At 39.9% G+C, this 280,755-nt stretch overlaps 2 protein-coding genes across 15 annotated transcripts in view; both read right to left on the reverse strand.

The window, feature by feature from the left end:
• TIAM2 (TIAM Rac1 associated GEF 2) overlaps nucleotides 1-37,730 on the reverse strand; it is a 264,594-nt gene extending 226,864 nt beyond the window's left edge. For 5 of the 10 annotated variants that reach the window (XM_046669287.1, XM_046669286.1, XM_046669290.1 and 2 more), the window contains exons 1-6: nucleotides 37,646-37,730; nucleotides 33,842-34,030; nucleotides 28,066-28,305; nucleotides 15,942-16,361; nucleotides 8,674-9,332; nucleotides 8,122-8,337 (exon numbers count right to left, since the gene is read on the reverse strand). The gene's annotated coding sequence lies outside the window, so the exon portion shown is untranslated. Of the gene's footprint in view, nucleotides 1-8,121; nucleotides 8,338-8,673; nucleotides 10,789-15,941; nucleotides 16,362-28,065; nucleotides 28,306-33,841; nucleotides 34,031-37,645 lie in introns of those variants that run through there. The other 5 variants (XM_046669283.1, XM_046669285.1, XM_046669284.1 and 2 more) reach the window with 5 other exon arrangements.
• Nucleotides 37,731-72,855: 35,125 nt separating this feature from the next.
• SCAF8 (SR-related CTD associated factor 8) lies at nucleotides 72,856-211,842 on the reverse strand. 5 transcript variants are annotated; one of them, XM_046669292.1, is made up of 22 exons: nucleotides 211,719-211,842; nucleotides 205,986-206,048; nucleotides 180,619-180,702; nucleotides 177,443-177,487; nucleotides 169,187-169,348; nucleotides 166,597-166,750; nucleotides 165,579-165,709; nucleotides 162,696-162,872; nucleotides 161,069-161,148; nucleotides 158,705-158,822; nucleotides 154,127-154,258; nucleotides 153,723-153,835; nucleotides 151,847-152,040; nucleotides 150,279-150,379; nucleotides 147,620-147,733; nucleotides 145,884-146,040; nucleotides 143,840-143,973; nucleotides 141,888-142,032; nucleotides 140,363-140,431; nucleotides 137,059-137,280; nucleotides 134,819-136,283; nucleotides 72,856-73,960 (listed from the first exon to the last, which is right to left on the reverse strand). In XM_046669292.1, exons 1-21 carry the CDS (start codon nucleotides 211,746-211,748, stop codon nucleotides 134,833-134,835), a joined length of 3,876 nt encoding a protein of 1,291 aa, XP_046525248.1. In that variant the 5' UTR covers nucleotides 211,749-211,842; the 3' UTR covers nucleotides 72,856-73,960; nucleotides 134,819-134,832. The 5 variants fall into 5 exon arrangements, with proteins under 5 accessions (XP_046525248.1, XP_046525250.1, XP_046525249.1 ...); XM_046669294.1 differs by lacking the exon at nucleotides 72,856-73,960 and having other exon boundaries at nucleotides 134,175-136,283; nucleotides 161,069-161,145; XM_046669293.1 differs by lacking the exon at nucleotides 72,856-73,960 and having other exon boundaries at nucleotides 134,175-136,283; nucleotides 137,059-137,277.
• Nucleotides 211,843-280,755: the final 68,913 nt, after the last annotated feature.

Consider the following 280,755-nt stretch of genomic DNA (forward strand, 5'->3'; position numbering starts at 1 on the left):
CCCTCCCCAGCCCTCCCCAGCCCCCGCGCCAATCCCCCGCCGCGCCCGCCCAGCCGGGCCCCGACCCCGCCGCCCGCACTGGGGGGGCCCGCGCTCCTGCCTGCTGCTCCGACCGCCGCCTCCTGCGCTTTCTTTGGGACGTCCCAACTGATGGAAACCAAGAACTCAACAAGCGCTGAGGAAGCGCCTACCAGGAGCTGGGCGCTCTGCCTGCCATCGTGCATGCGATGCGTGAATAGGATCCAGTCCCTTCCCCAAAGAGCTTACAGCGGAGACTTCCCTCGGGTGCCACCAAGGACAGAAGCAGGCGGAATCTGAAGTCTCCTGCGGCAGGCAGGAGAGTCTCTCCTTCCCGTCCCGAGAAGAGGACAGAGATGGAGGTGACACTCGGATGGTGACCCGGAGTCCAGGAGAATTGGGACTTTCCAGATGGAGAAGCTGCAGGGTTCATTAGGGAAACCTGAGTAGGCCAAGGGCCTGGATGACAGAAGGGGGAGAATGCCCAGGAGAAGCGGGAACGAAGGCTGTGTCCCACAATCGCCGGCCTCGCCTATACAAAGGCTCTCGCTGGAGAGGAGAGGGAAGGGAAGGAAGGCGTAGTCCAGGAGCTGATGTGGGTCCTCCAAGAAGCAGGCGCCAAGACAGGGCTGGGCCTGGAAGGATTTTCTTAGGGGAAATGACTGTGGGATTAAATAGGAAGGGATGGGAGCGAGCCAGGCTTTATGCAACTCTGCCCCCAGTAAAGGAGAGGGACCCCATCATTCTAACCTCCCTGCAGTCTAGGGAACATCATCGGGGAGTCCTACATCCAGTTGCTCATCATGGGCTCCCAATTCTCTTTGGAACCCACCTGCCTTAGCATCGGTATCTCTCCCAGTCATTGGCTGGGAGCAGCCAGGTGGGAAGTGTGGCCTTGGGTACAAACCCAGAGATGAATTTCAGAGCACAGCAGCCAGGGCCCTTGGTCAGTGAAGCTCCAGGATAGCTGGAGATGGTCGAAGATCTGCAAGGAAGATTCTCACAGCTGCGGTCGGTCCAAAAGGTAAACGGAGTCCACTTTCCCACCCACCCCATAGTTTTTAAATGAAGCCATGAGGCTTTGCTGTCATCACCCAGACCTGGCGCTCCACCTTTGACCGCCACAGGCGCCGTCCACACTGAGCTGGTGACTGACCGCTTCCCATGACATAGGCTCTCCCTGGTCCTGTGTCCACACCAGTGCACACATGTGTCTGCCTGGGAAAGTGCCCCCTGCCACTCACCCTTTACATTCAGTTCAAGCATCACCTCCTCTAAGGCACTTCCCCCCTTAGCACATAACTTGTTTCTGCCACACACCTACCGCACTGGGGTGGGTCTTTTTGAATGTTTTTGTCCCCTTTGCTTCTTGTATTGCATTTTTTCAAACTTTTAAATTTTTTTCTTTTTTCTGCATATGTAAGTCATATGTTCATTGCACAAACTCGGAAAAATACATACAGCCCAAATGTCTCCAATTCCCTCAGTCTTCTAGAGACACCTTCCCTTGTCAGCCAAGTGCTCAGAGTCTGAGCCCCATCCTGTGTGTATCAGTCTAGGTCCAATCAGGAGAGAGAAACCACGCAGTACTTAAACAGTGAAAGTTTAATATAAAGAAGGATTGGGTCTGGCCCCACGGCCACGTGGTTAAAGTTCCGTGTGCTCTGCTTTGGCGGCCCAGGTTCATGGGTTTGGATCATGGGTGTGGACCTACTCCACTCATCAGCCATGCTGTGGAGGCATCCCACATACACAGTGGAGGAAGATTGGTGCAGATGTTGGCTCAGGGCTGATCTTCTTCAAGAAAGAAAAAAAAAAACAGGAGGATTGGCAATGTATGTTAACTCAGGACAAATCTTCCTCACACAAAAAAAATTATTAACTACAACAGGCTTTGGAGCAATGAGGGATTGACAAGTAAGAAGTAAAGAAAATACAAAAGAAAATAGGAATAGGAGATTTAAGGAGCAGCCATAACCCTTAGAGCCAAGAAAGAGCACCCAAGGATGAGCCTCCCCCTTCCGTGGGCTGAGACCCAGACTCCATTTGGGAGAGCATGGCCATGGCTCACTATGGCAGCCTCTGTCACTGTGGTATCATGCCAGTGGAACTTACTGCAAATCTACTGTCTAGCGTGTGGGGAAAGGTGTCCCACAGAAGCACTTCACCACAAAACCACCCAAAGAGCAGGGTGCCAGGAGATGCTGGCTGGAGACCACTGGGTGCTGCTGGCTGCCCTGCATGGCAGGATCCCAGTGCTGGAGGCACGGCCCAGAATGCCGAGCCGGCTGCAAGAGCAAAGCAACCAGCAGGCAGAGCTCTGGCCTCCTGCCCCGTCTCCCCACTCCCTCTACGGACGAGGCTTAACAACATGCCAGCCGGCAGAGGAAATGATATAAAGGGCCCAGATCCATTTTTACAGAGAAGGCAAAAAGGATGGATTTGGAGCTGACAGGCAATGAGTCAATGGCGGCACACTATGGAACTTCATGGAGTCCAGGCGGTGTCCAGTTCCCTCCGGAAATACGCCTGCACATTCCAGATGAAGAATCTCATTTCTACAGCCCTCTCCCTGCTGGCACTTGTCCCCTCAGCTGGCCATTCATTCCTGATTGCCACTCCCTTGACCGCAAGTTGTCTCTGTGTTGTCCCCTACAGCTTTGCCTCTCTTTGCTCCTCCCAGCACAGCCCTGACCAAGCCGTGAGGGTCAACGTTTAACAGAAGGCTTGGGAAAACAGAAGGGACTTACAGAAGGGAAAAGAAAAACGTTTAAAACCAAATAATGGTCCCAAAGAGGCAAAACCATCCACAGGTTTCAGGGCATCTCTCTCCTTAGCAGGAGCCCCAGAGAGGGAACCAGCGTGTGCCCCCACCAGAGTCCAGGTTGCAACGCTACCAGGGCCTTGCGGAGAGAGAAAAAAGTTTCTCCTCCCCGTCAACCTTAGTCCTCCTCCAATAAACAAAAAATAATCTGCAGACACTCAGCTCTGTTCAGAGCAAAAATAAACATTCATGTTATGTTAGGAAGAGAAAATCAGCCCCCTAATTCCTAATCTCACTCATTTATTAGTGCATCTACAGAGCGTCACTCAGCAACTGGCACTGTGTTAGGCCGTAGGGCTGGAATCTGTAATTGCTACAATCTGAAGGAGATAGATAGTAAACAGATCGTTTTACAAATCGTTCTTCTCCATGTCTCTGCTAAAGACACAGAGCATATAATGAGAGTTGACATGGCTCTAAGGGATTAGAGAGGGCCCCCTGAAGAACGCAACATTTTAGCTGAGCTCTGAAGGATGATTGAGTTGGATGATTCCAGATAAAGAGAATGGTGGATTTGAGGCTCCGGGGTGCACAAGAGCTGGGCCAACTGTAGGAAAGGGAGGAAGGCCAGAGCCACAGGAGATGCGCCCAGAGAAGCGAATAAGAGCCAGTCATGCATGCTTTTGTAGGCATGTTAAGAATTTTAGATTTTATCCTTAGAACAATGAGAACCCTCTAAAGGGTTTTCAGCACCGGTCCAGCTGAGGGGTGGAGAATAGACTGGAGGGTATATTTGGGAAAGGTTTGCAGGGAATCTAAGAGGCTAGTGCTCAGAACAGAGGTTGGACCTGGAGATGTGGACCGAGAAATGATCGGCATGTAGAAGGAATGGACCGCCACGGACATGGCTGAAATACTGGAGGTCAAGATTGCAGACTGAGAAGAGACGGAACCCTCACAAGGTGTAGTTGGGTCAGCAAAGAGAACTGAGTAAGAAGAGCTGGGTCATCTTCACTATAAAGCAGGATCGGCTTCCTGTAGAATAACCAAAGAACCAATTCGGGCAAATCTACTCCCAGAGATAAATTCAAACTCCCCTCCTGGGGAAGACAAGAAGAGCATGGAGGTTAAAAGAGGCGGCTCCACTCTCCTCACCAGCCACTCACTTCACAGCCACCAAGCTACTCAGCTACAGTATCCTATGATTTTCTGAAAAGTTAAAAATAATATTAGCTGTAACCCCACTCCCCAGAAATAACCATTTGTGTCATATTCTCTTGCACAGTCTTCGTACTTAAATTGCCCAGATCCAAACCCCTTGAAGTAAAGGGTCATGCCCAATTCAGCTTTTTATCCCCAGGAACTTAGTACATTTTCTGGCGCACAGAAGATGCCTCGTAATGTTTGCAGAATTGAATTTTGTTTCCAAAATCTTTCCAGTACTGTGCAGTATTTCACTGGGCTTTCTGGTAGCAGGACACTGAGCCGACGGCCTCAACAAACGAGTTGTCCTTCCTGAGTTCTACGTCAAAAGAGCTCTCTTAAAACGTCTTTCTCGCTTTTAGAAGATTCTTTTTTGTTGAGTTGTGGCTTTCTGCCCTCTTTTCTCTTTTTCCAAGCGACTGAGGCAAGACAGTCTTCCTGCTGTGTGAACTCTCTGCCTCAGCCTGGGCCCCACCAGCTGCAGAAATGACGTTAGACGCGCGCATGTGCGCACACACACATGCACACGATGGCAATACCAGTGAAGAATGACTGTGTTTAATACCCATCTCCATGGGCTCAAAGGCAGTTTTACAGCCTATTTGTGGGTGCAAATGAGGATTCTAGCAATGGTTACTTCCACGTTATGCTTTTCTATTACTTCCTCCCCGTAACATTCCCAAGCTACACGCAGTCTCCCTCCCAGCACCCAGGATCTAGTAAACAGGTAAAGACTGCACTGGGCCAGCCCCGGTGGCCTAGTGGTTAAGTTCAGCACACTCTGCTTTGGTGGCCCAGGTTTGGTTCCCAGGGATGGACCTACACCAATATGCTAGCAGCCATCCTGTGCTGGCAGCCCACATACTAAAAAAAAAAAAAAAAAAAAAAATAGGGGAAGATTGGCATGGATGTTAGCTCAGGGAAAATCTTCCTCAGCAAAAAAACAAAAAAGACCACACTGACTCAAGTCTAGCCATCTCCCCAACACAGGCAGGCAACTCCACCAGTGGGTCAGGCTAATTTTGGGGAAGTCGAGATTTGTAGAAGATAGCCTTTTTGAGGAAGGCCACATCTCTCCTTTCTGAAGATCACTTGGCCAAATACAAACGGGTCTTCCAGCTGTCTGTTCAGGAGCTTGCACGATTGAGCTCACTGCATTTTTCAAACTCCTGAAACAAAGAAGGTAGTAGGCCTGATTACCGTTTGAAAGAGCCGCATTTAACCCAAAAATCTGGATCTACTCTCCGCTGTCTTCAGACCATTTGCACATGTGTATGGTGTGTAGTTGAGATGTAGAGTCGTAGGGGGTGGGGGCATACCTGTGCACATGACTGACAGATTTTTCTTTTTCTTGGATTCATTTGACCAGTGCTTACTCCCACTGACAAGTTACTAGAGTCTAACTTATACAACTTTGAAGAAAAACTACAAAACGTAAGGTCGCCTGGTAGGATTACCACCCCGTGATAGAAGTTCTATATTTGTTTTGAAGATTGCTCAAGATTCCAGATCTAAAAACCTTGCTTAATCCCACAGACTCTCTCTTGGCCAGGGCCAGGACTGTCACTACTCCATCCCAGAGCTAGAAAGCATCCCCAGGCATCTTCAAAGGGGAGACAGCTGTCCTCCATGCTCCCTGGGAAGAAACGTACCCCGCTGAAATTTGTGAGTTTTGAGTGGAGCAGCCCAAGATGCTGATGCACTAGTCTGGCTCCTCGTAACCCACAGCAATACAGAGAAAGACTTTTAACGTCAGACTTCACCCTCAAAAGCTATATCCTTGGGGCCAGCCTGGTGGCATCGTGAAGTCCACACACTCCGCTTCAGCAGCCCAGGGTTTGTGGGTTAGGATCTCAGCATGAACCTACACACCGCTCATCAAGCCATGGTGGCATCCCACATACAAAATAGAGGAAAGTTGGCACAGATGTTAGCTCAGAGCCAATCTTCCTCACCAAAAAAAAGATATATCCTTAAAAAAAATTGCCTTTGGCATTGATTGTTCTAAATTGATAAAACTGATGTTGTTTTAAGTTTGCTTCATTTTTCATAATTTATAAGCAATCCGATAAACATAACTGAAAATGTAAACATTGATATTTTCTGAATCAAAATACAGTGCCTATTATAATGCTATCTACCCTATGACGTCGTCAACTCTTGCTCGCCAGCTAGTAGTAGGGCCAGCATTTCTTTTCACTGGAGCCCTCAGCATAGGAAATGTGTTTGCTGAACCCATAAACGTCCTGTGAAATGCAAAACTTACAAAATATGAGCTCGCCTTTTCTCTCAAGTTTCCCTTTATGGCCTTCAATTCCACTTTTTCAATTCCCTCGTCCCATAAAACTTGCTCTTGGATGGGTCGCCGCCTCTCTGGTTGGACTCTTCCTGAATTCCTTCTCCTTTCTCCCAAACCTATTCATTATGTTCAGTCATTTCCCCTCAGCCCTCAACAGCACATGCTTCCTAACTTTCTGTTATATAAATGCGGCTGCTTGTTATTATTGAAAGTATTGGGGTTTGGGGCTTGGATGTCAAGTTCTAAGTGGGTAGGAAGGGAGGAAAAACAGATAGACTTCTGTTCACTGATGAAGATAACTTAAGCCACGTTGGAAGTTGAGGATTGCTGGCATAGAGCCACCTGGTGTAGGGAAGTGATTTTTTTTTTAAATTAAACTACCTGAAGCATGGATGCCTGACAGGGAATCGACCTAGCGGCTTTCTCCTTGTAAACAGAGCTGTGAAATTCATTTAGGTGTACCTGTGTGTCATTGAATAGGTACACGTTAAACATTATGAACCTCCTTAAAGAGTTATAATTTAGTGATGACATATAATTGTGGGGTTTTAATTTCAAAGCTGGGGTATTAAATGAGCTAAAGCCTGACCTTGAGCTTAGATTTATATGCTTGTCAGTTGCTTCTTAGTCCAATATACCTCAAAAGAAAGAAAAATAAAGTCTTAGGGTATCCTATAACAATTATAGTAAATATTCATCAAATGTGTCATACACGTCACATATTTATAAATATATGAACGAATATATTTACACGTCAATACATACAGACTTAATCCTAATTCTTTGGACAGCCTTATACTACCGCATTTTTAAAGAGAATTTACAAACTTTAGTGATAGAATGGAAAAATAGTGTCAAGTAGAAAAAATCTGCATTTTAAATTTTGTCTAGCACATAATATAAATATTTATTGAATTAACAGATGCATGAATTAACAAATCTTTATTGTCTTAAGTTACAGCAATAATACCTTGAATGTGTGACTGTTTTTTCTTTTTATCCAAACTTTCTAATTATAAGCTTTAAATAAGCCACAAGCTTTAAAATCCAAACTTCAGGCTTTTAAATTAGATATAGGACTATACATAACCTTGCCGTTAAGAGATTAGATTTGTATCATGGCAATGTAAAGAATAGGTTTCCATTAAAAAAAGTTAAAAATCATTTTGACATTACAATTATTTTATCTAGATTCTTATAAAACTACTATCAACATCCCCAAAGTCAAGGATCCATGAAATCTTTCTGCCCACGATTTCTCCCTGCTTTGTGTCAAGTTTTTAAACTATTTCTATTTTTCCATTTTTTTAAAGGGAAAGAAAGAAAACACAGTTTTTGGCTACTCTTGAAACCTCTGGAATACTCTGCTTCCTTCCTCAGCACCTCCACCTCCAGCCCCCTCCAGGAAGGGATGGGGAACTCTGCGTATTTCATTATTCCCTGTCATTGGAATGAGAGTCTCGGCAAGCACACTTTCTCTTGTGGAATTCCCTAACAAAAACAGACGGCTTGTTTTAAACAAGCAGCCCTGAGAACGGGAGACTAAACAGAAGCTCCGTGCAGGGAGCTGCTAGACTTTTTGCCTGTCACCTCAACAGACGGTCTTTATCCATCATCTGCAAATATATACTCCTAGCCAGCGAGGCCATCATAGAACTTAGCAATTATAGGTTGACCCAATTTGTCACGTTTTAGGAAATTCCTTTGTGAAAGTACAATTTTCTATAACGAGAGGATGTCATTCATTTGCAAGGACTCCTTCCTGGACCTGAACTTTAACTGAGAGATGTGTCCACCCCCGATTATTATTGTTAACCAGCAGTGCTCTTGTTGCTACCTGCTCTTGCAGAAACGCTGAGGACGCTCTATGTTTACCCACTGGAGAAGGAAGTAGGCGGTGGAAAATCCATCTTCTTTTCACTGCCATGAGGTAATGAGGAAGTACTCAAGATGCTTTGTGTCTCCCCAGCACCGTCTGGACGGCAAGGTGAATGGAGGGGCAATTGACGGGCGGGCGGTGGCGGAGACCTGCTGTTAGAATGTCTACCAGCTCCTGTGAAAGATAAGCAAACGAGCAAGCAGTAAGTCCAAGAGTCACCCAAGTGGTCCACAGCCTCAGAGCCTGCCCACCCCACCGCCGTCCCTGCCAGGCTCTTCCCGGCCTACGCCCCCCGCTGAAAGTTACATTTTGGTCCTCTTTTATTTCCAATCCAACACAATTTCATCGGTACAAAAAGACTTCCTAGTGGGGGAAGACAAAAAAAATCCAAGACAATATAATTCCCCGCTTCCCTGACTCCCACCCCCTTGGAGGGCTGGCCTTTATCCACATTCACTTTCCCATTTGGACGCCTCCCCAGACTTTCTCCTCCTCTATCCCACCACCTACCTCAGTCAGTACATCCTGGTTTCCCAAGAGGCTCGGGGCCGCCTTTGACCTTGTCCGACCTTCACTCCCACAACCATTTGGTGTCCAGTCTTCTCCATGTTACGTCCTGAAGAGTTTCCAAACTTCCCTTCCTCCCCCCACCATCCCCATCAGTTCTGCCCAATGGCAGCAAGTTCCTGGGAGCCCTCTCCCACTTCAGGACCTGGCAGACATGGTGTCTGTCTGGGAACATCTTCCAGGATCTGTCTGCGTGGAACCAGCTCTGTGCTTCCGTAGCAGTATGACTATTTGCTCTCTCATGGTCACCCCCTCCCCCACTAGACAGTGGGCCAGGGACGGGGCGGGGATTGTAGTTGTAACTGGCCCAGGACTTGTAACAGCATTGGCACTTCAGGGCTGCTCACTACCCCAGTGGGTCGTCTGTGGCCTCTGCAGAGCTGCGTTCATCCCTTGCTGTGCCCATGCATTGATGTGGCAACTGAATGCCTTGCCCCCAGGGGCAGGAACCTCTTATCTTTTTTGCCTCCTTCACTGTTAGGCTCCTCTGTTACCACGTTTAACACAACTGGGTTCTGAAAATCTCCTTTTTCCTCTTCTCTCCTTTCATCTGGAAGCTGGCCACTGATAACTCTTCCTGGCTGTCTCACGTTCATGGGCTTCTGCATTTGAGGGTGGAGAGAAGGAATGTTGTCAGAAGTCTTCAGAAGCGGCAATTCTTGCTCAACCCTCTCTGCCTCCCAGAAACCATTACACCTTAGCAGAGGCTCCTCTTTATTAAAAATCCACTCCTCTTCCTTTCCTGGACATCTTACTTTCCATCCCCCCAGACGTGATTACACTAAGGAATGTCTATAAAATTCTGAGCATCGTACATTTTCAAGGAAAGTGAATGGAAGCATAATGGAAGGAGAAGCCTGTGTGTGTGTGTGTGTGTGTGTGTGTGTTCACGCATGCTCACAGCATAGGATAACAGTTAACAGCCCTTGGGGTCTAAATGTCTGGTTTAAATCCTGGTTCCAATTCTTACACTAGCTTTGTGACCTCAGGAAATGACTTAACCCCCAGTGCCTCAGTTTCCTCGTGTGTAAAATGGGGATAATACAATTTACCTGATGGAATCGTATGGGGATTAAATGAGTTCATATTTATAAAGCATACAGTAAACACTATCTACGTGTTATATAAGCTTAAAAACAGTTTCAGGATTTCTTTTATCCTGATGCTTTATTTTACTTCTGTGTATTTTCAAATATGAAGAATACATAATAGGAAGCATCATGTGGGCTCTGGCCAATATAGGGGGTCTTTATTGCTCTTTTTGATGGACTAATATCTGAATTCATATGGATCACTCTGTGGAATGACACACATGATTTTAGCACAAAACCAACACAGCATGAAGAAACTCAACTATGTACTAACCTAGGGAGAGAAAATTCACACACTGATGATTCACTGACTGTTTACTCTGGGCTAAGCCCTGGGCTCCGCGCTTTAGAGAATTTATTTCCTTTGCATCTTGTAACCTCCTCAGGAGGGAGGTAACATTATTAGCCCATTTCACAGATGAGGAGCAACCTGCCAGTGGTCACACAGCTAGTGACCGGCTGACCCAGAGTGGATGGGGAAGACAGGACTTGTCATTTTATTAATGAACTCCTTCTTATTTTGAAAATACAGTTCAAGATTTCCAAGTTAATTGTCATTGTTACTAGGTGGATGGTCATTAAAGATTGGCTGTTGAGGATGATGGTGACCCAGCCGTGGGCCAAACCGGGAAGCCAGCCGTGGCCGTCCGTGTTAAACCCTCAGCGGCTCTTCTAGGTTCCAGGACAGAAAACAGCAATAAACTGTTGGCTGCTGCTAAGAGCTGAAGTGTGAACTTTCTCAGGAGATATTTGTGCCTTAACTGGAAAATGGACAACACCTTCGAGAACCAAAGGAATGATGATACATAATGGAACCTCAGACACTTAGAAGCAATAAGGGCAATTTAACTGAGGAACCTCCCCAGAGCCCTTCAATCATCCCTACAGGCCGAGCTTGATGGTGCACTGTCACAGGAGAAAACACCGTAATGGCACTGAGTAACTTCAGCAAGTCTCTTCCTGATGAAACCTTGGCCGGAGTTATTTTTTACTGCAAAGTACACATGGTTGTAAACCGTATCTGTTTCCTCAGTCGGTAGAAATTCTGAGTCAGGCTAGTTCAGCCCAGCTTAATGAGACTGGAACCAGAAAAACAAAAGCCTTCTGACACTCGCTGTGTTGACGGACAGAAGGCAGTTGACACTGGTGCAGACGTAAACTTGGGGAACTCCTCCACGGAGAGAGGCAGATCCGCACCCTGAGGACACAGGGTCACCCGATCCAAAGGTGACAGGAAAGGCTACCTTTGAGGGGAATTACAGACTCAAAGTCTGAGTGTAATATAAAACTTGGGGACAGTTACAGAGACTTGCCCTTCCTTTTCCATAATTGAACTCAGCTTAGTTCAGCAGCTCTCAGTTAGTGGTTGTAGCCATGGTGTTAGGCTGCCATAACAAAGGACCCCCCCACCCCCCGCAACTAGGTGGCTTTAAACAACAGAAATGTATTGTCTCCTAGTTCTGGAGGCTGGAAGTCTGCAATCTAAGTGTCAGCAGGGTCATGAAACCCATTAAGGCTCTAGTGGAGGATCTGTTCCATGCCTTTCTCTTTGCTTCTGGTGGCTGCCTGTCATCCTTGGTGGTCCTTGACTCGTAGACGTATGGCTCCAATCTCTGCCTCTGTCATCATATGGTGTTCTCCCTGTGGGTCTCTGTGTCTGCGTCTCGTCTCTTCTTATAAGGACCCAGTCATATTGGATTAGGGCCCTCCCTAATGACCTCATCGGAACTTGGCTACATCTGCAAAGACCCTATTTCCAAATAAGGTCACATTCACAGGTACCAGGAGTTAGGACATCAACATATCTTTTGAGGAGACACAATTCCACCCACAACAATAATGGGATATTAAATCTCATCACCCAAGAGATTCAGTCCCCTCCAGTTTCAAAGTTGGTCTCCTTTAGATGCTTATTTTGTTAATTCAGGCTTCTCCTCAGATCCTTGCTCCTTTTCTTCTTCTCTCTAGACCTGAAGTAAGTTCCAGGAGGAGGCTGGGTGTGGGGCGGGCCAGGTGTTCTTAAGAACCAGGGCAAAGCCAGCCTGTCAGGAGGGACATTTGATGGGCGTACTTGCCCCAGGCCTCCCTGAGTCCATCTTGCCTGGACTTGGGCATCAACCTAGGTGTTTATAGCAAATGCTGCTACCACCAGGCAGGCCATGGGCTCCCATCAATAGGACTCCCATAGGCTGTGCCCTCCTTATCTCAACCCGGAGGCTGCCTCCAGTCTGCTGGCCCATTTTCAGCCTAGCTGTGTGCCTTGCTTTGGGGAGTAGGCAGGTTTTGGAAGGCCCTCTCCCATGGTGCTGGGGCCCTTGGGTACACAGGACCTGAGAGCTGTTCGCTGGCTCTCAGTCTAGCACTGGCGTTTTTTTTTTAATTCGCTGTTCCATTGGATGGGGGCTTCTCAAGAGGCCCAAAGTCTTGGGGTATAAAGACACTGTTTTGGGACCCCCAAACTTTTCTCTAATTTATTTTAACTCCCTCTCCTGGGGAGAGGCCCGAGGGTCAGAGAGCAGAACCCTGCACAGCAACTGGCTAAACTTTTCTCATCCTTTCCTTGTCCCAGCTCCACCCCACCTCAGCCCAAGCCCAGGAAAGGTGTGTGTGTGTGTGTGAAATGTTGAGGTGATTGCCCTTAGGATTTCACACATGCTTCTCCATGCTACAGTTTTCCTTTGAAATGCCCAAAATGACCAGTCTTGTTCTTAACCTTATGCTTCTGGAGATGGAGGAAAAGCTTATATTAGGACAACCCTTCTGATGCAAAAAACTAGGAGGAAATCTGCATAAAATATTAGGCACACACACACTCACATGTTTGGGAGTCATTAAAAGGCCACCCAGACACCAAGGTCTTGGACCAAAATCCCTGAGAAAAAGGAATTTTGGAGAAGGGAGCCCAAAATTCATCTTCCTTTTCCCTTTAGGCCTTCGCCAACCACTAAGCTGCCAAGACTGCCAGAGAGAAGACATCTGCAATAACTAGACTCTATGAAGTTCTGGCAAATCCATATACATGCAGAATATGTATAGAACTCTGACAATTCAATTAATGAAAAATCAGTCACTGCAATTAAAAAATGGGCAAAAAATTGGAACAGTTATTATCCAAAAGAAGATATCCAAATAGCTGATACACATGCAAAAAGATGCTCGACCTCCACCATCAGGGAAATAAAAACTAAGACCACCAAGAGACCCTACTACCTACCTTCCAAATGGCTAAAACTAAAAGACGATAATCTCAAGTGTCGACAAGGATGTGTGTAAGTCTCATAAATTGCTGGTGGGAATGTGAATTCATGCAATCACTTTGGAAAAGCTTTTTGATGATAACTACGAAAATGGAATAGATGCATACTCTATGATCCAGTCATTCTACTCCAGGGTATATAACAAATAAAAATGCACCTAAATGTGCACAGTGTAGGTATAAGAATGTTTATAGCATCATTACTTATAATAGCCCAAAGAAGGAACAACTCAAATGTCCCTCAACAGTAGAATGGATAAACAAAATGTGCTGTACTCATATTATGGAATACGATACAGCACAGCAAGTGAATCAACTCCCATGTGAATCTTACAGATGTGATGTTGGGAGGAAGAAACTGGACGTAAAATGATAGGTACTGGGTGGTTCTATTTACATAAAGTTCAAAAACAGGTGAAAGCAATCGATGCTGTAGGAGTCAGGAAAGTGGTTACCTTTGATGACTATGAGGGAGCATGGGAGAGAAATGTTCTCTTTCTTGAACTGAACCGTGGTTACACAGGTGTGTCCACTGGAGTAAATGCACAAAGCTGTACTTTATGACCAGTGAATTTTTCTGTGTTTATGTAATTTTAATAAAAATATTATTAAAGCCAACATTTTTACGCAGACTCTTGATGTCGAAAGAAAGAGCTATAGATTTAGTGCATCTAGTCTTTGTGTAAAATAGGATACAAACATCATCAAGACTGGAATTGCTTTTTAGGTCCAATAATTAGACTAGTTAATATTTGCCTTCAGGCAAGGCCTGCTCATGCTGATCATCTTTAAAATGAAGATCTCAAGGTGAGATTCATAAATCACTGCACCTTCTTGAGCTCACTTCCAGATTTTGCTTGTTTCAATTTGGTATAAATCTTCTTTAATCCCTACTAGAGTCAATCAACAAAGGAAGTATTCTTTTCTCCAACATGGAGAACACCAAGACAGCAAATTCCTCTTCAGGGTCTTGCTTGAAGCCAAGGGCCATCAGCCCCAGACCCGACTCTTCCAGCTACATTGATCTTTCCTTTCCTTTCCTTCAACCCTATTTTCCTTTGCACCACCCTGTTAACACTTAGAACCCTCCAGTGTTGTCAGCTGCCTTTTAACACTGCACCCCATCTTGGCAACATGGACCGTAGGGTCCTGAAAGGCAAAGACTGTGCCTCACTCTCCTGTTTAAATGCCATGGGCTCAGCGTGGTATCTTGAGCGAAGTCATCGCTCAGAAATATTTGTTGTTGGATGGACAATAACACATTTTTCCATCTGGACCTCCTGAGGGGCTGAGGATGGGGAAGAGAGAATGGGGAAGAGAGGTTAGGAACAGCCTGAGGTTAGCTTAATCTTCCTAATACAAGAACTTGAGTCATTCAAGGGACTCAAGTCTTCATTATACAAATCTATCGGCACATTGCACTGACTCCGTGACATGGAAAAGTAGCAGAGCAGAGTGACGCTGTGGCAAGGCTGCAGACCTGAAGCATCTGCGGCCCTGGGAGAGGGAGCTTGGGCTTCAGCAGTACAATTAGAGTTGGGCTGAGAGCAGACACTCAGAGTTCCTCCCTGAGGAGGAAAGATCTAGGGTGAAATCTTGGTTCTACCAAGAGTATCATGACTAATGACAGATGACACTTCTCGGTTGTTACGATGAGCCAGCCATCATGCTGAGCATGTCACAAGTGGTGTCTCATTTATCTTCAATCAACCCATGGAGGCAGAAACGTTATTCTCCCTATTTTGCAGCTGCGACAACTAAAGCTAAGGGAGAAGAAATAACTTGTCCAACTTTTCACGGCTAGTAGTAGTGAAGCCAGCATTCAAATCCAAGTCTCCTGACCTTCAAAGCAAGGGCTGAAGAAAACATTTACATAAAGAACCAGTAAATATGAAAGCAGTCTAAGATGTGATAAGATGCGCACAACTATGTATCTTACCAGACAGACTGATAAGGGTCACAGGAAGGGAACAAGCAAAGTTCGTTGCTGGCTGTAGGAGTTTCCACCAGTAGTTAAGGCAAGTGGGGAAATTTCATCTCCATGTTACAATACCATGCAAATCAGGTTGAATTTTCTTCTAGAATGACACAGTAAGGCTGGGCTGAGAGCATATACTTTCAGAATTCCTCCATGGAGAGGAAAGATCTTGGATCTAGACATCAATGGAATATAATCTAAGAGTCAGAGCTGGCTCTGGAAAATCCCCTAATGGGCCACACCTCTGTCAGATCTCTCCAGGCACCATGTGCAAGACCCAGAAAAGATCATTGGGGCCACTGAGAGGGACAGTGCTGTGGGTGCTCTTAAAATGCCTCAGGGGCCTTGCTGTTTTCATGAATGTTTATTGCAATATAGACAATGTCCAGTGTGCCAAGATCCATCTCATCACTCATCTGTTTGAAAGGAAAGCAAAATGGGAAAGGCTGCCTGATGGGGTATGCTATTATGTGTGTGCTATTATCTATAGAAAACAGTAATTTTCTTTTCAAACAAAAAAATGGCTTCAATGTCATTACCATATGTTTACTGTCATACACCATTTGTTGAAGTTGTTACAAGTTGCCCAATAAACTTTGATATTTATGTGCAGGCATTTATATTCATATTTACGTATTGCAGTTTACTTAATTTGGCACATACCATAGCATAGCTCTTTTGGGGGCTCCAAATTTTAGAGCAAAGGCTACAGATTTAGGGCCAGCTTAAAGCACCAAGAATTTGGTAAGGGGAGAAACACAAGAAAGACTCCTATTGAAGCAACATTGTCAGTTTATCTAGCAGAGAACTTTTTCTTGGAAATCTTCTAAGTTTCCAATTCTTGTATTGAGGCTTTGTTTGAAAGTCTGGCTCAGGGGTTCCCAACCTGTGAGCTGAAACATTCTTCTACTGCAACATTTCCATAAAAATAGTGTGATATTGAGAGCCAGAAGCCATTGCATCTTCCATTTGCTTAAACGGCACACATTCATTTATTCCTTATTCATCAGCCAATAGGTGTGTACTCTGAGCCAGGCACGGCACAAGTCTCTGGAAATATAAAGACACGGTTCCCATCTTAGAGCAAGTTCCAGCCCAGAGTATGGTGAGTATGAGACTGATCCCACCCCAGACCATTTCAGGGCCTTGGTGGGGGTGCGGGGCAGCCAAACCTAATACTTAGCATCCTTTCATCCAAGAGGAAAACACGCAAGCCCAGCCGGGGGATTGGGTCATCCCTTCTCCATCATCCTGGTGGCCCTCAGATGGCCACAGCAGGGCTTGATGCTCTAGTGGTGTGCTGGAGCTGCGATCAGAAAGGACATGGGGATACTTTGTAAAAAGTCACCTTACATCAGAGCCTAAATCAAAGGAAAAACAGGAAATTATGTTGCATTTCAAAGCTTAATTCTGCAATACAATCTCCATCAAAATATATTCTTCATATTTTCTTACTTCACACATCTTTGTCTTCTGATTACTCCAAAAATATACAGACATTATTTCAATGAAAGGGACAAATGGGGTTGTTGATTCACTGGTTGTAGAAAGACAGTGACAAGGAAATTAGACATTAGGAGAAGAGAACATTCCAGATAAGAAGAGGACAAGCAAACAGGCTGCATTTAGCTTCTTCAGTCACATCCTTGCTAGGGAAATAGAGGATCATTTGCATATGGTACCAAAAAAGTACTAGTCAATCACCATTATTTACAACAGCCAAGACAAGGAAACAACCTAAGTGTCTATCAATAGATGAATGGATAAGGAAGTTGTGGTATATATATACAATGGAATATTATTCAGCCATAAAAAAACAAGGAAATCCTGCCATTTGCAACAACATGGATGGACCTTGCAGGCATTATGCTACGTAAAACGAGTCAGAGAAAGACCGACACTGTATGACCTCACTTATATGGGGAATCTAAAAAAAGAAAAAACAAACTCATAGAAAAAGAGATCAGACTTGAGGTTACTAGAGGCAGGGGAAATTGGAGGAAGGTTGTCAAAAGGCACAAACTTCCAGTTGTAAGATAAATAAGTAGAAGGGATGTAATGCACACCGTGATGACTACAGCTAACGCTGCTGTATGACAGACAGGAAAGTTGGTAAGAGAGTAAATCCTAAGAGTTCTCATCACAAGGAGAATTTTTCTTTCCCTCATTCTTTTCTTTGTATTGTATCTATGTGAGAAGATGGGTGTTGGCTGCACCTATTGCTGTAATCATTTCACAATATATGCAAATCAAACCACCATGCTGTCTGCCTTAAACTTATAGTTATGCATATCAATTATTGCTCAGTAAAACTGGGAAAAAAGAGTGCTAGTCAAAATAAATACATGGATTCTGCTACGTGAAAGCTGTCACACTTGCACAGTCAATCACTAACTAAAGCAAATGTTTGTGTCATTTCCCGGGAGGCTATACAACAGAGGTTCATTAAGATCACGAGCTCTGGAGTCAAGTGGAGTTGAGGGCAACTGCTTCCACTCCTTTCTAGCTATCTGACTTTGGGCAAACTATTTCATTTTCCTCTGGCCTCAGTTTCCCCATGGGACCAGTGGGGATAGTCCTACCTCATGGGGTTGCTGTGAAGAGTCATATGTGTTATTTTTAAGGCATTGCCCTGCCTCTGGCAGGTTCACATTTTAAAAAAACGTTCACATCATTAGCGTTTAAATATCAAATTTTCCAAATTACAATTGGTATTACATGTAATTTATTATATATATGGAATTTTGAGAATTCTCAAGGGTTTTGAAAGAGGTGGTTTTTCAATATAAAAATAAACTGGCTGTACCAGCTTTTTAAAATTGCACTGCCTGGTGCTGTGTTGGAGTCCCTGAATTTCTCTGTGGAAGTGTGACGCATTCATAAAAATCACATGCAACCCTTCCTTAAACACCAATATATCTCCCCCACATATGGTTTTATACTTTCTCCAGCAGTCAAGTTTTAGTCTCTCTGGGAAAAGCTTCCTCAATTATAGGAAATTAGCCATTTACCACGTAATAAGAATGCACCAGAAAAGAGCAGTCAGGATTTCCATTTCACAGGAAATTGACTGAAAGGTCTGAATCAGAAACAGGAAACATGTGTAATAATGGGCACCACAGAGCGCCATAAGTAGGCTCTTGTGCTGCCTGCACCGTGTTTCCAGGCCCAGGGAGGCTGAAAGCTGCGTCTGTTCCAGGCGAGGTCTCTCTTCCTCACAGACAAAACAGTTTGTCTTATGAAGTAATTATTAGTTCACATTTCTGCCGACCTTCTGGGAAAAATGCCTCTAGCTGCCCCGCTGGACAGGAGAATTTCCCTCCTCTCAGAGCCACACGTGCGGTTTAGCTCACCATGAAACTTGCACTGCAAATTCTTTGGGTGTTACTTTATGCAAACAATAAAGTGAAAACAATTTTCTGAGTTGTTTTAATCACCACAGATGAGGTTCTCCATGATGAGGGAATGCCCACAGCAGTCCAGACAGATCCTTTCTAAACGTGAGGAGGGGAAGGGCAAAGAACGCCCACCCATCTCACATCTGAGGATGAGGAGGGAGCCTTCAACACTCACTCATGCCTCTTCATGCAAAACAAGGGCAGAGGCTGTTGGTGTCTTCTCTGGGGAAAATAAATTTTGCATTTTTTTTTTAAGGAAGATTAGCCCTGAGCTAACTGCTGCCAATCTTCCTCTTTTTGCTGAGGAAGACTGGCCCTGAGCTAACATCTGTGCCCATCTTCCTCTACTTTATATGTGGGGTGCCTACCACAGCATGGCTTGCCAAGCGTTGCCAAGTCTGCACACGGGATCCAAACTGGCGAACCCCAGGCTGCCGAAGTGGAACATGCAAACTTAACCGCTGCACCACTGCGCAGGTCCCTAAAGTTTGCATATTTTTAATGGTGACTCGTTTCTAAACCTTAATTAAAAATCTGTTCAGGGGTTGGCCGGTGGCTTAGTGATTAAGTTCTCGAGCTCCACGTGGGCACCACAGGGTTTGCCAGTTGGATCCTGGGCGTGGATCTCCACAGTGCTCATGAAGCCATGCTGTGGTGGCATCCCACATAGAAGATCTAGAAGGACCTAGAATTAGGATGTACAACTACATACTGGGGCTTTGGAGAGAGAGAAAAAAAGAAGAAGATTAGCAATATTATTAGATCAGGGCCAATATTCCTCACTAAAAAGCATTAAAAAAAGTGCTTAAAGATCACTAAGTTCAACCCCTCACTTTGCAGATGATGAAAGTGAGAAATCAAATGACTAAGGTCTTTGGCACAGCCAGCTGAACATAAGTGATACCATATCATTATCGCTTTTGGAGGGAGGGGCTATGTGATGCCAAATGAAACTTATCATGAAGAACTGCCTGATATCAGTGCCCTCCAAACACTGGATTGGTTTGTTTGGTTTGACCAATTGATTGATTGCTTTTGTGCTGATTTTGACACGAATGCCCTGAAAATAATGTTCTTATATTTTCCTTTGCACAAAAATGACTGGGCCAGTGCCTCTTAGGAATGCTTACTTCTGACCTCAACTCCTGAGATGCTAATTCTGCCGCTCTGGAGTGAGGCTAAAGAGTCTGAATTTTTACAAACACACCCAGGAGATCTGGATGCAGAACCTGTGTGCTGAGAAAGCCTGTTCTAAAGTGCCTTAGCTCAGCCAAGACCTGCATCCCAACAACATGCATGAAAAGTTACGCTGACTGATTTACAGAGTTGTTGAAATGAAGTTCAACGTGTGGGAGTAACATGTGCATATCATGCTTTGAATAACACTGCTATATCATCACTATTAGAGGTACAGATTCAATTACATATAATTGTATGCTGACAAGTGCTGTACTCAAAATCATTTATTTTTCTTAACCAATTGACACCGTGGAAGTCAAGTTGACTTCTCGAGACCGAGCTAAATGCCCTGCTCTTAACATGATGGGAAGACCAAGGGCTACCACAAAGATTCAAGAAGCTCCATGTGGAAAGGAGCCAGGCCAGTCTAGTTTTGTTCACAATTGTACCCCTAGCACCCCACATTTGCTTTGCACATAGTAGTTGCCTGATAACCATATGTTTAGAAATTAATCAAATATAAAGGAATGTGAAATAAGATGAACATTTGGAAATGTCTCCGTATAAGTAAATACTAAATACTTGCAATTATAAAATTGATTAACTCTTGACATCAGCAACATGGTGGAGTGAGCGGGTTTCTTTGTCTCTCCGCCTTTGAACAACAACTAAATGGACATTCATTGATCAATGGAGGATACTCACATAGCACCTCAGCACACCTGAGAGACCTGCACTGCTATACATTGGAAGGCAGATGGACTACCCCTGGGGTGGAGGGGAGATAGGTGAGAACTTTCCAGCCCCTAAACAGCCTAGTACCTGCGAGTGTCTCTCTCCTGACTAACACGCTCATAGCACCGCCACGGCCCTGAGGGTGGGCGTGCACGTCAGTGCAACTGTGGAAACAGGTGACTTCAGCCCTAAGCCCCCCATGATTGCCCTGTGGACCAGTGAGAAAATCCACAGTCCCACAGCAGTTGCAGGGAGAGTCTCTGCTTGGTCCTAGTGGAGAGGCCCCACCCATCATGCACAAAGGCTAGGCGACCTAAGAGCAGAAGTGGCATGGCTGGGTGAGCTACCCGCCATCTGCGTTAAACACCCATAGCTCTGCTGTGGCACTGAGGGGGAAAGTGAGATCCAGCAGGACTGGATGGTGGCAGAGCTGTGAATCTGGGCAAATCAGCTCCCAGCTGCCACAAAAGCCCATAACACTGTTGCAGTCCCTAAGGAGGAAGCATGTCTAGGCAGGTCTGTGGGAGCAGAAGCAGCAACCCGAAGTCCCCATGTGATTGGTCCCACAGTATACGGGAGACCCCACAGGGCCACTGAGATTTTAAGGAGTGGCCCAGGCTTGGTCAGGAACAGCTGACAGGGATCCTGGTCAGCGCAGATTCCACAGCTGTGCCCCTCCCTCCCCCCCACCCCCTGCCATGGCAGCAAGTGGAAGCAGTAACCAAACGCCATCTCTATGCGGAGGCACAAATCCACACCATCAAGCAGTATGAAAAAATATATTAAATCTCCAGAACAGAAGGAAAATGACAAGTATCCAGAAAACAATCCTGAAGACATGGAAACCTATAACCTAAATGACAAAGAATTCAAAATATCTATCATTAAAAAACTCAATTAGTTAAAAGAGAATGCAGATATACAACTCAATGAGTTTAGGAGCTAGATCACAAAAGAGCTTGATACTATAAAAAAGAACCGATCAGAAATGTTGGAGATGAAAAACACAATGGAGGAGATTAAGAAAAATCTGGACTCCCTGAAGAGTATGGGTGATAATATGGAGGACAGAATTAGCAGTCTGGAGCATAGGAATACAGAAATGCTTCATATAGAGGAGGAGAGAGAACTAAGACTAAAAAGAAAGGAATAAACTCTCTGAGAAATATCTGACTCAATTAGGAAATGCAACATAAGGATTATAGGTATTCAAGAGGGAGAAAAGAAAGAGAATGGAGCAGAAAGCTTGTTCAAAGAAATAATAGCTGAGAACTTCCCAAACCTGGGGAGGGAGCTGGAAATCCATGTGACAGAAGCCAATAGATCTCCAAACTTTATCAATGCAAAAAGGCCAACCCCAAGGTTGCAAGCTTCACTATGCAAAAGTCAATGACAAAGAGAAAATATCAAAGGCAGGAAGGCATAAGAAAATAATCTACAAAGGAACCCCTATCAGGCTGTCACCAGATTTATCAGCAGAAACCTTACAGGCTAGGAGAGAGCAGAATGATATATTCAAAATTCTGAAAGACAAAAATTTTCAGCCAAGAATACTCGATCCAGTGGAAATATCCTTCAAATATGATGGAGAAATACAAACTTTCCCAGATAAACAAAAGTTAAGGGAATTCATCACCACAAGACACCACCTCCCTACAAGAAATGCTCAGGAAGGCCCTCATACCTGAAAAAGAAAAAAAGAAAGGAAAGCAGTTACAAAACCCAGAGCAAGGGTATAAGCAGAAAGAGAAAATCAGAAAATTGCAGCTGTCCATCAGAACAGGTTAGCAAATGGTTAAGTGTAACATTAAAGATAAAGGGAAGGGAAACATCAAGAATGAATATAATCTTGCCATTTTAACCACAAACTCACAACACAAGAAGAAAAAAAGATGTGACATTAACAATTTAGAAGGGGAAGAGGAGAGGGATGGCACCAGCTTAGTCTAAGGAAACAAGAGGCTATCAGAAATTGGACTATCTTATCTATGAGATGTTTTATACAAACCACATGGTAACCACTAAACAAATAATTAGAGCAGAGAAACAAATTACAAATAAGAAGAAAATTAAGAAAACCAACATAGAAAAATACCTAACTGAACTGGTAGTCCGAAATTCATGGGATGAGAAACAAAGGAAATTCAGGAAAACTGGAAAACGAGCAATAAAATGGCAGCATTAGGCCCCCACACTTAAATAATCACTCTACATGTAACTGGGTTGAATTCTCCAATCAAAAGACACAGAGTGGCAGGATGGATTAAAAAACAAGACCCCACAATATGCTGCTTCCAGGAAACACACCTCAGCCCCAAAGACAAACACGGACTCAGAGTGAAGGGATGGAAGACGATACTCCAAGCTAATAGTGAACATAAGAAAGCAGGTGTCGCCATACTTATATCAGACAAAGTAGACTTCAAGGCAAAACAGATAAAGAGGGACAAAGAGGGACATTTTATAATGATAAAAGGGACACTCCACCAAGAAGATATAACACTTATAAATATATATGCATCCAACACAGGAGCACCAAAGTATGTAAAGCAGCTATTAACAAAACTAAAAGGAAACATCAACAACAATACAATAATAGTAGGGGACCTCAACACCCCACAAACAGCAATGGATAGATCATCCAGACAAAAAGTCAACATGGAAATTGTACAATTAGATGAAAAACTAGACCAGACAGACTTAATAGATATATACAGAACACTCCATCCAAAAATGGTAGGTTACACATTCTTCTCAAGTGCACATGGAACATTCTCAAGGATAGACCACAGTTGGGAAACAAAGCAAGCCTCAACAAATTTAAGAGGATTGAAATAATATCAAGCATCTTTTCCAACCATAATACTATGAAACTAGAAATCAGTTACAAGAATAAAGCTGGGAAAGGGGCAAAGATGTGGATATTAAACAGCATGCTACTGAACGGTCAATGGATCATTGAAGAAATCAAAGGAGAAATCAAATATTATCTGGGGACAAATGAAAATGGGAACACACCATACCAACTCATTTGGGATGCAGCAAAAGCAGTCCTAAGAGGGAAATTCATTGCAATACAGGTTCACTTCAATAAACAAGAAAAATACCAAATAAGAAATTTCAAACTACACCTAACAGAATTAGAAAAAGAAGAATAAACAAGGCCCAAAGTCAGTAGAAGGAGGGAAATAATAAAAATTAGAGCAGAAATAAATGAAATTGAAACAAAAAAGACAGTAGAAAGGATCAATGAAACAAAGAGCTGGTTCTTTGAGAAAATAAACAATATTGATAAACACTTAGCCAGGCTCACTAAGAAAAAAAGAGAAGACTCAAATAAATAAAATCAGAAATGAAAGAGGGAAATCACAATGGATACCACAGAAATACAAAAGATTATAAGAGAATGCTACAAAAAACTACATGCCAACAAACTGGACAATCCAGAAGAAAAGGATAAATTCTTAGACTCTTAAAACATCCCAAAACTGAATCAAGAAGAAATACAGAATCTGAATAGATCAATCACAAGTAAAGAGATTGAAACAATAATCAAAAATCTCCCCAAAAGTAAAAGCGCAGGACCAGATGTCTTCTCTGGAGAATTCTACCAAACGTTCAAAGAAGAATTAATACCTATCCTTCTCAAACTATTCCAGAAAATTGAGGAAGATGGAGCACTTCCTAACACATTCTACGAGGCCAACATCACCCTGATCCCAAACCTAGACAAGGACAACACAAAGAAGGAAAACTACAGCCAATATCACTGATGAACATGGACGCAAAAATCCTCAACAAAATACTGGCAAACTGAATACAGCAATACATTTAAAAGATCATACACCATGACCAAGTGGGCTTTATACCAGGGACACAGGGATGGTTCAACATCTGCAAGTCAATCAACGTGATACACCACATCAACAAAATGAGAAACAAAAACCACACGATCATCTCAACAGATGCAGAGAAAGCATTCGACAAGATCCAACATCCATTTATGGTAAAAACTCTCAATAAAATGGGTATAGAAGGAAAGTACCTCAACATAATAAAGGCCATATATGACAAACCCATAGCCAACATCATACTCAATGGGCAAAAACTGAAAGCCATCCCTCTCAGAACAGGAATAAGACAAAGGTGCCCACTCTCACCACTCTTATTTGACATAGTACTGGAGGTTTTGGCCAGAGCAAGTAGGCAGGAAAAAGAAATAAAAGGAATCCGAATAGGCAAGAAAGAAGTAAAACTCTCACTGTTTGCAGAATACTTGATCTTATATATAGAAAATCCTAAATGATTTATCAGAAAGCTATGAGAAGTAACCAACAATTACAGCAAAGTTGCAGGATACAAAATCAACTTACATAAATCAGTAGCATTTCTAGACTCTAACAACAAACTAACAGAAAGAGAACTCAAGAACACAATCCCGTTCACAATTGCAACAAAAAGAATAAAATATCTTGGAACAAATTTAACCAAGGAAGTGAAAGACCTATACAATGAAAACTACAAGACTTTCCTGAAAGAAACTGATGACGACATACAGATAGAAAGACATTCCATGCACATGGATTGGAAGAATAAACATAGTTAAAACGTCTATACTACCTAAAGCAATCTATAGATTCAATGCAATCCCAATCGGAATCCCAATGACATTCTTCACAGAAATAGAAAAAAGAATCCTAAAATTCATGTGGGGCAACAAAAGACTCCAAATTGGTAAGGCAATATCCGAGAAACGAGAAGAAAGCTGAGGACATCACAATCCCTGACTTCAAAATATACTACAAATCTACAGTAATCAAAACAGCATCGTACTGGTACAAAAACAGGCACACAGATCAATGGAACAGAATTGAAAGCCCAGAAACAAAACCACACATCTATGGACAGCTAATCTTCGACAAAGGAGCTGAGAACATACAATGGAGAAAAGAAAGTCTCTTCAACAAATGGTGTTGGGAAAACTAGACAGCCACATGTAAAAGAATGAAAATAGACCATTATATTACGCCATTCACAAAAATAAACTCAAAATGGATCCAAGACTTAAAGGTAAGATCTGAAACCATAAGTCTTCTAGAAGAAAATATAGGCAGTACACTCTTTGACATCAGTCTTAAAAGGATCTTTTCGGACACCATGTCTTCTCAGACAAGGGAAACAATAGAAAGAATAAACAAATGGGACTTTATCAGACTAAAGAGCTTTTACAAGGCAACGGAAAACAGGATTGAAACAAAAACACAACTCACCAACTGGGAAAAAGTATTTACAAATCATATATCCAACAAAGGGTTAATCTCCATAATATATAAAGAACTCACACAACTCAAAAAGAAAAAAATCAAACAACCCAATCAAATAACGGGCAGTGGATATGAACAGACATTTCTCTAAAGAAGATATTTGGATGGCCAGTGGACACATTAAAAGATGCTCATCATCACTGATCATCATGGAAATGCAAATCGAAACTACCCTAAGATATCACCTTACACACATTAGAATGGCTAAAATAACCAAAACAAAAAATAGCAAATGTTGGAGAGGTTGTGGAGAAAAAGGAACCCTCACACACTGCTGGTGGGAATGCAAACTGGTGCAGACACCATGAAAAACAGTATGGACATTTCTCAAAAGATTAAAAATAGAACTACCATATGACCCAGCCATCCCCCTACTGGGTATCTATCCAAAGAACTTGAAGTCAGCAATTCAAAGAGACCCATGCACCCCCATGTTCACTGCAGCATTATTCACAGTAACCAAGACATGGAAGCAACCTAAGTGCCCACTGACTGATGACTGGGTAAAGAAGATGTGGTATATGTATACAATGGAATACTACTTAGCCAGAAAAAAGGATTAAATCGTCCCATTCACAGCAACATGGACGGACCTTGAGGGTATTATGATAAGCAAAAAAAGCCAGATAGGGAAAGACAAACCCTGTATGCCTCCATTCATATGTGGAAGATAAACAAACACATAGACAAAGAGAACGGATTAGTGGTTACCAGGGGAAGGGGGATGGAGGTGGGCACAAAGGGTGAAGGGGCGCACCTATAATATGACTGACAAATAATAGTGTACACCTGAAATCTCACAAGGTTGTAAACTATCATAACCTCAATAAAAAAATAACAGAAAAAAATCGTTAATCTTAGCACTCAAAAAAATTGATTAACTCTTTCATAGAAAAATGACAATTCATATGTTTAAGAAGGAGTCAACCACCAGTCTGGGAGGAAAAGGAAGGCAAGAAAGCCAATGCTTGAGAGGAAGTTTGCCCTTTCTTCCCAGGATCAGTCCCTGTTTCTGATCCCCTAAGTTTTCCATTACTCTAAACCACAAGTTTCTGCAAGGCTCAGTGTTTTAATTAAACCCCAATGATGAACACAGACTTTCCGCACTTTGTACTGCTTTGCACCATTATGCTTCAAAGCAGGGTTTAAAGAAAACAGTGAGGAGGGGCTCATACTAGTCAACGCGTCACAAGTTTGCATTCCCCTCACACCAAACAACCACAGAATAATGGTGTTCAGAATTATCTGGAGTGTATAGAATGGCACTTTATGATCATTTTCTGGCCTTCCAGCGTTGGCATTCTGTTCTTGATTTGCCTGTTTCGTGTCCACAAAGTAAAGCTCTGTCTGTGTGACTCAGGCTGTGAAAATGCTTCACTTGGCAACTGACATGGTGTTCCCCCCACAGGGCTCCGCAGAAGTCCAGGAGAAACAAGAAGGCCAGCGCTCGCGTCCCTCCCCTGGTGCCATCTCTAATGGTCCCAGCGGCCCTTGCCAATAGCCACAGTGGAAGGTGGAGGCTGGAAGGGAAAGCCGTGTCCTGAGCTAAACTCTGCTCAGAGAGGCTTCATTCTGAAATTGATGGGACAGTGGGAGACTTTCTTTCCTTCTCTTCCTTCCTTCCTTCCTTCCTTCCTTTCCTCCTTCTTTCTTTCTCCTTCCTTCCTTTCATTCTTTTTCTTTCTTTTCTTTTTCTCTTTATCCCTCTCCCTCTCCCCCTCCTCATCCTTCCTCTTTCCTTTCTTTCTCTGCAGGTCTCCTGTGAAAATAAAAGGAGCAAAAATGGCAAAGAAATGTTCTACTAGCAGAGATTTCTGTGGATCACACCGGCCTTTTCCCAAGGCTGTCACTCTCTCTGACTCAGCTCTTTGCTTTCAGGGTGAGAGACACAATTAGCTGCTGTGAAAAAGTATGAAGAAACAGAGAGAAAATTCAATAACTAACCCCAATAGGAGAGCTGCAATTACACTTTAATCTGAAAAAATCACCTGATGTTTAGCTTTATGGTCTGTGCAAATTCTGTGGGTGTCACCCACAGTACCAAGTAGTATCCTTGGCCACGGCATAACATCCAAAGAAGTTGGCAAGATAACCTTGGATCAGGACACTGAATCTTTTATACTTGAATTAAATACTATGAAATGACTTTTGGACTCTGAACACGATTATGACATTCACTGAGTCTGCCAAGTTTACCATGAAAATAAGGGGAAAATATGTAGTTTAAATATTAAACAATTCAATTTTTTTTGGACAGTCCCCTTCTAAAGTGGACCAAGATTGTGCAGGCTGCAGATATTCATTTCACAAAGAAGAATGGGTTTCAGCTATCAGCTCTCGAAGGCCATTCGTTCCAGTTACAGTGTGGACGCACCTCGGAGTAGGATGGCTCCATTGCAGGGCCATAAAGTTCAAGTCCAGGAGGTGAGATGGCATCTTCATTTCAGTCTACTGTTTTGAAATTCCCAGGTCAGCATTTGCTGGTGAGTTTTAAAGGGGAACTCAAGAAGATTTGCAAACAGCTCCAGGCTTGCTGCCTTTTCGATGTTTCAGAGTCATTCTGTTCCTGAGTGTCCATCATCTCAAGTCATTCTCGGCATCCCAGCTCTGCCATCTGTGAATAAGTGCACTGATTTGTGGTTGGTAAGCACCAAGCACTCATCCCAGAAAATTGTCATTTGAATGATTTATGTGCATGTCCTGAGCCCCATCGGGCACTAAAGAGATGGATGCTTTGCTAATAAATCTCACATTCGTCAACATTAATTTAAGGTGATCCAAGTTGGCAGTCAAAAGCATACTTTTCAATAAGCACTCAACTTTTCTTCTATTTAGGAGAATATATTACCAACTTCTGCGAAATACCATTTGCAAGAAGCTGAGCTGGAGTAGGTTTAGGAACTTAGCGGTGTTAAGCTGTCTGCCCCAAACACATTCAGTCCACGTGTACACATGTGATCAGCAAGCAGATGGTGTCACTGCTCACAAGCCCTCCACAGTTGTCTCTGCCCAACCACAACCACTTAGCAGGCTCAGGCAGCCCTGTCAATTGTGCCATCCTGGAAGGAGGACCTGGAAGCACTGCAACAACAGAGGACAGGACCAGAGTCTGTGCTCAGAGGACACGAAATGAAGAAGAAACCTGGACCATGAGCTCTTGGAGATCATAATCCAGTTGAGGAGATAAGATGGTGCCCATGAAAGTGTAAGTCAAGCAGGAAGTGACCATGTACCCAAAGATGGGCAGAGCTTCAAGGAGGGAGAGATAAACATGTTGGATTGAGCAGGGAAGGTGGCGAGGAGGCTGTTAGAGGCTCAGAACCTGCAGAGGAGGAGGAAGAGGGTCCTGAGGGAGGCATGGGGAGGAAGAGTGGCTTGAAGCAGAGGTCACATTGGAACATGGAGTGCCCTGAAAGTCAAGCTGGCAGTTGGCCTGTCCTCTCCCGGGCAACCCAGAGCAGCAAAGGTTTCTGAAGAAGGGAGAAGAAGAAACCGATGTTTTCTAAAGGTTAATACAGAGGTTGTGCTGGGGTGGGGGTAAGAAGAATCAGAAGCCTGGTAGTGGACAGAGCTGTTAGGACATCATTGTCATCATCGAGGCCCACGGCTTCGAACGATGGGTGTGTATTCCCAGATGTGCTCAAGGAGAACCACTGGGATGTGGGAAGAAAATATGGAAATTCTTACTTGTATTTATTTTTTAAATTATCATCTATTTGAGTGTATATTTATATATTTTAAATGAAGATACTAGTTTAATAGAAAATGAATATGTTACAGACTGACTTGTGCCCCTCCCCACCCCCACAAATTCATATGTTGAAGCTCTAAGCCCCAACGTGACTGGATTTGGAGACAGGGCCTTAAGGAGGTAATAAAAGGCAAATAGGCTCATAAGTGGGGCCTTATTTTGATAGCACTGGTGTCCCTATAAAAAGAGGAGGCGACCACATCTCTGTCTCTGCACATGCACAGAGCAGAGGCCATGTGAGGACACAGTGAGAAGGGGGCCATCTACAAGCCAGGAAGAGAGCTTTACCCAGAAACCAACCTGAAGGTCACCTTGATCTTGGATTTCTGGCCTCCAGAACTGCGAGAAAATAAATTTCTGTTCTTTTTTTTTTTTTTTTTTTTTATACGTGGGAAGCCTACAACAGCATGGCTTTTGCCAAGCAGTGCCATGTCCACACCCAGGATCTGAACTGACGAACCCTGGGCCACCAAGAAGTGGAACATGCGAATTTAACCGCTGCGCCACCAGGCCGGCCCCTAAATTTCTCTTTAAGCCCCCCAGTCTGTGGCAACCCTACAGACTAATACAGTATATAGTAGGTCAACAATCAAGAATTGGAAGAGGGAATTATATCTCAATTTTTTAAAAAAAACTTTAACAAATTGAGGAGCACACAGAACATATTTTCACAATGTGCATGATCAAAAGAGTTTTGGGGAAAATGCTTTAAGGTGGTAGGGGCCTAACTTGAGATGGCAGTGAGTGCTAGAAGCTACTTCAGAGGAAAAATAGAAACTTGGTGAGCCAGTGGATGAGGAAATGAAAGGAAGAGAAGGATGGATGCGCTCTCTGGGTTTTCCACTCTGGGAGTGGGGAGAGACAGCGCCATCTCTGCTAGAGATAAGGATGGCAGAGTTGCTCCCACAAGGAGACTCAGAGAAGCTCAAGGACCACAAAGACTGATGGAATTCCTTGTGGAACGCCCTCTGGACAAGAAAGACAACTTGCTAGAGAGGTGAAAGGAAAATGGGAATTTCAAGGGAAGAGAGACTTTTGAGGGGGATAGGCTGGGCAAAAGTATCAGGGAGGTCAAGTGGAATGAACCGGGAAATGCCTTCTGGAATGCCATGAGGAGGTCATTGAAAACTTTCAAAAAGTGACTTCAGTAGGGGGGAGAGGGTGGGAGCTGGAGCGCAGGGGGTTAAGAGGGGACGAATGGAGAGGAAATGAAGGCAGCCGGTTATGTTTAGATTTCTACTCTTAAAATGTCAGTGTCAAAGTCAGAGCGGTAGGGGGTGGGACGATGTAATGTGTCAGCTTTCCCTTTCATCTCCGACCCCAGAGGAATTCCCTATTAGTCGTTAAACAGTGTTAAGTGGTAACTGGGGCTGGGGAGGTGGGACCCGGGGTGGGGGTGGTGAGGCAACAATATGGTGTTCAATCCCGTTCCAGAACCTTCCAGACAGCTCTGGTTTTGTGTGTGTGACAGAAGATAAGATAGCTCTCATTTTGTAAAGTCAGAAAGCATAAACAATTCCCAAATCCATATACTGATTAGAAGTTTGGAAATTTCTCCCAAATTTCACATCATATTTGATAGCTTAATGTCAGAAGAAGATCTGACAGAAATGGTGGGAAAAGGTTGGAATTCATTTGGGCATCAGTACCAGAGTCTCATCCACCAGCAGTTAGACACCCAGGAGACACCATCTCAGTATTTTGGCTTTCCCTGGATGAAAAACTGTTTACTCTCCATTTCACAACTGTGCAAATAAATCAAAGTCACATGTGAGAACTAATTAATGCTTATAAAATTCTTTGAGATCCACAGATGAAAGGGGCTATTTAAGTGCAGAGTATTATCAGCTAAGGATTGAACAAATCTGATCCTCCTGGAGAATAAACTCTGTCCTGGGAACAAATTTGGTACTTTTGGAAGCTACATTAAACATTTTAGGGGAAAAGCAATAATTACTAACTCTTCAATAACCAATCTTTCCGTTTCTAGAAGTATCTTACTAGTTTACATCTTTGGACATTTATGGACTTTGTACAAAATATCAACATCTGTTGCACAGAATCATTGACCCTCAGGGCTGGAGGGGTCACCTAGCCAACTCCTTTGCTCATTCAATTCCCTCTGTGATATGCACACCAATGGCTGCCCAACCCATGCTTGGTTCCTCCAGCAGGGCACTTGTTACCCCCCATTCTCACTTTTTCTCTTCTGAAGATAGTTTTAAAAGTCCTTTTTACCATCTTTTGCATCTTTTAAGGCCAAGGCTTATTTTAGGCTTCTGCTGCCCTAAATCTCTTCTCATGGAAATGAACCTTGGTTCTTCACTCTTCTCTTTCCATATTGGTGCACATGCTTTTAAAATCTGATCCCATTGGCCAGGGCCCAGACTTTCTGCAATAATGACTTGAAACTTTTCTTGCAAATGTGCATAGACTCTCCCAACGTTTTTTGTGCACAGTGACTTGCCTAAACTCGAAAAATAAAACCTGACATGACTGTAGGGTCACATGGCTCATATATATTCTCAGAGAGTGGTTCAACTGGTCACCGAGTGTTAGGCTGAAGAGATCATCTTTAGATCAATGGAATCTGATATTACAACAGCAGTCCCTCCTCAAGCCAATAATGACCTACTAGGATCAGTGAGCACAATTGGTTAGAATAAAGTAATGATGGGCTCGGGGCTGGCTCCCTACAAGGCCTTAGCTGTCTCCTGCCCAGATGGTCCAATGGATTTGCCAGTGCCATTGGTTATGAGAGGGAGGGGCAGAGTGTGGATGGCTCAGAATAATCCCCGCACAGGTCTCTGGAAACAACAGATCATAGTAGCATCCACATGAGGGATACCTCAGGCTGGAGCTCTGCCAGGGAGAAAAGACAGTGACGGAAGGAAAGACAGGAGCCATGAGAAATAAGGCCTCACGGAATATGCCTTGGCTGAGAGAGGGGAGGAAGGGCAAAGTGCAAAGAGAAAGGAGAGGAACATTCAGAAATTACCCAAGGTATGGCCTTGGACAGTCTCTTCCCATATCTGGACTCTCCATGCGGATATCCAATGTGTGTTTGAGGAGAGCCTTTTACAAACTCTTAAGTATGTGTGTGTATGCTGAGGGGCGAGGGGTTGCAGGCAAGTGCATGCTTCACATGCACGTGCATAAGTGTGTGTGTGTTTGTAAGGTGGGGCTGCCAGTAGGGCGGGGGGTGAGGGGGTGACGCTTGCTTGCTTTTTCTCCCTTGGCTCAGATGTTCAGGTAAGGGGAAAAGTACAGGTGGGGCTGGAGTAGGGTTGTACCCAGCGTAAAGGCGGGGAGCCACCCCTAGGGGCATACACCTGAAATCTCAAAGTTCAAAGAGGTAACAAAGGCTGTGTGTGCTCACAGTGTGAGTTTCACACAAATGAAAATATACGCCCAGGTGTTCACCCTCTAGAATTTTACAGTGCAAATTAGGAAGCTGGTCCTCCTAACGTGGCAATAAAACATCAAATGCTCGAGCTACAGTCTCTCAGCAGGCATGGGAAAATGGTTTGTCTTGGACCCGTGGACAGCCATTAATACAACGAGGAAGTTAAAGAAGGAGGAATCATGAAAGTTTCAAGTTCACAGAGAATTTTTCTCCTTGTCCAAACACAACAGCGTCTCATGAATGCCAGACCGTGGGCGCGGGCTGTGAAATTCCACAGAAACAGAATTCTCTTGACGTGAGCTCTTCCTATGGGAGCCTCAGTTCACAGAGGTTTCCACCCCAAATTTATCTGTGGAGGATCACATAGGAAGCAGCTGCGGGGGCGCTGGAACTAGAGCGATTCACAGAAAGAGGGCACACTCTCTCACCTCACCCGAAACCAGTCCTTTGTTATGCATTTGACAAAGAACTAACTCTCCAGGAAGACCATTTCACACTAACTGGATATTTAACTTTATGTTCACATAAACATTCAATGGATTACTTACCAATAACAAGAAGTTTTAAAGGAGCTCTTTTAAAACAGAAATTCAGGCAAATTGTCCCCCATTCCCCTCTCCCCCCCCCACCCCCAATTAGTGAAAAGGAGACACACTTTTCTCAACCTACCTCAAAAATCGACCTGTTTGGGGGAAAGTAGTTACGTGTTTTCTACTCAGAAAATTATATGGAACAATCTGATACGGTTTCACAATAATTGTTTGGAGCTGTTGCTAACAAAATGGCTCAAGAAACAGTGTTAAGTTTCAAGTTGACAAAAAGTAACTACCCGAGGAGAGGATGTGTCTGCACTGATGGCTCTCTTTTCTGGGTCCCCATGGCACTTAGTCTGCCTGTGACCATTATAATTATATAATTGGAGTTTTTGTGCCTGGCCACACTCTACCTCCAACCTTCCATGTCACTGTGAAGGTCCTGGAGAAAGGGGCTTACCTTCCTCGTGTTTTGATTCCCCTGGAACCCAGGCCAGTGCCTTGAAGAGACGTTCCACGACGTCTAGTGAGAGTGTGGGGAACACGCTTAGATGCGGTAGGTTGGGGTCAGATTACACGGGGCTTTGGAATCCGAGCAGAAGAACCTGGTCTTCATCCATCATCGGCCAGAAGGAGCCACTTAAGGTTTCTGAGCAGAGGGTGAGAGGAAAAATTGTACTTCAGCCCAGCAGTGGGGCACCAGAGTGGAAACTGTTGCCAGAGGCGGCAAGCATAGACACTAGGGGTAAATCTAGATTTTTCAGAAAGTAAAGCAGAACTTGGGGACACTTTCAAGGAGATGGAAGACATGCAAGTGTAAAGTTGTCTCTAGTCTATGAGATCAGATCACTGAAAGAGATGCCCCCCTAAGAGACACTCGCGTGAGGATGTGGGGGAAATAAGGCCGCTGTTGGTCACAGGGAATTTGAAGAGATCCCCAAGCTGAAACATCTAGATGGCAACTATGACTCAGAAAGGAGTCAGGGCTAGAGATTCCAATCTAGACGTCACCCGTGTAGTGACTGCTCTGAAAAGCGAAGACATCACGCGCATGCCCCAGAATCTGCTTGTCGGGGTGCGGGGGAGAGGTCCAGCCAAGGGTACCCGGAGGATCTGCCCAGGAGCTAAGGGAACCAGGCCAGGCTGCCTCAGGTGACCTCTAGGGAGAGCTTCCTGAGGAACGGGGGCAGGGATGACGGCAGTGGGGTGTCAACAGCAACAGCCTTGGAAGAAAGTGAGGCCCGAGGAAAGACATGGCAGTTTTTTTAAAGGAGGTCATTCGCGGGGAGCAAGACACTTCAGTAAGTGCGGGGAGCAGAGGCCAGGTTGCAGAGCACAGATTCAGAAGAAAGAAAATATGAAGACACCAGCAGCAGTGGCTGTGGGCTGCCCTTGAGGTGGCCGTTCGGGAGCTACAGGAAGGAGCAAGACTGGGGGAGGTTATAATAATCCTCAATCCTGAGCATGGTGTCAAAGCTCCATGTGGGAACAGGCACCCCAACTCTCTTCTCCAGCTGACAGGTCCATACATTACACCTTTAAATGGCCCAGGTTTCTGGACATGTGGTTCCTCTGTGTCCAAAGCCCCTCTGAGCCCAGAGAAAGAGCCCACTTAGAGAGTGCCTGGGGAGCATGTGGAGAGGCCACAGGGCGCCAGGAACTGAGCGTTTCTTGGAACTCTGAGCGCCGGTGCTGGTTTCAAGGCCGCAGCCACATGTGCTGCTGGTAGGGACTGTGTAGAGAGAGCAGACGGCCTGTGGGCTCCCCGGGCAAGCGCACACAGTGGCCACATCAAAGGGATGGGGCAGTGGCACTGTGAGTTCCTTGCTCTTCCCCACGAGTGGACCACAACTCTGGGATGTCACAACTGAGTCCAGCTGAATCTAAGCACTTGTGTTGCAAGTACCCATGAGTCGGCCAAGGAACACGGACTCTGACATCTCCTGAGTGAGAGAGATTCAGGGTCAGAGGCTCCTTTCTGGCACATCCTTCACACTGGAGAAAGCTGGAGGGAGCCCGCCGATGTCTTCACACGGCACGGATACTGTAGAGGCGCAGGAATGGGAGGTGCTGCAGTCTGAACGCTTATGCCCCGCCCCCCCCCCCATTCATATAATGAAATACTGAGCCCTGAGGTGATGGCTTTAGGAGTGAAGGCTTTGGGAGGTGATTAGGTCATGAGGGCGGAGACCTCATCACTGGGATCAGAGCCCCTATAAAAGAGGCCGCAGAGAGCTCCCTTGCCCATTCCCCGACGTGAGGACACAGCACGACGGCACTTGCCAGACCCCAACTCCGCCAGGGCCATGATCTTGGATGTCTCAGTCTCTAGAACTGTGAGAAATAAATGTTTGTGGCTTATAAGCCACCCAGTTCGTGGTCTTTTTGTTACAGCAATCCAAACGGACTAAGATAGGCCTTAAAGGAAACTATGATGCAGCCAGAATTTTGGAAGCTTCCAAAAGCCGATAAGCTTAGGAGAATCTGGAATCAAAGCAGTGGTAATGCCTTCCTGGCTGGGCAATTCTACCATTTAATGAAGAATAACTGAAGAAACCCCTAAGATTTCACCAAATACTATCTCTGCATTTGACTTCCTTCAGCAAAATGTCCTAAAATTTCCAGAAAATATCCATTAGTGACAAATTGTTGTTGCAATTTGCATGGCTCTGATCTTCAAGGGCGAAATGGGTGGTTTTGCTGAACTGAATCTTCAGTGTGAGGAGCACTAGGAACAGACAACACTTAGATAGCTCTTAGCACGCGCCTGCACTGTCCCTGGTGCTTCTTACACACTGACTCACTTCACACGCACAAACCCTGCAACGTAGGTATTTTTACTGCCCCCACTTTACAGAGGAGGAAAGTAAGATAGGAGGAGACTGAGTCCAAGGAAATGCAGTCAGCTAGGGATAAACAGCGATTGGATCCAGGTAGCAAGGCTCCAGGGTCTGTGCCTTGACCACTGAGCTGTACTGCCTGGAGAAGGCGGAAGTCCCTGACCTAGAAGTTGCTCAGGACAGCAGGAGGGGGAGAAAAGTCAAAATGGAATATGGACATGACGGGGTGAGTGTAGGGGCGGAGGCGTATGGTGGGACCATGGGCACGTGGGAGAGGCCTGCAGCCATTACAATGGGTCCTGGAAAGGCTGTCCAGAGGGGCTGACACATGAGTGAGCCTTGCAAGAAGACAGGGGAGGAAGGGGCTGGATATCATGCCAAAGAAGAGCAACAGCAAAGACATGCAGGAACCTGCCAGACGACGGGCCAGAGGGCGAGGAAGGGGCATTAAGAGACGAGGCTGAGGAGAGGGTGGGAAGGGGCCACAGAGTCCCTAAAAGCCAGGCTGGGAGGCTGGATTTAATCTGCAGGAGATGGGAGCCAATCAGGGGCATTCCCAGGGGAAGGACATGGTTGGATACGCATCCTATTTTAGGTGGAAAGTGGTGAAACTAGGGTAGGGCGTGGGGACTGATCAGAAGGTTAACAATGGCCAAAAAGCAGCCAACTGAGAGCAAATAAGTAAGAAAAAGACCACTTCTAACACTAACTTCTTTCTCTCTCTTTACAAGCACCAACACACCAGCCCCTGCATTGCAGAGAAGCTGAGTTCATCTTGAAAGCAACAAAGAGAAGGGGGTCCTTTTTGAAACTTTTTGGTGGGAGCTTAGCCTTTTGAGCTGGACCACTTATTATGTCATTTTCTTTTCCACCAGAATCCCTGCAGGGGGCAGTGCCGAGAAGGAGCAAATCAGAAGCTCCTGTGTTGTGGGGCTGGCAGCAGAGAATTGCACTGATGACCCCTCCACACCAAGCATTTGACTTCTCCTAGACAGCTGAGAAAATCTTGAGTTGAAATCCAAGGCAGTTACAGGACCCCAAGGCAGCTGAGATGCTCCTGACCACCCAGCTAACTTCAGGACAGCCTGCTTGTCAAGGACTCATGAAGACATGCAGGGACCAGCATGCAACACACAGAATTCACACCAACCTTTTTTTTTTAAAGACTGGCACCTGAGCTAACCTCTGTTGCTAATCTTCTTCTTTTTCTTTTCTTCTTCTTCTTCTCCCCAAAGTCCCCCAGCACATAGTTGTATATTCTAGTTGTAGGTCCTTCTGGTTGTACTATGTGGGACACCGCCTCAGTGTGGCTTGACGAGTGGTGCCAAGCCCATGCCCAGGATCCGAACCAAGGAGACCCTGGGCCACTGAAGTGGAGGGCGCGAACTTAACCACTCGGCCACGGGACTGGCCCCCACACTGACCTTCTTAAATGCAATCCACAGAGCTGAAGAGGAAAGACTTCACATTCCGCTTGACTGAGCAGCTCCATCATCTTCCAAGTCATTCTGTCCTAGGAGAAAACAAGTAGGCTCATTAATTACTCGCATGAGTTATCAATTCACACCACATCAAACAAAAAGCTCACATTTCATGGACAAGATGAAGTGCAATTCAGAACAAACTGCAGCGATGATCCATGCAAATGCCTGAGTTTTGAGGCTTAATTTATACAAATAACAGATAACCCGACTCTCCCCATTGGTTCTCAGGACAGCTAAAGCATCATTTAGGGTTTCTGCCTGGGAGTGGCAAGGAACGGTTATAGAGAGAAGAGGTTTTAGGCACTGTATTGGATACACACTCTGCAATGACCTTCCCATATTTTCAGCCTGTTCCTGAACGGCAATTTGTCCCTGGCTCCACGTCTTGGAAATCTTAAAGCTCTTGAGCTGGCTGAGGCCTTAGACTAATAGAGTTCAAACCTCTCATTACCCTTAAAAAACTGCAATACAGTCAGAGGGTCAGTTAACGGGAGCACTAGATGTAAAAACTCAAAAGAAATGTATGTTAATTGAGCATCTCTTGGTGCCAGGCCCTGTGTTCTCTGCTCTAAATACATGATCTCACGCAGTTGTCATGATTGCCTCATGAGGGATACACAGGCACAGAGATGGAGGCTGAGTTCTTGGGTTCATTGACTACTTATCTGAGTATCTGCTACATGTCAGGCACCAAGGTAGGTGCTGAGTATACAAAGGAGAAATAGACACACTTCGCTTCCTGCCCATAGGAAGGTCACATTCTGGCAGGGATGGGGGAGGGGAGTCAGGCAACTTAATTAGCACTGTGATGTTCAAACAGCAGCTCATTAGAAGCTCATGAAATAATTTAGTGGATCTTGATCAGCATGAAAAATAAATGAATGAACAAATAAATAAAGTAGAAGAGAATAACACAGAATGGAAAATAGTGTGCATGCAATATCACATGGATATATGTCTATATATCTATATCAATCATATATACGTCTGTGTGTACTGGTTTGCAATGTACAATATATTTTCTCTTGTAGGTCATGGTGAAAAAAAGTGTGAAAGCTCTCAAGTTACAGAACAAAGTGACAAGTGCTTTATTAGAAGTTCATGCAAAATGGTGAGAGCAAAAAGGAGTGAGTGTCTGCCTGTGGATTAGTTAGCACCTAGCTCCAGAGTGAGCTGGGTACCATTCTGGTTTCTCACCAAGAAGTCTCTGAAGGATGGGATGCCCAAATCTAATGCTTGGAGCTAAGAAGAGCTTGAAAAGGACTGGTATGAAGTTTCAGGGACTAGGGAAGAAAACAGAGTGGAAGTCCCTTCTCCTGTAGCCTGGGAAAGAGGGTGGGCACCTATGAAGGCATAAGAAAGCACAATGACACTAGTTCTGTGTTTGCACGATGAAGCCAGGCTCTGGAAGAGGGGATTAAACCTCAAGAAGATGGAACCCAAATCCAACCTTAATCGCTAGAACTATGGGAGCTGCTGGAACGTCTACCAGTATCAGCTGGGTCTGGAACAAATTCCCATCACCCCACTGTTGATAGAATGCAGAGAGCCTGTGGAATCTGGAAGGCAGGAGACAAGACGCCACATGTGAGGTCCTTTAAATGATCTTAATCTCCAGAGCAGTACCTCCTTTGGGATGATAGGTCATTGCAATCTCCCTTATCAACATATGATAGTTACTAAATTTTCTATTCTTTTAATAAAACTTCCTTCAGGCATATTCTGGATACCAGGTTTACAGGTTGAGGATTTGTGGCAATCCACTAGACTGCCATGTGCAGATATCTTCTCGGGTTTCTGAGTATGGATTCAAGGCAAGAGAAAAAAGATCTTCCCACAGAGTAACACAAGTCATTCATGTTGTAAGCTTCTCTGATGTGGGGTTTTAGTGACCATGGAATAAGGAATAGCTCAGGGGGCAGTCAAATTCATCGTTATCTTGGGGAGTTGGTTATTGTGTATTTACCTTTTATCAAGCAACATGAGACGATGTCAAGATTAATTATTGTATTCGTTATTTAGTCCATATTTTTTCCTTGTACAGACTTATGATGATAATGACAAGAACTGGGTACTATATAAAATAAACAGCCCTAGAAATGTATAGAAAAATAATGACTAGATTTTATGTTTTAAGTTTCTTTACCCATCAAATAACAAATTACAAGGTCTTTAATAAGTTCCTCTTCACTACAGCTGATGGCTCAGGAGAGAACAGTAGTATGTGTTGAAAGCAGGAGAAATAATTAGGGTACGATTCTTTTTTGTTCTATTAAGAAACAAATGAAATAGTTCACGTGAAAGTGCTTCATGTACTAAAAGGTATATTGCAAATATTAAACATTTCAGTTATTATTACCAATGCTAATAAATTATTATCAAGTAAAAAATTAAAAGTATTAGTGCCCACAAGTAAGTGAAATTGTATTTGATGTTTCCTGGATATGTGGTTTTCTGCACATCTTTATTTTTAAACACAAGGACTCAGGTTTAACTAACATCTTCAAGGATTAACATCAATAAGGCGGAGAGTTTAATAAATAATTGTTCTTCAAGACAGAAGTGCAGATGGCCCTTGATGAGTAAATTTGTTCTATTATCTTCGTTGTATAGATGAAGCAGCAGGAGCGAGGACACTAAATGATTTGGCCAGTGTCACACAGCAGCAGAACCAGAACACAGAGTCAGACCATTGTGACTTTCACTTCTAGCCTTGCTCATGATTTCGGTTATTGGTTTGCTTTTCCTTATAGAGCCATAAGCTATTTTCTAGTCTTTGTCCAGAATATAGATGATTATATGTAACATAATGATTATTATATATTATCATCACACACCTCACACTACCAGCAGCCTTAGTGAACGAAAGGATCTTTCTGATCATCAGCAAGACAAGTTCACCCTGTCTATTGCTAGTCTAGATTTAAAGGAAGTTTTTTGCCTTCTTAGCCTTTTAAATTATAACTGTTTTTTGGTTTTACCATGTGTCAATTAAAATCAGGTGGTACCACTTTGTTTTCAGAAAAAAAAGTCTCAAAATAACAAGTAATACAAGGAAAGGTAATAAAGCGAATGTGTTGTTGGTGGCATTTAACTTACTTTAAGTTCTACTTAAAGCTTCTTCAACAGATAAATCATAAGAGGGCAGAGGAAGTATCTACAGTTTAAAAAAGTATTGAAAGAGATACTCAATATTTTTAGATGGGCAAGATTAAACTTTCAAATCTGGAGATGCACATATGGGTAATAACGCGATTAAAAGGTAAACGCGAGAAGCTGATTCCCACAGAAGTTCAGACGTGGTTGTTCCCGGTGGAGCAGAGGGTCTGTGACCGGGGTGGGCTAGAGAGAAGGGGCTTCTGGGGGTAGCAGTAAAGTTCTATTTCTTGCCTTGGGTGGTGCTCCCCTTACAGTAATTCATTAAGCCATGCCCTTGATTTGTGTGGCTTTCTGTATTTGTGGACTTTTGTTTTCTTTCAAACTAAAGGGATATACATAAAGAAATCATTTTTTTGAAATAGAGAACTAACAACATGATGACGAGTTGTTATTTCCAGGTCTAGTAGGACAAAAAGAGTGGAAATGAAAGGCGATGGTCCCTTCATTTGTCATACAAAAGGCTGGATTTTGAGAGCCTAGGGCACAGAGTACGCTGCGTCAATGACTGAGTGGTCTTCGGTAGTATCTGGCCCCTTCCGTCTAAGAATGTGTTCAAATTGGTTTTGATGGCAAATAAGTCTAATCTATTGTCCCAGCAGATGGAGGTTTTATTAGCTTCGGAACTGCATTTGAAAATGTATCATATCCAAAATGCACAAGTTCTCCAGCTTTATTTCTTGCTTCTAGGTTTTAAGTTCAGAGCATCCCAAAATTTCCTCCTCCAACTGGAACAGTCAAGATAAACCCCAGGTAAATTCTCCTAAACAAACCAGGGCCAGCAGTCCCATTTACTGTAGGATACGTGGCTCCCACTGGCCTCTACTGTAAGTCCTGGCCTCGCTCCGCGGGCGAGAACACAAAGCATCCTGCAGAGGACGCAGGCCGTGGGGACGAGATTTCAGTTCTCCTGAGCCTAACTTCACTCCTTTTTCCGTAGCTGAATAAAATACTTTTCCCTTTCTCTGTTTATTTGCACAGAGGGTTGTTTAACACAGGAGCACAAAGAGTGGAGGGAAAGTCACAGCGACGTGGACTGGAAGGATTTCCAATCACAATAAACACACCCAAAGAGAGAGGAAGATGGTAAGCGATATATTTCCTCTCTGACATTCTTTAAAATAAATGCACGGCCCTGGAGGGGGCAGCCTGACATGTGACGCTGGATGGATAAGTGTGGAGAAGCACAGAACTTTGTACACTACCTACGCCATGCCCAGGCCCCATTCCAGACCACAATTTGGCAAATGGGTCCCAAGGGCCTGCGTATCTGGAGATTGTCTGCAATACAGCTATCGGGGCTGCTTAGAAATCAACAAGACTCCTTTCCCTTCGGTTAGCCCTCGGCAGTCTGGCATGCAAGAAGATGCTCTTTCTTCTCTGACACATTCTGCAGAGCCTTCTGCATCCCCCAAGCTGAGTCTCGGGCCATTGAGAAATGCTGTGATAGGTGTCTAATCTATCCCCCAGCCACAGCAGGCACAGCCGAGAGCAGGCCCAACCTATATTCTGCTCCATCACGTTTTGAAGCGATTTCCCCCGAAGCAGATGAGCAAAATCCACACAAATTTTAAAGCAACATATGATTGCTGTGAAAGAATATAAGGAAGTGTATTTTCTTCAGCCACTTCTACGAATCCATCCCTTCTTATGGCCAAATCCACATGTCATTCTGCATTACTCGCTTTGAACAAGACACAGAAACACCGAGCACTATGGCATGGGACACATCACACACTAGGAAGCCTTAAAACATAGCCACCCATAAAAAGCTGGCTTCTCCCGTTGCTGTCAGAGGGGAGCACAGGCGCATAACCTTGCAATTCCTTCAAAAAGAGAAAAATCTCTCTTATTTTCAACATGAAATGACACCCCCTACCCAACACACATCTAACACCAACGATCTGCCCATGGAAAGGCTCCTCTCAGATGATTACACCTCACAAGTCTATCCGGTTCCCATCCGAAACAGTCTGTGAACATGTTGAGCTGAAGGATAAGAGGGACATATGGTAGCTTTATGGGGTGACCTGTTGCTATTATTAGTGCTGTCCCCTAGAATTGTGCAGTGTACAACCTGTGAGGCCACATGTGGCAGCCTGATTATACTTGTAACGTCATAATATATTCTTTACTTGTGTATTTGCATATTATGTATATTATAAAAGCAATATGTATATTACACATTTTACATCAATCAGTTCCTTCTATCACTTGTCCATGTAAATCTTATTGATTAGTTAACTCTTATTCACTAAGTTTCATTATTTTAAACCAACATCGATAAGTTAATTATGTTTAGTGCCAAGTGTTAGGATCTCTTTTTCTTCTAATCTTTGAGTATAAATCTCCTTGAAAGTCAGACTTAGTTTCACCTGAGTCAACAGAGATCTTTGATTTTCTCCCCTCCCATTCCATTGGTCTCCAGAAATTGAGGCTGGATTCTAATTCTACCTTAAAAATAAATCTCAAGTCTCTACCCTCTCAGGCCTTCTAATATTTCCTCCGGACCATTACAATAGTTTTCTCGCTGGCCTTCCAACTTCCAGTCTCTCCCAAATCAGTCAATCAGTCACATTATAGCCAGAATTGCTTCCTCAAATACAAATGGGTTTAGATCACTCCTCTGTTTTAGAAACTTTAATGGCTCTATATTCCCCAACAGATAAAGTCCAAACAAATCACTGTGGTATACGATGAGTTTATAGTCCAATCAGCTCATAAGTCGGGGCGAAAATGACTTCCAATGCCAACCAACATCGATTCATGCATCCATTCAATCACAATCCACTGGACCCTCTTAAAAACACAGTGGGATTCAGCAAGCCTGAAGAAAATTGGTAAAACCCAGATCTTAGGGTGCAAACACTTCAGCAGGTGACTGAGATTTGGCCCCAGTCTGGAGTACCAGTCTCAGATCCAGAGAATCCCCATTCACCCATTTCTCCTGTATTCCAAACTTACTGAATTTTTCGTTACCTAAAAATGTGCCAGGTTCTTTGATACCTGCATATCTTTACTTCATCTCCAGTGCTTGGAATGCCTTCCCTGAGTCTCTGCCCCGTGAACCCCTATTCACCCTTCAAGACTCTGCCCAATATCCCCATCTCTGTAAGGCCTTCCCTGATACTCCAAGGCAGAATTATTTGCTCTTTTTTTAGTGCTGCCTGTTCTTGGTTTATACCACTCTGGTAGCAGATTCTTGTATTGTGCTGCAATCATTTGTTTGTCTGTGCTTTCTGCTACATTGAGAGCAGGCTCTGTACTTTAAGGGGTCATGGTTTCTTCAGTTCCTCCCCTGCCATTTGGCACACAGTAGATTACGAACTAATTGAAGAGTGGTAAAGGTCAGCAAAGGAAAACTAGGTCCCCAGAGTGGGGGCCTGAGCCAAATCCCATCTAAAGCACTCACTCTTTTGGGGATGCACAAGCCCTGCCTTGCTCCTGTGAGCCTGTCTCCTTTCTAGTATGGACAAAGATGGTCTCCTTGTGGCTGAGCCCAGCCCAGGCTCCAAAGAGCTGTGGTTTCAATGGGGGAGGCAGTGGGGTAGCAACAGGGAAAGGATGCACCTTCCTATGGACGAAGTTGATTCTTTGGGCCGCCCCGCAGTAAGAGATCCCCTGCAGCTCATTCCAGTATCTCTCACTTCTTTTGAGTTTGGGAACTAACAATCTGGGCTCCAGGAAAGTATTTCTAGAAGTGGCTAACTTTGTGGCCAATATGTTAAGGCCACTGGAATAAATATGAAAGAGGAAATGAGGAATCCATATTTGAAATTACGGTCATGTGCTGAATAACAACATTTTGGTCAATGATGGACCGCATATACGATAGTGGTCCCATAAGATTAGTGCCATATAGCCTAGATGTGGAGCAGGCTATGCCATCTAGGTTGCTGTAAGTACACTCTATGATGTTCGCACAACGACGAAATCGCCTAATGACACATTTCTCAGAATGTATCCCCCTGATTACATGACTTAAGACTGTAGGTACAAATGGCCTTCCTTCCTCTCTCCCCTCCTTCCTTCCTAAATGTGGAGAAATTAGCTTGTATGACTGGCAGATGTCATTTTTACGTATTTGAACACATTATTAAACAGTCCATTTTTTAAAAAATCCATTTCAACCAAGTTAAATGAATTTTAGAATCAATTTAGCCTTTATCCCACCAAAGAGGGTAAGACGTGGAAGCTGCCCTCAAGAAATTCATAATCTAGTGGCTACGTTTAGTTCATTGATAGTCTTGCCATTTCCCCCAGAGTGAGACATTTCAGTCCATAGATAGCTATTATGGAGGAACTTTAATTAATTAGTTAATTAATTAACTATCCCACAATCCCCTGTAGGCTAAAACTGGTGGTTTTCCCAAGAAAAATTACTGAGCCAAAGCCCAAACAATAGAAAAATAGACCAGAGCGTATATATCTGCACATGAATATTCATAAACACTCACAAAGAGGTGGTGAACGTGGACACAGACATTTGCTGCCCAGATCGGCCGAGGGGCAGTAGGACAGCTGGAAATTGCTGCTGCTTGCCAGGCCCAAGGCAGCCGTGGTGGGAGGTGTGGTTTCCTCCCCAGCAATTGGGATCCCACAGCTCACCCTTCCCGCGACCCTGGGTGCTCCCAGGTCACTCTGCCTCCTTTTCATGGATACTGGGTGAGGAGAATCTTCCAGGCCTGATCCACCCCTTGGCCTGCTCCTTTAGTGGGTTCACTTCCTGACACTCCCATCTCACCAGCCTTGAAATGGTCTGATGTGATCATAGGACAGGCTCCAGAAAGCCGAGTGTCTTCTCTACTCCTTATTACACTAACTCCATCTGCTCTCTTCTGGGAGGTCACAGCAGCCCTATTTGTAGGGCCTGTGACATGAGCACATTTTGTGTCCTGAAGCCTTCAGCAAACCTCAGGAACTCAGCTCTGCGGGGTGTATCTTCATTTCACAAAAAAACAGAAAGCTGGGGGCCGGCCCGGTGGCACAGCAGTTAAGTTTGCACATTCCGCTTCAGTGGCCCAGGGTTCGTCGGTTCAGATCCCAGGTGCGGACCTACACACCGCTTGTCAAGCCATGTTGTGGCAGGTGTCCCACATATAAAGTAGAGGAAGATGGGCACGGATATTAGCTCAGGGCTCATCTTCCTCAAAAAAAAAAAAAAAAAAAAAAAAGAGAAAGCTGGAATTCAGAGTGGCTTACGCAAAAGACAGTCAGTCAAAGCCATTCGGGTAAATTCTGAAGAAAACCAAAGGTATGCTGTTCAAGTTTGAGAAAAGCACATTCCAGAGGGGTAGTTTTCCCCTCTGCACAGCCGAGGCCCATCTGAAGCAAAATTTGCTTCCCATTTTTTTACTGAATGAAGTAAGAGCATCACTTTTGAATTCACTATGTAAAGTTACCCTCAGAGAAACAAGAAGCCCAGCTGAATAAAGTCTGGATAGGAAAGGAGAAGCTTCCAAACTACCAATCTGCCATCTCCAAAGCCCGCAGCCTTTCAAACTGAATACAATGTCTGCCCAGAGAGCAATTTTGTCTCTTGGAGACAAGCCTGTACTTAGGCAGGAAAAAAGGAACAAGGTGCGCACATCAGCATCAGTTTCAACTTCCAAAGGAGTATAATCACTGTTTCCGGAAACTTTCTCCTTTCAGATAAACAACTGGGTCCCCAGGTTGAAGATGAGTCACGTCGTCCCACCCCTAGAGCTCCCCAAACCACACATTCCTCTCGCCATTCGCATACATCCTAACCTAAACCAGGGCCACTTATAAAAGGGCTTGTGTTTAACTTGATTCTATTTAATTCCAGTGCTTTCTTCCAGCTACCCAGTCTGTACGTAATTAAAATCACATTGCAGCAAACATTGAATGGAATGAAAAGTTTTACCATATGTATACAATTGACTAGCTGTAGAATTTGGCATGTCTACCATGATCCCATTAAGCAGGGCGAGCCTGGCTTATTTTGGAGTATACATTATATGTTTTGGATCAGTTGTGTTTTTCACTTCTGCTAATGCCGTCCACGACGCTTAACCCTTTGTCAACAGCCACGACGATGTGTTCCTGCATTTCCACAATGAGGACCGCAGCACCCTAGCTCAAAAACTATTTGGCTTGTGGAAGAAAGTTCCTTGGAAAAATTTCTATTTTCGCAATCAAAATTAGCTTTCTCAGCCTTGACAAAGGCTGGGCAGATACCATCAGAGCCTCCAGGATCAAGTGGAACCAAATGGAGAAAATGCAGAAGGAATCATGGCTTCCAAATCCTTAAGGCACAGGGCATTCTTTGAAGCTTGAAAGAAGTAATTTTAGGACAAAAAGAGGAAGTACTGTGCTACTCTAGATAACAAAAATATGAAACTGATGTTCCAAGAGGTAGCAGATACAATTCAAACAGATTCAAGAGGAGTTAGCAGAGGTCAGGCTGACAGATCCGCCTTTGAGGGACATTCCTGACATTCTGAGAGACACAGAGAGGGGGAAGATATCTCACCACCTTATCACACTGCCGCTCCACCCACCCTCCCTGCACAACCACGAAACGCCTGAGGCCTTTGTCAGAGGAAGCATTCTGAGTTGGACGGGCCTCTGGTCTGACTCTCTGGGTCGCACTCTTCAGACTTGACAGAATTTGTAGTTAACAGAGCTGTAAAGTCGCAATTTTGCTTTAAGACATTCTTCCATATAGATTTCAGATTGAGTTGAAGTCTCTCAACATGTGACACGAAGAAACACATGTTCTTAATCTGTGGATTTAAAATTGTTTTAGAATTACATCAATGAGACATATCCTCCAAAGGAGAATCAGGCCACCAGCCCTCAAACACGAGAGTGTAAGAGCAACACAGGATAACAGGACTTCCCAGCCTCATGTCTGACAACAAATCAGTTGTTAAAATTCTTTAAAAAGGGACTTTCATCAAGAGTTTAAAAAGAAAAATAGGAGCTTTGGAATCCAGTGGGTATTAGTTTGTTGCTGGAGGCAGGAGTCCCGCTCAGCCGCTCTGAGGAAAGAGTGAAGGCAGGGTACCCAGCACTCCTAGCAAAGAGAGGCAGAGAAACAAGTGTCCTCGATTCATCCATCAGATCAAGTTCCCAAAATAGAACTCGAATCCTGGCTTCTTGTACCGAATACAAAGCTACGGAATGTTAAGATCAGAAAACTACCAAACGGATCTGAAGAATTCATCCCTTAAAACGGGAAGGTGTCGTGAAGTGTTGAGACAAGAATTTTGTACTTAAAACTGGGGTACGTGGTAAGTCATGAAAAATATGATGGTTGACCAGTCAAGTGAAAGAGGAAATAGAAAAAAGGGAAGTAGGAAGATGCTATAGTAGGAATAAGGGCCTGAAATTAGGGAAAAGAAAAACAGGTAATGAGATGAGACCGCTAAGTGGAAAGAAGAGTTCCAGATTGTAACAAGACTGGGAAATAATAACCAACCACTGTGCGGCCATCTGTGAGGTCTTCCGCTTGTGTCAACCTCTCCCCTGTAGTGTGTTCTCCTCACACGACTTCACAGGGCAGGCAGGAAAGGATGAAACTCCCCAGTCTACAGATGGGGAGAGTGAGGTTCAGAAAAGACTCATTTGCCCAAGGTCACAAAGTGAATAACCAGGGACCTCCTTCACTCAAGTCTTACGGCCTTTCTCCATTAAAGCGCCATGATTCCTGACTTGTCAAATGATTTGAAGGAAAAAGGGAAGACAAGTCTTTCCCCTTTCCTACATCTATCATATAAAAATAAATGGGCTCCGTATGTCTTTTTCCCCTTTGGAAGATGTAACGAAATCACAAGAAGAGAAGTAACTAATGTAGAGGATGTATCAGATTATTTCTGAAATGATACCATAATTCTCCCCCTGCCCTCCCATTCATTATCTGAACAGTAATAAAAGGGGAAACGGCAGGGTCTTTCAGGAGGCTGGAGGGAAAATTCGTTCCTTCACGTTCCATTTCTTTCACTAAAAACAAAATGGAAAAATGCCATATTGCATTTAGGGAACCTGCCACTGGGACCAGTGAGGATTTAAGGGGCAACAAAGGTTTTCTTTGGCATCAGGTAGAGTTACCAGCCTATCTGAGGAAACCAGATGGAAAGAACAATAGATGCAAAATGTACTGTACAAAAGAAACAAATACTGCATTTATCACAATCTTGATTCTAAAAATAAAAGAATTGACTGGGGAACCTGAGTGTCTCAGGGCAGAGCGGGTCGAATGATTCATAGACTAGCCTGAGTATTCAGTCTTCTCTCTTTTACATGGCTTGGTCCCTAGTGTTTTTCTGACTGTCCTGCTCTAGGTGGGATTTTGTGTAACGTGTGTTACTGGTCCACAGATGAAAGCCCAGTGGAAACCAGCTCCCTCTATTCAATACATTTTAGGACTTCTTCCCCTTGCCTAACAAAATATAATATTTTGATCTTGGATATTTCCTCCAAGTCATCAGACACGTGCAATTCTTTAATCTGGCTTCTTGGTTCAACTTAAGCTTGTATGTCCCCCACCCCCGCCCCATTGTATGGAGTTGGATAATAGCGTATCTTCTATTTTCTAGCTCCTCTTAACTTAGAAACTAAGAGAATAAGGCTTAAACTGAACTAGGAAAATATTAACTTAGAAATAAGAGTTACTTCCAGACCAGAATGGAGGGCCCAGTGTCCACAACCACACGAACCTTAACTGACACAGAAACATAAGATGTTTAACCTAAATAACCACTCTGAATTATCCTGATGGAGTGTCCACAACTTTTGAATCCTTTATTTCTACAGGCTGGGAAAACTGTTAGTTTGGATGCCTGCAGGAAATTGAAAAATTCCCTTCTCAAGAGTTGGTTAGGCTGGGAATTGATAAGTGAGAGGGTGAGAGGGAACTCTGCCTGGAGCCCAGAGAATCAGTCTTCTCCTTGTGCTGCGATAATCCTATAAAGCGGCTCCCGGCACAACACAGTCCCATCTTGAAGTGGGTGGCTGTGAGATAGTGGATCTTTGACTTTAAGCATCACTTAGCTATAGAGGTACAACTCCAATCTCAAGCTCAAGGGCTCATCAACATAATCAAACACAGAGCACAAGGACCCTCCAGGGACCTCCTTTCTCTGACGGCCTGGTATTCTAGTAGTTATGAAATGCTCCTTGGAGGAAGGGGCTCGCCTTATTCGGGCAGAAGCAATTTACTCTGCTCGCTAGAAACTCATCCTGTCCAGACTACAGCGTTGATCTCAAGTGTGTGAGTGAAGAGGAAGTCCTCTAGCTCATCTGCCAAGGTAAAGACCTCAGGTTCACGCTCACAGCAATTATAATCAATCTCAAGATGTCCTTCGGGGAACAAAGGATGCCGAGACAGCTGCTTCTTCATTAGCCAAGAAAATTAAATAGAAACCTACGGTGAGCAGAGCACCCATTGGCAGATGTCAGCTCAGTTCTCCCAGTGGATGGCCAGTCTAGATGAATGGAAATGCTTTTTTGTCTGGTTGTTCTATCAATTACTGACAGAGGGATGTTAAAATTGCCAACTATGATTGTGGGTTTGTCTATTACTCCCTTAAATTCTGTCAATATTTGTTTCATGTATTTTAAGCTTTATTATCACATGTATACAGATTTAGGATTGTGATGTGTTCCTGGAGGATTATCCCTTGTATCTGGTATTATTCATCACCCTGAAGTCTGTTTTATCTTATATTTATGTGGCCACTCCAGCTCTCTAAAGCAGACTGTTTATATGACATACTACTCCACCTTTTTACCTTCCACCTACTTGCGTTTGTATTTAAAGGCAGCATATCATTGGGTCTTTCTTTTTCTCCAGCCTTATAGTCTCTGCCTTTAATGTGGAGTGTTTAGTCCCTTTACATTTAATGTTAACTATTGAGGTGGCTGGATTGACGTCTGCTATTCTGAATTATTTTTTGTTTGTGCCATCTGTTTTTAAAATTTTTTCTGCTCCTCCTTTCTCACCTCTTTCTGGGATAACTACATAGTTTTTAGAATTCCATTCTCATTTCCCTTCTGCCTTTTTAACTGTGCCTCTCTGCATTTTCTTCAGAAGTTCTGAACGAATATGATTTTATAAAGGACAAAAACAAACACCCTAATACCCTCTGCCTCAAGATGCTGCATCAATCCATCAAGCTATGTAATCAGTTACTGAGGTGAGCAGGGAAACTTGCCCCCACCTTCTGACCATGCCACCCCCGCAGCCCCATCCAAGTCCTGAACAGCAGGGGAAGGCAATGCTCTCTGCCTTCTTAAGAGCCCAGCTGGAGCTACGATTCTACATACTAAAAGAATATAGCAGCTTTTCTTTAGGTTCTCTTTATAGCAATTTTTATAGAATCTACACTCCTGGATCTTCACGACCTCCCCCCTAAGAATTCAAATTCCTGAACTTCTATTTTGTTTCTTCATGTTTCTTCCATGAACTTCCGCTCTATTCATATCATGTTGCAAGTCATTCTCTGAAAATATGTCTTAAAACCAGGTTTCAGGCCTGAGAGAACTGAATAAACCTAAGGCTTGCATGGAGCTCCCTCTTGAGGCAGCCTTTACAAAGATGTTGAAAACTGCATTTGCATGAATTGGTGGTAGCAGTCCCAGCCTCAGGAGCTAATAAAATTAATCCAGAAGATAAACTGGCTAATTTATGGACGTAAATATCTTCTTCTTAGAAGGAATTCTAACTTCTTAAAAGACAAGATGACCTCCAGCAGAAAAATAAACAGCGCCTCACTAAAGGCATTCCCTAAATAGAAAATAATAAAAAGTTGGACATACTTTAACAGCCAGAAAGATAAATGTGATTTCAGAATCCTGGTGCTCTTGTTAGTTTTAGATATTGTTCCTTACCTTGGAGAAAGGCAAGCTTTCTCCAGAAAGACAGGTGGTGAGTGTGGGTTTGTGTGTGTCACACACTGGGTCTAGAGAGAGACTTCCGAGTCAGAGGGACCAGGGTTTGGACACTGACTGTCACTTCTCAGCTGTGTGACTTTGGGGAAGTTTTTAAATCCCCTTAAGACATCTGCAAAATGGGAGTGATAGAATCTACTTCAAAGGGTGCAGAGAGAGGGTCCTTAGCACAGGGCCCAGTGCACAGAAAGTGTGTGTTGAGTGCTCTTATTATTTACTGTCACTCCTATCATTTACCATTATTATTAAATGTATACACTTACACATTTATAAGACTCTTAGATGAGGAGCAGGACATTATTTAAAAAAAAATCACCAAGATGCTTCCAGCATCCCTAATGATTGCACGCTTTCCACTTTAGCTAAGAAAAAATTTTTTTTTCTAGGTTTTTCACCATCATTGGGGACATCATCTGCTGAATTAAAACAATGACAACCGTGAACTTCTTTAAGGCAGTGTGCCGACGACACTTGAACAAGCACCATCAATTTGGTGGAAGAGTCAGTTAAATCGCTCGCTCGATTTTCAGAGCTTAACCAAACATATTGACGTGGGCATGGCACTGGATCTCCTCAAGCTGTGGGGAGGCTGCCTTCCTGACACGATGCTGGAAAGGTGGAAGGAACATTTTCTACTTGGGATTTGTGACGTTGTCCCAAATTCCCTCCCACTCCAGCCTGGCCTCAGTATCGAGGTGATGCATCCTCTTCAGTAAACGCAGCCGCCAATGGGACACGCTGGGAACTTGTGCGTCAGCCCCCAGCCGCCTCTTTGTTTTTGTGCGTTTGTTTACTTGTTTGCTTTAGGTCTCCACCTCTGCCCACATATTCAAACAGCAGACAAAGCTGGGAAACTGGCAGAAAAGTCTGAAAGCTTTGAACAGCCTTGGAGAAACAGGAAAGAAAAGGAGGCAGGCAGATAACGATCTCAGTTTCCAACAGATAAAATGGTGGGTGCTGGGAAAACACCCACGGAGGCAAATCGACTGGGGGAAAGACTGACGGACAAAACAAGATCAGAGAGTCAGGAGTCTGGAAGGCCCACTGGGACACTGTGGAGACAGCTTTGCAAGATGCCCAGGCACTTCCAAGGGGCAGGCCCCAGCACCAGAGAGTGCTCAGGCTCACGGCCCAACAGGTACAAATGGGGCACATGGGCATACGGAGCCTTAGGACAAACACTGAATGTTCTTGTAGAGCCTCAATTTCATTTAAAGACCGCGAGGAGCTGTCGTCAGAGAGTGAAGCAGGTAGCTGGATATGGTACAAAGCATGACTTGCATCTTGAAACAAACCTACGTGTGGAACAGAGCGTAAGGTTTGTGCAAGTTTTTATGATTCCACGTGAGTTTTGTGATAAAACAAGGTTATTTCAATGCTTGTGATGGACCACTGCTGTGCCCTCGGCTCCCAGAGGATGGAGATTTTCTTTTTCTCCTTTACCATTAATGGCGCATGGATAGTAAAAAATGAGATGTGCTGCTCTAAGAACATCAGGAAAATGTCATCTATTCCAGGCAGGGTTTCATGAAACCTTTTTCAGGATCGTCCTGTTGACCATTCAAAGTGCCTCTGACATGCAATCTTTACTTGGGGAACAGGAGTGCTTGGAAGATGTGCAGAACCTTCCAGAAGGCTCCAGATGTTGTCCCCCATGGAGGATCGCAACTCCCCTGATGTCTCTCATCACAGAGCAGGCCGCTAACCCTGTGGCCCAGCCTGGCTCCCCAGGTTTTAAAGGTGAGAGACTTCAGGTGTGTCAGGAAGTGGGATAGAGGGAAGCAGCGCACCCAGGGATGGGCTGGATGTTTTTTCCTGTGAAGGATGAGCTGCGACAGGGGACAGTCTGTGTACTCTCCCACCTCCCTCTTAGGACCTAGAAAAGCCTGGGAAGGTCCCAAAGGTGAACACAGAAGCCACGCATCACATTTTCCAACAGCCTCACTGTGACATCTTTTCAAATCTTGATACACCCTAGAGGGAAAACTCGAAAGGGAAGGTGGCAAGTGGGAAGCTTTCAAAATCAGGAACATGTTACTTAAAGCTTTCAACGCTGGCCTTTTCTCCTGTAGTATCGTGGCCACCGTGAGCTGTTTCCATCAGGACTGCCAATAAATCCTGTGGAAATGTTTGTGGTTTCGTGAATAGAGACGACAGTGTGTGCACACGTGTGTCTGCGTGTGTGTTAAAAGGAATAAGTACCCTGCAGTTCAAAAGCACCCGTAGGGAAGTCTCAAGTTCTGTTTTTTTAAAAATATTAACTTTCTGGGGCCGGCCCTGTGACTGAGTGGTTAAAGTTCCTCACGCTCCACTTTGGCAGCCTGGGTTCATGGTTGTGGATCCTGGGCGTGGACCTACTCTACTGTCAGCCATGCTGTGGAGGCATCCCACATACAAAAAATAGAGGAAGATTGGCAACGGATAGTTCAGGGCAAATCTTCCTCACCAAGAAAAATAATAAGAAGAATAATAAAACATTAACTTTCAGTCATAATAGCTCACAAACTATGAAATAGGTAAATTTAATCATCCCCATTTTCTGATGAGAAGACAGGCACTACTGATTACTAATGTGAGTATTCTTCCTACTGATGTCCAACTCCATAGGGCTTATTCAAGTCAGATACCTGTTTAAAGTCGGTGGAAATCTAGTCTGAGAGTAAAGATTTCAGATCAAGGTCACCTTTCCATATTTAAGTTTTAAAAAGCAAATGTTTTAAAATGGAGTGTCTATTTTGGTACAGAAAGAACTGAGATCACAAAAAAAACATTTGGTCCCCAGTTCTCATTTGCTTATTGCATCCCAATGTTGTGTTCTCATCACACTGTGTCTGAGTGGACTGGTCAAACTGGACAACATGGAGGGGTGAGGGAGTCACATGGAATGGGCAACAGCAGGAGTCGCGTGGGGACTGAAGGGAATCCCCTCCTCCATGGGCAGGAGAAGAAGCAGCAGTGAGCTTGCGAGTGCCAAGGGTCACATGCCTGAGGGCAACAGGAGCCTGGCTAGATGCTGTGGTCAAATGCTGCTGAAGCCACTGCAGTCAAGAGTCAGAGATCTAGAAGCTTGAGCCCACGCCTTGAGCCTGGACCCTCCCAGGACCACCAAGAGCCATCTATGTCCCGCCTGCAGGTTTCGGGGATGGAAACCCACTCCGTCCTTACACCACTCTCTTTTTCCCTTGTGAGCGGACACACAGCATTCACAGGGTCTTCCCAGCCCTGCCTTGCATGCCTCACCCCTGTCCTTTCCTCCTCTGCCGATTCCATCCTGGCTCTTAGAAGGGACCTGGCGGGTTCCTGAGGTAACAACTCCCACTTACTGAGTCATCTTGATGCCCCTAGCACTGTGCTAATGGCCCACTTCGTCTGACGAACCCTTACAAGATCTCCCATCTCTGCTTTCCTCTTACCTCACCCCTGACCAGTGGATCCACAGCCTTCCCCGCCCTCTCATCCCCCTGGCTCTTCAAGAGCCCAGACGACTACCACAGGGCCCTTTGCTTTGACAACTACTTTCTCCATCTAGGAAAATGGCACGGCATCCACCCAGTCAGAAATCTGTCAGTCGTCTTTGACTCCTGCCGCCCCCACAGTCTCCTATCTGCTTCTGGGTACTTTTGCCATAAGCATCTTTGCCATAAGCATCTTTGCAGCAAGTATTTTTGCTGCATTTCTGTCACATAACTAATTGGCCATAAGGCAATTTTTCCGCAAAAGATAAAATAACTGGTTGACAGTTTGGTTTCATTTCTCCATTCACACAGTGCTCTCATTTTTATATTATAGAAATCTTAGCTCCACATTTCCCATAGAACTTCAGAATGTCTAACAGACATGCGACAATATGCCACGAACTGACAGCGTAGAAGGCTTTCGTGGTGCAATACAAAGCTCAGTTACAAACACGCATCCTAGTATTTGTAAACCAATACCTCTCTTAATGAAGGAAGAACTTTTAGCGAAAAATAAAAGTGTGACAGATGCTGAACGAGATGAATCTACAAGCAAAAAAGACGTATACTACTATGAATGAGACACTTTGAAGACAAGCGCTTAGGTACAACCCACAGAATAAAATCAATTATTTGCGCAGTATTGTCATCAATCTACACACATTTTTAATATATTCAAATATTTTGTGCTTCGCAATAAGGTCTTTTCAATTTTGTTATTCAGTTTTCACGACTTTTTGGTGTCCTTTTTTATTTTTCATGATTTTATATTTCATGGCAAAACTGCCTCATGGGCAACTAGTTATGCGGCGAAAATGTCTGTGGCAAAGATGCTTGCAATGAAAACACTGGCCACGCTCATATCCAGCCCACCAGGAAGTCCTACTGAGGCTCTATCCAAAAGTATGCACCCTCTTTTCTCATTTCTCCTTCTCTCCTGACATCTTCATGCAGCTCCCTCGACACAGGAGGGACAGCCTCGGAGCAGTCTCTCTGCTTTGGCCTTGGCCCTCTTCAATCTTTTCTCCCCAAGGCAGCAGGAGTGATGTGATTACAACGATAACATCCTCCCACTGAACACTCCTCAGGGGCTGCCCATCGCCCTGCAATGAATACAGACTTTGGTCTCAGCTGGAACGTCGCCTCTTTTTTCCGTGGCAACACTTTTCTTCCTTCTCACCCCATCCCCAAATATTCTCTCCTTCAGACTCTTGTTTACTCGCATCATTGCACTTACTACAACCGAAATTATTTTAGCCATTTCTTTGTCGCTTTCTGTCCTAGAACATACAGACCATGCGTGTCACTCACGCATTAGAACATATGTCCCCTGTGGGAAGGGTGCTTGTTCATGACTTTATCCCAGTGCCACAACAAATGCTTGTTGAAGGTGGAATAAACGACCCATGTGGTACTTGAATTTTATCCTGCTCTTCATTCCACCCACCCACCTCATTTAACTTTAAACTCAACTTTTCGGTTCTCTTGGTTTTAGTGAAACGCTCCCACTAATAGCCTTTCTGCCAGAGGAATGAGGTCAGACATCCTCTGGAGACCTTTGGCTCCTGGTTCCAAACTCCCCTAGCACCTCCCTCCAGAACTGCAGCATCAAAAGCCCGAGGTGGGATTCTGGGGCTACATTCTGTCTGGCCAAGATGCCAAGACAAGTTATCAGCAATCCTGAAGGAAGAGGAGGCCTCAGGATGACAAAGGGATTCCAGTGATTCATTGGGTTGTACCATTTTTTTACCAACAACACATTTATCATTTCCTCTATCCAACCGCCGAAATATATGGCATCTCAGGAAAGGAAGTGGGTGGGTCCTGGCTGCGGGAACTCGCCAAAGCACATAGACGCCATCCTCCCCTTTGCCCAGCTCCTGGCCCACTCTGGCTCTGAGCCAGGGAACCTAGCACCTCCATGTGTTGACCTGTCCTTCTCAGTCTATGTCCCAGTGATCCTGGTGGGTAGGGAGGGAAGCAGGTAGCTAGACAGATGTAGGGTTCAGCTCCCACCCCACCACTTAACCTAGCCATGAAATTGGGCGAGTCACCCCACCTTTCCAAATCCATCCCACAGATGAGAGAGAATACTTGGTAGATCTGTTGTGAGGATTAAGTGAGAAAATGTAATTAGAGTGCTTGGTATGTGCCTGGCACATAGAAAGTGCCCCACAAATAAGAGTTATTCCTTGTGCGTGTGTGTGTGTGTGTGTGTGTGTGTGTGTGTGTTCCCAGCTGGGCATATGTGAGGGATCGGGGGAGGTAAGTGCACCTTTTCTTAGGAAAGCCCCCATACTGGTGACCTCCATCCTTGAGCCTACTTCTGCAGGAGGTTGGTCTCAATCAAGGTCAGCTATCCTAAGTGGTCCCACAACCCCTTCTAGCTGGTCATTCGCCTTGTTCTCTTCCTTAGTGGAAAGGGGAAGGGGAATTGTTCCAAAGTGACCGACCATTTGGCATTTAACCCAAGGAATTTCATTCTGGTTTTGTGGGACCATTTTATAAACTAGTTGAGGTCATTTGGATTTTTATCGAAGTCATCTGAAGGATCAGCGATCCCACTGAGTCGGAGTCCCTGTGAAGCAGATGAGTATGCTGCACCCAGGCCGTTTGTAGTATGGAAAAACACGGGGTCCGAGTTTTCTTGGGTGACCTCTCAAGCAGTTTGGCTCCATGAAAATAATAACATTAAATCAGTTCGCATCTTGATTTGCATTCCGTTATTGGAAACTGCACCAATCTTCCTACACCAGCAGGTCGATTCTCTGCAGATCGTGGAAATTTTTAAACCAAAGTTGTCAGGAAGCAAATGCATGACAGCCCAGCGAACGTGAAAGGAAAATGCCACAGGGGTGGGCCCGGTGGTGTAGTAGTTAAGTTCGTGCACTCCACTTTTGTGGCCCAGGGTTCCCAGGTTCAGATCCCGGGCGCAGACCTAGCACTGCTCATCAAGCCACACTGTGGAGGCATCCCACATAAAATAGAGGAAGACTGGCACAGATATTAGCTCAGCAACAATCTTCCTCAAGCAAAAAGAGGAAGATTGGCAACAGATGTTAGCTCAGGGCCAATCTTCCTCACCAAAAAAAAAAACGAGAGAAAATGCCATAGGCTGCCTGCTGCTTCTACAGCTGACTGATTATTCCAAGACTATAACTGAGGGCCATTTACACCCCCCTCTCTCCTCCACATCCCACTTTCCAAACATTTCTCTGTATACCAGGATAAACAGATACAAGAAGAAAATGCGACACTTAAATCAGTAATTTTTTTTCTGAAATTGACTAAAAGCAAGGTTTTCAACATTCTCGGAGGATTATAAACACGCGCATTCTTCCTCAGTCCCTAACGGACAAACAGGCTGTGTTCAGTGGAAGGAGAGGGATGACCACGGCTTCTCCAGTAGGAGGAGCTGCTCCTCAGATGTGTATGATATGCCCATTCACTTCCTAACAGTCACGCCGGAAGATGGAAGTGCTGCCGAAGCGGCCATAAAGTACAGACGCTGCCTTTGCTCAACATTTCATGTAAACATTCTGATGGCTGGTTTGAAATGAGTAATATTCCCTCGCTGTAAGTCAGAGTCTTGTCATAGCCTTGGTTAACATACGACTGTGCTCCACCTGGCTTGAATGAAAAGATTATGACTACCTCTTGGCTGGCATAATCCTAAGATATTCAGACGATGGCATGGAATAGTCACTCAGATTCCCTCAAGAGGCACCCGCGGGGCCTGGCACGTCTGCGCAATCAGGGTCCCTTCCCACCCCGCTTCAAGCTGGGGATCCTTGGAACACAAGGCAGCACCTGTCCCCTTATGTCCAATGCCCCTGAGTTGGGCCCAGGGACTTTTAAAATCATAATAAGGCACCTTGAGCTCCCATGCCAACCTTCATCTCAGCATCTCAAAGTTCCTTGCATGTAAGTGGAAATTATTAAAACCCTCAAGGCGGAGGTCGATGTTGGCGGTCTTGCCTCAAAGATTCCCAACCAGGCCAGCGGCAGGGGCGGGGGCTGAAGGCTGTCAATCAGAAAGACGCAGTTCGTCACTTCCCTCCCGGCTTCTCCCACACGGTATAATTTGGTTACGTATGCAGGGACTACAGGCTAGTTTTACCAGTGAAATACAGAGCTGCTATTAAAAAAAAATTGATTACCCTTGATTCGCACTTCTTTTTAATGCTCCTCCAATTATCGTAAAAACGGCGTTTGAAAAATGTAGAGAAACAGATTTGATAGAAAGAAATTCATTTCCTGAGACTTTGAGAAGACATGTTCCTCTACTGGAAAACTTCCTCCACTGCGGCCTTTCGCAGATGAATTACAGTCAATAATTCACTTCTCCATCAAACACTTACTTAGCCCTTGCTGTGCGTGAAGAGCACTGTATGGACTATGAAGATCAGATCAATCTTTTGTCCTTGTGAGTACCACAGTGTGTTCAAGCAAAGAGGCCACAGGTGGGCGTGGGGCAATGAGTAACTTCTGGACACAAACACAACCAGGATGAGCCATCCTTTGGGCACCATGCTCCCTGTACTATTACTACAGCAATTACTGCCCAACATTTATTAGAAACATCTTTGTTGTAGGCAGACAGCTGAGTGCTTCATATGTAGCGATCTTATTTATTTCCATTTTAGAGATGTGAAAATGGGCTCAAGGAAGTTAAATGACGTGGCCATGGTCACAGAGCTAGTCAGTGGTAGAGAGGAAATTGAGACCACATCTGGATGACTCCAAAGCCAGAACGCTTAGCCACTTACTCATAGACCAACACCCAACATAGCAACAGCCTTCCCAGAAATGCACGTAACTCTGATTGTGTCGCTCCTTCCAGCTCAGCACAGCCTCCTTGCAAAGAGGAACTCTAAGTGGTATATTTAAGATGTACTTGGGGCAATGGGAAAGAAAATCGATATACCATAAACCATGGAAACTGACTCGATTGTGTCAAACGGCAGCCTTCACTCATTTTTGCAATAATTTTTTCAGTTAATCAGCCATGGCTTACCTCCCACATCCTTCTGAACTCTACTCCAACAAATGTCATTTCATCAGTGAGGTCTTCCCTGATCTCTACACATAAAGCACTAACCATAGCCTCCCCCACACTCTTTCCATTCTATCCTCCTTACCCTGCTTCATTTTTCTCTACTGCGCCTATACCCACCCAACACTATATTAATGTCACTGTCCATCTCTTCCCACTAGATTAAAAGCTCTACGAATCAGGGTCTTTGTTTTGTACATTGTTGTATTTCTGGTCTAGCGAGTGCTTGGCCCATATCAGACGCAATCTATTAAATAAATGGACACATTTGTTGAATCTGAAAATGAACAAAATGCTGTGCTCTACAGGCACGGAAGAGGGAAGATGTGGAGTCCGAGCCCCTCGGCATGGCGTTTCTGCCCCCTCACGCTCAGACCAGCAATTCCTACCACATCCATACGTGGACTCTACCTCTCCTCGTGAGTTACTTACTGTTCCCTGCTAGGCGTTTTCCTGTCTCCCTGCTTTTGCTCTGGGTTCCTTACCTTGGAATCCCATTCCACCCCTACCCACAGTCAAAGCTTAAATGCCAACTCTTCCACGAATCCATCTCCATCCCTCTCCTTGCCTTCAAAACAAGTACTCTTCTCTCTGCAGCACAGCACTTTCTCCCTCTATTAAACCATTGGTTTCATCTTGCCTTGTAGGAGGTTTATGTTGGTCCTCCCAACCATCTCCAGGACAAGATTTCTGTGCCTTATTCAGCTTTTTATTCTCTTACATGGCAAGTAGAACTCTTTGCTTAGTAGGCAACTAATAAATGTTTCTAGAATAAACAAGATCCAGAGAGCATGCGGTACCAGTTTCTGCAGGGCGAGCACCAATGAGTCAAGCTTAAAGAAATGGGCAGAATGATCTTGGCAAGACATTCAAAGTTCAATGAAATGGTTACTTAACCAAATCAACTTTAAGTCTTGTCTTTTTTCTAGAAACAGTCAAAACAATCAGTCCATTTGGTCTACGATTGAACAGTATTTTCTCTGGGGTTAGAGTCCAGATTATAAATTGAAAGCTGAACTGGCATTCTGTGGCTCCCGGCATTTATGTGAGCCACACCGACCCCGAGGTACCTAGTGACATGAATACATTTGGGACTAAACATTAAGCACTCTCTGACTAACCCAATATTCCCATGATCTCGGTACTAACTGCCTGACAGCAAGAACAGCTGCAAAGGATTGAATGCTCGCTGTATCCAGGTCCCGGGCTACGTGATTTGCAGACCACATATCTCTTGTGCCTCACAAGTAACTATGTAGAGGATGCATTCCTTCCATGACCTGCCTTACAGGGTGGTTGAGTGGCAAAGGAGACCACTAACATGGAATACAGAGAGCTCTGTAAAATGGAGCACACTACACATTGGTGTCCAGGATGATGATGGTGACAAATTCGCTATGACCAGGGACATATGCTGTTCCCTGAGGAAGTGTCCATGTCCGGGTGATTGAGACTGAACAAATCTCTAGGTCACACATTTCCCTGACTTGGACTCCCAAATTGTGGGCTATTAGGATTATCTTAAGTCACTAGAAGAAAATAATGAATAATGGTAGATTGTGTTTGAATATAAGAAAAGGTAAATGGGGCAAAAGATGCTTTGATTACTGTTATAAGGTTCAAGCACGGGAAAAGAGGGATAACACTGGCCATTTTTGAGTCACCACCAATGGAGGTAGGCGCCAGGTGAGACGCAATGGAGACCCGCTGGCCGAGGCCTCTGACATGTGGCACTTACAGTCCGTCAGGTGCTAGAGAAAAACTGTGAAGCGCTGGCCACACAGATAGCCCTGAATTTAGTCTGAGCTGTGCACTACAGGAAAGCAACCTAGCGCTACAAGGTGATGTGACAGGAGGAGCTGACCTGGAAAGAGGGGTCAAGCAAGGCTCCCGAGGGGAAAGTTGTATTTGAGTAGAGACCAGAAGAATGAGGAGAAGTTGGCCGGACAAAGGCAGGGTGAGGAGAGAGACATTACAGAAAAGCGTGAGACTTGAAAAAATGTACTGTCCCCAAAACATAAACGGAAAACCGCAAAGTTGACATTACTGTTGAATAAAATGCAAGTAAAACAAAACACGTGGTCAACGGTATTGTTAGGATTTACCAGTCATAAATATTTCAGTGTTTTTGAAAAAAAGTGCCAGTTTAGATGCTCTCAGTTCGTAAGACTCCTCAAGCATGTGGAAGATGGCTGAGAAATCACAGGCACTCAAATGAAAGGAGTCACTCATAGGCAAATAATTTCAAAAGCCAAAATACTAAAACTTTAAAAATATTTTTGCACCCAAATATATTTAATGTGGCAGGTTGGTTCATTTTAATATGATTGATATGATATGAGCTGGGAACCTTCAAAACAAAAACATGGGCTTCCCGTGTTCTGCTTTGGCGGCCCAGGTTTGATTCCTGGGCGTGGACCTACACCACTCATCAGTGGCCATGCTGTGGCAGTGACCCACATACAAAATAGAGGAAAATTGGCACAGATGATAGTTCAGGGAGACTCTTCCTCAGCAAAAAAAAAAAAAAAAATATATATATATATATATATATATATATTATGTGCAGGTCATATTAGGGATCTGGGTTTTATTTTTAAGAGAAATGGGAACAGATGTGTGTGGGTGTCTCAGAGTGTGATGTGTGTGCATTTGCACAGTCAGATTTACACTTTAGAATGATCACTTTGTGGTGTGGAAAGGAAATGGAAGGAGGCAAGCACGGAGGCAGGAGGCCTGTTAGGAAGGGACTGTCGTAACTCAGGTAAAAGACGATGGTCATTCGGATTAGGAAACATGACGGAGCTTAGAGGAAAACACAGATTAAAGGCTCTTTTGGCCTTTTATGTCAACTTCTTGGGCACTGAGCCTGGACTCTTAGATGGAATTCAGTTCTGTAGTCAACAGTGTCTCAGTGTTGTTCAAGGGATATTCTAGAGTGTTTCATACTCCATCCAGGGCTGGCATAAAGGCACTGGCAGACCTTAAGAAAGATACAGAAGAATACATTAGGACACAATTCAGGCTTGGGATTATAGTGTGTAGTGGGCCGAATGGTGGCCCCAAAATGACATGCCCATGTCCTAACCTCGGAATCATGTGAGTGTGACCATGTTTGGGAAAAGGGTCTTTGTAGATGTACTTAAAGATTTCGAGATGAAGTCACTCTGGGTTATCTGGACGGGCCCTCAATTTAATGACAAGTGTCCTTCGAAGAGACAGAAGGGAAGAAGACACAGAGAGAAGAGGAGGCATCTGTGAGAAGACAGAGACAGCCCTGGGAACTAACACCTGGTGCACACAGAGCAAGACAGGAAGAGGGGTGCTCCCGAGGGGTGCTCCAGAGGGGCCCCAATGCTGCTCCTCCTCTTCACTTATTCCTCTCAGACCAGAGACCCCCGACGCGAGGCTGGGCACCGAGAGCCTGACTCCCGGCGTTCCCCTGTGCCAGGCTCAAGACAAGCCTCTCCCAGCCCCACTCATGGAGGGGCCACCTGTGGCCCTTTGCAGACAAGGTCACACAAACTAGGGGGTGGGGAGGGAGCGAGAGGACTTAGACTGAGGAGGTGAACAGAGCCTGTCTGGGGGAAGAATTGAGAGAGCAGTGGGTAGGGAGGAAAGAGAAGGACTGGAGAGGTTAGGAACATTCACGAAGCCCTGGATAAGCTTGAAGAAGAAGCTCTCCAAGTTCTGAAAAAGGAGGTTGTTAACCTCTCCATCCCCCCAGCACCTTCTCCTCCATCCCACCATCCCTCCAAAACCTGGGCAGGATCCTGGCTCCTGGGTATTATCCTTGTTCTTCCTGGCTGGGGTGCAATGATTAAACTCCTGGGTCTGTCCTGGGGCTGCTAAGCACAGCTGTGCAGGTTGCCTACCGCACAAGAGCACCTGCTGTGGGGGTAAACAGGGGCTTAAACCCAGCTGTGCTCCTCTTGCCATGCCATGTGCCTTTGGGGCAAAGAGGCCCCCTTCTGTAATTTGCACAAAGGCACAGGCTGTGCTAACAGCAGCCCTTCCCTTTCTGGGGTCGGCTTGGCCTCGGTCCCCGGCACCACACCCCCAGTGAGCTCCTACTTGTCTCTGGCACCAAATTCTCTGCCTCCATGAGGAAACTCTCCTCCAGAGCAGTCTGCATCTCCCCTCTCCTTCCTTCCATGTCCCCACACGCAACATGGGTCTTCCTTTCCTGTCCAAGTCAGCCTCTTGTGTCCAACATTGCTACAGCAGCCATGAAACCATCCAAAGGAAGAAATACTCCTGTAGACATGCTGACTATTTCCTGGAGTGCAAAATTCCTCAAACCTTTGTCACAAGAGAACCATATTAGGCTAGGTCAACAGGCGTGTGAAAAAATAAATGCACACCGAAGACTTTTTCTGGGCTTTGCCACATGAAGGGCTCGGCCAGGGCAGTTTCCTAGGAGGTTTATTAATAGCTGTTTTAGAAAAAAATGGACTAGTCACCTTTACTCTATAAATTTCTGTGCTTGTCAAAACCTTTTATAACAAGAATATATTCTTTCCTTACTTGGGTAACAAAAACCAAACAAATCAAGAAAGGTAGTGGTTGAAGTCAGTCACATGACACAGCAGCTGATGGGAAAGGCAAACAAAAGGCCATCATTCAAGATCTTTTATGTCCTCATAGCCTTCGAACTTGAATGATCAGGCCTGATTCCTTCCCAGTGCAGTTAAAAATATCAACTTTCTATAACGTAAAGTGACAACATGATTTCACGACACAAAATATATACAACACGACGAACAGGTGGAATCAGCTAAATTCAGAATCTGCTTTCAATCATCTTCTCATTTCGTCCTCAAACAATCCCACTAAGTAGGCACGGCAGTCCCCATTTTGCAGACAGGAAATAAGGCTTGGAGGAAGATGAAGTTACACGCTAGCATGTGGTGGAGCTGGGATTTTAAATCTAGGCAAGTTAATCCCGGAGTCTGAGCTGCTAACCACTAGACAGTACTCTCTCTCGGGGAGAGCGGGGGTCCCTCCAAGGTACGCTCAGTGGGTCCCACAGAATCCTTCCACCTACAGCTCAGACCCCAACAAGCGAGCCTGTGAGGTAACACTTTCTCTCTAATTGTTAAGGTGGTCCTGTCGGTGGCGGGGTTAACAGAGACCGGCAGACAAGTGCCCAGTCCCTTCGTCCTGCCAAGCCTCTGTCTGGCTAAACAGGGCGCACACAGAAAACTAAACTAGATTAAAGAAAGAAAAAGGAAACACAATCATCCTTTTTCTTTCAGGCCCTTGCCTACGGCTACAGACTGCATGTCTGTGACCCTCCAAAATTCACAAATTGAAAGCCTAGCCCCGAGTGTGATGGTATTTGGAGGTCTTTGGGAGGTGACCAGGTTGAGAGCGGAGCCCTTACGAAGAAGATGAGCGCCCCCTTTATAAGAGAAACCCCAGAGAGATGTGAGGACACAGTGAGAAGATGGTCCTTCCCACACACCAAATCTGCCCATGCCTTGACCTTGCCCTCCCCAGCCTCCAGAACTGTGAGGAACAAACTTCCGTTGTTTAAAAGCCCCCCAGTCTCTGTATTCTGTTAGAGCAGCCGGCACAAACTAAGACACCCATTTTTCACAATTTGTGGCCTGAATTCCTTTAGGTCTACCCAGATTCCTAGTAAGACTCTGAGCCAGACTGATTCTTCATTGCAGGTTAAAATGATGAGAATTTTCAGCAGCTACAACAGTTTTTCCTTCTTCCTGGTGCCTTCAGGAGACAGAGCGTCCTTAGGTAAAGGACAATGGAAACCTCATTCTGTATCACATCAGCGCTGTCTGACTGGGGCTGTGATAGATGGTGAATTAGTCGAACCTGTGGCTTGAACAGTGCCTACCCACCAGTGATGCTTAAGACTTGCCATGAAACTGCAGGAGAGGAGGCCGGAGAAAAGTTGGCCACCTGAGTTCTAGCGCCATTTTGCTCCTAACTGCCTATGTGGCTTTGAACAGTTTCCTGTGTCTCAGTTCCCTTATTAATAAAACTTGTTCTTAAGTATTGGAGGGTTACTAAGCTCTTTGCAAATCTGATGAAAAGCCACGGCCCTCATCACAGAAACATTCCAATGTGCCTAAGATGTTGCGCATCATTTCAGAGTGTTCACAGTTAAGCCCTGGAGTTCAGGTGATTCTGCAGCTTCCTTTCAGCTCTGACATTCTATCTTTCTATGATTCTATCACGAGGGAACGCACACCACTAACCTCCCTCTCTCCCTCCTCCACAAAAGACCACTTCCCCGGGGCTACACTAGGCCAAATGAGAGAGAATTTCCAGCCTTCTCCCAAGTCTGTGCGCAGGAATCCCAAGTCTGTGCGCAGGAATCACGACTATTCATCCCAAGAGGCACTGTGTTTGTGGTTCTTTCTTTTTTCTGTGAAGTTAATTTTTGTTTGAGATGAATGCAAAACAGTAAAGAAAGAAAGACTGGAGGAGTGGGAGAGAGACCTATTACATTAAAAAATAGTCAGAATACAATCAGGTGTCGGATTCTAACGTGAGGAGGACCCAGAAGGGGATGGTAGGGATGGGCGTGGCGTGGGGAGCCAAGGGCAGCCCCATCTCCTCACTTCCCTTCACCTCTGGCCTTAGGGATGTGCCTGGGACAGTGGCGAGGTGCCATCCGCAAATGTGCCCAGCAAAACCTGGAGGCGAGCTGGCCTTTTCAAAAGCATCCACTTCCCAGTTTTCTGGGGCTTGATCTGCCCAGCAGATCCTGTTCACAGAGCCCAGGGCAGACTCGGCCCATCCTGGGAAAACAGATGAACACAATGGCCTTATCTCTGCCTATAAGGTTGTATCATTCTTTCCCAGAAGCCAGCAATAGATGAACAATTCAATTGTGGGGGCGGGGGGAAAAATAAAAAAGCGTCCCATGTGGCATGGAGCCTGGGGGTCACCCTGCTTGTTTTCACTTTCATGAAGTTGACATCACTTAATCGTCTGCAGGGTTGTTTCCTTGCCTTTGGTATGGATGAAATGTTATTTTACCCTAGAGATAAGTAATGGCGGCCACCATTTCCTGTGCCCAAATGCATTACATGTGCTGTCACTAATCATGGAACGTAAACGATATTTTCACTCCATAGATGAGAAAATTGCCAGCGTGATTATCTCCATGCTACAGACGAGGAACCCAGGGCTGGGCCAGGTTAAATAACTTGCCCCGAATCACACAACTAATGGGAGCCAGAGCTAGGATTAAAGCCCAGACTTACTGAACTTTTCCTTTCTTCCCGCTAGCCCAGAACCTCCCAAACTTGTGTGCATATTCGGATTCCCTGGGGATCTTTAAAACTCCCAATGCCCAGGGCACACCCTAGAAATCACCATCTTTGGAGAAGGGATAGAGGTGTCAGTTTTTGAAGCTTCCCAGGTGATTCTAACGTGCAGGCAGGTTTGGGAACCACCGTGTTAGCGCCTGGAAGCATCTCCAGCTGCAAGCGTTTACTGATGAACCCAAGTGCGAATCATGAGCAAGGAATGAAAACGAAGCCGACTGAAGACTGAGCTCAGAGTGGCTGAAAAGACACACCTGAATAAGGGAATCTGCTTTCTCTAAGGGCAATGGGAGAAATTGGGTAAGAAAAGAAACTTCCTTGACACAAGCAGAGATACCTCAGATGGGATGCTGGTTTTGGGTGACTCAGTGTTTAAGGGATGAACTCAAATACACTCAGCACAGGTCTTCTGTGAAGTGGGGATCCTCTGCTGTGCTGCGGGAGGAGGGTGTCTGTGTGGGTCACGTGTACTTATGCTCATGGTTTCTTTATGGTAACACCACGCTCTGTAGATGGCGCTGCCCACTGCCTCCAGACCAGCATGGGGAGCCCTCTGACGGCCTTTTGCAACAGCAAAGACTGTTAAGATTACATCTAGTAGAACATGTGTGTTAGCGTATTTAAGAAATAGATTCAAATTCTTTAACAACTGGAGGTTCATTGGAAAAGCCTCGTTCCCCTGCTATGCTAGGAAATGAGAGTTTATTGGTGTGGAACCTCAACTGGAAAACTGTGTCGGTCCAGTTAAGCATATTGAGGCATTATTGCTTTTAGCTGGACTGTAAGTGGAATTTTAGTTGAATGGAATGTTACTGCTTATATCTCGGCTGAAGTCCAAGAAGGGATAATTAGCAAATGATGGGGGGGTGGTCAGCATTGGAGTCGATAATTTGCTGTCTTTTAAGGAACATGTATTGCCTGCATGAGTCTATGATGTTTGTCACTGAATGCAAATGCCTGAATTCCCAGAGCAAACATAGATCTCACAAACCCTGTATTCCATTTAGTAAATTTCTGTACTTAGGTCTGATGCATCCTTCTGCCTCAGATAAAGACAGGAGCGACAGATGAATGAAATCCACAATTCACTGGTTCTCTATTGGCTTTATTTCCCTCTTTAGTATTTGATAGTAACATCTTTCTCAGCACGGTATACCAGATCAAAAACATTGAGTCAACCTCCTTCTACGCATTGGTTCCTTGGCACAGGCATCTGGGGAAACCATGCTTGTTGCTAAGATGGCCCTGGAAAACCAAACTCACTTCAGAAGAAAGGTGGGCTAAGAACTTTCTACGTCTTCTATGTCTTCCACCCCACTCTCTCGTTATAGTCTACGCTTGTTCCATTAAATACATATATTTTTTGAAATACAAGATCTCTCTCAAAAAACTCTGAATTCTAGTGGTTTGATAGTAGAAATAGCTTCCCACGTTCTGTTTTTAGTTTTCCAAAGGTTGTAAAGCCAGTCATTGTGCTTGACAGTAGAGTGTTTTTCCCTCCACCCCCTACAGTTGAAAGCTGTCACTTCTCATGCTGACTTTAAGGGCAGCATTCATGGACGGTGGTACTTGGTTTCCTTGCTAAAGTTTAGGGATTTAGAAAAAGAGGGGTCCTGTTTAGGATCTGTCGCAAGGCCAACTGAGAGCACACTTGTGAAATCAGGTTTCAGGGAGCTTTGCTGCAAGCCCACTGAAATCGCGTAAGTCCTTAGAAACATAAAACTTTTGAATGGAATGGTTCACTATTATAAGTAAACATAATCCCAAGATTCTCAAAACCAAGTAAACAATAAGCTCGTTACTGGCTAGAAAACAGCAAAAAGATCAACTGTAAGGACAGTTTGCTTTTTCCTATCATGGAAAGTTGATCTAATAAAAAACTAGCCATCGTTAGGGAAACTATCATTTTATATCTGCCTCTGTGTGCCTCTTTTGCGTTCACCTCTGTTTAAGACACATTACACACCAGGATCCCTTTCTAGGATGCAGATCCTAGTGAGGCACAGAGGCATAATTTTAATTCTTGCTCTGTCTCTGATCTCAACACAGGACCAGGCATTCAGTAAGCACTAAATAAATGTGTTGGATGGATGAAAGAATATTGGTATTTGGAGACATATGTGAAGCATTCTAATAAAAAGTCCGACTTGTGGGCTGGACAGATCATGTGAAGGAGATGGGGATTTGGTTGCGGTCAGGCCTGTAGCACACAGGTGACGGCCTGGACCTCTGGGGTTGGTGTCATTTTCCGAGGGAGGTGGCAGATTCCCAGCTCTAGTCACAGAACCAGGCTGGCCTCCGCTTCCCTGTGGTCTCCTGGCAGACCCCAGCCAGGCCTCATCTTTGGAAGTTTTGCCTCTCTGTGACCTAACTGGATTCTGACCTCTCTGTTATACCCTCCACTCCCATCAAGTGTGTGCGTGTGCATGTGCTTATGTCTACACAGGCAAAATAAAACTCTTGATAACAGGGACAGTTCTGGTAAAAATTACTTCCTTTTCCTGAATAGCTCTTTTTTTTTCTAGGAAGATTAGCCCTGAGCTAACATCTGCTGCCAATCCTCCTCTTTTTGCTGAGGAAGACTGGCCCTGAGCTAACATCCGTGCCCACCTTCCTCTACTTTATATGTGGGATGCCTACCACAGCATGGCTTGCCAAGCGGTGCCATGTCCACACCCGGGATCCGAACCGGGAACCCCAGGCTGCCAAAGCGGAACGTGCGCACTTAACCGCTGCGCCACCGGGCCAGCCCTCCTCACTAGCTTTTGCTTTTTCCTGTCAGTAATGAAAGGAAAGGAACGATGTAATGAGAAAGAGGGAGGTGCCCAGTGAATACCTGTTTGCTGTGGCTCTTTTCTTAGCTTGCTTGAGATCGTGGAGGGGAACTTTTAAAGATCAAGGCAACTCTTCAGGAAGGGACTTTTAAGATGATATAAGATAAAAATTTGGCTCAGCCTTCATAAAGCTTTTTTTGCAAATCCTTTGAATAGCAATTGCTTCTACTCAATAACAATCTTCTCAGCCATGATCACCCAGGTAAAATTATCAAATCAGGCTCTTTTCCAACTGGGTAAGCTGATAGTCTTAGCCACCTGAAAGCCACATTTATTTCTAGGACTATGGACCCTTTACTGGACTTTAAAATTTGTATTAATACTATGAACGGTGTCCTTTTAGAAACCATATTTGAGTATAGTACTTGTTTGTATACAAAAAAGTATAGCTACTAAAAGGTATATATATATTTTTCTAGTTTACAATATTCTTTCCTAAACTGTCTACAATAATAGCCATTTGGTCTGCTTTTACATTTTTGGATTACAATATACTTTATTTTTGCAATAATGCAAGAATGTGTGAAAATGAGCTTCATCTTATTTCCTTACAGCCTATGGGTAGAGTCTTTTTCTATGATATTTAAAAAGAATGATTTGAAAGAGATACGTGCCGCAGAAGAAATAGGAGAAGTAAACATAACATTTCCCACAGATACTATAAGGTGCAGTTAAGTATCCATAACAATAAATACGAGCCGGTCTGAAGCCCGAGCCGGGCTCCTCTTCCTGTGCAGCTTGAAGCAGTTGTCTGAGGGAATGCCCAGCTACAAAAATGATGTGATTCGATGCCAGCCACAATAGTGTGGAACAGTCTCCAATTTTAACAGAAAGAGTGGATTTGAGGGAATTACGAATAGTGAATGGAAAGAGGTTTTCTTCTAAAGCATCAAACCTGACCACTTAACTGCTTGTATTCTTAAATAGTTTAAAACACAGATTGCTTTGGTCAAAAGTAATCATCTACGTGCAATTCCTATGCAGAGATCATTCTGAAGCAGATGTTTGGTGTGTTTTTCTTTCCTCTCTGAAGAATTTATTAACCACAAAGGAAATGCATAAGACTGCCCATCTCATTTGAATGAGATCTTGGTATTAGAACTCAACTGAGAGGCCAGCATTTAATTATAAAACCAAACAACCCACATCAAGGATTCCTTCTAATTGTGTAAACGCCAAATAACTTCAGTTTGTCAAAGTCACCTAATACTGTTTTTAAAATCAGCTCAAAATGTTTTCAGTCCCTGGAGAATGGTGACTTATGAAAGCTTCCTTTTGCCTCAGACTGAAGGCATGGATGGAGTGCGGACTGTTAAATATTCATGCCGATTCACAAAGAGAGCCTGTCTGGATGCTCAGGCAGAGGGTGGTGGAGGCTTCGGAAAAGAGAATTCATTCAGGAACAAAACAGTCAACCTCCGCCCTGATTCTGGTGCCTTGGGATTTTAGAAAGACTCCTCTTCCAACAGATGGGCCCTGTTGTCCGCCTGATCGTTAGACATGCACCTCCGGCCAAGTGCTAAGATGGCGCACGCGCTCAGTTCTGAAGGCACGATCCTGTTTTTAAGTCTGGTCGCTGTTCTGCTTTCTCCTCGCACCCCATCCACCGCAAAGAACCACAGATGCTCCCATTTACTTATTTTCCAAATTTAAGAGTTCCAAAAGCATTCGCTCATATACGCACTAGAGTGTCCATGTTAATCCCCAAATCCATTCTGCTCCCTTTTTTGGGGGTAGGGGGGACAGGTGGGGCAGGAGGTGGGAACAGGTGAGTGATCTATCTGCCAACTGCAGATTTCGTTACAAAAGAATAGAAGGAAAGGGGTCTTTTCTTATTTCCATACCCAGTTTAGTAAAAGAGCTAATAAGCAAGGTCTAAGTTTTCTACATAAGCTCATGTGTTTGGATTTCTTTGGAGTTTTCTGAATATTTCTTACTACAATATTGTGGAATACATAAAAATGTACTCCAACACTCTGGGCAGAGTCAAACAAAAAAGAAGTGATTGACAAGCCTCTAGCTGCGGCTATATTACCCATAGCCTTCTCCAATTCTCTACTTATTTAATAGAAAATGTATTACAATCAAAATATGATTATAATCAATTTAATAGAAAATATAGTATAATCAGAAACTCAAGAAAGCTAAGGTATAATCCTCAGGAATTATCTTTAATCCCTGTTGTAGAATGCATAATCGAAAATACTTTGGCATTTGAAAATATCTCAGCCTTTCAACAAATAACAAAGAGTGGTTGTTTGAATATAAAAAATGACAGTGACCAAATGCAAGAGACTGTGAAAGGCCTGAACCATGTACGCATCTCTTTGTCTGGATACATGGTGATACCATTGCAAAGATGGACCATGAAAGATGTGCTAAGCTACAAATCAAAATAAATGACTAACAACCAAAATTAGTTTCAATTTTTATTATGAATGTCCAAAGTGACAGCATACTGTGAAAGTGTTAGGTTCTCATTGATTAAATTTCAAGAGACTACAGCATTCCAAGCACTTTAATTTGTGACAGAGCCAAAACAAATAAAAGAATGATAAAAATATTCTTTTATGTGTAAAGAGTGCTCATCTTTGAGTTTTTGTACTTTTTCCTTTCCCCTGCAGGTATGGTGAACACTGATTATTTCCAAAACACAAATCCTGGTCTGGATATTTGTAACAAACTTTTATAATCTCTGCCTGAATAAGAAGCTAATAATAAGAAATGTACTTATAAAGTATGTTTACGATACAATGTAATATGCCCATTCATCGTCAATTCCTTCCTCTCCCACTAGGCTTCTCATCTACCACCTGGGTATCTGCTACTGGTAATAACAGGACATGAAGGTTGGAAGGAAATACCTGGAAGGCTCTATCGAACCCTGGATTTTCTCAAAGCTGCATTTTTGTTTTTAAACGAAAGCTTAAGACTTTCAGCGTTTGAGAGTGTCCAAGGAGATGACTAACAATAATGGATTAAAGCCACCAGTCAAGAACTACACAGTCTATGCACATTGTGTTCAAGAAAAAAAGCCTTGGTTTACTAAAGCGATACTTCTAGTAATCTGTAGTTCCAACACAATATGACTTTTCCCCCTGAAGGGTTTCCTTGCAATCTGTCCTTTCCATCACTGGTACCGGATGATGCTACAGATGGAGCTTGTTGCCATTTATATTCCAATCAATTCTGGTCCTGTGGAAGTGCATATCTATCACAGATGCAATACTGTTCATCTGAGTGGATCCTCAAGAAGAACAATTATGAACTAGAAACTCATAGAGTTTGTGTTTCAAATTTATAAAATTAAACCTGCTCCAACAGGTAATACAGGGAGGCATGCTTGCAACCTCTGGATTCAATCAGAAACAATTTCTGAGAGCACAGAGCCTTCTCAATAGGTATCGGTGGGTTCCTTTTAATGCTTCCTTAAACAAGATCCGATGTGATGCACATTAGAACTTTGAAGCAGGTCTCATTTATTTCTACAAGGCCTGGGACACAGGAAGCTGCCAGAACTTCATTCATCATCTTGCCTGTTGACAAAAGGAACAATAACTGGTCATCACTGGTCAATGGAATAACTTTTCCTAGTTTTTTCCCAAGATAATTCCTAAAGAAGAGATGGCGTCAACACAACAGCAAATGTTTCAATGTTTGATGAATTTCTGTGCTCTAAAATGCCATGTCTTCTTCCTGTAGAGCAGGAAGAAGCAGAGCATGCAGTGTTCATCTCCCTCCTTGTGCTGGAACGGTGTAGGAGAGACCCCTGTCCTAGAAGTCGGCATGCCCAGGCTGCAGACACAATTCTGCCAGTACCTAAGGTCACCTAACCTTGCTGGGCCTTGGTTCCTTCTCATATAGACTAAGAACACCTCAATGGATGAGGTCTAAAAGGAAGGCCAATCCAACTCCAGTAATGGGTTCATGTGGTCCTGCCTTCACAGCTCCTTACAGAGCACAATCAGGTATAACCATTTCAGTCTGCTGCAATGGTTAGACATACAAGATACCTACACCTGGGTGCCTATGGTCCTCGTTCACCTTGGAGTGGAGAATCAGTTGAACTTCCAGAGAAATCTCAAAATATCTATTATCATCTGAAGTCAATTAAAAGCTTCTTAAATGATAACCTGATTAAGCTATATAGGTGTAAAATTCTGGAAATATACATTTCCACATGTTTTCACATCTTTTACTGACTTAAGATCTAAGCAGTATCATTTTTTGGGTACCTGCTGGTTAAAAAATAATTATATCAAATTAAGAAATAATTATATAAAAGCTGAAAAATACATTAATAAGAAGTATCATAACATGAAGCATTCTGTTGCTGGCACCAGTTCATTCTGTATGAGCATACTACACAGCCCTAAAATCCAACCAGACGGACTAGTTTAAGTAGTTATGCCAATAACTTTACCAAGACACACATCTGGGAGGCAGAGGTGGGATGGAGGCACAGGAACTCTGATCCTAAAGCTGGTAAAACTGAGATGCTGCCAAAACAACCACTTATTATTTATATTATGTTACGTTATATCATATCACACTGTTATATATTTTTGAAGACATCCTGGCTGTCACGTGTGACAAGAAAAATGGCTGAATAACTTTTTCGTCTTTCTGCTGTGGTTTAGGGGAGATGCACCTTTGTGCAATGTGTGAAAGATTCACACAAAACAAAACTGGCACCAGTTCATTCTGTATGAGCATACTACACAGCCCTAAAATCCAACCAGACGGACTAGTTTAAGTAGTTATGCCAATAACTTTACCAAGACACACATCTGGGAGGCAGAGGTGGGATGGAGGCACAGGAACGCTGATCCTAAAACTGATGCTTTCAACCTCTATGCTAAACTACCTCACCATACCTTGTTAAAGTGATAATGAATTGGGGCTGAAAAGTTGAATGTGACTTTCACAGCTACCACAGCTATGGACAACCAGGAATTCGGTTAAATATTTGGAAATTTGGGGCAGTTAGTCCCATTAGTAACAAGCTTCAGTAACTGAAAAACTGTGTTTAGCAATTTTAATTTGATCTTAATGTCTCTGTGGCTGGTAAAACTGAGATGCTGCCAAAACAACCACTTATTATTTATATTATGTTACGTTATATCATATCACACTGTTATATATTTTTGAAGACATCCTGGCTGTCACTTGCGACAAGAAAAATGGCTGAACAACTTTTTCGTCTTTCTGCTGTGGTTTAGGGGAGATGCACCTTTGTGAAATGTGTGAAAGATTCACACAAAACAAAACTGGCACCAGATATCATCTATTACTTTGGAATATTCTAAACATTTTGCTAATGAGTTTATCCAAGGAGTTTATTCTTCAAATGTTGACTTAAAAGCTACTCAAGAAAGAAAACGACAATGAACATAAGCTCAGTCATTTGACTCTCAATAGCTACAATGCTAAAGTTACAGAGCCATTTTCTGAAATCTGGATAAGATCTGCCAGGTTGTAACAGGATAGAGTTGTTGTCCAGGGCAAATGAGCATTTGTGTGGTAAAAGGCCCAGAGACCACAATGGGGAACAAAGGGAAAAAGACAGAAATTTACTCAAAGGGTGGGGACACACAAGAATGATCTATTAACACATACAGATACACCAACACAGAGTAAATTTCTGTGTTTCTTTGTTGCCAAGTAAGAGAAATAAATATTTCTGTCTTGACAAATGAACTTGAAATAAACAAAGAGTAAGATTTACTATGGAATTCTGGCAAGTATTTTTATGACCGTGGTTTTCTGGGATGTGTTAGCATATATCATAAGTGCCTGATGGAATTGCTACAAGAACATGTAAAATGATCCATCATGGAAGAAGGTGGATATTAAAAAGTAAGCATCAAGTAACAATACAGAGAGAGGGTGACAATACTCCCACACCTTATATTTGGAGAGTGCTTTAGTTTAAAGCCCCTTCTTATTTATGAACTCTCTGGTCCTTATAACGAGGACCAAGCCTACACATGAGGAGGCTGCAATTTGAGGTCTTAGGCAACTTGCCTGACATTACCGGGGTATGCGAGTCACTGAGTCACTGAGTAGGAATGAGCTCTCGGTCTTCTGATCCCCAGACCAGCACTCTTTCTTCTCTACATGCCATCTCTGGCTAGTAACACTGAGTATCAATGAATTAATGGTTTATCACTATTGTTCACCTCTTCTGCATAGTTTTGTTACTACTATTACCCCTCATATATTAAGTGCCTTTTACGGAATACCATACAAAATAGATAGATATAACTGTCTCCACAAAGAAACACAAGTTTGGAGAAGTGCCTTGCCTAATGTCACATGGCAAATAGCAGAGCTGGAACTCAAAGCCGTGTGACCTTTAATTCCACAGTTGCTGCTCCTTCCATTCTGTATTCGGTTTAGGTGGATGCTCAACCACTGAGCAGAAGTGTCTAGAGATGCTATGGAGCTCCATCTTTCCGTGTCAAATCCAACATGAGCTACTCCATCTAAAGCCTTGTCACAAAATGAGACACCCATCTGTTCCAGAGTTCCACTGCCAACAGGACACTCCAGACAGGTGGCTTATTCCAAACTCCTTAAATAGCCAGATCACTCTTTGTTAGCAGTTACCAGGGTGTCTCAGGATTCCCCATAATATCGGCTATAATTTCACAGTAAATGAAGAGTCAGAGACAAAAACCTCCACTTTTCAAGGAGAATATGGTACAAAGGGTAAAATTTTTTGTTTTTTTAAATAAACTGAGAAGTAGCAGTGCTTGGAGGTGGAAGTAAGCCCTGGAGGTAACTGTAAAGGTTCTAGAACCAGTTTTCTGCAGCTCACGTTGCCATAAATGATGTTATTGCTGCATACGGCCGAGTTATCCTTTTATAAAATGGGCACTATTGAGGCATATAGACACGGAGGTGCTCGTTATGCAGCTGTATCGCACTGGGGGTCCACTGGTTCTGGGTAACTGACATCCATGCCTCACTTAATCTATGCAAACAGCAGTGCAAAGTAGATGGATGCATCAATCCTACATTGCAATTGAGGTTCAAAGAGCATCAATAACCTAGCCACAACGACACGGTCAGCAAGTGGCAGAGACTGGATTTCAAGCCAAGTGTGCCTGACCCCCACATTCTCCGCCTTTCCTCTCGCAGGCTGCTGCCCTGCAGATACCTGAACCACCAGACATGAGAGTGGCCACTCATATTGTGACCTGAAACACTCTGATGAGGGGCCAGCAGTGACCAGACCTGCACGGGTGGCCCAGCTCCTTCCTAAACAGCCACATCCTTTCTTACTCACAGAAACCTGGCTCTTGAAATAGTGGCCAGGTTTCCGCGTCAATTATACAGTCTCAGAAGATGAGTAAGGACCAGGCAGACAGCCTCCCAGAGAAAGGACCACGGGCGGGCCAACTGCATAGAGAAGCAGAAATTAACTTAACTTCAGTTACAACGTAAAGGCTTCTGTGGTCTATTTCACATTTTTCCGCCTTAAGTAAATGTGTTCTGATTTCCAAATGACTCATTAGCAGGCTGGAAACTGCCCACAGCCTGAAGAATCACTTCTCAATTACAGCTGAGAAAAAGAAGGCAGGGAGAATGACATGGAGAAAAGGATGCCCAGAGAGGCCTGGAGCCCTTTCTAACTAATCTCCTTCGTTTCTGCTCCTTGGAGAACCCTCATCAGAGCCGCCAGTCCGAGCGACCGGAATTCGGGTCCTGCTCTCTCCTGTTCTCCACAAAAGGAGGAGGCCAGTGATTACGAAGCCAGCGGACAGGAAACCTACCAGGGTGTGATCTGTTCTACCATTAACGCTACTGGATTAATCTCCAGTGGGCTAAATAAGGAGGTGATGAAGCAATACCAAGAAAACTGGGTCCTTTCAAACAGACTTTCAGATCCAAACCTCAGCCGGCCTGCCCTGCCACACCGAAAGGAAAGTGCCAGAGTTCTTCACGGATGCCAGACCCCAATCTGCCTCGTCCAGCTGGTCTGTTTGGTCAGTGCATATGGGAGCCGGATGGCTGGCACAGATCTGAAAGGATCGGTGTGTGCAGATGTGTTCTCCCATCATTTGCTCAATGTTTTCTTGTTCTGTAGTTAAAAACCTACTTAAAATGGGTGGAGCGATGTTCCCTCAGATCAGAACAGTATGAAGTCAGGTCTTTCCAAGTACCAAGTGTAAGAATAATTAAAATAAAAGAAAGGTGATTATTTCCCATTAGGGAAGTTTACTTCTATGAGGGGCTCTATTAAATTGAGAACATGTTTTGTTTCTTGTGTCATGTCCACACGTGGATTGCGCATACAGTCTTTGAGATTCCCCAAAGAAGCTGCTTAATTCCAACATAATAGAAAGAGGGATCATATTAATGCTAAAACAGACCTTAGGAAATGCAGGGCACAAAATTCTGATTTTAAACGTTAGAAAATTGAAGCTCATAGGTTTCACACTTGCCCACGGGCATCCAAAGATTGGGAATCTAGACGATGCTCTGATTTCTTGTTCTACAATACATTGTATGTCCCACAATGTCCCTTACTCATTTAATGCCAATGTCTCAGATATTATAGCCTGAAAAATTATGCCACTTGGCATGAATGATCCAAATATAACACAGACTTCTGATTGATCTGAATGTAATATAGACTTCTGGGCCATATGGGACGGAGCTGTCTGCATAGTGTTGAAGGCCAATCTCGTGTGAGCTGGTGGGAGAGAGGCACAGGGCCCCAGATCACAGGGTCTCAGGGTCTGGCAGAGCCTCTCCAGCAAGCTCAGCATACTGGTTACAAGTGTGCACTCTGGAATCAGACGCACTGGGCTTGCATCTCTGATTTTGCTCTTTATTAGGTGCACAATCCTTTGACAAGTTCCTTAGTTACTGAATTTCCTCAACTGTAACACAGAGGTGAATAGCCACCGTTGAGGCTAACTGTGGGGATCAAGTGAGCGGCTGTGTGGGAAGCGTCCATCACAGGGAAGGTAGGAAGGGTATGGATTCTTCCTTCTGCCAGCCATGTTCTCAGGTAGCCCTGGTGACAGAGGGGGTGAGCAGAGATGCTCAGAGATGCTCAGGTTATAGGAGTGAGGCTGACATTTGCCATTCCCTCTGCCTAGAATGCTCGAGAGTGTGTAGTCAGCCATTGAAAACACTCTCCTTGATGGCTGCCTCCTCTCTAAGGCCTTCTCAAGTGGCTGAAGCCCAGTCACCAGCCTTCCGTGGTCCATACCCCCGGGAGAGCCTTGTTCCCATCATCCTCTTCTCCCTTCTCTTCCTTGACTGTGACTGCCTCTGTGATTGACTGAAGAAGTGAATGAAAGAGGCCCACAGCCCCTCACTTCCCAGTAGATTAGGCATCAGTGATACTATTGACTACACACGCCACACCACTCAGCCATGACGGAGTCAGGATCCCTCTCTTCTCCACCCTGCTCCCAGCCCCAATAACCAGACCAACCTCCTCCTTCGTTCTCCACCTCCCAACCTTCTCTCTTTTTCTGGGCCATTCCTATTCCAAGGAGAGAATCACCAGAAGCAACTAGAATCAGTACATCTATATTTTTTAAAAAGTCAAAGCTTACACCTTTGTTGAGATACAAGGGGAAAAAAAAATCTGTTAACAACTCACATGTGACCTGACAAGTCTGCACTTTGACACCTTGAACTTTGGGATAGGGAGTGGGCGAGAAGACGAGAAGCAGAAAGAGGAAAGAAGAGGTTATGAAGGGCCGTTCTATAAGCTTGAGACAGACTTCACATTTATGGGATGGGCAGAGACTGCAGGCTCCATGAGAGGAGAGTCAAGGCCTGTCTTTGTTGCCATAAGATCCTGACTGGTTGGCACGGGGCTTCTCCATGGCCATTCAACACTGAATGAAGGACTAGATGAATGAAAGGGATATAACACTCAACAGTCATCCTGGAAGTAGGAAAGTCTACCTGCCAAACCCCTAATCATTTTAGACCACCTGTCTAAAACAGCCCTTTGACATTCGTTCCGTTGGCAGTGGAAACACCTTGACTGCTTGGAGGCCTTTAGGCTGGGGTCTGACGCTAAATGCTCATGAATTTTACATAAGAGCTTGCATTAGACAGCTTTCCTTCTAGCTTAAAGGTTAAAAGGGTTGACTTTGGGATTCCAAGAACAGATACTGTAAGATTAATGAGTGGCAGGTCACATGATGCACCGCCCTCGCTTTTAAATTTGTCATTTTCAAACTACTGGTAGGAGGACGTACCCCTGGGCTGGGGCAAAATCTATTAACATTCATTTAGTAAAACTAAACCATTAGATCAATTTTCAATAATTCAAACAGTTAATTTTAAAAGATTTTCAATATTTTTTATAGGTATGCCACCCTTATGCATAAAGTATGTTCTAGAAACACAAGACATTAGTTAAATCTTATTTCTAGAGCATTGGAAGAAGCTGGTGTTTAAAGAAATCCTATGTTAATCTCTTTTGTAAGGCAAAGGACCTTTTTGAAAAGTGAACAATCATCCGTTTTTTTAAAATTTCAATTTTCATATATCCAGTTTGCTTAAAGCAAATTCAATCTGGTGTCCTCGGCTGTCTTCACAACTGAATTGGAGAGACTATATGGCCGCCCAGATGAGCAGCTGCTTTCTCTGAAATAGCTGCAGAAACTAATTTGCAAACTGAATTAGTGGCAGAGAATTGACGTGACTTAGTCAAGGAAATGACAAGCCACTCACTTTTCCTGGATGCCAGAAAATACAACCCCAGGAAAGGTGACCACGGGAGTTCTCAGGACAGGAACACCCACCCACAGCCCTGTGGGGCACAAGCCCTGGGGAGAGCTGGCCTCACGCACAGGCTGCCCCTCACAGCGGGCTTGGTTATGCCTCCAGCAGATCTTTACTCTGTAAGCACATGCTTTATCTCCTTACCTAGAATAAGTATTTAAAACACGGAATTGGCTCTTTAAAAGAACAACCAGGAAGGTAAGCGGTGAAGTTAAAAGAAGAAAAAAAGAGAGACTACTATTCCTTATGTGCGTTTGGAGAGACATACCTAGTAAATGCTTTCAGGCCTGTTTTGGTAAATTATCTGAGTTGCATGCATTTGTCTTCATTTCATGTGGCCTTTCTCTTGTGTGCTCATAAAAAGGCTAAGATAGGAACTAAGGCTCCCCATCTATAGCGTGGGCACAATGCTGTATTAGCAAACGCAACAATCAGGGTGATATTTACACTTAAAACCATAGAGCAGAGAGGACTCATGTAAGACTCCGACTAGCTATTCCACACCCGACAGCTATTAGCTATTAGCTATTAGACAGCTAATAGCTATGGACTAGCTATTCCACATCTGCCTGTGCTTTAATCGAGGTCCCTTCAGCATGTCAGGTAATAACTCTGATGTCAGGGAGAAACACCGTACTTGAACCCATGTCTTTTTTTTTTACAGAATGACAGTTTTTAGGAAGGCACAGTGTCTTATTTTAACAAGCTCACAAAGAACTCCAAACATGATCCAAGTTAATGAACCACTGATAGATATTCTTATCTATAAACACAGCACAGTCTCAGGAACATTTGTCTTGGGCAGATCTGAAAGCACAGAATAGCATGCGACATGATTTTTTAAAAAAATGGGTGGCTTTCCATAATCATATTCCTCAGAAGCCTTGGCCAGGATTTGGGCTAAGACAATCTCTTCATTTGCAGTGTCTGAGAGCTGATGTGTACTGCCTCTGTACCGCACACAGAATTCCCTCACTGCTCCTGAGGCGCTGTGGCACGGAACATCCCCAGACACATCTCCTAACTCCCTGGACCATGGCACCTGCATTGCATCCAGCTGTCTGGAGTCCCAAGCCTTTTCCCAGAAGACTTTGACATCTGTGAGGGACACATCTCAGATGTTAACAACCCCCCCAAATTATAAATCCCATTATAATACGTAATTCCCCCCTGAAACAGGTAAGCAATCATGAGTAGAAAAAGGCCAAGTGGAGACCTGGATGACGGCAGTCAACTGGGCCAACTCACCAGCTAAGTGACACATTGTCACCCACTTGCCTTACAGTCAAGGCTATTTGCTTCTGTGCCTTAGCAAAACTACTGCTTATTACATGCTATGAGTCAGCTTGGAAGAGCTGAAACCATACATGTTCGAGCCAGAATGCCAGGGGGCTCAAGCATTAGTTTGTAATCAGCTTCCTATGTCCAAGCTGTGAGAGTCCAATGTGTATGACAGATGAATGCCGAGCAGCTTGGGCAGAAGCCGGTTCATCCCGTACTTTACGTGACCCTGCATGCTCCTGCCAGTCTCTGAGATACATTTTGAGAGCCACTGATCTAACATACACAACTCGTTTGGAAAGCCTTGTTCGGAAATGGTTTTATGCAGTATCAATGAATCAGGTCAAACGAGGGGCCACTGCAAACACAGCTGCCCCTGGATCCACATGGAATTCCCGGAGATTCCCTCGGACGAAACTCTTCTTGTGAACTCAGGGGCTTTTCTGGACTGATGTCTAATGTCCTTCAAAATTTCTTTTGACCTCTTAGGAGCCAGATGCTTGTCAACATCAAGGGTCACACTTTGGGAAACTGAAATGTTTCTCTGGGAACGAATCCCTCCCTGGAATTATGATGTGTATTAAAGGAAAGCTTGATCTGCTTTACAAATAATAATTCAAGAGGAAATAACCTCTTCCATTCAGGGTCAGGTATAAAAATATCGGGAACACAAGCTGATTCTGAATATTCTCTTTTTCTCTTTGTTTCTCCCTCCTTTCCCCTAATCATGTATACACTAGGAAACAGGCCAGAAGACCCCTCTAAGTTGTAAGCACATTTCTCATTTGTATAGGATTGATGAGTAAACTGTTAAAGTAAACGAACTCCTTGCGCCCAGCAGAAGGACGCACTGACCCAGCAGTGTCTACAGCAAAGGGCTAGGAAGCAGGGGAAGTCTGGATCGGAAGCAAGGACAGGGCTAAGGTGTTCCTGGCATAAGTGGCTTGGCTAGAAGACAGGAGAACTAAGAAAACAAAATTCCAACAGGTCCCAGGACAACCTGAGCACAGCCCTGACTGTCAACTATTTAAAAGAAAGTATTACACAACAAGAAAATGATGTCCATTTTGAGATGGCCAGTTTATCAAAGTTGGCAATTCAGTTGTCTTTTTACATCTTCAAAAGAAACTGCAACTTACTTTTCCAACCATGGGCTACTCAACACATCCAAAAGCCTGTGTCCTCTCTGGCAATTTCGAAGAAATGACTTCTGCCTCTTTGGACAGTCCTGCCCTTAACTAGCCACCCTTTTCCTTAAATGACTGCTTTAACTTAGCAAGCCTTTGTAAATCCTTGCAAGGGACCCAACCGAAGGGGGCTTGGAAACTTACCATTGCAGCACAGAGGGAAGGAAAGGGGGTCTGCTTCACCTGAGCAGGTGCCAGGGGCGTGCTGGGCCTCAGTCCTTCTCCTGACCTTCAAGCAGCCAACATTAACCTCATCTCACAAATGAGGACAGCGGCTCCGAGAGTCTGAGTCAGCTCCGTAGCTCCTACTGCTCCTGTAAGGCGGAGCCCACACTTGAACCCAAAGCCTGTCCTCTTTTCTGCAATGTTCCCTAAACAGAGGACTGCATTTCACCCCAACGAGGGTCGCCAGCTCAACGTGGCTGCTGACGTTTCTGGTGGAGGTCAAGTGAGAAGAAACTTCCGCGGGGCTCTAAGATGAGCCCAGCCTCACAAAGGGCTCCTCTGAGTCAAGGACCCACCACTGGGTTTGAGCTGCCAGCGAAGCGCATGTCAGCAAATCATCCTGCGAGGATCTAGCTGCCAAAAACTGTGTCGAAATTTCTAGCTTGCTTTCTCTCTGGAATCATGACAAGCTACAAATTTTTTCACTTTCTATAGCTCACTCTTTGGAACATCTCCCAGGAGCTTAACAGAGCGTCACTCTAGAGCAGCTGTCCAAGGTTTCCATCGTGGTAGCTGGACTTACAGCAACACAGCAGGGCGGGGCCGGACCATGACGCACGAAAGAAGGCAACTCACTACCGGGAGTTTTAATAAAATAAAACTCAGAGGTGCCAGGTGACAGGAAGATTTACACGCCATTCCTTTGTTTGCATTATACTCAAAATAACCATGCTTCGGGAACCTCAAAAGTGTTGACAATAGGTATGTCACTGCAACCAAAGGACCCAAGGAAACATGTCTACTCATTTATTTCCTATTTAAGAAAAAGAAATGAAACTCAAGCTACACTTTGGTAGCTTATGGTCGTGTATTAGGGTTTGTCTTTTTTCTTTTCCAATTTATATCAATCCTCAATTACATTTCAAAGTAATGATTTAAAAATTATCTTAGTGGATACTATGGTATTCTTTATTTTTGGTTTATTCCAACTGTGCCTCAGAGGTCTGATATATCTCTGATATTTCTTTTTTTTTTTTTTTGAGGAAGATTAGCCCTGAGCCAACTGCTGCCAATCCTCCTCTTTTTGCTGAGGAAGACTGGCTCTGCGCTAACATCCATGCCCATCTTCCTCTACTTTATACGTGGGACGCCTGCCACAGCATGGCTTGCCAAGCGGTGCCATGTCCACACCTGGGATCCGAGCTGGCGAACTCCGGGCCGCTGAAGCAGAATGTGCGAACTTAACCACTGCACCACTGGGCCGGCCCCTCTGATGTTTCTTAAACTCCCTGGGTGGTTTTTACAGTTAAGTAACAAGCAAATATTTTGTGGTAAATAGAATCAAAAAAAGATATACTAATTTCTCACTTTTATAGTCCTTTGTATTTTCAAAAAGATTTTCACTACAACTATTTAAATGGCCCTGACAGTGGAATTCGATGGATTCTGATTTTGTTTGTTACATGTTAAAAACGAAACTGTCAACTCACTATTGATGATATCCATGCTTGGGGTCTTTTTCTAGTAGTGAGGCGAGCTTGTATTCAACCATCTCTATCTCTCTAGAAAGGTCCTCTTTGGGTCCAGGAAATTTTTTCTCTTGCAAAGAAAGCAACACATCTCTGAAGTGAAATAAAATCCACAATCCTCACTTTTAGCACTAAAATCTAGCCCACCCATCCTCAACCTCAGAATCAATTTGCAGTCAGCTGAGAGAGGTGTCTCAAGGGTTAGTTACAACAATAAAAAGTCCAAATCTGCAAATTATTTGTTTCAAATTATAAGTCAGAAAGGATTCAAGGTTTTCCCATAACAGGCACTGCCATCTCTATTCAACATGTTTTTTTGAGTGGGAGGAAAAGAGCAGGAGTTAAGGGAGGGGTCATCCGTGAGTATCACTCATCATATGTATTTCAGTTGAAGGAAGGTCCTCAGTGAACCACGGCTTTCATCAGTGGCACCACACACAAGGGGCAAGGCTGACATTAGAGCTGATTTCTTCTAGGAAAACTATAAAGAACACTGAAACATCCTAACATACGGCAAATCAATACATATCAGGGAACTAGAGGGTAGAGTTGTCAATTTTGCAAATAAAACTACACGAGAAATAATTTTTAGTATAAGTATGTCCCAAATACTGCATGGGGCAGAGGTATTATTTGTTGTGTGTCTGAAATCCAATTTAACTGGGTGTCCTGTATTTTATTTAGCACCCGACTGGGGAGTGGAGTGGGTGGGTACCTCAGGGAGTCTGAGCTAACAGAAGAGGTGGTCTTCATATCCACAGTGAGATGGGCACTCTGGGACTGAGGATGTCTGTCAGGATGCTTATCCTTTACTACTTTCCCTGACTGTAAGAATATCCCCGTACAAGTTCTCTCCTTTTTCTCATCAGCTAATTATTGGCGCTGACCATCTGCCCGGGACTGTTCTAGGCGCTGGAGGCAAAGCGGTGAATAAAGCGCTGTCTCTGTCCTCAGGGGAGAGCGAGAAGGACGTCAACGAGGGGACAGAAGTGTGCTATACAGGGAGAGCGGGGAAAGGACAGTCACAGGGGCTTGGGATGGGCGTGGTTTAGACAAGGTGCTCTTCAGGGCCTTCTCTAATTAAGACGGAGAGAAGGTGTGAGAGTATGAGAGTAGGGAAAAGGGAGAGAGGGTGTGTGTGGGAGGGGAGGGAGGGGAGGGAGGGGAGGGAGGAGTGGCCCCCTGACACTCTCAAGGCAGAGCACTCTGCAACCATTGAGTCTTGAACACAAAGCGCCTTCGGGCCGACCCTGCAGCACATGAAAGCAGCATCCTGAGTGGAGATGGGCCTCCATTTAGAACAGCTGAGCATCTATAGCATATTTTTGGAAAGACAACAGTTAACGCTATTTACAAACTGTGTGAAGAAGGCACACCTGTGACCCCTGTGGCCAGGAAAACCCCTCCCTCATCTCCCAGGGCATGTCCATTTGAGTCAGGAGGAATGTGTGGACGCTGGAAACCGGCACTCCCCACCAGAGCAACTAGTGGACTGGTGTCTCCACCTGGGAACAGGAGGGAACTCAAGTCCCCCTGGCTCCTGAATGCCTTCCCCTGCTCACAAAAACGAGGACAAATATCTGAGCTCAGGTGGTGGTCACGCAGCACTGACCAGAACCAGGAACCCTGCCATCACTTATCAGTTACAGTTGGTGACACTGTGCCTTGGGCTCGTACCCAAAATTCTAAGGAAGGACCTACTTTTACATTTAAAACAATAATTAAAAATTTAAAATATATTAAAATGTCTACCCTTAACAACTTGCCTATCTGAAAAAATTTTTTTAAAGAATTCAGAAAAAAGCCACAGCTCACTTTAACCTGTGAGAACGTGCTCTGTTCCTGAGCCCCTAGAAGGGTCGCAGTGGACACTGCCCACCTCTAACTTTCACTTCAATCGAGTTCCTTCCTGAAGGACAGTCCTGGGTCTCGTGGAATGAACCAGGTTGAAACTGACGCCTTTGTCGTAGAAGATAACCCAAACTTCTCAGCTCTGAATCATACTCCCAGCAAGAAGAAGACAATCTCACACAGCACACCCTTTACAGCAACCATTCGGAATTTGCACGCTATGCTTTCGTTAACCACAGCTACGTGAAAACATAAAAGAACAAGAACCACAGAATCTCAAGTCCAAAGGGGTTTACACGGACGCCTACTTGGATCCCTGGCTGTCTAACTTCCCTGAAAGTGCCCTTTGTCCAGGCAGCCTCTCCAGCGGCCGGGCCTCTCTCCTGAGGCTTCCACTTCTTTTTGCACAGCTCCAAGGGTTAGGATGCCCGGATCTACGCCCTCTGGTGCTACCAAGGATAAGCTCACCACTTCAGTTACACTTCCCTTATTTTAAGCCAGTGGTCATAAGACCATTCAAATGTTCTCCAGGGTGAGCACATTACCCCTCATCTGATATTCAGTCTCCCCCAAATCTAGGTCACTCTCCTAAGGACACACTCACAATGCATGGAAAGGGGAACCGAATGTAAAACTTCAGATGTGGTCTGACTTGGGTGGAGCAGGATAACACCGTCGAGAATTATCACCCGACAGCCTGAACCACATCCTTCTGCTGCCGAGGTCCGAGCTTTCCTGGGTGTCTCACAGCCATGCGAGTCTGCGCTGACTAAGCCTTGCCCCTTCCTCACAGATTACAGCATCTCCTTATGCCACACTTCCAACAATGGAGTTTTCTGGACCCTGGTACAGAACTCATTCAACATTTTAGTTGTCTTCCACCTTCATAGGTTTAATTAGCATGCACGACATCTATTTCCTCACTCAAATCAGTAACAAATACGTTGGAGAGGGCAAGAAATAAGTTGAAGAAGGCAAGTCTGAGGTCAGAAATCTCTCTCTCCCATTTTGGCCCCTTTAGATGGCCTGTGACAATGTGCAAGGGCGCACTGAGAAGGAGCAGAAAGCGGCCGCAGCAATCATACCTCCTCTTTGAAACCATCCAGACTGCCTCCCGTGTGGCAGTCCCGCCCCTCCCTGTTCCCAGCTGTCCTCATCCCTTGCCCGCTCATTTGTCTCGGTGCTCCTTTTTCATCCAGTTGGGCCTGCCTTCCTCCCTCGGACCTAGGCTGTGGCTTCTGACCTCTGCTCCACACTTTTAGGCAAGAGGCAGCTAAGGACTGTCTCACCCAGTGCTCCACCACGAGACCGGGGGGGCCTGAGTCCACCCCCACAGTCTCACCTCTCTGGGCTGACACCAGTCCACTAATTGGTACTTTGAGTGGGGTGGTACAAGCCAGTCAGGCTGCACTGCCACCCAGGCCCCACTTCTCCGTCCTTTTCATAAAGAAATTTCTAGCAACTTTCTCAAATACCTTATTGAAATCCTGACACACGGCATCTACAACATTTTTCTCATTCACCAAATAACCCTCTTTGAAAGCTGCAAGGATATTTTTGGCAGGAATTGTTCTTAGTGAACCTATGCCAGTTCCATTGGGGCAGAGAATCCCTTTTTCTTTTAGGAAGATTAGCCCTGAGCTAACATCTGCCACCAACCCTCCTCTTTTTTGCTGAGGAAGACTGGCCCTGAGCTAACATCCATGCCCATCTTCCTCCACTTTATATGTGGGACGTCAGCCACAGCATGGTTTGCCAAGCGGTGCATAGGTCCACACCCAGGATCTGAACTGGCAGACCCTGGGCCACCGAAGTGGAACGTGGGAACTTAACTGCTGCACCACCAGGCTGGCCCCAGAGAATCCCTTTTTAATAGCCGAGAAATCTTTGAATTAATTCTTTTCAGCATCATGCTGGGAATGAGGACGAGTTCACTGGCCTGTAGTTCTAGGAAACTACCTTTTTCTTTGCTTGAACATCACAGTATCTGCCTAGTTCCAAGCACGGGAATCCTCTCCTGCTCTCCACAGTTCCTGGATTTCGCAGCAACCGTGAGGTCAGTCTGTAAGCTCTTCTAGTTCCCAGGGACAAAGTTTGCAAGGCCAGCACAACAAGACAAGGAGGGCCCTCTCCTAGTCTTCTCACCTTTCTTAGGCTGTCTTTCCCTCTCAGGCTGAGTTTTGGTTTATCTATGAATACAATGCCAAGGCGCCGCAGGGGGCCTCTCCCTTCCTAGTTCTTTCGCTCTGAGCAATACTAAAAAGGCACTTTTGTTGTCCTCAGCGTTTTCCAGAGCCTCGTCTCAGACCAACCTTTAGCTCCCGATTCGATCTGCAGTGTTCTTCTACTCCCTCACATTCATCTTGGGTTGTGCACCTTACTCTTCTCTAAGTGTCTTTTCCAATTTGGCCCTGCCGAGAGTAGTGTTTTGGGAGAAGGATCTCATTTCCTTTTCATCAGGATTAGGGGTCATTTTACATATATTAGCGGGATTACATTTTATTATCCCTCTCGTGTCAGCTTCCCTTTTTGAAACTGTCCATTGAATTATCTCTGAATCCTTTGAAATCTGTCTTCCAAAAAATGTCACATTCCGAGCAGCAGGGCAGCCCTATGGGATAAATGCCATACACATCCATATACCTAATGATGATAACAGCTACCCCCTTCCTTTACACTCTGACCATGAATTCCCATCAGCGCCCTCGCCAAGCAGCATCACTATCTCCATTTTTGCAGACTCAGAGAGATTAAGCCTGTGGCCCAAAGCAGCCCAGGGAGTAAGTGGTAAAACCAGGAAGTCATCAGCTCTGGGTGCCTCCAGCACCCACATGCTTCCTCTATGCCCTACATGGTCTTAGACTCTCTAGAAAGTTTTCCTTTTCCCTTCTTTTTTTAGAGAGGATGATTTAACTACTTCTTTTCCAATGTTTACACACACTATTTCATTCTTTTTTCTAACTGCATTTTTTTAGTTTCATCTTTGCATATCCATTTTGAGGTGTAACTGACATAACATATTAGTTTCACATGAAAAAGTTTTTCTTTTTGAAGTGTTTTATTCTACATGGCAAACAGAATTCTTCTTCTTCTATATTTTTAGGAATAAAAAAGGCCCATATTTAGGATTATAGGTGATTTTATTTTTTCCACACTTACCTCTATCTTATACTTTTTTCTACAAAAAAACTTATATGATTTTTTAAATAGAAATAATAATAGAAATAGAACTGCATATTCTGAGACGTACTTTTAGCTATACAATGGGATAGACAGTCTTTCATCTGGAACAATATTTACGAAAAGTTACGAAAAGTTACAAAAATTACGAAAGGGAAGTTTTGCAAAATTGAGAGGCTTCATGATTGGAATTTTATTACAAAAATAGGAGAGGGATTCATTTGCTTACTTTCTAAAGAGGCACCTAGTCAGCTGGATGGGGATAGGGTGTGGCAGGCCTGCACACGAGCAGGTCTCCATTCCTCCCACTCCAGCGAATCTTTGCTGATGGCTCCCCTGGGTGCTCCCATTTTGAGTTGACTGGTAGATGTGCCCAAGAGTGGGGTCCAGCTTCTAAAGGTCTTCTGTTTACTTCCCCCACTCTATTTAACTTCTACATGGGAGCAAGTCTGATTAACGTATATGGGTACAGAGTGAACCTGGGCCCAGACGCCTTAGTCAATTCATTAACTAACTAACTAACGTGAATACTTGGGGAGTTTTCCTAAATATATTCCAACAACATATATGGATTATATGTGCACTGTACAAATCTCAAGTGCACAAACTAGAAACACAGTCTCTAAAGGAACCTGGAGATGTCTTACGTAGTCTAAGAAACCTGTCCAAGGTCACACAGTTAGTTAATGACAGAGTCAAGGACTAAAGCAGAAACTCTATTTTTTTAAAAACTGAATTTAATCTAAATTGTTTTTAGATAAACTCCTGAGTTAATTTAAACAGCTTAATTCTAGCCAGGGCAAGCGTCAGTTCGGAAGTCAGATGTGTACGGTATCGAGTACAAAGAGGAGCGCTTTTTTTCCGTTGAACAGTTATGCAGATTTACATGCCTGTTTCACAGTTTTAAAAAGTTATATGGATCAATGGTTTGGCAGCTGGCTGAAATAATTCCATATTTTAAAAATCTGTAGGGTGCATCTGCTAGCAGTTTTGAGTTTTTACCGCAGACTAACAATTTGGTGATAGCAAGCTGTCTTCCAATTAATCTTCCAGAAAACATTTCATTTCAAGACTTTTAGAACAGGAGCCAAGATTTTCTGCGATTCAGTTATAGGAATCATCATTATGGTTTTTGCCTTTTGTAAATCTTTCGTATCTAGGGTTAAAAGCAGTATGTTTTAAAAAATGCTTTGTTTGACTTACTAAAAAAGCTTAACTGAGACTTTAATTGGTGACCTGCCTTTAATCTTTCCTAACCTAGTGGATAAAGTCATAGAAACATTTTAAACCACCAGCACATTATAATTACATCACTCCCTTTCTCGAAGTTCTGCGATTTCCCTTGTGTTTTGCTCTTAGCAAATACAGAATCAGATTTTATAAATGTTTGCCAACCCCAGAGAGGTTCATTGGGTTTTCTTAGGCTTACTTCCCTGCCTCCTGTAGCATCTTTCTGTAAAATCACACCCTCTACTGTCTTCAGAAATCACGGACTAATCTTCCTTAGGAAGCCTTTTGGATGAATCCCTCTTAGTCGCTAGACTGGATCCCATGGAGTCACAGGCAACACACTGGGTACATATTGGGTTTCCAGGCTTTCCTGCCTTCTGTTACTATTATTACACTCAGAGCTTCTAAATGGGATGACAGCATTTAATTTCTCTAGTACCCAACACAGTGCGTGGCCACTCAATTATCTGTTGGGTGAACAGATAAATAAACAAGCCTAAAGCCAAACTGATGACCAATATGTGCTTATTCTTTTTAGTTACAACTTTTCCTTTTGCTATACTATTTTGAATAATAATTAGAAAATCTATACTAATGCATTTTTTTCATTTGAAAACTGAAAAAATATGGTAGAAAAAGTCATACTTTAGCACTTACTTTCTAGCTTGTCCTATAGATTTGGTTTATAAATTGTCAGTTCTATGAGACTACAAACTTTATGCTATGGGACTAACGCCTTATTCAACCTCCAATCAACAGTGAGACCAGTGTGGTGCCATGCACAGACACACAATAATTATTTAGGGGAATGCCTAGAAGGCTAGGCAGGATGTTCTTTACTTCCTTGGATGGGGAAGAGAGAACTAAGAAGCAGATAAAGAGAATATGTGTATACATAGAGGACTATTACTAGAATTAGCATAACTTCAAGCAGTGAAATATAGAGGAAATGAGGGGCGCGGTGTGTGCATTTACCTCCTGGAAGGAAAAAACAGGAATCGAAGAGAAGTATCTCTTTTACATGCAGATCCAGGCAGGCCCCCACACAGGCCACCATGGACAGCACAGTACCTTTAGGGAGGACTGGGTGGGGCGACATTGTAGGCAACTGGTCATCTGGTCTCCGGGACACTCAACGGTCAGATATTTATAGCTCTCGGAGTACTAAACTGCTATTTTGTGAAGCCAGATATATATATGGCAGATAAGAACTGTAATCATTCTTGCCAATTTTGCTGTTGTTAAAGTTGTTGTCTAACACCATCCACACCAGGACAGAATGGGCATGAGGTCACTTCTTTTGAACTCTAGGTTCGGATGTGTATTGTTACCATTACAGCAGAACTGGTGTCCACTGAAATGCCTGAGACATGTGGTGGGTACTCACTGTCTATCTGCTGAATGAGTGGTTTCTTCCTAAGTCCTTAACATTTAGAATACGCTAGGACTACCTGACGGTGCCATGATGAAAGTATTCTTAGGTTCTGCTGCCAAAAAGGCTCTATCCTTGTAACACCCAGGTGCCAAAGCACAGGTTTAATGCTGACATGCTGGCTACACTTCAATACATTGGTGATGCTGGTCTCATCACAGGTGATGTCACTGATGGCACATTTGCAGAGCATATGCTAGGACCGTCTCTATAACAAGGTCTCCTGTCATCCTCACATTTTTGCAAGACAGGCCTTAAGACAGCCTCGTGTATGAGAAATAGGCTCAGGTATGATAATAGTGAAAGGCAGGTGTCAGAGCCAGGATTGGAAGCCCAATCTTCCAATGCTCTTTTCACTCTATGCCAGCTGCCTGTGAAAGTCCAGAACCTGGGTGTGACATCTTCATAGACGAAGGCCACTTCCTCTCCTTTGATTGTTAGGCAACTATTAATTAAAAGTCTTCACTACCTCCCTGCCCCAAACTAAAGGGATCATGGCTAAAATACTATTATCTGGAGCAGGCAGAGCATAAGAATTCCCACAGTGACTTCATCACCTCCCTCCCTCTCCCAGTGGCTCTCTCCCTCTAGAAGAGTATAAAGACAATACTGCCACATCCAAATCCTCCAGAGGACACTAAACAAACCCACAGCCAGTGCCCACTCATTCTTCCAGCCCTCACTAGCAAGGCTTCACTGTATTGTGCGCTCACTCTACCAGCTGGTATTCCCAACGACCTCCCAAGTCTCACGTCCACTTTTGCTCAGCCCTCACCCTGCTCAGTTCTCGCCCTTCCCCCAGGGTGACTCGGAGTTACTGAGCCGTCTTCCAGCAGCTGTCTTCCCTGTCTCGCTCTCCTGGGCCCACCTGCCACCACGTGCCCTGTGTTCCATCGCTCTCATTACCTCCACTGCACCTTGCTCCCTGCTCCATTGGGCCCTGTTTTTGCCTTCCACAAGGGACGTGCAACATCATTTGAAAAAGAAAAAGTAAAGTTTCCCACCCCAAACTCAAACATGAACAGTGCTGCCAGAGTTTCCTTTCCACAGCCAAGTGGTTGTCCTTGCACAGGGAGGAGCACGTTTACTTAGTGCTCCCTTACACGGCATCGATAAAGCCAAGGCTAAGTTCTAATGACATAAATATTCAACCTAATTGAGCACTTACGATGATACGTGATGGATATTTTCAGCTAAGTGTAATGAAGGGTGGTAATTTTAAATAGAATTTCCTTAAGGAATATAAGGAATGTTCAGGGCTTTCCAAAAGTGTCTTTGATAAACAGCTTGAGGCCAAGTATGCCCCTGCTAAGGGAACACGGCTCAGCTGTGCTGGAGAGCAATGGCAGTCACGAAGAGCCTGCCTGGCTGAGCAGAGACCCGGACTCGGGAAACAAGTCAGAAGGCAACCCACACCCATTTGCCATTTAGATTCTTGAAGAACCACCAAATTCAATACAGACAAGATGCCTTCTGTTTGCTCCTCAAATAGGAACATACATAACATACGCTTATACACTAAGACTGACACAACATGAAAGATGAAATATCCACCCAAATAACTGTAGGCCAGAGCTAGGTAAGACCTGAGGGGGGAAAAGCGATTGCTTCTAGACAGGGCGACTGAAAGTCAGAAGTGATCTTTTAGGGAAAATTAAAGTTTGCTATGCTGTTTTTCATCTTTCAAAGTAAAGACCAAGCTCTTTCCTTTAATAGGTAATGTTGAATGTGCATCTCCCCTATGGACCACTGATCTCTCCCGAATGTTCTACGGCTTCTCCCTGTGGGCCAGATCCCCGCCATCCAAGGGCATCAGTGACTCTCCCCCTCCTCCCTCCATCAGGGCAGCCTGTGGCCTGGCAACAGCGGTAGATTCCCACAGGCACTCACTGGGAGCAGGGCCTGTGGAGCGGGGAGAGTGGCTCCTAAAATATTACTTAAAGCATATAGGAGCCTTCTAAAGAAACATCTACATAAAATAATAGTCGCGAGAGCTCAAGTACATACCAGGCACCACGGGAAGAGATGACGTCTGTTATCTCACGCAATCCCCACACAGCCCTCTGCGGAAGGTACCGCTGCAGAACCCCTGTTTCACGTCAGGCAGCTTGGCTTAGACAGTTCAAGTCTCCTCCCTCCCATCTCAGCGCTGTGCCAAGGGAGACGCTGGATGGGAATCGGATCAACCTCAAAGGCCCACACTTATTTTCTTCTTAAGATTGGCACCTGAGCTAACAACTGTTGCCAATCTTCCTTTTTTCTTTTTTCTGCTTTATCTCCTCAAACCTCCCCCATACACAGTTGTATATCTTAGTTGCAGGTCCTTCTAGTTATGGCATGTGGGACACCACCTCAACGTGGCCTGATGAGCGGTGCCACGTCCACACCCAGGATCCGAACCGGCGAAATCCTGGGCCAACGCAGCAGAGCGCGTGAACTTAACCACTTGGTCACCGGACTGGCCCGGCCCACACTTTTAATGTGACATGGTACTGCCTGTTTTACAGGAAACAATCTTTGCACCTAGTTTCAAGGAAAACAGACTTGCTGCTGTTTTTATTCAACAAAACTAAACATTCTTAACTATGCTGGAAGAACTCTAAAGTGTTTTCAAATGAAAAAAGACAATTAAGCAGTGTACATTCGGAAAGCCATTTGGTGTTGAGAGGAGAAAGAACGGTACTCAGTGTCCTACATGTGTAAGAAAGAGTCAAGGCCACAGCCACATCCCTCATATGCCTAAAATTAACAAGGAAGGTTGGCCCCTTGAAAATCAACCAGGAAACAAACAAACAAATAGGCTTCAGAGTTAAAAGTGAATTTCTGGTTGTGTCGAGACACAAGAACCAGGAAAGAAAGCAGATGACTTGCTGTCTACAATAAATATTAAATCTGTTATCTACAACGTGGAGAAATGGAAGATTCCACATAAGGTCATTTTTCAGAACTACAATTGCACATGGAATGTAAATCCAACTCAGTCTGCAGTGGCGTATCTAGACAAAGTCAGACACAAGGCCCTTGGCCGGTTTTGGCTCTTCATTAAGAGGTTTACTAAGAGTTTATTGAGAGTCTCATCTCACCATGTAAAGCCACCAGCCATTACTGTTCGCTGGGGCCAGCTCTACACTACAGCTAGTCTAGTTGCCGGACTAGATGGCGGAATTTCTTGCTCCACCAGGACCACCTGTCAGCCTCTCTCTCTAATTATTATGGACTAGAAAACAGATGACCCAGCTTCTTAGAGCAGTGTCTGAGAGATGAACCTGAATTCATTCTCTGAGGCAGACGTGGCTTCCCAAGAACCTTCCGCATTCACGCAGACCTGGAGCGAGCTAGACCTGTAGGCCCGTCCTTCAACCTGCCTATAAACACATACACACGCCCCTTCAACTCCCAGATGGCCTGATGCCCCCTAGCAACAAGACCCTGGACTCACTCACTTACCACACCCAGCTTGACCAGCTGCACTGGCCGTGACCTCTTGGCCTGCCCAAACCTGACGTACTTGGCCAGCCCTTCCAGTCCTGTGGGCTCCTCCACAACAGACCTGGCCACCACTGCTGAGGCTGCTCCAGAGCCTCTGGTACTCACTTCCTGGTTTTTACCGGCTGTGTCTAGGAACAATGGAAGGCCCTGGAGAGGTAACTTTAAATAAGTCAGGACTGCTTACAGGCACCTGATTCTTTGCATGGGTTTTGGAACTAAACCATTCGTTAGTTTGTTCTCCAGTGTTTCTCACAATGGACGTTCTGACAGTCTCTCTGAAGGAAGTGCTGTGGCACCAGGACAGCAGCTAACAGGCACCAGACGCGTAACTGAGTCAGGTCATCACAAGCTCCTACAGCTGCTTCCTCGCACACAAACCCCACGCTGAATTTATGATCCCAGAAAGCAGTGTGCTGAGGCGAGGAGGTTGGAGAGAACCAAGCGTCTTCAGACTACAGGCATGCAGCTCATGTCTTGGGTTTACTAAGTCAGAGGGAAGTTTCACAATGACCTGTTCACGTAGGTTGGACAGAAAGCCAAACTGGTGAACTCCTGTCAGCGCCTTGAGGACAGGCTGGGTCTCTCTCGTTCTCTGCTGCATCCCCACCACTTCCCGTGGCACTGGGCACACAGGAGGCACGAAAAAAAGTTTGTTGAGATAAAAGTCTAACTCAAGGTTAAAAGCCATTCTGGGGCATCAGCTATCTGGCATCAATCTTCCTCAAACATGACAGAAAGTTGCTATTTCTGCTTCCACTTCAGAGTTGGTAAATTAATCTGTCAAATACTGACAACTCCTCTTCTCCTTTCTATATCATTCAAATTTCATGTGTTGTGACTACTGTATTGTATCTGATTTCACAGTTACAAGTATGATGACCATGTAATTTATGGTCCATGGAAGAACACTTTCAAGAGTGAAAAGAAGCACTATCAATAATTACACCAGGGGGCCAGCCCAATGGCCTAGAGGTTAAGTTCAGCTCGCTCTGCTTCAATGGCCTGGGTTTGGCTACCTGGTGCAGGCCTACACCACTCATCGGCAGCCACACTGTAGTGGTGACCCACATACAAAATAGAGGAAGATTGGCACAGATGTTAGCTCATGGTGAATCTTCCTCAGCAAAAAAAAAAAAAAAAACTGGGACAAGAGGTATAAACTGAAGTTCTCCAGGGCAAACTGGCCCATGTGGTCACGCTGATTTTAAGTAAGGTAATAAAGAATCTTTGCTTAGCCAAAATGAATTCTGATTACATATCTTAGACCTAAAACAAATAAGACTAGAGCAATTTTGAGGAAAAGTTACATGTGACAAGCACACAAGAGTGGCCCTGTTCTATTTCAGGTTATACCACGAGAGGCACACGTGCTAAGAGCGGGAGGACTGGCAGATTCTAAGGGTACTGCTACGAGCTTGTGTAAAGATAAAACAATGTACATCAACTGGAAGTAGAAAATATTCTTTAGAGAATTAAATTACAAGATTTTTTCCCCATGTAACTTTAGATTTTTCTTCGTAATGAGGTAAGATGCCTGGGCTAGAATCTTCTAGCCAAAAATTTCTCTATACAGTATAGGACCCTCACTGAAGTTAAATTAACAGGAAGATGAAAAGTCAAGAGAACTGGACTCAACATTGTTACTACATAAAACTTGTGATTAGAAGCTCATTTCCCAAAATGCTTTCCTCTTTGTACTCAGTGGGCCTATTCTCTCAGTCAACTTTGCTCTTCGGGCATAAATCTTTCCTAGAGGAATAAATTCTAGCAAAACCCATTATACCTCAAATTTTCGTTAATTTTTTTCCTCACTGATTTCAATTATAAAAGTGAGAGCCCTCCTTTTGGAAAAATATAGTGGAACAAGTAGAATATAATAGACAACTTTGCTAAGATTATTATCTAATATTTATTTGGATGAACAAAGTTTTATTGCTACTGTCACAAAGTTTTATTGCTATGTCACTGGGCAGAGGATACAACTTCTGTGCCACAGATTATGGACGTTAACTATTTTAGCAGCCAATAATAATGTCTGAAGCAAAGTCTGAAGACAAAGTCAATGCTATTCCACAATTCTTGCTTTTAAGAGCAAATTTTTAATGATAGGAAGTTCGGGCTCCTGGGGAGAATATTTATCATTGTACTGTACTATAGAAAACCACCTAGAGAATTCTATCACAGTTTTTTCTGGAAAACTAGAGCATCAGGGAAAAAAGGTGTTAATGACGTAAAAGATGCTGATAAAAATATAAATACATACATTTTAATGAATAAAAAGTAAATATATATCTTCATATATGTTTATTTTATCCGTGTCTCTTGTTTTCACATTTTTATAGGCATCTATGTATGAAAAGGTGAGTGTATTTACATGCTTTTTGAGAGAAAAATCTCTTTACTCAAACTGATGCTATTAATATTTCTAAAAATGTTATCTATCTTGGCTGTTCACTGAGTTTTTTTTTTTTTTAAAGATTGGCACCTGAGCTAACAACTGTTGCCAATCATCTTCTTTTTTTTTCCTGCTTTTTCTCCCCAAACCCCCCAAGTACATAGTTGTATATTTTAGTTGTGGGTCCTGCTAGCTGTGGCATGTGGGACGCCGCCTCAGCATGGCCTGACGAGCAGTGCAATGTCCGTGCCCAGGATCCAAACCGGCGAAACCCTGGGCCACAGAAGCGGAGTGCGTGAACTTAACCACTCAGCCATGGGGCCGGCCCCTGACTGAGTATTTTAGAACCTCAAATTTTCTATTCCTACATAAGGGGAATATGCAAAGTGAAACCGAAGAAAATGTCTTTTTATTTCTCTGTTAAAGATAATAAATTTGAACACCTCAACAAGGCCATTTAACTTCAAATCAAAAAATATTCACTGAGAGCTAGGCACAGTCAGGCATTTTGCTAAGCATCAGAGATAAAAACCTGCATACCAGTAATATCTAAAAATTCGCTCATGGATATCAATAACGAAGCTGGAAAAACCTGGCTCCATAGTTTCCCAAATTGATAAACGAGTGGACAATAATCAGTGCACAGAACTTACCTAGCAAAGTAATTAAGAGCAAAAACTTCTGACCATGACAAACACTATGACTGAAAATTACTAACATATACACGTGGTGGAATTGCTACACCTGGTCTCCTATCATTAATTTGCAAAATCTCTCTCCTGATCATTTGTGTTATGAATGATTTACTATTACTTAACATAATTCTACTTAAGAACCCACATGCAAATGAGTTCTGCAAAAATATCAAATATATATCTAAACTCAAATTTCTTAACTAGATTTCAGAATTTAGCAAATTCAAATTTACAGCTATTAATGGTTATAGTTCAAGTTTATATTGAGTATTATACAGAATTGCATTTGGGTATTTGCAGTGCCCCTTAGCCCAACATGTTATCAAAAGACACTTAACAGAATTGGACCCTTTTGTCGTTGTTTACTCACGTTATTCCTTATCTAAAAGATAGTGAATGCAAATGCCTTCAACTTAAAATTTTAAAAAGATGTGGTTTTCTTATATATTTAAATTGGCTACTAAAACCCAATGCAATTTTGAAAGGAATTTCCCAAATGCCACAAGCAGTTGTCAAACACAGCTGTAACAAAATGAGAAAGCTGACAAGGACAAGGCCGTGCAGGACACAGAGCACACGCAGCTCTCAGGAGTGTTTAACTAAGGGTCGAGGAGACCCAATTACCAGGCAAGTGGCCCCCCAGTGAAAGCCAGTCAGGTGCACGTGAATTGTAAATTCCCATATCTAAAAATCTCCTTACAAATTCAACAAAGCCAAAACTTCAGCTTTAACCAGTAGGAAAACTGAACATTTTCTAGACTAAAAGAACTCACTAGGCAGGTGCTGATCATATAAATGAGCACAACATGACATTCCTTTAGTGTGTCAAACTTGAATCGATGATCTTCAATAAAAACAGATTCTACATTTCACAGTCAACCAACTGTCATCTTTCTAAAATCTCTGTAGCTAAGAACATGGCAGAAGTGGAATCAGATGGAGAAGATGGTTGTGTGTGAGAGAGCTATAATAAAAATAACTTCAAACACAATTTCGTTGATGAAATGTTTTTCAACAATGGTTTTTCATTCTTTAACTTGATACAACTCATTTTAAAAGCTGTGTCTACTGAATAGATAAACGCTGGAGACAGACTGCCATGATCTGTGGGCCCCTACGCCTTTCTCCAGGTTGTTACATATAATGCCAGGCATGAATTCACTTATTTCATGCTGAACTCCACAGATGTGAGGAGGAAACCGAAATATTTCTGAAGCGATCAAAGCTCACTATTTTAATTAGCAAGATAAAATCTATTCTTTCAGGCAAAGTGAACAAACTCTAAATCTGAAAATAAAAATGATGGAGCATGGAATGTGAGCACAGAGTACACGGTTCTAAAGAGAAGCTCACTTCACAGACAGTGAGGGAAAGAAGACAAGCTCTCCCTAATTTTCTGTCATAGAGTTGGTTACAAACCGTCTTGATCCAAACGACGCAGAATGGATGTTAAGAACACAGGATTTAGCATCAGACCTACCTTTTGCCCAAATTAGTCATATAACCTGGGCTAAATTGCTTGTTTCCTCATCTGTGAATTGAAATATGGTGCCTATTCTCACATGGCTTTTATGAAGATAAATAATTTATGTAAAGGGTCTAGATTATCAGGTACTCAATATACAACAGTCATTACTATTTTTCTATTATAACACTCACAACCACACAATGCTCAATAATGCCATCAAAGTGCTTGTTCCAACACTCCACAAAGCTGGGATGAGGAGGAAGCAGAAAAGAGAAAGAGAGACATCATTTCTAGGTATCTAGAAAAGGCCAAGGAGACCAAGGCCACTGGGAAAATTCCTACACCTTCTAGAACATCAAGCCATCAGCCAATGTCTTGGCTCTACTGTGACTCTAGGTTTCTAATTAACTAGGGACACAAGATAAAACACAGGATGCACGGTTCAGTTTGGATTTCAGACATGCTTCTATCAAAAAATTGTTCGTTGTGTATCTGAAATTCAAAATTTTATTTGCAATATCTGGCCACTCTACTTCTACTGCATCTTTGCTCTCAAAAATTCACTGAAACGGAGTCTGAGGGAGTTGTTTTATCTTCAATTCCCAGAGACTAAGAATGAGGTTTCTAGCACTGCAACACACAGCACCATTCATTTACAAAAGCTCTAAGTTAAGCACGGAATTGTTCCCCTGTGATGCCAGCTGATGCTCAGTCGAAAGCTGGGATCTGCACACCTGCTTTACAGATGAGGAAACCACGGCAGAGAGATGGGCTGACATCTCACAAGTGCTGCTTACCGAAGCCCTCAGCATCCTTTGCACATGATCAGATTCCACATACCCTCCCTCGACCAAGAGGGTTTGGAAAAGTTTCATTTTGCATTATGAAACAAAGCACGTTAAACATACTTTTCCAATTCCTTCCTCTTCTCCCCAATTTGACACACCCGAGTTCTCATTCATGGACTAGATAATCTCTCAAGTGCCTTCCCGCTCTAATTTCCTTTAATCTGTGACCCATACAGGTGCTATAAGTCCCAAGGCCAATTTGTTCAAGAATCTCACACAGAATTTGTACCTCCAGACTCAGCCTCGCAGCCTACCATCCCTTGCACTTCATCAAGCAATACAAACTCTCTTACACTCAAGGAATGTGGAATCCCATGGAGCTTGTCAGAGCCTGTCGCTACAGCCCTGTTGCTTGTCACCTGCAACACCTACTGCATTCCGCACCAGACTCAGGTTCTCTGGGGCTGATGAGAGCGGGGTCAGCTCATCCACTACCCAGTCTCCACCCACGAGAGCCAGCTCTCCGAAGGCCAGCTTGGCTTCCCTCCGCACAAGGTGCCCTCCCTCCTCCACGGCGACCTGTCTCTCCCTCTGCCTTTTCAGCAGAGTGAAAAGAGGGATGAACTACAAGCAGTCAGACTCTGAAAGAATACCCACACTGTTACATCCATCCAGTCCTTGCTGCTGGGCTGTTTCTTGAATGGCTGCCTTTTTTTCTCTGTACTTTCCTACATGTTTATGTGCAATAATGCTATCAATTTCTGAATAAATAAGATGGCAGAGACTGTAGCTTTTACTGGCTTTATACCATATCCAGCACATTATCATACCCACATCTTGTAAAATGTATGCTTTTCTGAAAGCCAAGTACTACTAAAAAGAGAAGGAGACTTTAAATCTAAAGACGCCCCCTCCCCCAATTCTATTTCCATATATTTCCCAGGACACTTTCTCCAAGAATGAATATTAACAACAAGGAGGGCCTGGTCATCCTAATGTCTGCAGTCTTAAAATCTTTTTTTCTAGAATCTAGGTAATAATGAAAATAATAGCAGCCACCATGGATTAAGTGCTTACCATGTGCCAATCCTAAACGTGTGTGCACGAATAAGTGACGTTACAAACCCTCTTAAACTGATGAGGAAACAGAGCAACTGAGAACCTGCCCAATGTCATACAACTAGGGAGAGAGAGAAGCTTGGCTCCAAAGTTATGCCCTTTACCCACACATCACCCTAATGCCCTAAATTAAAATTCTTTAGCTACAAATTTACCTGGAGAATAGGTCTGGGCAGAAGAAGGAGGGTATAATGAAAAAAAAACAATACTGAAAAGTGATGTAAATGGCATTCTTAGCTATTTCCTGAGCATCTATAAAAGAATTCTTGACAAAACATATACTGACACAATATCATTCTGGAAAACTAAAATAAGTTAGGAAACTGATGATTTAACTCCAATAGTCTTATTTATTAAACTTACAAAATGCATGAAAAATACTGAAAAGTAATGATTATCTTTAGTCTTAAAAAAATACTCTGTAACTTAGACTTATGAAACAGATCATAATATATTCCAGTAAAAGTGCCCTCTGTCTCCCAGTCATTAGACTATCTGGATAAACTGAATTAATTCAACACTCTGAATTCACCACACAAAACAGATGCTAATATAACCGGGAGAAAGATGGCCGGCCTCCTTCTCTGATGGCTGACTTAACGAACACTGAAAATACAGTCGCATGTACGAAATAGCCAGGATCACACTGCACTATGGAATGTTCGACACCGGATGCTTCCTGTGTGTGTGCGCGCGTGTGTGCACAGGGAAGGGGTATCCACACACACTAGTCTGAAGCTATGTGTGTAGATATCTGGGTGATAATAAGGTGGATTCTTTCAGGCAATATCTGTCAACGTTATTTTTAACACTCAGCCTAAGAAATACACGGCTCTTCAGTTAATGGAGAGGACAGTCTAGTTATGGTCTTCCATCTCATCTAGGGAATCGCTCCCACTCCTCCCCTAGAGAAACGCCAGATGTTTATTATAAAGACAACACTTGTGGGTGATAATCTCCGCCCCCCAATAGTTCATATACCTGTAACAGACTGTGGCCAGTTGCAACCAAAGTGCGTCATTATAGTCGCTTTAAATCACTTACCAAGAGGCAATGACTATGGGGATCACCATTTAGGGGTATGGAGTTTAAAACTATATAGTGAAAATAAAAATTTAAAGTATTTACTGGTCTCACATTTCAAGACCAAGTTCATACCTCTATAAATATGTTTATATATTTATATGTCAGATATTTGTTTCCTTAACTCAGAATTGGTATGTAATAAATTTTTACTGTATAGAATTTAAAAGTTAATAGAGATACCTTTTATATAAATGGCTAGATTACTGTTTTAAATTTTTTAAATGGGTTGATTGAATACAAATGCCTTATAAATGACATAATAGATTTCTGATATAAAATGCTGTAATAAATTTGAATTTTACAGAGCAAAAAACCCCAAAATTTGTGTCTCGTGATTTTCACTGAAACTAGGACATTTAAATACAAAAGGAAAAAAAGTGTCAACATGAGTCATTAAAAACAGTAACTGAATGTGATTCTATAACTCCACAGGAAAAATTCCAGAGCAAAATACTGGTCAAAAGAAGGAGACCAACTGAATTAATCTGAGAACCACTTTAGAGAAAAAAATTGAGAACGCCTAAATCATTAAAAATTATATATACATCTGGGTCCTTCACATAGATGTCCTTAATTGAGAGTTAATTAGAGAAGACAGAATAAATGCTATTTTGATCCTCAGGTAGCAGTCAAGCACGGAACAAGGTCTAAGTTCGGCTACCATATCCCAGCGTGGATTCTACTAAGCAAAACTGAGGGTGTGTAACAACGGCAGCTTGAGTGTTCACTACGTTCTAGGTACTATTCTAAGTCTTTCACGTCTCTTAATTAGTGCGTACTGCAGGTGCTATGATCAGCCCCTCTTTACAGAGGCGGGAGCTGACGTGCAGGGAGTACCTATAACTTAGAAGTAGTAAGCAGCAGAGCCAGGGTCCAAGTCCAGGCAATCTCCCTCCAGGAGCCATGCTGTGAACCACTGTGGTGCACACGGACCACCAAGGGCTAGAACGGGGGTGCTGAAGGGGCCTGTAAAAGTATCTAGCGTCATCATCTCATCCTACCAACTGAGGCCCAACCCCACTTGTCTATGGAAGTGTTCCTTGATTCCCAGCTACTGCTCCTTTCATAGCACTCCTCATCACCTTTTACAACCATACAAAAGTAACCTGGATCACTGGATAAGGCTGGCTTGAGAGTCACAGATTTGCTTTGACTATCTGGTAAGGCGCCGTTACAGTTTTATAACAAACCAACCCCTGTTTAGTGCTTGAATACTCCTCTGCTATTATCAGCAGACACATCTGTGGAGATAACTTTATAAATAATATTCTCCCATGAAATACTTTGTTGCTCTACTCAGAGAAGGAAACACTATGTAATATGACCACCATGATGTTGTAAAGGCACAAGCAGTTTTAATAAGTAAAATTCCCTACTACTAATTAGTAGATGATTCTACTGAAAAGAATTCCTTTGAGACGATTTTCAATTAAAAACTTAAAATAATAGATGCTGAATATTAAAATTCTTTCAAACTCTGAGATGCTATGATTTTTTTGTGAAATCATAACTTCTGGTGCATGAGCAGATGCAGCCAAGTATACTATGGGAAAATGTGTCATGATTCCACTCAGCATCATCAGGATATGCTCCTGTTATGTGGAAAAACAACAAGGGACTGTCTCTTAGATGATAACAGGCAGGAGACTTCGTTAAGGAGGGAGAAGGAACGTGGTTAAGTTCCAGAAATACCAATGGTGAATGCTAGTTCTAGGATGACCGGCTCATCTTCAGACAGCACTGGGTCTCTTTCAGAGGTGCACAGTGACCTCTAGTGGTATAAATGAAGAATCTCGAAATGCTATTTTCTCCGTAAGTGAATTTTCAGAGGCACAACTAAGAATATTTCCTCTTTTGGAACCTTTCAAAATTTTTAATTAAAAAAAAATTCCCTCCTCTACTAGCACTAAATATTCCAATTAAAATAAACCACATACATAGTATCACAGAATGGAAAGAAGTAAACAGCATGTTAATTAAAGCATTAATCCTGGTTGTGATAGCAAGAATAGAGTAAGTGTCATGGTATCAAAGCTGTTATAAGAAAATAACCTTTTTGAAAACACCTCTAATACACCTGAAAAGTTACCAAAGGCACCAATTATAGAACAAGAATTATGTAACATATTTAAAATTCTCAATATGCTTCGAAACTTTGAGTTGTCAAATATTAAGTAGCCCACTTTCTCATGAATATTTAGGTTTTTTTCTCTTTTTTGGTGAGGAAGATTTGCCCTGTGCTAACATACATTGCCAATCCTTCTTTTTTTTTTTTCTTTTTGCTTGAGGAAGACTAGCCCTGAGCTAACACTCATGCCAACCTTCCTCTACTTTGATGAGTGGAGTAGGTCCCCACCCAAATTCTGAACCTGCAAACCCTGGCTACCAAAGCAGAGCGTGGGGAACTCTAACCACTCGGCCAGGAGGCCAGCCCCTGTTTTCTTGTTTTTAAAGTAACGCTTAAAGCTTTGGCTTTTCCTTTTCAATCTGAAAGATTATCAGAAATAAGATTAGCTGTAGATAGGTTTATTAAGTTTATAAAAGCTTCCAACGGGCAAATTTTATCTAAATGTGAAAAAATGTCAAATAATATTGAACTTGAGAGACAGCCATCATATGCTTTCTTATGTAACAGTCACACATATGCAATTATGATTGAAATACTGTACATGAGTTCAAAGGAGAGTATAAGTTTTAAAAAACCAATAGGAATATTTTTAATTCTTGTAGGCTGAAATAATTCCCTTGAAACTTCATTTCCATAACTTCCCATTGCAGAAAATGAGGTAGGAAAGAATTCAAAATGATACTTCTCGGTGATGAACACTCAAACGAAATTTCACTCCAGTTGTGGGGAAATACAGCCTGTCTAAACCTGCTCCAAGCATAACAAAATAGTTGAGGATTGGTGAGTTACTTGGTTTTTGCACAGAACATATATACAGATTAAATGTAGAGTTCTTTTGCAAGAAATGTTATTTATTGCTTAAATAAGAGCGATGGATTAGGAAAAATAAAAACATTTCTATTTAACTCTGATGACAGGATTTTCATATTTCTACAATACATTTCCTTTTCATCATTTCTATTTATTAACTTATCAGTCGATATTTATGGTACTCCATATAAGGCACGATCAGGAATAAAAGAGTGCAGCTGGTAGGAAAATAGGATTCCTATACAAATAATTATAAGGGCATATTTTAAATAACTTACCCTTCAAATATAGAGTTTTCACTAAAAAGCTATCTAAGACTTTTGTGCAACTCCCCCACCACATACAGCAGTATCTGTAGCCACTCAGAGGGCCAATGCTCCTGCAGACCAGTAAAGATCTCTCTCCTCTCTTATTGGGGGATGAGATAGGGAAAATTATGCTTGTGGCTCAAAGTCTATCCATATTAACCGTTGTTAAAGCAATTAGCACTGCATAACTCTCCTTCTATTCCACCAATCCTATCAGTATAATACACCCTGGAATCACACAGTGGATGGACACACAGCTTTAAGCCTAAAGGGGAGACACAGTGAAAAGAGGACCTCCACTGTGAACCCATCAGTCTTGCTGCGTGTTTCAGACTCTCTCCTCACAGCCTACAGGCTAACGCTTTACTTACATCTGGGCAACACGACACTACAAAAGCAATTTTCTAAAAGTTAACTCTAATTCCCTGAAAGAATTAATGGCTTTTACAATTATAAACATTAAGGCAAGAACTTCTACGTAAATACTGAAGCCTTGACAGTACTCTAAAATGACATGCTCCAAAAAAGCAATAACAGCTTTTAAAACTCTGCCAAGACTGGGTATATGGGAGAAACACAGGAAACAACTGAAACACTCCTCAGTAGAAGGTTGGTTAACTAAAATACCGTTAATTCAACAGTAGAATACTATGCGAGCATTAAAAAGAATGATATGCTTATATACACTGGAAGTGTCTGGAAGGATACATGGGGTCTGATAACAGCGGTTACCTCTGCAGAAGACCTGGCTGGCTAATTTTGAATTTTTACTTCATACCCTTTGGTACCTGTTGAGTTTTTCATGATGAACATGTATTGTTTTAAAAATAAAACAGACAGAAAAACAATCATGAAATAAATACTATTCTTAATGACAAAAACCACCGTTCTGTGGGGAGTAGAAAGAAAACAGGGTCATTATGAGGTCAGTGAGAGAGATTTTCGCAACAAAAAAATAAACGAAACAGAGTACCTTTTTTTTTGGTCAAATGAATATTTTGATAAATTCATTTGTCAAAATAAACTAATATCAATTTGAAAAAATAAACAATGACTGAATTGGGTCAAGTGCCAGTCTGCCTAAAAGAAAATAAACTTTTACACGAGAGTTACTCAGTGTGGGAGTGTTATAAAGTGTTATGAAAGATTTTCTATTTCCAGCTATCCTCACAAATTTTCTCATTTATTTGCCTTATTCAATGCTTTGCTCCTAATGTTAAGACTCCAAGAATCAGCTTTGAGCAACACTATATTCTCCTTACCCATGGAAGCTTTTGTTGCACACACCTCAAAAGCAGAAACAATGTGATTACACAGGATGAACCATTTGTGCAAGTCCTCAAGACACTTACGATGTCAAATTCTGTGCCCAGGACAGAATTCTCTACGGGCGCTCTTAGAAGGCAGTAAAAACGATTTTGAAAACAACCACAATTCAAAAACATATACCAATGCTTTTAAACGTAGATCAAACTTTAAGGCTCCACAATGCTATATAATTGACAGATCCTTTTCTCTTTTACTTTCTTGAAAATATTGTAGAAAAAACCAAAACAACAACAAAAGCAACTATGTGATCTAACATGAAATTCCACAATATAAATTTTCATTTTGGTAACTAGTACAGATGGAGATGAAGTGGAATAAAGCAATGAGGAGGAAGAAAACAAAACAGAGTGGAGCTGTGGCCAGGACCGCCCAGCGCTCCCCTATCCGAGGAGGGGCGACAGAGCGAAGGAGGCCTGGCATGGAAGATCAAGAACTCAGTTTGGAGTCGTGACCTGCTGCTCACTTACCAGTCATTCATTTCACTTAAGGGTACATTTTGCTCTGTTTAAAAACACGTGTGTGATAGAGAATGACAGTGCATGGGTAGGGAGGGAAATAACTTTTTTTAAATTCCTGAAAGGTGTCAGGGGTAGATGAATTTAAAAATGAAAAGATAAAGCAGAAAAGAAACGTAGGAAAAGGTAAACTCCACTTATTTCACAATAGCACTTGAGGCTGACAATGTATTTTACAGATTACCTTCTCAAAGTATCTGCATGTGTGTGTGTGCCCCTTATAAAAAATCTATGTACGTAAAAAAAGCACAACAGACAAACCTTTCACTGAGTCTCAATCGACCCTAAAAAAATAATCAGTCTGATCAGCAATGAGAATAATTTTACAATGCAAATGTTTCTGTGGCTGTAACTATTACGGAGTCAATTCATTTGTCCAGTTTCAAAGATTTATCATTTGGGGAGGCCAAAACAGTAACATTCTTCATCTTCATCAAATGATTAGTAAGGAAGTTGCCCCTCATGAGTATTCACCAGTGAAAATCCAAGACCAGTTAAGTCATCTGGCAAAGACAAAATCCTCTTGGAGATTACCAAGGGAGAGAAATGTTAATAACTCTCCAAAATAAGTCCTTTAAAATTAAATTTTTAAAAATTACTCCAAAGGGGATGCATCTAGCACTGCATAAATAGTAAAATGAATCGACATTCCTGAAGACATGAGTTATCCTTTAAGAGTCAAAATGTTTCATGTTCAGCTAAAAGCTTTCATGCGATTAAGACCAAACTGAAAGGGAGACACCTTCTTTCCTGAGTTTCACGGCAGAGACTCCAGATCTTCTATTTTAATAACTAACAGCACAATGCCACCTTACAGATTTGAAAATCAAATGATCTTTGGAAAACTGATAACTGGAAAACCTGAATACTAATTTTTGCTATGGCTAATGACTTTTTTTACTTTGTAGGAATGCTGTGTCTTGGGCATTTTATTTTTTGACAGCTGATCGGAATTTCAAAATCCTACTTTCCACTTGGAAACTTGAAGATTAGGCCTTTTAAGGAGAGGCTCTAACACCCCCCTTGATGGGATCTATTTGGCTACTTATTCCTCATTGAAAAGTACAACTAAGTTGCAAACTAAAAAGCTGTACGGTCTACATCAAATTAACTATACTATACAGCTCGATGAATGACGAGTCCGCATTAGGATGAAGTCTTGAAACACTGTTAACTACAAAATCCTTTGCACTGTCTTTTAAAAAAACATACTTTAGGCCAATAGAAAACAATACAAATTAAAAATTAACCCAGGAGATATATAGGAAAAAAAGAGGAGGTCAGGAATAAATCTGCCTTCTTGAAACGCTTTTCTGAGGAAAGAAGGTAGGAGGCACATTTGCATTTTAGGTGGGTTAAAACGCAGAGTGCATTACTGCTGCTTCTAAGTATCTTAAACTCAGCTCCTGGGTTTTACAGCTTCCTTAAAATATGGATAAAAAACTGTTGCCTTCTGACTGTTGCTCTTCTCATGTTACAAACAAGAGCTTCCAGTGTAAGTGTGATTATCAGCGTGGACACATTAGAAAGAATCATTTTAGTTTCAATGTTAACCAGGAAACTAGAATGAAAAGCAGCATGCTCTGTTACAGCCTCGAGGAATAAATATTTCTGGGTTCCATTCCTAACTTCACCGAAAACGAATATAAAGAAATCCATTTATCTGTTAGGTATTTAATTTCCTTCTCAGTCAAGTAAGTAATAAAATAATAGTATTAACCAAACGTCAAGAAAGCCACAGGGAAGCCAGGTGCAATAAAAAGACAGCTATAAGGACACCTGTTTGCATTTTCACCCAGCAAGAAGTAAATTATACTTAGTTTAATTATACTCCCTTGCTGCTCCAAAATAGGCTAATTTTACTTACTCATCTAACTTCTGAGACAGTGTTCTGGAATTCCTGTTTTAACTTTTTTAAATAAAAGGCTGGCTAGTTAAGTTACTTGATTTTCAAAATACAGGTTCAATGGTCACAATAACACATTCTAAGGGGGAGCCTAATAATTTACAGGGAATTTGAAATAAGCAGTCCAACAGGTGAAATAGGAATCATTCAACGCCAGACACTGGTAACACTGACATGATTATAGAAAAGGAATTTGATTGAACGAGATTTGACAGATTAAATACAAACAACACAGATGGGCTGCTTATGCTGAGAGTATTCAACCTTTCAAAGGGGCAACTGTTTGCCTTACTACGCAGGACATTGATTTCATTACAAGAAAAAGTGCAAGACCAGACCCATATCACCGACAGATTATTCAATGTTCTTTTGGCTTCCACCCGAGAATAAGATGCCACGTATAATATGGTCTACTGGTAAATGTCCCACTAAGAAAGAACCTAATATACAGAAAATAAAATCTAAGACGACTACTTGTTAGAATAATTCCATAGCAAATTACAACTCCTTAACCAGTAGTTCTCAAAATTTAGTATGCATATAAATAACCTGGATTGCTGGTTAAAGACGCACGTTTCCCCCATCTACTCCCAAAGCTTTCAGCTCCACTAGGTCCTGGGAAGGGCTCAGTTTGCATTTTAAACAAACTCTTTCGGTATTCTAATTCAGGTTACCCATGGTCCTCACTCTGAGAAACACTGATCTTAAAAAGTAAGATATGTCGGGGCTGGCCCCGTGGCTGAGTGGTTAAGTTCACGCGCTCCACTGCAGGCGGCCCAGTGTTTCGTTGGTTCGAATCCTGGGCGCGGACATGGCACTGCTCATCAAACCACGCCGAGGCAGCATCCCACATGCCACAACTAGAAGAATCCACAACGAAGAATACACAACTATGTACCGGGGGGGCTTTGGGGAGAAAAAGGAAAAAAATAAAATCTTTAAAAAAAAAAAAAAAAGTAAGATACGTCTATATGTGGTCCCTTCCATAGTGTGATTCTGCTGGGTGGTGTGCCCTTCCCAAAGTGTGAATTCCCTGCCATTTCATCGTTAACCTCTAATGAAAATTTGACAAAGAAAGCTCTGTTTACAAAAATTACTTGTTAAAGTGAGTTTTTAAAAAAGAGATTATGTTTCTCTAAAACTGCTAAGTCAATGAATAACAGTTAATTGTCTAGCAACTATTATGAGGATGGGGGCAAGGAAGAGACATGAGGTGAAAAGGCAAAAAAAAAAAAAAAAAAAAAGGCAAAATGAAGGTGGCAACCTACTTACAATAATTCTGCCTAGGCCCAGACTCATGTGTCACACAGAAGTGTGCGCCTCCCACACAAGGGCACTATGGAGCAAACCCATCAGTCTCTCCACTTCCATCCTCCTGTCCTACATAAAATTACTATAAATGAATCTCTCCTTAAACATCAACTCATCATTTTTCAGTTTGAGAACCTACACTAAGTGGCTCCCCACTGCCTAAATGATGAAATACGAACTCCTCAGCTCCTGATGTTTAAGATCCTGTAACCCAGTCTCAACTAATCAAACCACGTGTCACCCTACTCCTAAAGGGACCTTGCCAGCTCCAGCCAGATGGGTCTTGTATCTCATCAACCTCGGAAGGGTTGACTCCTAGGCTCATACCTCTGCTCTAGCTGCGTCATTCTTCCTGCCCGGACTCCCTTTCACCCCTTCCCCCTCTTAGTCCTTCAAGGCCTACCCTACGTATCATTCCACCAGCATTGCAGTCCCCACTGTGTTCTCCTTCTGATCACCTGTAGCATTTCACATCCTCACCAAACACTGCAGCATCTGACTATATTCAACCTTTGTTTTATTACACTGTTCTTTAGTATTCCACACCCTTCCCTCCCCTCAATAACTCTCCCATCTCCTGAAGGCAATAATGAGAAATTCTAGAGAAATTCTTGCTATCTCCATCCCAACCCAGACTCCCACTCAAACAAAATACCAGTCATACTCAATCAGCTTGGTAATAGCTACAATTTATGTATTTATTATCAAATTGTAGCCCAATGAATACCTATAAATTAGTTTATTAAACAAACATCTGAGGAGTAACCATTACACATCAAGAGCTATTTATAGGCAATGGGGCTACACTTAGTAAATTGTCTTTGTCCTCCACTAACTCTCATGTAAGTCCTTAAAACACCAACTACTGATTGTTTTTCTGCTACAGCATTACATGAAGCTCTACAGTACCTCTTTATTACAGATTCTGAAAGTCAGAGTTTTCTACTTGTATAAGTTACCGACACTGATACTACAGCTGAGATGAGAAGCTAAGGCATCACTTTCCCCTCAAGACCAGAAGCACTGAATCTTCTATTTTATCACACTAAAATTTTGAGAGGAACTTAAGGTATGGAATTTATTTCCTGGGTGCCCCATTCAGTACCTGGTATATATGATCAGGAAGTGTTAGCTCTTAATAATTCTGATTTTAAAAGCCCCAAACTGAAGATACATATAATCGGCCATCATTAAAGATTTTTATCCCTATCATTATCTTCTTCTCAATCAATAAAAAGGACTATAAACATGATAAGTAGAGGCTACCTAAGGGTGACAACTCTCATGAGACTTAGTATTTATTTATCTTTTAAATTGTGATAAAATATACAAAACATAAAATTTATCATTTTAATGGCATTTACTTTTATATTAAGAAAACTGTTGAAATGATACTGTAATACTGATTAAAACCTGGGATTCTTTCCTGCAAAAAAAATGGCTATAGTTAACATCTCAATTTGGAAACTAGTGTTAGCAAATATCTTTTTCACGTTATGAACACTTCTACTGCTAAAAAAATAATTAAATACACTATTAGTGGTTAAATCACTTGTATGTATTTCAGGCAGTGAAATAAAACACTAGATATTAGACTTCCTAGATTTTTCTGCATTATTTTCTTAAAATTCACAAATGGAGCTTATTGTCTATCAGGGGGCTGCCAAGTGCTTTACATGCATTATTGGTTGTTTTCTTATTGAAGCATAATTCAGATACCACAAATTCACCTTTTCAAGTGTGCAATTCAGTAGTTTTAAGCATATTCACAAAGTTGGCAACCATCACAACTATCTAACTTCAGACCATTTTCATCACCCCAAAAAGAAACCGTGTACCCATTAGCAGTCCCCTCCACTGCCCATTCTCCTTGGCCCCTGGCAACCACTTATCTACTTTCTGTCTCTATTGATTTGCCTATTCTGGACATTTCATATAAATAAGTCAGATAATATGTGGTCTTCTATAACTGGCTTCCTTTACCAAGCATAATTTTTTCCAGGCTCAACCACATTGTAGCTTGTATTAGCACTATGCATTACTTTTTAAGACCTAAAAGCAAACACTTAAGCTAGACACAAGAATTGGCTGTTTTACATTAAAAAAGTGAGATTGAGAGATGAAGTAACTTGCCCTCTTTGAGTCTCTTTGAACTCAAATTCGTTCAGTGCATTTCTACAGAGATGCATAAACTATAAATACTATGTGGATTATATACAAACTTATATGGATAAAAGTATATATTTTTTTAAAAAATTGCTACCTAGGTCTGTCACCATGAGTAGAAGTCAATCTCTCTAAGTTTGTCTTGTGTAAAAACACAGCCAGTGATCTCTATGGTGCTTTCAAACTCTAAATTCAAGTTGTTTTGAAAATCACTAAGGGGTTATTTACTCTCTCTTCAACTCTGATGTGATTCTCAGTCTTTTAGAATAATTACTACAATTACAACTACTAATTATAATGGGTATCTTTATATATTGTACAGAACATGGCTTCATATCATAAAGTATACAGTAAACTGAACAGGGCAACATGGTAATAATCTATTTCACATCATGAAAATAAACAGTATTTACTTACATATCTCTAAATCCAATTTATTTTTATTGCAACAAGTCAGAAAATAAGGAACATCTTTTTTAGAATTTAAGAAAAAAAAGTCTCTCTGGGAAGATCCTGACAGGTACACAAGGACACTTCTGGGATGAATTACAGGTGGGTTCTTGGCAAACCAATCTGGAATGTCGCATAACTGATCACTGCCACTCACTGTCAATTTGCTAGCAGTAGTCAGTAGAGAAACTTTTTGGTCGTTTTGTCATTTTTGCTGATTTATTCAAAATTATTTGTCAGCATGTTTGTGTGTCTGCCATAAGCAACAATGTAGATGTAAATGGCAGTTGCACTGTGAAACACCCTAAATGAATACTGTCTGTACTTGGAAAATACACGCTGAGCTGCTCAGCAATGACAAATGGCAAGTATAAGATATATAAGATCGAAGAGGAAAGAGGGGATTAAAGCACTCTGTCGAATATATTTAATCCAAACTGTTATTTTTAATCAGAAATAACAACTTGAAGATGTCAAAAAATGTTTTAAAACTTTACTGAATTTTACTTGAAAAGAAAACCCTTAAAATGAGATTTAAATCACCAATCCAAAGTTTAAAAATAAGAACCAAAATTGTTCAAGCATTATAACTCTTTAATGGAAAAATAACCAAAGTTGATAGGGTTTTCCCCCTGAGGAAGATTCTCACTGAACTAACATCTGTTGCCAATCTCTTCTCTGTTTTTCTTTTGCTTGAGGAAGATCAGCTCTGAGCTAAGATCTGTGCCAATCTTCCAGTTTGGCAGGCGGGTTGCTGCCACAGCTTGGCTGATGAGTGGTATAGGTCTGTGCCTGGGAACCAAACCTGTGAACGTGGGCCACCGAAGCAGAGTGCACCAAACTTTACCCCACTATGCCATGGGGCCAGCCCCTAGGCTTTTCTTTTTTTAAAATTGAATATAGTGGGGGAGAGAGGATTTTGAGTCATAAAATTGCTAAGGTAAAGAGCCCTCTTTCTGGGTCTGATGCTCTCAGCAACGGCTCTTCTAGAACAATGCTATAAAATAGAACTTTTTGGAAATGCTCTATATCTGTGCTGTCCACAAGCCCCATGTGGCTACTGAGCATTTAAGTGTGGGCAGTGTGACTGAGGACTGAATTTTAATTCATTTAAATAGCCACATGTGACAAAGGAGTTCCTTACTGGACGGTGCAGATGTTGAATCATGAGGGGCAACCTACTGTTAAAGGGCCATACCGCTAATGTTCCAGAAACTTTAAAAAGTGAAAGAGATTGGGGTTACTCATATTGGGGGATGGGGTAAAATAAGGGAAAATAAACTCCCAAAGGAATCTAAATTTGACCTCCAAGATTGTAGAGAGCCTCCTTCAAATCTATGCACGGGGGCTGTGAATATAAAAAGAAAAAGGAAAAGAGGAGGCAGAAACCACAGAGCCAGAAGGAAAGACTTCATAGTAACTGCCACTCTGTAAAACACTGAGTGACCCGTCTGTTTTAGGAATTGTACTAAGCACTGGACACCTATTCTCACTCAATCCTCAAAACAAGCCTTCCAGATATATTTATCGTCTTCATTTTAGAGATAAGGATATTGAGACTTAGGAAGTTAATTTGTGGGAAAAAAAAACCTAACTTAAATCAGCAACTAGTGCCCTTCCTCTATGTTCCAGCTGCATATCGCATGTCCCTCTGTTGCAGCAATCCACACATTACGCTGAAATACAGTTTACTGGCTGTCTCCCACTTGACACGTAAGCTCCTTGAAGGCAGAGCTGTGTTCTGTCAATCCCTTACTTATCTTTCTCAATCACCTACCATCACGAACTTTTATCTGTCCATGTACTTAAAATACATATATTCTTCAGTAAGTATCTGCTAAACTTACTACAAATTTGTTAAATTTGCTTCTCCATTTCAATGACAAACCCTTGTGGCAACACGCTTTATCCAACTCTCACCCCTCAAGCATGTATATCTGAGTTTAGAATCAAGTTTAAAGTTCAGCATTTAAAAACCAGTTTTGTAAACTGTTTAAAGGATCTGGTAAGAAGCTCAGAATTTTCAATATCTGAACAAAACATTTAACTTTGAGCTGTCATTTTTTTCAGAACCTACTAATAAAAAAATAAGATTTTCCATATTTTTGGACATTATGCTATAGAAATGCTAATACTACAACTGAAACCCTACATTACACAAAAGTTGTGTCATATAACAGCTTTCACCCTTATATGTTCCTCTTAAAAGCACAGCTAAGTCATACTGCTTACAGTAATTTTTAAATAATAAAGCTTTGATAGTGGCCAATCTTTCCATCTCATTCATCAATGACTGTTTTTAACCTTTCATACTTTATTACATTCACTCCTTATGGGCACATTGCTAGCATCTCCTAGTAAAGTGAGGCCAAGATAAACTTTAGGATGCCTCCTCAAATCAGAAAGGGCCAAAAGAAGTCTAGGAATTTATCTTCTCACTCCAGATCCATAGCCCCTCTATGCCAAGATTCAACGAAATTCAATCCATAGACAAAATATTTACATGAGAAAGGCACTCAAGGCTCTTCTTACAAATATATTCAAAGGTGGCATCAAATAAAATTCGAACACACTAAGAAGCACTTCTGGTTAAAAAATGATCTCCTCTTCCTTGTCAGAAACAAGTATCACCAGGGCTTCTGCTGTTGTCTTACAAGAAACATAATTTTAAAGAATACGTAACCTTATTAAATTTATCTTTGCCTTGAAATTTCCACTTTTTTTCTTCTTGCCATTACGCCTATTTATAAAATTACCTATTCTAATTTTTACAAACATCAAAAATATCGTGTATGTGTGTATTCCACCTAACACAGGAAACCAACATTTGTTGGGGAAAAGAGGAATGAACCAGAGCGCTGTTTCTCAAGTTTCATCATTCCTACAATTCACCTGAGGAGCTTCTGTAAAACGCAGACCCTGATTCCAAAAGTCTGGGATGGAGCCTGAGATTCTGAGTTTCCAACAAGCTTCCAAGTGTGATGCTGAAGTTGCTGGTCTAAGGCTTTGTGTAGCTAAAGACAAATTTTTCCAGATCTCAGTGATGTTCTGACTTTTCTAATTTCTTTTTAACCTTCATTTATTCTTTCAACAAATTTTTACTGAATGTGCATTATGAGTCAGGTAGTTCACTGGGAGAGTAAGAAAGACAGGCGCTCGGCCCTCAGAGAACACACGTGTGAACAAGTACTTGCACTATAACCACAGAGCACTACAACAAAGGCATGTAGTGAGAAGAGAAGGGCCACTTTTCCAGGCGAGAGTAGAGAAGGCTGGAGCTAAGATGTGGCTCTTGCACTGAGACCTGAAGGTAAGTAGGAATCTGCAGATGGGGAAGAGGAGGATCCCATCTCAGACAGAAGAAACAGCGAGACAAGCATGGAAGCACACTGGAGGAGCCGCAGTTATATCAGATCGCTGAAGCGCATGATGCTTCCAGCAGAGATCCGATGGTGAAAGGTAAACAGCGTCAGATTAGTGGGCCCAGGAGGTCACTGGGGACTTCAGAAAGAGCAGTTTCAGTGCACTGGTGAGGTCCAAAGCAGGCTACAGTGTACTGAGGAAGAAAAGGAAAAGGAAATTGTGACAAATGAAACACTTTCCAAAGATCTTGCTAGAAGAAATAGACCAATAACTAGAAAAGGACAAAAGGTCAAGGGCAAATTTTTAAATTTTTACAAGTGTGAGAGACTTGAGCACATTTATAGGAAAACTTGCGATCAGCGAAGAGGGAAAGGCTAAAAATACAGGAAAGAGAGGAGCGACACTTCTTCCTAAGACTAGAGTAAGGCTTCTCAGTCTCAGAACTTTGACACTTGCAGAGAGAATTCTTGTCGTGGGGGCTGCCCTGTGCATTGTAGGATGTTGAGCAGCATCCCTGCCCATCATACTCACTGCATACCAATAGCACTCTCAAGATCATCCCAGTTCTGACAACCAAAAATGCCTCCAGACATTGCTAAATGTCCCATGGGAGAAGGCAGAGGGTGGGGGAGCGATGGGGGGAAGGGGTGTCAAACTCTCCCTGGTGGAGAATGACTGGTCTAGAGGCAGAGACTAGATAATTTAAAGCAGGCTTAGGGAGACCGCTGGAACACAGTGCTTCCTATCTACCTGCTGTACCACGAGAAAAGAGGAAGGTCCTCTTCTGAGAGAGGAGAAAAAGGATATGTTTTGTTGCGAGTGGCAGAGTTTTAGAATGATTCTGTGGAAAATGGCAGCGGGACATAACAAGGGAAAGTAAAATTGTCTGGGTATGAGAAATATTATCTATTCTCCTAGGCCTAAAAAGCAAGTATATTTCCCTTTATGGGCTCTCCAGAAAATAGTACACAAAAGGAATCTGGGCTTGAAGAACACACCGAAAGCTCTTTATCAAAATATCCTTAATTTAAGGAATCAAATCATCCTGAAAAGTGTTCTGACTCAGAAGAACCATCTTCTTGTTTGCCAGGATAGAAATTTAGGGGTAAAAATTGATCGTTTTTTCTGAATATACAACTGTATCATAATTTTGTATAGTCTTCAACAGTAAGGTTCCTATATTTTATCTGTCCCAAATTCTACCCATTAAAACCAATGCTTCAATTTTTATCTTAACCTGCAAAAGTAAAATAATCTGATATTTTAAATTAGGCATCATCTTTGAAAAAGTGTCACATTAATTTCCGTATGCTGCTGGGCCTCAGTCCACATTAGTATCTGTGCCCAGTGTGGAGAAAAAATTACTATTTAGATCTGGGTCCTGAAGGTCAATTACTGCACACCGTAGAATGGACTGGTCAGAAGACACTGTCACTAGCTACCACACTTAAACTTTATCTTCTCCGTAGTCTTTACAACTCGAAAATCTGGTTTATGTCATCAAATCTTCTAATTTCCTGAAAAGGTTGAAAGTGTGCCTGCTCACAACACAGTTTAAGCAGTTTACCTCATGCAAGTGAAGAGAGACAGGACGCACAACAACATCCCCAGTGTTGTCAACACGGTTACCAAGTGATCTGCAAAGAAATTTACCTCACTTAAAAATCTCCCCAAAATAGCTATTAAAAAAGCAGGGAACTTTGCCCCAGAGATTTTTTGCTTTTCTTCTTCCTGGATCCGTAAACTTATTGCAAGACTTTCACGTGCAGCTAACAGAACTGGATTTGCATTTAGCAGTATCTTCCTCAAGAGATCAAATGCATCTCAAACACAAATATCTAACACACTAAAATATGTGGAAAGAATAATCCCAGATATAACAGGCAAAGATGCTCAGCTGTGCTAAATAAACCTCAGAATAAGTGTATGTTCAAGAGCCTGACCTTGTCCACTAGAGAGAAGCCACAGTGTTGGCTATAATCTCACTAGGGTTAGTCTCCCGGGCTACAGAGAACTCCTTCAGGCTCTACAACCATCTGAAGTTGATATGAATGCTGAATGAGAAGCGCTTTGGATCTGTCACCCATTCTCTTCCAAAGAAAGACAATTCAAGTTGCATTCACTTTCAGATCTGCTACATATACTTATAAAAGGCAAAAAATTAAGCTGAAATTCCATATTCTAAGACGAATGTGAACACAGTATCATTCAAATGTATCTCTAATTGCAACGTGACCTATACACTTGAGGCCTCTGATATGATGACCTCTGATAATGGGCATATTAGGAAAAACCCATGCACTTGACCCCAAAGCTGACTACAAAATGATAACTAGGCCTATATCCAAGTGAGTAAAAAAATTTACTGAAGGCAAACATGTTCATACAGCAATCATGGTGATCTCTAAAGCTGTTAGAGGATGTCTCTATTCCTCCCGAAGGAAATAAAAATTACACGTGATTTGGAAACATGCTAAGAGGCATAAGAATTGAGAAAGGGAATGTAAGTATACTTAAAGAACAGTTTAGACATAAGTAATTCAACTACAGTTAGCAAATCTAAGGATTTCAATACCTGGCTCAGATCCTAAACTACTGATAGAAAAACAACTCCGTGTCTATTTAGTATTGCAAGTTACTAAATCAAATTATAGTCATGTGCCACAATTCAGTCAAGGATGGACTGCACGTATGACAATGGTCCCATAAGATTAGCACCACACAGCCTGGGTTTGTGGTAGGCTGTACTAGGTTTGTGTAAGTACACTCTCTGATGTTCACACGTCAACAAAATCGCCTAACGACGCATTTCTCAGAATTCATCTCTATCATTAAGTGATTCATGACTGTATTTCAAAGTCAATCTAAGCAAACGAGATTTTACTAGACACTTCATTCAACTCAAAGTACCAAGTTCAGTCAAGTTCCAAAGTGGCTAAATTTATGAGACTGTTTTTATTTTTCTTAACAAAAACAAAATGGATCCAAACTTTGAGGCGCTCAATATTAAAAAGTCAGCAAGGCCATACGCATTGATTTCCATGATCACTCATAATCTTAAAATGTTTTATTCTAACATACTTGGATTACAAAAACAAAAAAAATGTGATGTGAAACTTCACATTTTTCATTTCAAAAGAAATCTGTTTATATTTAGATGCTAACCAATGCTTGCTCTTTTCTTAAACAATCTTTGTACTGGCCTCTCACTAGCCTTATTTTTTTTGAGAAATAATGCAAGTATACTAATCCTAATTCCATTCTCTTTTTCTGAGTTCTTTTCAATTGTTTCCTTATGAAATTTCCTCCTCCAACGTAATTCAATAAAACTGTCCCCTTCACATTTTTAAAAAATAAAGTTTTAATATCTGAAACAAAAATTAACTGGGTTCAAAGGTCATGCCTTAGTATGATTCTAACAATGATTTAAAACAATTTTATTGACAAGGTCAAAGTCCAAATCTAAAACAAATGACAAAAGATGTAATTACTCCATTTAACATCTTCATTAAAGATTTCTTTCCCTATAAAGAACTGGAAATAATGCCAAAATACAATTAGAGCATTATGACATCTATAAAATTAAGAGCTAATAAATAACTTTATATTGCTATTTTTGTTTAAGAAGACTTAAAAGATTTCAGAAAGAGAACACAATTCATTAAATTATGCAAGATACGACGGCATCTCAAGGCAAGTGAAGGCAAAAGACAGAATTTCTGTACAGTGTTAATGGAAAGTAACATCATGTGACATAAACGTAACTAAAAACCTATACACTGCAAACTGAGAAGAGGACATTGCAACAACTGTTTAAGAAAGGCATACAATTTTAACAGCAAAATGCTTCAGGACCAGCATGAAGAAGAGGTTACAGATCTAATTCTAACACTGTGACTAGTAGTGGCTATCCGGAGAAATGTGGAAAATCTGGGGCTTTGAAGGAAGGAGTCCAGGATAGATTAATGGTATCTGTCACAGAGGGGGAATGCGTATGTGTCTCATGGGGGAGGGAACTGTTGGTACACTGTGCACATTTTTTAACCTTGCTCTAGATAAAAACCAGAGTTCTGCAGCACAAGAAAATAACAAATTCTATTACTGATGGATATTAGAATGCTAACTTTCCCCAGGCTCACAGTTCTATTCTGCAAATTATAGTTAAAAAGACACTCTAAAAAACGTGAATCCCTCTCCTGGGGCTTCAAAGATTTTTAATTACAGATGAAAGCTATCAGATCAGAAGGATATGGGAAAGCCAGAAGCAAGGGTGCTAGGGCCTCAGCAGTTCTGTTATAGAAGTAGATTCCTGATTATACGATGCTTAGAGAGCAGAAGGGCGTAGGAACAATTATACTGGTACAAAGGCATTGAGAACGATATTAATTCTCATTTACTAGGGTAAGTTGCCAACACTAACGAGGGCCCAAGAGCATACATCAGGCCATCTAAACAGGAGCACCCAAGAGGTTTTCTTTCCTGGGCTAAATTCCAAAACCAGATAAACGTCTGGCTTGTTTGTTTATCATGAGCCCAAGAGTTTGGCACTTCAAATATGTACTCTTAATAAATGATGAGTCAAACACACTATCTTTATTCCTAGGACGCAATCCTATGTTCATCGGCTCAATGAAATAAAGTGCTTTACTTTGAATTTATCAGTTTGATAAAAGGAGTTTAAAACAGTTCACAAATTAGAACGTCCAAGAGTATGCTCATAAAATAACCTTAAAAAAAAAGTCACAAAAAGGAGAAACAGAAGAAAGGTTTCTTCCTGTGTGAACACTAACAAACAGTCAAAGGCAACAAGTGGCCCATGCCTGTCCCCTGCCACATCACTCTCACCCAACCCCGTCTGTCTTCTCTCTCTTGTTCAGCCTCAGTTAACTTTCGGCAGCTTTGGACCCAGCTGGTCCAAAGGAAGACACAAAGTGAACCATAGCACTGATGCTATTAAGAGCACTGGACCGTGATTTTAAAGAGTACTGTTAGGCTAAAATTATTCAGAAGATGACTCAAAAATGATTTAAAACTAGTATTTCTTTTTTTAGCCAGCTATCAGAAATATTACTGCTTTAAAAATTATAGGCAGTTCTTGTGCTCACTCTCATTCTCTGAAAATGCATTTAGTACTGAGTATACATGTAGTACTTATTTCTAGTTACTCTGGAGCATTTAAAGGAGTCATTTTTCTAATGAAGACTGAGTTGGCCTTGATGAGAAAAATATCAGGTTTTAAAGATCTCACTCCTAAGAAGTACAAGTTTGGTAAGCAAACGTGAGAATCAAAGCAAAGAAAAGGCAGTGGTTTGAAGCTGTCTGATTCCTGAGAGAATAGTCAAGTGCCATCACAAAAAGATCAAAAGAAAATTTATAATGCTTGCTGAAGGATCTTTGAGGAGTATCTGACAGACACACGCTAGTGTGTGTGTGTGTATGTGTGCGCATATACAAACATGTATGTATTTCCAAGTATGAGTTGTATTAGATTATTATAAAACTATTTTGAAATGTTAAATTAAAAATGCAAACAGCCAAGAGAGAAGAAATAGAGAAGTCAGACTATACTCATGGAGCAACAGAAAAAATATTTACCATGAAAAATCAACCTGGCCCAACCACTCCCAGCCAGAACAGGTGCTCTGTTTAAGGTGCCTGGGTAGATATTTGATAACAAATGCAACAAAAGGCAGTGCTCTATGATCACTTCCTTTTCCAATCAGCCCACCAGCTACTCGGAGTTACACAGAGGAATGGATAGCTGTCTAAACTAAGAACAAAGGGAAAGGAAGCAAAATATTCCTTAGGCAAACTTTAGAAAAATCACACCTGAAAGGACTAAAGACAAAAATGCCAGCCTCATTCAGTTCTGAACTTAGATACCATGACTGTTGTCAAAACCTGGTAATACTATTCCTATATCCTCTTAAGATCATTTCCATCTGATGCTTAGGGGGAATCAAAGCCCTATCTTTGTCTATATCCCTTGGACAGCTAGAATAACCACAGAGCCACAGGCTCACGAGATGGAAAGGCCAGTGCCTTTATCCCATTGTTTCTCAGATGAATCCTCCATCAGGATTTTTCCTTCATCCATGAACATTTCCACATTCCCTACTTTTACTATCAGTTAAATGGAATTGCTTTTGGAGTGAGGGGAGCCCCTTACTGGCCCTTTGAAAACTGATACTAATTTAGAAATCAACCTTAGTCTGCCATTGACTAAAATGCGGACTACAGATTTTACGTGCCCAGAGTATAAAAGTCATGCTATGTAGAAAACTTTAAGCACACAGCTTAAATTAAAACAAAAGCTCTAAATTATGAATTTGGGGGCAGGTATATTATGTCCCTCTCCATTTAAAGTCTTACATCTACGGCTTTAGTCCAACAAATAAATTTGAAATAACCAATGTGGCAAAGAAAGATTAGAGCTGTAAGTTTAAAGGATTGCCCATTCCAAACTTAGCTTTCTGTATCAAGGTAACAAATTTGACATTATCCCCTAAAAGAGTCTAGCTGTTATTTTTTTAATGCTCTGCTAAGAAATTAAGTTACTGCTTTGCATTTGGAAGTATGGATAACTATGGTTAGTGTGGCATTTTTTGATTTCCAATGAAACCAAGATCCCTACCATGTCTTCCTACTATAGTGACTCGAGAGTCCAGAATCAACCATAGGTAAGTAACTTTACTTCTCTCCCCAAATAGATAATCTCTTTTGAGATCTCAAATTTTATATGACAGACTTACTTTGGGATGAAATGGCTCTAAATACGCTACAGAAATTCTCAGTATCACATAGGGAGGTCTAATAAAAGAATTTTAAAGTCATTTTTTTAAATGTGGTTTCCCATACAATGGATTGAGTCAGACACAATTTAAGAAAGCAGTTTATTTGGATAATTAACAACTTTTTTTTATAGCATGAATATATTCATGAAAAAATGTAAATCTTTTTTACATTTCATATGAATCAGCCTTTTTCAAGTCCCATGGAAAAAAAATCTACTCTTAAAACTTGAATCCCTACTTCACTGAATAAGAAAATCAGGAATACTATTTTTAACCACTAAATTGTTACTATCTGGACATAGAGAATTAACAGAAGGAAAGATGCTTTCTAATTGTTCTTCCTGAAATTAGATCAGAGCCACCTCTCCATGACAGGAAAGCCACCTGGGCCAGCAGGATGCGTGCCACCAGCCTAACTAATCAGAGAGCTGTGTTTAAAGGTTGGTACTGAGGATTGGAAACACAAATACAGCTCCAACAGTTCAGGCTCTGGAGGACAAAAAAGCTGTACAAGACCTATAAAGATCCAAGAATCAAACACAACTCCAGTCCCTACCCAACACCCCTCCCCTCACTGATTTCAGGTTTTAACAGTCAAATCTAATAAATAATCCCTTAATTATTTGCAACTAATAGACAACACTGATTTGCACGTCCTCAAAGTTTCTATTAGCCATCACTGACAATTAACAACATTGAACTGCTATGTAGTACTACGTGTCAGGCAGTGTTCTCAGTGCTTTGGTGTTTTTCAAATAAAAACCAGGAGAACTCTCTATCCAAATTTCTATACAGGTTACCAGGGCCTTGTTAAGACACCTATTTAGTAAGGACATATATATTCATACAACTTGGATTTCAGTCAGATATAAAGCTGTTTTTTACTCAAATAAAAATTTTGCTAATTCTGTGAAAAAAACAGAGAAAAGTACTAAGATTATAACACTAGATAAATATAGTGAACAAACTCGTAACTTACTTGGTAAATGAAAAACCTATTTCTAATAAATGAGTGAAATGGCGAAATGAGTCATATCACTTAAGTGGAAATTTTATGAGTAGACAAAACAGAAAATGCTAATACTATAAAAATTGACACAAACAATAGAAATGAAATGGAAAGACACAAACTGCATTTTCAGGGTAGCTATATCTAATAAAGTCTAAAAAAACCTTTCACTTTTAAAAGTTAGCAATTTTTTTTTTTTGAGGAAGATTAGCCCTGAGCTAACATCTGCTGCCAATCCTCCTCTTTTTGCTGAGGAAGACGGGCCCTGAGCTAACACCTGTGCTCATCTTCCTCTACTTTATATGTGGGACTCCTACTACAACACGGCTTGCCAAGCGGTGCCATGTCCACACCCGGGATCTGAACCAGCGAAACCCGGGCCGCCGAAGCGGAACGGGCGTACTTAACCGCTGTGCCACCAGGCCGGCCCCAGCATTAATTTTTTTAATGCAAAAATAATTTCCAGTGAAGAGATTCTTTGCTATATAATACTATTACTGGATTTTCTTTGCAAACTCCTTTAGTTCAACTATTACTGAAGAAACATAATAAAAGTATGAGCATTACAAATTAATCTAAAAAGCTAAGCAACACTACCATGTTTAACAGTTTGCAATACTTCTGTTAGGGATTTAAATTTGACTGTTCTTAACACTAAAAGTAACTTAAAAATGAATTCTATAGGGGCTGGCCCCGTGGCCGAGTGGTTAAGTTCTCGTGCTGCGCTGCAGGCAGCCCAGTGTTTCGTTGGTTCGAATCCTGGGCACGGACATGGCACTGCTCATCAAACCACGCTGAGGCGGCATCCCACAGGCCACAACTAGAAGGACCCACAACGAAGACTATACAACTATGTACTGGGGGGCTTTGGGGAGAAAAAGGAAAAAAAATAAACATCTTTAAAAAAAATGAATTCTATAAAGATGTGTGTTTTGTCACTCTAAAGTGTGACTATCTTTCCCAGTGTGTGTGCTTTAAAACGTTCAAGGTCTATTTACTTAGATCTTAAATAGTTACAGAATTTAGTCACAGGATGTTATAAATTAGATCCTTCAAAAGTTTACGTTGAAATCCTAACTCCTACTACATCAGAATGTGACCTTCTTTGGAAATAAGGTCATTGCAGATGTAACTAGTTAAGATGAGGTCATACTGGAATAGGGTGGGCCTCTAATCTAACTAACGTCCTTATTTAGACACAAATACACACAGACGGAAGATAAGAAAATATATAATGGAAAATGGCCATGTGGCAACAGGGGTAGAGACTGGAGTGATGCATCTATAAGCCAAGAACACCAAGGTCCTCTATGAACTGCCAGAAGTTTGAAAAAGGCAAGGAAGGATTCCCCTCTAGGACCCTCAGAGAGCGTGGCCCTGCCAACACCTTGATTTCAGACTTCTAGCCTCTGGAACTATGAGAAGATAAGTTTCTGTTGTTCAGAGCCACTCAATTTTTGGTACATTATTACAGCCCTAGGAAACTAATTATACAGACCACATATTAAAATCTACTTTCCAAAAGTGTATCTTCTAAAGTAAAACATAACTTTAAAGTCAGCAAAACCTGGGTTCAAACACCTAGGCAAACCAAAAGCTGCGTGACCATGAACTTAAGTTTGCTTATTTCTAAAGACGAGACAACAAATCCTACCAAACAGTGTATTTCTGAAGATAAATCATGTAGAATGTTCATGACACACAGGTTAAAAATGTTAAGTCTCTCCACTTCCAAATCCTTCTCTCTTAAGTGAATGCATTTTAACCTGTGGTCATAGACTGGCTAACAATTCAGAAAGTAATATGATGAAAACAGAAGGCTAGAATTAAAATATTATCAAGTTTTATAAAAAGCACTGTCTTAAATGAAGCCCTGATGGTTTTACTACTTAGAAATCTCTAAATCATTCCCCTCTGTATGACCACAATGATATAAGATGTGATGTTTTCCAGAACCTTCTGGGATGGTAATGCTACCCTCTCCTATCTAAAAGGCTCAAAGTAATTTCAATCACCACAGAAGGAAAGATCAATTCTTAAACAACAGTTATCCTTTATATTTACAAAGCTTATTTTATTTACTTACTACAAGTCTTCTGATTTTACTAATACTCTTACTAATGTGTAAACTGACCCAGGTTCAGTAATAAACACAAGACTCATGTTATTAAAAAGTGATTGGTCAAATACAAGAACTTTTTATTTCATGTAATAATCATAACATAAGCAAAATAATAATTACCTTTAGCAAAACTAGTAGAAATAGAAATAGAACTCACAAATATGATAAGCTCGTTTCCCTGATATGTGGATTAGACAGTAATATGGCCACAGTGTTTAGAGTCATCTGGTCAAAGACACTGGAAAAGGTGATCAAAGGCTAGCACCATGACATGCTGTGGATGAATCTAAGTTGACCTGACTAGAAGAATTGAAGAGAAAGAAAACTGAGAATCAGGTTATATATTCTAATAAAGTAACTGCAAATCATCCACTGCCACCAAAGACAACAGCTAGCTTCTAAACTGCTTGAATTCAAGAGGCGAATAAAAACTAACAGTGAATGCTTACTACGTGTAACAATAATTTTACGTATTTCATTTAATTCAAGCCATGGAATATTCCTAATATAGGAGTTTGATACACAAGAACACTGAGTATGAAGTTCTGGCTACACATATAGTGGATAAATGCCAAATTGTAGAAAGGAGCAGCCAAAGCCACAACCTAATATAAATTTGTAAGCAATCACTGGCTCTGATTTACATGTATTAAAACATTTTAAAGGATAGAAAAGTTTTGAAATTTTATTTAATTTGTGGGAAAAAGTGTTTTCAAAAAGAAATCTTATTTAATATCAATACAACACAAACCTGCCTCCAAAACAGCGAGTTATTAAGGAAGTTAATATTATGCCATGGTATAACTTTAAGAAAAAACAAATTCTGAAAACGGAATCTAAGAAATGAAACTGAGGTGACTGTTTAACTACAGAAAACAAAACAGCCCCAGAAATATCTGTAACAATGAGAACACAACTTAAATTTAAGTGTCTTACCCTATATGGATAAGCCTGGTTGGGCTGTTCATTTTTCCGCACAATCTGCCTTTTCTAAAGAGAACTAATAGTTGGTTCTGCTACATGAGTCTGGCACTTTAATAGATGGTATACACTAATTTTTTAATCTGGTAGACCTGAGTTTCAATCTTTGCTTAAATATTTTCAAGTTGTAAGACCTTGGGATTACTTACATCTGTGATTTAGGTTTCTCTTTAGTAAAACAGTTATTAAGATAATAACTACCTCACAGGATTGTCATGAGGATTATATTATGCAGGTAATAAAATCAGCTCAGTTCTTGTCACATAGTACATGTCCATTAAATATCAGCTAATATTATCATCAATAGTAATTAAAAACATGTAACTCTGCAGATTAGCTATTAAGAAACGGTGCTTAGAGGTACAGTAACTTGTCCAAAGACATACACCTTAGCAAATGTTAAAGCCAGTTTTGAAAACCCACAGGCAGTAAAATCTGTGCTCTCTTAAAAAGTATTCCAATATTACTAGTCATTCTCTCTGTTCCTCCTGCTTCCTCAACTGGTCTTTCACAGAAGAGAAAACTTATTTCATAGACTCAAGGTATTTAAATGCTGGAAATGACCTTAGAAATCACTGAGCCAAGGCAAAGTGGAATTGCTTTCAACACAAATCCAAATGATAGTCCTTGCCTGGAATAATGGGTCAAAAAAGAGGCTGGAGTGCCATGACGAGAAGGATTTGAGAATTCTGAGAAAGGCAGAAACATGAAACAAGAAACAGTGAGAGCTGCCCATGGCAGGTGGAGAGAGTGGTGGTGGTGGTGGGACAAACACCACAGGTCAACCAAGTGCTACATCTCTGCCATTGCTATGCAAGTGTAATACGTTCATTGAACTCATCTGATTCTCATTAAATTCAGGGCTTAAAGTCACAAGTTCCAAGTTCGCGCTCTACTCTGTTGAGCTCCGTGCATTAGCACTCTCTCAGTTTCCTTCATTACAGGTCATCCTACTGTCTGAAGCATCTAACATTTCTCATACAGTATAAAGTCAGCCCATTAGCACAATTCTACTCCTTGATACCCTAAGATATATATATACATATATATATTAAAAATTGCTTAGAATATTTGTTCTGTATCTTGACTAAAATAGGGCAGAGTAATTCTAAGTGTACATAAAGGATGAAAGGAGACCCCTAAAAGAGGAGAGAATTAAGTAGAGGGGACGCAAAATGTCTGAGTAAAGTTCATGCCAAATAAATGAACCACTGATTTGTGTTAGTTTCACTTGAGTCAAAAATACTTCCTACAAAACCATCTCATATGCTTCCTTCCATCCTTTTCTTACTATAATAATTCATTTTTCGATTAGTGCTTGAGCTAAAAATATCTGCAATAATGGACTTCTCTTTTATTCATCCTCCAACACCAATAGCCACAATTAAGTTTATACCTTATTGAAACACTAAAAATAATTTTGTATCACTAAAGTATTTTACTTTAAAACATTTTTTAAGAATGTCAAGTGTACGGTGTATTAAATATTTACATATTTTAATATATCTAAAGCAGTGGTGTGTGGGGATTTAAAATACATATAAACCCAGGAAGGGTGGGGTGCGTGTGTGTGCGCGCGCGTGTGTGTGTGTATATGTGTCCCCAGGAGATTCTATATTCCTAAGTCTGTGGAGCCCTCCCTCCCCGATATGTTCAAAGAGCTCCACAGGTGATTCTGTTACACATTTCCTGGCTGAGACCCACAGAGATAGTGTATTATAAATTGATCTCAATATTCATGTCCCTATTTAAAGTATGTCCCCCAAGAGAAAACAATCTGGGCCAATAATTTTAAATTATAGTTCCAGAAAGTTGTACTGAATCAAGGTATCTTGTTTTTAAATCTCCCATTAAAGACTGTAGTAACTTGATTTTTTTCCTTCAGAAGTGAAAAATAAAATTTTACCGCCTACAACTTAAGTTATAGTTTAAAAGATGCTTTATATAAAACCGCAGCATCATCATTTATAATTCTCTGCCGTATGGCAGTATTTATGATTACTTACAATAATTTAATTTTTTATTTTGCCTATGAATATAAAGATTCTTACTCTCTTCTATATTATGTAAAATATTTAATGAAAACAAATGTTTTCTTTATTTGAAAGAGTTAAAAGCCCTCACATTTTACCAATATAACAGCCAAGAAAGTAATAATGATGAAGGCACAGAGGGTGTAACAAAATTATTTTTAATTAAATATTAAAATTTTCTTTTTCATTAAAGGTTGTGCCTATCTGAAATATATACAAAGATGAAAAACATCAAAATGTTCTCTAAATCACTTAATGAGTAAGGGAATATATATCTAAGTTCAATAACGAATACCATATTTCTTTGATTCTAAGACACTTATTACATTTTGACATTTCTGAATTAGGGATGGATCACTGGCTTGTCATGTTGGAAACATTTTATTTCTGAATGGTGATTATTAGAATCAATGGTATCTTAGATCTGATGAACTACGGTGTTTATAAAAAATTCCTTTTTCAAACTAAAAGAGGTAACTTTTTCTTTTTAAAGGCGAAAAAACTGCTCCATCCCCAAAACAACTCTAAATGTGTAGCTCCATATCATCTTTTATGTGAGTGAAAAATGGCCAATAAATTCAATGAAGCAACTAAATTATCAGGACAAAAGAAGCTGCTCTGGTAAGAATGTAATAGCTTAAATAATGAATAAATTTTATCAATTAAATATTATATGAAGTCATTTCCAGAGTTTTAAACAAATACTATTCCATCTTCCAACCTTTCTAAGTATTTGTCCACCCTATATATTGAAATAAAATTAGAATAAAGGAGCATTCCACTTATAATATGCTGCAGATAAAAATTACTTTGCTGTAAAATAAGTTTTTATCTACAATATAAATGATCAGAGTACAGTATATGCATTTATGCTAAGAACAGAATCCAATGTTTAGTGAAATGCTTACAGACATAAAAATCCATTTAAAAATTGTTTACTGCAGTCTTCTAATACTGCAGAAAGTCATGTCATTCTGTCCCTCGAACCTATCAGAAATCAAATTATTATGTGATCTGGTGTCTAATGCAGTTACTGCCTGCAGCACTTAAAACCCTTTCATTACACTCCTTGCATACTTCTAATTACTAGCATTCCAGTGACAGCACTGTGATCAAAAGTATCAAAAATGTGATAGGTCTCATGTCAAACTTATCAAAGTAAGACAACGCTTCTCCTCATTATTAAAAAAATGGTGAACGTAAATATCAATTTTGGAAATTCAATATAAGGATGAAGAACATCCTTTTGCTTAAATATTACACAACAAAACAAGGACAAAGTGAGAACCAGTACACATAATTTTTTCCAGCTATTTTAAGAGGGTTGCACATTGCCAAGATGGGTTTCTAGATACAGTACTGACAACTGATTAAGTAACCTTCACTACCAGAATCTTCAGACCAGTGCAATACTTGTGCATATTCTGTTTTCTAGTTTGCACATGAAGGCCCAATAAAGATAAAAAGCCCAGGATCAAAAGTCACTGAAAAGTCTCACATGTTTTATTGCTACTTAATCCAAGTGAATGTCACTTACTTTAAATAATGGTAAATGCAACTAAAGTTTGGGAGAAATCCCAGTCAATATAATTTCCTTAAGGACAAGGCTTATCTTTGCTGAACATTAAAACTTTGTACCAATGTCACAGTTCTTCCCGTTATCTTAAGGAAAAGATCTGAAACCAATTCAAATTACTGAACTGAATTGAATTACTTTAGAAATAAAGACCAAATTTCCACTCTCACCCAGTTTTCCAAATAAGAAAATAATGTACTATTTCTATTCAGAACCTGTAAGAAGAAAAGACTTTATTTTTGGCCAGGAACCTCAAAGCTTTTCCAGCTCTCTAGATCATCAGAGGTAAACAGAAACAATCCAATTTTAAGTGGCTGGTGTGCTCTATTATTTTTGGGGGGCTCGACAAAAATAGCTTAGGAATTTCAGATAGAGCAAATGATGAATTGTTGGAAACGCATAGGAAACAAAATGACTACTCATAGGACCAAATGAAAGCCTTCATTAGAAACAAAAAAATACCAATGGTTCTATATTTGTGTATATATAAATATGTAAAACCCAAAGAAGAAATAAACAGCAAATAAATGAAAATTAAAAGCAAAATATTATATAAATAAATAAACTGAAAACCATTCTCAAATTTTTCTGCTATTTAGTTTACCTTGGAGTGAACAGTGTTACCCAGAGCCTATAAAAGACATGACAGACACTTTGTTCCTGGCATACAAATTAATGTTTTGAAATCCACCAACACCAATATAAATTTTGTGCAATTAAGAAATTCACTTCAGGCAAGTGACAAGTACTTTAGTACTAGCACTATCTATGCAGAATAACAAATACAGTGTGAAACAAAGCAATGCAAGCGTTTATGTGAAATTTGGCTCCATGCTAAATCTAGATTCATGCTTAACTATATTAAAAAAGAAATGCCAAATTGCCAGTGTATTTCTTTACAGTATTTCTTATTTTCCCTTCATAAAGGCTAAGAGCTGTAACTATGAGCAATGTCAACTAGCCAAATTTCTCTAATTTTCTAACTTGTTTTAAAGAATACTTTATTATCTAAACTATCAACTTCCTATTTTTCTCTGTATGTTCATGAAGACAGACATACAGAGAAACAGAAAATCTACATGACTTACACAATAAGTATACACTGATATTACATACATACTAATGAGACTGCATGATTTTTATATGAAAGTACATGCTTTTCCACCACACAGTTCTTCATTGTTGTTATTAAGAGTACTAGAAAACTTCTGCAACAACTAAGCACATGCTAATGATCCAGGGTTTTAAGAATTTATAGGTTAAAAAAATACAATTCCTAGAACACTGTTATCAAACAAATAAGTTTTATTGGCATCTAAAAACAAAATTCACCCAACATTGAAACGTACTTTAATATTTATGTCGTTGTTTTCTTTTTTTACTCACTGCAGTAATGAGGAACAAATCACAAACACTTACTTTGGAGAAACAGAGACCATAGTGTAGATTTTACAAAATCACTTTTTAAAATCTCTGTATTGTGCTCCTCAAATATCTAGAGCCAGTCTTTGCATAAAATATCACAGCTTTGTCTATTACCTTAAAATTCTGCAGCAGCCTAAAGATATGGATAAGATATACCACCACTTGCTATTTTGATATATATCTATTACCATATCCAACCTAATGGTAGTATCTAAAAAATTCTTTCTTCCATAGGAAGTCTCCGACAAGCTGTTATTCATTTCCTTGAAGTTAAAAGAATCTGGGGGCAACATTTATATTTTATCAGAAAAATAAAAAAATGTTTACCTACCATGTTCATATTAAGAACAATGTCTATACAAGTCAGTTATACAATTATTTTGAGAGAAAGGTGAACATGAACATCAGATTAACTTAATTCTGGCAGACAAAAGTGAACAACTATGGTCCAGTCAGCCATTAATCTATTACAGAGAGATGACAACTTTACAAAAGGTATCTTTTACCTACTGAGTGATGATTATGTCCCCTCAGTTTCTGTGCTTTCTACCACTGGTTCACTTTCTATATCAGCAACTGTGTCACTCTTCTCCTTGCTTATTTCACTTGAAGATGTCAGTTTTTCATAAAGTTCAGGATCACTCTGTCCTGGTAAAGGTGGTGGTTGAGCATGTCTCTCAGTATTTTCACCATTAACCTGAGGCACATTATCACCTTTTCGTTGAGAAGTGGCCCCTTCAAAAAAATCAAAAACCCGAGCATGAGGAGGGGGGACCCAGTTTGGAATTCTATCTCGTCCAAGACGATTTCCATTCATTTCTCTGCAGAAATCAAAATCTCTGTCATCCCTATCCCTCTGCCTCTCCCAAGGTCTTCTGCGGTCATCAAAATCTCTGTGAACTTCTTGTCCAAATCCTCTGTTCCAAGGACCACTTCTAGGGTCAAAGCGATAGTTTCCAGACCGAAATCTGCCTCTTTCTTCATGTAAGCCCTTTGGGCCACCATAGACAGGTAGAACCCGGTGCTCTCTCTCGTCAAAATCTCTATGCCCCCAAGGTTTCTCTGGATTAAAGCCAAAGTGATCTCTTCGACCAAGATGATCGATACCTGGCCTCACAAGATTCTCTCTCATGTCTACAGGAGGTCTTCCAAAATGATCCCTACCATCTAATGGAGGCCTTCCAGGACCTTCTCTTGGATCCACAGGCCGTACAACCACATCCCTAACATCCACCGGGGGTGGTCTACTAATGCTTTCCCTGGTTTCTATGGGAGGAAACCGGTAATCTCTGTCTCCTTCTTGTTGAATGTTGTCATTCCCAAGTGGTATCCTTTTCTCTGGATTAGTAACGTTGTCTACACTTTGTCTTCCAGGAACTAGAAAAGGTCTTTCTGGCTGACTAAAAATATCTCCTGGAGGAAAAGGACCACGGGGTGGTGGATGAAGAGCTGAATCAAGTACTGACGGTGGGGGGATTCCCCTTTGGGGTGGGATTCCAGGCTGTATTAAAGGGAATCTTGGTCCAGGTGTCTGTGGTATTAGTCCTGGACGAATGTCTAACATTGGCATTGCAGGCATCCTTTGAGTAGAGAGATTTAAAGGGGGTAGGTTCTGAGGCCCAGCTGGTGGTTGTGTTCCCAAAGGTCCAGAAATATTTGGGACATTTGGTGGCTGTACTCCTATAAGTCCGGAATTGTTAGGGATATTTGGCGGTAGCACTCCCAAAAGTCCAGAACTACTCGACACACTTGGTGGCTGTATTCCCAAAATTCCAGAGTTATTTAGAATATTTGGTGGCTGGGCTCCAATAATCCCAGAAGTACTGGAAACATTAGATGGCCGGACTCCAAGAATTTCAGAATTACTTGATACATTTGGTCTTTGGACTCCCAGAATTCCAGAATTGCTTGTCACATTTGGTGGCTGTCCTCCTAAAATTGCAGGGCTACTTGATATATCATTTGGAATCACTAAAACGGAAAGAGGAAAAACAACACAGACAAAAATTATTCTAGTATGAAAAGGAAACTATATTTGTAATTATTCGTGCTATAATTTCCAGTAGTTAGCATAGAGTTAAATCAGCTACTTGTATCCCCCAAGAATCAAGGTATACCAGATACTAAATAAAAATTAAAGCTAAAATTATTAATACCATGCAAAGTGAAATATAAATATTAAAACATAAGTGGGGCTGTTACCTAAAATCTTCACATGAAATCTTTTCAGTTAAACAAGAATGTCAGGTTTTATACTGATTCTCCACCTTCAACAAAAGTCTTTCTAAAGCACAAACAATTCTTAATATACTAAACAGTAGCACCATAAAAAGGAAGTGCTGCTTTCAAACACCATATTTATCTTCTAGACCTACCTGGATAACACCTGGTAGAAGTAAGTTATTTATACCTCATACTTGCTTAGTTTTAACTTTCTGTAGGTCCACATATTTTGTGCAATCTTATTTTGATAACACATTAAGGCAGTCCCAACAGGGCAAAAAAAGGAGGGGGAGGGGTCTTAATGGAAAGGTTTCAAAATCTACACTATCCTGAACAGAATGCCAAATTTACTTTTAATAGAAATTTTAGGAGACAGTGATCTCTTTTTAAAAATTGCAACATTTCAACATCTGTGCATTGAAATAGTTACAAATGCATGACACCTCAGAATTAAACGTCAATACAGAAAAGCAGTACTTATGATTTAACTACATATTTCTGGGGAATTTTTTTTTCTTTTTACCTGATCTGGTGTTTTCACCAGAAGAAATCTGGTGGTCTATAAGATGAGGTACTTTTTCTTCAGGCTCTGCTTGTTTAGTTGGAGGATTAAAAACATTTCCAGCTGGCAGCGTGGAAGTAGCAAGACTGCTGGCAACAGAACCACCTGGTAAGACAAGGCTGCCAAATCCAACATCTTTCACAGCTTCTGGAGTCATGGATAAGGGTGGCTGCACTAATGCTGCTTAAAGACGGAGAAAATATATTTCAGATTTAATTAGCTAAATTCATGGGCTAAGTTAAAATGTTAACTATAACCAACACTGGCCTTGCCAAAGTTTTAAATGACTTCCTATCCTCTCCCCCCAACTGTTTGGTAAGACTGCTCCGTTAACACAACACATGAATTCTCTTCTGGTCCCTCTATGTCATTTATAATGAAAACTAACTTCTGGCAGCTTGAATGTTTCATTTAATGGCATCTCTGTATTACCCAGCACATTATATACTGACTGATGCTCAAAATGACAAACGAGTCATCACTAAGAGGCTAAATTATATTTAGAAAGCTTTATTTGTAAAAAATAGAGAAAAACAATTTTTAGAAATATTTTCATTAACATGTTTAGTAAAATAAGGACCAGTACTCAAGAAGAAAATCCCAGTAACCCAAAAAATCATAATTTTCCAAGGATACCAGTATACGAATATCTAAATATACAGAAATCATTAGCGCAGACTGATTAATATATGAGAATGAAAACGTGCCCAATCCCCTTGAAATAATAACGTGATAGGGTCCTGACATTCACCACTTTTTATCAAAGTTAGAAACTTGTCAGATGAGAGGAGGTAAGATGGACTAAACAGAAAAAGGTATACACTCCATTTTAAAGAACAGGTAGAAAAACCTCTATGTGTATATGTCATTTATATGTTAAAAAAGAAGAATTAGAGGAATATAAAATCACAAACAGAATTTTTAGTCCAATTTATGTCACAACACCGTTGAGTCATTTACTTGGGGATTTTAAGAACTGTTTTATCCTCACATTTAACTCTACATTACCTCAACCAACTGTCAGCACATAACAGAGCAGTAAAACAGGGATAAAACCCCCTAAGATCACATATGGGAATTACGAGAATTAAATGTGACAGTGTGAACAATTAGGAGAGTACCTGGCACACAGTGGTATTTCTCTTTCTCCATTAAACTGATCCTAGATTTTCCAAAATGAAGAAACTAAAAAGAAATTGGGAGGTAGGCTCTAGGATGAGTCTCTGTGAAGGGTGAATTCAGAGATGGCTTCTGAGTACTTTTCTAGTTTTCAGAAAGAATAAACAATTCTTCCTAATTAACCAACAATAACAAAAAAGGATCCTAATGCTGTCTAAACACTGAAGGAGAGAAAAAAGTTTAAAAATATACAGAAAACGGATGTTATCAAAATGTAAGCACTCTATCACGTACATTGTTTTTACGATAAAGTCCTTTGCGCCAATATGGGGCCAAAAGGCTAAGCAGCTCACGAAAACTGATGTAGTCATCTTAAAATGACAGAGAAGCAACATGAAAGGTCTCTTACTGTCCAAAAGGAAATCAAACTGAACTTCTAAAAGAAAAGTGAATGCAACTGCTTGGAGGTAAAAATCTGTTAATCCGTAAACTCAAAGGAAACGAAACAGGGAGAAGTGGAGGAAACAGAGAGAAAGAGCAGAATGAAGTAAGAGAAATCCTCTTCCCCTCAGATACTGATTATCACTGGAAATACACATAGAACCAACTCATTACTCTGAAATTTACTTATAGAAAAATTTAGCATCTACCCTGGCTCTCCCATACAACTGTATTTCAAAGTAACTAGATACTCTTAGTTGAGAAGAGGCAGTTTTTCCTATAGAAAAATTCTAGCTAAGAAATGTAACAGGAATTACAGCGGTCCCCCCTTATCCACGGTGAATACCCTCCCAAGACCCCCAATGAATGCCTGAAACCATGGATAGTAGTGAACCCTATACACATATGCATACATAATGTTTAATTTATAAATCAGGCACAGTAAGAGATTAACAATAGTAACTAATAACAAAATATAACAATATACTGTAGTAAAAGCTACCACAGATTTCAGCAACCTCAGTCTGTGATATTTTTCCTTTCCTTAAGTTGAGAACGTTCACCTTTTCACTTAAAGGAAGCATTTATGACTTCTCTTTGGCATATCCAAATTGCCAATATCACTACTCTTGGGCTCTGGGGCCATTACTAAGTAAAGTAACGGTTACTTGAACACAAGCCCTGCTATACGGTGACAGTCGACTGGATACACAGGATGGCTACTAAATGACTAATGGGCGGATAGCCATATATAGCATGGATGCACTCAACAAAGGGATGGTTCACATGCTGGGTGGGATGGAGCAGGATGGCACAAGATTTCATCACACTCCTCACAATGGCATGCAATTTAAAATTTATTAATTGCTTGTTTTTGGAATTTTCCATTTAATATTTTCAGATCTGGGCTGACCGTGAATAATTGAAACTGCAGAAAGCGAAAAAGCAGATATGGAGGGATTACTGCAAAAAATTTGAAAGATCACCACTTTGCAACTAATGAAAAGTAGATTCAAGAAATAATGATCAATGGATGAAGACATCTGATGAAAATCTGAAGGGAAACTTTTTTAGTGACCAGGTACCACTACCTGAATGCTCTGATCCATCTCAACATCACTGAAAGTGGGACAAGAAGGCACTGCTTGGCTCCTCATGTGATGTAATATCGAGACTACAGAACCTCACCAGTTAAGTATTCTTGCTAAAAAAGCTGAAGCAGATTATAAGCAAGCTTTGGTGCTAAAAACTTTCTATTTGGAAGGAAACTCAAGGAGATAGAGGAAAACATTCAATACCGCAAAGAAGCAAAAACACACATCCATTACTTGGGATCTCGCATATAGAAGCAAACTGTTTCTTCAACAAGGCAAAGACATGAAGGATAAAAACAGGAAGGGAGGTCTGGGCTCGAGATTAAGACATTTAATATACAAAACAAAAAACATACAAATATAATGTGAGGATCCTACTTTGAATTTTGACTAAAATAAATCGATAAAAAGATATTTTGAGAAAATAGAGCAAATCTAAATACAACTGACTGCCATATGATACTGTTTATTTTTTTAGAAATCATTCAACAAAACAAATGCATTTGTCTGCAAACTTTCATAATAAAAAAATTAACAATAATTCACAAGAATGAGAACTGACATATTAAAACTACCGTGAATAAAGAAAGTTCTAAAAGTAAGAAACTCACATGTTGGTACTACTGGTGGAATAGTAGGTGGTGGTACAACAGGTGGTGGAACTGGAGGTGGCATGAAACCTACATGGAAAAAAAGACCAAAAAGAAAATAGCATAAGAAAGTTACTTCTTTTAAAGCAAAGATTTCAGTAGCTATAAATGAAACTGTACATTCTTAAAATAGTCTTTCAATACTATGACTTCATATTTGCGAATATATTTTCCATTTAAAAAACTGTTTTCATATACACTACTTTATTTGATCCTTAGTAATCTAAGTAAAGCATAGAGATCCTTATCATGAGCGCATCCTATTTACTCACTTGTTTATAGAATCAAAAGATTAATACAAGCCAGGCAACCTGTTTTCTATTAGCATGGTAACTGCATGGAGAGTTAAACACTTGAAGCTGCTGATAAACATACGCAATAATGTCATCTGGAAAACAAGCTATTGTATTTCTTTAATATATATCCTGTTTACTTGCCAGATCAGAGTATTTTCATTAACCTTGGATATTACTACACTATGCTTTGAACACTGAAACAAATGTTCAATTTAATATTGTTTTTATGATTTTAAATATGAAGAAAAAATTTATAATTTTCAAATCACAGATATTTGACTAGAGTAATTTTCTAATATTTAAAATATAAAAAGGCTAAAATTCTCATTAAAATCTGCATCAATTTCAAATTAAGTATTAAACTATAATTTTAAAAGTTTATGTTACATGATAAATAAATTATAACCATTCTCAAATGAGGAATTTACTTTTTGGCCTTGTTGACAGTTTTTAGGACCTGTATTCAATGGCTAAGGAGTTAAATTTCAGAAATCCAAGTACTTTGCTTATAATATGCAAGTAATTCAGGAAGTATAAAGAAAAAGAAAAATAGTTCTGAAAAACTATACATCATGTGATCTCTCGTACGTCTCCCCATCCTTCTCAGCACCCATGGCCTAATACTAAAGCTCTAAGCTATGTAAACAATTACTTATATTTAATCGATGTGTGCTGTTTAAGTAATCTATAGTTTTTACGTAGAAACACTGATTCAAGGAATGTTCATTTATCAACTATTTATTAGGTCAAAAAAAGTATTACGAATTCCATCAACATTTCTAAGATATATTATAACTTCTAATGTCAAAATGGAAACCTAGTAACTTTTAGGAGGGACAATCTATATAATTTAATGCATACTTTCTGATGAATGGGTGATAATATATAGAACTCTGATGTAAAAGCTTCAACATAAATTGTAAGGGCATTTCAATGATTTTTTCTTTTCTCTGTCGGTGTTTTTTAGGTGTGGCCCTCCAACCATCTGCATCAGCTGCGAAGTGGTCTTGCTCCACCTCAGTCTGACTGAAGGAGGAGGAGGCTGGGCCCAGAACTCCGTGCTTTAACATACCCTCCAAGTGATGTGGATGTATGCTAAGGTTTACCACTCTACAGCTTTTTAACCTGCAAAAGAACAATTTAAATGACATTCTAAGTGGAATTCAAATAATAAAATGAAAACTCCTTACCAGGAGGTGGTTGCGAAGGGTTAAAACTTGCTCGCAGAAAAGGAGGTGGAGGAATTGGACTGAATCCAGGAGGAGGAACGGGCATTGACACAGGAAATGCTGGTGGAACTAAACTAACTGTAGGCACGGCTGGTGCTACTGGAATCTTTTGTGGATAGAAAATAAAAAGTCCGTAAGTCATTTTATCCATCTGCAATGATTATATCTTAGAACAACTAGAGGTAAATTATCTCTATTTCTTTTTTACAAAGGTAACAAATACCACTATATTATGTTGTTTCATATTTTTCCCTTTTTGTATACCTGTAAGTGAGCCTACCTGGGGTAAAAGCAAGGCAGTATTATTCAATGGAGTATACATGGAGACTGTGAAACCTATCTTACGTTCAACTGATGTGAAGTAATGGGCATCGACTTGGATGCAGTCATGCATCACTTGAGTAGGATACATCCTGGCGTTGTTAGGCAGTATCATCATGCGAACATCATAGAGCGTACTTACATAAACCTAGATGCTATAGTCTACTACACACCTAGGCTATATGGTTCCAGTCCTATGGGACCACTATCGTATATGCAGTCCGCTGTTGACCAAAATGTTGTTACGCAGCACGTGACTGGAGTGAATATCATGCTTAATTTTGAACTGCCATCTCCCAGTAAGTTCGTAATACCTAGCTATGTTAGGCAACCTAACCATCATTAGGAAGCATGTAATAACAGGTTTAAAATGGCTGGAATTTCTCATAAATTTATTTTCTACTCCTAGCATAAAAATATCTTTTACTCATTCTAGGTAAAGTAATTTCCAAATATTTATCTGCACTATGGCTGTACTTCTCTCCTAAATTTCACAATACGTCAATGGTCTATTCAACAATTCAACTTCATTGTCTGAAAGTCACTGCGAGCTTCCCATGCATAAGACTGAGCTCCCAACTGTCCTTCCCAAAATAACTCTTCCTGGTCTTTCCCACTCTCAGATAATGGTAACTCTATCTTTCCAATTTCTCAGACCAAAAACCTTCCCTCTGCTCTTTCTCACAACTCAAATCCAATCATGCCACAAAGTCCCAACGGATGTACCTTCAAAATACACCTGGGATCTGATCACTCTCCTCCCCTCCACTGCTGTCAGCCTGGTCTGAGCCACCATCGTCTCATCCTGACTGCTGGCATTTGTCTTTTAATGGGTCTCCCTGTTTCTAACAATGCACGCTAATCTACTCTCAAAATAGCAGCCAGGGCCACCTTTTAAAACTGTAAGCCAGATCAAGTCACTCCTTTCTTCAAAAGCCTCCAACGTCTCCCCATCTCAGACTGAAAACTGAAGTCCTTCTGGGAGCCTCCCTTCCACTCAGCTCCCTCTCCCTCACTCTACTCTAGCCCACTTGCTGGAACACCCCAGCATGCTCCTGGCCTAGGGCCTCTGCGCTGCTCATTCCCTCTGCCTGGGATGCTCTTCCTCAGACAGCCACATGGTTAATTCCTCAGTAACGTTAAGTTGTTGTTCAAATGTCACATTCTCAATTAAGCCCACCCTGACCATTTTATTTAAAATTGTAAGCACCTACCCAGGCCCTCCTGATCATCGGTCTACTGCCTTTTCCCTTCCACAGTAGCTCATACACTTACTGTCTGCTTCCTGTCTCCCCTGTTGAGAGCAAATGCTCCATACAGGGCAGGTATGTGTGTGTGTGTTTTCCACTGATGTACCCCTATCCCAGGTGCCTACAACAGTGAGCGTCACAGAGCAGGCAACTGATCCGTTCAATAAACAAACATGTAAATATTAAAAGATACCATTTCCAAAAAAATTTTTTCAAAAATGTTTAAACTCAAATTTATTCTGTTTTGGGCAATTTCCTCCAAGTTTTAGAAAGTAAGTACATGAATAAAAACAGAAACGTAAAATGACACATTAAACAATAACAAAAACACCCAGCACTAACCTGTAACATAGCAACAGGTGGAGGGAAAACCTCTGCCTGGGTTGTGACCACTGTCTCCTTTTCAACTGGAGGTGGGCTCTGAGTTGTCTGCACCGTCTCTTTAACGGGTTCTGAGCTTTTCACAGTTTCCCACTCTAAACAAAATATTTGAAATTGATTTCCTCTGGGTAAGTGTGACTTTTCATTTTATTTCTACGTATACATTTATTTCATGTCTGACTAGTCCTTCATCTACCTTGGCACATCTTTAAGATGTGACCACAACTGTAGGTGTCAACGAAGGTTTTGCCCAGATGAATCTGATTAGCATACTAAGGAGTCCGAAGAAGCATGACACGAAACACAAAGGAAAGACACTAAAATATTTCGTCTAGAGAAAACACTTGGAAGGGATATAATAGATATATATCTCAGAGGCTGTCTGATATAAGAGGAGCCAACCTTATTCTATATTTTGTCACAAGAGACAAGGGAAGACCAACAAGGCAAGTATTAACCCAATACAGAAAAATCTTTCTGACAATACAGCTATGCAAGAATAGAACAAAGAGGCCCTAACGGTTCCTCCAATGGTTTTCTATCTCCCTGAGAGAAGATCAAAGTCATTATAATGACTAATAAGACGTTACATGACGTCACCCCTCTGTACCACTCTGGATTCATCTCCTGCTACTCACTCCTCACGAACTTTGCTCAAGCCACATGGGTCTCATGATTTTGGAATAGATTTTGCACCTGCTGTTCCCTCTGTAAGGAACGCTCTGCTCTGTCCCCAGATCGCTGCACGCCTCACCCCTTCAAATCTCCACATCTCCATTAGGTCATCTTCAACCACGTCAAGCTGCAATAGCTCCGCACCCGTACTGCCTAGCTCCCCCGTTTTTTCTTCTCAGAACTTATCAACACTGAAATACTATCAAGTTCATCTATATGTTTACTCTCTCTCTTCCCACTAGAACATGGTTGACAAACTTATCCTACAGTAAGTATTTTAAGCTTTGCGGGCTATATATTCTCTGTCGCAACCACTCCACTGCTGTTGAAAAGAGATCACATACAGTAGGTATACACAAGTGAGCATGGCTGTCTTTCAATGCAACTTTATTTACAGAACTGGCTGCCAGCAAGATTTGGCCCGTGGGCTCCAGGTTGTCAACTCCTCTACTACAATGTGTATGTACTCCATGAGAGGAAAGATTTCTGTCTATCTGTCTCACCACTATCATCCCAGTTCCTAAAAGTATGCCTGGCACACAGCAGGAACAAAAATATTTACCGAATGAATAAATATTCTGGAGGAATATTTATCAAGAAAAAAAGAGACTGACAATTAGAAAACTACTGAAACAGTTTGAAAACGTGTGCATTGAGCCTGAGAAGGAAAATATTATGAAAATTAGCTAATTTTGGTAAAACAGCTAAAATGCAAAGAAATAAGACATATATCATATTCCAATTCTTTTCCAAGCATCCATTTTAAGATTTCTTACTGGTTATAATTGCAAATCATTTTGTGAATTTATAACTGGAATTTTTAAGAATAAAAAAACACGTTTTTAAAAAGAACAGGCCAGATGATCATTTGGTTATCAGCATTCTACAACCGCACAAATCTCAACTACAGCTCTCTAAACTAAAATTTGATTCTTGCCACTATAAACATGGATACTAATCAAAATAATCTAGGAAATTTTCAAAGAAGCTTCCTAAGTCCCCAATTCTCATTCAAACTCAAGGAACTGAAATACTGAGTTTCAAAAAGCCTCCATATACACAACTCTCTTAAAGAGCAAAACTTTTAAAAAGACATACATGAAAAATGCTACATTTATAGACTTCTCAAACACTATCTATACTCTAACACTTACGAAATAGTACCTATTAAACATATACACTGAGAACAGTAGTATTTCATTTTTCTCTTTTTTGAGGGAAGAATCCAGGAAATAAAATAAACACAATTCACCCTATCATGCAAAACTATTATCAATTACAACCTTTTAAGTGTACTTTTTAACAATAAAACCATCCTTAGGGTTCTCACCAGTATTTACAGTTTCCTGGTCAATCATGCCTCCTTCTGCAAAACCTTCCAAGTCATCCACTTTAACCTTTTCCCATGGTATGTATGTAACTCCAAGATCCACATCCCAGAACTGCTTATATTCTGTTTTTACACCTTTGTTGAGAGCCCAAGCAATCTATCAGGAATGAGAGGAAAAAAAGAAAGCTCACGCATACTGCAAAAATAAGGTACAGTGTTCAAAATTATATGGAAACAATGTGCACAAATAAAATTAGTTTTAAAAATCAGTTGGGGAGCCTGCCGCATGGTGTAGTGGTTAAGCTCAGCGCGCTCTGCTTTGGCAGCCCAGGTTCACAGGTTCGGATCCTACGTGCAGATCTTCACCACCTGTCAGCCACACTGTTGTGGCAACCCACATATAAAGTGGAGGAAGACGGGCACAGATGTTAGCTCAAGGCTAATCTTCCCAACCAAAAAAAAGAGGAAGATTGGTGGCAACAGATATTAGATCAGGGCTAATCTTCCTCAGCAAAAAAAAAAAATTCAGTTGGACAGGCAAAGCATCATGGCTAGAAGAATAACAGTAGCCAAGAAAACTTTTTCCATGTATTTTCTGTCTTTTTTTTTTAAATAAAACCTGCATTAGATAGCAATGGTCTTTATAATATGGGATTTATTTCCACTTCTTACTGTAATTTTAAAAAACATATTTCCAGAAACAATCCAAATCTTCTTTTTACTATAAAAATGTCTCCTACATTAGAATAATTAGAATAGCTATTATAATTTAAAGAAAATCTTTGTACTCCAGGAAAGAGGAGACCACTGACACTTTAGTTTGCAGAGAGAAACTCTCTGCCATGAAATGACAAAGCATGGGCATGTTAACTCCCTCTAAGAAAGTAGTTATTTTAAAGCTTTTAATTCACTTGCAGAAACTCATGGAATAAATTATCTCCAAATAGCAGAAATGAAATGTAAATTAGTCACAAGAAGTAAAGACAGAAAAAATAAGCAAAAAGGGCCTGCCCTGTGGCCTAGTGGTTAAGTTTGGCACACTCTGCTTCAGCGGCCCAGGTTCAGTTCCTGGGCAGAGGCCTACACCACCTGTCAGCGGCCATGCTGTGGCGGCAACCCATGTATAAAATAGAGGAAGACTGGCACAGATCTTGGCTCAGGGCCAATCTTCCTCACCAAAAAAAGAAAAAAGAAAAGAAAAGAAAGAAAGAAAGGGAAAAAACAGAAAAATATGTAATAAACACTCAGTTTAAAAACTAAGAGGAAAATTAAAATATACTTAAAAAATAAACCCTTCACAAGGGCCTGCGTTGTGTAAGACAAGATGTTAAAAAGGAGAAATTAATAACATAATTAAGGGGTATGATTAGAAAACACGGGAGGAAGAAGTGAATGAAAGACAAACTTCTAAAAATGAAAAAGTTGTCATAAAATAGTGCCCTGTTAGCTCAGGACCAATCTCCTCACAAAAAAAAAAAAAAAAAAGAATAAATAATAGAAAAAAAGGGACCCTGGTTGACTAAGAGAATTGCGAATGTGTGATTTCAAAGAATCATATGACTAACATTTTGGTGACTGTTTTATCTATATTTAATTCTATAATTAAACAATACTGAAATAATAAATTTCTGTCAAGGTTTGCCCATAACATTAAAAAAGAAGATGAATTAAATACAGGAACATACTAATAATCCAATAAAATAAGAGCATGTGATGCCCCCCACCCCCAATCTCACCTTAATGACCTTGGACCCAATTTTATATGATCCAGAACTAAGTTTCTGAAGAGCCCGAAATGCGTCTTGTCGATGAACCATGCAGACATAAGCACAGCCCCTGGGAGGAATCATCTATTAAAAAAAAGTCTTCTTTAGAAAGAGTTATAAGGAGGGCAATTCATTCCAGCATTTTAGGGTTTTAAGGAAACAGAACATTGACTACTAACTAATATGGAATTGTTGTCCCTTTTTCCTCTAGCTATCTGTTTAGTGGCACAATTCACATACAATTACTTAATTTAAAAAAGAAGATAAAATTCAAAGCCTAGTTGGGTCTCATTCTAAGCCACAATATATGCGAAATCTTGAATATCATATGTCAATTAAAATTTTTTAATACACAATAACTATTAAAACAAAAAAATGTATAAAGACATACATAATAATACTACCAGATAAAAGGATAATAATATTGTATGGCCAACATACTTGAAGGCATACAATTTATTCACAGTAGTATTTGAATTTTTCCAAATATTCTACTGAGCAACGTGAGAAGGACTTTTGCTTTGGGGAAGTATCTTATCCTTAATATAAAATCTATAATCTACAACAAATGATAAAGCTAAAATTTTTCAATTTTATAAAACTGACTTTTGTCCAAGTGCTTCTGGACAAAAGTTTTAACATGAATAGGAAAACAGCCTCACTGTAAGTATCTGAGTTTTATTTATAAAGCATTTCTCTATTCTACAGACTACCAGCTCATAAAATTATCCTTAATATATTAATTCAGAAAAATACAGAGCATTTCAGTCTCTTTTTGAAGAACAAAAAAGGCATTCTATCACTTTATTTTTACTCAATATGTAATAAGTTCTATTTGTCAAAAAATAAAAATAAAAACCTTTCCCTCAGTCTTGCTACCACTTCGATATACTGTCACTTTAATACCAAACTTCTCAAAAGATAAGTCTATCTCGACCCCTTACACAGTCCTTCCATCTCTTGCAATGTAGATCCAACTCCTTACCAACCCACTGAAAGCATTTTTTTCAAGCTCACTAATGACCTACTAAGTGCAAAATCTAATGGACTTTCCTCAGTCCTCATACTCCCCTAAAGTGACCAAGTAAAAGGTTTATAAATCTTCCATCAATTTTTCAAATCCCGGATTTTACCACTAGCCATTTAGCACACTTCAGTACCTAATTTAGTGCCCATCGTCTGTAAGTACTATGCTCTTACAAGGTGACGTAAAAGAGGAGGGAGACAAGGCAGACTATGCCCAAATGACTGTGGGACAAGAAAGGCCACAAATGTCACACCAACGTGCAAATCCAGACTGCCAGGTGGATTCAGGATCAGAGCAGTGATCCCGGCTCTGCATGGGAATCACCCATGCAGCTGTGGCATTGTGATAAGAATCTAAAGACACTGATCAAGGGCACTTCTATTTTTTCAAATACCAACACATTTCTGATATCTCAGCTACAGCCGAGAACCACTAGTTTAAGAGCAGGGGAAATTCAGAGGTTATATGATCATGGACTCTAAAAGACAGCTACATTTTGACAGGCGAAATTTTAAAAGACAAAGGGCAAGAGAACCTACAGCCGTCGCATGGTGTAGACAGTCAACCAAATCTACTTATTATCTGTGCAACTCAGGCAAATCACTTAGTTTTCTCAATGGCAAAATAAGGAAATTTCAATGACTTAACCAGATTCTTGTGAGGAGCCGGCAAGGTCACATGTCGTTGAAAGTAACATACAAAATGGTCCAACAATTCACAGGAAGAGTGCCGTTATGAATACAGCAAAGTCACGTGTGGCACTATAAGGAATGCTGGGATCTAAAAACCAGCCAATTACCCAGTAAATAACGATAAAGGTCCAACAGACCATGAAAGTACAACAACAGTGAAGAAAGTCAGAGGGTTAATACATTACAAGTTTCCTCAAACAAATGACTGCAAAATATTTCATTACTTAGTTTTGGCCCCAAGGAAAAAAACAGCCCTTGAGAGGAAGAAAATACTCGAAGGAGGAGACTGAATGGGGCAAAACCACTGAAAGAATCAGGCTAAAGAGCGAGAGAGCTATGTTCAAGTTAAAGAGTGAGAGAGCTATGTTCAGGTTAAAGAGTGAGAGAGCTATGTTCAAGTTAATCGGAGATGTTCCGGCCACACAGGTTTTCTGGCCTAGGGTTTGCTTAGGGGCCGGGAGTGGGGAAGGCTGGCAAAAGACAAGGCCCAAGTCCAGTCGCATCTCCACCATTACCGATGTACTCATGTGCACGTGATTACAATTCTGTGGAACTCAGTTTCCTCATTTTCATTAAAAAAAGAAAAAAGGAATTAAACTAGAACACATATAAGGTTCCTGATAACTCAAACATTTGATGCTTTTAGGAATCAAATGCTACACTGCTATGAAATCCCAAATATTTTGTTAGGATTCCACTGGAAAAAAAATTAATTACACAAGGAGATAAACAGCAAGAGAATAAACAAGAATACAGAAATGATTCAAGTCAAACAATCCTTATAAAGATGGGCATTATTAAAGGCAGATACTCCTGGGCTAACTAGGAACCAAGGTGAGTCTCTGTATGAGTGAACATCCCCTACTTTTTCTTTTTAACCTTAAACTATTGTTTAAGAACTAATACTTACATTAATGGATTCAATTTGTCCAAACTCTTCAAACAGGTTGGTTAAATCTTGCTGCGTTGCCTTCTTGTCCACCTGACCAACCCACAGAGTAGTACTACACACTGTCGAGACATAAGAAACAAGCGACCTAAATTGCAGACACAGTTACCTCTTCCGAGTGCCTGAGGGAAAGGGCACTAACAACAACGGACGAAAACTTAAGATAGTGTATTTGTTATTAAAATATCTGTTAATTGCCATTTTTTTCTGTTATGTTTAAAATCAACTACACTCCTAGGTATCCATTGCCTCTAAAAGGCAACCTCTTGCACGTCACTTGTTCTCAAGCTGGGCTGCATGCCTGAGTCATGTGGATACCTGGGTCCCACTCTAAAAGATGACCAACGGTATGGGGTATGACAAACTGGGAAATGGGAGTTTTAAAATTCCATAGGTGATTCTAATGTGTAAGAAAGTTTCAAAATCACTTTTCACCGCAATCCTCCCTGTGCACCTTTTAAATATCTTTCTGTTCTGAAATGTTTAAGTGGATTCTCCCTAATCAACAGCTAAATCTGAAAACAGTGTCTTGTCTTTAAGGATACAAAGAAGAAAAGGCTACATCAGAATTTCTTGTTATCATGAAAGGCTTACAGGTACTTAACCGTTGGAAGCCACCTCCCTTTACTAAACAAACGCTACACAGGCCACATCTTGCCTACTTTTACCTGTGCTGTTCATGCCTCTGTGAACATTTCCTTTTCCTGAGGGCACTTACTTTAAAAATAATTACAGCTGATATATTTGCAGAGTTTCAAAACATTTGGATTTATGTCACTGTCACTTAAAAAAATGTTTCCAGCTTTTTGATTACCTTTGATCTCTAACAGGGCAGGCCGAGAGCAAGCTTTTACTCCAGAGCTGACTCCACATCAGCCTAAGAAGTGGCCACTGCGAGATCTTTACTGAATGCGAGTTTTCAATCAGATCTCTTGACTCTGGGGACTCAGAACTCTAATGTCTTCCAGACCTGTGTGAGCTTTAGGAACCGTCCAGCTAACAGATCCCTGGTAACTGTTCTTTTTCTCATGCAGTCTCACCTTAAGCATACATAACTCAACACTCAACTGAAGTCTCAAGGGGCAATGTATTAGCTTTCTTTTGCTTCTGTAACAAAACACCACAAGCTTAGTAGCTGAAAACACGAAAATGTACTCTCTTACAGTTCTGGAGGTCTAAAATGGGTCAAGGAGGCTGCAGTCCTTCTGGAGGCTCTAGGGGAAAACTGGTTTCCTTGCCTTTGCTAGCTTCTACAAGCTGTCTACATTCCTTGGCTCATGATCCCAACCTCCATCTTCAAAGCCAACAGTATAGCATTCACCAGCCTCTCTCAATGACCTGAGTATGGAGTGGAACCACTCTTCCTTTTTCTTTCCTCCTCTATCACATTACAAAATCCAAGGATAAAATTACTCATTTACCAAACCAGTTTTCAACAACTTAGTCTAAAAATAAGGTTGAAAGACTTTGCAGCAGATAATCTTCTTAATATTTATTGAAGCCAAAGCTCTGTGAAAGTCATCACTTACCACTTAATGTTTTAGATCTAATTGGAGGTAACCCCTTCTTCTGTCGCTCTTTCTCCCTCTCTCTGGCTCTCCTCTCACTCGAGTATGAGCGTGATGACTTCCTCTTCCTCTCTCTTGAGCGTGAGCGTGAGCGCTTTCTGTGTTTGCGCTTTCGAGAGCCAGATCGTGACCTGGACCTTCGTTTTCTTGGTGATCTACAAAAACAATAACATTATTCCTCTATCAAATTTCCCATTCTAGGTGAGGGGGGAAAACAAAAAAGGTCATCTTATATTTAGCTACCTCTTAAAAAATGTTTCAGGATAATGAAGTATCAAACATGCATTTTCCCAAATCTATGTACTGCTTAGGTCCACAATAGTCACAGACGTTTGTCTGCAATGATTCTTATTGAGTGTGGGTGAGTATTCACAACCACAAGAAAGAAGAGGAAAATGAGATTCTATTAAGGGCCTCACTTTCTCTTAGTGTCGCGTCTTCCAACTTATTTTTCAAACAAGAATCAAGAACAGGGATGAAAGACAAGAAAATAAAAAGATCCTTTAGGATACGAAAATGTTACATTCTTTTTTTTTTTTTAAAGATTGGCACCTGAGCTAACTGTTGCCAATCTTTTTTATTTTCTGCTGTTTCTCCCCAAATCCCCCCAGTAGATAATTGTACATTTTAGTTGTGGGCCCTTCTAGCTGTGGCATGTGGGATGCTGCCTCAGAGTGGCCTGGTGAGCAGTACCATGTCCGCGCCCAGGATGCGAACCAGCAAAACCCCAGGCCACCAAAGCAGAGAGCACAAGCTTAACCACTTGGCAATGGGGCCGGCCCCGAAAATGTTACATTCTTAAAATTAGGAAATAGAGAATGTTTCCAACAGAGCATTAGCTAAATTCTGCTTACAAGTTTTCAACTTCTAAAATTTCATGGTGTTTGACAATAGAATATAAGGCGATACTGAAACACTTTTTTCCCGTCAACCATATGCACTGAACTCTCTTCAAAATGCTTAATAAGGAGGTGTTGCTAAGACAAAGACAAAAGTTTTCAGCACTGACATTGTAATTGCTTTAGCAAGGTAATTCATTGACATGAGGTGGGTTTAGAGAAAGTTGAACTGACAGGCTCTCATATGCAAGAGGTAAATAGAAATAACTTCTTAAAACAAGAAATGATTGGAAAAGTCATCAAAGATACTGCCCCTCTTCCAGCATTTACTGTTCAGATTTTCAGGGGTACTAACGTGCAAAAAATAGGGTATAAAAATGGTAGACTAATGACTAAGTTTTAAGACAGTTTGTAGCAAAAGCAATGTATATGTGCTACATGCAAATTTACCAGATTAAGAATAAGGCACCTTCAACTCAAATTTGAATGAGCATGTACATTAATGAGGCTTGGCCACATTGAAAAGTCCGCAAAGAAAACCATTTATAGGATATGTCTTATAACAGTTGGATATTATGCTCAATGCTTATAAAAATAATTTTTGTAGCTTTATTTTTATGATCGTTTTTGGTATTATTATGACATGAAATGGAATATAATAGAGTGTCTAACACTGTCTTCTATAGCTTGATTTAGCTGTTGTTCAGAGGCAGTAATATCCTAAGCTGGGTGTCATCATATTATTAACTAAAATGAGGTATAATCCAAAATCCAAGTCTCATGAAATGGTTGCAATTATTGTAAATTATTCAAATAAATGGCCAGAGATATATTCAATTAAAAACAAAACAAAATATTTTCTGATTTTGAAATCCTGAATTCCTTCTGAGAGAAGATAAGACGTCATTCTAAGAAAAACATTTCCTTTCATCTTGATGAAAATAGAGCCAATATTTCAAAAGTTCACACAGAGCTAGTCTTCAACATTATTGCAGAACCTTGAACGAGATCGTGAATGTGTTCTTGATCTCGAGCGAACAGCCACTTTCTTTGCTTCTTGTTCAAAGATCTCCTCTTCTACTCCCTCTTGTCCTTCATCTATATCCATATCCTTGAAAGTCAAAAGAACAGAAAACAAGCAAAATGCCAGGTTGAGATTCAGTATTTATTGATGATTCTGCCTCACAAAATATTCACCATGGTTGCATTAATGCCTAATAGCAAAATGGTTGGAATGTGGAGCTTATGAAGTGAGGGGGGATTAAAAAACATTCAAGACATTACCATTATTTTACATTAATAAATTATTTTACATAAAATAAAAATCATTACCATATTTTACAGTATTTTTTCTCTAAGCAATTTTAGAAATTTATGACTCAGAAAAGCAGTTACTTTTTACCTGTTGCTGAATATCTATGGAATCATCCAAATTTGCTTCAGGTTCCAAGAAATGCTGCTGACTGCTGCCTTGTGATGGTGACGCAGAGTGCTCTGACCCAAAGGTTCCTTCCTGACTGTCCTGAGGGGTTGCCTATTGAGAGTGTATGCAAAAACGCAAAGAGTGGGAAATAAGTATTATTACAAATGGAAATTTAAACACTTAAACATCACAATTTTTAAGAAGCCCGAAGACATACCTTTTACAATCATCTAAAATTACACTTATGTACAAATTCAAGTTCACTTAAAAGTATGAGACATCTCCACAAAATGGGGAGAAGACTCTAAGAATAAAATGGTAAGATCAAGTAGGTCTTCACCAAACTTTTAACTGTGGAAAACACAATATCAAAAATTAAGAAAGGGATTAATATATCATGAATAATATATAATGGCATTAAGCCAAATGAATCTAGAATTACATTGGCAATTAGTATTTTTATAAAATGCTATAAATGAAAAGTCCAGTAAAGTATTTTAGATTAAAAAACTAAGTCACACATTACACATATAGAAGCAAAACATAGCTCAAATGCCAACATCAAAATAACTGATCTGGCAAAACAGTTCTCAATTTGGCCTGCCCTAACCCCCATCTCTAGATATTCACAAAATAATACAAGATACATGTAAAACATTTCAGAAAGTTTAACAAAGGTTAAGCAATGAAGCCTAATTAAAGGAATATTTAAAAATTTGAACCCCTATATCCTGGGACTAGAATGACGGCACCTTGTGGTAGTGACACTGCTTACACGATGCTGATCAGTATGAACCTGATTAGCAATTACATACACTATGGTGTTGACTAAAAGTGAGAAACCTGTTTTGGAAAAAAATAAGTCCCTACATAAACTCTCCTAAAACATATCTTGCAGGTACTGAAGATTGACAAAAATAGTTCCTAGTGGTACACAAGCTGGGAACTACTGTAATAACAGAAAAGAGCAATTCAAAATCTGATAGTGAACAAGTTACCTGAACTCTGAATTTTGGTCTCCCTATTTGTAAAAGGAATACTAGTAGAGTGATTATAGACAATATTTCTTAGAGACTAGATCTTAACTCTTCCCACCACAAAAAAAGAAATAACTACCTGACATGATAGAGGTGTTGGCTAACACTACAGCGGTTAATTATATCACAATATATAAATGTATCAAAATCAGTAGGTTGTACACCTTAAACTTACACGATGTTATATGTCAATTATTATCTCAATAAAATTTTCTTAAAAAATTACTCTTACCCTAATGACATTTAAACTGAAAGAAAGCAGTATAAAAATTAAGAGCCAAAAAAGCAGTAAAGAACCACTCCACGTCTCTTAATTTATGAAGAAACAGGTTCCCCAAGGACAGGTAACATTTTCAAGGTTTAGAAATAAATTAAAGCTAAAGTTAGAATCAGAAAAGATTTCTTTTAAACTTCTATTACAATATTGAGCAAAATGTTAGTAAGTGAGTGTACTCTTGCAGGACAAATCAAATAAACATGTTTTAGGTATAGTCCTACAGCAGGCCTGTAAAACAGCACAGCAACAACGGAATTCTTAACAACACAGCAAGATGATTTTCAGCTTCATCCTGAGCCTTACTATTTGGTCCTAATTCAGTACTTGTACATTCTTCACATCATTTATTCTTACTTCATCATTCACCTTAAGCCTCTTATCTATCCCTCCCCCATCTTGTTTTTCATCCTTAATTTTTTATTTAATGGTTAACCTTTGGGTATGACTACTACGATCCACTGCAATCAATTTTAGTTTCTGAGTTTCCTTTTTGAGCAGTTTTACTTATTTGAAGATTGCAATTTCACGACTTTGTTTCTTAGAGGTCTTACGAATAACAAAGAGAAAATTTACTTTAAAAATTCAACTAAAGTTTATCCTATTATCTTGCTATTAGCATCAAGTCCATTGGACCCTCTACTATACCTAAGATATATTATGGGATCTTAGAGGTCCTATTTTCCTATACAGAGAAAGATTTTGCTATTTCACCATCCCAAGAATTATTCCATTACTACTCATCAATTATTCCCAATTACATCAAAAAACACTAAAACAGTAAGAAAAAGCAGTGGAATTGTTGAGAAGGGTGATTCAACAGTGAAATAAATCATAATCATTGAGTTTTACTGCATTATCAAACTACTGCATATTTCAAGAAGATACAAATAAGACTGGAGAGACCATCTTTGCAGTCTGCTTTCAGCTTGCCTTGGAACATGGTGGAATACTGAGATTTTTCACTTACTGTCCATAACGGCAAAGACAAGAAAACTGACAAAGGAACATATTTTACAAATATTAAACAAAGTAAAAGATGAATGCAAAGAAATAGATAGTAGCATCCTAGACTCTAATGATGATGGTGAAATGTAACATTCAAGTAATATCAGACTATGAGTTTTCAGACAACCACATTCTAAATGTATTTCTCAAACTCAAGAACTGATGAAAGAAATATGTAGCTCTACGGACAAAAACAGGATCTTTCCATCCGATTAGTCATTCAACAGGAAGGACTTCACCTTGCAGTATTTTGCAACAAGAACCTGGACCAATGTTTTGGTAAAACATATGACATTTGCATTTAATCGACATAAAAAGGTTTGCTACATTTCAATTATTCTAAAATTCCTAATACAGTTTTCTCCCCTATCCCTTTAGTCTCACCTCTGTAATTTCTAAGATGACTTAAAAATATTTTTAAAAAGGATCCACCGGACTCAGATGGCAAATGACTATTTTTTCTGATATACTGGTATACATCCTTAGTATAAATCCTGGTATACATCTCTAGTTTCTTCAACTATGTCTTCACGCAAAACATCAATAAAAATATTGAAAACAATACAAGACAAGGATAACAGCAGCTAACGGAGACTTCTTTCAAGGCTGGAGTAACACTCATTAAGCGTCACCTTTTGATCAGTTATAAATCCACTTTCCCCTATTTTTTCCTGTATAAGTTACAGGAAAGACCTTGTCAAAGGCCTTATTGCTAATTACAAACTGGTCAAGCGTACCACATCTCGATTTTACTGCTTCTGCTAAAACTTCTGAATAAAAGTGGAACTAAGGCAATTCAACACTGTCACATTTACAGGCGAACAAATCTGCTGTTTGGATAAACTTCCACCACTACTATCTTGTAACAGCTTGCCTCTATAACAGCTCTGCAATCCTCTATTGTATTACTGACAAGCTGTTTCTTTTCCTTGAGTTACAACTTGTGTTTTTCTTTAAATAATATCCAAATGTTCTTCGTCATGCTTTATCTTCAAGTTCCTGAATTCTCAGGCAGCTTTATTCGCTTGACATAAAATACTGCACCTGCTCCAACCACTTCTTTCACAATTATTTCTTCAAAACAAGGTATGAAATTCTATTCTATTAATTCCAGGTATAAGATCCAACCTAGTAAATATCATTAATATCCATTTTATGTTATCTCTCTGCCTTTAAAGGACAAGTTCAGACCCCAGCAGTGTCTAAGGTTTGCTCCCTACAGTCTAAAGTGACTCTTCCCTCTTCCATATTCTCACAGTCCTTCATGTGTGCCTCTATGACAGAAACTGGAATTCTGCCTTATGTTCATACAGATGTATGTGCTCCATCAGAGAAGAGGTCAGCTGAGGCCAGATGCTTTTCTGTTCACCTCTGCAGATACCATCTGTCTAACAATGCATTACTCATACTTTAAAAATGTTTGTGGTATTGTGTTAAATTCATCAGCACCAAAAAGTTTTGAATATTAAGAAGTGTGAGAGAGGGGAATTTCCAAACACTTACTTTCTAAACAACTTACATCTATAAGTATTTCTCATATAAAGTCAAAATAGACTTCGTAATGGGTTTAATTCTGACTTTGCAACTTGACACATTTTATTAACTCTAAAGTGTGATTTTTCTTCACATTTTATCATCCCTGAAATTTATAAGGTTTTTACAACTCCATGGGATGTTATACTTCAGCAGTGTTAACAGTTCTTACCTATATATAAAATGACGTGTCTTAAGACTAATGATATATGATATGAGCTTTATACTTTTGCATTAGATGTTTAATTTCACTAAGCTTCAATTTCCTATGGTGTAAAATGGGACTCAAAATGCCTATATCATAAGCATTAAAAGTAATCATGCCTAATGAAGTTCCTGTCACATGATAATAACCTAATTAAAGGTAGCAATCTATTTTTTCATCAACAATAGCAAAATCATCATTACTTTGATTGAGAGGGAACTGAGTAGAGAACAAAGCGCATGAAGTTTTAAGTGGTCAATACTGAAACACCATCTGTCTTTTGTTCTCCACTCTCAGTATACTGAAACTAATGTCTACAAATGCTCTCAATGTATTCATAAGATGCCAGAGCACATTTTGATTATTAAAAAAACCTAAAGATCCTGAAAAGACTGATCTTCCCAGAAATATATAGTTGAAGAAAAATCACCATAGTTAAACACCAATTTATAGAACACAGACAGCAATAACCGTGAAGACCACAAGATGGAGATACAGACCTTCTGAGGCTGTTGCTGTTCCAGGAGCTGCTGTCTGAGATGTTCAAGGTTTTGCTGCTGTAGTTGTTCTGCTATCTGATGAAAAATGGAATTGTTCACAGATTCTGAAACATGAGAACTAAAAGGAAAAACAAGTAAAATATATTTTAAAGCCCAATAAACATAATATGAAAATAACTATTTTTTAAAAACCCAAAATGACAATTAAATGAAACACATTCGCCTACAATGTTTACCTTTGAAATAGTAACAGAGAAAATGAAATACCTCACAACATTAATATGTTAAAATATAAATATACTCTTCAACAAAAAGAAATATACTCTTCAAGAGGGTTTCAATAGATGGATAACATGTTAGGGACACTCTGCGGGAGATCTGATACTACTGTCTCACGCTATTAAATACATACAAATTAGTACTTTTTACATTAGAGCATTTTAAGAAAGTCTCAAGAAAACACTAATAAAAACAGTTAAAAGCATTTAAACACTGTCACTTTTAACTTTCTCTTCATTATGAGCTACTGGGAGAAATGGTCTATTAACTAGTACACGTGAAATCTACAATTGTAATTGACTACAAAGCTTATAAAACTAATCTGCTTTCTGCTTGCTTTTTTTTTAAAGATCGGCACCTGAGCTAACAACCGTTGCCAATCTTCTTCTTTTTTTTTTCCGGCTTTATCTCCCCAAACCCCCCCGTACATAGTTGTATATCTGAGTTGCAGGTCCTTCTAGTTGTGGGATGTGGGACACCACCTCAACGTGGCCTGACGAGTGGTGCCATGTCTGCACCCAGGATCCGAATCCTGGGCCACCACAGTGGAGCGCGCAAACTTAACCACTCAGCCACAGAGCCGGCCCCTAATCTGCTTTCTTTAGAGAAGCATTCACATTATTAGGTATGTTAACAGAAACAGTGTTTAGATAAGAGGAAATAATAATTTATATTCTGGGAAATTCACACCTGGAATACACCTCGAATTCCAGGTGCTACAAGGTAAGACCTGAACAAAAAAGGGGGCATCCCCAAATGGGCAATCAGGATGGTGAGAAGCCTTGAAACAGTTGGAAAAAACTGTACTTCACCTGGAGCAAATAAACCTAAAGGGGAAGAATGATACCTATCTTTAAATATTGAAAGGCTATGTCCTGAAAGATAGTGGAGCAAATGTGTTTCCTTGCTTCAGAAAGCAAAATTGGATCAGTATGCAGAAAGCATATCAAACAGGACTCAGTAACAAAAGAATACACAATAATAACAATTACTTAACTTCTCAACACAGAAGGCATTAACCATTGGAGAAGTATCCTATCAGGACTGTTAAAGGAGATTCTTACATTATTCAGGACACCAATCTAACATGATCTCAAATAATTTTTTCAAGTAGAATCTCTATCAAAAGATAGAGAATATGTTTATATTATCATATATTTTTAAATATATTTTCCCAATATATAAAACTAATAATCCCTGTTTGAAACAAGATTCTCAGAGGCTTTCCCCATTAATCATCCCTCTTCCATCCTCCCATCTTCCTCACCCACCACTGCCCCTTTCACAAACCCTCCCTCCACAGAACCTAGGACTCTGGAGAATTGTTTAAAAAAAAAAAAAAATCACTGATCTAAGTAAAAACATATAATTCAGTTCTTTCAAAATCAAAATCCCAGGCTGACCCAGTGGCATACTGGTTAAGTCCACATGCTCTGCTTCAGCAGCTGCAGGTTCACGGGTTCGGATCCCAGGGACAGACCTACACACCACTCATCAAGCCATGCTGTGGCGGCATCCCACATAGAAAACAGAGGAAGACTGGCACAGATCTTAGCTCAGGGACACTCTTCCTCAAGCAAAAAGAGGAAGATAGGCAATAGGTGTTAGCTCAGGGCCAACCTTCCTTACCAAAAAAAACCAAAAAGAAAAAAAGAACCCAGAAAATCCCTCCAACTCAATCCTTACTTCTCACTAGTCTGATACACTTCCACAATTTGGTATACTTCCTTGAAGTGGCCATTATCACTGAAAGCAAGCTTCTTTCCTATTATTTCAATTATTCCTACAATTGAGTTAAATAACTTAAAGCCTAATACAAAGTATCACAATCAGATTTATTAATTTTTCTATAAAGAATTTTGATATATCCCAACTATTTGCAAAGACCTGAGAGTCAAAATAACATAGGGAGGCAAAAAAATAGCAACTCTACCATCTCTCTGTCATGTCAGAGCTCAACAGCCTGAAATGATAACCCAACTTATTCAAAGTATACTTAGTAGTTCAAATGGCAATATCACAACTGCTCTTTATAAAAAATAACAGAAAAAATGTACAGTTATAAAGAAAAATAATGATTCTTACAGTTGAGAAGCTGGAATTTCCTTTTTCGGTTCTTCACTATGCTCAGAATCTTCCCCAAAATCAAACCTATCCATCAACTTCTAAGATGAAAAGAAAAGGAGACAGAGACAAATTAAAAAGTGCTTCACACAATACAAGTTACAAACGCTATTTTGAAGGTCACTGACACCCTACTAATTTACCTTTCTCACTTAATATGTGAATGTTTTATATCATTTTATGTTATACTATAATAAAGCATTTTATATGAGTGGATCTTCTCTTTAAAGTACTTTGACATATGCTGTCTTATGTAACAAAACAAATTATGATACTCCCAGGATAAATACTAATACTCAAACTTTATAGAAGAGAAGATTAAGATTAAAATAATTAAGTGGCTTGCAGTGGTAATAAAGCTTGATAAAAAACATCCCAGACTATAATCAATGGATCTATTCCTAGTACAGTCTTCTTAGAATGCTCCACTATCTTCTAAATGATCAATTTAAAGGCTTTTTATGTGGTCTAGCTATTTAGAGTCAGGCTAAATTAGACTTGGAAGCTGCTGGCTAAAAAAGTCTAAGTAATAATTCAATAAATCGAAATTTATTTTCGTATGAAAGTAACAGCAGCAGAAGTAAAAATAATACAGATAACACTTTCAAAGTATTTTAATATTCCCATGATTAATAAGAATACTGAGGATATTACACAACAAATTATACACAAAAGATTTTCAACTTTAAAAACACCATCCTTGGGGCCAGCCCCATGGCCGAGTGGTTAAGTTCGTATACTCCGCTTCGGCGGCCCAGGGTTTCGCCGGTTCGGATCCTGGGCACAGACATGGCACTGCTCATCAAGCCATGCTGAGGTAGCATCCTACATGCCACAACGAGAAGGATCCACAACTAAAATGTACATCTATGTAGCGGGGGGGCTTTCGGGAGAAAAAGGAAAAATAAAATCTTTAAAAACAAAAACACCATCCTTCATAGGCCTCAATTTATCAGAATTATAGTATAGTGACAACTTGTAGCCAAGTGTTCCTTTGAACTTTCATCTACTGAACATTTTCAATTTATACAGGTTAAAATTGTAGAACACAGAATACCATAATTAATATACATATTTGTAACATTCATAAAAGAAACTGGAAAATTCAGAAAATATTCATTTGCCTCAATGTAAATACACTTCTTTTGTTCTGGTGAGGAAAATCAACCCTGGGCTAACATCTGTGCCAATCTTCCCCTATTTAGTATGTGGGATGCTGCCTCAGCATGGCTTGATGAGCAATGCGTAGGTCTGCACCTGAGATCCAAACCTGCAAAACCTGGGCCACCAAGGAGGAGCTCGCAAACTTAAACACTATGCCACTAGGCTGGCCTCAGTGAATATACAATTTTACTGACCAGTCATCTTTAGTCAAAAGAAAATATTCTAAATGTTTCAAGTGTAATTACAAAATTACTTGATTTCTTTCAGAAGTTTGAACCTTTTGTAAATTCTATAATGTCTTATACAGTACAGTGAATATTAAAATAGTTCTATGATAAAACATAATTTACAGAATTAGAGCCCATATGATAATATATAAAATTTAATACTTCATATAGAACAGATTTGACATCTTAATTTCTACCTTGTTAAAAGACACCCCCTGATCTAAGGGGTTAAGGGTGTTGGCTGCTGCAGCTGCAGCTGTAAGTTGTGCTGTAAGAGCCTGCAGCTGAACGACGAGACCAGCATCCAGGGCCTGCAGAATGGAAGGCTGCGGCTTCTGCTGTTGTATCTGTAAAGTCTGTATTAACTGCTGAAGCTGGAGGAGAACGAAAGGGAAATTATTACAGACAGGTGCTGGCACTTGTCTATAAGAATGCCCACCTAAAACTTTCATCCAATAAAATTTATCATTCTACAGTCTTTGGAGATCAAAACCATATATACTAACTCAAACAACAGTTAATGTTTTTAAAAAAGATTTTTTGTGTGTGCCATATATAACATAGTCCTTAAAAGTTTGTCTTGCTTCTGGAAAGTCAGAGAACTTCAAACAAAATAAAGTGGTCATGCCATGACAAGATAAAGAATTCACCACCAGCAGACTGATTTTTTTCACTAAGCTTTTTCTCTCTTCTTCAATTAACTCCTTAATCTCTGTAAAAGGACAAGCACTGACAATAAATGCTTTTGCTATCTTTCAGATTCATCACCTGATAACACATTTCCTGAAAACAGGAAAGCCAATAAGAAATCTGTCCCTTGCAGCAGAGTCTGAAACTAAGGAAATTAAAGGTGAATAGTGTCACCAAGAATTAAAAGTAACTCCTGTTCCCCTATTCACCCATTCTCTTAAAAAAGAGAAACAATAAGATCCTGAAGATATTTCATAGTTAAGTAAACCCTATATACATCCCACAAGTAATTTATACTTTCCTAATCAAGATCTAAACCTGAGATAAATCTGAAAATTACCAGTTTTGAATAGAAAAATAAAAATAGCAAAGCCATTGCTAAATAAGACATTGTACTCTTTCAAGTAAAGTTAAACTTATAGTGGGAGAAGGTACAAACAACATACAAAATGATAATAAGCAAAATAATTTCATATGTATCTAAAACAGCAACATTAAAAAGAAAATTAATTATTTAACTATCAAATAAACACTACAAACTACTAATGTGTTAGCAAAGAAAATAATACAAAAATACATGACAGCTGAGTTACTACACTGAGGAAGCTCCAGAATAGACAGGGCGGAGGGAGGAAGAAAGGGAAGGAGGAGGGAGAGAGGGAGGAAGGACACGTCCTATTCCTCCTGTGCACATGTTAACTGCTCCTTTTGACATCCCCACATTTCCCCCAACAGCACTGCTATTCCTTCAGTCACCCAGGTTCAAAACACTGCAGTACCCTACTTTTTCCTCTACTCTGACTTCACATTCTATCTATTACTATGCCTTCTTGACTCTCTTTGCACTATTTCTTCTGGAAAATCCCTTCTCCTGCCAGAGGTATTTATTTTAATAGGTATCTTTTAAAATGAGAACATTTTGCTTTATGAACTATTTTCAAAATATCATTATCATAAAATTAATAATTCAATAATTGTATCTAATATCCAATTCAGTTTCCCAACTGTCTCAAAAATGTAGAAACCGGATCCAATCTAAGACTATAACTAAATTGGTTTTTACATTTTTAAAACTCTGGAACACTCCCATTTTGTTTTTGAGATTATCCTTTTAGAGTCTCCACAATCCTGCTATTTTTCACATATTTATTACTTTCCTTCTATTATCACTGTTACCAAAACAAAGATACTTCCTATCTCTAGACTTCTCTCTCATTCACTCGAGTACTGTTCAGATCATGTGACTTCAACATAAAAATCTCTGGCAAGCCCCCACTGCTTAGCCTATGAATCCTTTACTTCCCAGCTCACCATTATGCCTTTTGAAACCCAGGTCCCACACTTAGGTCATCCATTTCAACTTTGTCACTAATAACTTACATGCAGAGGCCATCTTATCCTCCAGACATCCCAACTCTAAAATATTTCTTGTATACCCAACATCATTAAGCCTCTATACATTATTCATTCGTTCTACAAGAATGTATTGAACAGCTGCTATAACCTAGACACTAGAGGTACAGCAGTCAACAAACAGACAAAAATCCTTGCCCTTGTACAGCATACAATCTAGTGGGAAGAGAGACAGAATAAACAAAGTAAGTAAGTAAATGATATAATAGAACTGAGGACGTGCTAAGGAAGGAAATAAGACAGGTGAGAGAGAAGGGAGCACAGGGGATGAAATGCAGAGCTGCAGTTTTAAACTGCTGTTTGAAGGTCTTACTGAGGTGACATTGAAACGAAAACTTACAGGTGGCTGAAACCATATGAATAGGAGGGGAAAGAGAGTTCAGGGAGTTTTATTGTACAGATCACACTTAATTTGATTTTTAAAGAACAGGTAAAGAAAAGAGATGCTAAAGGTGGCCCATCCTCATATCCTGCCATGTCTAGTTCCACTAAAGTCTCAACTCAAATGCGACTTCCTCAAAGACACCTCTTGGCTACCCTCTGTAATTCTGATCCCTTCTCCCAAACCTGGTCATCACTCTAAAGATTTCCCTTGTTTCAGGTCATATATGACTACTGAAACGATGTTTTCTACTTTTTTATTACCTGTCTCCCCTAAGATAAACAGACATCTCCTCCAAGATCGAAGACCTTCCTGTCTCACTACTAGAGCAACAAGAGCACCTAATAATGTTTGGTACAAATTATGTGCTAAGTATTTTGGTGTAGAATTAATTTTTTATAAAACAATCTTTAATGACATAAAAGTGCTCATGATGCATTACTAAATGAAAAAAACAACCTAGAGTAGTACATATAGTGTGATCACATTTTTACAACATAAAAAAAAATACTCTTTAGGTGCTATATTATGAAACAATACATTAGGAAAATTATGAGTTGTAAATCACTGTCAACATAACAAAAAAGCTGCTTACTTGTTGGCCTTGAGGGCTTTGTAAGATCTGGGCTACAGCTGCAAGCGTATCTGTATTTGTTATCTGAGATACCCATGGATCAGGTAAACCTTGGACCACATTGGCTGGAGTAACAGGTGTCACGGGAGTTCCTTTTAAAAAAGACATACCCACCTCAATAACAATGTAAGTAAATAAAGACTTGAAAAAGTAGAGATTTACTCTGTCACTTTTATAAAATATATACTAATTTAAATAAATGCTTTAATTTTGTCTCCATTTTGAAAAACCATTACAGAATTAGGTAGGTTAAAAAAAAAACTACCAAAAGGATCTGTCCATACTTGTCCTCAATTAACTAAGCTACTACTTTAAAGGAGCCTAAATACTCAGCAGCCATTAAAAATCTTACTACAAAAGAAAATTCAATGACATAAGGAAATATTCAAAATACAATCTTCGATGAAAAACTGTAAAATAGTATGTACAATATAAAACTTTCTGTTCAAGAATGTGTGTATGTATGTTTATGTATACACAAACACACAACAAAAACTAAATATATAACAAAATGTTAAACACAATTCTTGGACTACGATAAAAAATTTTAAATGTCATTTAAGTACCTGAAAAAAGCCCATGATTTTCAGATTATTACTAAAGCATTCTTGGCTCCATTAAATAATTTTTTCAGGGTTCTTGATAAATATTAAGTTCCCTAGTATACTGTGAATATCAAGTTGATTTACATGCAAATTTAAAAGATTACAGACAGCTCAAAAAATTTATTGACACACCAATTTCCCAAAGTTCATTATATTTGTTTCTAGGAATTAAAAAAATTCAGCTTTCTAATTTTTAAAACACAATTACACACAAATATAATTTCTCATCTATTTTTCCTTCAAATTACACTTCCTTTCAATTACCTAATGCTAGACAATTCCTATACTATCAAATTGCTATACTGTATATGAAAAATCACCTGAAAAGCATGAGTAGAATATTTAGAACACAAATCTCCATCAAAGCAACATACCTGGTGTGTTGCTCATGGCAGCAGTAGTACTGGCCAAAACAGGCGTGACAACTGGAGGAGGAATCCCTGCTGCCATATCCAAAAGAGGCTGAATAATCTCACTCTTAAACACATTATTCTTCTGCCATAAGTTTAATACTCTCACTATTTTACTCTAGAGGAAAAAAGAAAAATGACATTTTGATTTTTTGCTTTCAAAACCTTAGCACAGTCATTTCATACAGACTATCTGGACAGTGGATAGGAAGGACGGATTAAAATAGTTCTATGGTACTTTCCACCCCTGAAATTATGTTCCTATAATTTTGCATTTGCTAACCTTAACTCATTTGAAAACACGATGTTCATTTTGATAGACAGACAAGGTACATGAAAGCTACATTTGGCAGACAGCAGGAATGACAACGAGGTTTCAGCTTCCATGTGAACTCTAACGAGATCGATGGTTATGGTGGGGTGGAGACCTGTGTTCAGACAGCTGACGCAGTCAAGATTCATCTCGGCACTAAACCTGTATTTACAGTTGACTTTATCTTTTAAACAAATAAGTAACTTCAAGACAAAGTCCTTATCTTACGAGACTTAATAATTTCATTTTAAAACTAAGGACAGGGGTGGTTATTTCCTCACATTAGAATTCAACCAAATTTACTTTCTTTCACAACTCTTCAGCATATAAAAGTTCTATAAACAGCACTAAGTATTAGTTACTATTGTAATGCTACTTACTCCATTAGGAAAATAGTTTAAATGACAGAAGCTGAAATTACATATTAAAAACAGACTTCTGTTAAACGTATGTATTTTAATAGTAAAATAAGCAATTTTAATAAAGATCTGCTTCATCTTTAAGTCTCTCATATTGACAAATTTTCAAAATATGTCCAAACTATATTAACATGCAAATTTTTGTATTTCAAATGAAGCATAAGAAAATTACACAAAGAACGCTTCATACCTTCTGATTTGATTGTTTTCTCCTTTCTAAGATGTGGGCACTTAGAAAGAACCTTACATTTTTTTGCTTTATAGAAAAATCTTCCAGTTTCCAAGGCACTCATCATGTACTCAAGACTAGCCAGTCTCTGACAAGTATCACCCTACATCTCTATCTGCATACAAACAACTCACGCCTCTAGTTTATGACTGAGGTTACAGTATCAATGTAATCTTTCCTATTATGGTTAAAAAAATCCCTATATCCTAAACTCCATTATAACTGAGAAACAATATTTTTGTAAAGTCTACAAATCAAGATTGATTGTTCATTGTAACTGATAGAAATCCAAGTCCAAACTAGTGAAATTTCTAAATGAAAGTGTTGAAGTTATTTCAAAAAATGTTCATATAAAATTTCAAATGAGTTATTTTAGATGGGATTCTAAGGTATCTATTTTAAGAATCAATTATGAGTCATTTAAAATTCACATTCTTTTTGACGGCAGAGAATTATCAAAGTACCAAAGTAATTTTTTTTTAAATTTCTGTCTCAGAAAGTATATCCAAGAATCGTTTACAAAGAATGATACAATAATAAACTTATCTCCGTATCTATCCATTACAAGATATTTTTCTGATTCAAGACTATAGTTATTAAAAATAAAAAAAAAACTACCTAATCTTGTTATATATATATATATATTTTTTTTTTAAGATTTTATTTTTTTCCTTTTTCTCCCCAAAGCCCCCAGGTACATAGTTGTATATTCTTCGCTGTGGGTCCTTCTAGTTGTGGCATGTGGGACGCTGCCTCAGCGTGGTTTGATGAGCAGTGCCATGTCCGTGCCCAGGATTCGAACCAACGAAACACTGGGCCACCTGCAGCGGAGCCCGCGAACTTAACCACTCGGCCACGGGGCCAGCCCCCTAATCTTGCTGTATTTGAGATGAGGTAAAAGATTTGTGGTGAGCTTTTGAGTTTTGTGGTTTATTAGTCTTCATCTATTCTTACCTTCTCCTACATAATCAATATTGCAATCAACCCTGTCAGAAGAGCACACTAAATTTCCAAATTAGCATCCAAAATAAGTAACCTTCTAAGATCTTTGAGCACATTTGAGGATAAACAATCCCCTTTTATTCTCCCTCAGTCTGAAGCCACCTTTTTATGTAGTACAGAATATTTACTCATTCAGATCTAGCAGACCTGGTAGTGTGGCTTGTAGCACTAATAAAACTCTACCATAACAAAAGAATTTTGATATGCAGTTATTTTCTAATAATTGCTTGGCAAATCCATTTTTCACAGGCACCAAATAGGTAAATATCAGCTCAGATCAAATAATCAAAATTCTAAATTGGTTGCATGTGTGAATAAATAAGCTTTTAGTATAATTCCAACTTATTATAGCCAGTTTCTTTAACACCAATTGCTTTAACAAACTGAAACAGTAGCAAGATCACCTACACCTTTCCTCTCTGTTTAAGATTCTAAGAACAAAAAGGAACATGGGCAGTGTAAAAACTAAATATTCAAATTCAGAATAACTAAGAGTAAAGGATAACAAAATCATAAGTTAAGATAATCCACAGAGCCTCCGTGAGACCAAATGGGTAATACATCGACTTAAAAAAGAAAATAGCAGCATACCTTGTCATCCCCAGGGCACCGATATAAATTCTGGAAAGTGCTAATGATGTTATTACTAAATCTGGGCGCAAACACATCCTTTTCTTGACCAAACTGATGTCGAGATTGTCGTACAATGGAGTCAATAACATAAAGTCCAGGTACCTTGTATTCTGGTTTACACTGATGAAAAAGGAGAGTGGGAAGAGAAGGAAATAAGAAGGTAAAATTCTTGAGAGACAAAAATTATCATAAATCCTATACAAATACAAAAACGCTGCTTATGTTGTGGTAACAAACATTCAGACACGGACTATTCCAGAGCATCTTTCTCTGGAACAGTATTTTCAAGAATCTACCTTGGCTACTCTACAAGCTCAGTTCACTGCCAATCACTTAAGTTCCAAAGTAGTACTGCACACCTGGCTTGAACAACAAAAACAAAAGGATGAGTAAAGCACTGTTAGAATACAAAAATTTCTTTAACGATTTTAAAAAGCCACATGGAAGGAAGCAGCAAATTCAAGAAAGAAGAGCTCTAGATCTGATACGCATTACAAAAGGGTTTCTGTACTAATGAAGGAAAAAATACCAAATGGCAAATAATAACACTCTAAATACAGTGACAAGCCAAAGTTTCAACACTTCTCTCAAATACCACACCTACAAGAAAGATAAGACTCTCCAATTATGATTCCAGAAATCTATCCTATGAAAACATTTTTTAGCTACTCCACTGATAAATGTTGCTCAATCTTCTTATCCATTACCGAAATTGAGAAATAGAAACGTCTGCTGCTTTCTTGCCACAAGCTTTTCTAGCCTACCTAGTTAGGGGAGCACAATGAAGAATACTTTCACTATCAAGTTTACTGCTTAGTTTGTCTCCATATCCAGAAACATAAGAAAACCTGCTTCCCAAACGCATGCCAATTAAAATGGAATTATGACTGCAAAAAGCAGGTTCAACATTTGGGTGAAATTAGGTATTTCACCCAAAGTAATTTCCTGGGAATCACATATGGCACGAATTCAAAACTGCATTCTTGAAAAACTTTTCAGAAAACCTGAGTACCAGTAAGAAAAGGATTCTCAGTCTACCCCCCAACACACACAAACACACACACACACACACACACACACACTTCTAGGGGGATTTTTAGCTCAATGAGTAATTTCTTTCTGCAAAAAGACAAGATATGATGCTTCTTTCGTTCCTTCAAATCCCTTTTAAGAACATTCTCTTTAAGGTCTTTATTAAGTCAAGAAAATGAAGAGACCTTTACCACCAATTGGTGGTTAAGTACTTGAACTATTTCATAAAAGGGCAATAATGCTGGTGTTCGGACATTTAGGTTTAACCAACCTAAAGGTTCAAAACGTCTGCTCTGTTGAAAGTTATCGTTTGTGGAAGTCTGAAATAGTTTCCCCTTATCTTCCAACAAAACCTAGCATATTTTGACCTTCAGTTCATGTATCTGGCCAAGGTTATTTTCTTTTGACTACTGTACATTCAAATAAATATCTATCTGCCAGGCAAATAATACATCTTGGTAAAGAGCAGCAAATTTTTAAAATTTAATGAAAAGCAGGACATCCATTTTGTTAAAAATTATCTATTCTCTAATGCTACACACAAAGATAAGTGATTAGTGATTATTTATTAAGTGACATTGGCATTTTAATTTTCTCAAAGACAAAAAATAATGTGATGTATAATTTATTGTTTTATATAAATCATTATCTTGAGTAAGGCTGAAGAGAATTTATAAACTGCTGGTAAGACTTCAAAAATTAATACTAAACAGCAAGTAATTAATGTACTGAGGTTTTTTAAAAAACGAATATACCTTTTTCTTTGATTTCTATCAAAAACTCGATTACAAACTCACAATACAGAAGAATGATGAATGCACAATAGAATAACTGGGCCTTTCTGGCCTACTGTGAAGAGTCCAAAGCTTCAAAAATATATTAGCAGTTTCAATAACAAGCTATAAGGGCTAAGAGAAAAACATTTCTTTGTCCACAGTATCTTTAGACATACTATATATTAAGACGTCATGGGACAGAATTTCCTTCACTGGTAGATTAGGCATTTTTACCATCTAAACTGACAAAAAAGATTTTTAAGTATGATTTACTGTTTTAAAATAACAGTACTTGGTAAACTTGGCTAGGTCACCAACTAAAACTTGAGACAAGAATTAAGATCAAAAACATGAAATTTTTTTTCAAATTCTTCTTCACGTTCTATCAGCACTAAAAACACAAGAATTCCTAAGATTTTTCAAAGGCATGAGGTATTTTTTACTTTTTGAATTAAAAAAAAGGCTATGTCATAATAAATTTGCAGTTACACCATCTTCAAACTATATACTAGTAATTTCTAATTTCTTGTTCTGCAGAGAAATAGCCCTTGCAGAGAAAGAAGGCAATAACAGATAGGGAGAATGCAGCTTTACATATATTTGTGTGATTTTCATTCTAATGTAAGCCAAGTTGTTAGCTGAATACCATGATGAGTCAGGGTGTTTTGACAAAGGACCCTCTAGGTGAGTCGGACCACATATTTTGCAATATGAACACACTTTATATAATGATTCTATTATTAGAATTTGTGCTGGCAATTTCAGCTACTAAAAGTTGATGTTAAAAAAAAAAAACAAAGCTAGAGTAATAACAACAGGAGCATGTGGCTGTACTTGCAAAGCAGTGAATGATGCTGACAGCAGCATGTAAGAAAAGAGGGCTACCCCAGGACACAGTCACATCTGATAACAGTTTTCATGGTGAATACCAGAGAAAAATCCTCTCATGCTTCCACAGGAGGAGTAGAAGAGGAACCATTTTGAGACAGCCAGTAGCATTCTGTTCTTAAAAACGTCTGCCATCAGGAGAAATTATTTAACCAATGCCTAACCTGCTGGGCTTTAACCAGAGCCTAACAGACCTGGGGGAAGGGAAATACCCAACTCCAGCCCACTGTAGCCATTCTGTCCCACCAAAGGGAGATTAAAAAAAAAATGGAGAAGAACAAGTTCACAATCCAGAAGTACAGCCTCTACAAATAACCTATAACTAACATCATACTTAATGGTGACAAACTAGTTTCCCCACTAAGATCAGGTATGAATGATGGCAAGGTATGGATGCCCCGTCTCACCACTGCTTTTCAACATCATACTGGAAGGCCTAGCTAAGGCAATAAGACAAGAAAAGGAAATAAAAGATATACAGATTGGGAAGGAAGGTTCAACTAAAACTAAACATAGGTAATACTCTTAACTGGGCCTGCAACATCTTCACTGCTAACTTTGAACCAATCTACATAGTATTTCTTAAGGAAATAATATTTAACTACATAAAAAATCAGAAACATTAATAGAAAATAAATGGAAAAATCAAGTGACATTTTCTTTTAAATGGCAACACTACTTTTACGTCATTTTCAAGACTTCTGATAAGTCAATCTGCCCAAAAAGTGTGGAACCTCAGAAATTCCACAATAGCAATTCTATTCCCACAACACCTAAGCTGGAAGAGGATAATGGAAAATCACTAATTCCTCCTCTCTTCACATTCAGGGGGCCTTGGACACACCAACACTAGTAAGGAAGAAAGAGATAGATGACGACTTTGTTCTTCAGTGACATGAAGTGTCATTGCACAACTATGGGAGAAGGGAGATGACAAGCAGGACAACCTCCTAGTTCCTGATGAACAAGCTAAACAAATCTAAATTTAACACGCAACTTAGTAAAATATCTGAGGTTGAACTAGATGTGATAACAATGACTGAAGAAAAGTAATTGCACAGCTCTGTGCCACATAAGGACACTTTGGTCAATGACAGACCACATATACAACGGTGGTCCCATAAGATTAGTACCTTAGAGCCTAGGTATGTAGTAGGCTATACTACCTAGCTTGTGTAAGTACTATAGGGAAGGAAGAAATTTTCCTCAGTTGTTCTAAATTCTTCTGGTTGGTCTAAGATACAAGACAGATAAACAGGGGAAATTGACACAAGACAGATAAACGGGAAAAACAAACAAAAGTTTAATAACATGTATACATGGGAGAAACCAAGGAAAATTGAGTAACTTGCCAAAACGGTCAAAGCCCTCACCTTAAATACCATCCTCAGCTAAAAACAAAAAGATGTTGTCTGCAACGAGAGTCAGGGACTTCAAAGAGAAGAAAGCAATTCTCAGGTAGGTGGAAGAGGAACAAAGGTTTGTAAAAGCCCGAGTTTATTTGGCCACATAGAAACAGAAGAGCACAGAGGGGAGCCCAACAGTCTTTTCTAGGTTCCTCCCTGTCTATCCCTAGTTCATGTAATGCTAAGGTGCTAGCTCACCTCCTGGGACAGGTTTTTTAATCGAAATTCTTTTAGGCAGTTAAAGAAGTGGTAATAAGAAAAGCTTTGAGTCTTTTGTTTCATAAAAATAATCAGCCTAAAATAATCCTCATGTTAAAGAGATACATTTTGGGGTGGCAAGTTTTGTTCCCCTTCAATACACACTAGGATGTTCGCATAATGACAAAATTGCCAGCAACACATTTCTCAGAACGTATCCCTGTTAAGCGACGCATGACTGTAGTCATAAAGCAACCTAAAATTTTTGTCTTGCTAACAGGGCACATTTTGCTCTTTGACCACAGAAATTCATTCTACTTGATGAGTCCTTAAGAGTCTTGAAGTTTTAATGCTGGTTGCAATGGAACTCATTGAGTGAAGGTGATATTAGGGTAGTATCATTTTTAAATAAACTTTAAGACTCTTTAGATTAGAAAAATTTAAGTCTAACAGTACTAAGTGCTGTTAGTACTCACACATTGGTAGTGGAAGTGTCAATTAGTACAACCATTATGAAATTAATTTGGTATTATCTAGCTAAGTTGAAGAAATGCATATCCCACAACCTAGCAATTCCACTCCCACAGAAACACAAGATGCACCAGGATACATAGGTAAGAATGTTCCCAGCAGTACTGTTCATAATTCCAAGAACTATAAAACACACATACAGACACACACACACACACAATGTCTGTCAACAGAATGGACAAACTGCAGTTTATTCACATGGAATATATACAGCAATTAGAAGAAACAAATAGTGCTACAAACAATAAAAATGAATCCTAAACATATGATACTGAGTAAAAGAAGTATACACAAAAGACTACATGCTAGAGGATTCCATTTATGTGAAATTAAAAAGCAGGTTAAACTGCCTGAAGAATGTGGGACTGCAGAGTAACACTATGATGCCAAGCAATGATTAACATAAGAGTCAGACTGTGTTTCTGGGGAGGGATAAGATCAGCAAGAGGCACTTGGGGGCTTTAGTCAAAGTTCCATTTCTTGAAGTGAGTGGCAGATACACAGGTCTTCCCTTTATTCAAAAGTTTGCTATACATATTATGTTTTCTGCACTTTTTTGCATATGCTTACATATATTTCACAATAAAAAGAAACATTTCTATAAATGTCCTTGACTTCTTAAAACACAACAGGCAAAAGTTTCTCTTATCTTAATGATTAACAATGACTGATCAGCTCAAGATCCAAGTGAATGCAAATTTAAGGAGTGTGGGACAAAGAGGTCATCTAAAATATCCCAGGGCAGAGTAATTTTAGTAAAAAATATATAAGGAAAGTGAGAATCTGGAAATTGACTCCCTTCAAACTATCTGTGCCCAAGCGCCCAAATCTTGGTGTAGCCCACACCAGAGGCTAGAGACCAGAGGCCAGAGTACTCTTTCAAGCAATTTTCTTGGCCTATGGGAAAGCACCTTACATTGTTAATTAATCTTTTCATTTATTACCAACATTCATCACTCTAGCTATAAATCTTTCATGGCTGTAACACAGAATCACAGATAACACACTACCAGCCTACAGCCACACTCTCCTTTCTGGCACTGTTTTATGGTGAGCGAAGGAAAGTAGAGAAGCTGAGTAATTTGTAGTGTTCCGGGGAAGAGTGATAAACAAAATTACAAGTTTATCATTGTTAAATAATACTTCAGATTTTTCTTAGATCTCTCATTTGACCATATATAACGTGCATGACAAATGAACTTTCTCATAAATTTGTTAAAATAGTATTTCTTAGTGTAAACAATACGCAAATCCAGTGGTCTGACAAACTGGGTTCCATGGAAACAATGTGTCTGTGTGAGTGTTGCTGGGCAGAGAACAAAGCGGGTGGAGTGGGCTTCAGGTTCCCGACCACGACCACTGCTGCTCCACTTTCACTTGTATTTTATCTGTCGTTCCCCGCGTCCCCCTCCCCAATATTAAAGTTCCAGTAAGAATAGGAAAGAGAAAAAAAAAGGGTTCCTCTGGTATTAAAAATATATATACACTCTTGAACCTCATCAAAACTAAAAATCTTTGTTCTGCAAAAGACCTTGTATTAAAAGAATGAAAAGACAAGCTATCAACTGGGAAAAAAATATTGTAAACCATACATATACCCTTTCGTAAAAAGCTTCATTAAACTTGACTGAGAAGTATTTCCCTGTAGAGGAAGAGGAAGATCAGAAGGAAACTACAAGGAGGTTACCAGAAACTACCTCTGCAGGCTGTACATTCCAAGTTCAGGATGGCACCCTGGGACCTTTAACCTTGGATTGTACAGCCGAGGCATAAAGTTGTTTGCTTTGTATTATGTTTGGTATAAGTATGTTTTACTGTTTCTCTAAAGAACTCTCTTTAAATGCGGTTTGTTATTGTAGCACTTTTTACAACAAAACTACAGTCAAGCATCGCTTAACGACAAGGATTTGTTCTGAGAAATGCATCGTTAGGCGATTTTGTCACTGTGTGAACATTATAGATTATCTGTATCTCATAATGGAGATAATTTTGCTCACCCAAGGTCTTCCTACGATTCTGAAATATCTTACTAAAAGTACCCCTGCCCCAAATCAAATCAGTCAAAAAACATCTAGCCATAAATTCACGTTTATCCTTTAAACCCCTACTACTCAAATTGTGGTTTCTGAACTAACAGCAAAGACATGTAGGAACAGTTAGAAATGCAAAATCTCAGTTCCTCCCCACACTTCGTGAATCAGGATCCACACTTTAACAAGATTCCTAGGTAATTCCTATGCACAAAAAAGTGTAGAAGGCACTGCTTTAGATATTTAAACCTTCTTAAAAAGACTTTTAAAAGCTTTAGAACAATGAAATTTTCCAGTCACCATTTTTATTTTATACTTTGATTTACCTAAAACACACAGCATACTTGTTATTTTACCTTGGGTCTTAGGCCCAATTCACTAGTTGTTCATCTCAAAACATATTTTACTAATACTTTATTGAGACAGCAATACTCCAAGAGAAAAAAGCTGAATCACACAAAGGTTAACTGATTTATCCAAGGTCACCTAGCTAGTTTCAGGGACACAGTTAGCTCACTTTGATCCATGTACCTTTCTTCCAGTCAACTACTTCTTTTCAAGAAACACACTGCCACCTTGCTGACTCCTTAATGCCATATACCTCTGATTTTCAAACTGTTCCTGCCTACATCTAGGCATGTGAACATCGGCAGAACACAAAACGTAAATTCAGTTACAGAAAGGACAGATGTCCTATAGTATCAATTTATAAGTTCTAACTCTTAGGTAGTCCTTCCAAAAACTGTGCAACCAATAGGGTGCTGATCACAAAGAAGACGGCAAAGAACTATCATCTAGTCACCTCGGACCCAGTTACAAAAAGCATTACTAATGTGTACAAGACAGCTGTTTTCAACTTCATCTCCCTCTGCTTAACCTGGAAAATGGAACTTCAGATGTATATAAGATGTTGAGATGTACAATGTCCTAATGGACGAGACAAAATGAATCAGAAGCAGCTGGTAAGCAATGTTTTATCTACACCTTATCTAAAAGAAGAGCTGTTCCCTTGACATTCAGCTTGAAATGACAAGCGAGAATTTCTTTAAAGGCTAAAAAAGCAATGAATTCATAATTTCATTAAAAATCAATCAGATTGACACCATTTTTCGAAGGGACAGATGCTCACTATGGCAATGCAAATTAACAAAAACATCTACCTGAAAGCTACTGTTTTTAGAACTAACCAAAAAGCACATTCATCTTCTTTCCTAATTAGAAAATTAAACACACGGCATCATTTTAGAACAGTCCATCAAAACAATTTAAACTTGGGTATTTGATTTAAAAAAGAGCTCAAGGCATTAATCTAAAATCACAGCACATTTAGTAGATGGAAAATTCTATACTTACTTTCTGAATGAATTTCTCAACACTCTGTACCACATGTTTATAGAACTGAAAGAAAAAAAAACAAGGTGTGTTTTTAAAACCTGTTTGATTAGATTAGAATTTTCCTGCTAATCGTAGAGTTTAATCAAGTTCCAAAGGCCTATCAAAACAATGAATTTTAATCATGAATTTTGAGACAAACATTCATGTCCCTCAATTTCATAAGCCACTAACTACGGTATCTAATTAGTAAAGGGATTCTTGAAGTAGATATATGGTCAGTATATCCAAAGTGTGTTATGTTAACACACTTACAAAAGAATTCTATCACAATCTTTATGAAAGCATACTTTCATAAATAGTTATGTTGACAGCAAAACGTTTGTGATAAGCACACTGGCAGATGTATATTCTTACTTCATGGAAGGAAAAGATTTCCTATAGTATCATTTTATTGCTAAGTTAGGGTAAGTACTAGAATCAAATAACTGTCAAAAAATAGCATTAATAAATGTATGCAAGAGAGTTGTTTTCAACTCATCTCCTTCTGCTTCTCCTAGAAAATGAAAATCCAAGTATATATAATAAGATATAGCGAGGTATAACATTCTAATGGGTCAGCAGAAGTTAAGCGAGCACATAGACTAAAAACTAGTAATGGGCTACTATCAATTATGAGAAAACTTAGATTTAAGTTTTATAAACATTATGAATAAATCTGAAAATGAATAAAATCTAAATTATAAATGAAACAAAAAGTATCCAGAATTTGTGCTGCTTAAATTTTAATACCTCAACGGCAACTGCATAATTAGCATGTTTTCATTTAAAGAACTTAATTGTGATTCTATTTATCCTTCTGATCTCATAAATTATGCTTTTAAGGGACATTCCCTTAGACTGAACAGGCACAAGAACATTCAACTGAACTGCACCATGAAACCTACTATTTATAAAATCAAAAATAAAGGAAAATCTCATTACTGATATTCACCAAATTAAAATCTACATTAAGTTTAAGTTTAGGTAAAATTTTTTTACTATAAAGTAACAGTTTATTCAATAGTGTAATGTACTGAATTAAAAAAGCTAAAACAACTACTTAAAAGTTACTAGGCACTTCATAAGGTACCTAAACATTTAAAATCAATACATAAAATGTTAAATAATTACACAGAGTGACTTTTGTTAAATAGTTTTGGAAAACATCTTGACAGCACTTCTTGCTTCTAGTTACTTACATGTCATTCAGAGTAAAACCACTTACTAAACTTTAATTCCAAGTTTATTAATTCACATCAGTCTTCTACAATAGGTTACCCACGAAGTTTCATCAACAGTGTGCAACATTAACAAGCACCCAGCAAAGATAATCATGTCTCTAAACACTGGTAAAAAACAAATGGCTTACCTCAATGAAACACAGTATCATTTAAATCTGATTTAAAAGGCAGTTCAAATCTCAATTTACATAGGTACTAAATGCAGTTTAAAATCATACAGTACTACAAAACAGTTGGTCTGAACTCTTCAAAAATGCCAATGATATCAAAAACAAAACAAAATGGCTGGATGACAGGATAAATAAATATAATGTGTGACCTTGACTGGATCCTGAAAAAGCAGGGGTGCAAGGGACAGCTACTAAAGTCAACACTGAGACAACAGGTAAATACAAAGTGTGGGCTGCATATGAGATAAAAGTATGATATCAAAGCGAAATTTCTTGCATGTGATCAGTGTATTGTAGTTACTCAGAAAATGTCTTTGTTCTTAGAAGATTCACATTCAAGTATTTAGGGATTAAGTGCTATGAATGAAATCTGAAATTAACTCCCAAATGATTCAACCAAAAAAAGTACATGTGCATGTAGAAATAAACCAATTGTAGCAAAATGTTAACAATTGGTGAATCTAAGCAAAGACTGTGTGTTGCTCATTATATTTTGCAACATCTGTTTGAATTTTCAAAATTTAAAACAGTAACGGTAAACCAAAATAGCACACTAGGTCATAATGCTTAGACTCTCGATTGAGAGAACCCTGGATTCAAATCTAGCTCTATTTATTCTGACTATCACAAATTATTTAATTGCTCTTAGGCCCTTCTCACACCCGAAAAATGGAAATAATGTTAACATCTATACCTTATGGAGTCTTCTAAATAAAGAATATTCTGCTCAACAAAAATTTATGTAAAATGCATCAATTACTAATTTTCACAGAATAAAGATAATTAAATAATATACTATCTCAGGACCGTGGTCATAAAGATCAGGTCACAATGTCGAATAGTGGAGATAAAGAAAGCACAAGAGACTACACATTCTATACGAAGCCTGTTAGATACTCTGAAAAAAACCACTTCTTGGAAGAATTCTCTGGCTTAAATGTGTTTACTGGACACTGTCCTTATCCCCTCTGATTTTCTGCATATAAATACAGGGACTTTAACTATAATGCTGTAAGCTTTAACAGCCCTACTAAAGCAGGGAGTCTTAGCTTCAGGGACGAGAACTTCTTAGAGAGGTGTCTATGGTTCAGCTTCAAAAGGTCCTCAAATCCAAGAAATTTTATGCAAAATTTTGTGCATACGTTTATTTCTCTAGAGAGGGTCCAACCTTTTCCTGAGATTTTCACAAGGATCCATGAGTCAACAAAGGTTCAAAACCACTGTATCAGAGCAATGGTTAAATGCCTGTAGCGTCTTCCCACAGTTCAAATGGCCTATGTACAATGAAGCTCAATTATTTTGTAGAAGGGCCTATTTTCAACTGTATAATAGACTCAATAAGAAAAAAATTAAAATACATAAATTAATTTTTTAAAATGATAAAAATCATTAATTTTTATTTAGAAAGCTTTTACCAACTTCTATTTCAAGATTCTATAAAGTCAGTGTGATAATGTTAAACACATTCTCCATAACACAGCAATATCTAAAATCTAACCTGCCTAAGAAAAGAAAAAATAATTGTTTCAAAGTTTATGGAAGAATATTTATCAAAATATTAAGTGCTTATCTCTAGGTGGGAGAGCTTGCAGGTGATAGATATTCCTTTTTGTGTTTTTCCCCATGAATATGTATTAACTCTGTAAAGAGGAAGAAAATATATAATCTGTAAAATTTATCCCTCCTCCAAAATATTAGTGTAATATTTTCTTTTGAAAACACAAGAGTAAAATTCATTACTCACCTTAATAGCTTTGATGGCTGCCTTAGTAATTTGGGTCATTTTTGCTTTAGAAATGGGTGGTTTGTAGTCATTTAGGGAATACAACTGTTGAAAAAGAAGACCAAATTTTAAATATAGCAAAACTAATTGTTTCTAATCAATTACATGAAATCACCAAACATTTCCATTTTTACGTTAGAAATGAAATAGAAGTGCTGCTTTTCTTTTAAAAATCAAGTTCAACATCATTAGCCATCAGGAAAATGCAAATCAAAACCACAATGAAATACCACTTCACACTTACTTGCTTATAATCAAAAAGACAAAATAATCTTAAGCAAGGATGTGGAGAAACTGGAACCCACATACATGGCTGGGGGGAATGTAAAATGGTACAGCAGCTTTGGAAAACAGTTTGGTAGTCCCTCAAAAAACAAAATACGGTAAATATGTAATATGACCCCAGCAATTCCACACCCAGGTATATATCCAAGAGATCTGAATATATGTTCCAATAGAAATTTGTACATAAATGTTCCTCGCAACATTATTCATAAAAAATTCATTCAGTAAGTGGAAACCATCCAAATGTCTATCAACTGATGCATGGATAAGCAAAATGTGTCATAGCCATCCAATGAAATATTAGCCATGAAAAAGGAATGAAATATGATACACGCTACCAAAGAGATAAATCTTGAAAACATTATGCTCAGTTAAAAAGGCCAGATTAAAAAGACCAGAAATTATGGAGTTCCATTTATGTGAAATGTCCAGAAAAGGCAACTCTTTTGGTGACTGTCTATAACTGGAGGAGTTGGGAAGAAACTGAGGACTGACTACTAATGAGTACAGCATTTCTTTGGGGGTGATGAAAATACTCTAGAATTGACTGTGGTGATAGTTGTACAAGCATACTAAAACCATGGAATTATACACTTCAAATTTGTTAAGTGTATGGTCTGTGAATTCTATCTCAATAAAACCTTTTAGAAATCAAGGGATCTAATGTTTAGCAATAATCCCCACCTCAAAAAAGAATTTTTCTTGAAATTTCTCATATAAGCAAAGGATACTACTACTACTTAGAGAGAAAACAGTTACAGACAAGGTGAGGGAATGAGGCAACAGACAAATAACTAAGCTTAAATGAATACTGAGCAAAACTTGCATTGCACTCAGAGATGCTTAGATTTTAACTACAACGCTATAAGTAAAAGTCTGAAAACTAAACTTTGGCCATTAGAACACTGCAAAGGCAACTTGAACAGACTTTAAAAGCAACGTAAACAGAATCTGTTGGTTAATTAACTAGAAATTAAGGAGTCCCTTATAGTTTTTGCTCTAGCACCCTTTATAACCCATCCATATTGAATTCTATTGATTTTTCCCCCATATTTCTCTCTTCTTCCTCCTCTGACCACCACCATGACCAAAGTCCAAATTACCTTCACCATCCACACAGTGAAAACCAAATTGGATGTGGCATGTCTATCTCTTCAAAAATTAATCTGATCAGGTGACTAATACTCACCCAGTCCCTCCAAAACCTTAAAAAGGTCAATGACTTCCCATTGTGGATAAACACAAAAATCTACACATACAAGGCCCTGCCTGGTCTAACTCCTGCCTATCTTTCCAGTGCCATCTCACCACATGCTCCTCTCCCCAGCCCTCTGCTCCTGGCACAATGGTCTTTTTTCAGTTCCCTGCCAGAGCCTTTAAACTGGGCTTGCTCCCTCTCCTTGGAATACTCTCCACCAGGGCCTCCCCGCTAGTTAACGCGTACTCATCCGTATTAGTCAAAGCACCACATAATGAAGAAAGATTTCCCTAACTCCCCAACCAGATCAATACCTCCTTTTATGCTCTCACTGTACTGTCATTTGCCTTTGAAGCATTCATCGCAGAAATCTGACATTTACTTGTATGATTACTTAACTAATACTTAATTTTTAAAAAGACTGTCACAAAGGGTGATAGTGTCTCGCACGAAAAGACAAAGCATGTAAGTTCCTTTAACGCAGTTTAAGTTAATAAGAGGTTAACTGTACACCAAGAGCTGTCCAAGCTAAATCAACCCTGAGAGAAGTACAAACGTCCCTCCCTGTAAGGTGCCACAGAGGTGCCCACCTGTGAATGATAGAGCTGGACCAGGGTTAGGATCTCATCAGATCCTTTAAGAAGCTATCTCTGTCAAAGCCACAAGGAATGTTAACATATGCGGGGCCTTAACTCCTACTGGTATGCCAGTCTACTCACCAGGTGCAAACTAACATCAACATTCTACAGTGCTCACAGCAAGCCATGTAAAGCAAAAGCCAGTTTCCCGAATTTCTAAGCAGGCCCAGGCTGCTGCCCATCTGAGATCCACTCCTGCCCTTTCCTACAAGAGAATAAGCTCTAAGAACTGAAACCCTATCTTTTTTGTTTAGATCTTTTCCTTTTCTCCAAACTGTACCCTCAGTGTCTGGCAGAGAATAGGTAATTGTTAAGAATAAATTAAAATGAACAAATACATACTAGATACAGCATTACACAAGCTTTGTACAGAAAGACCTGGATTTGAATGCCAACTATGTCCCCTCATTGCAAATCACCAAACCTCTGAAGCTTTGTTTTCTCATTTACAAAATAGAAACAATACTCACTTCACAGAAATATTGCATATAAAGCTTTTGGAACACAGTAAAGTCGCTCAACAGGGTTAGCCATTATTAAAATTAAAATCCTTCTTGGGGCCAGCCTGGTGGCGTAGTGGTTAAGTCCACGTGCTCTGCTTCAGTGGCCCAGGATTCACAGGTTCAGATCCCAGGCACGGACTTACACACCATTCACCAAGCAATGCTGTGGTGGCATCCCACACACAAAATAGAGGAAAACTGGAAGAGATTTTAGCTCGGGGACAATTTTCCTCAAGCAAGAAGAGGAAGACTGGCAACAGATGTTAGCTCAGGGAGAATCTTCCTCACCACCCCCCCCAAAATAATCCTTCTCTTTGGTAGGCATTCTCCGTTTAAGTCCTTTAATATTAAAGGACTTGTCAAACATTTATTCACTCAGTTACTTGAAGGTCCATTCTACAGCAATTGATATTACTGGGGCAATGAAAATGCATCAGGTTCTTCCTATGGTTGACAATACATTACTTCCTCCATTTTGTGTGGTAAAGCCCTAAAGTTTCAATCAAATATTAGTCCATATTCTAGCAGACCAAAGCTTTGCTTGCTTGCTTTTGGGGGGCGGGGGGGGATTGGGGGATGGGAGGTGGGGGACAAGGAAGGAGAAATTAATTTAGACTTGTAAAACATTTTCAACAGTCCAGAAAGTCGGCTCTTATCTGAGACCCCACTTTTAAAAATGCACCTACTGCAGAAACTTAAGGTACTATTCAGAGAAATACAAAGAAATACTTTTCGAAGGCACACAATACATATGCTTTAACTAACCATTTCTCTAGATTCTCATTTATTAAATCTGATCATCAGAAAACATACATAGATCATTTCATCTAATTCCTCACCAAATGCCTTTACTAAAATTTAATAATAAGCCCTCAACTTACAAAGATGGATAAAAAATTTCCCCTAGAACACTGTCTTTTACCAATCTGTTAAAGAAATTATCATCTTCATCCAAAAAGTCCTTAATGCAAGAATTCAAAAAATATATTTTCCTTAAATTCAGAAATAGAAGAATGATTCAGCTAGTTCTCATGTGCTTACTTTTTATCAAAAAAGGATGGTTTAACGTTTCCTCTTTTTGTGCCTTGGCTTCTAGGGTTCTTGCTAGGGTTTATTTTACAAGTCTGAACATACATCTCAGATGTCTATTGACACCTACTTCTTTGCCATATTTAACCAGCTTTGTTGTATACAAAAATAAAATATATTTTCAAGTGCATTTAATTTTGCTAACTAAGCTGCTTCAATGTTCTTTCTGAAGTAGGTGGAGTGTAAACTCATACATTTAATGAACTAATGTGAACCTAGCACAAGATTTCAGAGCCTGTCATCATCCAGTCTTCCTTCTATTCAATTTCTACCTCCAAATTTAAGTGTTCCATATGTTCCACCATTGCTCAATCCTCTAGGGCCTCCATCAAAGACTACTTGTTGAGAATTTTGTGAATGTCACTATAACATTCAATATTTTAGAAAAAGAAAATAGTGATGAAATACACTACCAGCCCATTTGAAGCTTTTTAAAAACTTTTATAAGTAGGGGCTGGTCCCGTGGCCGAGTGGTTGGGTTAGCGCGCTCCGCTGTAGGCGGCCCAGTGTTTCATTGGTTCGAGTCCTGGGCGCGGACATGGCACTGCTCATCAAGCCACGCTGGGGCAGCGTCCCACATGCCACAACTAGGGGGACCCACAACGAAGAATATACAACTATGTACCTGGGGGCTTTGGGGAGAAAAAGGAAAAAAATAAAATCTTTAAAAAAATAAAAATAAAAAATAAAACTTTTATAAGTAATTCAATGTCTATGAACAAACTATATTTAATCTTTAGAGCTATAGGATATGACCCAATGCCTGATACACAGCAAGTGCTGAATGATAAATCTTTATTATCCAATTGATAACTTGTTAATATTGCTATAACACTGTCATTAGGAAGTACCAAGCTTATTTCAACCCTCATTCTAATCAGATACGTCAATCTGCCGCTAAGAATTGGGAATGTAATTCTCTGTATTCTCAAAATTTGATTCAGGACAGAAAATACATGACAGTTTTACACTGGAAAATGCTGAAACAGAGTAAGTTGATTCTGGGACCTCTCTTCTCCTTTGCCTGACGATCCCCATCTCCAAGTTTGGTCAGAGGCCATGACTCTGCACTCCCTGGGTTGGGGCAGTCCAGACACCCAGTTTTCTCATGTATAGGTTTTAACCTCACCACAATATTTCTTGCGGTCTGGCTCCCTGCTACCTTGCTTTCCAGAGTCTAAAGTGGCTACTAATCCCTGTTTGTTGATCCATCAAATTATTCCCTCAGTTAAGACTATTTTAACTTTTCTAGGGCTACTGATACCTGGTGTCTGAACTCTGCTTCCCAAATCCAAGCTTCTTCCCCTCAGACACTGTGTTCTAATGTTACCTAACCTCATGTGACAACTCTTTACTTATAAACCTCTCTATCCATCTGACCCCAGTGACTGAAATGAAGTCCCCACCTTTGGCTACTCAAGACTTACCAATTCAAAGGAAAGATACAAACCATCCTGGGTGTTCAGTTTAATTAATTCATTATGCTTCAACTCCCCTCAGGTACACTGAAGAGTGCTCTCTGAACTGGTAACATTTTAAATTACTATACTATCACTTGTAGGCACCACATCAATGGCTATTTTTGCATGTGTAAACAACTTTTTCAAATCAAATCAGTTTCTAATGACTTTAATCAAGGTTTGAGAAATCTTTTACCTAAACTGAGATATCTTAGTTGCTGCTGGCTACTCCACAAAAAACTTCTTTCTAATAAAGATGTTTAACGCTGCCCATCACTAACTTGGCCCAGGATCAGCACAGTGAATATTTCAGGCTTTGGAGGCCACATGGTCTCTATCCCACTACCTAGCTCTAACCCGCGTCAAGAAAGTGACCACAGACAATTCATATATGAATGGGCAGGGTGCATTCCAACAGCAGGCCAACCCCTGAATTCGGGCAATATTTCTCAATCCTACAAATGTGCACTTTTTTCTTTTTGGATAAACTCTGCAATTTCACGTCTCTGGAAAGTACCTCATGCCCTCCCTCATCTGTGCACTGAGAGAATCTCAATACCCAAAACTTAATAATAATGTTTTATTTCAAGCAAACTCTTCACTTCAAAAGTTTTAGTGCTTCTCTCAATTTCAGCAATAGTAAATGAATTCTACTATGACCCTGGAAGAGCCCAACAAAGAATTTATTATCTGACATACTCCAGAGAACCATCAAATTTCGGTAAAATCTTGCTCATTTACAGGTTAATCTTATGCTCTCAAGGTTGTCGGTTCTACAACCAATGAAATTAACGTTAAGTGTGAACCTAAAATAACTAAAACAGTAATCAAACCAATCCATCTTTCCCAACAATGGTCCTTCAGGGCCTTGAGAGTGCTAGTTAGGATATCTCAAATCCCCAAAGAAATAAGAAAATCAGAAATAACAAAAGTGCCTGGAGGCAACACAATCTCAATACTTTCAATTTAAGATAGCACGCTGACTATAGATATTTTTCTTTTCTTCCTCCTATTGGGAGGACAATGAATGAATAAAATTTAAAAAGATATAAAAACTCACAATGAAAAGCAGAATAGGGAGGAGAGCAGAATCACCAGACAAGAAATCACAAATTCCCAGAGAATGGAAGTGTGATAAGAGGACTGGTAACTGATGAAACAAAGACAAAACCCTAAGCCACTGTACACACAAAAAAGATACAGCCAAAGAGGGAAATAATTTGTCCTGCAGAGTTCCAGAGTCCCATCACTCAAAATCAAGGTACCACAGGGGGCAAGAGCAGCACAAGTAAACTAATGTCTCATCTCTTCTTGCAAACAGCCAATAAATAATGTCTGAAGTTGACCTTTCTTGAATGGTATAAAAGTGATATAAAAATATTCCTTAGTGATATGAACATAATCATCATCAGAACTAAAACACTGTTCTCTTTGGGGGATCCAGTACAGGGTGAGAAGGAAGAGCTTCCAATAAAATCTCCTTTGTACTTTAAAAAAAAAAAAATTGGATACAATCTGTTCTCTCTAACTCCACTTGCCAACAATGGCCCTCCACAGTATATCTCCCCCTCTGAAATTCCTATGTTGAAGTCCAAACCCCTAACGCGACTATATTTGGAAATAAAGCTTTTAGGGAAGTAATTAAGGTTAAATGAGGTCATAAGAGTGGAGCCCTGATCCAACAGGATTAGTGTCCTTATAAAAGACACTAGAGAGCTAGCGCTCTTCTCACTGCCATGTGGACACATGTGAGAAGGCCACATGGCTACTAGGACCTGAGAGTGGCTGCTGGGAACTAAGAGTGACCCCCAGGCCAAGGCCAGCAAACAGAGAACTCAGTCCTATAACAGCACAGAACTATATTATGCCAACAATGTGAATGAGCTTGGAAGAGGAACCCATGTCTGAAATTAGAACACAGGCCACTGACACCTTGATTTCAGCCTCTGAGACCATTAGCAGAGAACCCAACCAACCAGCACCTGGATCCTGACCCACGGAAAGTGCGAAATAAATACACGGTGCTTTAAGCCACAAGCTAAGTTTGTGGTAATGTGTTACACAGCAACAGAAAACTAATACGTACAGTAGAACAAAGTTGTGAATAATTTTTCTTCATTTTCTAACTTGACTGTATAAATTTTTTAATTTTCGTATTTTTGTGAAAATTATTTTTATAATAGGAAGTAGAAATTAAATTTTAAAAATAAAACAGTTCTCTTTTTCCTAAATAACTTAAGTAAAAATAAAAATAGAAATTCAGGGGGCCGGCTCCATGGCCAAGTGGTTAAGTTCGCGTGCTCCGCTGTGGTGGCCCAGGGTTCGGATCCTGGGCGCGGACATGGCACTGCTCGTCAGGCTACGTTGAGGCGGCGTCCCACATCCCACAACTAGAAGGACCTGCAACTAAGATATACAACTATGTATGGGGGGGTTTGGGGAGAGAAAGCAAGGAAAAAAAAAAAAAAGATTGGCAGCCGTTGTTAGCCCAGGTGCCAATCCTTAAACAAACAAACAAAAAAGATTGGCAACAGTTGTTAGCCCAGGTGCCAATCTTTAAAAAAAAAAAAAAAATAGAAATTCAGTATTTTGCATATAAGAATAAAAAGTAAATAAGGTCCTTGTTTCACTGATTAAGTCATTTTAAAGAGCCTATTATTCACCAACTTTAATACCTAAGAACCAATACACTTTATTATAAATTTTACTTCAAGTCAAAAACTAGGTATTCTCTATATCCAGAATTTCTCACTCCTAACATACAAGTTCTCCTTTCTATATGGCATGATCTTCCATATATACATGGGACACAATATAAAGTATTAGTTAATATAAGCATGTAACAAACTAACACACAAAATGAGATGCACCTGATGTAACAAAATGTGGCGAGAGAACCATAAACATTAGAATTGACAGTAGCCAATTCAACATTAAGAAAAGCACACTGTAAAAGCATAATGTGATCAATACTGACTCTTTCCTAACATTTTTAAAGCAAATTTCTTCGTAAAAAATGTAACTTCTCCTGAAGTAGCAACATTCTTGAGCAATCAGAATTTTTCAAAGAGCAAAGACCAAAAGGGTATGTTACAGATATTCTGCAAGGACACCCAGATCAGGCTTTTAACAAAGGCATGGCTCCTGATTTTAAACTAAATAATGTGCCAGTATGAAAACTTCAGAACAAAAGTTTCGAATGCATCTTTGAAAAAAAGAGACCATATGTAATTGCAAACACCAAAGCACATAAAATCTGAATTGTTATAATGCCTAAAAAACCAGTGAGCGAACATAAATAATCTTTTTTTTAAAAAAGACCTATAACCTTTTTTTCTTGTTATAAAAATATTTTAGTATAGTAAAGCAGAAAAACCGGAAAACACAAAAAAGCAAAGACAACAGAAAATGCAAATCATCTATAATTTAACAATTCATCAGCCAATCCAAATGTACTCATTAGTACCAGGCACTATGGATCCAGTGAGCAGGCAGACAAGGTCTCTGTCCTCAAGGAACTGATGACCTGGTGCTCTTGCAGACAGAATATTCTAATAACAAACAGTTTGCAGAGTGTAGTTAAGTACTCAATGAAGGTAATAAACAATGTTATTTGGTGAAGAATATGCAAAACTGTACATCTTTCTCAGAATCACAAATCCAGAATCCTTTTTTAAGTGTAAGACATTTTAAGGAGAAATGATGCTTATTTTCTTAAAATTATAAATTTGAAGTATGCAAACATCTGTCTAGTAAGATCAACCTACATACCAAGTTTGGGGGGTGAGGTGAGAGGAACCCTCCAGTTGAAAAAAAAAAAAAAAAAGAAATCCAGAATCTGATAAATAAAAGTATTAGGAAGATTATGACAAAAACAAATGTTTATATGCTTTATAACTAATTATCCTTTCTTATATTGTCTACAGGCATCTTCACATAAATAATAACCTTTTATATTATTAAGGAGAACTCCTCATTTTTCAAGTATGGCAGGTGTCTAAGGTTAATACCACAGTTTTGAAGACCGTTAAAAAGGAAGGTGTTTATTTTTGAATCTAAAGTATAGCTGAAAACTGTGTTGGTAACAAAGAAAAGCTGTAGTTAACTTTTCCCAAAAAACGACCTTTAAAGAACTAAATTTAGGTCACAAAAACTTACATGGTCCTTTAATTCAACAGAAAAATTTACATATCCTCTCCAAATCTTTGGAATAAAGGGAGTTAAAAAATACTCTTTAAAAAAGTACACAGTGGGGCTGGCCTGGTGGCCTAGTGGTTAAGTTTGACATGCTCTGCTTCAGCAGTCTGGATTCAGTTCCAGGGTGCGGACCTACACCAGTCATTGGCCATGCTGCAGCAATGTTAGATCAAGGCAAATCTTCCTCAAGCAAAATGAGGAAGATGGGCAACAGATGCCAGCTCAGGGCAGATCTTCTTCAGCAAAAAAAAAAAAGTCCATAGGGGTTGCAGCAAGCCAAGGCACAGTAAGCCAACTACAGCCTTTCTCTCCTTCTGATTACAATTGAAAACTCCAGACTCAATACAAAAAGCAACTACTGAAGACTCTGAGAAGTAAAACAGCAAGCCAACTGGAGACTGGAGTGACACCTGAACAATGGCCAGTGATACCCGGGGAGGCAGGAGGTAAATTTCCACAGTGTTTTGTGTTCCTCTGTTATCTCCCAGCTTTGATCCCAGAGTGGGCAGAATCAAAAGCAGCACATACTAGAAGCAAAACTGTAGGGAAAACCCCCTTTGTCTAGCCAGAAGGCTAGGTAAAAGGACGCCTCCAAGCTAGCAGAGGGAAAGAGAAAATCTTTCTTCCCCATTTCCTTTTTCTCTGCTGGCCCTAATAAGTGTTGGAGGGCAGCCACTGTTGCCACACTGGCACCTAAAACCCCAAGAGAAGAGCCATCTCCAGACACAGGAACCAGGAAAAGGGACCCCTATTATCCAAAAAATATGGTGGGGAGTCCCCGTTTTTTTTTCTTCTTCTCTTGCCACTTCACTCTGAAGGCTAAACCTGGAGAGAAACCTAACTTTTTGGCCAGAGGAACCTGAAGAAGGATTCCCTGTGATCTGGAAAGAGCAGGAGAAACCCAGAGAGAGCTGAAGAAGAGAATCCTCTAATCCCATGTGAAGAAGAATTAAGTTAATTAAGGCCTTAATTAAGTTAATTAAGTCTAACTTAAGTCCTAGGCTCATCCTGGAATTGTGTTTGCATGAAACAGACCCAAAAAAGCACAGCAAAGACTTTGAGGACTAAAATCTCTGTAAAAAACTGCCCAATGCCTAGACTAACTTCTGAGTGGCACATGTGCTGGGCACACCCAAACAGTAAAAAAAAAAAAAAAAAAGCTTTGAAAACTGAATTGACACTGGAACTGCCACAAAAAGGCAAGACAAGTTGCATCTTGAACCGAACTAAGGTGAACACCTTCTAAGCAAACCAACAAACTCAACACTCTTCAGAGGATTTTAATGAAGTCCCACAACACTGCAAATGCCTGGCATACAAGCCCAACTCACTTGACACACCAACACACACACTCATACACAGAGGCAGAAAATCTGTCCATACTGCTCAATGGAAAGGATCATCAACAGATGCCAACCCCAGATGATGCTGATGTTGGAATTACCAAAGATTTTAAAGAAGTTATAATCATCCTCATTAAGATAAAGGAGAAAACTCTTGAAATAAATGCAAAGAAAGTTTTCAGCATAGAAAGAGAAACTACAAAAAAAGAACCAAATGAATATTTCAGAACTGAAAAATACAATATCTGGAAGAAAAAGGTAGTATGATGCTAAATATAAGAGTTATAAAATTTTTACTAATTACTTTATATATTTAAAGAAACAAAAAGCCATATTCATGATTATTTTTACAGTAACATTTTATATGCGAGTTAAAGAAAAACATGCCCAGGCAGAGAGATTCAGTAAGGTATACTAAGAGATAGAAAGTTAATATGATATATTAATATAGAAATACGGAAATGTCTAACATGTTATGACAAATATAAAATATCTGCAATAATTACAACTTGATAAAAATCAAATGCAAAAGAACAGGAAAAATGTTCAGAGAAATATAAAATTGAATATAATTTATTAGGCATAGACAATTTTCTCAAAATTAGAAGAAAAAATTTTCTATTTCATGTCATTCTTTCCATCTAGAATGGTCTTTTACTTATCTTCAAACCATAATCTTACCCACCAGATGAAAACTTAAGGTAATTCCCCCCTAATTAAAATAAAACAGAGCAAAACAGAAATAATGAGGTACACTGACTAATCTTGGGGGAATCTTTTGTTCCTGTTAATTTACGTATTTGACTAGTGGCTCATGACACAAACTATATGTCGTATTGTGGGTTGTGGTAAAGATTTTTTTGAGAGACACTGCTCTATGCCACAGTCATAAGTAGAAGGTAATACCAAAATTAGTTACAAGGAAAATAAAACATGATTAAATTCTCTTTGGAGAATCCTGCTTGCCAAAATCTGAGTCTAAAGTACAATCTTTGCTTTGGTTCTTTTTTTAAAGAAGATAAGCAAATACCTAGAGATGGAACAGACAGAGTGGTATGAAACTCAGACTTTTTCCTAATTGTAGTCAGAAGAATGGGAAAAAGGAGTAACTTCCACATCTGAAATCATATCCTGCTACCAATGGTGAATATATATATAAATTTATGTATGTGTGTATTTCTGTATGTATACGTGTGTGCAGGTAAGATATAGATCCTCTTCTTCCTCCGATAACTGTTATACACTCTGCTTATTACCTTCACAGCAATCTCATCACAATGTAAAATTATTTTGTTCATGTTTTCTGTTTAGTCTATTTCTCTATCTACCTACCTACCTACCTACCTATCTATCCAACCATCCACCCATCTTTCCATCTATCCCTCTGCTTTGGAAAACACTGACTCACATATTGCAAACCTTCAATAAATAGTTACCATTATCAGTATCTTTTTTTCATATCCTCCACAATGCCCAAAATAGTTCCTTTCATATATTAGGTATTCAAATATATCCTGACTTATCTTTGATAAAGTAGCTTACTGGGTTCCAAAGACAATCAGGTAACCAAAGAGAAGCAGGCAGAATAAATTTATCCAGCTTCTTCATACCTAAATTCACTTGAATGCAACAGATCTATTTTGCTCAAAGAAATGAAATACCGAAGCCACAGGTGATCACATACATTTCTCTTATTTTTCCCCCCTGGACTTCACTTTTAATAATCTTTGCAACCCTGTATCTATAATCCTATGCCAATATATTCAAAGCAGCAGAATGTCTCACTCTGAATATATCCCCAATATCATTCACAATGTTGTATAATAATCATTTTTGTATACTATTTTCAAATTTACTTTTGAGTTAATCATAAACACTAACAGTATTCCTACTCAGATCAATAAAGTTTTATCATTAAGGCAAAATCAACCAAAAACAAACAAAGAACTAGGGAAAACAAAGCCAAATTCAACTGATCAACAGGTCAAAGCTAAACGGTGACAAATCAAATCAAGCCAACATTACTCGTAGATACACACAATACTAAGTCCTTCAGAAAATAAAAAATAACTTGAAGACCTTCACCTCAAGCATTTAATAATCTACTGAGATGGAAGCAGGGAGCACAGACATACCATTGTAAGAGAGTAGATTGTTAGTATTCTGAGCTTTACCACTGTCAGCTCTGATGATTCACTACTGATCTCAAAGGTCTCTAAAATGTAATCACAGGTAATAATGTGGACACACTAAGTTGAATTGTGTATAACAGAAAGTTGGTACATGGGGAAACAATTTACTTAACTATTAGTGGCTGAGCATCTTTGTTTTTCTCCGCTCACAGCCCCATATACATTTAAGAGAGGAATAATATACTAAAGTAGTATTTAAAAATTGGGGATCCATGTGGACCTCAAGACTTTGCCTCATGTTAAACAAGAATGCATGGCATAATTTAGTGCCAAAATAAAAAATGCTACTGGGGGAGGTACTCAAATGAAATGTATATCCAGTGGTAAATAACAGAGCAAAAGGTTTAATGAAGAAAATGGAAGAGAAATGGGCTGACTGGAAAGAGCATTCCTGTTACAGCTGTGATTCTGCTTCCACACTATTTACATTTATAACACACTCATTAATAAATCTCTCCTTACAAACAATAATTTTCATAAAGGACTGGATAAGTGGCTATTTCCTAATGGGAATGCATCAGAATCTCAACAGAACACTGTGCATTCCTACCAGAGAATCACTCAGTACCAAAAACAAGACACACAGATGAAAACATAGCACACAGCTTTGCATAAAGTAAATCTTTCTGCTACATAGCACTGTGTATATGCAAGGTATATATAAGCACACTTATATATTTAACTTACACATATTTATAAATAATTTATTTATTTCTAAAATAGAGTCTTATAAAAAGCCTTAAATCCATAGCTGAGAAATCTACACAGTTGAAGGTAAAAGTAATCTGAAAGGGTTTTAAAAGTACAAAGTGTTTCAGGCAAAACAGTTGTTTGAAGAGATCGATCTACCAAAACTTAATCTAGTAATCTAAAAAACATTTAGTTCTACTGTACAAACTAGAGAACAGAGAATAGTAAATTAAAAGCCAATTAAAAACTGACTATAACAAAGCAAGGGGAAGTGATGGGGCCATGGATTAAAGTATTAATACTTTATTTTTAATATTTTATTTATACTTTACATATATTTAATACTTTATTTTTTAATACGGAGAATAAAAAGGAAGGGAAGGATGTAAAACATATTTTTTAAAATAATGCATTGGATTTAAGGACTAAAAAAATATAGATGAAAGAGAGGCACCTAGGAAAATTCCAAGTTTTCAAGTCTGAATATTTGGGAACATGATTTTACTACTGACATAAAACAAGACGTCTAAAAACGTAAGAAGTTTGTGGAAAAAGACAAGTTTCTATTTGGGGTGATAACAATACGACTATATGTGCACATGTACACAAAATAATGAGAAGATATGAGACTGAATCCCCAAAAGAGAAAAGCAAAACTACAAGTCATTTCTGAAGAGATAATAGCTGAAGAGACAAAGAATAAATACTGAAGACTAAATGAGAGAGTAAGTAGAACAAGAGACTACTAGGCCTTAGGATACAATCATTTCAGAAATATGAGCAACAAATACAAAGACCAAAAAGAGACAGGGAGAAAGATGGTAGTAAATATTACATTTCATCTTAATGGCACTTTATCAATTATTAAGCACTGTCACAAATGCTATAATCACTTTTACCTTCAAAATGGCTCAATAAGATTAATATTTATTATTCTCATTTTATAGATAAATAAATTTCGGGTAAGTGACCTAACTAAATGCAGATTGGTATTAAGCTACAGAACCATGTCTCAAACTGAGTTCTTCTGGCTACCCAGACACTCAGTTTCCAAAAACAAAGCTCACGAAGTCTACCAGCTGAGCCAGCCCTGATGGTTTATTGGTTAAAGTTCAGCGCTCTCATCGCTTTGGTGGCCTGGGTTTGGCTCCCTCACTACTCATCTGTCAGTTGCCATGCTGTGGTGGCGGCTCACATAGAACCAGCAGGACTCACAAATAGGATACCAATCATGTACTGGGGCGTTGGGGAGGGGAAAAAAAGGCAGAGACAACAACAGATGTTAGCTCAAGTGTATCTTTCCCTGCAAAAAAAGTCCACCAGCTAGCAACCAACAGACACAACTGAGTAAGACAGATGATTGTAGAGACATACCATTTAATAGCATCAAACTAATAACCAAGAAGACTTCAATCAAAAAAACAGCAGATTATAAAGCTTATACATCTACTGATCAAATAACAGCTAAATAAATTCCATTTAAACATAAATTTTAAGCAATCCTCAATAAGGTTTAAGAGTCTTCCAACCCTTAACAAGAACTCACTTTCCCTAAAGGATTTAACTAAAATAATATCAAAATAGACCAACTCCCCAAAGCTAAGACACGTTTATTTTGGGTTTGAAGGAAATGTTACAAAAGTAATATGGTAATAAATGTTGACTGTGAAAAATTCCAAAAACTGAAAGCTCTCATTCACTGTACGCTCCACCTATTGTTCTCATAAGAAACCACCTCTGTTAAAAGGCTAGTAGGCTGCCTTCACGCATTTTCTATAAGCATCTACGTACACATACAAATACTGTAAAAATGCATATGTGTATCTGTGAAATACAAACTTTATACATTCTGGTGCAAAATTATACTCTAATAACTATTTAAAATTGATTTTCTTGAAAGTCTTGCTGGGAGGCCGGCCCTGTGGCCAAGTGGTTAAGTTCGTGTGCTCCGCTTCAGCAGCCTAGGGTTTGAATGGTTCAAATCCTGGGCATGGACATGGCACCACTCATCAAGCCACGCTGAGGTGGCGTCCCACATGCCACAAGTGGAAGGACCCACAACTAAAAATACACAACTATGTACAGGGAGCTTTGGGGAGAAAAAGGAAAAATAAAATCTTCAAAAAAAAAAGTCTTGCTGGATTTAGCAAAAAACTGAAATTCTTATAAATGAAAACCAGTAATAATACTGGCCCCAAATACATCATGGTCTGTATTTTGTTACTGTCTGCTGTTCAAAAGTTTTGTTCAAATGTTTCTCCAACTTGGAAAATAGGCTGAACATAATCTAGCACTTTCTCTAGCATAATCTCCGTAACTTTTATCTATTACTAAAGTATGCTATAACATGAAGATACTTTCCAGGGCAGCAGAGATACCCACAATGACATGGAATGTTCCCAGCTGCAGTTTTTTTTTTAAACTATCCTTCTTTAGTTTTCTCTAGGAAGACTTTCAAAAAAAAACCTATTTTAGAAAACTAAGAAAATTACAACTGGTATTCTTTAGCTTTCCAAACATTTCATGAAATTATTTCATTATTTTATATATTCAAACGAACTTTAAAAATATTTAAAACAAACATTTTTAATATTTCAAAACCAGACAGTATTTTAAATATTTAAACCAATTGTGAGAGGTAGTCCGGGAAAGCATCATTATCCCTATTTTTAAAATGAGTAAACTGAAGCTAAGAAAAATTTATTAGAAAACTTGTTCATTCGGGTTAATATTTAAGAAACCCTAGGATAATCTTGTCCAAGCCCATCTTATAAATAATGAAACAACTATCTCCTTCCTTGCCAACTGTAATCAATCACATCTTACTTTGAAAGCAACCATATTAATTTTGTAGCTTTGTCATGCTTTAAAATACCAGTATGGGAGCTTTCTAAACAGAAGTCTGCGAAAATCTAAAGGAAGTAGTTGCTAACTACCCACCATTATTAAAACAGGAAAATTCGAAACATGCCAAGGATAACGGCTTAAAGAGTAACTGCACTGCTCTCCTACAAAGAAGGTACAAGGTATGTGAACTTTGTACTCAAAGCCCTTTTTTTTACTTTTCTGCAGAGAGCTGAGTTGCTAGAGAACTGCTGGCTACGTGGGCATCATTATACAAGACTTCCTTGCCAAGGAACGCATATTTCCTGTGGCGCCCTATTTTATGAGCACAAGAGTGTCCCAGTACAGTAGTTTGTTCCTTATCCCAACTCAGGGTTACTAGCATGAAACGATAATAATCTACTAAGAACCACCAATTCTCACTCCTCTTCCACCTCCAACACACTTAAATACTACCAAAATCTCACTGAAAAAATCCAGACTGAGAAAATGAAAACAACAACAAACTGAGACACAGAGACCAGAAATTTCTTCTAATTTGGGCAACTATGTTCCTCTGATAAGCTGTGATTCTGAACAAGTTTCATCATCTCTGGGCCTTGATTCTTCTGTAAAATGAATCTGTTAAATGATATACTATCACAAGTCTTTCAGGTCTAAAATTTGTAATTTCTAGAAATCAAGTTTAATCATGGATGTAAACAAGGAACTCCATCATAGAACCACAAACTTAGTTATGCCTATAGCCACAAATGCATAACATGACTGTAATGATCTTTAGCTACCCTACTCTAAAATCAAGGAGAACAGAAATGATTCTCCATAGGAGAAAACAGAATATATAAATACAAAAAAAATGCACAAATATAAAAAAAACTCTTCAGTTTAAATTTTCCCTGGGATCCAAATAATCCATCTTTGTTTAATTTCAGTTCATTGCTATGTCTTTTGTAAACATCAAAAAGAAAAAATGTGAATTTTACCTCCTCTTAATTTTTAGAAGTACTATTAACAGTGAAATGGCCAAAATGAGAACAAAGAATTCATTTGTATACCCTCTTCATAGCAAACTCCCACAAACCACATTAGCTAGAATTTCTCAAATAAATACGGGCTCTATTTTAATGACACAGTCTTTAAATTCACAATTCCATGTTCATAATTAAATTGGTTATGTGGACAGAATTAAGGTAAAGAATTAGTGACTGAGAGAAGCTAATACAATGCTAAATGATATGAGGCAGCTTAATGTTAAGAAATTCTAACAAAATCTCACTAACAAAACTTAAATCTTAATTTTATTCACAGATCATTTAATTTACTACTTATATTTTAATTGCATACAAGACCATCTGGTTGTATAAGCAGAATTTAAAATCAAGCATGTTTTAGGCAAAGTTGCTTTTAAATGTATTATATTCACAAATACAATATGATAGAAAGGGTCAAAGCTTTATCTAAAAAAACAAAAAAACAAAAAGTGAGGAAGATAAAAGATTCTACAAGATTTTGCCCGCGGCCTGCTTCTCTTCTTTCTCTAGAGCATCTTTCTAGATAACTGTACCTTCTCCTAAATCTTCATCTCTAGCCCATTCTCTCCAGGTGCCTAACCTATATATCCAACTGTGTATCTCCATCTTGATGTTCCACAGACATCAAATCTTCCAGATGGACAAAATGACCACTGTATTCAACAAAACAGTAGCAGCAGTTAAGTGTCTTTGGGTGGTTCAGATATGCGCACTTCCAATTCTCTTTCCATACTGAAGATCTTCCTTTTACTCTAGGTAGAAAAAACGATCCCCATCCAACCCAATCCAACCCACCAAAGTATCTTTCTCCTCAAGTTTTTCCCCCTCCTGATTTGCCCATCTCAATGATTGATACCATACCACTTTAACTGCCGTGTCACTTAGCCAAACCATAGCACCACCCTCTTCCTCATATGGAGCTCCCTATTATTACTAAAATTATTTTGCATTCATCCCCGTCTTCTTCTCCCCACTACTCTAGCTGAGCCCCTCACATTCTCTATACTAATTTAACCTTCCTTCCCCCAATCTCATCCCTCCATTGCCCTACTCCACAAAGATACTAATCATATATCTAAGATACAAATTTAGAACTAGTGCTTTCATTTAAAACCCTTCAGACTCTCCACTCCCTTGTGATTAAAAATGAGATCTGTGCATAGTATACAAAGGCCCTTCATCAGATCCTTGCCTAATTCTCCATCACTCCTCCCAGCCCCAGCCCCACCCAAAGTCACCATTTCCTTGAAAATGATCTTTATCCTTTGCCTCAGTGTCTGCTCCCCCATACTGTGTACACCATGATATACGCATAAGAGTGTATACATGGTATACACAGGCTACATCACTACTCTCTGAATCATAATATTCATCACGTTACCTTCTAATTCTTGGTGGTAATCCACACCCACCCTTATTAAAATATGAGCTGTCTGAGAAAAAGGATGTGGGTATCTAATCAATGCTGGTAATCACTCTGCAAAATACAATACAAAAATAGATGGCAAATATGCATAAATAACAAAGCTCAACCAACCAGCAACTACTTCCTAGCATTCCCCCAACCACTAGTTGCTACTACATTAAAACCTTCATGAGCTATTATTGTATTCTGGTAATTCGAAAATTCTAATTAAAATGGGGAAAAAAAATGTCTGATAATCCTGGAGACTAGCAAAATAAAGGAAGCACTCAGAGACTTATTTGGAATCACTAATTGTTACAGCTCTAAGAGGCCTAAGACACCTAATCCTTTGATTTTGCAAATGAATCAAAGTTCTGATTGGGAAATTCTGCACAAGGAAAGATGCGGCAGCCTCTGGCCAACTCCTTTAGGAGGTCAATACTCTTCAGCTAAATTGTTCACAAGCTTTATTCCTATAATTGCCACCAAAGCAGTGACAGGCCTCTAAAAGAGGCTGTGCATTCTCTGATAGAATAGAAACAAGAATTTTGAAAATTCTGCTAAAAAAGGAATTGCTATAAAAATAAAACCCACTTTTTCTTGGGGTAAAAAAACCCAAAGGTGTTAATAATCCTTACAAAAGCAGTTGCCCATACCTCAATAAAACTTTAAAAAAAGGTACTTACTGGTTTATTAAACACATATATAAAGCACTCAAAGGTAGAAGTCATTTCAAAAACAAACATGTAACATGGTAAAAACTCATTTTGATGACTTTTATTCAAAGGTGTTGATATTTGGCCATGGACAAGATAGAGAACCTGCACACAGTTCTTGAGCTTCTTTTGGGTAAATGAGTATCAGCACTGTCAGGAGATTTTCTCCCTATTTCAAGAAAACTACCATAAGCAACTACTTTGGATTATCAACTTTGGATAGTATTTTAAGAATCATTCTCATTCTCTTTATTCATGAAAGCCTTAAAGAAAGATTAGCTGAATTACTGCCATGTACTTGAATAATTTATTTTAAAGATTCTATGATACACTGTACTTATCACTAAATTAAGTCTGAGTTCTTTGTCTCAATTAGTGAGGTTTCACATAACTGTCTTCCTTTAGTAAGTTAGTATAGTTATATAGTGCCAGCATCATGTCTGGGAATTATTTTCAAATAAAAATCACACTTCACAAAAAAGGAGAGATAGGAAATGAGCCAAATTCCTTAAAGTTTGCCCCCTTTGCTGCATTTTTTTAAATCAAGATTTCAGGGATGCTTACTCTGTAACTAACATGAAAACAACTTTTAGGAGATAAAATGTGTCACTAAATAAGGAAAACCAGTAATATGCATCACCAGTACATACCCCCACACAAACTGAACGTAAACTCTGCAGAAGGGCCAAGACTTTGGGGGCTGGGTTGTTTGGTTTCAGTCTGTTTGGCACACTGTTAAATCTCTAGAGCTTACAATACTGTCTGCACTTGTGGTAGGTGCTCAAAAAACCTGCTGAATAAAAAATTTTCACTAAGCCAGTTTTTACATTGTTTTGTTTCTGTTCTGATCTTAAAATAAACCTTATAAAGCCTATAAGGAATACATCTTTCTGCGCAATTATAATTCTGCTTTACAAGTAGCATAATATTAATCAAGTTCCAAGGTTGCAGAGTGGGCAGCAGGGCCCAACAAAGTATGGCCCATGGTCTATTTCTGTAAGCCCTCAAGCCAAGAATGGTTTTGCTATTTTAAAAGAATTGTGGGGGCTGGCCCGGTGGTATAGTGGTTAAGTTCGTGCACTCTGCTTCAGTGGCCCAGGATTCGTGGGTTTGGATCCCAAGCGCAGACCTACACACCACTCATCAAGCCATGCTGTGGCGGCATCCCACACATACAAAATAGAGGAAGACTAGCACAGACGTTAGCTCAGTGACAATCTTCCTCAAGCAAAAAGAGGAAGATTGACAACAGATATAAACTCAAGGCCAATCTTCCTCACCAAAGAAAAAAAGAAAGAATTGTGAAACTAACAAGATTATGAGAAAGAGGCCTTAAGTGGCCCAAAAAACCTAAAATATTTACTATCTGGTCCTTTACAGAAAAAGTCTACTGACCTCTGTGAACAGAGATTCTATTCACAAGAGAACGGAAGTTTTTTGAATACACACTTCCTTTCACCTATGCTTTGAATCTGTGCTATTAGAAACAGATCTTTCACTTAAGACCTTCTCCATATCTAAACCTCCGAATTTTGGCTGGGTATTTGATTTGAAGAATGTTAAGAAAATGGTTTTTTGGGTTTTGCTTTTTGTTTTTTCACCAGAGCATATGATGGTGAAGCTAATAAAAAGTGGAGGATTAAAGTTAATTTATGTTTAATGTTTTGTATGCTAAAAAAAAAAGAAATAACAAAAATGGATGGAGGAAAACAACAAAACGGAATACAAGCAGAAAAAACTGGACCTAATTATATTTTAAATGAATAGCAGAACTACATTAAGGGAAAAAAACAAACCAAGCAATGTTTGAACACAGTATTTTGACTTTATGCCCTCAGGCTAAACAAAAAATGAACTATAAAGAAATATTAAATTCTAGTTAATAGGTTTATCTTCACAGATATATGGGTTAGCAATTCTGAAAATACTTTGTGCATTTCAGGACTCATGAAATAATAAGCAAATATATTGTGGATAAAAGAAACTAGTTTTCTCACTGTCAGAGAAAGGGATCACAGAGTTGGAGAGGGGAAAGGCTGGAATGAACCCTAGGTGTTGGACTGGAACTGGGGATGTCACGATGTCAGGGCTTTTTACACAGGCAGACAGATTAGACAAAAAAACATAAAAATGTGTAGATATATACACACATGTATGTTCACACACATATACAATTTCTAGCTCAATCTGTTAAGAAAGATCCCCTAGAAGAACCTAGGGCTCCTTGGAGAAATGGCTGATCCCAGGGCTGGGGTGGCAATATCTTCTTATACAAGAAAGTAAGGGAGTACTCAAAAAATGATGAGCACATGTCAAAAGGATACAGGAGCCAGCCTGGAGGAGCTCTGGTCAAAAGTGAGATAATTTAAGCATCAAAAAACTCCAATTAATTAAAAAAGAATCCATGAGTTCATACTGATAGGCAGACATACATTAATACATAAATGGGAAGAAGGAAAAGCTCTCACAGATCGCCAACTAAATAAAGAAATGATAGAAAGTCACCATTTGGCAACACTGTTAGTAATAACAGACTCAGGCAAGAACTAAATGGATGCTGAAACAAATGAGTGAAAGTCTGATAAGTAACAAGGTAATTGCAGTTTCAAAATATCTCCCCATAAGATACTTGTTACAAAGGGAAAAACAGTAACTTTACAATAGAGAAACCTTGCATAAAAAGTTAACAACCCTATTAATGGGATAAATGGATACCATGTGCTTACTGAAGACATAATATCACTTCTGGTGTATTCTTGCCAAAAATGCACATTAATCTGAACCTAATCATGAAGCAACAGCAGACAAATCCATATTGAAGGAATTCTAAAAATAACTAGCCTATTCTCATCAATATCATCAAAGGTCATAAAAGACAAAGCAAACATTAATAACCAACTGATGCAGATTAAAGGACACTAAGAGAAGACAAGTGAATGCAAGCTGTGATGCAGGATTTAATCTTTCTATTAAGGACATTACTGGTACAATTAATAAAATATGAATAAGGTCTGCAGACAATTGCATTATATCAATGCTAATTTCCTAATTTTGATAACTGTACTATGGTTATATAACAGAATGCCCTTGCTTTTAGAAAATACAGACTTATTTAGAAGTGAAAGGCATCATGAATTACAATTTACTCTCAAAAAGTTTAGGAAAAAAGTTTGCGTGTGTCCACACATATGTGGAGAGAGAAAGAGAATAAGACAGGAAATAAGATTAATAAGAAGAGGAATCATGATGAATTGTACATGAAAATTCTTTATCATTCTTGCAACTTTTCTGTAAATCTTAAGTTGTAAAACTAAAGTTTATAAAGTGGGAAAAAATAAAGTCAATTTGTCTTTGGACATTATGCTAGTAAAAAGGTATTGTGAAAAATGGAGTGACAGTTCTCCTTTACACACAAGGGTAAAAACAATTCAACCAGCGTCCTGCTAGTCTCTGCTCTAATACTTACAAAGCTGCATTTCCTTGGTAAAATCACAATGGTGGGCTTCCGTTTCCGCATTTGAAAAATGAAGATAGCACCTATCCTACTTTTTTCACAAGGCTATCCTAAAGACCCACTGAAACAAGTTGATGGTTGGGGAAAAGAGAGGCAGACTATAAACTACTATATATTATCAAGTGGCTCACTTTTAACAATGTTTGGTAAATAAAAACACATAAGCCAGACATTTTTTCATCAAAGCCGACAGCTGTTACAGAAACTAGACATTTGCTATATCAGATGTTTCAGTTCGTAAACATTTTAACTTATTCAACACTATTTTTACCCAAGTGCTTTCAAATATTTCAATAAATTCAAATACCTGTATCTTTTTTTTAACCATAAAACTTTATCTTTATAGTATCAAAAACATTACTAAATTAAAGGAAGGCCATTAACTAGGACTTAGTCAACAACTTCTTTTTAAATTAAGATGTAACTGACATATAACATTGCATTAGTTTTAGGTGTATTCGTCAACCTTTTAGTTACTGTAACTCAGTATAAGATCTTTACATCATTTCCCAAGTTCTATACATTAAAGTACATCATCCAAACTGTTTCATCTTTCACTCACAAGCTACACAAATGAGCCCTGAGGAATCAAATCAAATTCAGAAAATAAGTGTTTATAAGAGAGAGACAGAGACCAAATTTTTTCATGTACTTAAGTCAAGGAAGTTTTACAAATAAAAATGTTTATTAATTTATTCTTCCAAATTCATACAGGTTTGGTCACCACTTAAAAGTTTTTTTTAAATCATTTGCATGTGGAGACTAATTAACATCTCATTGACAAAAGATAACCTCCTTAAAGCTGTATTTTATAAGAAATAGTTATGACTCCAAAATACCAAATGGAGCTTTTTTTCTAATACAGAATAAACAATTTGGTATAAGATAAAACTTAAGGTAGCTCATCTTATTTCCCCATTGTTGCAGACACAAGACCATATTCTGGTTTAACCTAAGCCTACTCATTCAGTCTCTATATTGAACAGCAGACAAGCAACCTGGACTCTGGAAGGCAAAAGGCTGAGAAGACACCAGGCAGAAGTGAGCCTGGAGAGCAGCGCTGCAAGCACCCCAGTCCCGAGCAAAGAGGCAACCCCACTGTCAGTACCGCCTGCCCAGGCTCACTAGCTCTGCAGCAAGAGCACTGCACACAAAGCCGACGAGGTCAAGGAAAAATGATCACAAGAACATGAGCTCCATGAGGGTATGCTTCATGCCGGTCTAGTTTACCACCATGTCCCAGCAGACAGAAAAACGTCTGGTACATGCTACATGTTCATTAAGTATTGGTTAAATAAATGAACAACTGAATGAAAGAATCAAATCCTAGGTCTTTCAAGCCAATCTACATAAATTATATTAAGCTGCAAAATTATTTTAAAAACAAATTTTGCAAACATTAATAGCCATAACTGTCTTTAAAAAACATGCATAATCTATACTCCCCATTCAGACTAATGCAGTAACATAAAAGTTCCTAAGATATTTCCTGACCTACAGTAGATATCATAACACATTAATATACCCTTCCTTGAGTTTAAAATATGGTGTATCAGAAACTCTCGTAAAGCAGAACTAGAAAGACAAAATAAATGCATAAAATCAAAATCAGAAGGAGCAAATACACCGTGTTTACCATCAAAGTTGAGAGAGAACTAACTCAGATAAGACATCATAGGTTACAGCAACATTTTTCATCAGCATTTACTTCTCCTAATAGTACCTCTACCAAAATCTGCTCCTCTATAATTAGAAAAATCAAAAATGTGATTTAGTCTTTTTTGTTTCTCCGTTCCTACAGTATATCTGTCATAGATTTGTCATCTTATAGTTTGAAGAACTTCCTCAAAATATAAGATATTTTGTTTTCAACCACCAAATTAAGAAGTTTTTAACTTACTCATATTAAATAGGTAATGTTACATTTCTTTTACAAAAAAATACAGTAAAATTATGTGGAGCAGAATGCAATTAAATGCAACAAGAGTTTATGTATGATTTATGGTCACTGTTAAGCAGAATAACTTTTTTTTCACTTAACCTATTTTTTGTGAAGTTCAACTTATTTCCTCCATGTTCTCTTTAAGATTACTTATATATTCCAACCGACAAACTTTATTCTGCTTCCCAAGTACTGCTATACAACCAAGACATCATTTCACTACAAATTTAAACCTAATATTTTCCAAAGGGCCTGCCTTATGTGGATTATAATCATCTTACTATGCTTCTTGTGTCCATGCTGCTGGAAAAGCAGTCTGTACAAGCAGGAGTAGAGGCACAATCCTGAGAGAGAGGAGCAGAGAAAGATGTTGAGAAAACAAAACCAGATAAAATGAGCTCACTTAAGAGTTCAGGAGCTCAGCCAGTGTTCACGGTCAAGGATGATTACATTCTCTCAAACCCTTATCAGTTAAAAGTTGTCCAAAAACAGCAAAACTGGCCCTAGAAAGAGATAACTGAAATTCCATGTACAAGTAGTAATGTCATCATTAATTCTAAGCCAACTATACCCCTTGTAAAAAAAGGAACAAGTAACCAAAAAATATGACTAGGAGACCGGGGAATACAGATGTCCCCTAAATGTCACTCAAAACTACTGTAATAAACTCAATGCTAGGATAGAATAAAATGGTTGAAGTACATATATCATGTGGATTTCAATCTGCCCAAAAAATTTTTATATTTAGTCTTGAATGATTAAGACTATAACACTCTCAAATCACACAGTCTCAAAAACATTATCGATCTCAATTATCATTGTATGCTAATTTTTTTAAATTTTGGTAAAAAAAAATTTTACCGTATGTTTTAAACTGAAAAAAGAATAAAACAAAAAAGGATACGAAAATAGCATAATTACAATATAAAACTTAGGATGGATTTAATCTAACCGGAACTTTCAGTGGAATAGTCCCCTCCTGACTCTCCCTTATTAAGAAGTGAAAATTACAAACAGATCAGAGTTTTGACTTAAAATTTTCATCTAATCTCCTATATTCCTAGGGTGCATAAAATGACCTTCAAAATAATGCTTATACATATTAAGTCCTACAAAAAACTTATTTTATATTTAGTCAAAGAATCTTCCAAGTAACAGGGAACCTAAATATAATCTCAAATCAATCATTTATTTTATAGAGGAAAAAACCAAATGTCCACAAATGTTAACTACCTTGGTCCAGGTCTTTCAGCTACCTAGTCTATCACGCTTTCATTCATTCAAGAAATCTTTATTTGGTATACACTATGTGTTAAAGCACTGTGCTATGTATGTACCAAGAATATGAAGCAATGAAGATACATGGTCATTGTCCCCACAGAACTTAGTCTGGTGGGAAAGACTATTACTAATGACTCAAAATTGCAGTAAACACTAGAAGGGAAAGTACAGAGTGTTTTAAGACAGTTTAACAGGGGACCTAAAGCAGTGATTCTCAACTAAGGTGGATCTTGTCCCCCAAGGGACATTTGGTAATGTCTAGAGACATTTCTAGTTGTCACAACAGTGGCATCTAGTGGGTATAGGCCAGGGTTGCTGCTAAACATCCTACAACACACAGGATAGCTGCTCACAGCAAATAATTATCCCACCACTGGGGCAAGGAGGGGCTCATGAAGGCTTCCTTCCTATGTAACACTAAGTATGTGACATCTTTAAGAGACTTTCACAAGGTAGAAACAAAAAAGATGGCCTGATTGATACAATTAATCACCACTCCCACTGGAAAGTCAAAACAGGAAAGAAAAAAGAGACAGATTCCCTGGTAGATGAAAATGAAAGAAAAAGGCAATGTTTTATACCTGTTTCACATAAATTCCCTTTCCTGAACCACAAAGGGAAAATATACAAATAAAAAACAAATTTCACATGCTTTTATCACTCCCTCTACCTTTTCCACTATTCTCTACCAACCCACGTCTCCTACTAGAGATTATAATAAAAAGATTAGAATAAAAGTCCTGCGGTTAGGCAAATGAACACTAGATACAAAACTGGAAATGAAGTACAACGGAGACGGGATTTCACTCTTGAGGCGAAAGACAAAGCGAAGAGGAGGAAAAGGTCCTGGGCATTAGAGTGACTCGGTAAAGTCTCCATCTTGAAACAGTTTAAAGTGTAAGCTCACTAACCAAAGGAGCCTAATGACAAGAAGCACGAAGAATTTAGGTATCCTAAGGATGAAGAAGGGTTCTAGAATCCTCTCGGAATTTATGAACCAAGGTAAACCCAAAAATTAAATGCAATAATTTTCCTGAAACATCATACCTACATATCTGGTCCCACATCTTACCACTCAGCCTATCCAGGGCAGCAAGAGAAATGGATCAGGGGAAACAAATAATTGTAGTGATGCAACCAAGAATACCAATACAAAGAACCTAAAAAAATACTGACCACTGACTGGTATTTGTCTATGTTAACAATTTGCTGTTAACTTTTTGAAGCGTTATAATGGTACTGGGGCTAAGGTTTTGTTTTGTCTTTTTAAGTCCTTAAAAATTAAAAGAAGAATCCAATGCACAAGTAAAATTCACCTCTTCCAATTACCTTCTTATCTAAATACAACCAACGCATAACAGACTCTTCTATTTTCTATATTGAATTCCTACATTATGAAACTGCCCTCTCCAATTAAGTTATAATTTTCTAAGGAAAGGGTCATACATTTCTATTCTCTTTTCAAAAACAAACACCTTACCATAAGGACCTCCATACAGTGCCATTCTTAAGCACAGAGTACAGAAGTACAGCTCACACAAAACTGCTGCCTTCCAGTTACCAACCGTGCTCCTAAAGTAGTCCACAAATTTAGCAGACCAATAAGACGCTTTTCACTGAGGTTAGAACTCAACACCATCATAACAAGCAAATGCCACCATCTTAAAGCAGCACCAAATATAATACCTTGTAATGATGATAATTCTGCTAGAGTTAACTGTGTGGGTCCAGCACTGACTCTTAGGGGGTCTTATATTCCAATCTAGACAAACTTTCTTTCATTATTTCAGAACTGACATTAGTGGTCATGAGATTAACTCTTTCATCACAATGATGATACCTAACTGGAAGTTATGGTTTTCCCACAAAACCAGCACGGTAGACACTTAAATATCAACCCTTGAGCCTCAATCTCATTTAACTCATGATAATGAAGAGGAATTTACCACATGAAGGACCTGCTGACAGTGACTTGAACACGGGGGTGGGGAAGCTAGAGAACCCCTTTGAGAAATTACGGGGGGTGGGGAGCAGGGGGACATGCCAATCATGACTCATACATATCCTGCATCAGGTCAGGAATTTTCAGACAGAAACTCATTCACGGTTTGCAGATTAAAAACCTATATTCTTAACTTCACAATCATCGGCACATTCCTGCTTTTAAGCCAATATGTAGGAGTGAGGGGAGGGCAATCTTGAAAAACCTGAGAATTAGCAGGCCACAAAAGCTAAGCATTTCATATTTTAAACATTTTAAGAGAAGTATCAAAATATCTTGCTGACAAACATTAATGATTACGCTTAGAGTTAAATTTTGGTGCCTTATAAAGCAAATGGAATTTCTTGACAATCCAATGCTTCAAAAATATCTTTAAATTTAGCAGAGAAAGTTCTGATGGGATCAGTCCAAGTATAAATGCCTTTAAAAGCCAAATTCACCATAAGTAAACACCCTAAAACATCCTTGTCTCCTGATCTTGTAACTCAGATTCTTTTTTTATTTTTTGCACTTGGCAACACATGATTTAATGGAAAATATTCATTAGTGAACTATTTCCCTCTATATGCTTACTTACAACAACAAAATTTTAACAAGGCCAGCATTACAGACATTCACAGAACTATATTCAAAATCAGAAAAAACCTAACAAGATTATGTATTTTGTGTTTAAACCAAAAAAAAAAAGATACTCTTCAAATCTTTTTCAAATACATTTCCCTTCCGCAACTGTGTCTGCAACCCTGTACTGCCATTATTTGTAAGCTAACCCCACTTTCAAACATGGTGAAGTGTGAGCATATTAGTCAATAAAGAAGTTAAAAGATGTTTTAAGTTCTTTGAAATCCAGAGAGGGAAAGGGGAGAGTGCCACACATGCTAAAACGGGAATACTACAAATCTCAACCTCCTGTAAAGATGAGAAAAGAGGTGAGACATCTAGCTAGCTATGTAAATGTTAGGCCCCTTTTCCTTGATGTAAATGTTAACCCCCTTTTTCTTGACGTCAATACTATGAAATGACTGTAACATTTCTACTCCACTATGCCGCAGGAATCCTGTTTAAAACTCAGGGGGCAGAGGGAGCAGTTAGGGAAATGGGGACAATACATATTAGGAACCCCCTAGACAAAGAAAAGAGATACCCATCAAAAAGGTGTGGGACAAATCAAAGTGGAAGTAAGAGAAATGATTTTTTTCTAATTAAAAAAAAACCCTTAACATTCTACTAGTGCTGTAGCCTTATATGTAGCAAATAAAAAGGTTACATAAAGCCTTTCTCCCTACACAGTTGAAACTATTAACAATAAATTAAAACATACAGTATCATTAAATATTTCTTATTCCAGATTTTAAGCACTATAGAGTATTGTGGAGTGGAACCAAATTTTATAATTTGCCTCAAATTATGAGCTATAAATTCACAAATAAAACGGAGAAGATTCCCAACACTGTTGCTCTAAGTATTTATAAAGTGGTAAAAGAGAAAACAAAATCCAGTGTTCAAAGAAAATCTTTTACCAAAAAAGTGCTTGCTTTCATATAACTGTGCTCCTGCCATCTACTCTAATATAGAACCCAACTCACAGGCATGTTATCTTTTAGCCTCTTTACTAAGCTTCCCAAATGCCAATTCTTAAAACAAAAATTGTAAAAGAGCTTTTAAAAGTATTGTCCTCTTCGGATTATCATAGCAGTGAGTCTGGCACTTTAAGAGACGAATACTTAAGATTCTGTTAATCATACTATTGAACAGAGTATTAGCACTTTCCCCATCAAAAGTTCCTAAAATTTATGCAAATTTAGTTAACATCAACCTAAAACACTTTTTCCTAAGGTGTACAGGTAAGGATTATTCTGGTTGTGTAAATACGTACTCGCTGTTTGTTTGGTGTTTGCATTAAGGTCTACTTAACCGGAGTTTAAAAATTATTTAACATATTTTATCGAAATCTGTCTCCGTTCAATCCAGTAGAGTCAACTAACTAGTGTAAACTGGACACCTACTTCTTAAAAATCTAGTGTCAGCAAGGACATGTGAATGAGCCCGTGGGAAATGCTTCCCAGCCTCTTCCCTCTCTGGATGCACAGGTCTCCCTGCCATTTGTGTCTTTATGTCCTGACGATGAGAGGAGGGGGGAGTAAGAACAGAAGAAACTGCAGAATAAACCTTGTCTCCTGACCCCCCCATCCTCACAGCCTAAGTCCCCGGTCGGCAGGTTACCCAGCCAACAGTATCTCAACTATAAGCACTCCGTGCAATGGGACCACGGAGCATCACTCCGGGAGCTGCTCTTCCCGCACACCCCTAACCCGGGCCTGCCTCATTAAGAACCCGGGGAAGGTCTGGGCCGCGACGTCCGGCGGCCAGTGGAAATCCCGCAGGCCCAGGAAAGAGGTGGGCGGGCCAGGCCTCGGCGGAACTGACCCCGAGGGACCTGCCGGGCGCCTCCGGGGGAGGGCCCAACGGGGCCTCCCCTCCAACCCGGCGGCCCTGCAATAGGGCGCTGGAAGCACCGGAACCTCCCTCCGCCCCGGGGCGGCCCTCCCCCAGCCCTCCCCCGCCCCGGGCCCGGGGGAGGGGCGCCGGGCAAAGAGACGCCCCTCCCCCACGGACCCAGCTAGGCCGCCGCTCGCCCCACCCGGGAACACCCTGCGGGGCTCTGCCCACCCTCCTGGGCCCGGGTTGGGGGCGTGTGGGCGCGGGGGGGAGGCCCGGCTGCAATACCAACCTCGCTGTTGAAGGTTTTCACAGCCTCCATGTTGTCGCTGCGGAGGCCCCGGGCCCGGCGGCGGAAGAGGCGGCGGCCACTGCACGGGGTGGGGGGGGCGAGCCGGGGGCGGCGGCGCGGCCGCGAGGAGGGGGTGCCGGCGGGTGGCCGGGCCGCTGCGACGCGGGACGGGCGTGGAGGGGCAGGCACGGGCGGGGCAGGGCGCCCTCAGGGGCGGCGAGGCCCCGGCATGGCCGCGAGGGCGGGCGGGCGCCGGTCTGGGAACACAGGCGCTGCCGGGGCGGGTCGGCGGCGGCGGGGGAGGGGCTGGGCCGCGGCGCCTTCTCTTCTCCGCCCCGCTCCGTGTCGGTCCTCCACCCCCCAGCCCGGTCCCCTACACTCTCCACCCCCTTCTTCCTCTTCCTCCGACAGCCTCCTGTTTCACCTCCCCGCCGCTCGGGCCGCAGGAACCAACAGCGCGCGGCGAAGACGGAGGAGGAAGCGCTGGCAGCGGCGGCTGCGGCATCCAATATGGCGGCCACGAGTCGGGCCGCGCAGCTCGGAGCTCGGCGGCGCCGGCCAGCGCGCCCCCTGGCGACGGGACCGCGCGGACCCGGGCGGCCGCGCGGAGACCATCGAGCGGGCGCGGGCCAGAGCGTCGCCTCCCGGAGGCCCCGCTCGGCCGGGCCCCGGGGCCGCCCGCGCCTCGCCCCTGCCCCGCTCCCGGCAGATGCGGGAGCCAGCGCTGCGGCCCGCGCGGCCGGCCCTTGGAGGCCACGGCGACGTTCTGCTCTAAGAAAACCCCACGTGTCCCCGCAAAGCGGCGAGTTTAGGAAATAACAATGTCCACGTTTCCGTTGTTTCCCTGTGCCTTGGCCGCTGTCCACGAGCTGCGGGCTGTAGTTGCCTTTCAGAACTTTGCTGGACAGTAGCCTAAAGGTTAAGAGGCCAAAGAAAAGTTCCAAGTCATTCATTTCTTGAGCAACCACGGGCCCGAGCATTTTGATAGCGTGGGGAGGAAATGTTAGAAACAGAAGCTCTGGATCCGGATGGGGGCAGGGGGACGAGGGAAGAACGCCTGCAGCCAGCAAGCCGCGAGCTCAGTGCAGGAAATGCACGCTGCCTTCCATCCAGGAGGACTGGTGTGGGACAGACAATGAGTGCATTCGTCTGTGCGGCGGACAGCGGGTCCCTCAAACGCACAAAATCTGGATAGGTGAAAGGGAACCCATCTTTTATGGAGGATAAATTATTCCAAAGGAATTTCACCTTAGGTTGTTTGGAGTAAGAAGGTGAATACAAGATTCCTGGATGAAATAGATGCTGCTAGCAAAATGCTCCCTCTCGCTTCAGGCAACGTAAAATAATACGAAATGAAAAGCGAACATTTAATTAAATTAAAAGTTAGGGGTGTATCAGTGAACCCCAACACCGCTGTCGTCTTGCTGAGAGTCGTTTTTCAGTGTTCACTTCTCCCCAGTTCACTCAAAGAGAAGGGAGGAAGATGATGGCAGAATTTTACTCCGGGGAGATTGTTGGAATCAAGGTGCTTCCTTAAAAGCCGAGCCCAGAACCTCTGAAACTGAGAAAGGCAAGCCCTTTTTGACTTTTTAGGGTCTTCCAGTCCACTTCGTTGACAGCTTTAATATGGGGGCTGGCTACTTAAAAGGTAAAAGGGATAACTTCATCAGTAAGAGCTTATTATTTCTACTTTCATGTGCTCCAAGTTCTCAATCTCAATTTGCCTCCCATCGCCATAGGCTAAGCCATTATGATCTCGTGCCAACAATTGCAGTAGCCTCTTAACTGGTCTCCTTGTCTTCCTGTAATTCATTCTCCACATTGTAGCCAGAGGGATTTTTTTTTCGGGACACAAACCAGATCTGGTCACATCCTTACTTAAATCCCTTTAAAACTTTCCCATTGCAATTCAGATATTATCATAACCTCTTACCAGTGCTCTGCTACTTTCCCTTTTGCTCCCTTCCTTCTGGCCTCACCAGCCTCCTTTGTTCCTTGACAACACTAAGTTGTCTTACCTAGGACACTTGTTTGTGCCTCTTCCCTCAGTGGGGTGCTGTTGCTCATTTTCTTTTCATAGCTGATCCCTCATCTTTTCACCCTCCCACAAGAGGTCTCTCCTAATCAGTCCATCTAAGGTAGCATGCTGTTTATAAATCAATGTTACCTCAATAAAAAAAGAATAAAAATAAAGTAGCATGCCATGACTTGCGTTGAGTAACCCACTCAGTTCTATTCGTGCCAGATTCTGACGCTTGACATTGAAGGATTTGGCCTATGAAGGATTGTTCATTCAGTGGTTCATTAATGAATGTTGACTGAATTACTTAGGCCTGAGAGATTAAAATGCAATGCAAGCTAAAGAATAAAATCAGTTGTTAACATATTACATGACTTGATTTAACACTCAGAAACATAGTAGAGGGCATACTTTGATCAAGGGAAGGAAAGTAAAATAAAAACAGAGGACAGCCTAAGCACACTCTCAAGACGAGACGGAAGTAAAGCAGGAGGAAAAGTAGAGAAAGGTTAGAGGGAGCTAACAGGGTGTCCGGAGGCCCAGTAAAATGACTAAATATAAAGTTTACACAACTACACATAGCTCCATAATGGGGAAATGTCAATACCCGTATCTATAGTGTATGTATGTATATTAGTTAAGATTCCTATTCCCAGCATGACAAACCAGTTTGAGCTAGCTTAAGCATAAAAGAATTCACTAGTAGGATGCAAGTTTTGCTCCTGTAACCTGAAATAAGGAATGCAGATGGGCCTATGGAGGGGATCTGTTTAAAGGTAAAACTCTGTTTTACCTGGTGGGATATGACTAGCAATATGACCTGGATTTATAGTTCTAGACACCTAGAGGACCGGACTGAAAACCTCTTCTTTCCAATTCTAGATTCCTAAGGGAATGGGGAAGGAATTTGAATGACCCCGCTTGGATGAGGTGACCATCACCAAGAACCTTGAGACCACTAATTCATATTCTGAAGAAGATTCCATGGGAAATAGTGGGCAGGTATATTCCAGCCACTGAAAGTGATTGTCCCAATTGTAAATTAAACTCACATTCTAGAGTTTATGGCATTCTCTTCTGAATGGAGTTATCATTGACCTGTCCCCTAGGACTTAAATATTTCTGGGAGTAACTCATAGGCTGTAATTCTGCCATGGCCAAGCGGTGGGTCAGTCAAAAAGAGAGTCTAGAGCAGCATTCAGCATAGAACTTTCTGGAATTGTGGAAATGTTCTATATCTGTACAGCCCAACTCAGTAGCACTAGCTCTGTGTGGCTATTATGCACTTGAAATATGGCTAGTGCAACAGAGGGGATGAATTTTTAACTTTATTTCATTCTAATTGACTCAAGTTTAAACCTATACTAGTGGCCACCACATTGGAAAGCAGAAGTCTAGCTAGAGAGGACTTTCTCCCATGGCACTTCATAGATATGGGGGAGTCATTGTGAGATGGCACTAAGCAAAAAAACAATTATCAGCTATCAGAAGTAATAATATATGTATATGAATTATTTTTAAACTGAGTCAAAAACCTGGAGCATTGCCTAAACCAGAATTAATTCCTATCCAATGGAAAAAATGAAAACTTGAGATTCTTCAGGAAACACTTCTGGAATGGTTTAGTAAATTAGGATATAGAAACAAAGTGGCATATTATACAGCCAAGAAAAATGTTTAGCCTGTGGGAAACAATAGGGTTGTTCCTCAAAAATTAAACATAGAATTACCGTATAATCCAGCAATTCTATTTCTGAGTAAATACTCCCAAAGAAGTGAAAATAGGGGCTTGAACAGATATTTGACAACCCATGTTCATAACAGCATTATTCACAATAACTAAAAGGTGGCAGCAACCCAAGTGTCTATTGAGGGATGAATGGATAAACAAAATGTGGTATATACGTACAACAGAATATTATTCAGCCTTAAAATGGAAAGAAACTTTGCTTAACGTGGATGAAACTTGAAGATATTATGCCAAGAGAAATAAGCCAGTCACAAAAAGACAAATATTGTATGATTCCACTTATATGAGGCACCTGGAAAAGTCAAATTCATAGAGCCAGAAAGCTTGCTAGGGATGAGGGAAGGGGGAATGAGGAGTTAGTGCTTAATGAGTATACAGTTCATTTTGGGAAAATGAAAAACATTTGGAGCTGAATGGTGGTGATAGTTGCACAACAATGTGAATGTACTTAATGCCACAGAACTGTACACCTAAAAAAACTTAAAATGGTAAATTGTATATTATGTATATTTAACCACAATAAAAAAATTTTTTTTACTGGTTAGAATAAGACTAAAAATATGGGAAATGCATATGTTAGACTATTAAGCACAAAGGAGTATAAAACTAACTTTTAATGTATTTTAGCTCTCAAGATAAGTACGCAAACACTGAAAAAGTCTATAAAAATAAAGATGATTATATGAGTGTACTGGCTTTGTGAGATTTTTAAAATAATATTTTTGCCCCCTTACAATAATTCAGTAATTTTATATCTTATTTTTTTTAAAGGGCACGATATAATTCACCAGACTTGATACTGAAACCAAATGTGTTGCCTGAGAGAATCATAAGATATTGACGGTACAAAGTAAACATTTTACTTTTACCAGCTTCATTTAAATTAAGTAGGCATTTTTAATTTGGTAGGTGTGTTTTGTTGTGCATTAAGGAGGTAGTTCTTCAGATGGCTAAAGGAAAAACAACCTGCAATTATTAACAGTAGTGGTAGTCAAAGATCAAAAAAACTCCTAAATTTCCAGGTTCTGTAGTTTGAATATTAATTTAAGCTTAATGTTTGTCTCCCAATGAGTAAACCAGAAGATCCTTGTCTTTCTCCTTCACAATGACTCCGTCCTTACTTCTATTACACAAACTCCTGACCCACGTTATTTGCCCAACCCATAGACACAATCTTCAGTTTTCCCCAAGACTTCCCAAATGAACACTGCGACAAGGCGCTGTGAGAAGGGGATATTTTGCCCACCTTAAAGTTTTATGCTGCTGTTGTGAAATGACAGAGATTGTTCTGACTATTCAAATTTTCGTTCATTTTAGATCATTGAAAGACCAAATTATTTTGTTGCTATAGAATGAGAGAAGGCTTGGGGTGTTACAAAAGAGGTTATATCACCCAAAAGGTATTTCCTTATATCTCTAGACTCAGTCTAACTTTCTGCTACAAACACCAGTTATAAATTAAGGGCACAATGATAGGTGACATCAAAGTGGCCATCCAAATAAGGTCTCAGAGAGTTACAATGTCTTGTGATCATTGTGTTCCTCATATGTTGGCAGATTAGTAACTCAATTTAACATATCCAGAGTAGATCAGAGCCTCATGGACATACTAATGAAAACCAAACACGCAAGAGACTGCCATATGTGCCCCCAAATGCAAGTGTGTTAACTTACTATATGATGTGTCTCTTTCAAGTGACTGGAATTTTTCTGTCTACTATTCAAGACAAATTCATCCACATCGAGGGACCTGGGAAACTAAACTAATAATCTGAAGATTGCTTTGAATATTTCAATGGTAACTTTTAGTGGCTATTTTATATCCTTCCCCCCAACATATGCCCAAGCTTCAGTGTTCCTTTTTCCTAGGCTGTATTGAATAAATACTGCAAACATCTCTCCAATATCTGTTTTCTTTTTAGGCTAACATCTTTTGGCTAACTTTAATACCTATAATAACACCAGTAAAATCATGGTCTTCTGAGCCTCGATTTTATTGATTATGTATTAAATTGCTTAGATTTGAATCTAAATCTGAAGGTTCTCAAGGTATTGGTGTAGTTTTTTAACACGTTTTGGATGGTGTTTATGGGCTGAATTGTGTATCCTAAAATGCATGTGTTGGGGGCCAGCCCCATTGCATAGTGGTTAAGTTTGGTGTGCTCCTCTTCAGCGGCCGGGGCTCACCCGTTTGGATGCTGGGTGCAGACCTACACCACTTGTCAACCATGGTGTGGCAGTGACCCATATACGAAATAGAGAAAGGTTGGCACAGATGTTAGCTCAGGGCAAATCTCCCTTTGGAGATGGGGTCTTCCTCCCCCACCCCACCCCCAGTTTTATTGACGTATGATTGACAAATAAAACTTGTATCTATATAAGGTGTGTCATGTTTAAATATATATATATATATATATATATATATATACACATATACTCACACATTGTTAAATGTTTATCACCATCACCTCACATGGTTACCACTTTTTTTGTGTGTGTGGTGAGAACACTTGAAATCTACTCTTTTGGCAAATTTCGGGTATACATCACCGTATTAGTAACTACAGACATCATGCTGTACATTAGGTCTCTAGAACTTACTCATCTTATAATTGAAAGTTTGTACCCTTTGAGCAATATCTCCCCTTTTGTTCCCCCCTCCCCAGACTCTGGTAACCACCATCCTACTCTCTGTTACTATGAGATCAACCTTTTTCTTTTTTAAAGATTCAACATGTAAGTGAGATCATATAATATTTGTCTTTCTGTGTCTGGCTTATTTCACTTAGCACAATGTCCTCCAGTTTCATTTATGTTGCCATAAATGGCAAGATTTCCTTCTTTTTCATGGCTGTATAATATTCCATTGTATATAGAGACCATATCTTCTTTATCCATGCATCTCTGTCAGTGGACATTTAGGTTGTTTCCATATCTTGGCCACTGTGAATAATACTTCAGTGAATGTGGACGTGCAGATATCTCTTCAAGATAGAAATTTTATTTCCTTTGGATATATACCCAGAAGTAAGATTGCTGGATTATATGTTAGTTCTATTTTTAATTTTTTTTAAGGAAACTCCATACTGTATTCCGTAATGGCTATACCGATTTATATTCCAACCGACAGTATGCAAGCATTCTCTTTTGGAGATAAGATCTTTAGAGAGGTAATTAGGTTAAAACGAGGTCATTAGGGTGGGCCTTGATGCAATATGACTGGAGTCCTTATAAGAGGAAGAGGTTAGGACACAGACATGCACAGAGGAAAGACCAAGTGAAGACAAAACAAGAAGATGGACATCTACAAGCCAAGAGAGAGCCCTAGAAGAAACTAACACTGTCAACACATTGATCTCAGACTTCTGGCCTCAAGTACTGTGGGGAAATAAATGTCTGTTGTTGAAGCCACTCAGTCCATGGCACTTTGTTACGGCAGCCCCAGCAGACGAGTGCAAAACTCTGAGACTGGGACCCCAGTATCTTTTTAAAGCTCTTAGGCTGAAAGTAGTGGGGGAAGCTGCCAATAGTTTTCATTTTTCTGGGAAGAGATTTGGATCCCCTTTTGAAAGTAAATTACTCTTAATTTGGGGGGGGGGCATGATGGGGAAATACTGTTTTTGTTTAAAAAGGTAAATTCACAGTTTTATTCTGAAGTAAGGCTCAGGAAAATAAAGTACTCTTCCACCACTCAGCATGGTCACGAAAAAATTTGTCTTCACCGTAAGCAAAGTTATTAAACTGAGTTGGAGTTGGGACTAAGTTTTGGCAGGAGGAAAAAATGGGTTTACACCTCTTACTGGGCCTACAGGGACTTGTGGTACCTTGACTTGACATATAGCCAAAGGCATTCCTGTTGTCCAGAGGTAACCTGAACCCTGTGGTACAGTAGAAGGCTGGGGAACCTCTAGAATTTTCTTGCCATTCAGTTGGTTTGGCACAGTGAAAGTCAGTTTTGGAGGCAAGAAAGGTGGAGGCTTAGGATAATGTTATTTCTGTTTCAAAGGAAATAGTGCCCCTGAAGATTAGGTCATCTTGATTGCACTAGCAATCATTCATTGCTCAGTTTCTGGGTTAACCTTTTATGTCCATCAGTGATTCAGTCCATTCCTCCTAGATATACGCATTATGTTTCTGTGGCTTTTCTTCTTGGATTTTCCTTTGGCTCTTACAAATGCCCAACTATTCCTCCCTTCTTACTTTTGCATTTTGACTCTCTATTCTGCTGGACGTGCAAAGATAAATAAGATGCACCAATGGTGATTTTAAATGGAAAAGTAGCAACAAAGATGAAAGACAGGCCCAGAGAGTGAAGCTTTTATGAGGAAAGCATGTTAAGCAGATGGCCGTCAAAAGTATCAACTGTTGCCCTGAAATTAGGTAGTTGATGGTCTAGGAGTTTCCATTACATTAGTAAGTAGGTTTCATTGGTAACGTTGATGAGGACACCTCCAGTGGAGTGATGGGGGCAAAAATCAGATCGCAATGGGATGAGGATTGATTTGTAAACAACTTTTTTCAAGAAGTTTATGGTCAAGAGAGGAGGGAGATAAAATAAGTATTAAAGGAGATAAGGAGTTACAGCGGTTCCTAAACTATGTACCAAAATGTCCTGGAGTACAGCAAAACAATGAACTCAGAGGGACATCACAGGATGGGCATAGAAAACGTCCAGGGAAACACATCAATATTTGAACACCAGAGGACCTACTAGTTCAAAGACATTCAGTTTCAACATTAGGTAGTACCACATTCCTTTCAGTGAGGTCATGCCTTTGTGAGGCTGGGTTTCTGACAGTTGTTGGGATAGAAAGGAAGTAGCATGTGAAAATCAATGTGAAACAGGAAATCAGGGTGGGGGTGTCCAATCTGATTTCGATATTTGAGAAATTGTGCAGTGCCAAAAGGCACAAACATCCCATTGGTAAGTAATTGTGCTATTTAAGAAAGAAAAAAAAAATTTTCCTCTAATTTATTGTGTATTATTTTTTCAAATGGATACTAGGTTGTTAGGACATAAATACTTGTTAAGATGTTTGGACCAAACCACTGAACAAGGGAAATGTTAGGTATTTATTTTGGCCTAGGGGGCCAAGCATGAAAAAATTATTAGGATACGAAGGGTAACTTAAACACAGAAAGTCTGAGAACCTGTAGGTTGAGATTTTCTTTCATTGTTTTGTTCTGCTTTAAATATGAAGAGACAGAGAGTTGTGTAAAGTCTAATAAGCTGTTAAAAATCATACATCTTGCAGCTGGCCCAGTGGCATAGTGGTTAAGTTCTTTTGCTCTCCTTCAGTGGCAGGTAGTTCACCCGTATGGATCCTGGGCACAGACCTACACATTGCTCATGAAGCCATGCTGGGGCAGCGTCCCACGTAGAAGAACTAGAAGGACTCACAACTAGGATATACACCTGTGTATTAGGGCTTTGGGGAGGGGAAAAAAGAGCAAGATTGGCAACAGATGTTAGCTCAGGGCCAATCTTCCTCCCAAAAATAAATAAATAAATCATATACCTTGCCATGTTATTTTGACTTATTTCACATGAAAGATTTGTAGAGAAGAATGGGTTAGTAATCAAGAAGAGTTATAAAAGAGAATTGAGTATGGAGGTGGAAAGAATTAGCGTTCAAGGCATAAAATGGTGGTCAAATGGAATCCAATCTTTTTTTTTTTTTAAGATTTTATTTTTAACTTTTTCTCCTCATATACCCCTGGTACATAGTTGTGTATTCTAGTTGTAAGTGTCTCTGGTTGTGCTATGTGGGATGCCACCTCAGCACGGCTTGATGAACAGTGCTATGTCCGCACCCAGGATCCAGACTGGTGCTACCCTGGGCTGCTGAAGTGGAGCGCGAGAACCTAACCACTGGGCCACAGGGCCGGCCCCTGGAATCTAATCTTAACCATAGTCAAGGATGGCTTCCTGGAGGTCAGGACACTTTCGTGCATAATTTAGGAATAATAGTCTTAGCCTCTGAGTCCCTGAAATTCCTGTAGACAGCTGACATTTTAAAATGATGAATTTCTGGCAGCATGGCAGACCAGATTCCCTAAACACTTCTGCTACATAACGACTACCAATACTTGTTAAAATACTTAAATTTTCTTTTTTTTAAAGATTTTTTCTTTTTTCTCCCCAAAGCCCCCCAGTACATAGTTGTGTATTTTTAGTTGTGGGTCCTCCTAATTGTGGAATGTGGGACGCTGCCTCAGCATGGCTTGATGAGTGGTGCCAGATCTGCGCCCAGGATTCGAACTGGAGAAACTTGGGCCCCTGAAGCGGGGTGCGCAAGCTTAACCACTCGGCCACGGGGCCGGCCCCCTTAAATTTTCTTTTTAAGTGCATCGCTGAGTTGATACAAAGTGAAAACTGTCCTCAGAGGCCAAAAGAAGTAGATAAAGAAGTGTGGCGAAATAAGGAAACACTGAAATGGCAGAGCATTGTGAGCATCTGCCAGTCCCTGATGTCACTAAGCTTTGATTTTGATAGCTATATAAGCCACATAGGACATGAGGTGACCAAGTTATAGAATCTTAGTCTAAAATATTAACTAATTTTTTATTGAGGTATAATTGACATATAACATTATGTTAATTAAGTTATGTTAGTTTCATACAACCTAATGATTTGATATTTGTATATTGCAAAATGTTCACAAGTCTAGTTAACATCCATCACCATGCCTAGTTACAAAATTCTGTTTTTTCTTGTGATGAGAATTTTTTTAAGATCTACTCTCTTAGTCTTATAAGAGAACCTTGCATAAAGCTAAATGTCAAAGGCAACATCAGTGAAGTGGTTGAAGTGTAAAAGGAAGAATAAAACAAAAACAAAAAACCCAAAGGTGTTGCGGGGGTGGGGGAGGAGGCAGCAGCATGAAAATTTGCCAGTATCAACATTGGAGCTAAGTGAAGACAAGGAAGAAAATTCCCCTGAGAATCTGTAACCACAAGTCAGACCTTATGCATGTCTGTGGTCCAATTCATAATGCCTGGTGATGTGAAAAACCTCAAACAAAGAAATTATTTTAAATTGATGCTGGGTTGGTGTGCCTCCTGCAAATTCTTTCTGGAGTAGAGCAACTTCAACCCAACCTTCAAAGAAGTTTGACAAATAAAGGTCTATTGAAAATAAGATTATTATTAAACAAACAAGAATACAAAGCATTGTGGGAGGCAAGAGAAACACAAGACAGTAGAACCAGACCAGCAAAAAGTTTTGATGGTGGAACTGACAGATTCAGAATATAAAATTTGTAATAGCTGTTTTGGAATATGATGGACTAGGTTTTCAGACCAGTCTCATTGCTGAAAACCACAAGAAATGCTGGCTCAAAGAAAAACAAAAAAAGGAAAGCACTGAAGGTAGGGCAAAACCTAAAGAAAATGGGAACCAGAGAAAGCCCTGAAATTGCTTTTGCCTTGAGGGCATTTTCCACTCCAGACAAACTTGAACTTTGGGTTTTGACACCCTCTTGGGCTGAAGGGGGCAGATGTCAACACCAGGGCCCCCCAAATTGGGAAGTCTTATAGGAGGGTCTCGTCACGTTGAGTTGGCCCCGCAAAAGTTGACAACCCAGGATTAGGCTGAAAAAGGAGTAAATTCACTTCTTTTCCCCACCCCTAGGGACTAGGAAAATATCTTCCTTGTCTAACAGAGCAAGAAGTAGGGGAAAAACTGAAAAGTATGCACAACCTAACCTTTATATGGATTGGCAGCTCAAAAGTACGTGACCTTAAAAGATGCTGCTTTTAAGACAGACAAAATAAATCACTTATAATTCAATAGACAGATGTTTAATCAGTTAAAAGTATAGTATTCTCTCCTCTTACTATAAATTCAATGTTGTTATACACAGGATATACCATGTGAGGCGAAAGGACAGGAAAGAATGCGAATTACAAATATAATAGATACTTCTGTGTCTTCAAGCTGTAAGATCACTATTCTGAAATAAATTTGGAGAATCCACAGAAATTTTTTAAAAAGTGGATTAGCTTCATCTTTTGGTAACTCTGAAACTATTATACTACATACAATTGCAATATTCATACTTAAACTTAGAAAATCATGTGAATTTCATATGTGGAAATATGCAGCAAATAGAGGGAACTTCTCAAAAAAAAAAAAAGTGCATTACCTTAACGCTTTATGTAGTTTAAAGTGTCCCGGGGCTGGTAGTGCCCCTAGACAGCTAGGAGAGGTACATACAAGTCCTCTCTGAAGATTCCTCCTTCCTCTAAGGCCTTAGGAAATCTTTCAAATAAATTCTTAAGGAAAGTGGGTGTATTTGTTTCCCATTGCTGCTGTGACAAGTTACCACTAACTTTGTGACTTAAAATAGCACAGATTTGTAATCTTACAGTTCTGGAGGTCAGGAGCCTACAATACGTCTCACCGGGCTAAAATCAGGGTGTTGGCAGGGCTGAATTCTTCTGGCCAGAGGCTGTAAGGGAGAATCCATTTCCTTGCCCTTTTCCAGCTTCTAGAGGCTGCCCACGTTCTTTGGCTGGTGGCCCCTTCCACCATCTTCAGAGCCAGTAAGGGTAGGTCCAGTCCCCACGTCAAATCACTCTGATGCTGCTTCCCTCATTACGCTCCTTCTAAGTGTGATTACCTTGGGCCCAGTCAGATAAACCAGGACAATCTCCTTACTTCAAGACCCGTCAGTATATCTGCAAAGTCCCTTTTGCCACATAAGGTAATATATCCATGCAGATTAGGATGTGGACATCTTTGGGAGGGAACATTATTAGGGCTCCCAAAATAAGTATCATCACAAATAATTAAGCTCGCAAGAAACAATATACCATGAACGAGAATGAGCAGAAAATACAGACAAAACATACATACACACACATACACATCATGAACAGGTTGGGTTTATCACAGGAATGGAGGGTTGGTTTAACATTAGAAAAGTTTATTAATGCAATTCACATATTCAGAGATTAAAAGAGGAAAACTACATGATTATTTCAGTAGAAGCAAAAAAATGTATTTGATGTGATTCAGTATCATGTGTTAAACAAAAACAGTATTAGTTTCCAATGGCTGCCGTAACACGTTACTACTAGGATCTGAAAAACGACTACAGCTAACATCAAACATTCCTTTTAAACCCAAGAATAAGAAAGGAGCCCATTATCACCCCTTCTATTCTGCATTATCCTGGAAGCCCAAACCAGTGCAGCTAGAGAAAGAAATACAAATTCCAAGAACTGAAAAGAAAAAAAACACAAAAAGTATTATTTGGATAGAACTATCTATATAGAAAACAAAAAAATATACAGATAATTATAAAATTAATAAGAGTTCAAGACAATTGCATTTCTATATGCCCACATATGGAAATTATATTAACAAATGTAATCAATTACAAAAATACTGTATAAAATAGCAACCAAAATAACAGAGAGCATTGTGCTTCCTTCTATGATGGAATACTCGTGCCACACTTGACCTTTGATATCAACAACTAGAAAATGTGCAAAATACAAGGAACTACTGTTTTCAGACATCGGACAATAGATGGAGAAGGATAATAAAAACGTTATCCCAACAATAACTCTACTGTCTGCCTAGCAGCTCTTTCTAGACCACAATGCAGGGAGGAGGATCCCAAACAAGCATGGCAGGCTTGCTGAACTGAGGAAACAGAGACCAGATTTTGGAATGGTGGCTGGAATTTGTAAGACAGTATGTTAGAGATGAGTGAGCTATGTGGAGACAGGGCTCCAGAAATCGGCATAGCGCTCACCTTGAGATTGGGGTAAAATACAAAGCAGCATGTGCATAAAGTAACACACCACAAGGTCAGGCAAAGCAAAGCACTTGGGAGCTGAAAGCCGAACAATTCCCAGAACTGGGAGATATTTGAGTTCTCATCAGCCAGAGCGGAGAAAGCTTATTGAACACCTGGGAAGTGTATGCTACACACATACACACACACCTGCAATGATATGTATGTCAAAGCAACACAGGAACCAACTGAAAGAGCTCCCAGTGACCAAAGCAGAAACAACTTGAACAAAATTAAGTAGTATTGTATTATAATCCAAACAAGAATGCTAACCACATTCATGGAGTGAAGACTATTGTTAAGGTGTCAATTCTTTTCAAAATGACTTAAAGGTTCAATGCAATTTTTTTTAAAAAGCAAGATTTTTTTTCTAGAAATCAACAGGCTGATTTCAAATTTTATATGAAGATGAAAAAGATTTAGAATACCTAAAACAATTTTAAACAAAATTGGAAGGACTTATACTATCTGATCTAAAAAATTGTGATAAAGCTACAACTTCAAGACAATATGGTATTGGAGTATGAATAAACTTATCTATCAATAGAAGACTCTAGAAAATCCAGAATTACGTAGATATATGTATATGTTCCCAGATACAGTTTATTCATTTTCAACAAAGGTGCCAAGGTAATTCATGTCTTTTCAATAAATGGCAACAGAGAAAAGGAGATCCATGTGGAAAAACATGTGCCTCAACTCTTGCAGCTCATCCCAATGAAAATTAGGAGGAAGAGGAGCAGTCCATGGAGGGAGGACGGGGTTGGGGGTAACCCGAGAAGACCACCTGGTGAAGATCACGACTGCAGCTACTTCTGATTACCTCTCTCATTTCGTCCTTTCCTTTGATTCCTCTGTCCATAATTTCAGTTCCCGGAATGCAATATTCTCTGGTTTGAATCTAGACATTGCCATGCTATTTCATTTTACTGGAATGCTTTCTACAGAGCTACATCTTTTCTTTATATGGGTAACTCCTATCCATTTTTCATTGTATTTTTCTTTTGAGTAAGTGGCAAATATATACAATATTTATGATATATAAAAGATATAAAAAATTTTGAAATGAACACCTGTATAACCCACTCTGAAAGGAATTACTAGGACCAGCTCCAGGTTCGATATTAGCTAGGACTCACAGACTCAGAATATAGTCATCTTCACAGTATGATTTATTACAGTGAAAGGATACAAAGCAAAATCAGCCAAGGGAAAAGGTACAAGGAAACTAGGAGCAAGCTTCCAAGAGTCCTCTCCCAGAGGAGCCGCACGGGATGCGTTTAATTCTTCCAGCATTGAGTTGTGACAACATGTGCGAAATGTTTCCCATCAGGGTAGTTCATTAGACACTCAGTGCCCTGGGTTTTTGCTCGGGGCTGACACATAGCTCCCTCTGCCTGGCATGTACAAAATTCAAGACTTCCGGAAGGAAAGCAGGTGATTGGCATAAATCAGGTTGTTTGTACAAACAGTTTAGGCACAGTGAGTCACTCTTATCAGGCAATGGTGGGAACTCTCCCAAGATGAAATCTAAGCTCTCAGATACCAGCCAAGGTCTAAACTTGGAAGCAGGTCTTTCTAAGGAGAGCAGTTTCAGGCCTGCCGTTCATCTAGTCTGCCACCCACTTCCTGTTTATGTCTATCCCAAATCCTGTCACCCTCCATCCCCAACACTCCCCCTATATCCCCCAAGTAACCACCATATTAAATGAATATTTATTATTCCCTTGCTTTTCCTACAGATTTATTACATATGAATGTATGCCTATACAATTTACTTTTGGTTTTGCAATGTTTTGAACTTCATATAAGTGGAATAATGTACTTTTCAACTTTTCATCAATATAATGCTTACGAGATTCATCCATGTTGACACCTGTGTATTCTAGTGTGTGTTTATGTGTGCATACACATACACTTTATCATTCAAACTGTATTATATGTATGTATGTGTTGTGTGTATATATATCATATACATACACATTTGTTGAAGATAGAATACAATCTTTAGCTCAAAGTATTATTTTTAAATTTGCTCATTGATGCTTTATTTATATTAGTAGAAACAACTCAAATTCTATCAATAAAGTAATGGATAATTAAGTTATAAGGCAGAAGATAATGTAAAGATAACACTTTGCTGAATTGAAGATTATATTCTATCTTCAACAAACATGAACAGAAAATCCATAATGTTCTGGAGAGGGATGAGCATGAATGTAGATACATTTGTTCATGCATCAAGTCCATAGTTTTTGGTTACCATAGATTTATATTTTTTTAATATCTGATAATATCAGTCCTCCTAGTTAATAGTCTCATTTTTCAAAATTTCTTGACAATTATAACTCAACTAATTTCCTTTTTGGAATTATACTACATAGTATAAAACCAACAAAATTATCTTTTGGAATTCTCATTACATTTACATACTACTTTGGATTTGATTCTGTTTTTTTCCAGATGGTGACTGAATTGTCCCAAAATCACTTATTGAAAAGGGTATATTTTTCTCAATGACTTGAGATACAACCTTTCTGATATGTTAAATTCCCATAGGTTGTTCTATTCTATTCTATCGGTTTGTCTATTAACAAGCCTCTATAATACTACTTTAAGTGTTAGGCTTTTATAATATATTTTGTTAAATGGTTTGGTTGGTTCCACCTTATTGCTCTTCTATCTCAAAGGTTTCCTGTCTATTATTTCTTGATTCTTTTTCCATATGAGACTTTAGAATCCATTTACCTGCTCCCACACATAACCACAGACATTTTTATTGGAATTCTACTAAATTTACAAATAATTTAGGAAGAACTGACATCTTTTTGAAGTTGAATCTTCTATGGAGATATACACAATAATCAAAATAAGCTAAATATATGATATGTTGTTTGGTGATATATGCTAAATAAAGCAGGGAAGAAGCCTGGAAGGTGGGAGTGGAGGTTGCTATTTTATTATTATTATTTTTAATTGAAGTATAATTGACATACATCTTCTCAGTTTCAGGTGTACATCATAGTGATTTGATATTTATAAAAATGATCACGGTTGCTATTTTAAATAGGAGAGACTCACTGATATTTTAGTAGAGACCCAAAGTGGGGGAGGGAGGGAGTCGTGTTCCAGACAGAGGGAGTGGCAAGTTCAAAGGTTGGTCTTTGCTAGGAGCACAAACAGCTCACTCACAGTAACAGGAGAAGAGGTAGAGTGTCTAGCTGAGCTAGCGTCTGCCAATTTGCAGTTTGATAAGTAGTTTTTGGCGAGGAAGATTGGCCCTGAGCTAACATCTGTTGCCAGTCTTCCTCTTTTTGCTTAAGAAAGATTGTCCCTGAGCTAACATCTGTACCAATCTTCCTCTTTTTGCTTGAGAAAGATTGTCCCTGAGCTAATAACATCTGTGCCAGTCTTCCTCTATTTTGTATGTGGGACACTGCCACAGCATGGCTCGATGAGCAGTGTGTAAATCTGCCTGGGATCAGGGCCACAAACCCTGGGCTGCCAAAGCTGAGCATGCAAACTTAACCACTACGCCACCGGGCAGCTCCTGCAGTCTCTTGTTTTCTTAGTGAAACAGGAAGCTGTGCAGACTGAGGATCTGGAAGGCAGTGTTAAGAGGAGAAGGAGACTACGAGAGTAACAGCAGTCAGCGTTAAGGGCCTATTCAAGAGTAGAGCTGTGAATTCAAAGTGAGAACTATAAACATGTTTGGGGGTGATAATAGTGACCATGGAATTTCAGCTGGATGAGGAAGGAAGTGAGTACAGGAGGGGTTTAGGGACTGACCCTTCTTGTTAAATGTATCCCTGGGTCTTTTAAACCAGCAGATCAGAATTATTTTGTAAAATTTATTTTACAATAATGAAAAATCTCTAGCCTTTTAGAGATTATCCTGCAAACTACAAATCTGTGAAGAGACCACTTAATTATTTTAACTAATTAAAAGAACTTAATTTTTAGTACTCCTACAGACCTGAACATTTTTATATCCCCAGAAGTTATCATATAACCAGGAATGCAGCAATGGTTAGAGTCTCTCTGATTAAGCTTCAACATCAATCATAGAAGAAATTTGACCCTTGTAGCATTCAAATAATTCTTGATAATCTATGATATTAAAGACAAGTGTGGAATGAATAATTGAAGTTCACAGAAAATGGGAAAATTGGGTGATAATAGTTAAGATAATTGTTTGAACGGAAGCCCAAGTCTCTTCAATTTTTGTTACACCAGAATAGCAAATCTGATTAATCACCATTTTATATTTTCTTTTCTGTCTTGCAAGGGATGTGAGAAGTAAAATGGTAGGCTATAGAATATAGCATAGGTCATGCTGAAAACAAGGCTGTGATTTGTAGAGCACAGATTAATTGTCAAAAAATAGCTAAGTTGACTTTTTTCATTTCTAACTTAATAAAGAATCAAGCCTATACTTTTTTCCTCTTTCACACTTCATAAAATCTCAGAGTTGAAAAGAATGTAAGCAGGGCCTGGCTCTGTGGGGTAGTGATCAAGTTCCACTCACTCTGCTTCAATGGCCTGGGTTTGTGAGTTCAGATCTTGGGCACGGACCTACACCACTTGTCAGCCATACTCTGGTGGAAATCCACATACAAAGTGGAGGAAGATTGGCACAGATGTTAGCTCAGGGCTAATCTTCCTCAGCAAAAAAAAAAAAAAAAAAAAAATCACTCAAATTATTAAAAAAAAAAGAATGTAAGCATACACCAATGCTTAGCTCCTACGTGAATTGTTGACAAGTGGTCATATAGTGTCTGCTTTTGTGTTGCCAGTGATGGGAAAGTCAAATTTATTATCCAATTTCTTTCAGCTCTGTTTGCTATTAAGTTCTAGCTCAAATTGAGCCAAAATATGGTTCCATGAAACTTTCATCAGAGCCACACATTTTGACTTCTCTTCCACAGTACAGTCTTTCAAAAAACATTTTTAAAAACTATCACATTTTCCATTTGACATAAACAGCTATACTTTCCCCCACTTCTTTTAGCCATTCTTCATATGATCATCTCACTAGCCAAACCATTGTCTTCAGTTCTGGTCCAAAGTGTAATTTTCCTCCTAAATAGTGTCTATTTATGTAAATAATCTAATTATCTAAATAATCCCGAAACTGAATACAATACCACAAATAAAGACTGTCCAACTTAGAGAGGACCAGACCTGTTTAGGCCTCTATTATACTTTTATTTGGATGACACAAAATTCCATGTGCTGTTTTTGGTATCTATATCACATCACATTTGTTGCTGTTAAGATTTCTCCTGTGTGCTTTGTTTCTTGGGCCAAGTTCCAGTCATTACACTTGTCTGTATCAAACTTTGTTCTCTTAGATTAAGCCCATCATTGTAACCTACCTTTTTTGACTCTGATATTATCAAATTTATTAGCCTTCTATTTTTACCTGATCTAAAGATTTCATCAGCATACTCTCAATGTCATTATATCAGTAGCTATAAAAAAGAGTCTGATTACTAAGGAGCCTGTTCTTCAGCTTTAAAGCCCTTTCTGAGTTTGACATAAAACAGCGCTGTTTCAGTCTTTTCTGATTACTCCATTGAATACAAATCCACCCGGGTTACATCATCTTATGTACAAAAGCATCATGCAATGCTGTTACGTTCCTTCTAAATGCCACAGTATTCCTTTCATAAATCATCTTCAAGTACAACTCCATAGTAGGTGTCATGGCTTTAAGCCTACAGTTAAAGACCACCCTTTTACGATTTAAGTACAGCACCACAAAAATGCTTTAGAGACCTCTGGGTCAAGGTAATAGACTGAGCACATGCTTTCGCTTCACGTCCCTTCTGAGACTCCACTGATATGACACTATGGAAATCTAAAAAGTTATATAAACACTGTAATAGGGAAGATGATAAGGGGATATATCAGCAGACAAGAAATTTCGAACAAATTCTGGAAGACAAAGTGGAACAGATGCGTATGGTTGGCTGAATTGAAGCTCAAACTACAGTTCAACGGGGTAGTAGTGTAGTTGGGAGACCAGCAGACTCTACAAATCAGTGAGAGTGGGAGTGCAATGTGGAGCAGAAAACATAGCAGAGCTCTGTCAGTCTACTCCCAACCCTCCTACCTCACCCACCAGAGGCTGCCTCAGGAAAGAAAAAAGCCCTATTCCTAAGGAAATTAAGCAGTTTGTAGGCCTATATTTTCCCAGGTGAGTTCTGGGTTTGACTCCTTGGCTGCTAAAGATGAAGTATAGCATACCCATTAACATGTCCCTTCAACTTATAACCACTGCTCATTTAGGGAAAGAAGCTTATCAGGAGGCAGTAGAAGGAGAAACCCATACCAACTACATGAGATAATCCATCATATCTTTTATTCTTAATGTAAAGGAACTATCAAGGATCAACAGATGTATCAAAAAACAAAAAGCAACATGAAAGAGCGAGACTAAGATATGGAAGAAAAAAAAATCCCAAAGAAAGCAGATAATTTAAGAAACAGAAGAGGGCTTAAAATAAAACTAATTAGTCTTGAGAAAATATTATATACATAAAACACTTTGAAAAAGAAACAGTACAAGAAAAGGCTACTATGGACTAATAATATGAACACCACACAAAAAATATTTCTATAGAACTGGAAGATGAAGTTGAAAAGAAATCCCACAATACTTCTGAAACTTTAATGTGCCTAAGAGTCACCTGGGGATCTTATTAATGAAGAGGCTAATTCTGGAGTTGTTTTTTGTTTTTTTTTTTTAAAGATTTTATTTTTTCCTTTTTCTCCCCAAAGCCCCCCGGTACATAGTTGTATATTCTTCGTTGTGGGTCCTTCTAGTTGTGGCATGTGGGACGCTGCCTCAGCGTGGCTTGATGAGCAGTGTCATGTCCGCGCCCAGGATTCGAACCAACGAAACACTGGGCCGCCTGCAGCGGAGCGCGCGAACTTAACCACTCGGCCACGGGGCCAGCCCCTAATTCTGGAGTTTTGAAGTGAGGCCTGAACTTCTACATTTATAACAAGCTCCCAGGTCATGCCATTGCTGCTGGCCATGGACACACTTTGAGTAGAAAAGCCATAGATATAGAAGGAAAAAAAAGAGAGTCCAAAATTATAAGACAGAAAACAGGGAGAAAGACAATCCAGGAGAACCAACATATACAACTAATTGGAGTCTCAAGAAGAGAAAATACTGTCAAAGAAACTATAGAAGAAAACTTCTAGAATTGGAAAGGGATTCAAGTCTTCAGATTAAAAGGGCTCAGTGACTGCTGAGTAGAATGAATTTTTAAAAGACCCACTCCTAGACACATTCACATGCAATTTCAGAACATAAGAATATAAATAAAGGGAAAGATCCAAAAAACTTCCAGAGTTAAAATTAGGACAACTAAAAAGAAATCTGGAAGAGACAGGTATAAAGCTTCTCTTAGATGCATTGGATGCTAGCAGGCAATGCCTTTGAAATTCTGAGCATAAAAATTTGGGACTTGGATATTTAGATCCAGTTGCTCTTGATCATTCAAGTTAGAGCAGAACAATGACATAACTGAGATGTGGTAGACACTGAATGTTGGCTGACTCATTTCCATTCCCAACATCCTTCTCCCATGGCTGCCTCTCCAATAGAGTCTGGTAAATCTCAATGCCTGTTTATCAGCTTTGTGCAGCTAGGAGTGGCCATTAGACACAGGAATGGTCAGTGAGAGGTAGGCGAAAGTCTGCTGAGGACTTGTGTGGGAAATTTTTGTCCACGTTTCATGTATGCTCCAAAAGAATATTTTTCTGTTGGTTGGTTATGCAGCTATTTGTATAAATTTATTTATCATGTTACTTAAAGCATCTGCATTTTCTCTTACTTTTAGTAGGCTTTATCAATAAATTTCTGAGAGGGTCTGTTAAAATCCGGCCGGATTTGTCAATTTATCTATCACTCCTGGTAATTCTACCAGTTATTGCTATATATCTCTTAAGGCATTAGAAATTATATCTTGATTGTATTTGTAGTCTTAATGCTCCAATTTCCTTTAGAGTTGAACTAGTAGCCTGGGCTAGTTTGCCATCTTTTCTGGAACTGGAAGATTGGTGTATACTGTGAGAATCTCTTTATGACCTAAAATGGATAATTTTATTAATATTCCAAAAATACTTAAAATTTGCTATTGTAGGGTACGTGCTCTTTTAAATTCATCTATATACTTTTTTTTCAGGTCTCTTTAATTATTTATCTCCTTGATTTTTTTTGCCCATCACATGTTGTGGTAGAAGGTCTATTAAATTCTCTAATTACTATGGTATGTGCTGCTTTTTCCAGTATTTTTAACCATTTTGCTATGCAAATAGATGGATGCTCTGCATTCTGGTTCAACAACACTTAGTAAACCTTCATGAAAGTTATAATTTATTGTGAAATATATCTTTATTGGTATAAAATTCCTTATTCTTTTTTCCTGAAGTCTACATTTTATAATATAACATAAAATATATAATATATATAATTACTATATAATATATAGTAATATAAATATATAATATAATTTAATAATATATCAATTTAGATGACAATTATCACTATTTTTTTCTACTTGAGGAAGATGTGCCCTGAGTTAACATCTGTGCCAATCCTCCTCTATTTTATATGTGGGTCCCTGCCACAGCACGGCTGATGAGTGGTGTACGTCCATGCCTTGGATCTGAACCTGTGAACTTGAGCCACTGAAGCAGAGTGCATCCAACTAGGCCATGAGGCCAGCCCCATGATTCTCACTTTTTGATGCCTGTTTGTTTTGTTTTGTTTTGTTTGCTGGGAAAGGTTCACCGTGAGTGAACATATGTTGCCAATCTTCCTCTCTGTTTTTTTTTCCTTCCCAAAGCCCCAGTACATAGTTGTATATTCTAGTTGTAAGTCCTTCTAGTTCTTCTTTTTTTTTTTTTTAGGAAGATTAGCCCTGAGCTAACATCTGCTGCCAATTCTCTTTTTGCAGAGGAAGACTGGCCCTGAGCTCACATCCATACCCACCTTCCTCTGCTTTATATGTGGGACACCTGCCACAACGTGGCTTGACATGCTATGTGTAGGTCTGCACCCAGGATTTGAACTGGCGAACCCTGGGCCATGAAGTGGAATGTGCGAACTTAACTGCTGCGCCACCAGGCTAGCCCCTTTTCTTCTAGCTCTTCTATGTGAGCTGCTGCCACAGCATGGCCGACAGACAAGTGGTGTGGTTCTGCAGTGGGGAACTGAACCTGGGCCACCGAAGAGTGCACTGAACTTTAACCCTTAGGCCATCAGGGGCTCTTGATGCCTGTTTGAGAGTACATTGTTTGATATTAATGTAGTGGTAACAATTTTATCTTTGTGCTTGACATACTTTTTCTGTTTATTTTGACTTTTAATCATTTTGTGTCATTTCATTTTATGTGCTTATCAATAAGTAACTTATAGTTAGAATCTTTTTTAGGCCTAATATGACTTTTTTAACATAGGAATTTTACCCAAATATACTTATTAAAAGAGATGATTTACTGTATCTTCCTTTTGTATTCTGTTCCCTGTTAATTTTGCACATGAACTATATTTTCTCTGCTGTCTCTTCTCTAATGTTTTGGGAGGGAGTAGGATATAATTTGAATAATAATGAGCTCATGCTCTGGAATCAGGCAGATCTGGCTTTTAATTCCTATTCTACCAATGATTTACTGTATCACCTTGGGTGTGTATGTGTCACATGCTCTTTAAGCTACAGTTTCCTCATCTGTAAAAATCGGATAATAACTGTTTCTACTTCATAAAGCAATTATGGAGACTAAGAAGAGGTAATGTACATCAACAATTTTATACAAGGCTTGGCAAATAGTTCATGATCAATTTTTTTAGCAGTGAGTACTGGAATATATTACTGTATTACGTTTGGAAGTTTGTTTGAAATTACCTGTTGACTATGAATTTTTTTCAAAAGCAGTCTTTAATCTCGATTTCTATGATGGTCAGCATCAACAGTGAGACAAAATCCTTTTAATCCCTCTCATTTTTGGCAAGTAGTTTTAGTATAAGTTGCTCAATCTTCTCTCCCTTCCCTCCTTTTTCCTGTTTTTCTTGTTCTAATATAATCTTAAATTAATTCAGATCAATTTTAAATTACTTTTAACATCAGCTAATCTCAGTTTGAGAATAACCTTTAATATTTGCTTTGTTGTATAATACCTTTAAGGTTTGTATTTTTGTGTATTTTAATGTGTTTCGGTTCTCACCACTCATTATTGAGCCCTTAAGTCCGCCTTGTCTGGACATGAACAACTTTAAATCTTACTAAACTATGAAGGAAGGTAGTGACTCCAGGCTAAGCTCAAAGGGTTGGCATAGCTTTGTGTGTTTCGAGTGCATTCCTCTCTGACCCCAATTAAAGACGAGCAAAATTAGAGGCTTCCCCTGCCCTCCCCTTGGGTATTTTTCTATCCTTACCAGTGAAGGTGAGGGCTCACTGGCTACAGTGCTAATTTTATTTGTGCTCTCTGGCAAAGGACTCCAAGTCATTTCAACTGTAGATGCTATAATTTCGGACTCAACAGAGCTGAAAATCTTGAGGGGAAGAAAAGTTCTTGAGTTCCAACTTAGGGTCCACAAAATGATTTTTATTGTCCTAGTGCTGAAAAACTATTGATGTGTCCCCTTCTCATTTAATTAAAAATAAAAATCCTAGGGGCTGGCCCCGTGGCCGAGTGGTTAAGTTCGCGCGCTCCGCTGCAGGCGGCCCAGTGTTTCGTTGGTTCGAATCCTGGGTGCAGACATGGCACTGCTCATCAAACCACGCTGAGGCAGCGTCCCATATGCCACAACTAGAAGGACCCACAACGAAGAATATACAACTATGTACTGGGGGGCTTTGGGGAGAAAAAGGAAAAAATAAAATCTTAAAAAAAAAATAAATAAATAAAAAAAATAAAAAATCCTAAACTGTAAAATGAATATTAGAAAACCCAGTAGAGTTCTGGCATTTCTCGTGGTGACGTCAATGTCTTAATGACATAAAATTTCAAAAACAATTCTCCTGTTTTGGTGGTCTGTTTTCAGAGCATCTTAAACACATGCTTAGTTGGCCTATTGGGGTACCCAGCACCAGTCACATTTTCCCCTTAAAACCCCAGTGGGCCAGAGAGGCAAAAATCAAATACCTACTGGGGCCAGGAGGTAAAACACAGTGACTGAAGCTGTTGTGTGTAGGATCATAAACTAGGTTGGAGACTGTCACAACTATGAGAAGATACCCCTTCTAAGAGGAACAAGGGCCATTTGGCTCAGTCAATTGTTGCCAAGAATTAACACAGGCCACATATTACCAGATCTTCTGATTTTGTAACAGAAGCCCCAAATACAAATTTTACATGAATGCTTCCCATATTAATTCTGGCAACTACTTGGAAACATTTTAGTAGTTACAAATCTTATTTATAATATATACTTTTTAGGCCATTAGAACATACCAGGGAGCTAAATCCAGGCCAACGGGTGCCAATTTTGACCTCTGTTATATACATGGCTTTAATATCTTTCTGCACTGACCAGGGAAGACAACTCAGATGAACTTTCGCATCATTTGGTGGGATGGCGTTCTCTGAAAAATATTTAAGTTGACTTAAAAAAATGGAGAAATTTGCTAGTTCTTATAGGTCGGAATGTGTGATACGATAACTCATAACACAAATAGTAGTTTGGTTTCTGACTGTGTCTTTTCTTACTAAGAGTTCAAAAGTTCTGCGGTGAAAGGTGTGACATATAACCTCTAAACAGTGTCCTTAACTATTCTCTGTATTTCAAGATCTGTCTACCCATCAACGCGGCTTTAATCTTTATTTTTCCTCTCAGAGTCTCTTAAGTATATTTTGGATGGAACAAAATTGTTTTTCATCTCACTTACAGAGTAGTTTTCTAACAACTACACAGAACATTTTAATTGCAAATGCAGCAACTCCAAATAGCTAGGCAAATTAGCATAAATACAGAACTGAAAGCTGTTAGGATGGTCCTAAATTAAGTCAGGCCACAAGAAGAAATTTTGGTGAACAAAAAAGATTAAACATAAACAACTTACAGAATTGGTGTGACAGTTCTTCTGACTGTTGGTGCTTACAGCTGTGCGTTCTTCCTACTTAGCACAGGGCATTTCACATAATGTGGATGTTCAACATATGCTTGCTAAGTGACTGAACGAATGAGTAGGCTAGGTCTCCTGGTTTTCACCATGAATTTATCCTAAATGCCTCTGCTGGATGAATGTTGCTCAAAAGCTGATCTCATCATGCCATTCCTCAGCTCTAATACCTGCACACTGCCTACAAAGTCAACATTTTCTTGGCCTTGATAAAATCTTGTTTTACTCTTAATTCTTGCTATTTCTAAAATAAGTCCTCTTGCCCCAGTCAAACAGGTCGTTTAGCACACTTCTTCTTAACACACACACACACACACACACACACACACACACACCCTTCTAATTAAATCCTCTGCATCCTGTTAAGTTCAGCTGGTTGCTCATTTCCTTAACGAAATACTCTTTGGGCACACCAACCTTTATCTTCATAATAATCAACACCTGGCTCTCGTAAGTCTGATTCCTTGGCTCTTCCCCAGACCTAATCAATAAACTCTCTGAGGAGGAGTTTGGGAATCTCCTCCAGGGGATACTTTTGACAGGAAATTATGGGAAACTGACATGCCACCCTGTCTCTTGTCCCGTAATCATAGAGAGACTTACTGTTGCCTGTTTCCTCTCTATTTCTCCTCAGTAGCATAATGTGCTCCTGATGCACAGGGACTGTATTTATATTTATTCTTTTTGCAACTCCACACCTAACATTATGCTGATAGTTGATGCTTTATGAATTCCCGCTACATAAATGGATCACCCTGTTAAAAATTTTGCCTAGGCACACCTTTTTTAAAAATGTGATTTGCAACCTTGGTACCTAATAGAAGTATTTGTGAAGAAAAAGCACTTTCTAGTTTAAAATGCTCCTTTCTATTTGGTTAGGGAAGGAATAGAAAAATACGTAACTTGAGTGTTAAGAGTGAAAAGGGCATGAGGGATTGTTGGGGAGTGACTCTGGTTAAGTGTTTACTCATCAGGGATTCTATATTTAAGCGCTGAAGTTGGAACAAATTCAAGAATAAAAAACCCTCCATGAATGTTTAAGTGAGCCAGAATGTGAAATGAAAAACTGAGGCCTATGAAACTGGAGTCAAACATCTTAAATTCCATTATCTATTTTGATTTTTTAAAAAAGTTTAGAGGATGAGACGTTGATTTAATACTAAATTGTCTTCTTCAATTTGAGTTCTACCAGTAATTCACTTCATTTTGAAAGTCTTTACTTTTGGGTGTCTTTTAGTGAATTTGTTAATCTTTAGAATCCATAGGTTCTTTGCGTAAGATAATGAGAAAATAGAAGATACCTCTGGTTTCTTAAAATGTGAAAGAAGCGAATAGCTCTTATTCCCCAACTTGAAATAGAATAAATGAAGTTTTCTGTTCTACTAATCTAAATTTCGTGGATCTGATCAAAATGATAAAATAAATGACTGTTTAGAGTTTGATAGGAACACATCCGTGACTGTCTGACAAAGGATGGGTGCACGAGAAGTCAGTTTTAGCTTCAACATATTTCCTAACGGAAGGAGAAAATTCCATTTCTGGAGGAAGAAAACCTGACCAAAGTCATTTGTTGGAAGAAACTAAGATAATCTGACAAGATTTTAAAGAAGCTGAAATATGAACTTGGCTTAGAAGGAAATGCCAACGTTTTTGTACTATTTTCAAAGTATTTTTGCACGTCTGATAACAACCTTCTTTATAAATACTTTTGTGACAGTAATGGTCCATGTCACACTAATTTGCATTTGCTATATGTGGTGCCAACTTAGAATTCTTCTCTGGTTACACTTCATGCTCTAGAAATATCAACCCACTTGTAAGTCTCCAAGGGTACCATGCTCTCCGAACACTTTGTGGTTCTCAAATGCTGTTTGTAATGCCCTTCCCAGCTTGCACATTGCAGAATCCTTTTCTTCTAAGTCTAGGCTGAAACATCATTGCTTCCACAATGATTTCCCTGTCTCAAGATAAATTTAAGAGCCCCCCTGCCATGGTTCCGTGGTATCTCCTGGGGAACATGTGTCTATTTAGCTCCTCATTTCACCATGAGACTGTAAACAATTTCAGGTCCAGATTGTGGTTTTTTTTGGTCTTACTCTTTTTAGTGCCAAGAGCAGTTGTAGTTGTCATCAGTAAGTATATTGCAAATGAGTGGAAATTAGACAATCAATAGGGATCAATAAATCCTCTAGTAACTGAGAGCCTCTATAATATTTTCCATATTAAAAAAAGAACTCCCCAAATCATGTAAAACTAACTTTTCCTAGGTGTGGCCTCATTATAGGATTGAAAACAGATGAGGCCAAATCTAAGGAGGTGGTTTGACAGTTTGTCTCTTGTCTTTCTAACCTTGATCTTCTGAGCAATCCCTCAGTGTCTTTGTGGGTTCTCATCTTGAAGGCCCTATTTTCATTTTCTAATATTCTTTTCTCTTTTCATTTTCTAAAATTCTTCTCTACAAAAAAATCCGAAAAACTTTAGATACTATTCATTTGTGCTTGTTGCATGATGGATTATAATTTAGTACATTTTAATATGTTACCTTAATTATATGTAAATAATGTATTTGAATTCACTAATTTGGGGCACAAATTTCCTTTTAACATTCTAATTAATTTTGAGACTTCTGGCTCACATTGATGAACTGAGCTCATGCTTTTTTGCTTTTCCCTCCCAAATTCTACGAGAATTTATAATAATGAAAAAAATGTGTACAATCATTACAACAAAGGAAGGGAAAGATGGACAAGGATTTTGACTTGTTTGAGGAAGATGAAAAATAGATGACGCAATAATAACTAATAAAGCAGAGTAGATGACCTATAACCTAGAAACAACGTGTAGAGGGATGATGCTGAAAAGAGAGCCAGCTGGCCACAAGGCACCTTGGAGAGACTCAAAATTTGCAGACACCAGACATAGTGCATGATGTATAAGGAATAATCTAGGGTTTTTTTCTTCTAAAGACATTAAAAACGTGGACAAACCCTGGAGAGTTAAGATGAAGTATTTGGGCAAAACCAGGGCAGTTTTGGCATTCTGGAATATAGGGTCTACTCCCTGTCCATGTATCCTAAAGCAACACCTGCCAGTTGACAAACTCGCCCATAGATTCAGAACTTTCAATCCACTCTTCCAATTCTCCAATTTTAAATATGATGAACAAAGATCATGGAAATGAATGATGAGGAACAAAATAGCAAGCAGGAAAGTTGACCTGAGAGGAAACAGATGACTCAGGAAATTTAAGAGAACATAATTTTGTTTTTCTCTAATTTGTAGCCTCTTTAAAATTCTAGGTCTGTCACACAAGAGAAGGAGACCATGAAAAAAGGACAATCAGATAAGAAGAAAGAGATTTTTCTGACAAAAGTGCTATGGAATATCTGGAGGAAAGAAAAGTTGATTAGAGATCTTAGGAAGTTGAACAAAAAGAGATGGAAAAAATAAAGTAAGGATCAGAGAGGATCATTTCAGTGGGTTCAAGAACAGGTGAGTTTGCCATTGTGCCAATTGTGCAGTTCACGATTTGTACAGCCATACCTGATGGAACTGGAGAGAGAGATTAGAAACAATAGAGAAGAGGAAATGAGAATTTTCCAGAGTTAAAGCATATGCATCTTCAGATTTAAAAGAGTCATTGGAGGCCCAACAAAGAGAACACAAAAGCCGACACTTAAACACGTCATTGTAAACTTTCAGAACTTTGAGGCTAAGGAAATTATTTTCATTTCTATCATTCAGCTAATGTATTTTGCTTCCCAAATGTAAAACTCTAAAGGTATAAGTGAGGGTGTGAGGAAATGGGAACCATCATATACTGTTGGTGCAAATGTAAACTGGAACAACTGCTTTGAAGAACGTTTCGTCAATACTTGGTAAAGCTGAAGATGCACACCGACTATGACTCAATAATTCCATTTATAGATATATTCCCAGGAGAAACTGCCACTTTTCCTTAAAGAAACATAAACAAGAATATTCTTTGCAACTGTTTATAGTAGAAAAACCAGATTGTTGTGTAATAGTTAAAATGACTATGTATCAATGTGGATAACTCAAAAACATAATGTGGAGAGCAAAAAAGCAGATTGCGAAATGATAGATTCAGAAGATACTATTTACATAGATTTAAAAGCCCAAAAAATAGTACTATACATCTTTTGATAATGAAAGTAGAAAAACAGACTCCAGAAATTAAAAAAAGCAAAGAAACTATCCAGGTCATCCAGAAAGAACATGAATCAGACTGGCATAGGCCTCTCATAGCAGCACTGAATACTAGAAAATATGGGGTGATTCACCAAAGATTATGAAGCTATCTGATTTCAAAAACAGCTTCATTGAGGTAGAATTTACATGTCATAAAACTCACCCATCTTAAGTGAAAAGGTCAATGATTTTTAGCAAATTTACAAAGTTGTGAAACTATCAGCACAATAGTTTTAGACCATTTCCATCACTCCAAAATGATCCCTCATAACTGTTTATTGTTAATTCTCAGTCCCCAGCTCCAGGCAACCACTAATAAGCTTCTCCCTCCATAGATCTGCCTATACATTTTATATAAATGGAATCATACAGTATGTGGTCTTTTGCATCCAGCTTCTTTACAACATGTACATACATCTCGTATATACACACAACACAACACGTAGTCTTTTCTATCTCACTTCTTTCACTTAACTTAATGTGTTTGAGGTTTGTCCATATTGTAGTCTGTATCAGGAGCAAGTTATTTTTACGTTTAACTTTTTAAGAAACTTCCAAACTGTTTTCCAAAGTCACTGTACCATTTAACATTTTCACCAGCAATGTATAAGGGTTCTGGTTTTTCCACATCCTCACCAACACTTGTTATGGTGTCTTTTTGGATTACAGTCATGGGAAATAGTTTCTCACTGTGCTTTTAATTGCATTTCCCTAATGACCAATGAGATTGAGCATCTTTTTATATGTTTGTTAGCCATTCATATAATTCGTTGCATAAAATGTTTAATAAGATGATTGGCTCATTTTTTAATTAGATTTTTCATCTTCTTAGTATTGAGTTGTACAGGCCTTGTATATTTTATGGATACTAGTCCTGTAGCAGATACAAGATTTACAAATATTTTCTTTGAGTCTGTGGCTTATCTTTTCATTTTCTTAAGAGAATCTGTTGAAGCACAAAAGTTTGCAATTTTGATGATGTCCAATTTATCGCTTTTTTTCTTTTATGGATCATATTTTTGCTATTATATTTAAGAACTTTTTGCCTCACCCAAGTCACGTAGATTTTCTCCTGTGTATTCTAGAGGTTTTATAGTTTTAGCTCTTATATTTAGGTCTTTGATCCATTTAGAGTTAATTTTTGTGTATGGTGTGAGACAAGGGTCCAAATTAAATCTTTTTGGACCTTGCAATCATTCTGACACTATTTCTCCCTCACAGCCCTCAGAAGGAACCAACCTTGTGGACCTGTTGATCTCAGACATCTGGCCTCTAGAATTGTGAGAAAATAAATTTCAGTTGTTGAAGCTACCCAGTTGGTGACATTTTGTTACAGCAGCCCTAGCAAACTAATGCTGACTGCCTACGTGATTTTTAACCTAAAATTCTAATGTTAGCACAAACTGTTAATCAAGGAAGAGGGATGAATGAGGGCTTTTTCTGGCATATGAGGACTGAGAAAATTTATATGCTGTACCCCATTTCTTAGGAAGTCACTTTATGATACAGTATAGCAAAATGTGGGAAACACAAGAAAGAAGATGTGTGATCTATAAAGAGCCAAGCTGGGAGAGGAAGACAAGTCAGTCCCAAGATGATAGCTATGTAGCCGGTCTGCAGAGCAATCAGGCTGGGTTAGAGCAGGAACGTGGAGGCTCAGGGATTCCTTCGATTTGTTTGTGCTTTTGTGGTTGGAAGAATGTAACTTTTTGGTATAAATGGAAGGAAAAAAAAAACCCCTCAAGAAACTTGTATTAATCTGCTAGGGCTGCCATAACAAAATACCCCAGACTAGGTGGCTTAAATAGAAATTATTTTCCCACCGTTCTGGAGGCTGGAAGTCCAAGATCAAGGTGTCAGCCGGATTGGTTTCTTTTGAGGGCCTCTCCTCAGCTTGTTGATGGTCTTCTTTTGTGTGTGTCTGTGTCCTAATCTCTTCTTTTTAGGAGGATGCCAGTCATACTGGATTAAAGCCCACCCAGGCGACCTCATTTGACCTAAGTCACATCTTCATGGTCCTATCTCCAAATACAATCACATTCTGAGGTACTGAGGGTTAGGACTGCAACACATGAATTTCAGGGTGGGGGACACAATTTAGCCCATAATAAAATGGAAGGAAACAGTAGTGTTCCAGTGTTCTGGCTGGTCAGCAGCCTCTCTTCCTAGCAAGAACCACTGTGGGATTTACCCTCCTCCTCCAAGAATGTCAGTGTTTGTTCACATTTTGGGGTGGCAGGTGGTAGACCACTCTCTCCCAAGTTTCTTAGCCAGAGGCATTCCACCTCATGAGAGTAGGTTTGGGATCCTCATGTCACAGCCTCTTGGGGATACAGCTCTTTCGGTTCACATCCATACGTCTACCGATAGTCCCCGTAGCATGGCAGTGGCACCAATGGAACTCAGTTGGGAGAGATTCAATCAGCGGATTCTAGTAACAAGGCCACAATAGGAAATATAAGGACCATGTAGAGTTGGATATACAGGCTGTCTCTAAAGGAACAGTCACTTCTCACTTCAGACAACTTTTGCGACATGAGTATGCCAGCCCACTGTTGCTGTATCTATTTTCAGTGGAAGCTGGAAATCTGGACTTTTTCATGCTACTTTCCAAATTCTAAATGTGATCAACAAGTTCAAATCTAAAACACCATGTAACCAATGCCTCATGAGTCAAACTAAACAGCTCTGCAGGTGGAATTTGGCCGATGTGTCATCTTGGCGCTGACTTCACCTGACCCTTCCCTAACATGTCTGGTAAACATTTCTTCATTGTCAATTAAATTCCACAAAGCCTGTTGGGAATGAAACCACCATTTTATTGAAGCAAGAAACGGGGACTTGTTTGGCTAAGGTCACAGAGCTAGTTACTGGGAAAGCCTGGTCTAGAGGACAGGTCTTCTGACTGCTGCTCTTCTCTGCATATTCTACCATTTTTCAGTTGATTTTTGACAAATTGACCTACACCTGCTTCCTAACTTGTTCTTTTCCTCTAAATCATTCCATCCATATGAGCATCTTCTCTTTTTATGGGTTTAGGTGCTTCTGAGGTTGTGTATAATCAGTCCAATGGGCAGTCAAATGTGGCTCTGAGATGGAAACTTTTGATTTTGAACTTGTTACATCACAGAGATTTCATGAAATATTTGGCCTCTTCAGTAACACCATTCTCTCTGACAGCCTTTGGAAAAAATCTAATGATTGCTTAAGAATTGATTATTCAAAATGTTATTGTATTATTGGGCTATTAAAATGTGATTATTTAAAAAGAGAATTTCTTGTTGAAATTTAATTAAGAAAAATAAAGTCATATAAAAGAGTTCCTTTTTGAAACATAAAACATTTTGAGTAAAACTTCAGCTCCTGTCATGAGAGGAAGATAAAAGTATTTTAGATGACACCTAGAAATTTATAGATTGCTGTAAATCTGCAACTTGCATTTATTAAGTGTGACGTGTTCAATATTAAATAAGTTAATTCTTAACAATTTATTATTCTTCTGTGAAAGGATTAGGTGAAATAGAATTCTGCCTAATTTTAATGCAATACATTAAATTATAGTAATTCAAATTATTTTCAGTAAGCCTGCCCCATGAATATCTTTGGTCAACTGTTTTCGGAAGGTTGCTCTTAAAGTTATATCTACTATATCAGGCTACTGGGTGATTTTAAGCCATCCCAGGCATGTACTCTTGCCTCTATTGCCCTCACTTTGCCACAGCTATGACTATTTGAACCTTATCTACAAGGTTATATCACTACCTTTAGGACACATCCTGTTCTTAAGTAGGATATAAGGCATGTTAGGCAGTCTTTCTAGAATTCAGCAGAACCTTCCCTTCCTTGCTAATGAGCCAGCCTTGACTTTATCTCCAGTCCTAATATTTAGACGTTTATCTTTTCTCTGAGATATTTTTTCTGTAAGACACACAGTACGACATGCACAGAGAACAGTGCACAATCAGAAGCACTCAATCACATGTCTCAAAGTGAACACACTCAACTACCACCACCTGGATAAGGAATGGAACATTAACAGGACGCCAGAAGCTGTCTCTGTGTTTCCTGCCAATCGCTATCTGCTCCCTTCTTCCCAAGTTTACATTAGTCTGTCTCCCAATGACTGTTTTTGAACTTTATGTACAGAGAGCCATATGATGTATTTTCTCTCATGACTGGTTTCTTACACTCCACATAGTGCTTGTGAGAGCCAACCAAATTGTTATATATCACAGTAGTTCATTCTTTTTTCATTGCTGTATAGAATTCCATTGTACAAATATACTGTAATTTATTTACCTAACTTACTGATGATATACATTTCCCCCTAGATTTTGGCTCTTGTGAGTAATGCTGTTCTGGCCACCCTTGTGTATGTCCCCTGTGGCATATGTGTGTATTCTGTTGGGTACATATATAGGAGTCATACTTTTGGGTCACAGAGTTTATATGAGCTCAAGTTTGATAGATGATGCCAATGTTTTCCAACAGAGTTGGGCCAGTTTATACGCACAGTGTAGGAGATTTCTCATTTGTTCTTAACCTCACCAAAACTCTGATTTGCTCTCAGAAAAATAAAGAAATATATGGTCTACATTAAAGCTTAGGACATGGCCACAGGAAAGATTTACCAAGTTTGAATGAACCGAGATCTCAAGATTGTTGAGATGTGGCAGTAATTTAAGTACGTCTTAAACCTGAGACTGAACAAAGAGCCCATAGGTTGCTAGAAAACACTAGATGGGGGCTTCCCCAAGTCATAAGTTACTAAAGGAAGTGGGAACAATAACGGCCAATGAGGGTGGTTTAGGTTTGATTAAATGATTCATTGCTGGGTAGCTGTGTTATACGCTGCCTGCTCCTTACTCTGAAATTCCTCTCATAATAACTAAAGAAAAATTGTGCCTGTCAGAGATTTACAGGCTCCCGTAGCTTACCCTTAGGTGGGAAGCAGAAAGAGGTTGAAGAGTGAGAGCATCAAGAGTTTCACTTGATACTTTTCACTTTCAAAAAGGGAAGTCTCTGTTTCTGCCTCTGGCTGGTGATCATGTGGAGAGAATGAGGAAGTTTGCAAGAAGGTACACATACGAAAGGGGCAGGGAGGTGGGACAGGGCTTAGCGTTGAGGGTGGAAGAGCTTGGACCTTTATTTCCTCACAGACAATAAATTCAGTTATTGTATTCAGTTGTACAGACAACAACTTACTTCAGTTTATTAGGAACAATCTTTTACTCAGTTTATTTATAGTTATCTGATTTACTCACGAAGATCACTTGTTAGGCGTATATATGGACAATAATTAACAGAGCTTTAAGGTGAGGGTAAAAAAACTTATGGCTTTTGATGTTCCTACTGAAAATATTTCCAGGCTCAGAATAAATGGTTTGATTTGAGACACTCTAAAATACCCTTGGTGTTAAGCCAAACAAATCACAGTCTAAGCAGAAAATACTAAACACGTATGTCTGCTCAAGCTGAGTTAACAGTTGAACCATATTGTAGTTGAGTTATTGGAATTATGAACTGCTTGAGAGCTCGTACTGCATATGTAATCCAATCTCTGAAGTATCTAGCACGGTGCTCTGAGTATATGAGTCCGTAATAAATACTTTTTTATTGATTGCAAGTAAAATCTGTAGCAAAATTCTACAATCCTCACTAAAACTGAGCTATATTGAATTGGGGATCATCAGGTGAAGGCACCCTCAAAAATAACCAGGCGCTTCAAAATGCTGTCTCCTTTGTGGTTACAACAATCATTGCAAATCACAATAAGAGGACCCAATAATAGGTTCAAATTTCAGCCATCCAAACATTCATCTTTTCAGTTTGACAATTTCCAGCACCTACCCTTCACTTTGTGTTCAACTCCTAAAATCCATGCCCCTTATCTTTGTGTCGTCTTTGTTGGCTCAGTATTTTCCTGTCAAGCTTATTAGGTTTTATTAGCCACAGGGCGTCTTGGTGTAGTACATTCTGTTTCTTCAGAGCGCTGCCAATCCTGTTGCAAGAACCAGGAAACGAGTAGTACATAGTTTTGAGACTGGACAGTACTCTTGAATATGCTGAAGCTATTTTCTCAATCCCCGCAAATGAAGGTTTAACTGGATCTTACAGTTGTTGACATTCTATCAGCATGAACTCTGGGTCTCTATGAAAAACTTGGCAGTTGACGAACATTCTCCCCCTGCCTCTTATTCCCCAAATGCCCCTAATGTACTCTGGGAAACTTTCCACTCCTGGGCACATGGGTGTAATCTCGGGCAACAGTTACACCTAAAACCATCTCTAGCTCTCAGGAGGTGCTTCGAGGATATACTTCAATTTTATGTCCTTCTGGATCTTCTCGCATCAGTTTGGTTCAACGAACATTTTTTAATTTTCCCATATGGGTGGCGTTAACCCAAATTCTGGGGATACAAAGAGGAGTAGTTCCTGTTGTCAAAGGATAACAATCTAATGGAACGGTCTCCAGCCCTGGAGCATGCAACTTGCTCAGGGAGCCTTCAAATGTATCAGTACCTGGGCAGCCACATCCATCCAGAATCTTTTAAAATAGGTCTTGGGTGGGGCCTGGGCACCACTATTTTCTAAAAGCTTCCCAGGTGATTCTAATATACAGTGAAGAGCAGCCTATCTAATAGGTGAGTTAATAAAAGTTAACGTTAATTGAGGATTGCTTTATGCCAGACACTATTGGTTTCTCATATTTTATGTTGCAGTCATGTACTACATGATGACGTTTCAGTCAACGACTGACTGCATGTATGACTGTGGTCTCATAAGATTGGTACCATAACCTAGGTGTGTAGTAGGCTGTACCATCTAGGTTTGTGTAAGCACACTGTATGACATTCAAAGAATGAGGAAATAGCCTAACAGTGCATTTCTCAGAATGCATCCCTGTTGTTAAGCAGCACGTGACTGTATTTGATCCTTCCAAAACCCCATAAGATAAAAGTATTATTACCTCCATGTTATGGATGAGGAAACAAGTCTGGGTAAAGTTTAATGACATATCTAAGGCCACACAGTTCGTATGTAGGAGAATCAAGAATCCACCTCCCAGTCTGCTCTGGAGCCCATGTTCCTTACTACATACACAGCCTCAAGTTACCTGCCTGACAATGATACCATATGATAAACTCTTTAATGATGACAGTTTATAAAATGGACTGAGGGAAGAGAGTTCGGAGCTGTTGATCCTGACTACAGTTGAGGAGGTTGGAGAATAATTTACAGTGGAGGAACTATTTGAACTTAACCTTAAATGATGAATAAGATTTATAGGCAGAGAGGATAGTTTGTTACTGGGCAAGGGTCCACTGCCTGATGAGCATAGAAGCCAATACCATGGTGCTGGTTTTTGAGAAAAGAGAAGGCTTTATTGTGAGGTCGACCAGCAAGGAGACAGGAGGCATGGCTCTCAAATCTAAATCTGCCTCCTTGATCCAAAATTTGGGATAAAATTTAAGGAGTCAGAAGCTACTAAGCTGCAGCTGGGCCCATGTAAGCTGATTGGCTAGTCTTGAATCAGCCCACATATGGTAATCAAGCTGCTGGAAGCTGATTTTCCTTATTGAAGGACTTCTCTCTTCATAAAGGGCTCAGCTGGCAACATTTCTGAAGAGTCTTGGTTCAGGGGTCATTCTGGGACTATAGGTTCCCGCTTGGCACATGTGCAGTGCTGTCTCTGTTATTGAGCAAAGTTTGATTAATCAACAAGCTGTTTTAAGGAAGCAAAACTAGTTTGAGCTGGTCAACATTTTATGTACTGTTTTAAGTTCAAATGGAAGAGATACTCTCTGCAAAGGTACTGAAAAGATGTGCATGGAATATTCTAGAAATGTGTTCTATCTTTTCGGTTGAACTCTCCAGTCCCTTTAACTTTTTATCTATGAACAATCTACTCTCAGCATCCTAGCCTGCCAAAAAAAGTACACTTTTCCTCAGTGCTTTCAACTCTCTCATTTTATGTCTCAAGATATGTATATCTTTATAGATATATCTTTAAGCATTTTAAACCAAAATGAGCAAAAGTGCAACAGAAGCCCTTGTTAGTTGTCTGGGTCGTGTCACTCAAGCACATGACTGCTGTTCTCAGAAATTGGTTCTTTTAAGCAAACACCACTTCTCAACTCTCTGCAGTGTTGATAAAATGGAACAGGTTTTACCTCAGGTAAAATAGAGTCTTCATAACGTATATAACTGTAAGTTTTAATTATTTCAGCTAAGTCATAATAATAAAAAGATATTACTATTCATCTCTATATTCATCCTTACCGGATAGATAGCCTTTTGGCCATTTATGAAATGGGGAGTAAATAGAATAGGAAGACATACACCAGACTCTGAGGGGTGTTGACAAGAGACCTCCATGAATCTGTCGTGTGGGCTGCATCTGCACATAAAGGGGTAAACTGAGAGCTTTCCAGATAGATCAAGCAAAGTCCCAGAGGTAAGGTGTGGGTAGGGCCGCTGAAGGTATGCTGATAGGAGCCAGAACTCTGAAGTAAGCAATTGGTGCAGCAATAAATTCCTCATAAGGTAATAGGGTGGATCCTTGGGGGCTGACATGGCCTCCAAAGCCTAACATGGTATAAAAGGCTGTGAACCTATGTTCTGGGTTCCTCCAACATAGCCAAGTGCTTGCTTAACCTGGGCTACAGGGACCACCTCTCTTGACCAATAAACTTGGTGCTATGGACTGAATTGTGTCCCCCACCAAAATCATATGTTGAAGCTCAAACCTCCAGTGTGATGATATTTGGAGACAAGGTCTTTGGGAGGCAATTAGCTTTAAATGAGGTCATGAGGGTGGGATCAGTGCTTGCTTGTCAGAAGAGACACTGGAGAGCTTCCTTCCTTTCTCTTTGCAGTGTGAGAACGCATTGAGACAGCAGCTGTCCGCAAACCAGGAAGAGAGTCCTTACCAGGGAGCCGGATTGGCTGGCACATTGATCTTGGACTTCCCAGCTTCCAGAAGTGTGAGAAATAAATTCCCGTCGTTTAAGCCCCCCAGCCTATGATATTTGGTTATGGCAACCTGGGCAAACTAAGACCCTTGAGAACACCTCAATGACGGACAGTGGAAACACTGGCAGCCATGTGCACTCGTTTGTAGCCCTGATCCTGGGTGTAGCATGGTTTTTGGTGAAAGCCATTGAGAAAACCGCCTTGAACCTAGTCTGAGTTGTCATTCCTGTCAATTAACCCCCTTGTTTTTATCTTAGTCTGTTATTTCAAGCAAGATATTTCATTTTGCTTTCCCAGAAGATAAGTGAGTTGTGTGTGAGTTTTGGGTAGACTATCTTGACAACTAAGTAGTGTTATGCTTTAAATTTTATTAAAATAATAAACTTAGCACAACCTGCCTTGACAGAGGTGAGATGCTTGTCAGTGAAGTGTAGTTCTTTAGTTAGGAAATCAACCTCAGGGTCTGTGGGATTCTAGTGACATCTGCTGGGCACATCGAATGGTAGCCATCATTTGTTCACTAACTGCCCTCTCACACTGTAATGGGCCAAACCAGACCCCACAGTTAGGAGAGTGACCTCTAGTGAACAAGCCTTGGAAATGTTCTTTCGAATTGACTTTATAAAGGCTCCAAATGCCATTTAGACGATTTATAATTAGGGGGAAGAAAGGTAAGAGTCAACGATGTTCAATTCTTCTTTTCCATCTGAAGAGAGACCTCCTGGATGTAATAGAATTAGATTTTAACGGTTATAGCCCGTTTTATGGATTTGTCATTTTGCATTCATGTCTTGTTTTATACTGAAAGGCTACATAATTTAGTGGTTTAGAACACAAGCTTGGGAGTCAGAGCCAGGACTGAAACACAGGCTTTGCCACTTACTAAATTTCTGCCCTGAGCAGGTTACTTAACATTCCTGGGCCTCAGCTTCCTTGGCTTAAATGGGGATAATTGTCTCTACATCACAGAGATTAGAACAGTGTCTGACACAAAGTAAAGCACTCAACAACTGTTAGCTATTTTTATTAAAAGGAAGGAAATAAAAGCCCTGTAGTTTCTATCATTCTGGGATAATATTAGTCTCTTGGCCGTCTTTTTGTTGGAAGTAAGCTCAGGACAAATGACTCATCCCGAGGATGGGGGAGAGATTCTGCAAAAGGGAAGATACGGATTTGTGCTCATGGCCTCATATAATCTGGATGGAGAATCCATGGAGACAAAGATATTCTAGTGGTGTAAATGGGAGTGATTGTGGCTGCTGCAGGAAGTCCAACATTTGTGAGTGGATGTGTAGTCATGAGGATGGCGTTGGATTAACGACATGGGGTTGTGGGCAGAGACAGGAAGTTGGGTAATAAAATGCTCTGTAGTCAACAGATATTGGATATGTCTGGGGAGCCCTTCAGACTGCTCAGCTTGGTCCTTGGGTTGAGCACATGCTCTGCAGGTCCTCAGATATTGTCATTGTCCTCCCTCAGCAGCCAGTAAGAATTACATATAGAGTATGTACAAGGAACACGATCTCGGGCAAGCTAGCGTGGGAGAGGAGGGTACAGATACAGAAGCTGGCCATGGAGCTCGATGAACCCTTGCACAGTTAACATTTCTGCAAAGCTGGTGGGGCTGCTGTTATGGCCTTGCTGGAGCAAGGAGTCAGCTGTTTCTGTTCTCTGGTAGAAATAGATGTTCCAGCCAGGGATGTCAAATCAGAGTTGGAATTTTGTGGAAGGAGTTTTTAATTCCTTTTTATTTTTAATTTGTTCTCAAAGTAATACAGGCAATATTTTAAAAACTAAAATTGCTATTTGTAAATTATCAACTTAAGAAAATATTTACTGACTTTCTACTGTGATATGTGAGGTTTTGGCTCACTATTTTAGTGTCTCTCCTGTAGTGAGTATAGACTGACAGTATTATTTGACCTGCACACTGTTTGAAAAAAGTGTTTGAGCCAAAATGTAAAGGATCAAGTATAAACATCAAAATATAGAATTTCCAGATTCTCTTGAAAAATCATCAAATATTCAAAACTGGGTTTGCATTTATGGAAACAGTTGAGCTGAGCTGAGTAGTGACTGTCAGTCATTCAGATTTCCAGTTTTCCCCAGACTCCACCACTCCTTATTGTTCTTTACTACTGAGGCTGAGTATATATTGCCATTTATCATCATCTGTCTCTTTTTTTTTGCTTGTTATAGTAAACTATTTCTTCATACCCATGTGGGAAAGTTAAAAATTGACAAAACCGGTCAAATAATCTTTCTTACCTCAGTTCTATTTTACTCATTTGCTTGGCTGTCTGCCCTTGCATTTGTGATCATTGATTGCTCTGTATGCTATTCTTACAACTTGAAGCAACATACTCGAAACAGTATGTGAAAATAGGAGACTTCTTGTCTCCATTTTGACCAAAGTGTTAATATGATAATGAATGTGAAACAAACTCCCATATGCAGAATTACAAAGGAAATGCTCAAGAACTAGTTTATTGACTCTTGAGCTCCTCTTTACCCACTATTACTTCAAGAACGTAAAATATTGAAGTGAGGAGGGATGGAGAGCATTTCGTGAAGATGATTTCTTCGGAGAAGTTTCTGTTGCGAACCTCATCCACATATCCCACGAAAGGGTTGGGGCAGAGCTTGCCTGCCTCAGACTCAAAATGAGTATGAAGGGGCTTTACTTGCACCAAATGGGGTGTCCTATATGTACCCCTGGGGTTTGGGATACAGAGTGGACTGGTGTCTAATTCTCATTCTAAGAAATCTGGAGGACAAAAAGGTCAGACTGTTGGCCAGTGAGCAGCTTAGATGATGGAATAAAAGAGAGCTGTGTTACCAAAGGGGATAACTGTACTCCTGTTCAATGGCCAGTCAAAAGGGGCATGAATATTTCCCACGGACCAGATATGGACCACATGGGAGTGTGGAATGCTCTGGAGCCATTTAAAGTCCAGCCTAAGATGACAAACTGGGAGCGGTGATTGGATTCAACAGCCAGCATCCTTGTTAAGTGATTGCTGGAGAACCAAGGGCTGGGGAGAGAGGCCAGCTGAAAGTAATGCATCACACAAGTCATAGGTACTGCAGCCAGAGTGACCCAGTAGGTAAGTGCAAGTGCCAATGAAAGAAAGAGACAGTTTTGGACACGTGCCAGTCTGGAGAGTGTGGAGCTAACCGACACTATTATCAGTTCAAGTAAGCAACCTCCCTGGCCCCTTTCCCTCCTCCCTGCGCTCCAACTCTGAAGAGTCAAGAAGGCCCAGCTTCAGGAGGAAGTGCAGCCAGAGAAAGACCATGTGTCTCCTTCCTTCTGCAACACCCAGCCCACAGTGGGACTGGCAAGTGAAAAAGAGAAGATCTGACATTAAATCAGTTCAAATTTTTGATTTGTTGAGGACTGGATGTTAATTTCTGATTTAAGACTCTTTGCAATTTAAATTAACAAGGGGACGTCTATTACCCGGTGGTGAGCAGAAATGTCATGGGATCTGTCCAAGATCTCATCCAGAGGCAGGGGAAGGTGAACATTACTGGATACATTTGCAAGGAGCAATGGACAACTGAAATAAAGCTGCATTTTGATCGCATACCACAGTTGTACTGGTTTAGCATACTGGTAAACTGCTTATGTCTTTATTTCTAGAATCATCGCAGACCACTTCATAAGATAAGGCTATCAGCATCCTTGTCCTTCCGTTCAGTGCTCCTCTTTTCCTCCCAACTGCTGCCATCTGCCTTCAACTCCTGACATGCCAGTGTTAAAAACATAACTTCCGGGGGTGGCCCAGTGGTGTAGTGGTTAAGTTCGTTCTCTCCACTTTGGCGGCCCAGTGTTCATGGGTTAGGATCCCGGGTGCAGACCTACACACTGCTTGTCAAGCCATGCTGTGGTGGCATCCCGTATACAAAGTGGAGGAAGACTGGCACAGATCTTAGCTCAGTGGCTATCTTCCTCAAGCAAAAAGAGGAAGATTGGCAACAGATGTTAGCTCAGGGCCAAAGTTTCTCACACACAAAAGATAATTTAAAAAAATAAAAGCATAACTTCTATAACCATTACTACATCTTTAACGCTTCATCTGTGCTTTAATGATCAGATTTCTGATTTCGGCTGGAAGGGTATAGCCTCCAGGAGACCAATGTTCCCATCAAGAATATCTAGAAAAGCTCGATCCCAAAAAAATGTTTGAAGGAATCAAGGTAGTATGGATTTGAGGGACCAGTATATTGAAGAGAAAGGCTTGTCATTGGGATGAGCTCCACATTCTGCACACAGTTTCATCCTTTGGGGCGTTTGCCAGTTCTTGGCCTGGGGACAGAGGCTACAAAGTTGGGTAAAAGATGAATACTAAGAAGTATCGAAATCAGCAGAACTTTCAGTAATCTCAGAAAGCTGAAAAAATCAATACTGGAGTTTGGGGACCACCAAGACAGTCAAAACTTGAGGGGACAAAATCCTCGAAAGGAAAAGGGAGGGCAGAGAAGTCAACCGAAAACTTGGCCCCAGTTTTTCCCTTGGGATTTTTACTGATTCTTAACCTGAACAAGGTGAGAGGTGGATAAATTGAGCTGAAAATGGTTGAAAAGCCAAGTGGGGGTTTTGGGCAGCCTCACAGTGCCAGAGAAGGAGACAAAAATTGGCGCCATGGAGGAGGTGCTCTAGTAAACACCCCAGGCTTTGTTGGAAGGCTGAAACCTAGGAGCGGGTGCAACTTTGAGGAAGGTCAAACCTTAAATAGATTGCAAGGCCGCCTCAAATCTATATGCACTGAGCGTATTGAGGTGATCTACACCCATGCCTGCTGCCTGCCAGAGCATAAAGTAAATCCTCTCTGATGGAAGATAACATCGTTCAGAACTTCTGCAACTTTTCATATACAATGCCCGGCATTCAATAAAGAGTGACTACTTATGTCAAGAAACAGGACTGAGAGAGAGACTAGATCTGCAAGTGACTCAAATGTCAGAATTATCAGACATAGACTTCAAACCAATTATTCACATTTTCTGTGTTTTCATAATTTTGGTAAGGTTTATTTTGCTGGGATTTCCCCCATTTTATCTAAATTTCCAGCATTATTGGCATAAAGAAGTTCATAACATCCTCTTATTATGTTTCTAATGTTGGTAGAATCTCTAGTTAGGTCTTCCTTTCATTCTTTGAATTGATCATTTATGCCTTCTGTTTTCCTTAATCAGTTTCACCAACTGTTTATCAATTTTCTTAATCTTTCCAAAAAACAAACTTTTGGTTCTCTTGGTTTTCTTTATTATATATTACTTATTCAACTTTTGTCTTTATTATTAACTTCCTTTGGATTTGTCTTTTATTCTTTTTCTACTTTTTTGAGATGGATGCTCAGCTCATTGCTTTTCAACTTAATTCCTTCCTAATATATAAAGACCATAAACATCCCTTTAAATAATAAAACATTTTGGTATAGATTTTGATGTTTTATTGTTGTACAGTTAAAATATTTTTAAATTTCCGCTTTGAGTCATTGGTTATTTTGAAGCATATTTCTTAATTTTTAAATAGATGGTAATCTTTTACATATGGTTTATTATTAATTTCCATTTTAACTTCATTGTGGTCAGAAAATATAGTCTGTATGATTTCAGTCTTTTGAAGTATGTTGGGACTTGCTTTAGGGCCAAAAATATGATCCTTCTTTTTCTTAATAATGTATACGCTGGATGATTTAGTGATTAGACCCACACATACAGACAGCTCTATCCCTTCATTGATGTAGTGAGTTTCATCGACAGGCTTTGCTATGAAGAACTTGCAAGTCTTGGAAGTGTTGTACAATTCCTCTGTAGCTTTGCTTCCTTGTCAGCCAAGAAGGCAAAAAAGTGGGTAAAAATTTAGCAAGTCCACCAATGTTTATAGCAGCATATTCACAACAGCAAAAAAGGTAGAAATAATCCAAATGTCCATTGATAATGAATGGATAAACAAAATGCGGTACACACATACAATGGAATATTATTCGCCCTCAGAAAGGAAGGAAATTCTGACACATGCTACAACATGGTTGAACCTTGAAGACATTATTAAGTGAAATGAGCCAAACACAAAAGAACAAATACTGTATAATTCCCCTTACACGAGGTACCTAGAGTAGTCAAATTCACGAGGACAGAAAGTAGAGGGTTAATTGCTGGAGGGTATAAAAGGGAGAATGGGGAGTTAGTGGTTAACAAGTATGGGGCTTCAGCTGGGGAAGATAAAAAAGTTCTGGAGATGGATGGTGGTGATGGTTGCACAGCAATGTAAATGTCCTTAATGCTACTGAACTACGCTAAAAATGATTAAAATGGTAAATTTTATGTTATGTAGATTTTGCTACAATAGAAAAAGGAAGAGGGAATATTTAAGTGAAGGACCAGGTAGTTAGGAGTGGAAAAAATAAAAATTAGTGCTAAGGCTTCTAATAGAGAGTAAATGAATATAATATTATAACATGTATATTATACTATATTATGTATAGTATATTTTCAACACACTTCCATGATCTAGGTTTTGTCCTACCCAACAATCTGAATCCATTATTAAACACACTATCGTGAGGAGGTAGTGGTCACGGAGAAGGTTTTGGGCTCAGGAAAGCTTCCTCAAATCGCCCTGCTGTGGCTGCCGGATCCAAGACCCATAAACTGTGTGACTTAGAGCAACAGAAACTTATCGTTTCAGAGTTCTGGAGGCTAAACGTCTGAAACCTAGGTGTCAGCAGGGCCGTGCTCCCTCTGAAATCTGTAGGGAAGAATTCTTTGTTGTCTCTTCCTAACTTCTGGGGGTTGCCAGCGATTCTTGGTGATCCTTGGCTTGTAGATGCTTTACTCCAATCTCTGCCTCCCTCTTTGCATGGCCTTTTCCCAGTGTGTGTCTCTGTCTCAAATTTCCCTCTTCTTATAAGACACTTCTTATAAGACACATACCAGATACAAGTCCTCCTAATCCAATATGACCTCATCTTAACTCGATTAGATCTGCAAAGACCCTATTTCTTTAAAGATTTTATTTTCTCCTTTTTCTCCCCAAATCCTCCCAGTACATAGTTGTATATTTTTAGTTGTGAGTCCTTCTAGTTGTGGCAAGTGGGACGCCGCCTCAGAGTGGCCTAGTGAGCTCTGCCATGTCCGCGCCCCGGATCCAAACCGGTGAAACCCTGGGCTGCTGAAGTGGAACGCGTGAACTCAACCACTCGGCCACGGGGCCGGCCCCACGGATCTGCAAAGACCCTGTTTCTAAATAAGGTTATGTTCATGGTAGTGGGGGTTGGGACTTCAACATATCTTTTGGGGGACACAATTCCATCCATAATAGGGATGTTTATATTCTGAGTCCTCACAGGGGAGTCCAAATAAAGAGGGCGAAATTCTCTCCAAAGTGCAGAGCAAGCAGTAATGGCCATCACAGCCACTCTTAAACGCGTGGCCTTGTGACTTAAAGTGCACCCTCAAACTCTCATCCGAGACTAACAACAACCCAATTATTTTCGTTTACCCCTTTCTGCTTTAACAGTTTGGATCTCTTCTGTCTCCCTTCCACATACATGGACAGTCGGTGGCTATTTAATTCTCTTTAGATTGTTTTTTAATTTCAACACAGTAATCTCTTTTAGTCTCTCTTCAGCATCTTTATTAATTTGGCTCGTCCCATGGTTCACAGAAAGCTATCAATAAAGCAATAAATTAGAACCGTTACTTAAACAGTAACATTTTACTTTAACATGTCCTGAGCAGAAATAGTCCTTGGTGGGTGTTATAATCTTTGCAGTATTGAGAAGACACATTTCTGTCCATGATCACTTCCTCCACTTTCTCCCATTTCCTTGATATCTGAAATTGATTTAAGAGGTAATAAGTCTTATTTTGCAATTAGAGAAAAGACAAACACCCCTGGGAAGGGTAGCACATTGATTTGAGTTCATTCCGAGTCTCAATGATGGATATGAGATGCTCTCCTGAGAATGCGGCCGATGGGATAAGGAGCAAATACTGCACCAGTGGAACTCTGAAATGAGAGAAAAAGGTCATGGAAAGGATGGAATTGAGGTATGAAATATAAAATTTCCCCATTGGAGAATTTGCCCTGCCCCATTATTATTTAATAAGTTCCTTAAATTTTTCCACATTGTGAAAGGAATTCAAGACTACTTATAAAGAGGCACACAATTCAGCAAGATCAACTAAAAATTAGTGAGAAAAATGAAGTGAAGGAAAAATGTGAGAAGAACAGTAAGGCCGGGCCAGGTGTTGTTGGTACATGGTGCACAAGCCACCTGTTTCTATTCACTTGGTAGAGCTGGGCCCCAAACCTGGCCCAGTATTCTGACAACCACTGTGAAAAAGAAACACGTGCCCAGTAAAAAGATTTGCAGCGAACTAGAATCTGAGAGGGTGGGCCCCAAACATGTATTTTCAAATAGCTCTTCATGTTATTCTGATGTGCGTTCCTCATTCACACCTAAGTCCCTCCCATCAGTGTCTTGCCTGCCAGTCATTCCCACCTTGGTGTTGAAGCAACATCATGCCACATAATCTAGATAAAGAACAGGAGAAGCATTTTGCGGTAGAATAGAATGTTATAGGAAATTACTTTTTGTGATAGCCATCAGGCAACTAAAGTAATATAAAGGAAAAAAAAGTTTTGAGAATGCTGGGGCGAATGTTATTATTTCCCCCCATTCCTAAGAGTGAAATAATTTAAACTTAAAAAGTTTCAAATGTATATAATTGAGGGCTCCATGAATTTTAATAGTCAAGTAATGAAATAATTCTGTAATATTGCCAAGTTCTCAGCTCTTACAGAAAAAGGGTTTGATTTGTTAATGATTTAGGACAAATCTTGGAGGAGTCACTTCGATTTGTGTTGACTTAGGAATGCTAATTTGGTGCCTTGCATTTCATAATTGCTTCGTGAAGCCTGCTATTTCCTTCTCTAGACTGTATGTACTTGCTGGTGCTCTCTGAATGTAACATTTTTAAAGAAAATGAGATAAGGGCATATATATTCTTTCTCCTTGTGTGTGTGCCTGTGCATAATATTTCTGTGTCTGAACACGAGGCATGCATTGATTTTTATACATTGATTCATATTAACAGGAAAACATTTGAATTTATAGTAAATGCTTTGGTCACTGTCTCTGATGTTACTGTAACTGAAGTAGCTCACAAGCACAAAAGGTCGTGGCAGACATTTACGTAAAATTTACTAACGCTGTTTAGAAAGGCACCTTGTGTATTATTGCTTTGTTCACGTACTTTACAGGAAGTCCTGTCCTTCCATCATTTCCTTTCATATTTCAACTGCTTCTCATTATAAATAAAAGCATTTATTGCTAAAGGCCCCTGAGCCACATAATGGTCATGGTGGGGGTGGGGCATGGACCTGTGTTACGTCTCAGTTACTCTTCAGAGTGGTAGGCTAAGTATGGGCTGAATTTCACTTTCATTGTATCTCCAATTCCAAACTGTGAGGCATCATCAATAGACACTCTTTCAAAGAAAAGATTTCAGACCCTGAGCCGCAAATATATTCACTCACCCCTTGTTGGTCTGCCTTCTCCTTAGTTACCAAATCTAATTCTATCCCTGATGTGATAAGGGTCATTTTTACAGAAGTTTTTTACATAGACCTTTAATAAAGTCCTCACTTAGAAAATTTAAGAAAAGTTTCCCATCTGTAATCAGAATTATCTTTATTTTCACTCCACATCAGCAATCTGTAGAGGTGGCCATACCTTAGACCTGGCCATCTCATGAATCTGCTCCACACGCAAGAACTTGATCTCTAATTCCTCTTTCAGATCATCACTTATAAAACTCAAGTGCTATGAGGCAGGACTGGATAGACCATGCCGTGGCATCAGGTAAACTCTGAAATCTGGGGACTGCAGTGCAACTGAAAGTTTCTTTCTCACTCATGGCGTACTCTGACGCCGGTCACACAGCTCTCTTCCAAGGGGGGAATCAAGAACATGTATATTCTATACATATGAATGGTTTCAAGGTGTTTCACATCCATCCTTCTGCAAACAATTCTGCATTTTCCAGGAGGGGAAGAGGGCAATAGGAGAGGAAGAAGACAATGGAACCTGGATATTTCTGGGTAATTATTGGAAACCACAGCCGGCAATCCTTCAAGAGGTCGGTCCAGAGAATGTCTACTCCTTGAAGCTCCTTAAAAATAAACAAACAAACGTGAGGACTAAACTTATGTTTATTTTATTTGTCTCAGGCTTAGAGCTTTGTTAATAATATTCAATTAAAGATGAATCAGAACATGGATTGCGTCTTGTTGGATAATAAACTGATAATGATAAGCCGTTTTAAAATTCCAAAGAACCTTCAAATTTCACTTTTTATTCTCCCAACAACCCTGTGAAGTATGCAGGCCCTTTAAAATCTTTGTTTTACAGATGAGGAAACTGAGGCTCGGAGAGGTAAAGTGAGTTACATAAAATTAGCAGTTTCTAAGTGAAAATGTTGGGATTAGGGTAACCTCTTTGCTTCCACGACTCCATCTTCTCCCCCTGCATTCATTTCACTTGACATTATTTCACTGCTGGGGCAGAGATAGACCTAGGGAAATGTTGTCTGTTCTTTTGTTATTACTCAAAAGCAACCAGAGAGACGTCAAGGTATATACCTGCAAATTTTCCAACAGAATTAGACCATCCAGTCATGGGACGGAGGGGAGCAGGTGATTCACGCTGTCTTTGCCATTCATGTTCAGGTAGGCATGGACTCCAAACACTCAGTGTCCCCACATACTTGCAAAATCATGTCATTTCTCTCGCATCTCTTTCATCTAATAGACAATTATGATATTTATGATATTGAATCTTCCTACCATGAACATGGTCTGCCCTTCTACTTTCAATCTTTCTTTTAATCTCTTGTGATGTTTTAAGATTTTTTTCATACAGGTCTTGCACATTTCATTTTTAATTCATACATATTTTATTTATTTATTTATCTATCTATTTATTTATTTGGTGAGGAAGATTGGCCCTGAGCCAACATCTGCTGCCAACATCTTCCTCTTTTTGCTTGAGGAATATTGTCACTGAGCTAACATCTGTGCCAATCTTCTTCTATTTTGTATGTGGGACACTGCCACAGCATGGCTTGATGACCACACCTGGGATCCAAACCCATGAACCCCAGGCCACCAGAGGCAGAACGTGCAAACTTAACCACTACACCACGGGGCCAGCCCCTTTGTTTGTTATTTTAATGGAACTATTTATTCCATTCTAGCTTCTAGGTGGTGGTTGTTTGTATATAGATACTATTGATTTCTGCATATTAACTTTTATATCTAGTCAACCTATTGCCTTCTCTTATTTTAAATAGTTTTAGAGTTGATTTACTTGGATTTTATGGGTCAAGAATCACGTAATCTTTGAATAACGATTTTATATCTGCTTTTCAATTTTTTATACGTATTATGCTTTCCTCTTGTCTAATTGTACCGTCTTATACCTCTAGGACTGTGTTAGGTAATAATGGTGGTAAAGGACATCTGGTCCTTTTCCTGTTCATTATGGAAATGCTGTTAGTGTTTTTCTATTAAAGTCAACCTTGGTTTTGGGGTTGAGCTGACATAGCAGCATGTTGGGGACTCACCCATGTAGTCACGTTTATTCTCTGTTACAGTTGTGTGTTTTGATCAGGTGGCACATGTCAGCCCCTGAACTCGTTAGATCACTAAGTGCTGTAAGTGTAAAATACACACTGGACTTTGAAGACTTAGTGTGAAAAAAAGGATGTAAAATACATCAATAATTTTTATATTGATTGCATGTGAAATACTAATATATTGGATATCTGGATTAAATAAAATATATTATTAAAATTAATTCTACCTTTTTCTTTTCACTTTTTCGAACACGGCTGCTAGAAAAGTTTAAATTACATATGGGGCTTTCTTTGTGGCTTCCATTATATTTCATGCATATTTGCAATATGATATATGTTGGCCAGTGCTGGTCTAGAGTATCTGCAAACTATTCTCTGTACATTCAGGAAGAAAAGGCCACCATGAGCAGAGCTTTTTGTCCTTCCATCTTGGATTGGGCCCCTTAGTGTTGCCATGGTAACACTGTAGCGATGCTGTGGTGTGTAATTAGGTACCTTTAGGTGCCCTCTCAGTGCTTAGTGAACCTGTCTCTCCTCTTGGTGTGTCAAGCTCTGGGGAGGATTGGGCTTATTTCATGAAGAGTTCAGAGACCCCCACCCCCCAGCCTGCTCTCTAAAACTTAAAATTAAGAGGAAATGTATGGATGAAACAGAATCAGGGAAGAGCAAGAAGGGGACTGAAATAAAATTATTTTGAGGAAAGTGATCATCTGCCTTGGTGATCTATTCTCAACCCAGAATCTAGAGGTTCAGAGAGAGAGCTGGTATTTAGCACAGAGCTTGGATAATACTAGAGTCTTCTAGATTCTTCTACTTTGGCCTGGTGATCCTGTTTCAGGATGTAATGTCTGAGTGTGAGAGTTATTGTTAAAAATAAAGTGAGGTATTGGCAATCAGTGGAGGGCACAACTGAGCCTGGGGAGGTGCCTGGACCAGGGCAGGTACCCCAGGAGCAGTGTAAGTTCATGAAGCCTGAGATGTACCCTGCACACCCACTTCAGGCACTCATCTCAGTCCACAGTGAGGCCGCATTTGTATTAAAAAACAGTCACACCTGTTACATACTTAGTGTAGGCAAGATATTGAAAACAGGTGTGGCTTAGAAAACAGGTGTAGCTGACAAGACTGGTATAGCTACCTTCCTAAAAGCAGCAGAAAAATAGTTTCAGAAATTGCCAAAGCCATTTTAAGAAAAGGTGGTTCTCTAATTCTGTTCCACAGGATCATCATCATCGTCATTGTCAGCAGCAGCAGCAGCGTAACTGTACGTGTGCCTGTGAGGGAGGAGGGCTTTGGAGGAATCATTTACTCTCTTAAGCAGCAGCAGCAGCAGTTCTGATTCTGGATAAAATTATAAATTAAGAGAAAAAGTTGTTTTGTTCTGGTAACCCTCTCACTTCCCTCTTCTTAGTCCTGGAGTACATTCCCCTTTTAATCATATTGTCTTTCTTGTTCTCCTCTCCCTAGAGAATTTGTTCATTCATTTATTCATTCATCCAACAGACATTTATTGAGTACTTGATGCCATGCATCAGGAATACAAAAATGAATAAGATACAGTCCTTGCTCTCTAGGGTGGTCTAATGTAGTGAGAAGATTATGAGAGTAAGGGAAAGACTCACAAGAGAGAAATCTTTGCCAAAAGCATCACATCCTTGAGTGGTTAGGGCACCAATATTCTGGATAACAGCTGAAGGTGGTAATTAATTTCCCTACAAAGACATCCAATTTGCCAGAACATAAGAGCTTAGACTGTTACTGAACTCTGGGGTATTCGCACGTCTAGGCTCTGAAAAGAAAGGAAGGAAAATACTACGTCCGGAGCTTCTACGATTGCCTCACTTTCTCGTATATTATCCCCATTTAACACACGTGGAAATAGGAGTTCACGAAAGAAGTGACTTGCTTAAGACCCATAGTATGCAGAAGAGCTGAGATTTGAACTCAGGTCTGCCTGACATCCAAATCCAAGCTCTTTCTACTTTATCATGCTGCCTATATAGGAAGAATTCTCTAATTATAGAACCTCAGACCCTGTTACAGGTGAGGGGCCAGTATTTTTGGATAGGGAGTCCTCCCGACTTTCATTTTGTCATCCAGGCAGGCCAATGCACGTCAGGCTGGTACTGGGTAGCGACAGCTACACTATCGTGTCGTTCTCTGCTAAGGGAACCCAGAGGACCAGCAGGCGAGTGCATAGGGTCAGAGGCTCTGGCTGCTAACAGACGTTGTCATTGCATGGGGGCTGCAGAAAGCAAGTTAGAGCCGGTGCCTTTCGCTGTGCTTCTCTGTCCAAGTCGTCAAGCGGTAAGTTCTCAGTCAGATCTCACCTTCCCTGAGGTCTTCCAAAAACTCCTCCGGGGCGTGGACACGCCTTGTTTTAATTTTGTCCCCCGTTTTGTGCCTGACATAATGGCATTCATGTAACAGGTATATGAGAGATTAACAAGTGGGCTTTGTTAACAAAAGATGGGAATCATTGAACATCAAGTTTTAAAACTTCTTCAAAAATCTTTTGGCAAACTCTGGACACGACATTCTTCTAGAATGTTGCCTGGCTGTTTTAAAGAGTTGAAAATTGGCACTTCATGACTAAGAGAGGTTTTCTTGTGAGCTCCACCCTGAATGCACCGTTGACTCTGACAGGAAGCACTGTTGTGATCACAGAGCAACACAGGATTCACGGCAAAGCCTGTCTTGATTCCTCAGCAGCTGCGGCCTCTGCAGTCCTGTGTTTTGAGATGCTTGAGTTTTAGGGGGGTTTCCAGTCTTGTTTTGATTCCTCTTCCCTGAATTTCCCTCCTGTGTAGGCTCTCCTCCCTGAAAATGTCACGTTTTCCACGTAGTTCAAAACAAAATGAAACCAGAAAGTGACAACAGGACAGCACATCCCCAAACCAGAAATTCTTAAATACCCTACAGTGATCATTTCAAAATCAAACACACATGCACACACACCCCTCACAGTGTTCCCATCTCTTCCTTGGACATTTTGAAGCTCAAGGCTACCAACATAAATTCCAGAAATTTCTTTTGGCAGGCAGACACCAAACATACATTTTGCAGCCCTCATAGAAAAAAACCCAAGAAAAATTATTTTTCTTTTCTTTGCTCAGAGTTAGTGGGGTTATTTTTTTGTTTCCACCAGTGGATGCTGCAGAACTTTACCCCTGCGCTGGTTCCCGGCTCCTGGCCAGGCTTCCCTCTTGGGTCTCACACTGGCCGGTGTCTTTGGCCACTACTACGGCGGCCTCTGTTTCGGGCTGTGCAGGTGGTGCGTTTTTGAATGTGATTCAAGTTCTCCTTTCCCCAAATACTGTTCTTCCTTTCGATCTGTTCCAAAGCCTGAACCATTTAATTTCTTCTCTGGTTAGTGATGCAGATGCACCCTGGGGGGCAGTATAGGTCTTCATGTGCACGCATTATTTTATCAGGTCAGTTGACTGGCAAGTTGGTAAATACAGAGAGCCATATCCTGAGGTGTCAGGAGAGAAATTTCTTTTGGCAGGCAGACACCAAACATACATTTTGCAGCCCTCATAGAAAAAAAAAAAACAGTAGCAAAAGAAACAACAAATTTCAGGGGACTATAGTCCCCTGAAATTGAATCAAAGAAAAAGAAGTCACCAGAGGAGAAGGATGAAGGTCACCATCTTGTGTTGGCTTGACCTCTCCTATTTTGTGGCAGAAACTAGATTTTCTGGTTCTGTAAATGGAGGTGAGAAGAATTGGAAAAGAGAAATGAAAAATCAGAAACCACAGAGCAGCGTCAAGAACAATTTGACCAAAAATGTTATGAGAGTAAATCTGTGTTGGTTCATAATAAATATTCACAAACATGATCCCTCCAAGAATGTAACTCAACTTGCTTAGTTGTTTTCAGAAATAACGTCTCTTCAGAAACTGATGAACTTCAGAGTGAGGTGAGGCCACTATTATGGACATTTTGTAGGTGAGGAAACAGGCCGACAGAGGTCAAGTGACTTGGGCAGTCACACAGCTGGTTAGTGACAGGGCTGTGACGTGAACACAGAGGTTCTAAGTTCAGTTCTCGCCCACTGCCCTGTGCTGCCTCCTGTGCCTGAGTGAGGCTTTTGAGAACAGCTTAGAGCAGATCTCTTCTTTCATAATTCTCCTGGGGTGAAAATATCACAGGAGGAAAATACAACAGTAAAGGAATATATTTGGACACTAATCCCTTGTGAAATATAGATGAGTTTTTGGGGGGAATTGATTGCATCAGATTACTTCTCCTTTCACTTAAAGTGAGATTAAGAAAAAACTGGAAGAATAACTAGTTCTGCCAATCTCATCAATCTCACCTCCGGAGGCAAGGTCTCAAGGCTGAAAATTCCAAGTCGGGGTCAAACAAGACAGTTTCCTGCTTTTTGCCTTCTGAGCAGACCAATTTGGCACCTGATCCCAAAGATTCCCTTTGAAATTTCAAAGGGTGAAATTCCCCTTTCAAACAACAGGAATAGGTAGGGCCAAATTGTCTCTTTGGGGAATTTATTAATAGAGAAGTTCCTGTGGTTTTGATATTGAGGCTGGATCTCTTGCAATATACAGTAACTTATTAACTAAAACTTTGAGTTATGACTTGTTGGGTTTTGAGTGGAATTTCGGGTATCCTTCAAGATGTTATTGGGGCAGACCAGACTGTGCTTGGGTAACAACCAACCCCCAAATCTGAGTGGCTTAAAAGAAGGGTTCATTTCTTGCACGTGCTACATATCCCAGCAGGTTGGCAGAGAAGCTTGGCTCGTTCAGATATTGGGCTGATGGAGAAGGTCAGCAGGCTTCTCCTGGCGGGAGGAAACAAAGAGGGGGAAAACAAAGAACCCTGGAAGATCTCTCACTGACAATTAAATGCTCCAGAATAGAAGTGACATTGGTCATAATCCAATGGCCAGATTAGTCATACGGCCCCACCCTTATTGCCAAAAGGAAGTACAGTCCTACCTTGAGCCCAGAAAGCAGAGAACAGGAAATATTTGTTGAATAGCACCAACGACTATCATAATCCATATAAGAATAGATGAGACCCTGGTGAATAAAATCCTGTAAATCAAATCTTTTTTCCTAGTGATGTTGACGATATAATTATCTAAAGAATGAAGTATTCTAAGAAGCCTGTTCATAGCTATAGTCAGTAAATGAGAAGTATGGTTCAAGGTTGGGAGAAAAATAGAATCTTAACATAGTCATTATTATACTGGTCATGAGAAAGGGAAGGAAAACTCTTTTTTTTGATCAGGAAGTAAAGTAGTAAATCAAGGTTTTTTGTTTGTTTTTTGAGTGGAAGATGCTGCAGCATATTAGAGAGATTCTAGAATAGTGATGGCAATTAGATTTTATCTCCTATAACAACTCCAACTTATTGGTTATGGGTTCTTAGAAAATTGGACTGCAAACTTCTTTTATTTCTCACTTCTATTGGTAAAGCATACAATTTCTTTGCTTTCACCTCCATTTATGTATATGCATTTAGTTATAAATTACTACTATTTATTGCATATTTCTGAAAACATTTACAAAAATAAAAATTAAAACTAGAAATAGGCAGCCTGATATTTTCTTTCTACTCCACAAAGAACTGTCTTATCTGCCCACTTTGGGGATGACTGTTCTTAGCACTTGTTGAACTGGATTTTCAGGCCAGATTAAGAATCAGCGCTTACTGAATGGCAAGGCCTGTCAAGCTAAGGGAGAATGATGCCCTATATTCCAGATGGTTGACATCTCCCACTGGAGTTAGGATTTTCTTGCGAGTATTGTCCACTCCACATCCATTTTTTGCTTCTTTCCTATTGTCACAAGACATCCCACCTCGGGTCTCCATTTTTAGAATTTGGGAATTTACACCCCTCTTCTCCACTGATTCTTTCAAATAAGTTCTTCCTAAGCTGAGCTAAGTGAATAATTGAACAGAAGAATCAACAATGCATCTGAAAGTTCACAACTGCAAGAAATTCAACAATGGTTAACAAGTTGAATTCAGAAACTATAGAGAGCATCTATAGGATTTTGGATGGTATGTTTCTTTTCTTCTTTTTTTTTTGGCTGAGGAAGATGAGTTAACATCTATGCCAATCTTCCTCCACTTTACATATGGTTCACTGCCACAGCATGGCTGATGAGTGGCATAGGTCTGTGCCCAGGATCCAAACTGTGAACCTGGGCTGCTAAAGCTGAGCATATGGGTCTCAACTATGATGCCACTGGGCCAGTCCTTCCTGTGGTGTGTTTCTTTAATTTGAAAGATACCTGAATTTTTTTGTGGTATATATACTTTGACTCTTCTAAAATATTTGCTTTCAAAATTAATTACAAATTTCAGGCTCATAAATTTGCAGGACAGCAATGACTAGCTTTAAAAAGGCTCTGTGCTACACAGATTAAAAAAAAAATACCTCGTTTTGCATAATAGCTGATATCTCAGGAAAGGAATGGAGAACATTCTGTGCTCATGGTTGGAACTGTCCACGTTTTATCTATTTTTAGCACAGAAAATGATTTTTGAAGCGTTGACTTTTTAGGAAACTTGGAAGATTGAAGAAAGATTTTGGATCTAAAGGATTAACTTCTAGATCATTGTGAGTAGTGATAATGCATTGTCTCCTCTTATACTTACTGCACTCAAGTAGGAGGACCAGACACTCTGATGTTTAGATATTTACATACTGTGATAGGCTATGAATTTTATTCAACATACAAAATGAACAAATCATCTTTTCAGTGATTGACATTGCAATGAGAATGTCTATTTATTTGTTTTGGAAAGAGGATTTTACTATGCTGTACAAAATTTATTGACAGTCCCTTCAAACCCGGCAATGGTCTGTAGGAGTATAACAATTATCATGATCAGAAACTTCCAGGAAATCAGTGAAATGGATTCTGTGTGGCTAGGCATAGCTATTTCAGAGTTTAAAGTAGGGGAAGGAAGTAAACGTGGTGACATTTCAAAAATATCTACAGGGCTGCAAATCTTAAATGATTTATCGATTTTTCCTGTATGTGTGTACGTGTGCATGTGTGTGTGTCTGTGTGTGTAACGGCCCAGCCTATACAAAGAGACTGTTTCTATGGGAGATGTGATGTATAAACATATTTTGGTGCTTGTTCCACTGAACTTGTGACTTCTAATTCTAACAAGATTCTCTATCAAGCGCTTTGGAGAGGCTTAAAATTTTTTTTTCATATGTCAAATATACTTAACTGGTGATTGACATTTCTTCTTTCCAACAGATGGTACTATTTCACTGCCAACTATTCCATAGCAAACCTTCCAGATAAGTCCCTTTCTCCAGTTATCAGCTACTGGCTTATGTACATCTGTTCCATGAGCCAATTGGGTATCTTAATAGCTTAAAAACAGTCTTTTAGAAACTCTCTAATAACAAAATTACATCTCAGTAATTTCCCTTCATTAGCCTCTTATTTTTATTAAAAGCCAGATGTATAATGGATGCATAACTTCTTCTGGCTTCCCAACATTCTTTGTTTGACTTGGCTGTCAGCAGATTAAAGGAAGGTATTGATTAACACAGCCAGATTGTGTTGCCTAAAATGTCAAAGGGATTTGGAAGAACTCTCCTACATATAACTCCAAATATTTCAAAAGGAAAAGATAGCTTTCTTGTGTGAGACCTTTCAGAAGCTGAGGTCATCTGGTGACCTCTCTAAGTCGCTTTTAGCTTTACGATTTCTTGACACCACGATCTTTGAGTTATAGTAGGCCTGCTAAAGTCATTGGACACAACAAATAAACACAGATCTAGCTGACACATCAGCCATTTGAATCTCCTCGACCAATCGTCTATTGAATACTGCCACATTTAATGGAGTGGCTTGAAAATTAAATGTAGGTATAAAAGCTGAGTTATATTGAATATTTAATAGAGTGTGTCTTTGTAAAGCAGTATTATTTTTAATTTCTCATTACCTTTTAAAAACTTTTTCCTGTGAAAAATTTCAAACATACATAAAAGTAGAAGGAATTGTATAAAGAAATCCTATTACCTATCTTCCAGCTTCAGTAATTATCAATATATTGTCAAACTTATTTTAGCTATACCTTGCTACCTCTGATCCCATGTTGATTATTATTTTTTTACAGCTTTATTGAGGTATAGTTTTACACATCATAAAATTCACTCATTGTAAGTGAATGTACACTTATATTGAATTGGAATTCAATGGTTTTTAGTTAATTTATAGAGTTGTGAAACCGTCACCACAATCTAGTTTGAGAACATTTCCATCACTCCAACAAATTTCCCTGTGTCTGTTTGCAGTCAGTCCCCACTCCCACAGCCAGGTAACCATTAATCTGCAAGTCTACGGATTTCCTCTTTTTGGAAATTCATATAAATTAGATCATACAATATGCAGTCTTTTGTGTCTTGGGTTTTTTTTTTTACCTAGCATAATGTTTTTGATATGATGTTCATGCATGCTGTAGCATGTAAACTCATTTAGCTGTGATTCATTCCTTTTTATTTCTGAATTATATTTCATTGTGTGGCTATATTAGATTTTCTTGATCCACTCATCAGTTGATCCACATTAGGATCATTTCCAGTTGTTGGTTATTACATTACGTGTAATGCTGCTGTGAACATGCACGTGGCAGTCTTTGTACGAGCATGTGTTTTCGTGTGTCTCAGGTAGACACCTCGTTGTGAACTCACTGGGTCATTTAAGTTTATAGTTATCTTTTTAAGAAACTGCCAAACTATTCCCCAAATGGAGATTTTATTTCCACCTCATTTTATAATCCCACCAGCAAATGTATGAGGGTTCCTGTTTTTCCATATCCTCACCAACACTTGTTATTATCCGTCTTTTTATGATCGCCATTGTAATGAGTGCTTAGTGGTATCTCACTGTAGTTTCTAATTATCTTTTTTTTTTTAAAGCTTGGCACCTGAACTAACATCTCTTGCCAATCTTTTTCTCTTTTTCCTTCTTCTTCTCCCTAAAGCCCCCCAGCACATAGTTGTATATTCTAGTTGTAGGTCCTTCTAGTTGTGGGATGTGGGATGCTGCCTCAGCGTGGCCTGATGAGCGATGCCATGTCTGCACCCAGAATCTGAACTGATGAAACCCTGGGCCACCGGAGTGGAGTGCATGAACTTAACCACTCGGCCACGGGGCTGGCGCCTCTAATTATCTTTTAAATCTGTCAGATTTATTGAATGGGATTCGTTCTTCCTTTTCCCCAGATGACTTTTCCAGTTTCTCTTAGGTATTAGAAAGAATCTTGATTTAGTCAAAACATCCAAACTGATTTAAAGTTGAGGCAACTACTCCCGGTCCCCAGCTAAGGCCTGAGGTGGCAGGAAACCCTGTCGTTGGCTCATGGGTATGGTTGGCTTTCTTCTTCTTCTTACTCTTAGAGCTGTTCCCCCTTATTTCGCTGCTGTGGAACAGGATAGGGAAGAGGTGGGGAGCCGGACAGTCCTTTCTTTCCTGGTACTGCCCTGAGGCGGGCTAGCCTTCCTGGGCCTGTAGATGTTTGAAGCTGACTCTTTCATTGAGTTTCCAGGTGAGCACTCAGCTCCCTGACTCCTCTCTCCTCTCTTCTGTGGAGATGCGTTTTCTGTTTAGCTGGTTGCTTGTTCCCTCAGCAGCTAGAACTTGGATGATCACTTCCACTTTTCTTTGCTGGGGTCTCTTGCCCCTGTAGTTTGCCCTTTTGGAAAGGACCTAAAATAACCTCTTCCTACAGGGCCCACATCTGGTCCTTAGGAAACGTTAACGCATCTTTGTCTCTGCGAATTCTGCAATTGCTGATGGCCTAACTGCCATCACTCCTATGGCTCATCCATCGCGAGTGAACCATCCCTTACCTTCACTTTAGATTTCTCAGTTGAGAACCAGAGAACAACCAGTCCACTGTCACCCTAACTGAGAGCTCCCACTAGGCTTAGGGAGAGGGACAGGCATCTCCAATGGCTCCACATGGCAGGGAGGGAGGCAGGCACACAGAACGTCAACATCTAAAGTCTTTCAATTTGCTCTCTTCTTATGCTTTTATGTCCTCAGTGAGGTGAGGGGTTTAAGAATTATATGCCCATTTGTTTGCAAAATCCTTTGAATATTTGTATCTTGTTTGGTGCTTCACTCTGGGATATCAATTATATTTTGAGATAGGTCTGGGTGATAGATTTGGGCCAGAGCTAAGTCTCTATGGTTATATATATATATGGTGCATGTGTGTGCGTGTGTATACATATATATATACATATATATGTATATTCCCACAATCAGAAAACATACTTTTTAGAATTAAATAAAGGGCAAATGACTAAAGGCATAATAATTGTGTTTTACAACTCTGGGAAGGTACAACAGCACAGCAGCAGGGTCACGCAGATTTGGGCTTGATGTCTTGTTCAAGGTGACTTAGGCGCATTTCTTAACCTCTCACAGTCTATTTTATCATTTGTAAAATGGAGGCAATAATATATATCTTTTTGGACATTGTGAGGAATGAAAGAAACGGTGTATGAGAACTACCTAGCCCAGGGCCTGGCGTGTAGTGCATGCTTCAGGAACAATGCCTTATGAAACATAGTGATTGTACTAGTTTCCTAGGGCTGGCATTGCACAGTATCACAGATTGGACAGCATAAATGATAGAAATTTATTTCCTTGAAGGTCTGGAGGTTCGAGGACTAAGATCAAGGTGTTGGTGGTGCTGGTTTTTCTCCTTGGCCTCTATTCTGCCATCTTCTCTTGTCTTCACGTGGTCTTCCCTCTGTGTGTGACTGTGTCTTAATATCCTTTTCCTATGAGCTGTCACATTGGATTAGGGCCCACTCAGATGACGACATTTTAACCTGGTTACCTCTTTAAAGGCCCTATCTCCAAAGACATTCACATTTTGAGGTATTAGGAGTTAGGACTTCAATATACGAATTTCAGAAGGACATAATTCAGCTCATAACAGCAATTAAAACGGAAGAAACAAAACTCTTGTCATCCATGGGAGACATAATTGTTCACATAGTAGATCAAAAGGCTCTATGATTAAACTATTAGAATGAATACAGGAACTTACTAAATTGCTGATATAAGGTCAATATACAAAAATCACTTATGTTTCTATAAAACAGCAACAAACAATTAGAAAATAGAAATAAAAAATATGATTTATATTAGCCTCAGAACCGCCAAATTCTTGGTAACAAATCTAATAAATGATGTATAAGACCTTCTTGCCAAAAGAAAAAAACTACAAAATACTATTTAGAAAAACGAAAGAAATGAAAGAAGACCTAACTATACCCTGTTAACAGATTGGAAGACTCAATGTGGGAGAAATATCAATTCTCCCAAATAGATTTAAAGAGCAAGTAAAATCCCAATAAGAATCATTGCAGGTTGAATTTTGTGGACATTGAGTTGATCTTAAAATCTATTTGAAAATTCAAGGGGTAAAAAATAGCCAGGACCATCTTATGGAAGAACAAATCTGGCAAACTTATATTACCAGATATTATGAGTATAAAGTTATAGTAATTAAGACAGTGTGGCATTGGTGCTGCATCGAGGGTCCCCAAGACCATCCTCAGGTTCGATGATTCTTGAGAAGACTCACAGGACTCAGCATATAGTCATACTCATCGACGTGAGTTGTTATAGTGAAAGGATACAAAGAAAAATCAGCTAAGGGAAAAGGCGCATGAAGTGAAGTCTGGAGGAAACCAGGTTCAAGCTTACAAAAGCCTTCTCCCAGTGGAGTCACGTTTAATTCCTGCTTTAGGTTATGACATGACGTGTGAAATGTTGTCTATTAGTGAAGCTCATCAGAGACTCAGTGCCCAGGGGTCTTACTCGGGGCTTGTCATGTGTGCATTTTCTGCCTAGTATGCACCCAAGTTCCAAATTCCTAGAAGGAAAGCAAGTGTTCAGCATAAATCACATTGTTTGTAGAAACGGTTTAGGCACAGTGAGCTGCTCTTATCCGTTCTGGGAATGGTAGGAACCCTCCCCAAATCCAAGATCCCAGACTCCAGCCAAGGGCCAACCTTACATACAGGCCAATCAAAGGATGGCATTCGCAGGCCTGCTTTGTTAACTCTTTTCTGAACAGGTGCAAACATGGATAAACAGAGCAATAGAACAGAAAAAAGGCCCACAGATAGACATACACATGTAGAGTCACCTGATCTATGACAAAGGTGTCATTGCAATACAGTGAGGAAAAGACGACATTTTTTATAAATGATGCTGGATCATCTGGTTATCTAAATGGAAAATAGTAAACCTTGACACCTACTTTATGGGTAGGCCTGCGAATGCCATCCTTTGATTGGCCTGTATGTAAGGTTGGCCCTTGGCTGGAGTCTGGGATCTTGGATTTGGGGAGGGTTCCTACCATTCCCAGAACGGATATCCAAATATCAATTCCAGATGAGTCAAAGCAATAAGGCTTATAGAAGATAGCTTGGAGAATGTCTTCATGACCTTGTAGGCAAGGTATTCTAAAAAGTCCACAAGAGGCCAGCCCTGTGGGGTAGTGGTGGAGTTCATGCACTCTGCTTTGGTAGCCCAAGGTTCATGGGTTTGGATCCTGAGCGTGGACACACACATCACTCATTGGCAGCCATGCTTTGGTGGCATCCCCATACAAAACAGAGGAAGATTGGCACAGGTGTTAGCTCAGCGACAATCTTCCTCACCAAAAAAAAAAAAGTTCACAAAAAGCACTAACAATAAAGGAAAAGATAGATACAGTGGACATGATTAAGACTGGGAATTTTGTTTTAGCAGAAGATAGTACTGAGAAAAGAAATAAGCCATGGAGTGGGAGAATGCATGATGAATATCATTATCGACAAAGGACTTGAATGCAGGTTACATAAGGAATTCCCATAAGTAAAAAAAATATATACCATAATTTTAAAAAGTGTACAAAAGACTTAACCACATGGACACTTCAACAAAAATGGGTACCCATATGGCCAATAAACACATGAAAAGGTGATTATATGGTTTCCTATTGCTGCTGGAACAAGTCACCACAAACTTAGTGACCTACGCATGACGCCTTGCATTATACCCAACAGGAACGTGTACCAATCTTCATCAAGAGACTTATGCTAGGATCCACATAGTAGCACTATTCGTAAAAGCTGCAAAGTGGACACTATCCAAACGTCTATCAACAGCAGAATGAATAAATAAATTGAGGCATATTCACGCAAGGGAATACTAACAGTGTTGAGAATGAAGGAACTTCTGCTATTACTACATGTAACTACATGGATGAATCTCCCAAAGGTAACATGGAGCAAAAGCATCCAGACACACAGGAGTACACACTATATGGTTCCACTTACAGAAAGGTCAAAAATAGGCAAAATTAGTGCCTAATGTTAGAAGTGGAACAGCAGTCCCTTTGGGGATAGTAATGAATGGGAGGCACAACGGGAAGTTTGGGCACTGTTGGTGATATTCTGTATCTTGATTTGGGGCTGGCCACATAGATGTATTCAGCCTAAAAAAAATTCGTCAAGCTCTTTATTCATGATTTGTGAACTTTCCTACCTGCAGGCTATACTTCAGTAAAAAGAAGTTAACTTACAAAATAAGTAAGTAAGTATGTACCAATTCTTTTTGAGAAACCTTTGAAAGGGAAGCAAGTCATTATCTTGTAAACTTTCCCCCCTCCATCCCCATCCTGAAGTTTTTTACTTGAAGAAAAACATTGTTTCCTTTTCAGTATCCTCACATTCACTGGTTGAAGGCTGGGTCCAATTTAAAGTTAGCAGAGTAACTGGAAAGTGGAGAATATCCTTTCAGGAAATGGGTCCTGAACTGTTTGTGTTTCACAGGTTACGAAAACAGGCTTGGTGGGAATTTCAGCTTCAGCATTTAATCTACTGCCAACCGCACTCGACATAGGAACTCCAGTGACTCATCATCTCAGATTGTGACAATGAGATGAAGATGAGTCTGGAAGTTCAGGCTCAAAAGGGAACAGTTCTTAGTAAGCCAGTTTCCCTTTGTTTCATCTTTTCAATAATGCAGATATTCCCAGGGGGTTTCCACCCTGTGTGTGACTGAAGACGTTCTCTAAGTATAAGATTCCATACAATCCTTTAAAGTTTCTTTTTATCTCATTGAACTTATTTGTTTGCTAGTTTATTTATTTATAAACTTGCTTTAAGAAACTCTGTAGTGAAAGGTAGAAAAGACCAGACTCGTTTCTTTTGGAATCACAGAATCTGGATTTATGGAGTGCTTAAGCATCAACTATGTAGCTAGAGTGTTGGAGGGACAATGTTTCTGAATCCTCATGTTTCTGTAAAAGAAAACTTCCACTCTAGCTCCTCAGAGGAAACATTAGGAGAATAACTTCTACCATTCTCTCATCCATCTCCACTTGGTGACTTCTCTGCTTGATGAGGTTGGTAGAGAGCGCTGAGCACTCAGCAGCTTGGTTCCCTGTCTCTTCTGGAGCTGTGGGTCCTGAAGCTGTAGGCTTTTATTTCTGGTTAAGTACAGCACATCCTGGAGAAATGCTGTCTCTGCAGTGAAGTGGGCTAGTGGGTGTGTAAGCTACACTCATGGCCATGGGTACTAGGAGGTTGATTGTGGCTGCAGATCCAAGCTGCCTTCTTCAATATGGCTTTATCAGCAATAAATCTTATATTTTGATCTCTTTTTTCTCTGACTCTGTATCTCTTTCTTGATTGGGTTCATTCCACTTTGATTTCAGATGGCCATATGTCTTAGTCCATTCAGGCTGCTGTAACAAAAGACAATAGACTGGTGACTTATAAACAAGAGAAATTTATTTTGCACAGTTCTGGAGGCTGGGAAGTCGAAGGTCAAGTTTCAGGCAGATTCAGTGTCTAGTAAGTGTTGTCTTTTCAAATGGTGGAAAGACATGGCAAGGTAACTCTCTGGGGTCTCTCTTATAAGGGCACTAATCCCATTCATGAGGGCTCACCTAACCACCTCCCCAAGTCCCAGCCTCCAAATACCGTCACACTGGGCATTAGAATTTAACATATGAATTTGGAGGACACAAACACTGAGTCTATAGCACCACTCAACGCCGAGGAGTATGCTGCTCTTCCCATGAGGCTCAGAAAACATGCACATATTGGGCTGCGCAGTTGAATAGATTAGACCGTTAGAAAGAAAAGAAAGCTTCTCTAAGTTTTAAGGAGAAAAAAATAAGAAAGCAAGAAATACGCAAAGAAAAACAAGAATAATAAAAGAGTTAAACGTTGAAAGCTAGGTAAATGCTGGAATCAGGAATTTGGACGTCTCAAGTCCCTTTCTTTGAGATTGGTTCGTTAGTAGTTCTGCTGCTCAAAAAGACAACAAGGAAAATGATATTATTATTTTTCTGGCCATACAGGTAATACTAATTCAAAAACTCTAGCAACAGAACAGCATAAAGAAAAAAGTTAAAAATCACCTAAAATCCCTCCAGTAGGGTGCTAATTGAATGTTTTGGAAACCCTTCTTCAGAGAAGGGGCATGAGAGACCCTTTGGAGTCCTGAAATGTCCTATATTTTGGTGTGGTTGGTAGTCACATGGGTATATACAAAGTAAAAATTCATCAAGCTGTACAAGATTTGTGCACTTTATGTATTTTGTACATCAATTTAAAAATTTTCCAGATATTTTTCCCTCCCTGTACAATTTTACAGCAACAAAATCACATTATCCATGCTGCTTGATAAGTCTTTCCTCAAGGATGATATATTATAAACTCTTCCATAGCAATACACTTCCCTGTAGATCTTTGTCTTAGACAGGAAATGTTTGGTGGCAAGGTTTAGAATTTTAGGAAAGCTGGTTTAAGAAAATAGAAGTTTTAAGGAAAGAACATAATAGGCATCCCAGATCAATTACGTTTCTTATTTTTTAACTTCTTGATTATCTTTAAGCCATTTTCTGAGCCTTCCCTAATTTATCTTACTTGCTATTAATCTGGGGATCTTCGAATTTCATCATAGCCTCAGAGAGTAGCTTCATGGCTCCCTTCAGACAGTTTTCTCACGAAGAGGACCATTTAATGAGGTCTAGATGACCCACAAAGTTCAATGTGTGAGTATTCTGTACTACCCAATGTAGCTATGCCTGCAAAACAGGAAAATAAATATCAGAGAATGCAACCTGGATCTTGCCGACACACCAAAATTGTTGGTTTAATTATGTGAACAAATGGACAGAAACGACTTTTCTTACCAACTTAGAACTTCATTCAGTGGACATTTGTTACTTGAGAAGCTAATATGTGTGGCATTGTGTTGGATCCTGGGGATACAACAATGAACGTGACATTTATACTGGACCTCAATGAACACAGAGTCCAGTGGAAAGTGGAACATGGAATGCCTCTTTTGAATCAAGTTCCCAAGATGGATAGTTCCTGATTCTGTGATTGCCCACGGGTGAGAGCTGCACCAGGGTAATCTCAGTGGGGACAGCGATGGGCACCAAAAATGAAGGAAATGAGTAGAATTAGAAAAAGTAAAGGAAAGCAGAGGTCTAACAGCCCAGAGGAGCATTTGGAAGTTGGTAAGATGTGAAGCAAGCCAGTACAAGACCGTGAAGCCAAGCTTTGAAGCTAGAAATTTGAGACCTGGGCAATGAAAAGAAGTAAATCTGGAGTAGAAGTTGACGGGAAAATTAAAGCCACGAAAGAGAAGAAAGAAGGGTAAAATGAAGCACAGGTCACTGCTGGCATCTGATATTTGATATTCAGGGTGAGTATCTTGGGCCAAGTGGCCAGGGAAGGAAAAGAGAATAGACACCCAAGATGAAAAACATATGTGTACAGTAAATGTGATATAATGCTGGAACCAACCAGAACCTGTGGTTAGGTCTAGCTTCACTGAAAAGAAGATAAAAGTTTTAATCCCTAGTACTGGATACATAAACAAGGTTAGTCATCTCTTCCAAAGAACATATTATATGTCCTGGTATTTTCTTAGGTTTCCAAGCCTGTTCATTTAGGTTACATATTTATTGGAAACAACAACAAAAAGAAACTGGAGTCTTTTCATTAATAGGATATAAATGCTACCGCAGAAGGATTAAAAACACAGCATAAAATACAACAAAATATGACCAGTTGGCAGTTGGTGGGTGGTCTGTTTTGTTAATTGTTCTAGAATGTCTCTTACTGTCAAACAGGAAAAATGTGAAAAGCAAACAGAAATGATGGTCCAAATAGGATACTTAATGCTCATCATTAAGAATGAGAAAGGGCATTGGAAGAAGTAAAACACAAGTTAATTGCTCTTGGTGAATGTTCACGTCTAATACAATGGCTAATGCACTCACCTCTACCGACCTCTAACCTGACATCCAAGCCAAACACTTAGTGTTAGAGAAATGCTAATCAGCTGTGCTGAGTTTGATCCCAGTGGAAATTTCATTTCTATTGTTTCTTGGAATAAGTAGATTTATCTTGGCTTCCATTGTTTAAAGAAATGCTTTGATTCCTGCCTTCTTTCCAGCCAACAGCACAGGGAAGACTTCCAGAGTAGGAAGCAAGCTGTGAGTGTGTCTCTGTCGCAGACTTGGACACTTATTAGGAATTTTCAATTCAGAACTGATGTGAGAAGATGGAAGAAATCTTATGATGAAAGATGCAAGTAAAACCCAGAAGTCTGTTACTCGAAAGTGCGAATCAGGGCCAGTGATACTGACGTTTTAACTCTCTTGCTTTCAGGGTTCCATATATAAAATTTTAATTAAATTTCTTGTTCACAATAGCTTATCAGAGGGAGAGAGAGAGTGGTGTGTGTGTGTGTGGGGGGGAGCTTCTATTGTACATCTATTGCTGTGGAAGTAATTTGATATTATTAAATATGGGCACTTCCTAATATTTGCTTTGTAATCAATTTGTTGTCACTGTATACATACATATACACATATGTATATATATATATATATATATATATATAGCAGTTGGCCATACTCGGTGCTTTAGGTATGTAAGAATGATCTCATGACCAATGGATAAATTCCCAAAACTCAGGAAAAATAAAGACCTCATTCTACACTCAGGAATGTCCTGGCAAGATTACTGGAGTTTGGAATGTCCTTGCCTATCATTAAAGTGCTTGACAGACTTATGGTCATGAAACATGAATGGTAGGGACCCCATTTATGAGAAGAAAAAGAAGCAGCAGGAGGAGAAGAAGAAGGTGATGACGGAGGAGGAGGAGGAAAAAAAGAAGGAGGAGGAAGAAAAGAGGAGGAGGAGAGGGAAGAAAGGAAGAAGTGGAAAAAGCACAGCAGAAGAAAGGAAGAAAAGAGAGAGAGAAAGAAAGAGAAAGAAAAAGAAAGAAAGAAAGAAAGAAAGAAAGAAAGAGAAAGAGAAAGAAAGCAACATAATGAATTCCCACTGATCAAACTCCTGGCACAGGCAGGCTGGTCCCCAACACCTTTGGCTATTGCCCCTCCTGGAACACTGACTCTGCT

Source organism: Equus quagga, chromosome 8, assembly GCF_021613505.1.
Source record: "Equus quagga isolate Etosha38 chromosome 8, UCLA_HA_Equagga_1.0, whole genome shotgun sequence".
Classification (NCBI taxonomy): domain Eukaryota; kingdom Metazoa; phylum Chordata; class Mammalia; order Perissodactyla; family Equidae; genus Equus; species Equus quagga.

Coding starts and splice junctions, on each gene's coding strand:
- SCAF8 (XM_046669292.1), bottom strand. CDS start 211,748: ATGGAGGCTGTGAAAACCTTCAACAGCGAG. Junction 177,488..180,618: donor CAGCCATCAAAGCTATTAAG/GTGAGTAATGAA, acceptor TTTTTCTTTCAG/TTCTATAAACATGTGGTACA. Junction 143,974..145,883: donor CCAGGAAACTGTAAATACTG/GTGAGAACCCTA, acceptor TATTTTGTTTAG/AGTGGGAAACTGTGAAAAGC.